This window comes from Pelophylax lessonae, assembly GCF_965119305.1.
Source record: "Pelophylax lessonae genome assembly, chromosome: 3".
Taxonomy (NCBI): domain Eukaryota; kingdom Metazoa; phylum Chordata; class Amphibia; order Anura; family Ranidae; genus Pelophylax; species Pelophylax lessonae.
The window spans coordinates 318,518,724-318,807,081 of record NC_138770.1 but is presented as its reverse complement, the minus strand read 5'-3'; the positions used below and the strand labels follow the sequence as shown (position 1 = coordinate 318,807,081).

Genomic DNA, 288,358 nt, shown 5'->3' with positions numbered 1-288,358 from the left:
TCCTCCTCGTGCTCCACCTGCACATCAGTCTGTCCCTGCTATAGTCACTCGTCACCTGTTGGCAGCCTCCACTGACAGGGATGATGATATAGCAGGCAGTGTCGCATCTACCTCCAGCACACCACCAGCTGTAACATCTAGACGCCAAATTTCGAATCCACACATGCTGGAACGAAAAAAAATGTATACTCCCCGCCACCCACATGCCCAGCGTCTAAACAGTAGTTTGGCAAAACTACTGGCTCTGCAACTGTTACCATTTAACCTGGTAGAATCTGCTCCCTTCCGCGACTTTGCAAAATGTGCAGTTCCACAGTGGCAGGTGCCAAGTCGGCATTACTTTGCCCGTAAGGCCCTGCCATCCCTATACCAACATGTGGAAGGCAATGTAGTGTCGTCCCTGGCCAAGTCAGTCATCCGTAAGATACACCTGACGGCTGACACTTGGTCAAGCAAACATGGGCAGGGACGGTACATTTCTGTCACTGCTCATTGGGTGACACTGCTTGCCAGCGGAAGGGATTGTAGCCATAGCTCGGTGCTTCAGCCAGTATTGCCCCCACGTCTGCAAACAGCTGGTGGTGTCGCTGATCCGGGTAGATCGATCACTTCTACCCCCTCCTGCTCCTCCTCCTCATCTTCCTCCATGCCCTCCTCTGCAGCATGGTCCTTTGAATATGATGAGGTACCACGTAAACGTTCAAAGGGCTATTCTACGTCTCAGGCTAAAAGGTGTCACGCAGTGCTGCAGCTTGTGTGTCTAGGGGACAGGCAGCACACTGCCCCTGAGATTCTTGGGGCTCTGCAGGCACAGGCCCAGAGGTGGTTGACACCACGCCAGCTGCAGCCAGGAAGTGTGGTTACCAATAATGGGTCAAACCTCCTGGCCGCCCTTCGGCAGGGAAAGTTGACCCATGTGCCATGCCTGGCGCATGTCCTGAATCTCGTGGTACAGCGGTTTTTGAACTCGTACCCGGGAATGCAGGATGTGCTAAGGATGGCAAGAAGGGTGTGCAGTCACTTCAGGCGGTCGTACAGTGCCACTGCACGTTTGGCCGAAGTGCAGCGCGAGTTTCACCTGCCGGTACACCGCCTCGTCTGTGACATGCCCACCCGCTGGAACTCCACCTTGGCTATGCTGCAGCGCCTGTACACGCAGCAGAGGGCCCTCAATGAATATCTCTGCGAGTACGGCACCAGCACTGGCTCAGTGCGCCTGGGCTTCTTTTCGCCATGGCAGTGGCTTTTGATTAAGGATACATGCATCAGTGACACCCTACCGGTACTGTTTTTGTTGGAGCACACTCTGCGTGGCATTATGGACAGGGCACTGGAGGCAGAGCAGCAGGAGGACTTCCTTGTCTCTCAAGGCCCCCTTTATCCTGAGAATCCTGACCCCATTATGCCTAGCTCCCAGAGGTCCGAGCAGGATCCAGGGGTGGAAGAGGAGGAGGAGGAGGACGATTCTCTGGGAACTTTTGCAGGCTTTGAGGAGGAGGAGGAAGACATGCGGCAATCTGCAAAGCCTAGTTTGACTCCCTCGGGACACTTTGGAGTAGTACGTGGCTGGGAGGAGGAGGAGCGCGTTCAAGATAATGTCGTTTTGAGTGACCCCGAGGAGTCAGCTTCTCAGGCCTTTGCTAATTTGCGACGCATGGCAAACATCATGCTTCAGAGCCTGCGAAAGGACCCCAGAATCAAGGCCATTAAAGAGACTAACCACTATTGGTTGGCCACCCTACTTGACCACCGGTACAAGTTAAAAGTCTCTGAGCTTTTCCCATCCACCCAGAGAGTCCACAGAATCAAATCCCTTGAGGACAGTCTCAAGAGGATTCTGGTGAACACGTTCCCCGACTCCAGTAGGGTGCAGGGGCGGGGACAACCTACCATGGACTCTACTGCTGGTCACGAGAGGAGCGTTGGAGAAGGCGTGCGGTTGACGGATGCCTTTCGGTCTTTTTTTAGTCCTCACCGCCCAGGCCTCTCAGCTGCCACATCGCATCAACAGCGTCTGCATCACATGGTGGACGATTACGTCAGGGCACAAAGTGACACAGAGGGCTTTTCATGTGACGAATCAGATCCACTGGCATACTGGGTCTTAAGATTAGACCACTGGCCAGAACTGGCCCAGTATGCCATGGAGTTGTTGGCCTGCCCTGCTTCCAGTGTCCTATCAGAACGGGCATTCAGCGCAGCAGGAGGATTCGTCACAGACCATCGAACGAGACTCTCCACCGACTTAGTCGACCGTTTGACATTCATTAAAGTGAATCAGTCGTGGATATCAAGCTTTGATGCACCTGATGCAGACCTTGTAGACTAGTTTATCGTTGCGATGTGGCTGCTGAGCCTCAGTTTAAGCCTGGACCATGGTTCCACCCACCAACCCTCCTCTCATTCTGTTTAGGTTCACAGAACCTCATTTAGTTATACCAAAAATACCATGTTTGCGTGCACACCTTTATAATTTTTTGGCCTCCTTCAACACCAGCTCTTTGGGCTTACGGTGGGGAGGCTACGCTAAACAAAAAATACCATGTTTGCTCACCTGCTCCACAGGTGCACACCTTTATAATTTTTGGGCCTCCTTCAACACCAGCTCTTTGGGCTTACAGTTAGGAGGTTACGCTAAACAAAAATTACCATGTTTGCGCACCTGTTCCACAGGTGCACACCTTCATAATTTTTTGGCCTCCTTCAAAACCAGCTCTTTGGGCTTACGGTGGGGAGGCTCCGCCAACACCAAAAATACCATGTTTGCGCACCTGTTCCACAGGTGCACAACTTCATAATTTTTTGAACTCCTTCAACACCAGCTCTTTGGGCTTACAGTATTCATCCAAAACATCTCTAATCTTGTTCACTGTGAACTACATTGTGGCCCCTAACCCTAACCCTCAATGTATCCGTGCATATATGTCTGTTTCTTGTGAGAATTAAAGTTAAAGTGCACCAAACCCTATTTTACATGAAATAAAGTGCATCTGCATACATCTTTTGACTTCTTGAAAACATTTGGTAATAATAGCCCCACTGTGAAAATACACCCGTTAATTATATGCACATTTAAAGAGACAGCACCTTTTTCCAAAAAAAACTCTAATCTTGTTCCCAGTGCACTGCATTATGTCCCCATCATACACAATGGCTGTGCAGTTGATTAGGAGCAAAAGAAAGGCGCGGTTAAGCAAAAAAGTCATTTTTGAAGGTTTGACATGCTATAATTCTGGTTCTGGACATGCTACAGAGCTGAAACTTCACAGGTATACTTTTTAGACCCCCCCCCCCCCCCCCAGACACTAAATCCAAAGAAATCTCTTTTTTTTTTTCAATAATTTTTTCATTAATTGGCTCTCTATCAGAAACGACAATTTTTAAGAACTTTTTTTTGTGTGATTAATAGTCCCTGGGGCATGACCCAGAACCCTAGGCACTTTTTAGGGGCATTTATTGGGTTTTAGGGCTTCAAAATGGTGTTTTTTGATTCCAGAACTTTGGGTCCCATTAATTTCAATGGGGTTCTGGAATCGAACCGAACTTTCAGGAAATTCGGATGTTCTGGTCGAACCGAACTTTTCAAAAGTTCGATCATCCCTATTCACTACCCATGCAACCGCCCTTTGGGTCATGTATGGATATTGAGGGGAATTCCCATGTCAAAATTTAAAAGAAAATGGCGTAGGGTCCCTCCTCCCCCCAATATCCAAACCAGACCCTTATCCAAGCATGCAGTTCAGCAGGTCAATAAAGTGGAGTGGGGAGTGAGCACCCCTTCCCCAATCCTGAACTATACCAGACCACATGCCCCAAACATGGGGGGGTGCTTTGGGTAGAGATGTATAGTAACTAAGTAGAACTACTTCACTACTGTACTTAAGTACCGAAAGGCGGTATCTGTACTTTCCTAGAGTAGAATTTTTTTCTCCTACTTCCACTTTTACTTCACTACATTTTTTCAATGATTTCAATACTTCTACTCCGATATTTTTTTTTTGTGCTGCATAGTTACTCGTTACAATTATAAAAATTACCACTGCCAGAACAGTAGATGGCAGGTTTCATGAAGCTCAAAACATGTGTATTATCAGCGCGTACGAAAATAAAAGCTACTGTATGTATAAATAAAAGCTGCTTTTGAAATAATAAAAAACAATATGATGTTCAAACTTTTGACTTCTTTCTTTAATAACTACATAACACAGTACTTGTACTTTTACTTTCAGTACTTGAGTAGCTATTTTTTTTTTCAAAACTACTGGTACTTTTACTTTCAGTACTTGAGTAGCAAAATAAAAAAAAAAAAACTACTTGCAATACTTAAGTACAAAAAATGTTGAATACTTTAGTACTTCTGCTCAAGTCACTTTTTGATCGAGCACTTCCACTTCTACTCAAGTCACTTTTTGATCGAGCACTTGTACTTTTACTCAAGTATGGGTTTCGAGTACTTTATACAACTCTGGCTTTGGGGCAGGGGGTGCTCTGGAACCGCGTTAGCAATTTATAATGATTCTAAAACAAACGTTTCCTGCCTTAATGCATTCCCTGCATTAAGGTAAAAACTTTTTAGAGCTTGCTGTCTTCCCCCACCCCACCGAGTCCTCAATCAATCACTTCAGTTTTGGGTCTCTTCTCTCCTCTCTTCCTCTTGACACAGGGACTCGAGCAGCAGCATGAGCCATTGGTTCCTGCTACTGTCAATCAAATGCTGTGAGGAGGAAGCAGGAGGCGGGGCCAAGCCGTGCTGCTCCATCTACACACACAGCTCAGGAGCGAGCACACATTTGTGCTCCCGCTAGCAAGCAGCTTGCTATGGGGGCACTCTAAGAAAAGAAGGAGCCATTATTGCTAGCGGGGTACCCCAGATGACGAGGTTTAGGGCTGCTCTATACAATACCTTTGCATAGAGCATGTGAGTATAACATGTTTATTATTTTCAATTTAAAAAAATTCTTTGGTAGCCCTTTAATGTAGATAATATTAAATCCGGTTACATTATAACCTGTGCCAAGTCATAATGTAAGCAGTGATATCAAAACTTTGCAAGTACAGGTGCTCTGGGAAAATAGTAAATAGGGTGAAGCTTCACTTTGCAAAGAATTACCAATCACATGCAAGAAAAAAAAAACAGCATTTTTGCTTTCACATGGTTGGAATCAGAAAATCAACAGAGCTTCCCCTCATTTACTAAGCTCTAGAGCAACTGCATTTGCAAAGTACACAGTCTATTTGCCGTAATTTATCCCCAGTATCTATGCAGGAATCTAATGTCCTTTCAGTGCATTTGGTTAACTTAACTTGCATAGAGAATAGTTAGAAATGTTTAGAGACTTAATTAGGAGTTATTTAATACCTGTAAGTTTACAGCACAGAGGAAATGGAGACAGCAGAGAAGAAAACACAGGAGATATGCTCTCACGTTGCCCCCTAGCAGGGACAGATTTGTCACAGCCTAGGGAGCCATTGCTACTTAGAATTTCTGTGTCAATCTTTTTTTTTAAATAAAGATTTTTGAACAACAAGATAAGATATTGTTGGTTAGCACATATTAGTACAAACTAGAACTGTCAACATAGGCAGTATACAAAAAAGAAAATTGGTGACTATAATAGATGGAAGATGATAAGGGTGTTGCTATGAACCCCTGGACAATTCATAAATAGGTGTGAGAAACTACATCAAAGTGGTCAACCAAGGGAAATCTCTATGGCACCAAACAGTGGAGTTGTATCTCTATCCAGATATCATAGGAAAAAATAACCGAAAAGAAAAAAAAAAAAAAAAAAAAAAGGATATCAACATCCTATCTCTTAAGGAAATTTGTCATATGCAAAACCTTGCTAGTAACCTTTAAACCAGGATAAAGGTCCAACTATAGGGCCAACAATGCATCAGAAAATAGTACAGTGCCCATCAATGCAGCCTTACCAGTGCCCAGCAATGCAGCCTTACCAGTGCCCATCAATGTGGCCTTACCAGTGACCTTCAATGCGGCCTTACCAGTGCCTAGCAACGCAGCCTTACCAGGGCCCAGCAATGCAGCCTTACCAGTGCCCAGCAATGCAGCCTTACCAGTGCCCAGCAATGCAGCCTTACCAGTGCCCAGCATTGCAGTCTCATTAGTGCCTGGATGGATAAAACACAGCGGCGATCTCCTGCTGTGTCATGGATCTTAGATTTGAATATCCCAGCAAGTCCATCCTCCTCTCCCTCAGTCTGTCCCCCTCCTTCTCCAGCGGATGCTGTAACAAAGTTCCGCCTCCTAGACCACCTCCCATAATACATGTCACACTGATTCAATTTGCCGACATTGGATCAGAGTTCTGCCTATCACTGGAGCCAGTCTAGGAGGCTGGACATTGTTACAGCAGCCGCTGGAGGAGGAGAAGGACCGAGGGAGGGGAGGACCGGCACGTCAGGATGACACCCCACCCCCCCAATGTGTGGCACCCGGGGCAGACTGCCGCCGCCGTTGGCACAGACGCCCTCCTCTTCCAGCACACCTACAGCAGGGTCTGCGGGTGTGCCGATCCTGAGCATCACAGTGTGCCATGCCTAGGGAAGCAGCGAGGGGGCTGTGCCACCTGAGCTTCTGTGCCCCCCCTCTGCCTCAGTTCGCATACTTCAAAGTCCAGTTTTGCAGGATTCGGCTGCTAACAGGAATGGCGTTCCTGCTGTGGAAAATGTACAGGAACGACATTCCCATGCGTTCCTGCCGGACTCGAGCCCTGGCCTTAACCTCTTAGGCATTGAGTTTACCAGAGCTTCATAGGTTGTCATTGGAGTCCTCTTCCACTCCTCCATGATGACATAACGGAGCTGGTGGATGTTAGAGACCTTGTACTCCTCCACCTTCCATTTGAGGATGCCCCACAGATGCTGAATAGGGTTTAGGTCTGGAGACATGCTTGGCCAGTCCATCACCTTTACCCTCAGCTTCTTTAGCAAAGCAGTGGTCGTCTTGGAGGTGTGTTTGGGGTTGTTATCATGTTGGAATACTGCCCTGTGGCCCAAAAAGAGGGGATCATGCTCTGCTTCAGTATGTCACAGTACATGTTGGCATTCGTGGTTCCCTCAATGAACTGTAGCTCCCCAGTTCCGACAGTACTCCTGCAGCCCCAGACCATGACACTCCCACCACCATGCTTGACTGTAGGCAAGACACACCTGTCTTTGTACTCCCCACCTGGTTGCCGCCAAACACGTTTGACACCATCTGAACCACAAACCTTTATCTTAGTCTCATCAGACCACAGGACATGGTTCCAGTAATCCATGTCCTTAGTCTGCTTGTCTTGAGCAAACTGTTTGAGGGCTTTCTTGTGCATCATCTTTAGAAGAGGCTATCTTCTGGGAGGACAGCCATGCAGACCAATTTGATGCAGTGTGCGGTGTATGGTCTGAGCAATGACAGGCTGAACTCCCACCCCTTCAACCTCTGCAGCAATGCTGGCAGCACTCACAAGTCTATTTCCCAAAGACAACCTCTGGATATGACGCTGAGCATGTGCAATCAAATTCTTTGGTCGACCATGGCGAGGCCTGTTCTGAGTGGAACCTGTCCTGTTAAACTACTGTATAGTCTTGGCCACCGTTCTGCAGCTCAGTTTCAGGGTCTTGGCAATCTTCTTATAGCCTTCTTCTTATAGCTCTTAGCAGGGGCGTAACTACAGGGGTTGCAGGGGTTGCAATCGCTACCGGGCCCCATGCTCCAGGGGGCCTGGTAGTAAACCAGTGGGTGAACTTCTAGGATCTCAAAGGTCACACTTGCGACCGGGCCCTGGCATTTCACTACTGTGGGGAGGCCCCAAGATTGCAGGAAGGGGGCCCACTGCAGAACTTGTGAAAGGATCCTGATGCGGGACCATAATAAAAGGCCATGCAATCAGATTAAAGAGCCCCAGGATTAGTGGGAAAAGCCCCGGGCTTGAAGGGAAGGGCCCCGGCCAGGGGTCTGGGGGGCCCTTCATGGTTTCTTGCATCGGGGCCCTGAAGGTTCTAGTTACGCCTCTGGCTCTTAGAGCAACAATTCTTTTTTTCAGATCCCCAGAGAGTTCTTTGCCATGAGGTGCCATGTTGAACTTCCAGTGACCAGTATGAGAGAGTATGAGCGATAACACCACATTTAACACACCTGCTCCCCATTCACACCTGAGACCTTGTAACACTAACGAGTCACATGACAGCGGGGAGGGAAAATGGCTAATTGAGGCCAATTTGGACATTTTCACTTAGGGGTGTACTCACTTTTGTTGCCAGCAGTTTAGACATTAATGGCTGTGCATTGAGTTATTTTGAAGGGACAGCAAATTTGCACTGTTATACAAGCTGTACACTCACTACTTTACATTGTAGCAAAGTGTCATTTCTTCAGTGTTGTCACATGAAAAGATGTAATAAAATATTTACAAAAATGTGAGGGGTGTACTTACTTTTGTGAGATACTGTGTATAAATATATATATATATATATATATATATACATACACACACACACACACACACACACACACTTTTTTATTTTTGAGGTGGGCGGGGGGATCTTGGGTGAGTTCCCACACTTTTTTTTCCCAGGACTTGACCCCTGGTTAAGGCAGTGCTGGAAAATAATGGTGGCCACACAAAACACTGACACTTTGGGCCCAATTTAAATATTTTCACTTAGGGATGTACTCACTTTTGTTGCCAGCGGTTTAAACATTAATGGCTGTGTGTAAAAAAAAATATACAAAGTATATTCCACGCGCCAAGGAACTATTATAAAAAAATTTACGTATGCAAATAACCTGTGTGCCTAAAAGTAAATAAATGGAATAAGCAGCTGCTGTAGGATAAAGGGTAGACTGAAAAAATTAATGGTCTTATGAATAAGGCCAAATACAGCGCTTGCTAATTAAATCACTAATGGATAGCAATATCCATGCCAGCCTCTGTGGTATGTATAAATAATCAATCAATAAATAGTGGTAATATGAAGTTAAAATATCAAATAAACAAATATAAATATTAATAATAAATCATCAAAGCTCCCAATAAATAATTAAATAGGTGCCACAATGTGCATAAGTGACTTGGTGAATGATATATAAAAATTATAAAAAAATATATAGATATAAAAATGGTAAAAACGAATATACTCAAAAGTATTATAATATGAATGGATTATGAATAGTCCAGAGTAAACAGTGACTGTAGTGCTCAAATATTAGTGAAGTCCTCAGTGAAAGTGATTTTTCAAATTAAGATTCGAAGGTGCAGATGCTCAGGCGTGATTGGTCGTATCATCGATTCCTTGCCTCGTGTGAGTGAATAGATTGGATCACTTACCAGATCTTGTGGGTCCTATATGCCATATGGCATTAGAACCATTCGAGCTTAATAGCCCCCTGGGCTGAATAGGTTTCCCCTTTGTGGTCCTATGGGCTGGTAACGGCTCCTTTAGGCTCCGGGGCAAACGACCAAGTGTGGTAGGAAAAGGAGGAAAAAGGCTCCAAATAGTGTAGTAATTTTAGGATTAAAATAGTTTATTTCCCATATATCGGGTTCAAAATGCAGGAAAAACGACAAATCACTGGTGATCAGCGGTGAGGGCTGCGCGTCCTCCTCGCAGAGTGGCGAGCTAACTTCCGGCTTGCGTTCCACCCACGTGACGTAATGACGCTATACGGTCCAGCCCACACCGATATATGGGAAATAAACTATTTTAATCCTAAAATTACTACACTTTTTGGAGCCTTTTTTCTCCTTTTCCTACCACACTTGATCGTTTGCCCCGGAGCCTAAAGGAGCCGTTACCAGCCCATAGGACCACAAAGGGGAAACCTATTCAGCCCAGGGGGCTATTAAGCTTGAATGGTTCTAATGCAATATGGCATATAGGACCCACAAGATCCGGTAAGTGATCCAATCTATTCACTCACACGAAGCAAGGAATCGATGATATGACCAATCACGCCTGAGCACCTGCACCTTCGAATTTTAATTTGAAAAATCACTTTCACTGAGGACTTCACTAATATTTGAGCACTACAGTCACTGTTTACTCTGGACTATTCATAATCCATTCATATTATAATACTTTTGAGTATATTCGTTTTTACCATTTTTTATATCTATACAGTAAACCCCCCTCCATTGCGGGGGTTACATTCCGGACCCAGCCGCGAAAAGTGAAAATCCGCGAAATAGAAAAACCCTATTAAAATGCATTGTAGGCATGTTTTTTTTACTGTCACTGTACGTGTAAAAGCATTTTAAGGTCTTTAAACACACTTTTAAAACAATAGAAACTCATTTAAACACATAAAAGATACTGAGAGACATAGCAAAAAAAAAAAAAATTTATGGAAAACACAAAAATATTTCATTTTTAATGATTTATATAGTAAAATAACATTACAAAAAAAAAAAACACAATATACCGGGACCGCAAAAACTGAACCGCGATGGAGCGGGGGTTTACTGTATATTTTTTTAGAATTTTTATATATCATTCACCAAGTCACTTATGCACATTGTGGCACCTATTTAATTATTTATTGGGAGTTTTGATGATTTATTATTATTATTTATATTTGTTAATTTGATATTTTAACTTCATATTACCTCTATTTATTGATTGATTATTTATACATACCACAGAGGCTGTAATGGATCTTGCTATCCATTAGTGATTTAATTAGCAAGCGCTGTACTTGGCCTTATTCATAAGACCATTCATTTTTTCATTAATGGCTGTGTGTTGAGTCATTTTGAGGGGACTGCAAATGTACACTGTTATACAAGCTGTCACTCACTTCTTTACATTGTAGCAAAGTGTCATTTCTTCATTGTTCTCACATGAAAATATATAATACTGTACTTACAAAAATGTGAGGTGTGTATTCACTTTTGTCAGATACTGTAAATACATATGTGCTACATTATTGGATTCCAGCTGTCTTATGTCTCAAATTAGCCCAACCTCTGTCATTACGAAGAAGGGTTCTATAGCTCAAATTAATATCAGCTAATCAAGTATGTATATAAAAAGGGCTATACTTCAATAAGAGCCAGTCTATTTAGACCTACCTTGAATGACAACGTCAACAATACCACTGATCTTTATACCACTCATCTTTGTCTTGCAAACCCAAGAACCATCAATGCATAAATGCACAAATATTTTCAGAATTCAAGCGGTTTCATTCAAAAGAAATTTCATACAAAGTGACTCATACCTCGATATTAGTCACCTTGTGTGGCTCCAGCAGCCTAGGCAAGCTAAAAGTTTAAAATCAAATCCACCTCAGCATGAAAGCTAGCCCCATCTGGAGATCTCATTGTTTAGCCTTCACAGACTGTGGGACATCTCAAATGCTTGGGTAAAACTGGTAGTGGACTGGACTAATGAATAGAGTTCAAGTCCATACCGCCCCCAAAAAATTCAAAATCTCTTTATTTGCTTATGGAGTTCTGTAGACCTCTTACAAGCCATAAAAGGCTTCTTGTCACAGGGGTCATTATTTTCAATTTCTGCTCAGGTATGAGAACATACATCTACTCTTCATGTTTTCAAGAGGAGGTAAATTCATTCAGTTTTGGATGAGAAAGTCCTAAATGTTTCTGTGAGGTTTTAGAGGTTCTGTATGAAGTTGGCCACTTGATGGTTTTCTCACTCCATTGGAGAGACTTTTTCGCCACCGTATACAGGACATTTACATCCCCATATTTGCAAGTCTCCAACACCTTTTGCACATTACTGTAGGAGAGCATCACTACCAGTTTGGACTGACTTCGGCTCCCTGGTTGTTCCCTAAAATGTTTGCTTGCTCGGACCCTCCTATGATTGAGGGGCATCCTCATAGGGGCATCCAAAATTAAGTCAACATCAGCATCACTCTGCAGACTCTTAATCTCTTCAATGATATATCTAGATCTAATCCTGAACATAATGTTCATTCCTCAGGAAAAACTACAGATGCTGAGATCATGACACAGTGTTACAACTCTCTGCACAGGTGTATGAGAGTCTTGGGCCTGATGGTTGCCTTCTTTGAGGCAGTCACTGAATTCCAGAGTGAGATTCTGTCAGGATTGGATAAGTAACCATTTTCCATGGACAGAAAAAACAGCCGATGACTACAGAGGAAGGTTTATCTCTTGTTTACCTCTTTGCTAAAGTTGGGCAAATCCTCCCTCTCAGGTGATAATTCCTCACGGTAGACGAACGTCTGTTTGGTTAGAGTGGCGTTCTGGGCATCCTGTTAGTGCAGGGTTGTTTATCCACAGAGGAGTCCAATCTCTCTATCTTATCTCATCAAGCTTTGTTGGAGCTGTGTAGATACAGCTGTCTCTTTTTTTAATTATAATTATAATAAAAGGAAACAATGTAATCATCAAACAAAGGGGGAGTGGTGCCCCCGGAGAGAACAAAAAAAAACATGAAATAAATAACTTCACAAAGCAAAGTCCAATGTAACACAGAACTGCAATAAGGCTCTCGGAAAACAATGGACCGACAATAAGTACATAAATCTGAAAGGCAACAAGATTCAAGTAGACTCCGATGCATGTAGATCCCAATCACCCCATACAACATTAAATTTATTGAGTTCATCATGCACAGTTATCGTCAGGGATTCCATCTCCCGCATCTCCGAGACCAGACGAAGTAAGAGAGATTTATCGGGGGGTGTGTGTTGTAGCCAACAAAGTGGGATAGCCCTCTTAGTGGCCAGTAGGAGGAAGGAGATCAGTTTGTTCGCAAGTCTGGAGATGCCAGGAAACAGAAGACCCAGTAAATAATGCAAAGGATCAAGCGGCAATTGTAAACCCGTAATAGACAAAAGCAAAGACATGACCATTGACCAGAAGGGTTGTATAATAGAGCAACTCCAGAAAATGTGATAGAGGGTGCTCTTTTCCACCCTACATCGCCAGCACATAGCAGAGCAGGATGGGTTCATCTTGTGGAGAAGAACGGGGGTCCTATACCAGAACAACAGGATCTTAAGTGCAGTCTCTCTCTGTGCCAAGCACCTAGAAGACTTAAAAGCAGAAGTCCAAATTTTATTCCACATAGGCAAAGTGATAGGTCGATCCAGTATCCCGGACCACTTGCGCATATAAGAGTGATATTCTTCAGTCAGCGGTGCGGCATCCAGTGGCATCCATGCGTCCGGCCCCCTAATCTGCATGCAGGGCGCCGGACGCATGGAGCTTAATGGGGTTTTTTTTTTTCCAATCACCTGATTAGAGCCAGAGGCTCTAATAGGGTGATGCAAAGGGTGGTCCCGGGGTGCAGAGCAGTGCGCCCAGAGCCCACCCATTGTGTGACAATAGCGAATGAAAATTCGCTATTGTCACACCGATCCTCCTCCTGGCCAATCAGGAAGCCGATCTAATACCGGCTTCCTGATTGGCCGCATGGCAAACCCCATGCCATTGGCCGAGGAGGAGGCGGGAGCGGGAGGACCAGAGAAGACGCGCCCCCGGAGTGAGGACTCGTAGAAGCCACCGCCGGGAGTCTGGGACTGAAGTCAAGGAAGCCGTCGCCGCCGGGCTGCTCCAGGTAAGTGCACTGGTTTCGGGGGGGGGGGGGGGGCACGCACGCTGAACCCTGCATTGATGGCGGCACGGCAGTGGCAAAATGTTTATTGCATTGAAGGGGGCACGCACGCTGAACTCTGCATTGATGGCGGCACAGCAGTGGCAAAATGTTTATTGCATTGAAGGGGGCACGCATGCTGAACTCTGCATTGATGGCGGCACGGCAGTGGCACAATGTTTAATGCATTGAAGGAGGCACGCACCCTGAACTCTGTATTGATGGCGGCACGGCAGTGGCACAATGTTTATTGCATTGAAGGGGGCATGCACGCTGAACTCTGCATTGATGGCGGCACGGCAGTGGCACAATGTTTATTGCATTGAAGGGGGCACGCACGCTGAACTCTGCATTGATAGTGGCACGGCAGTGGCACAATGTTTATTGCATTGAAGGGGGCACGCACACTGAACTCTGCATTGATGGCGGCACGGCAGTGGCACAATGTTTATTGCATTGAAGAGGCAGGCACGCTGAACTCTGCATTGATGGCGGCACGGCAGTGGCACAATGTTCATTGCATTGAAGGGGGCACGCACGCTGAACTCTGCATTGATGGGGGCACGGCAGTGGCACAATGTTCATTGCATTGATGGGGGCACGGCAGTGGCACAATGTTCATTGCATTGAAGGGGACACGCACGCTGATCTCTGCATTGAAGGGGGCATGTACGCTGGTCACTGCATTGAGAGGGGCATGTACGCTGGTCACTGCATTGAAGGGGGCATGTACGCTGGTCACTGCATTGAAGGGGGCATGTACGCTGGTCTCTGCATTAAAGGGGACATGTATGCTGGTCACTGCATTGAAGGGGGCATGTATGCTGGTCTCTGCATTGAAGGGGGCATGTATGCTGGTCACTGCATTGAAGGGGGCATGTACGCTGGTCACTGCATTGGAGGGGGCACGCTGGTCACTGTTTTGAAGGGGGCACGCTGGTCACTGTGCATTGAAAGGGGCACGCTGGTCGCTGTGCATTGAAAGGGGGCACGCTGGTCTCTCTGCCTTGAAAGGGGGCACGCTGGTCTCTCTGCATTGGAAGGGGGGACATTATACCTTAATTACTGAAGGCCCCTTTCACACTTTTGTGACCTCAAAGTCACGCAATTTTTTACAGCGTTTCTTGCCGCAAAGCAATGCCTATTACATTTTTCTGTTTGCGCCACCCCCCCCCCAACAATTTTGAGCACCAGCCGCCACTGGCGGCATCGTGAAGAATATTGTAAATTGAGGACACCAGGCGACCCTGATGAGGACCCCGCGCACATAGAAATTCAAAGGCAGTGGGCCTCTCCAGGGATAGCAATGTCGACAATGATCTGAAAAAATGACGGATTTTCAAGTAAAAATAAAAAGAATGTTTCGGTAGTGCAAATTTATCGCGCAATTTCTCAAAGGTGAAGAAGGTACAAGACACCGAATGGACCAAGTTTTCGAAGCTGAAAGAGGGGGGTTGGGTCCCGGCCCACAACCTGCCCACCTAAAGGCCATCAGGGATCAGAGGGTTAAATAGAACTGTAGTAAGGGGTGGGCATGGCGAAGAGAGAGAAAACTTTTGTAGGCATTTACGCCAAACCTCCATAGTAACAAGCATAGAATCCAAGCACATTCCCTTCACCAGGAGGCCACCACTTGGAGGTGCGAGGCATACTAGTATCCGAGGAGAGAACACCACCTAGACCGCCACCCTATGAGCCTTGTTATTCCAGATAAATTTCAGGAAAGAGTGCTGTAACGTCTTAAGTTGGGGTAGGGGGATCGCTACAGGTAAAGTATCAAACAAATAAAGCAGTTTCGGCAAGATGGACATTTTTAAAACATTAATTTGATGTAAAAGGGACAGTGGGAAGTTTGTCCATTGTTGGAGGGACCTAGATATCTCACGAAAGAGAGGGACAAAGTTAGTGGGGTATAGCAGAGAGTGGGATGGGGTCAGTTTAACCCCCAAATATGTAAGTGCCAGTGGGCACCACCTATAAGGATAGGAGTGTTGCAGCTGAAACAAGAGATCTTGTGGCATATGAAGTGGCATACTGCAGCTTCCGTTTTCAAGGCATTAATCTTATATCCGGATATGGCACTAAAAGAGTCTAACACAGAGTGGAGCGACGGCAGAGATATCAAAGGGTTCGTCAAAGTTAACAGTATGTTGTCTGCAAACAAAGAAAGCTTGTATTCCCTGTGTCGCATAAGAACCCCACTGATGTCAGGATGTGAGCGTATGGCTTCAGCCAATGGTTCCAAGCATAATATAAAAAGTATTGGGGACAGGGGACATCCCTGACGAGTACCATTAGACATGGTGAACGTAGGCTACGCAAAGGCAGACGACATGCGGACCTGTGCAGTGGCTGGGGAGTAAAGGGCCTCCAGGGCCTTGTAAAAGGGACCCTTTAAACCAAACCGTTGTAAAGTAGAGAAAAGATAAGGCCAACTCAGCCTATCAAAGGCCTTCTGAGCATCTAAGCTCAGGACCACTGCAGGACGTGGAAATCTGTTGAGAAGTGCAATCAAGTCAACGGAGCGTCTAGTGTTATCCCCTGCGTGTCTGGACATAGCAAAGCCCACCTGGTCCCTATCTATCAATTTTGGCATAAGATTCGCAAGTCTATTGGCCAGTATCTTAGTGAAGAATTTAGAATTGCAATTGGCCTGTAATTGTCTGGAAGTGAAGCATCTTTACCTGGTTTGGGGATACCTGATATTTAGGAGTGCATGAATTGAGGATGTGGGGTCTTGCCGTCAAGCAGGGAGGCGTATAAGTCCAGGCGGTGTGGAGCTAAAATAGGCAAGAAAGATTTGTAGTAGAGATAGGGCAGCCCATCAGGACCCGGCGCCTTCTGGGAAGGCAGGTCCTTGATAGTGGCAGCTAATTAGTCAAATGAAATGTCAGCATTCAATTTGGAGAGGTCTGCAGAAGACAGTTTGGGAAGGGAAAGATCACGAAAAAATTCCTCAAAGTTTTCCTGAGTAAAAGTAAAGCAATGTTCTGGAGTAAGGCAATTGTAAAGCTTACTATAAAAAGTACCAAAAAACACCAGCCATAGTGTAAGGGCAATGGGTAGGAGTACCGTCAGGTTGCATCAGTAGGTCCGGGATCGAGTGAAATGGCCTAGCAGCTGTCTCTGATTCACAGGACTACCCCTTCAGAAGTCTAATCCAATGTGTTCTGTTCTCGCTACACGTTTGCCCCTGACGTGTATGTAGCTCAACATACAGTTTAAACCATGGGTGTCCAACCTTTTGGCTTCTCTGGGCCACATTGAGTGTTGAGAAATTTTCTCGGGCCACATATAAAATATATACTATAGTTAAGGTAGATAAGCAATAAAACACAGCGGTGCCCTTCCCGCGCCGCCACGCCCCCCACCCCCCCCCCCCCCAGCACTAATTTAACACAACTAGAGGACGATCAAATGAAATGGAATCAGTATACAGAGGATTACTTCTTCTGAGAGATATTAAAGGAACACTCTAACCTCCATGACCACTTCAGTGATTTGAAGTGGTCATGGTGGTAGGAGTGAGAAACACTGCACATGCTGGGATATTTACAGTTTATGTGCTGGGGGATAGTTGCACCCCTAGCACATGTGACTTAGGCCGCCAGAAAATGTCATGTCCTTATTCATACATGTATGAACAAGGACATGACATATTATGACAAAACACAACTAGTTATTAAAAAACATATTGCAACAATTTACACGCGCTAATGCACATACCTTTTCTACTTATTTTGCAGAATGCTGGCGGGTAGTGCTGGCATGTACTTCTGGTCATGCGGGTACTGCTGGAGGAAGCAGCGGCTGCAGTAGAGAGCAGAGCCGCTGCTTCCTGTATGGCTCCTGTTACAGGCAGAGTGCATTTCATATCACTCCGCCTGTGACAGAGCCAGAACTATACAGGAAGTAGCGGCTCTGTCACTGACTGCAGACATCCAAAGTCTCCCGCAGCAGCAGGGAGATCGCACGCCACTTGCAGCCTAGTGTGTGCCCATCCAATGCAGCCTAAACAGTGCCCATCCAATGCACCTTCACCAGTGCGTGCCCATCCAATGCAGCCTGATCAGTGCCCATCCAATGTAGCCTCACCAGTGCAAGCCCATCCAATGCAGTCTGCAATGAAGAAAGAGGAGAGCCGCTGGATTACACAGAGCGGGGAACTCCCACTTACCTGGCGACCGCTGTCATACGAAGTCCTACCTCCTGGACCGGCTCCTATGATAGACGTCACCAATGTGCTGTCTATCACAGGAGCCAGTCCAGGAGGCGGGGCTTCGTATGACAGCGACAGCCGGATAAGCAGGAGATCCCCGCTCTGTTTGTAATCCGGCAGCGCTCGCCCCCCTCCTCCCCTCCAAGTCGGCCTCTGTCTACAGTTAGTTGGAAACCGCTGTGGCCGTGCCCCCCACTCGACTTTCTTCCTCCCCAGCAAAAAATAAATAAATAATTGTCAGGGGGCAGTGGGCCGCATTGCCTGCGGTTCTGGGCCACATGCGGACCCCCGGGCCGCAGGTTGAACATGCCTGGTTTAAACCTTGAATCCTAAAATAACCAGACTGTCTGTAATTGTGGGTCTTTATTACAATGAACAGATGGTGGTCATATAAGAATAGGATGTACATGTGCGCGGTGAAACAAGAAATAAACAGATAAATGAACATATAATAATGACAAGAATATAAACAAATGTCCAAGGGATATACAGTTAACAGTCTTTAAGCATACCAGCGGTGCTGCCTCAGAAGGATAAGGACTTCCTGGGAAACGTGTGGTGCAGGCTTAACTGACTCCCATGCTCTGTTTTCTAATGGAGAATGTAAGAAGAACTTTCAGTAGGAGGTGGAGCTAGTTACCAGTGATATAACAGGAAATGTGTAATACCATAGAATAATGTCTATCACTAGTCTTTTGTTAGAGTGGCATCTTGTGAACAATGTTGTTATTGCAAGTCCAAAGGATATTATTTTTTGCTTATAGGCTGAAGGCATGACACTGCCCGTCTGGTATCGTCAGATGCCACTATTTATTCCTCAGATGACAACAATAAAATTAGTTCAGAAACTTGTCTGAGGAACAACTTTGTCTCCTTGTTTCTGTGAATCTTTACTTGCACTTTTCTGACCTTTCCATCCTCACTTGGAAAGGTGTTGGTGATGAGATCCAAAGGCCATTAATTCCTTTGGGACTGACAGTCCTTAACAAGGACAAGGTCTCCTCCTTTCAGGTTGGATTTGTTATCTTGCCATTTAGTATGTGGCTGTAATGTAGAGAGATATTGCTTCCTCCACCTGTCCCAAAAGTTATTTGCTAGACTTTGCACTTGTCTCCACTGGCGCAAGTATAAGTCTTTAGTGGTGAAATTCCCGTGGGGAGCACTGATCACTCCAGTTTTCTGTGTAAGGAGTGCTGCTGGTGTGAGTAAAACGTGCTCATCTGGAGTTAGAGGTCTGGCATCGATGATGGCTGGGACCTTTGCCATGAAGGTTACCAGACTCTCGTAGGTAAATCTTGACGTCCCTATTTGCAGAAAGATAGAGTCCAGAATTCTGAGGGCTATGCCTATCATTCTTTCCCATGCTACACCAATGTGAGAGGAGTGAGGTGGGTTTAAAGTCGATGAACAGCCCTGGTCTATGAGGTATCTCTCTACCCCTTTGGTGTCCATGTCTGAAGGAATATGCAGTTCCCTTGCTGCTCCAACAAAGTTAGTGCCTCTGTCTGAGCGGATGTGTTTTACAGGGCCTCGGATAGCGATGAAGCGCCTGAGGGCATTTATGAAGCTTGAAGTGTCCATAGACTCAATAACTTCAATGTGCACTGCTCTGATGACCACACCGGTAAATATTACTGCCCAGCGTTTGTTGTTTGCGTGTCCTCCCCTGGTGTGATGTGCGACAACAGACCAGGGGCCGAAGATATCAAGGCCAACATTGGTGAAAGGAGGGTCTGGAGCAAGTCTGTCGGCTGGAAGGTTGGCAATTTTTTGTGTTTGTAGCATGCCACGAAGTTTACGACAAGTAACACATTTAAAGATCATGTTACTCACGCATCTCTTAGCTCCAACTATTCATAGGCTGGCAGCTCGTAAAGCTCCCTCTGTGAACAATCTTCCTTGATGTTTGACGTGGAAGTGATAAAGTGATATGATCAAGTAAGCAATGTGGTGGTGACCAGGAACTATTAGAGGGTTTCTCTCATCTGACTCTAAGTTTGCTTGTCTTAGATGACCACCTACTCTCAATAGTCAATTTTGATCAAGAAATTGGTCAAGTTTTCTCAGGGCACTGTCACTAAGGATAGGTTTTCTGTTCAACATACAGTTGATCTCCTTAGCGTAGGCTTCATGCTGTACAGTGCGGATGATTAGATCCTGGGACTGCTGGAGCTCTAATGCTGAACTGATCCTTTGACAATGATGTCATCCCTTGAAGTCACAGCTGTTTGAGTCACCTTTGAAATAGTGAGCTATATGGATAAGACAAGAAATAGCTCGAAAAAATGCCTTTCGTTTTGAGAATCTAGTAGATCTGTTAGATTTAAGCTGGCAGCCTGACCTTGCAGTCTGAAATGTCGAGATCTCAGGACGGATGTCAGTATCTGAGTCTGGATCTACTAGTTCAATAGTGTCACTCTTAGGAACAGTCTGTTCTGCAATGTACAAGAATGCAGGTCCTGTAAACCATGCAGCAACAGCTCTTGTAGCATGGTCTGCAGGATTATAGTTAATAGGTACGTAGCACCATTGTGTTGGATGAGTGGATCTCCTAATCCTCAACACTCTGTTGTTAACATAAACATAGTAACGTCTGGTCTCATTGTAGATGTAGCCTAGCACTTTCTTGCTGTCGGTGTAGAGCTGGATATCCTTGAGGTCAATGTCCATCTCTGAGCTTATTAGTTTTGCTAGTTCAATGGCTAGTACTGCAGCACAAAGTTCTAGCCTAGGTACAGTGTGCTCAGGGAGTTGAGCCCGCTTTGCCTTGCCCATTACGAATCCTACGTGGCATCGTGCTGTAGTGTCGACAGTTCTTAAGTAGACCATGGCAGCTATTGCCTTGATAGAAGCATCACAGAATATGCAAAGGTTTTGGCTCTGTGTCTTTGTAGAAGGTACAGGAGAATATGGGTGTGAAACATGGAGATCAGATAAGACTGATAGAGAGTTCCTCCACTCTACCCAAGAGTTCCTCTTATCAAGGGGTAGTGGGGCATCCCAGTCAGATGTTTCATGAATCAAGTCTCTAAGTAGGGCTTTACCTTTAATTGTAACAGGTGCCGCAAATTATAATGGATCGTATAGGCCAGTGATGGCGAACCTTGGCACCCCAGATGTTTTGGAACTACGTTTCCCATGATGCTCATCTACACTGCAGAGTGCATGAGCATCATGGGAAATGTAGTTCCAAAACATCTGGGGTGCCAAGGTTCGCCATCACTGGTATAGGCTATTGATTGTAGACAAGACACCTCTGTGAGTGAAGGGCCTTTCTTCTCCATTTATTTGGAAGGTAAAGGAATCAGATTTCAAGTCCCAAAGTAGACATAGACTGCGCCGTACAGGTAAAGAGTCTGTACCTAGATCTAAGTCCTTTAGATCATTAGAATGGTCTTGAGCGGGGAAAGCTTCCATTACTTCTTTGCTGTTGGAAGCAATCTTGTGAAACTGAGATTAGAACAAGCGAGCATTTCCTGTGCTCTTTTAAGAAGACAGATTGCAGACTCGCTGGAAGGTAAGGATTTCAAACAATCATCTATGTAAAAGTCTTTCTCTACTAATTGTTTTGCATCTGAGCCATACTTTAAGCTCACCTTCTTAGGCAGAATGTCTGAGTCCGTAGATAGTGACTGCAGGTGAAGAGCTATTTCCAAAGATGTGTACCCTCATGCGATACTCTGAGATGTCTTTGGAAGGGTCATTGTCTCAGAACCAAAGGAACTTTGGGAAGTTTCTGTCTTCCTCTCTGACCAGGAAGCAATGGAACATCTGTTGGATGTCAGCTATAAAGGCAATAGAATCTTTGCGTAAGCGTAAGAGCACTCCAAGGAGTTTGTTGTTGAGGTCTGGGCATGTCAAGAGGACATCGTTCAAGGAGATACCCTTGAATTTGGCACTAGAGTCAAACACTACTCTGGTTTGACCTGGCTTTTTAGGATGGTACACTCCGAATATAGGGAGGTACCAACACTCTTCAGAGTCTTTAGGGGTGGGAGCTATCTCGGAGTGACAATTCTCAAAGATCCTCCCTATGAAAGAAAAAATGTTACCTCATCTCTGGCTTTCTTTGTAAATTACGTCTAAGGGAAGCGAAACGTTGTAGCACTTGTTCTCGGTTATTGGGTAAGCGTTGTGGTCTGAAGGGAAGAGGTGCGACCCAGCTGTTTGTACTATCTTTTGACTAGTCATTGCTCCATAACTTCTAAGAAGAGTTTGTCCTTCATAGACATTGCCACACGATTGTCATCTTTGGTTCTTCGAAAGACTGTACACTCTAAATGGTCTCGGTCATTGTCACAGCCAAAGTCGTCACAAGTGGGGCTTGTGAAGGGACAAAACGAGTGGGTGGTGTAGGCTGATTCCTTAACAAGGAAATGGTTGCGGCATGGCTGGAAAAGAGAGGGACGCCTGTTCTCTAGGGTTTTTGTGAGCATGCTGCTAATGGAGTTAGGTTTGTGCATGCTTCCTAGAGAGACATCTCCTATGATGACCCACCTGAGGTCTAACCTCTGAGCATAGGGGGCGTTATTGGGACTATTCATTTGAGCTCTTGATTTGTGGGCTTGTAAGATATTTCTCCCGAGAAGTAGGATAATCTGAGCCTGAGGATCAAGTTCCTGTATCAGATGCGCTATGCGTTTCAAGTGTGGGTGATGAGCAGCTACCTCTGTTGTAGGAATTTCAGATCTATGGTCAGGGATCTGGTTGCATTTGATAAGAGTTGGCAAAGAAAACGTGATTGTCCGTTAATGGACTCAACTTGGTAGCTGGATGCTCTCCTCCCGGCTGTCTCCACTATTCCTGCACAAGTTTTTAATGAGTAGGGAATGCTGGGGCCTTTATTGCCAAAGATGTTAAAGAAGGTTGAGCTGGCTAATGACCTGTTAATTTGGTCATCCAGAATTGCGTTAAGCTTAATAGCTTTGTCTTTTTGGCCTGCTAGGTAGACTCCGACTAGGCAGATTTTGGAGCAGGAGCTACCACCTATGACTCCTTTTCAGACCTCTGTACGTTGTGAAGTGATTTCTAGTGTAGTTGTAGTGGTGTGCTCTTCCTCCCCGCCATGCTCACTAGTGCTGAGGGTATGTTGTAAAGTCCATGGAGCTGGCCCAGGATGCAAACCTGTGTTGTGATCTGAGCTGTCACATTCTGTGCATTTTAAACTGACTTTACAGTCCTTGGCGAGATGAGATGTTGAAGAGCAGCACCTGCAGCAGATGTGGTTCTCCTCGAGGAAGGCTTTGCGGTCCTCCAGGGTTTTCTCTCTGAAGGCTCTGCATTTTAGGAGAGGATGTGGATTCTGATGCAAGGGACACTGCTTACTGGGATCTTTGACCTTTGTCTCTGAGTTAGAGAAGTTGGCAGACCTGTGAAAAGAATCTGGAGGAGTCACGTTAGTTTTGTGTACTGCTACTGGAGGTTTGCGAGGGTTAAGTCCAGAAGGGGCAGCACACGACAACGTAAAATCAAAACTTGGATCATTTTTTTTGTTTTAGCTTGCTGGCACACAAAGTACACAAAAACAGAAAAAGAGGGGAATGGAACATCATGCTGTCTTTTAAATCGGGATCCATGTGTAATCCACTGCTCTTGCAAGTTATAGGGTAACTTTTGTACAATGAGGTTGACACCTCTGGCTGTGTCAAGGAATGCAAGTCCTTGTAGGTCTCCCTCAGGATTTAGCTACTTGAAGTTCCATTAACAAGTCACTTAGCTCTCTAAATTTCTGGTAGGCTTTGTTAGGTATTTTGGGAAAGTTATCAAGTCTTTTGAATAATGCGCTTTCTACTGCTTCTGCTGAACCATAACACTCATCAAGTCTATCCCAGATCGTTTTAAGACCAATGTCTGGGTGGTTTATATTTATTGTAATGATTCGCCTGGCGTGCTCGGCAGACTCATTTGCAAGCGATTTGATCAGGAGGTCTATCTCTTCACTGCAAGACAATCCTAAGTCTCTGATGGCATTTTCAAAGGATGACCGCCAGGCTCTGTAGTTTTCGGGGAGGTCATTAAACTTTTCAAGTCTTTTGGTGACTAACTCGCATCGTGCAAAGAACCTTGCAAAGTCTACGGTGGCTTGGTTAGCCTGCTGTGTGTTGCCATGGTAAGATGGCTGTGTGTAGTCATACCTTTTGAGGGTGTCAAGCCGGCCTCTGGCGTACCATTCTGGCTTGGCGTTGGTTCTGGAGGACGATTAGAAGGTTCTGTTATCCCACTTGTAGGGAGTCTGTCATAGGAGACGTCACTTTGTATGGATTTCTCCCATTTGTAGGCTTGAGGCTTGTCACTGACTCGCGGCAGTACCGTGTAGTGTCTTCGGCTTGTCTCTTTGACGTCATCTTTGTCACTGCTTGGTTTAAAATATTGATTGATGTAATCTGAAGTTTGTTGTAGAGAATTTTGAGTTTCAGCTTCTGGGTCGAGAATATTGCTGCTTCTGCTGCATTCACTTCTCGCGTATACAGCTAATTCTAAGGCCTCTGCTTCGGCTATGGCGGCTGCTGCTTCTTTCTCTGCAGTGAATTTCTCTAGGGCTATTTCTAGGAGGGCTTCCTCTGCATCTGAGTTTTTAGGAGGGCTTCCTCTGCCTCTTTCTGCATTTTTAAATGGGCTTCCTTGGCCTCTTTCTTTAGCCTCCCTTTCTCCTTTTTAATCTGTATTTCTTGCTCAGCAAAGACTGCTTGGGCCTTGGCGGCTTCAGCTTTCACACGTGCAATGGCGAGTGCATTGATTGTGGGGGAAGATCTAGAGGAGCCGAAAACGTGGGATCTTGTCTTGAGTGAGGACGCCTGGCTATGTGACATGTTGCTTGCAAGAATGCTTGTGTCACGAACCTGGTCCTGAAGCCGAAATGCTGAGAGGGCTCTCCTTGCGGCTAGGTGCTCGGTGTCCCTGAAGGTGGAAACAGGGAACACGAAGCCCAAAATAGCAGGGATTGGTTGTGCCACGGATGAGAGATGCAGGTGTGGAGATCTCTCAGCAGGTGGATACCAGATGAGGTGAGCAGTAGGACCCAGTGAAGCTGATGATGGTGCAGACTGCACACAGCAGGAAACAGATTGTAGTGACTCCAGTAAGCTGGATATGGCAAATAGGTATTGCAGGCTGGAGCAACAGGTAAGTACTGCAGGTGCGTACAGCAGGCTGGGTACTGCAGGTAGGCACCAGGGTGGATAACAGCAGACTGGGTGAAGCAGGAAACGTAGTCAGAGATGGATGCCGAGGTCAGTAAGCCAGTAGTCAGCAGACAGAAGAGCAGGGACGTGGTCAGGCAAGCCGAAGTCATACACAGGACAAGAGACAAGAGCAGATCTGTGGGCTATCCGAGGTCAGAGCTGGGGGAATGACAAGAGGTATCCAAAGGCAGGCCGGGTCAGTAACAGATGATCAGAAGCATAAGCACACACACAGGAAAAGGAAGCAGGAAGCTGAAGATCAGTCAACAATGTCCATGTGCTGCAGTCCCTCTTATAAAGGCCAGAGGGCGCCAAAATCTGACAAGCATCGTGTGAGCCAGCACACACACGTCTTTGCCGTAGTGAACGTGCAGTCGCAATATGTGTGCGCGCATTTGTGCAAGTGCGGCCATATTGGAAATTGCCCACCATGCGAGCCTACGGGCAACTCTCCTCTAGCTAGTCTCCTGACAGTGCCCCCCCCCCCCCCCCTATGGGCAGCCTACAGATGCCCAAACGCGATATCTTTTCAGGGTTTCTGTTGAAGAACTCCCACAGCAATCTGGGAGCATGAATATTCCCTTCGGGCTCCCAAGAGTTCTCTTCAGGGGGGTAACCTTTCCATCTGACAAGATATTGAGTTTGCCTTCCTCTCTTCCTGCAATCAAGAATTGTTTCTACCTCAAATTCAGTATCTTCGCCCACTGTAACCGGTGGTGGTGGTGGGTGTTCTCTTCCCGGAAAACGGTCTGAAGAGGCAGGTTTCAGAAGAGACACATGAAAAACCGGGTGGATTTTATAAGATTGTGGAAGTGTCAGTTCAAAGGCCACAGGGTTTATCACTCTCCTTATCTCAAATGGCCCAATGAACCTTGGACCCAGCTTTTGTGAAGGGCAAGGGAGTTTCAAATTAGCCGTAGATAGCCAGACCCTGTCTCCAACTTTCAAAACTGGATTCCCCCTCCTCTTCTTATCATAGTACCTTTTATAATCCTCCTGAGCTTTTGAAATGGCTTCCTGAAGAACCTGATAGTTGGTTAAGATGAAGGTTAATCTGTCTTGAACTGCGGGCACAGGAGTTTCAGGCAACACGTTAGGTAGAAAGGATGGATGGTACCCATAGTTGGCCCAGAATGGAGTCTGGTTGGTGGCAGCATGAACTGAGTTATTATAGGCAAATTCGGCACAGGGTAACAGAGATAACCAATTATCTTGTGAGAAAGTGGAAAAACATCGAAGGTACTGTTCCAAGGTTTGGCTGGTTCTTTCTGTCTGGCCGTTGCTTTGGGGGTGGTAGGCTGAGGATAGGCAGACGTCAATGTCTAAGGCTCTACAAAGAGTTCTCCAGAATCTGGAGGTAAATTGTACTCCTCTGTCAGAGACTATGTTTCTGGGCAGACCATGGAGCCTTACTACCTCCTTTATAAAGGCATGGGCTGTGTCTGCGTCAGAGGGAGTGCCCACCATCGGTACAAAATGTGACATTTTAGACAATCGGTCTACTATTACAAAAATGGAAGTGAATCCCTCAGAAGGGGGTAGATCCACAATGAAGTCCATGGACAGCATTTTCCAGGGAAGGTCCGGGACCGGTAACAGTCTTAAAAGGCCCCAGGCTTTAGTGTTACTCCCTTTGCTGCGAAGGCAAGTTGTGCAGGAACCAACATAATCTTTGCAGTCCTGGCTCAAGACTGGCCACCAGAAGGACCGTTGGACAAGTTCGATGGTCTTGTGTACCCCAAAATGACCGGCTAGCTGATGATCATGGCATGCTTTAAGGACTAAAGTCCTGGTCTCTTGTGGTACAAAAATGTTATCGTTATGCCAGAAGAATCCATCTTGCTTCCTTAAAGATGAAACTTCAGTTTCCAGGCATTGGGCAGATGCTAGCTGTATGGCTGACTTTAGATTAGGTAGTATTAGTAAAAAATTTTGGGAGGACAGGATTGTGCTGGGAGATGCTACTTCAGGAGTTTCCGGGAACATTCGAGAGAGAGCGTCAGCTTTGCTATTCTTGGACCCCGGCCGATAAGTAATGTGAAAGTTAAACCGGGAGAAAAACAGGGCCCACCGTGCTTGCCGGGGTCTAAGCCGTTTGGCAGTCCTGAGGTATTCCAAATTTTTGTGATCGGTAAAGATCATCACAGGGTGGGCTGCACCCTCCAGCAGGTATCGCCACTCTTCTAAAGCCGCCTTGATGGCCAACAGCTCCCGGTCACTGACATCATAATTCTTTTCTGCTTGACTTAATTTTCTTGAAAAGAAGGCTACTGGGTGGAGCAAAGCTTTAGGCCCTTGGCGCTGTGATAAGATTGCTCCAGTAGCAACTTTCGAGGTGTCTACCTCCAGGACGTATGGGTAGAGTGGGTTCTGGGTGCTGTAATACTGGAGCAGAAGTGAACAGGGCTTTAAGTTTATCAAAGGCTTCCTGGGCCTCCAGAGACTACTGAAATCTAGAGTGTTGTCGTGTCAATTGAGTGATGGGGGCGATGATGGCTGAGAACCCTCTGATGAACCTTCTGTAGAAATTAGCGAATCCTACAAATCTTTGGATTCCTCTTTTATCCACTGGAGCAGGCCACTCAAGAATAGAAGACACCTTCTGGGGGTCCATGGCAATTCCATTGGTGGATATTAACAACCCCAGGAATTGGATGGCTTGTTTCTCGAACTCACATTTCTCTGCTTTTGCATAGAGTCCATGTTTTCTAAGTGTAGTTAAGACTTTCTTCACATGTACACGATGTAGTTCGAGTGATGCAGAGAATATAAGAATATCGTCAAGATACACAATCAGAAAGTGATCCAGGTATTCTCTAAAGATGTCATTTACAAAATGCTGGAAAGTTGCCGGGGCATTACACAATCCAAAGGGCATGACAAGATACTCAAAATGTCTGAAACGGGTTCGGAAAGCTGTCTTCCACTCATCCCCCTCTCTAATCCAGACTAAGTTATAAGTACCCCGGAGATCTAGTTTTGTGAAAACTTGGGCAGTCCGAAATCTTTGAAAAAGTTCTGGTACTAGGGGAAGTGGATATCGATTTTTAATAGTAATTTTATTTAATTCTCTGTAGTCCACACAGGGCCTAAGTGGGGAAGAGGATGGACGAATAAACGAATAAATCCTTTGTTTAGATTTTCGCTATCTTCAGGAGCTCCCGCCACAGAAAGCCCCAATTCTTCTGGATCGGGGCAATTAGAGCTGAAGGTTGGTGATCGCACCTCCCACAATCCCGCCCTCGGGATTACTCGGACTCCTCATCTGTGTCGGCGGGCTATGTGGCACGTCCGCACAGCCCCCGGGGATGCGCACTATCTACGGCGCATGCGCACCGGCCCGGCTGCGTCATAGAGAACGTCACGCGGCATCACGCAGCGCAGATCTGCGCATGTGCGACCCGCTTTATAAGGCCGGGGAACGCTCACAGGCATTCAGTCTCTCTCCAGCCAAGGGAGAAGACACGCCGGAGTCCACATGCTGCTAGATCCTGCCTTTTACCTCGCAACCTGAACAAACTGTAAGTCTTGGAAGAGATTTTAACCAGTCTCTCACCAAACTTTTAGTGGCCTGTCTTTGCCACTTTTAAAGTAGCCATATTCTAAACCACATGCCGAATACTTTGAATGTTGTTATTTTACACTTTCAAACCGGCTTTTTTTGAACCTTATATTATGTGAAACATCTACCTACAGATCCATCTGGATTGCTCACTAAAATCCTACACCACTAGAGACCACATCGGACCCCTAGACTGAATTTTGGTCTAGTCAAGTAAATATACTATATACTACCTATTTACACATATATTCAGCACACCCGGTTTGGATATACAATAACCCATAATATTTTCACTTCTAAGCAGCATAAGTTCCTGTAGCATCCTGAAACCACGGGGAAGGCATATTTACATGAAGTGGACAAAAAACATGTATGTAAAATATTATTTATACTGCATAATTCCTGAATGAAGTTATGCAAAGATGTATCATTTATACTATACCCTGTTACCCATAGAATTGGTGATACATCCTTGAAAGAGGCCGTGTATGGCCGAAACGCGTCGGAAAACCGTTTGGACACCCCCTCTGAAACTAGTTCCTGTCCAAGATACATGGAACAGCAGAGCAGCAATGTCCTAACCAATGTCACCAATACTCACCTGTAAACCCACCTTCTATCTTTTTCGTCACTCTCACTCAATGGGCCTTCACCCATTCACTTATATATGTTTGTAATACCTTTTTTACTGTTTTTCTTTTTCAATAAATTGTTTTATAAAAACCCATCAATCTATTTACTCCTGCCCTTAAAGTCCCAAACCTGGCCTGAGGCACCAAAAACCACAAACGTGGTAGCTGGATGGGACAAGCTGGCTGTTATCAGATACTGATTGGATGGTCATGCAACTGGAAGAGCTCAGGGACTCGGGTACAAAACAATGTTGGCGTCAGTAGGTAGAGGAAAATATGATCTCCCCCTTAGACCAGTCAATCCTGGGGTTATGGGCTCGCAGCCAGGGGATGTGAAATATCACAGGAAACATGGAGGAGCAAAGGACATCAAAGCACAGGAATTCCTGATGTTCAGAGTCAGTTATAGTCATAATAGGTTCAGTCTCTTGGGTGATGGGCCCCGATGTGGGGATGGTGCCATCTGCCAAGTGAACAGTAAGGCTCAGTCTTTTAGGTCTAAGCTGAATGCTAAATTTCTTGGCCAGAGTAAGGTCTAGGAAGACACTACAAGCACCGGAGTCAATTATGGCCTGAAACCTGATTTCCCTATCCGCCACCTGTAGTGAGATAGGTAGAAGTAGGTGAGCTTGGTGAATCCCGGAGACTGGAGAGTAGGCAGGGCCAGGAAGCCGGGGCTTACTGGGTTTCACAGGACAATTATGAAGAAAATGTCCAGCCCCTCCACAGTAGACGCAAAGGTTGGCTTGCCGATGGCGTGTCCTTTCTTCGGGAGTTAGGGCAGAATGCATCAGTCCAATCTGGATTGGTTCCCCCTCTAGAGGTGTTGAGGAAGAAGAGGTAACAGACGTAGAGTGGATTGCTGGGGGAACTCTGGGTAGCATCCAGTTAGGTCTGGAGGACTGAAATTGTTCGGATCGTCTCTAACGCAGTCGGCGATCAAGCTGGATGGACAGTTTGATAAGGTGTTCCAGAGTGGCAGGGGTGTCGACTCGAGCCAGCTCGTCTTTAAGTGCTTCAGATAGGCCAAGCCGAAACTGGTACTTTAATGCGGGCTCATTTCAGCCGGTGTCTGCTGACCATTTGTGGAATTCAGCTTTATAGTCCTCAACAGGCCGGCACCCTCTTTGTAGTGTGTGTAGGGCTGCCTCGGCCGTGGCCATTCGCTGGGGGTCGTCGTAAAGTTGCGACATAGTTTCGAAGAAAGCTGAGACTGAGGTTCATCTGTGAGAAGAGAAATGACAAAGCCAACCTTAACGGTTTCAAGAGAAAAAGTCTGTGATTGCAGAGTTAGATATAACTGGCAAGCGTTTTTAAAAGCCCTGAACTTTCTTCGGTCCCCAGAGAAACGTTCAGCTATCGTTCAGAGGCAGCAGAAGCTGAGGCTGGGGCTGTATTTGCCAGGTTCTGGTCGGTAGGAAAAGGAGTAGTGTATAGACTCTGCAGACGACCTTCCAATTGATCATAGTCTTCTTGCAGATTTGTTATGGCTTGCATAATGGCTGCGACTTGTTGGCACGGAGCCTCTAATGGAGACGCACCTCTGTCGGCTTCAGACATCTTTTGGCTGACTGAAACTGTCACGAACCTGGTCCTGAAGCCGAAATGCTGAGAGGGCTCTCCTTGCGGCTAGGTGCTTGGTGTCCCTGAAGGTGGAAACAGGGAACACAAAGCCCAAAGAAGCAGGGATTGCCGGCTGTGCCACGGATGAGAGATGCAGGTGTGGAGATCTCTCAGCAGGTGGATACCAGATGAGGTGAGCAGCAGTAGGACCCAGTGGAGCTGATGATGGTGCAGACTGCACACAACAGGAAACCGATTGTAGTGGCTCCAGTAAGCTGGATATGGCAAATAGGTATTGCAGGCTGGAGCAACAGGTAAGTACTGCAGGTGGGTACAGCAGGCTGGGTACTGCAGGATGGATAACAGCCGACTGGGTGAAGCAGGAAACGTAGTCAGAGATGGATGCCAAGGTCAGTAAGCCAGTAGTCAGCAGACAGAAGAGCAGGGACGTGGTCAGGCAAGCCGAAGTCATACACAGGACAAGAGACAAGAGCAGATCTGTGGGCTATCCGAGGTCAGAGCTGGGGGAATGACAAGAGGTATCAAAGGCAGGCCGGGTCGGTAACAGATGATCAGAAGCATAAGCACACACACAGGAACAGGAAGCTAAAGATCAGTCAGCAATGTCCATGTGCTGCAGTCCCTCTTTTAATGGCCAGAGGGCGCCAAGATCTGACAAGCATTGTGTGAGCCAGCACACACACGTCTTTCCCGTAGTGAACGTGCGTTCACAATACGTGTGCGCGCATTTGTGCGAGTGCGGCCATATTGGAAATTGGCCACCATGCCAGGCCTACGGGCAACTCTCCTCTGGCTAGTCTCCTGACAGCTTGACTGTGTAGAGACTGCTGTATTGCATATACAGATGACTGCACTGACAGGGTAGCAGGCCTCTGTATAGTCACTATCCTAAACCCCACTTGCTGGATAACCGCTGTTTCACTGTTCTGTTCTCGACACACGTTTGCCCCTGGCGTGTATGTAGCTCAACATACAGTTTAAACCTTGAATCCCAAAAATAACCAGACTGTCTGTAACTTCAGGTCTTTATTACAACGAACAGATGGTGGTATTCCATATAAGGAATAGGATGTACATGTGCGTGGTGAAACTAGACATAAACAGATAAATTAACATATAAAAGGTACATGAATATAAACAAATGTCCACTGGATATACAGTTAACAGTCTTTAAGCATACCAGCTGCCTCAGAAGGATAACGTTTTCTTTGGAAACATGTGGTGCAGGCTTAGCTGACTGCCATGCAGTGTGTTCTAATGGAGAATGTAAGAAGAACTTGCAGTCGGAGGTGGAGCTAGTTACCAGTGATATAACAGGAGATGTGTAGTACCATAGAATACTGTTCATCAGTAGTCTTTTGTTAGAGTGGCATCTTGTGGACAATGTTGGTATTGCAAGTCCAAAGGATATTATTTTTTCCTTATAGGCTAAAGGCATGACACAATGTGAGTCCAGCCCAATGTCATGGTGCTAGCATATGTAAATCACCAAAGGAACATGAAAAAGCCTCTCGGATGGAGAAACAGCGAGTTGTGGCCCTTCAGGTAATGCACATTACCAGCATGGAAAACCAGCAGGCAGATTTCAAAGAGGATTTTCAACATATTTGTCAGCAGTGGAGAGCACAGGAAGTGATTTTGATGGCATCCTTATTAAACAGTAAACTAGACAGTTTTCTTGCAAGGTCCAATGATTCACTTGAGGATTCCATAGCGGTATCAGTATGCTTTTATTTATGTGTTTCCTACTTTAAAGCTCAAGCCCAGCTTCTATGGAGAATATAGCTAGAAGATATCCCAGTTATCCTCATAGGTTTAGAATGGGCGAGAAAGCTTGGTACTTTTAGCTGATTTGCTTGTTTAGAGACACGCTGTGGTGATTATCAGTGGTGACTAGATAGATCTACTATCCCATTGTCTTATCCTCTAATACATACAGTATTACATACAGTATACAGATACAGAGGCCTTTCTGAGGCTGTTATTCCCACTTTGCTCGCAAGTTGACTTTTTGCAAAAATTACCACTGCACCTATAAAGCTTACTTCACATGGTGTGAATCACTTTTCTCAAGATGGAGTAGATCAGTGCTTAGCACTGAGCATCATTAAATGAAAGGTTGTAGCCTCATTTATTCTTTTTTAACAACCTTTAGTTAGCGATTCCTTAGTCCATACCTTTGTTTGGGGGGTAACTCATGTTCCCTCCATGGTGTATTCTCTTGAGCCATGGGGCTTGTTCTTTCAAGCCTCGCCATTTCTGGGCTCCCAGGTTTCTGCTTCCACCTCCGCCATACTCTGTATTGCTGCTGTAACTGTATCGGTTTTCTTGCTTGCCCCTCAGTTTTAAACTGCATTTGGATTCCCCCCCCCCCCCCCATTAAAATCCACAGTGCTGTGTCCCTTAAAAAAAAAACAAAAAAAAAACAATTGAAAAAAGAGGAATTTTGGCTCAATACAATACAGGACACAAGAAAAGTATTCATAGACCCTGGGTTATAGACCCATACCTTCAGGTGTTCAGACACTAGCAAAGGTTTGAAGGACATGCAGTCTGGGTTCCTCCCTTATATCCCTACCTCACTCTGCGAGTCCTCGGTTTTTGAGCAAGCAATGCAGAGTAACCAAGAAATGGAAGGAAGGGTGGCCTATTTCCTGTACTGGACACCAAAATATGGAATTTACAGTTAAGTCAAAGTTCCTCTTATATTAATCATACAGTATAATACACAGGTAAGGTAATCATAGACCCTGGGGCATCCCCGAGCAATGAATGAGAAGGGTGGGCAACGGTAAACAGAACATCCACCTGGTAGAACTTTGAGAAGATATAAACAGAGGACTGGATCTGATGGAATGGGCACATAAAAGTACACAAGGAGATTTGTACTTGAAAATGCAAGCTCTAGCAATGATATTTCTAATCCCTTTCAAGATGGGGTACTTGGATGCAGGGTGTCCCTTGTAATGAGCTAAGAACAGGACAAATAGGGAATACATCTGCTTGATCAAAGCTATAGTTTGAGGAACACTCTAATGGCTCTGAATACATCCAGGAAATAAAGAGATTTTTCTTTAGGGAGCTTTGGAACAGGGCATAAGGATGGTAGGACTGATATGTTGCCATTTAGGTGGAAAACTGAGGCTGCCAACTCAGGGATACACCTGAGCAATGGGATAGCAAGAAAAAGGCTACTTTGCAGCAGAGATTTCTAAGGGAATATCTCTAATGGGTTCAAAGGGTGGTTTCTGCAGTGATGAGAGAACCAAGTCGAGATCCCAAGGAAGCACAGGGTACAGGCAAGATACACATTGAAAACATTTTTACAACGGAAAGGGAAGCCAATAGACTTTGAAGGAGAATGGACAAATTCAAGACCAGTACTTAAAGAGTGCTTAAGGCTAAGTTCAAGTCAAAGCCTGTTTGTAGGAAGGCCAGAATTCAAGGCACATAGTAATCTCTAGAAGTCTGAGTATGTCTGTGTAGCAGGCTCTTCTGGGTTAGTTTGGTGCAAATAGAATAAATGATTTCCTCTCTTGCTCTATCTTTTTGAGCAGATGAGTCAGAATTAGCACTGGAGGGAAGGTAAAGATTAGCCTGAGCTGAGACCAGAGAATTTTTAAAATACACTATTCCCAACGCACACGTTTCTGTAGAAATGGCTGTCTATATAAGTGGGTGCCAAAGCGACCACCGGCTAGAACCTTGAATAGTCAGAGCAAGAAATGTCACCAGAACACCATGGATCTCCAGAATAGGTAAAAAACTTTATTCAGCGATTACATCATTACAGCAAATAGCAAACTTTCGGAAGCCTCACAGGGCCCTTTCTTCAGGCATGTGTCACACTATACATTCATCCATCCACATATGGTCATACCTATCATTTAACATAGTATGAAGTTTAGTCCAGAGGTACCAGCCATTACCTTAGGCCTTTCAGCATGTGTAAGATCACTGTAGCTGTATTTACTAAAATGTTAAAGTGGACCTATAAAGAATATTACAACTCTCCATAAGTTAATTGCTGACATATCCCAATATACTGCCAAAGTTTACTTTTTCAGAAAAGCTATACCCTTTATCACTAAAAAGCTGTTCTTGAGTTCTAGTCAAGTGACTAATGTAGGCAAAAAGAAGCATTTCCTTTCCCTGTTTCAGACTGTAACATTGTAACTGTGTAGAAAGTCAGACATAAGGGACTGATCTGGGTAACATACAGTATGTGCAAAAATAGCGAAGAACCTCAGAGGCACCAGAATTTATATGAATGTGTAATCTCTGAGCCAACATCCCAGTGCAGGAAGTAGATGCTAACTCTGGATAATGCCTGTACAAAGATGGTGCTGACCTTTTGTAAAGAAAAGCTGAGGAAGGCATTGTCAGGCGAAGCACTGTGATAAATAAACTGTGATAATAAACTTATATAAGTGTTACACTTACAAAGTACTTGCACTTAAGATGCAAAATATGATGCTAAGCCCACTTGAAAGTGACATTAAGGCCTCATGCACACAGGGCGTTAGAAAAAATGAGCTGCAGAGCCACTACCAACGCCAGGAAAAAGCAGCTGTAAAAACGTGCTTTTAATAGCTTTTTCCATTGGCGTTAATGCATGTTAGCTTTTAGCAGCATTTTTTCTGTCTCTACTTAAAATCAATGGTTGCCTATGAGCCGTCTTTGATGCAGCTTTCCTATTGATTTGAATGGAAGTCGCATCAGGATGTTCCGACTTGTGGTGCGACTTGTGCTCTGAGGATCTTGAGGGGGAACTCCACGCCAAAATGGAAAAAAATGGCGTGGGGGTTCCTCCCCAGGTTCCAAACCAGGCCCTTCGGGTCTGGTATGGATCTTGAGGGGAACCCCATGCAAAAATTTTTTTTGTTTTTTGCGTGGGGTTTCCCCCCATACCAGACCCCTATCCGAGCATACAGCCCGGCAGGTCAGGAAAGGGGACGAGCCAGTGGCCCCACCCCTTCCTGAACCATACCAGGCCACATGCCCCAGTGTAGTGTAAAAAGGCAGTGTAGTGTAAATAATGACAAGAGACAGTTTTGAGAAGTCTTTTCTCTCTGGTCTTCTCCCTCCAGTTTTCTCCCTCTGGTCTTCTTTCTCCAGTCTTCTCCCTCCGAGCCATGTGGGCGTGGCCACCCGGTTATGTCACTCTACGATGCTTGCTGACACAAGGGGGTGGGGTCCATGGCTATATAAGAAGCTGCAAAGAGCGGAGCCGGCATAATCACGGGAGACATTGTCGGAGGAGGACCGGAGGAAGAAGACCGGAGAAAGAAGACCAGAGGGAGAAGATCGAAGGGAGAAAACCAGAGGGAGAAGATCGGAGGAAGATGTTTAATAAAGGACTTCTCAAAACCGTCTCTTGTCATTATTTACACTACACTGTCTTTTTTTGGAGTGAATGGGTAGGGGTACAATGTACCCCATACTAATTCATATAAGGGAGTCCGGGATCTGGGGGCCCCCTTGTTACAGGGGGCGTCCAGATTACCATGAGCCCCCTGCCCACAGAACCCCACAACCACCGCCCAGGGCTGTCAGGAAGAGGCCCTTGTCCTTATCAACATGGGGACAAGGTGCTTTGGGGTGGGGGGGTGCAGAGCACCCACCCCCCATGTTGAGGGCGTGTGGCCGGGTATGGTCCAGGAGGGGGTGGGGCTGCCGCTTGTACTATCGCCTTTCCTGACCTGCATGCTCGGATAAGGATCTGGTCTGGATTTTGGGGGGACCCCACGCCGTGTTTTTGCGTGTGGTTCCCTTCAAAATCCATACCAGACCCAAAGGGCCTGGTTTGGAACCTGGGGGGGATGCCCACGCCATTTTTTTTTCCATTTTTGCATGGAGTTCCCCCTCAAGCTCCTCAGAGTCATCCTGATCAAACTTGGATGTAACTTCCTTTCAAATCAATGGGCTCCCATTGATTTTCACATTAAAAAAAAAACAAAAAACATATGACGTGGCTTAACGCTGTATAAGCAACGGTAAGCAACGTTAAACAATGCTAAGCAGCCTTTAGCAGTGTCAGACATTTTTACAGCTGTAACGCCGGTCCTCAGAACGCACTTGTCCTGGGTTTATTTTGCAGCTTGAAAACGCCTATGCCACTTACACTCCTAAAAGCACCTGCAAAAATGCCCTGTGTGCATGAGGCCTAAATTATATCCTTATTCTCCTTATATTAATCCATACACATCAACAGCTTACAGTGGTTGCAAAGGTAGAAGATATTTTTACTCTAAAGTGGTTGTAAACTTAAAGTGGAGTTCCACCCTAAAATGTAACTTCGGTCCATCTTCTTGCTCCGGGTCACCTGAAAAACAAATGGATAATCGCAATTTTTTTTTTTTTTTACTTACCTTGTTTTAGAAGAAAATATACTTACCTTACTTCCTCTTCCTCCCTCGGCGGCCACGGCAAGTCATCAATTCCTGGCTTGCAATGATTCCTGGGAGCTGAACCTCATCGCTCCCAGGAATCAATGCGCCTGCACCGGCCCCTATAGGTACTGTAAATATCTCCTAAACGTGCACCGTTTAGGAGATATTTATTATATTTGCAGCCGATGACATCACCCGGGCCATTCCTTCAGAATCCTGTGCCGTAAACGGCGGCTCCCCCATGCATGCGTGCATGCGCGAGGGTGACTTACGGCTCCGGCCAGTCATACAGCCGGAGTCCGCGGACCCGGCAGGAAGATGGGTGAAGATGGAAGCGGCCTACAGCGATGGCAAAAGTTTATATACAATATATAGATGTTATACTAACAGTCCTAACGAGAGCCTTTAAGGAAGGGTTATTACCTGATTAATGTGGAGAAGCCCGCTATTATCACATGCAGTGTAATGTGGAGAACCCCGCTATTATCACATGCAGTATAATATAGAGTAGCCCGCTATTATCACATGCAGTGTAATGTGGAGAGCCCCGCTATTATCACATGCAGTGTAATGTAGAGTAGCCCGCTATTATCACATGCAGTGTAATGTGGAGTAACCCGCTATTATCATATGCAGTGTAATGTGGAGAAGCCCCCTATTATCACATGCAGTGTAATGTGGAGTAACCCGCTATTATCACATGCAGTGTAATGTGGAGAAGCCTGCTATTATCACATGCAGTGTAATGTGGAGTAACCCGCTATTATCACATGCAGTGTAATGTGGAGTAACCCGCTATTATCACATGCAGTGTAATGTGGAGAAGCCCCCTATTATCACATGCAGTGTAATGTGGAGTAACCCGCTATTATCATATGCAGTGTAATGTGGAGAAGCCCCCTATTATCACATGCAGTGTAATGTGGAGAAGCCTGCTATTATCACATGCAGTGTAATGTGGAGTAACCCGCTATTATCATATGCAGTGTAATGTGGAGAAGCCCGCTATTATCACATGCAGTGTAATGTGGAGAAGCCCGCTATTATCACATGCAGTGTAATGTGGAGAAGCCCGCTATTATCACATGCAGTGTAATGTGGAGTAACCCGCTATTATCATATGCAGTGTAATGTGGAGAAGCCCGCTATTATCACATGCAGTGTAATGTGGAGAAGCCCGCTATTATCACATGCAGTGTAATGTGGAGAAGCCCCCTATTATCACATGCAGTGTAATGTGGAGAAGCCCGCTATTATCGCATGCAGTGTAATGTGGAGAACCCTGCTATTATCACATGCAGTGTAATGTGGAGTAACCCGCTATTATCACATGCAGTGTAATGTGGAGTAGTCCGCTATTATCACATACAGTGTAATGTGGAGTAACCCGCTATTATCATATGCAGTGTAATGTGGAGAAGCCCGCTATTATCGCATGCAGTGTAATGTGGAGAACCCCGCTATTATCACATGCAGTGTAATGTGGAGTAACCCGCTATTATCATATGCAGTGTAATGTGGAGAAGCCCGCTATTATCACATGTAGTGTTAAGTGGAGAACCCGCTATTATCACATGCAGTGTAATGTGGAGTAGTCCGCTATTATCACATGCAGTGTAATGTGGAGTAGTCCGCTATTATCACATGCAGTGTAATGTAGAGTAGCCCGCTATTATCACATGCAGTGTAATGTGGAGTAACCCGCTATTATCGCATGCAGTGTAATGTGGAGTAACCCGCTATTATCACATGCAGTGTAATGTAGAGTAGCCCGCTATTATCACATGCAGTGTAATGTGGAGTAGCCCGCTATTATCACATGCAGTGTAATGTGGAGTAGTCCGCTATTATCACATGCAGTGTAAAGTGGAGAAGCCCGCTATTATCACATGCAGTGTAATGTGGAGAACCCCGCTATTATCACATGCAGTGTAATGTGGAGTAGCCCGCTATTATCACATGCAGTGTAATGTAGAGTAGCCCGCTATTATCACATGCAGTGTAATGTGGAGTAGCCCCCTATTATCGCATGCAGTGTAATGTGGAGTAGCCCCCTATTATCACATGCAGTGTAATGTGGAGAACCCCGCTATTATCACATGCAGTGTAATGTGAAGTAGCCCGCTATTATCACATGCAGTGTAATGTGGAGTAGCCCGCTATTGTCGCATGCAGTGTAATGTGGAGTAGCCTGCTATTATCGCATGCAGTGTAATGTGGAGTAGCCCGCTATTATCATATGCAGTGTAATGTGGAGTAGTCCGCTATTAACACATGCAGTGTAATGTGGAGTAGCCCCCTATTATCGCATGCAGTGTAATGTGGAGTAGCCCGCTATTATCACATGCAGTGTAATGTGGAGTAGTCCGCTATTAACACATGCAGTGTAATGTGGAGTAGCCCCCTATTATCGCATGCAGTGTAATGTGGAGAACCCCGCTATTATCACATGCAGTGTAATGTGGAGAACCTCGCTATTATCACATGCAGTGTAATGTGGAGTAGCCCGCTATTATCGCATGCAGTGTAATGTGGAGTAGCCCGCTATTATCACATGCAGTGTAATGTGGAGTAACCCGCTATTATCACATGCAGTGTAATGTGGAGTAGCCCGCTATTATCACATGCAGTGTAATGTGGAGAACCTCACTATTATCACAGGCAGTGTAACGTGGAGTAGCCCGCTGTTATCGCATGCAGTGTAATGTGGAGTAGCCCGCTATTATCACATGCAGTGTAATGTGGAGTAACCCGCTATTATCACATGCAGTGTAACGTGGAGTAACCCGCTATTATCACATGCAGTGTAATGTGGAGTAGCCCCCTATTATCGCATGCAGTGTAATGTGGAGAACCCCGATATTATCGCATGCAGTGTAATGTGGAGTAGCCCGCTATTATCACATGCAGTGTAATGTGGAGTAACCCGCTATTATCATATGCAGTGTAATGTGGAGAAGCCCGCTATTATCGCATGCAGTGTAATGTGGAGAACCCCGCTTATATCACATGCAGTATAATGTGGAGTAACCCGCTATTATCACATGCAGTGTAATGTGGAGTAGTCCGCTATTATCACATGCAGTGTAATGTGGAGTAGCCCGCTATTATCACATGCAGTGTAATGTGGAGTAGTCCGCTATTATCACATGCAGTGTAATGTGGAGTAGCCCGCTATTATCACATGCAGTGTAATGTAGAGTAGCCCGCTATTATCACATGCAGTGTAATGTGGAGTAACCCGCTATTATCGCATGCAGTGTAATGTGGAGTAGTCCGCTATTATCACATGCAGTGTAATGTGGAGTAACCCGCTATTATCATATGCAGTGTAATGTGGAGAAGCCCGCTATTATCGCATGCAGTGTAATGTGGAGAACCCCGCTATTATCGCATGCAGTGTAATGTGGAGTAACCCGCTATTATCACATGCAGTGTAATGTGGAGTAACCCGCTATTATCATATGCAGTGTAATGTGGAGAACCCCGCTATTATCGCATGCAGTGTAATGTGGAGTAACCCGCTATTATCATATGCAGTGTAATGTGGAGAAGCCCGCTGTTATCACATGTAGTGTTAAGCGGAGAACCCCGCTATTATCACATGCAGTGTAATGTGGAGTAGTCCGCTATTATCACATGCAGTGTAATGTGGAGTAACCCGCTATTATCACATGCAGTGTAATGTGGAGTAACCCGCTATTATCATATGCAGTGTAATGTGGAGAACCCCGCTATTATCGCATGCAGTGTAATGTGGAGTAACCCGCTATTATCATATGCAGTGTAATGTGGAGAAGCCCGCTGTTATCACATGTAGTGTTAAGCGGAGAACCCCGCTATTATCACATGCAGTGTAATGTGGAGTAGTCCGCTATTATCACATGCAGTGTAATGTGGAGTAGTCCGCTATTATCACATGCAGTGTAATGTAGAGTAGCCCGCTATTATCACATGCAGTGTAATGTGGAGTAGCCCGCTATTATCACATGCAGTGTAATGTGGAGTAGTCCGCTATTATCACATGCAGTGTAAAGTGGAGAAGCCCGCTATTATCACATGCAGTGTAATGTGGAGAACCCCGCTATTATCACATGCAGTGTAATGTGGAGAACCCCGCTATTATCACATGCAGTGTAAAGTGGAGTAGCCTGCTATTATCACATGCAGTGTAATGTAGAGTAGCCCGCTATTATCACATGCAGTGTAATGTGGAGTAGCCCCCTATTATCGCATGCAGTGTAATGTGGAGTAGCCCCCTATTATCGCATGCAGTGTAATGTGGAGAACCCCGCTATTATCACATGCAGTGTAATGTGGAGTAGCCCTCCTATTATCACATGCAGTGTAATGTGGAGAACCCCGCTATTATCACATGCAGTGTAATGTGGAGAACCTCGCTATTATCACATGCAGTGTAATGTGGAGTAGCCCGCTATTATCGCATGCAGTGTAATGTGGAGTAGCCCACTATTATCACATGCAGTGTAATGTGGAGTAACCCGCTATTATCACATGCAGTGTAATGTGGAGTAGCCCGCTATTATCACATGCAGTGTAATGTGGAGAACCTCACTATTATCACAGGCAGTGTAACGTGGAGTAGCCCGCTGTTATCGCATGCAGTGTAATGTGGAGTAGCCCGCTATTATCACATGCAGTGTAATGTGGAGTAACCCGCTATTATCACATGCAGTGTAACGTGGAGTAACCCGCTATTATCACATGCAGTGTAATGTGGAGTAGCCCCCTATTATCGCATGCAGTGTAATGTGGAGAACCCCGATATTATCGCATGCAGTGTAATGTGGAGTAGCCCGCTATTATCACATGCAGTGTAATGTGGAGTAACCCGCTATTATCATATGCAGTGTAATGTGGAGAAGCCCGCTATTATCGCATGCAGTGTAATGTGGAGAACCCCGCTTATATCACATGCAGTATAATGTGGAGTAACCCGCTATTATCACATGCAGTGTAATGTGGAGTAGTCCGCTATTATCACATGCAGTGTAATGTGGAGTAGCCCGCTATTATCACATGCAGTGTAATGTGGAGTAGTCCGCTATTATCACATGCAGTGTAATGTGGAGTAGCCCGCTATTATCACATGCAGTGTAATGTAGAGTAGCCCGCTATTATCACATGCAGTGTAATGTGGAGTAACCCGCTATTATCGCATGCAGTGTAATGTGGAGTAGTCCGCTATTATCACATGCAGTGTAATGTGGAGTAACCCGCTATTATCATATGCAGTGTAATGTGGAGAAGCCCGCTATTATCGCATGCAGTGTAATGTGGAGAACCCCGCTATTATCGCATGCAGTGTAATGTGGAGTAACCCGCTATTATCACATGCAGTGTAATGTGGAGTAACCCGCTATTATCATATGCAGTGTAATGTGGAGAACCCCGCTATTATCGCATGCAGTGTAATGTGGAGTAACCCGCTATTATCATATGCAGTGTAATGTGGAGAAGCCCGCTGTTATCACATGTAGTGTTAAGCGGAGAACCCCGCTATTATCACATGCAGTGTAATGTGGAGTAGTCCGCTATTATCACATGCAGTGTAATGTGGAGTAGTCCGCTATTATCACATGCAGTGTAATGTAGAGTAGCCCGCTATTATCACATGCAGTGTAATGTGGAGTAGCCCGCTATTATCACATGCAGTGTAATGTGGAGTAGTCCGCTATTATCACATGCAGTGTAAAGTGGAGAAGCCCGCTATTATCACATGCAGTGTAATGTGGAGAACCCCGCTATTATCACATGCAGTGTAATGTGGAGAACCCCGCTATTATCACATGCAGTGTAAAGTGGAGTAGCCTGCTATTATCACATGCAGTGTAATGTAGAGTAGCCCGCTATTATCACATGCAGTGTAATGTGGAGTAGCCCCCTATTATCGCATGCAGTGTAATGTGGAGTAGCCCCCTATTATCGCATGCAGTGTAATGTGGAGAACCCCGCTATTATCACATGCAGTGTAATGTGGAGTAGCCCTCCTATTATCACATGCAGTGTAATGTGGAGTAACCCGCTATTATCGCATGCAGTGTAATGTGGAGTAACCCGCTATTATCGCATGCAGTGTAATGTGGAGTAGCCCGCTATTATCACATGCAGCGTAATGTGGAGTAACCCGCTATTATCGCATGCAGTGTAATGTGGAGTAACCCGCTATTATCGCATGAAGTGTAATGTGGAGTAGCCCGCTATTATCACATGCAGTGTAATGTGGAGTAACCCGCTATTATCACATGCAGTGTAATGTGGAGTAGCCCCCTATTATCGCATGCAGTGTAATGTGGAGAACCCCGCTATTATCGCATGCAGTGTAATGTGGAGTAGCCCGCTATTATCACATGCAGTGTAATGTGGAGTAGCCCGCTATTATCACATGCAGTGTAATGTGGAGTAGCCCGCTATTATCACATGCAGTGTAATGTAGAGTAGCCCGCTATTATCACATGCAGTGTAATGTGGAGTAGTCCGCTATTATCACATGTAGTGTAATGTGGAGTAGCCCGCTATTATCACATGCAGTGTAATGTAGAGTAGCCCGCTATTATCACATGCAGTGTAATGTGGAGTAACCCGCTATTATCGCATGCAGTGTAATGTGGAGTAACCCGCTATTATCATATGCAGTGTAATGTGGAGAAGCCTGCTATTATCGCATGCAGTGTAATGTGGAGTAGCCCACTATTATCACATGCAGTGTAATGTGGAGAAGCCCGCTGTTATCACATGTAGTGTTAAGCGGAGAACCCCGCTATTATCACATGCAGTGTAATGTGGAGTAGTCCGCTATAATCACATGCAGTGTAATGTAGAGTAGCCCGCTATTATCACATGCAGTGTAATGCGGAGTAGCCCGCTATTATCACATGCAGTGTAATGTGGAGTAGTCCGCTATTATCACATGCAGTGTAAAGTGGAGAAGCCCGCTATTATCACATGCAGTGTAATGTGGAGAACCCCGCTATTATCACATGCAGTGTAATGTGGAGAACCCCGCTATTATCACATGCAGTGTAAAGTGGAGTAGCCCGCTATTATCACATGCAGTGTAATGTAGAGTAGCCCGCTATTATCACATGCAGTGTAATGTGGAGTAGCCCCCTATTATCGCATGCAGTGTAATGTGGAGTAGCCCCCTATTATCACATGCAGTGTAATGTGGAGTAGCCCGCTATTATCACATGCAGTGTAATGTGGAGTAATCCGCTATTATCGCATGCAGTGTAATGTGGAGTAACCCGCTATTATCACATGCAGTGTAATGTGGAGTAGTCCGCTATTATCGCATGCAGTGTAATGTGGAGTAACCCGCTATTATCACATGCAGTGTAATGTGGAGTAACCCGCTATTATCGCATGCAGTGTAATGTGGAGAACCCCGCTATTATCGCATGCAGTGTAATGTGGAGAAGCCCGCTATTATCACATGCAGTGTAATGTGGAGTAGTCCGCTATTATCGCATGCAGTGTAATGTGGAGTAACCCGCTATTATCACATGCAGTGTAATGTGGAGTAACCCGCTATTATCGCATGCAGTGTAATGTGGAGAACCCCGCTATTATCGCATGCAGTGTAATGTGGAGTAACCCGCTATTATCACATGCAGTGTAATGTGGAGTAACCCGCTATTATCATATGCAGTGTAATGTGGAGAAATCCGCTATTATCGCATGCAGTGTAATGTGGAGTAACCCGCTATTATCATATGCAGTGTAATGTGGAGAAGCCCGCTATTATCACATGTAGTGTTAAGCGGAGAACCCCGCTATTATCACATGCAGTGTAATGTGGAGTAACCCGCTATTATCATATGCAGTGTAATGTGGAGAAGCCCGCTATTATCACATGTAGTGTTAAGCGGAGAACCCCGCTATTATCACATGCAGTGTAATGTGGAGTAGTCCGCTATTATCACATGCAGTGTAATGTGGAGTAGTCCGCTATTATCACATGCAGTGTAATGTAGAGTAGCCCGCTATTATCACATGCAGTGTAGTGTGGAGTAGCCCGCTATTATCACATGCAGTGTAATGTGGAGAAGCCCGCTATTATCGCATGCAGTGTAATGTGGAGAACCCCGCTATTATCGCATGCAGTGTAATGTGGAGTAACCCGCTATTATCACATGCAGTGTAATGTGGAGTAACCCGCTATTATCATATGCAGTGTAATGTGGAGAAGCCCGCTATTATCACATGTAGTGTTAAGCGGAGAACCCCGCTATTATCACATGCAGTGTAATGTGGAGTAACCCGCTATTATCATATGCAGTGTAATGTGGAGAAGCCCGCTATTATCATATGCAGTGTAATGTGGAGAAGCCCGCTATTATCACATGTAGTGTAATGTGGAGAACCCCGCTATTATCACATGCAGTGTAATGTGGAGTAGTCCGCTATTATCACATGCAGTGTAATGTGGAGTAGTCCGCTATTATCACATGCAGTGTAATGTAGAGTAGCCCGCTATTATCACATGCAGTGTAGTGTGGAGTAGCCCGCTATTATCACATGCAGTGTAATGTGGAGTAGTCCGCTATTATCACATGCAGTGTAAAGTGGAGAAGCCCGCTATTATCACGTGTAATGTGGAGAACCCCGCTATTATCACATGCATTGTAATGTGGAGAACCCCGCTATTATCACATGCAGTGTAATGTGGAGTAGCCCGCTATTATCACATGCAGTGTAATGTAGAGTAGCCCGCTATTATCACATGCAGTGTAATGTGGAGTAGCCCCCTATTATCGCATGCAGTGTAATGTGGAGAACCCCGCTATTATCACATGCAGTGTAATGTGGAGTAACCTGCTATTATCGCATGCAGTGTAATGTGGAGTAACCCGCTATTATCGCATGCAGTGTGATGTGGAGTAGCCCGCTATTATCACATGCAGTGTAATGTGGAGTAACCCGCTATTATCACATGCAGTGTAATGTGGAGTAGCCCCCTATTATCGCATGCAGGGTAATGTGGAGAACCCCGCTATTATCGCATGCAGTATAATGTGGAGTAGCCCGCTATTATCGCATGCAGTGTAATGTGAAGTAGCCCGCTATTATCACATGCAGTGTAATGTGGAGAACCCCGCTATTATCACATGCAGTGTATTGTAGAGTCCTGATGACGTCAGCATTGACAAAACTGGTAGGGCTGGACTTCTTGTCGCTCTGTCACTTCCGTTAGGTGGTCACAGTCGGCTGGAACGCATCCACACCCGGACATCCAGCGTCGACGCTATACCACCAACGCTTGATTGGAAATTTAAATGTGAGTGGATATTTATATTTTTGCAATAAAACGCTTAAACATACTACACTATGGAATGTCTACCTTCTGTGTTTGGGGCCATTTGATGATCATCTCGAGGTTCTGAGGGCACGCATCTCCTAACATCTGGCGGGACATTACAAACCCAGAGGGACCTACAGGTTTGCTGTGCAGGCTTGACACTAGGGCTGGGCGATAAAACGATACCGATATGTATCGCGATAGTGACATTTTCGATAGCAATACAAGACTGTGAACGATAAACGCTCAGATGGGTTTAAGCTTTAAAAATGGCACCGCCCGTCGCATACATGTCACCGCGCACGCGCCGCTCGGGAGAGGCCGGGAATAGCCGAAATTACACGAGCGGTGGTGGCGCGTGCGCAATGATGTGGCGGCGCCATTTTTAAAATGAAGGCGCCTCTGGAACAGGTAAGTGAAACAGCTTCACTACCTGCCATTATGCAGGGCTGCGGGCACACTACAAGGGATGCAGTGCTGCGGGCATGGTCTACCTGTACCATGCCCACAGCACTGCATCTCCTGTAGTATGCCCACAACCCCGGATCCTCTTGTACCATGCCAGTACCCTGCATTCTCCTGCACCATGCCAGTACCCTGCATTCTCCTGCACCATGCCAGTACCCTGCATTCTCCTGCACCATGCCAGTACCCTGCATTCTCCTGCACCATGCCAGTGCCCTGCATTCTCCTGCACCATGCCAGTGCCCTGCATTCTCCTGCACCATGCCAGTACCCTGCATTCTCCTGCACCATGCCAGTACCCTGCATTCTCCTGCACCATGCCAGTACCCTGCATTCTCCTGCAGCATGCCAGTACCCTGCATTCTCCTGCACCATGCCAGTGCCCTGCATTCTCCTGCACCATGCCAGTGCCCTGCATTCTCCTGCACCATGCCAGTCCCCTGCATTCTCCTGCACCATGCCAGTACCCTGCATTCTCCTGCACCATGCCAGTACCCTGCATTCTCCTGCACCATGCCAGCACCCTGCATTCTCCTGCACCATGCCAGTACCCTGCATTCTCCTGCACCATGCCAGTGCCCTGCATTCTCCTGCACCATGCCAGTACCCTGCATTCTCCTGCACCATGCCAGTACCCTGCATTCTCCTGCATCATGCCAGTACCCTGCATTCTCCTGCACCATGCCAGTACCCTGCATTCTCCTGCACCATGCCAGTACCCTGCATTCTCCTGCAGCATGCCAGTACCCTGCATTCTCCTGCACCATGCCAGTACCCTGCATTCTCCTGCACCATGCCAGTGCCCTGCATTCTCCTGCACCATGCCAGTCCCCTGCATTCTCCTGCACCATGCCAGTACCCTGCATTCTCCTGCACCATGCCAGTACCCTGCATTCTCCTGCACCATGCCAGCACCCTGCATTCTCCTGCACCATGCCAGTACCCTGCATTCTCCTGCACCATGCCAGTACCCTGCATTCTCCTGCAGCATGCCAGTGCCCTGCATTCTCCTGCACCATGCCAGTACCCTGCATTCTCCTGCAGCATGCCAGTGCCCTGCATTCTCCTGCACCATGCCAGTACCCTGCATTCTCCTGCACCATGCCAGTACCCTGCATTCTCCTGCACCATGCCAGTACCCTGCATTCTCCTGCACCATGCCAGCACCCTGCATTCTCCTGCACCATGCCAGTACCCTGCATTCTCCTGCACCATGCCAGTGCCCTGCATTCTCCTGCACCATGCCAGTACCCTGCATTCTCCTGCACCATGCCAGTACCCTGCATCATGCCAGTACCCTGCATTCTCCTGCACCATGCCAGTACCCTGCATTCTCCTGCACCATGCCAGTACCCTGCATTCTCCTGCAGCATGCCAGTACCCTGCATTCTCCTGCACCATGCCAGTACCCTGCATTCTCCTGCACCATGCCAGTGCCCTGCATTCTCCTGCACCATGCCAGTCCCCTGCATTCTCCTGCACCATGCCAGTACCCTGCATTCTCCTGCACCATGCCAGTACCCTGCATTCTCCTGCACCATGCCAGCACCCTGCATTCTCCTGCACCATGCCAGTACCCTGCATTCTCCTGCACCATGCCAGTGCCCTGCATTCTCCTGCACCATGCCAGTACCCTGCATTCTCCTGCACCATGCCAGTACCCTGCATTCTCCTGCATCATGCCAGTACCCTGCATTCTCCTGCACCATGCCAGTACCCTGCATTCTCCTGCACCATGCCAGTACCCTGCATTCTCCTGCAGCATGCCAGTACCCTGCATTCTCCTGCACCATGCCAGTACCCTGCATTCTCCTGCACCATGCCAGTGCCCTGCATTCTCCTGCACCATGCCAGTCCCCTGCATTCTCCTGCACCATGCCAGTACCCTGCATTCTCCTGCACCATGCCAGCACCCTGCATTCTCCTGCACCATGCCAGTACCCTGCATTCTCCTGCACCATGCCAGTACCCTGCATTCTCCTGCAGCATGCCAGTGCCCTGCATTCTCCTGCACCATGCCAGTACCCTGCATTCTCCTGCACCATGCCAGTACCCTGCATTCTCCTGCACCATGCCAGTACCCTGCATTCTCCTGCACCATGCCAGCACCCTGCATTCTCCTGCACCATGCCAGTACCCTGCATTCTCCTGCACCATGCCAGTGCCCTGCATTCTCCTGCACCATGCCAGTACCCTGCATTCTCCTGCACCATGCCAGTACCCTGCATCATGCCAGTACCCTGCATTCTCCTGCACCATGCCAGTACCCTGCATTCTCCTGCACCATGCCAGTACCCTGCATTCTCCTGCAGCATGCCAGTGCCCTGCATTCTCCTGCACCATGCCAGTACCCTGCATTCTCCTGCATCATGCCAGTCCCCTGCATTCTCCTGCACCATGCCAGTACCTTGCATTCTCCTGCACCATGCCAGTACCCTGCATTCTCCTGCACCATGCCAGCACCCTGCATTCTCCTGCACCATGCCAGTACCCTGCATTCTCCTGCACCATGCCAGTGCCCTGCATTCTCCTGCACCATGCCAGTACCCTGCATTCTCCTGCACCATGCCAGTGCCCTGCATTCTCCTGCACCATGCCAGTACCCTGCATTCTCCTACACCATGCCAGTACCCTGCATTCTCCTGCACCATGCCAGTGCCCTGCATTCTCCTGCACCATGCCAGTACCCTGCATTCTCCTGCACCATGCCAGTACCCTGCATTCTCCTGCATCATGCCAGTACCCTGCATTCTCCTGCACCATGCCAGTACCCTGCATTCTCCTGCACCATGCCAGTACCCTGCATTCTCCTGCAGCATGCCAGTACCCTGCATTCTCCTGCACCATGCCAGTACCCTGCATTCTCCTGCACCATGCCAGTGCCCTGCATTCTCCTGCACCATGCCAGTCCCCTGCATTCTCCTGCACCATGCCAGTACCCTGCATTCTCCTGCACCATGCCAGCACCCTGCATTCTCCTGCACCATGCCAGTACCCTGCATTCTCCTGCACCATGCCAGTACCCTGCATTCTCCTGCAGCATGCCAGTGCCCTGCATTCTCCTGCACCATGCCAGTACCCTGCATTCTCCTGCACCATGCCAGTACCCTGCATTCTCCTGCAGCATGCCAGTACCCTGCATTCTCCTGCACCATGCCAGTACCCTGCATTCTCCTGCACCATGCCAGTACCCTGCATTCTCCTGCACCATGCCAATGCCCTGCATTCTCCTGCACCATGCCAGTACCCTGCATTCTCCTGCACCATGCCAGTACCCTGCATTCTCCTGCATCATGCCAGTACCCTGCATTCTCCTGCACCATGCCAGTACCCTGCATTCTCCTGCATCATGCCAGTACCCTGCATTCTCCTGCACCATGCCAGTCACCCTGCATTCTCCTGTACCATGCCCGCCGCCCTGCATTCTCACCCTAGGGTCCTTATTTTAAATGGGTAATAAAAAATATCAATAATTATCGATATCGACCGATATGAAACACTGATATCGTGATACAGTTTTCAGCCATATCGCCCAGCCCTACTTGACACCCCTTTTTGGGGAGAGCATTGCGGTCAATGCGTTTCTATTGGGGCATGACACACCGCACCGAGCACAGCAAAAGGCCAAGTACTAATACTCCAATAAATACACCCTGTATTTTGCTTGGGATTTCACGGTTTGGCACTTGCACAGCAGCACCTTGAAGTGCTTTATATATAGACTGGTTGTAATGTAGAGTAGTCCACTTATCACCCAACCCCCTGTAAGATGATATAGCCCCCTCTCTGTCTTCATCCAACCAGAGTATAGAGCCATGTGGGGCAAATCCACAGTGCACAACAACTGCAGATCTGAGGGGAAGATCTGAAATAAAGGGAAGCTCTGCTGATTTCTATCATCCAATCATGTGCAAGCAAAAATGCTGTTTTTCATTATCCTTGCATGTCCCCCTCAGATCAGCAGCCACTGCACTTTCAAGTGCCCTTGTAGTGCACAGTTGATTTACGTTTAGTAAATAAACCCCAATGTCTTTACTAGTGATTCCCTAGCCCACTAGAAGTACACGGCACAGGAAAGAAGTACAATTGCTGTGAATCAGTAAGCAGCACCTTTAGCCTCAGTAGTTATCTCCTAATACCCTCATGGTAGTTTTTCCATAGAGCGGAATCACACATACACCCAAGTCCCACAACCATCCTCCCGTACAGCCCTATCTACAGATCACATGCCTCTCTAACCCCACCCATCCCCACACTCGCCGGTTGCACAGCTCCCACGTGACATCAGCGTGGAAGCCGACGCAGCTCTTAGCGAGGCTCAGCCCTTTCCGCCCTCTTCAGTCACGTGTTTGGAATGTGCGCTTGCGTAGTTCGGCGCCGGGATCCGGAAATGGGCTATCTGGCTGGTGCGGCTGCGCCCGGCTGCGCGGACTAAGGAGAGCAGGTGAGACTCGGCGGGGCCCGGCTGCCAATCCGATACCATCCTCTACCGTAGCCGGTTTCCTCGGTGCCTGGCGCTCATCCGCATGGTCCACAGAGGCCTGTGTGCCCGGTCCGGCTTGATACGTGTGCTCCTTTAGCCTGCTGCCTGTGCTCTGTCACCCAGGCCCTCTCTCCCTCCCCCGGCAGCCTAGCCCTGTGCCGGTCGGCAGAGGTCTCTGCCCTGACAAGCGGTGGGCTGAGAGTGGTGCCCGGGGGTGGAGAGGGGCTCTGGGTGAGGAGCAGAGGGTGGCATGTGCCACGTATGGCAGAGCCCTACCTAATGGCTGCCTGTGAATGAATGACATCACACGTCTGTACTGACATCATATGTCTCCGCACATGTATACAGTCCATAGCGCCCAGTGTTAGGAGAGAAGGCCAGTGCCCGCCCCCTACAGGGTGACATTCACCTGCATAGTGGGGGGAAGGGGGGAGCTCCTGCCATGTGACGTCACTGGTGTAAGGGTGAGAGGAGAGGGGGGGGGAGAGAGAGAGGTCTGTGCCTCTCATTCATCCCATCCACCGGAGGGCACACTGACCTGCCTGTCACCCTACGTGTACATTGTTCCCATTCTAGAAGTGGGATCATGAGGTAGCAGGTCTAGTCACATGTGACCTGCCCTGTATGTAGGGCTTTACACCCAGCACACGTGTGTATGTGAGGAGGCCTGTACCTCACATGTGGTGAGATGACCGGCAAGCTGCTGCGTTTACTCAGCACACTCTGCCTATTGAGGCCCTGTGCCACTCACGTCACAGGATCCTTAGTTCCCAAAAACCATCCCCCTTTTCTTTTTTCCATGGGATATGACAATCTATTAAAGGGTTAAAATAAAGCCAGTGGTCCTGGTGCAGAGGTGGGAGAATGGAGCCTTTTGTGTCAGTGATCAAGGTTAGCCTGGATATTTATATTCTTCTCTTCCATTTCTCCTTTTCAGGCCCTTTTTTTTTTGGCAAAGTTCCTTGTGTTAGCTTAGATTTCATCACTTACTGCCTTCACATGTTACAGACGAGCTGCAGTTACTAACTCGGCCTACTGACTAAGGAGGTTCTGCTGGGTAATACTAGTCATTTTACTGCATACGGGAACATCAGTATTTGTCAAGTCATTATTCTGTGTTTTTTCTCCCCCCCCCCCCTCATGCATCGTCATAGCTTTTTACACCAGTCATGCCACCAGCTGTTATATTTTCAGTAACAGTTGTTCTGATACATACATGGAAAATTACATTTTATCTTAAAGTACAGCTTTACCCATAATTGCCTGATGGGGGGGGGGGAAAAATCTTTATCCAGGAACATACATTTCACATCAATTATGCTACCAAAATGAGTGTGTGCTGTAAATTGCTGCCTCCAGTATTGCTCCTGTTTCTTCTTGCTGGAGGTGGCCATTTTGCTGAAGCCCACAGCCTCTGAACATTATTATTATTATTAAGGATTTCTATAGCGCCAGCAGTTTACGCAGCGCTTTACAGTATTAGAGGGAGACAGTACATTTATAATACAATAAAATACAAGAGGATTAAGAGGGCCCTGCTCAGGAGAGCTTACAGTCTATTGGGGTGGACAGCAGTAAATCATAAAGCAGAAATAAACCCATCAATATAACTGTTTAAAAAGTTACATTTCTGGAATGCTGGGATTGCTAACTGTGTAAAATCTGCTTGTTTCCTCAAACTGTCAAACCATCAAATAGCTGGTGTCGTAACTGATCACATGTGCAGCCCCCATGACAGTTGCAGAACAAATAGAAGCAGCTTCCTTGGCTTTAAAGGATAGGAGGGTTTTTTGTGCTTTAGGGGTGTCAGCAGGTGGGCCTCTACAAACTCAGCCTTGCCTAAAGGTGGGGAGCAATTGAGTATATGCAGAGCAGGGTGAGACTGTGTATTACTACATTTTAAACAGTATAGACACTTATTTTTAATGTGGTTTTATATAGCTATACCTGCAGAAGGGGCACACCTGATGTGATCTAGCAGGACTTTCATTTTCTGACTAAAGTTCCATTTTAATTTTGATATCTTATGGAAGCTCTTCTATTCTTATCACTGTGTACGATTGTGGAACTATTCACATAGAGCAATGTTGTCCAACCTCAAATATCCCTTAAGTTTTAGGAAATTTCCTTAGATAAAAAATAGCTGTCACAGTGACATTAATTTAAAGCCCAGCTCTGGGGAAAAAACATTTTCCCATGCAGTGGGGCTGTACCTGCCCTGCACGAGTCAACTGCCCATTTTTGTCTAGGGGATTAAGGAATGGAGATATACTCACCTCCATCCTCCATGCACAAGACTGGTCCTTGGCTCCAGCACACCCCCCCTCTCCAGTCTTGTGTAGTGGACTTCTTGACATCAAAAGATCTGCTCTGGACATGAGGATGTCAGAAATAGTCCACTGCTGGATTGTGTGGGAGTGAGTTTCTGGGTGCAGCTGAAGATCAAGTGAGTGTAAGCTTTTTTTCAATCCCCTAGACTAGGAGTCTCTAAACCTTTTTCACAAAGGGCCAGTTTACTGTTCTTCAACCTTCAGGGTGGCTGGAAAATGGCCAGCGAGAATATACTTCTTTTTTTTTTTCTGGCATTAGTGAGCGTAAAAAAAGTCCCATCTTTTGTATTAGGGGGAGTAATAGTGCCTCATTGTCAGTGGCAGGAATTTTACCACATTGGTGTCAGTGGGCAGATTAATGTGGTTAATTCTCTAAAACCGGAGAGTGCAAAATATGGTGCAGCTCTGCATCGAAACCCATCAGAACCTTGTTTTGTTTATTGACAAAGCTTAATTGAATAAGCTGACGTTAGAAGCTGGCTACCATGCTTAGCAGCACCAGATTTTGCATTCTCCAGTGTTAGTAAATCAACCCCAGCATCTCATATGAGTGGGACGAATAGCACCCCAAGGGCTAGATAAGAATGAGCAAAGTGCCGTTTCTGGCTGCTGGGCCACAGTTTGGAGACCCCTACCCTAGACAAAAACAAGCAGTTGACCAATAGGGCTGTGCGGTGCAGGGTACAGCCCCAATGCATTGGAGTTTTTCTTTGCCTTGAGTTGGGCTTTAAAGCACCTGTGCAAGGTAAAGGTAATCCTCAAAACATGACCTGTTGTGGGGATACTTGATGACCGAGGTTGGGAACCTCTGCCATAGGGGATTAGAAGATGAGCAACTCGATTCATTGTTGAGCGAGCCATGTCCTGCAACTTGTTGCTTCGGTGTAATTATTAGATATTCATTTTTGTTTTTTATATATATATATATATATATATATATATATATATATATATATATATATATATATTAAAAAATTTGAACGGATGGGAGCACCACACCAGCTTGTGCAGACATTTTTTTAAAAGATTTTTTATTTTGTAATCTCCAGCACATTTCAGGGGCTCTGCACTTCCCCTTCATTAGGACTGAAAACAGGATGATGCAGTAAAAATCTTTTAAAGTCTGTACAAGCTGGTGTGTTGCACCTATCCTTTCAAAACTTCAACAAACTCCTCTGGGGGTCCAGAAAGACCCCAGTTGTTGGTGAGCAGCCTCTAGGACCACAAACCACTCATCCCATTAAATTGCATCTGCATAAAGTTCAGCGCTGCTACATCACAAAGATTTTATAATAAAAGTGGAACTATTGCCCTGCTTAATGTCTGCAAAAACTGAAATTGAGCTAGTGATCCCATCCTCCATGCCATTTATGAATGAATTGAACAAAATTGGTCCCAGGACTGAGCCTTGGGGGACCCCACTTATCGCTCCAGACCAGTTGGAGTACAAGTTATTTATTACCACCCTTTGGACACGTCCCTTTAACCAGTTTTCTATCCAAGAGCAATTCTTGTGGTCTAAGCCTGCAGACCTTATTTTGTAAATTAATCGTTTGTGGTGGACTGTATTGAATGCCTTAGCAAAATCCAGATATACCACATCCACAGGTCTCCCCCCTATCTAGCTCACCTCCTCGTAGAATGTTAACAGATTGGTCTGACAAGAACGTCCTTTTGAAAACATGCTGATTACTGCTGATGATAATGTTGACTTAAACAAATTCTTGGATATAGTCCCTTATCATCCCTTCCAGTAATTTACATACTATTGATGTCAGGCTGACTGGCCTATAATTTCCCGGTACATGCCTCTGCCCTTTTTTTTTTTTTTTAATATTGGTATCGCGTTAGCTTTCCTTCAGTCACTTGGTACAGTTCCTGTCATAATACCTGCAAAGATCAGGAACAGTGGTCTAGATATAACCTTACTGAGTTCTTTGACTACTCTCGGATGTACGCCAGCCGGTCCTGGTTATTTGTGTTAATGTTGTCAAGCCTTTTCATGATTTCACCCTCTGTTAGCCATAGCGGCAAGTCCTGTGAATTACTGCGAACCATAGTCATGGTCAGTATACCCCCTCCTTTTCCTGTGTAAAGACTAAGGGGAAGAAAGCATTTAGTACAATTGCCTTCTCTGTGTCCTCTCTAACCATCCTCCCATCATTATGTGTGCAACATGCTCTGACCTCGTTTTTTTGCTATTGATATATTTAAAGAATTTCTTAGGGTTCCTTTTACTTTCCTCTCTCTCGAGGGTGATTTTAGCTACCTTGATTACGTATTTACATTTCTTATTCATTTATTTGTATTGGTGGAAAGCCGATAAAGTCCCCTCCGATTTATATCTGTTACATGATACATCCGTATTCAGGGTGTAACTTGTTGCAGCTGCCCCGTACCCCTACCCCGAGTCCCCTCTGTGACAGCAGGCTGAAGGGATCTTTTCCCCCTGTTGGCTATCAGTTTTAAAGACCTGGCCGTGCAAGGCTTCGCCTGCCCGGCTGCATCCTTCATTTACTGTTCTGTGGATGGGAAAATACAAGTACTCAACAGCCCTTGCGGCTGTCGGCTTGTAGTTCTCAATGAACTACTAGAGCACTGTTGAGCACTCTAGGTAGTTCATTGAGGTTTCCTGTCAGTGTGTAACTGTCTGCTCCATATAAGGTACGAGCAGACTGCTTACACTGAGACTCTGCAAGAGTCCTGCATTGCACCCGCGATCTGCTGATCACTGGTGCAATGCTTTAGACTCCCAATAAATGCACATTTTTTAACTGCAAAAAGACGTGCATTTATTTTTTAATATTTTGAAAAGGTGAAGTTGTCCTTTAACGCAGCAGTTATTTGTCTGTAATGCCTCGTACACACGAATCGATAGTTGGCCGTGAATTTTCGGCCAACATCCGATCGGCCGATTTTCGGCTTGTTGGTATGATGCTTCCGACAACCGACTGCGACTTTTCGGCCGAAAAAAATCTGGTGTGCAGGCTATAAATATTTTGTTGGCCGTCAACAGAACGGCCGATTTTCCGTCAGTCAGTACAGATTTCGGCAGACGAAAATGTGTTGAGCAAGACTGGGCATGCTCAGTGAAGAAAAAACACACGGAAAGTTAACTATCACATGACATCACTTCTGAAGTTGGTTTTTGTTGGCCGAGAAAATTCGTGTGCAGTCTAGAGCACATTTCAACCAACACAACAACACTGGACAAAAGACGGCCGATCGGTCGGCCGATAATCGTGTGTACGAGGCATAATATTGCCTTATTACCTGTTGAGCCCGGCAGCAGATCTGTTGATTCTCTTCTACCCTTAAAGCAATATTGAACCCAAAATAAAAAAAGTATTCTATTGTAGCCTACCAATCCTATGTGGTGACTGCATCCTTTTTTTCTTTTCTTTGTTTTTTTTATCTCTGGTTTCACTTGGCGACCTGGCTAGTAATACATCACCTGTATTAGACACAACTCTGGAAGAATGAACATAGGAGGCACAGCAGATAGCAGCTTTGTCAGTCTGGGGGGGAAAGGGGAGTGTATAATGTATTAGCAGATTTAGATACACTGCCAAATTAAAGCCAAACTCCCTTACACTTTCTAAACAGTTACAGCAAACCATTCCAAAAAAGGAAAAAAAAATGGAAGGTTTTGCGTAAAAGTTGATCATTTTAATCACCCCTGCCAGTGTTAAGTTGTCTCATCCATTTAAAGTGATACAATCTGCTGGAGAGGAGAGCTTGTGCTGTGAAAAACAGACTTGCTGGCTGGATTACCGAATGAAAAGAGAGCCTAAATAAAAAGCAAATACAGCCATCCCATGTAAGAATTGGTAAGCTGTAATATAATGAATGCTTGCTTTTGGATTCAATAATGCTTTACAATATAACTGAACCTACTGGTTTAACAGTTTCCCAAAACCGTTACATTCAAGGCATACCACAAATAACTGTCAGTGTCTTGTGCTCTCCATCAAACTTTTAGGCTGCATTCACATGTCAGCTTATAATCGCGGGCAGAACCGCCGCGGTTCCGCCCGCGATTCGGAGATTTATTGCAAATCAATCGCGGGCGGAACCGCGGCGGTTCTGCCCGCGATTCGGAGATTTATTGCAAATCGCGGGACGCCTAGCGTTGCCCGTTGATTTGCAATAGCCCCCCAAACGCCGAGCGATGTTGCCGCGATTTACGCCCGCCGAATTGCGGCAACATCGCGCAAACAAAATCGCGGGACGCTCCAAAAAAGTACAAGAGCTTCTTTGGAGCGTATTGCGTCCCGCGATTTTGGTCAGGCGTTCCTCACCCACACTGCTGCTGTTGCATTTGAATACTTTCAAAAATAGTATTAAGGGGCTTTTCAGGAGTGAGCCTCCAGGTGCGCCACCATAGGCAGCAAATTCCTATGGGGGTGCTTTAAGCAGTTTTATTTCAAAATGGGGGGGGGGGGGGCGGGGTTAATCATTTAGATGCAGCAATGGTTTTTATATTTACACACATTCTAAACTTTGCAGTTTTGAACTGAATATTACGTAGAAGAGTTTATCAAACATATATATTAGGGATCGACCGATTATCGGCAAGGCTGATGTGCACTTTCCCCGATATATCAGCAACCAGCCTGCACAGCCGCCGAAGACCCGATCAAAGCCGCATTCGGCTCTGATCCGGGTCTCCATGCAGAAACCCGGAAGTGATGTCATGACATCACTTCCGGAAGGTCCGGGTACTGGCGCCAGATTAAAAAAAGACCGCATTCAAAACAGCCAAAATTGGCGTTTTGAATGCTTTTAAGTGCAGAGGAGGGGTTTGGGGTCTCCTAGACTCCCAGATCCCTCCACAAGAGTACCTGTAAAGTAAAAAAAAAAACATTTTTAAATGTATGTAAGTGTAAGCAATGAAAAAACAATATCGGTTGATCACTAATTGCAGTGCAGCACACACAGCTCAGTACACCGTCCATACATGTCAGAAGACACCGTGCAGCACACACAGCTCAGTACACCCTCCATACATGTCAGAAGACACCGTGCAGCACACACAGCTCAGTACACCCTCCATACATGTCAGACACAGTGCAGCACACACACAGCTCAGTACACCCTCCATACATGTCAGAAGACACCGTGCAGCACACACAGCTCAGTACACCCTCCATACATGTCAGACACAGTGCAGCACACACACAGCTCAGTACACCCTCCATACATGTCAGACACAGTGCAGCACACACACAGCTCAGTACACCCTCCATACATGTCAGAAGACACCGTGCAGCACACACAGCTCAGTACACCCTCCATACATGTCAGACACAGTGCAGCACACACACAGCTCAGTACACCCTCCATACATGTCAGAAGACACCGTGCAGCACACACAGCTCAGTACACCCTCCATACATGTCAGACACAGTGCAGCACACACACAGCTCAGTACACCCTCCATACATGTCAGAAGACACCGTGCAGCACACACAGCTCAGTACACCCTCCATACATGTCAGACACAGTGCAGCACACACACAGCTCAGTACACCCTCCATACATGTCAGAAGACACCGTGCAGCACACACAGCTCAGTACACCCTCCATACATGTCAGAAGACACCGTGCAGCACACACAGCTCAGTACACCCTCCATACATGTCAGACACAGTGCAGCACACACACAGCTCAGTACACCGTCCATACATGTCAGAAGACACAGTGCAGCACACACAGCTCAGTACACCTTCCATACATGTCAGACACAGTGCAGCACACACAGCTCAGTACACCGTCCATACATGTCAGAAGACACAGTGCAGCACACACAGCTCAGTACACCGTCCATACATGTCAGAAGACACCGTGCAGCACACACAGCTCAGTACACCCTCCATACATGTCAGAAGACACAGTGCAGCACACACAGCTCAGTGCAGCACACACACACAGCTCAGTACACCTTCCATACATGTCAGAAGACACAGTGCAGCACACACACAGCTCAGTACACCTTCCATACATGTCAGAAGACACAGTGCAGCACACACACAGCTCAGTACACCTTCCATACATGTCAGAAGACACCGTGCAGCACACACACAGCTCAGTACACCCTCCATACATGTCAGAAGACACCGTGCAGCACACACAGCTCAGTACACCTTCCATACATGTCGGGAAGTGCCAGAACTTGTGAATGTGAGGAGCAATGCCTCATGGGACATGTAGTCCTGGGTAGGCAGTGAGTGGTCCTAAAGGCAGTTTTTTTTTTTTTTACCTTGCTATAGGGGCACTCTACTATACTTTGCAGCTTGCTTTTGGAGCACTCTAAAGGCAGGAGGAGCCAGAAGCGTTGGGGAGGGACCCCAGAAGAGGAGAGTCAGGGTTGCTCTGTGCAAAACCAATACACGGAGCCGGTAAGTATAACATGTTTGTTGCATTTTTTAATCTGCCCAACAACAAATTGGCCAAAAAAAAGCGTAAATAATGCAAATCGCAGCAAAATCACATGTGCAAAATGTACAGCAAAAACCGATCGGAAGCTTACTGCATAGGTGTAAAGCGAGCCTTATGCTGGCCATACAAGTATCGATTTTCGCACAAGAATATTCATAGGAAAAATCTTTGTACATTTGCTGAATGAAAGAATGTCATTTTAAAATTTTCACTAGCTTTTAACATAAAGTTTTCAAATGAATGTAACTTCTGAACGAAAACCACATGCATGGTCTGAAAATTCCTTTGACCAAGAAGTTTCCTATTCTGTTCTTTTGAAGTTTCTCGTGGTCAAACGAATAGTGATTTGACCCCACTAATAGAAAATCAACCAACGTTTCTAAAATGACTTGTTTATTTCAGTTCTGTCTAAAAATTGGCAAAACAGTCTTTAATTTTTTTTTTTTTTTAATTGATCTGAGCCTAATATTTACCAGATTCAACCTCTAATAGTATAAACAGTATATCTCTTTTTTTTTTTTTTTTTTTTTTTTTTTTTTTTGAGTGGATTTGAGATTTTGCTCCCTAACCATATATTTGGTTATTTTATATTTACGACTGCATTTATATGTTTAAGAATAAATTGCCTTTTTTTAAACTCCTACATATTACCTAAATTATACACCACACTTTTTTTTAATTAAGGTGTTTATCCGAAACAATCGGCCAACTAATCGATTAGGTAAATAATTGTTAGTTGCAGCCCAAATATATATACCTGGGCACAGCGCTTGATCGAGTGGGGACTTGGTAAATATGACGGGGGGGGGGGGGGGGAGATTCACATGCTGTAAAATATGCTTTTACCTTTTAAAGTGTTTGTCTGTCATACTTGCCTGCCCTGTGTAATGATTTTTCACAGAGCAGCCCCAATACTTCTCGAGTCCCCCGCTAGTTCTCTGGGCCCCCCCTCCATGCTGAGTGCTCCCATAGTGGCGCTCGTGTATGCTTGCTCCCTAGCTCCCCCGTCTGTAGTCAAAAGACACAGCACGAGGCTCAACTTAGCCCTGCCCCCCTCACTGACTTTGACAGCAGCAGGAGCCAATGGCTCCTGCATTTCCGTAAATGAGGGTGCAGAGACCCCGGAGAGCCTCCGGCTTTTGTACACATCGCTGGATCGAGATCGGGCTTAGGTAAGTAATAGGGAGGGCTGAGGGGGCAGCTCCACACTAAAGGTTTTTTACTGTGATGCATAGAATGGATGAAGGTAAATGCCTTTAGAACCACTTTAATGCAGGAAATGTATTAACAACAACAACACAGTGATAAAGACACTCTAGTAGCGTAAGGGAAGGCTAGAACCTCTGTCAGTTTTTTCTTTCTCGTTCTTTTTGCAGACGGAAGATCTCACAAATGGTGGCTATACACACTTTAATCATTTCAATTTTGATCAGTTTCTTCTGATAGGAATAATCAATCTATAATCTACAGCCTCTTATGCCACACAAGAGGAAAGTGCATTTCGACCAATAGTTAAGAAATGAACAGAATTATACAACCGTAAGTTATCAAATACATCTGTTTCCACCATGTAATCTTATAATATTATTCATCGAAATGCAGTTGTATTCATCAACAAAGTTTCTTGGTACTGCTGATTCATGCAAAATATTCCTCTGCCCTGGCCAATTGACTCGGTTTTATCAAATCCAATTTAAAGCAGTATTAAACATGTAAACCTTTATTATATTACAGCTTACCTGTTCTTATGTGATGGTTGCATTTGTTTCCTTTTTTAGGCTTCTGTTCTTATGTGATGGTTGCATTTGTTTCCTTTTTTAGGCTTGCTTTTTAATATTTTCATCTAGTAATCCAACCAGCAAGTCTATTTTTCACAGCACAGGCTCTCCAGCAGATTTTAGTGGTTTAAGTGGATGAGACAAACCACTTGGCTTTCTTTACTTTTCACCTGGGGATCCTGCCAGTAAGGCTATTTTTTTTCCCAACAAAACAAGCTATCCTACAGATGTAGCAGTTGGAGGGGTTGAAACAATTTACCACTGATGGGTGCTTACAGTGATCAGCTTTTATTTATGTAAAACCTTTATTCCAAAAGGAAAAAAACTGTTAATGTAACTGCTAGGGATGCACCTATACATATATTGGTGCCAATACTGACTATTTTCATGAGTACGCATACTTGTGAAAATGCTCCCAAAACTGCTACTTTGCGGTGCGATTTGCGTCAATACAAAATGAATGGGTGCAAATCGCACTGCGAAGTCGCATGTGATTTGAACAGAAATTCAGTGCGACTGTCCGAATCACATGCAATTTCGCCCACAGCTACTGTGTATGTGAACCCAGTATAGAAAGGGAGGTGTCAACTAGTGGGCATTTTATTAAAAAGTCACATTAAAGTGCATATCTGCTCAAATCTAACTCTGCATATTGTCCCAGTCCCACCGATGATAGTAATCCACGACTACTGGAGGTGCTCACAGGGCTGGAGAAGATGTATAGGCGGTCCGCCCCCAAGTTGATATCACTTCTGCCCTATACCCATAAGGGTCCTGAAACTTCTCCTCCAGTTCTGTGAGCGCCTCCAGCGGCCGTGGTTTTCTATCATCGATGGGACTGGGATGCAGAGTTAGATTTGAGCAGATATGTACTTTAATGTGAGTTATAATAATTTTTAAAAAACTGCCCACTAGATGGTGCGTCCCTTTCTATACTGGATTTACACACACACGGTGGGGCAAATCGCATGCGCACACAACCATAATACGCACCATAACATACTGTACACCCACTAGTGTGAATGAGCCCTTGGTGTGTTGGTGCATTGCAAACACACACTTAACTGTAGGAAGGAGGGGGTGGTTGGGTCGTATTGGAATGGGTTAGAACTCCTTCAAATGGATGAAAAGACTGTACTTGGGACAATCTGTGCCCTCTGATTCCCACTGTGCTCCCCATCTATGTTGACCTCAAAACACCCCCTCTTTCCAACACCACAGCCTGTCAGTAGGTGTTGTGCAGCCTAAAGGATTGGTCTATTCAGGATGGAGTACGGGGAGCGCAGTAAATGTTTTTTCATCTTTACCGACCGCTTGAATGAACACAGTGGCGCGCTCAGTAGTGGTCACTCCAATATTCATATACTGTTTAATTGAAAGGGGTTGTAAAGGTTCATATTTGAAATAAAAAAACAAAAACAAAAAAAAAAAACACGTTATACTTACCTGCTCCATGCAAGGATTTTTGCACAGACCTTCTCTTTTGGGGTGCCCTGTGGGCACTCCTGGCACCTCCCCTTCATTTTGTGCCCCCAGGGAAAGACTCCTTCCATGGGGGCACCTGTGCGGGCACACTCCCAAGTCCTACTGCTGCGTCCATTGATACAGCGGGACTTGGCCCCGCCCCCACGTCACTGGATTTGATTGACAGCTTTGGGAGCCAATGGCTCCTGCTGCTATCAATCTATCCAATGCAGATAGATTGTGACTGAAGCTGCTGTGCTTGTGCACATCACTGGAACAGATGGGCTCAGGTAAGAAAAAGGGAGGAGGGGGGGGCTCTGGGGGCAGCTGCAACAAAGGTTTTAAACCTTAATTAGAATGCAACAAGGTGAAAAACCTTGAGACTTTACAACCCCTTGATGGAATAGTAAACTTACTAGGCAGAGCTTGGCAAATTTGCTTTGACTCTAGGAGCCTGCTAAAAAATGTCAGTTATTTTCAACAACTAAAATAAGATCTTCAATTGACAAGAGTCAATCATAAATAGTGGCTGATAGGTGCAGAAAATTAAAAGAAAAACCGAATAAATAGAAGTCCAGAATGTTTTTTATGGCCTTTAGGTGCAGACAATTAACAAATATAATGAATATAAATCCATAAGAAACTTGTGTATAATGTTTTTCTGTTCATTTTCTGCACCTATCAGCACTATTTATGGTTGACTTTTGCCAATAGGTTTAAGTGCAATCAGTCATTAGTCACTTGGATTATCTTTTGATCACCTTGCTCTATTAATGGTGTTATGCATATGTCATTTCAAGTTATTGATATTCATATTTGAATCTGCTGAAATTTTTCATTCACATTTAAGTTTGTACAGTTGACCCACCACATTACATTATGAATATCCATCGTAGGATTCACACTACCCCCTTTTCTTTTATTTACCAGTTGGTATCCAACAGCACAGCACCGACACTGTATATATTATACTTTGTGCTTAGCACTCCTGTGTTAAATGTGGGGCTGCAGAGGAGAGTGATATAGAGGGCTCTGTGTCCTCAATCTCTTCTAACTTGAAAACTGAAAAATAAAATGCTTGTTTAGACACACTTGATATTTACTAGAAGCCCCTTGACAGGACTGTGAAAAAAACAAAAATGCATTTCTGCGCCCAGGAGTCACAGGTGTTTGTGGGCAGCAGCCTGTACACATCAGTAACTGTCTGACAGAGGCCTTAGCTGTTTACATGTAACATCTAAGTGATTACATACATACAGCAGAGACACCAAAACCTTCTGAATCCCGGTGGAAGACATACTCTTCCTACACTGTATGGCCCTTTGACGATCTGCAAATGCAGCCTTATTTCTGTCGGGCTTCTGGAAAATGCAAAAACGGGCTGTCAGGTCTTCAGCAAAAAGTTTATTTGCCAGCTATATATACACACACACTGGTGTAACAATTTTCTGTCATGTTCAGACCAGATCCCAGTGTGAAATTATTCAACATGTTTGCATCAATCTTATCGGTGCCCTCGCAGTCCACAAGGTGTCTGCCGCAGTGGAAGTCAGAACTGGTCATTTATTCCTTCACGGATTACTGTGAAGGAATAAATGATACAGCTGTGTAGGGGAAGCTTTTTTTTTTTTTTTACAAATTGTAACAGCGGGTGCGGCAAAAAGATCCTCTTCCTCTGTCATTAGGGAGGGGGTGTGGGGACGTTCTTTATAGTAAAATGTTACTTCCTAAAATGACTGAAACAAAAAAGAAAACTGGAGCGCTGGGCTGTGGAGGGTGTGGGAACGGCTGGCTCAGGCTCTGAGGCTCGCTGAGAGGCTGTCAGTCCAGGCATGTTGGCGGATACTGACCATATGGTCACAATCTTTCCCGAGCTGCATGGATTCTTGTTTTTAGGTGTTCAGTCAAGACAACAATCTGGTGGTAGGCCCTATAGAGGCATGGGAACATGTACCTGTCAATCATAACACTTGTTCAGTGTTCACTTTACTGCCCTGTTGAGCCAGCAAGGGGATTTCCTCCTTATCAATATTAGTGTAAAGGGACGAGGCTGCAGTTATGGAGGCAGGGATAATTTCTTGACTTTCTCAAAAGTCTAGATATGCCTGTAACTTTTTGTCCTCCTTTTCTTTGTGCACCCAGCTAAGGAGTACCTCTGTTGTAAGCTGAAATAGTATCCTTCAAGACTGGCAATAATTGCAACAGTTACCTTTAAATACAAGTACACTGTTTATTTCCTCTAAGTGAACTTCTAACATGCGCGGTGTACTGTCTTGGAATCTTTGAGATGCTAAAGAGTGGAGCTGCATGATGTAATATTGAAAATTTACTGGACAGGGGCTAAATTATCCCTGGCCATCCAGTGCCAGAAGCAAGAATTGTTGAAGACTCCATATTTTTCTGTGGGAAGTTCCAACTCAAGAGATATTTCTGCCATAATGTGCATGTTTCCAATGCATACTTCCATTTTTTGGGACACGCTCCTACAGCCCCAGTGCCTCTTTAAAGTGTAAGTTCACCTCCAGAATGATTTCCTAAAACCCCGCTATGCAATTCTATTTACACTGAATAGTACTTACCTGCTCTGGTCTGCTTAAACTGCTCACGTACGCACTCCCTGCTTCACCTGCGCTCAGTAGCGGCAGCTCCATGCCGATGAAACACTGCACCTAAACTCAGCTAGCGGGAAAAGCGCAGTGCACATGGAGTTTAAGTGGTCTCTACAGAGCAGCCACTAGGGGGCACATTACTGTAATGTTCAGCCCTTCCTGAAAACCTCAGGAATGAGGGGGCACCATTTACAACAGGAGGCACACTATGTACTATTTAGTGAATACAGAATTGCTTAGGGGATTTTGGAAAGTCTTCCTGAAGGTGAACTTGCATTTTAAAAGATGGACAAACCCAAGATAGACCTGTGTAGTTCATATCAGGAGAGCAGCCTAGGCTCCATGACAATCATGGCTCCCTCCCATAGATGAGTGACCTAGCCACCCAGTATCAGTGTATTATTTTCAAGGTTACCAGGGTAAAATAACTCAAGAGATCTTGGTTTTAAGGGTAATTTGTTTTCAATGAAGAAACCCTAACGCTTTCCAGGCTCTGAAGGCTGATTGTCCGGCTGATGGGTTGGCTTCTAAACTGTATATCGCTAACCTGGCACAGGTTTAGAAGTCAGGATTTTTTTGTCAGGCAGATAGGCTTAAATCTGTAATGAACCTGTCATGTAGGTGATGATCTAGTCAGAGTTTAAAGAGTAAATACAGCAGTTCTCTTGTAGAAAGCCACAAGCAGAGTGAGTATCCCTTTAACCACTTTACCACCGGAGGATTTTCCTGCTAAAAGACCAGGGGTTATTTTGCGATTTTTTTACTGCGTGACTTTAACGGACAATCGCGCGGTCGTGCGACGCTGTACCTAAACGAATTTCACGTCCTTTTTTTCCCACAAACAGAGCTTTCTTTTGGTGGTATTTGATCACCTGTGCGATTTTTTGATCACGCGCTATAAACAAAAAAAGAGCGTAATTTTTGCAAAAACAACAATATTTTTCACTTTTTTTTATATGAAATTCCCCCAAAAAAAAATGTAAAAATCAAAATTTTTTAAAATTTTCGGCCAATTTGTTTTACGCTACCTATGTTTGGTAAAAAAAATCGCAAAAAGCGTATTTTGATTGGTTTGCGCAAAAGTTATCGCGTTTACTAACAAAGGGAAAGATTTTTGTCATTTTTGGTGTTTTTTTTTTTTAACGAGTAATGGCGGCGATCTGCGATTTTTTTTTTTTGCGGTACTGCGACATTGCGGCGGACAGATCGGACCCTTGACTGACATTTTTGACACTTTTGGGGGTACCAGTGACATTACTGCAGTAATCAGTGCTATATATATGCACTGTTACTGCAAAAATGACACTGGCAGGGAAGGGGTTAACAGTATTGGACAGGGAGGGGTTAAGTGTGTCCTAGGGGCGTGATTCTAACTGTGTAGGGACATGTCTACTAGTGTAAAAACAAAGATCAACAGTTCTACATAGTAGAACTGTTTGATCTTCACTTTTACACAGGGAGAACTGACAGGTGGCTTGTTTACACAAGCCGCTCTGTCTTTCTCCCGCTGTAGCGGCGATCGTAGTGTGACCGGCGGACATCGGGTCCGCCAGTCACACTCCCGCACTCCTCCGTGAACGAGCCGAGGCGGGCGCGCGCCTCGGCGGGCGCGTGCCTCGGCGGGCGCGCGCCCGCCCGCTATTGGCTCTGGAAGGAGTGACAGGCGAGCGACGTAGACCTACGTCACTCTGCCTGGCCGGGGCCGACTGCCGCAGTAAATATACTGTGCGCAGTCGGCAAGCGGTTAAAGCGGAGTTCCAGCCTCCAAAATTTTTTTTAGCTAAAAATACCCCCAGGACAGTTGGGGCTAGTGCATTTCAGCAACGATAGCCTCTGAACTGTCCCCGGTTTCACTTTCATTTTTTAGAAGAAATACTTACCTTGAAAATGTCTTGTCCAACGCTGCCATCTCAGGTGTGGGCAGCTGAAGCCAGAGCATCCTCTTCGTTGACGTCGGAGTCCCAGAATGCCCTGCACAGCTTCTGGACATGCTGTTCAGCAGGGAATAACGCGCTTGAACCAGAAGCTGTTGAGCAGGACTGGTGCAGGCGCATTGACTCCTGGGAGCGATGACGTTCGGCCCCCAGGAGTCCATGCCAGCAGGAAGAGAAGTCGCGGGCCGAAAAGGAAGGTAAGTATATTTCCTTTAACCTCCCTGGCGGTATATGATTGTCAGGAATTGCATACCAAAAGCAGTACAATTTTTTTCATGGAAATTTGGCGTTGTGTATTATAGGCCTACAATTCTTAGTAATTTCTGACTTAAACCTGACCAAAACAAGACTCTAGTAGACATCCCAGATGTGATAAATTTGAAACACAAACGCGTGAATTATAATCGAATCAATAATATTATTTTATTAATATACAATATATATAATAAAATTATATTATTGATTAGATTATAATTCATGCATTATATATTGTGTGTGTGTGTGTGTATGTGTATATATGTATATATATATGTGTGTGTATATATGTATATATATATATATATATATATATATATATATATTTGAATCAACAATATAATTTTATATATATATATATATATATATATATATATATATATATATATATATATATATATATATATATATATATATATAAAAATGTGTTCTGTGCAACGTTTTTTTTTTTTTTTTTTTTAATTTCCCTCCCTAGTTCCGCTCCCATGCAGCATTGCTGCTGCAGGGAACAGAACTAGGAAGTGATCACACCAACGGAGGAGCGGCGGGACTCTCGGCTGGCGGTCACAGCAATGAGAGATCATCGCTGGATCGCCAGGATAAGGTAAGAGAACACCGCTGCGCTCTCTGCACATCGGGGTTACCGCTCCTGATATGAAAAATCCACCCCGAGTCACGCTTGGGATTACCGCCAAGGTGGTTAAAAACAAGGTAAGTAAATAAAAAAAATAAAAAATTATCCAATTCTTTTTCAGCTACATTACAGCAAGCGGATGGTGTAAAGTCGATTTTGAGGCCGGAACTCCGATTTTAAAGAGGTTGTAAACCTCAGAAATAAAAAAAAAAAAAAAAACGAACACCATAAAGACAAACACATAATGAGCTGGTATGCATTGCATACTAGCTCATTATGAAATACTTGCTTTGGAACGAAGCCTCGCAGTGCCGACCACTCGCCTGTCTCACGGGTGACATGTTTGGTCGCCCTTCTTCCAGGTTTGCGGCATCCGGCCATCTGGCTGGAGCCGCGGTGACGTCACTCCCGCACATGTGCGAGGGAGCCGACAGTCACTGCATAGGGCTCTGAAGGAACGGCACAAGTGGCAGTTCCTTCAGAGCGCATGCGCCAGTGATGTCAGTGGCAGCATGCAAAGTAAATATCTCCTAAACGGTACATGTTTAGGAGATATTTACAGTATCTATAGGTAAACCTTATCACAGGCTTACCTATAGGTACAAGTTGCAGAGGAGAGTTTACTTCCTCTTTAACACGCTTTTTCTGTAGGACAGATGCTGTTAAACCAAATCTAGATTGTTTCCCAACTTCAGTTTCTGCAAGGAATTGGTGTGTTCAGAACTCACCTAATTTGGCAATAAATCCCACTCAAACATCCATTAGAATCTTACCTGTTTAGGGTACCTACAGACAATGGGTTAGGCAATGGTCATGGGTTGACATTGGTTCTTTAGGGTTGCTATTTACGGTTTCATTTGAGTATCATCTATTATGTTAAAGGCAGTTTCCGAGGACAGGAAATTACTCCCTTTCCCTTTGTTCTTGAAAAAAATCTACCTTCCCCTCTGGGTGCAAGTGTTTCTGTAACTTTTTTTTTTTTCTAAAATCCTTTTCAAGGGCTCGGATGAGGAAGCCATTCTTAGTATATAGTAGGCAGATATTTTTTCTGTTTTAAATAAAGTATTTAATGGTTAGAACCTCTGTCGGTATTTTTGCTGCCACTTGTGTGTCTGCTGTTCCACCGACCATACAGGAATGAGCCAAACAATGCCATCTTAACACAGGCAGCAATACAGAACAGTTGTAACTATTCCCACCCAACAACGTGCCTTAACTCTATATCCTTACCGTGTTACAGGAGTTAGAAATACTGTCTGGCTGATGAGTTGGCTTCTAAACTGTATATCTGACAAAATCAACTGGTATAAAAACTGGTTACGGGGGAAAAACAAAAACTCCTCTGGTAATGCTGGTTAAAGACTCATGTCATTTGTTTTGCCGATAGTGCCACTTTAACTGACCACTTCACTCCAATAATATATAAATTAAATGTTTGCTACTAATCCCAGCGATAATTTTGTGAAAATAATCTCCTTTTTATCTGAGGTCACAGAAACCTTATCCACCCTTGTTTTAGATATTTCTAAAGTCAGAAGCAGTGTGTCGCCCATTTTAACGATCATCTTTATTTGGTGAGAACCACACCAAAAAGTTGGAAATGGAATTTTTAAAACTTGTCACATGTGTGAAGGTGTGAATGTAGCCTTAAATTTTATTCCTCTGAGTGTCTTGAGTCCTGAAGGTTTTGATAACTTGAACATAAGGCCCCATTCACACTTGTGTGACTTGTCATACAACTTTGGACCCCAAAGTCACATGACAAGTTGCACCCCATGTTTCCCAATGAGTACCGTTCAGATCTGTGTGACTTAAAAGTAGTTGCTGCACCACTTTGGTCTGACTTTCATGTGACTTGAGAGCCATAGACTTCAATTTAAACCCTCAAAAGTTGAACCTGCATGATATACATGTGACTTGTGTGCAACCTATGTATTTGACCAATGTTATTTTGTGCTCTACAAAGTCGCACTCATCCAAAATCGCATTAAAGTCTCCAAGTTGCAATGGAAATGACACAATTATAAAGTAACACAAGTGTGAATGGTCTCTAAGGCCGGCCATACATTGAATCTCTGCCGTTTCAGCAGGAGCCGGCCGAGATTTGAACCGGTAATGGGCAGGCTGAATGTACCGATTTGATCGATCAACTTGGGTACCACCAGTCTGACAGATTCTATTGCAATTATAGCAGCCGCTAGCTTTAATCACTTTCTCCTGGTGGGAATGCACGCCTGAGGGGCAGTCCCAGGGGATATACCTCCACTTCCTGCTATAGGCACTCAGTTTTTTTTTTTTTTTTTCTGCCTAGTGCTGGGATCTCCGGTCCTAGCTTTTTTTTTTTTTTTTGTGAGAACTTACAAACAACTGCCAGACTGGGCGACGCACTGCATATTCTAGATGCTTACTAGACCCAGTCCGGCCAGCGCCAAGTCCGGCCAGCGAACGCAATCCGATCTCCGCTCCACCCTAGGTCGGCCATGACATAGTCCCATTGGACAGGGGCTAGCCAGCCAGTTAGGCATCTCCCGAGAACGCTCAGACCTCAGTCGTGGCTTATCTCTGGCCCGCAGCACCCCCATTCCAAGATGGTGCTGTGGTCTGCCTGGAGTGGTGCCCACCCGGTTTTATGGTGTAGTAAGTAGTGCCCCCCACTTGGTGGTCTTTCAGGGTGGGCGTGGGCCCCTCCCTGGGATGGTTGGACCCCTGAGTTCCCTCCAGCCCCTTAAAACCGTCGCTGTAAGTCTTTTGGCCCCCAACCCACTCCCACCCCTCCCTGGGTGGAGTAGGAGCTGGCTTTGCCACATGCTGCAGAAGTGGGGGGTTGCATGTGCTTGCTGCTGACCGGGTTGCCCAGCAGGTTTCCTTTCTCCTGGGGGTTAGTGACTGGGGCTATGATGTTCTATGGGGTCCCTGCAGTGGTGGTTTGGCTGGGGGAGCCGATGTTTTATCGCGGGCCGGATTAGGCCAAAAATGTAGGCCGTGGTTTTGCAGCCTACTCGCGGCTGACAGACCAAGCTGTTTCTGAGCTGCTGGCAAAGCTGGAAGCGTATGTTTTATCATCCGCGGGTACGCGCCTCGGCCGGATCCGGCCAAAAATCTAGTCTGCTGTTTTGCGGCCTACTCGCGGTTTACGAACTAAGCTGTCCACGGCTTACAACCTACTGGGCCCTCTTTGGGTGCTGCTGTTGGGGGGGCCCCAACTCTCTCCCCTGGGCATCTGCCAGACTGTGAATCTAGGTAAATGCGGCTGGGCCTCCACTGAAATTTAGGCCGCGGCCTGCTGGGCCATATGTTCATCCTGGTGCCTCCCTTGAACCGGGTAGCGCCCTAGGGGCGCTTCATTTTTAGCGGTAACGTAGCAGCCGTTGTGTGAATGAGGGTACTCTGCCTCCCTCAAGGGGGCTATGGCCTTTTATGTCCTCTGTGGAGCACGACCCTCTTGCTTTTTTGCGGGATCCAGTAGGTGGTCCTTTTGTGGACCTATGGCCGGCGTCTCCTTGCAGGACTGGGGTCGGCAGCCTCCCCTGCTAATGTTTTCAGGGTGAAGCTTAGTATATGACGACCCTACTGGGTCTGCATCCATGCACTTCGAGTGCTCTGATAGTGAGGATGATTCCTCTTTTACCACATATGCGCATGAAAAGGCGCTGGCAAATGCACTTATTGTATCGGTGCGGGAAATTTTAAACATGGGGGATGCAGCTGCGTCAGAGGCGCCGATCCCCTTGGTGCCCGCAGATCCCCTAAAGCAGCAAAGATTTTCCGGCCTACTGAGACAAAATTGTCGCGAGTCAGTGGAGTTGTCCTAAGCGCTATATGGCGGTGCCTAAGCGATAGACGGTATCCTTGGTTGATTAATTGGGCAGTTCCAACTGTGGTGGACTCTCAGGTCCTCGGGCTGAATAAATCCACCCTAATTTCGATGGAGTCGTTTCCTAGTGGTGTTCACCATAGATGGCATTGGTGTCCCAGACTTTTAACGGAGTGGACAAAGCGTTTGCGCCAAGATTTGGAGGGGGAACAGCTTCTCCCCTGCCTTTTCTGAGCTGGGAGACCAGTTGGTCCAGGGGTTGTAGTTCATCTGTGATGTCTCTACGGGGTCCTTTGGCGCAGGATCACCTGTTTGGATCATCCCTGGGTGATATCATTAAGGATTTCAAGGCAAGGGATCGAAGTCTGTAAGGACCTCCTCTGGAGGTTCCAATAGGACCTGATATGGTAAGCCAAGAGCGGGTCCTTGTGGACCTCCCTGATTCAAGACAAGTGGGTCCACAAGCTGATTCGGTCTTTCTACAAGATTGAGTTTCATGCTTCTACCCCAGAAAGGTTCTTTCTTTCCTTCCTACCTGCGTTTATCCCCAGACCGCTTGCGAGGTCCCTTTGGGGCGATGCAAGACTTGCTATTACAAGGGGTGATTGTTCCGGTCTCCAAATCTGAAAGTTTTTTTTTTTTTTTCATGGGTTTTATTCAACCATGTTTACAGGTCCCAGGAAGGAAAGCGAGGTACTACCAATATTGGACCTTAAAACTCTGAACCGCTTGTGTGGGTACAAATGTTCCAAAATGGAGTCCATTTGTATGGTAGTGGCATCCGTACATAAGGGGAATCTTCTGGCCTTTGCCAATATCGGGGTCGCTTGCCTTCATATTCTGATATAGGTCGGTCATCTGCGCCTCCTCTGCTTGCCGTGGGCGAGGTGCATTATCAAGAGGTCTTGCCTCTGCTCCTCCTGTCTCCACAAGTGTTGGCATTGTTGCGCCAGTGGGGGGTTGCGGTACTGGATTACCTGGATGATCATCTTCTGCGAGCAGAGTCTCTGACTGCTCTGACGGACAACCGGTAGATTACTGTGCGGACTCGGCAGGAGTTCGCTTGGAAATTAAATTTCCAGGTATTGGCTCTGGGTCTGCTGGACTTGGCCTCAGCCAGGGTGTTTCTCCCATGGGACAAGCTCTAAAATCTGCAGGATGAATTCAGCTCCTGTTGTCCAGCAGTTGGTCGTCTTTCAGGACTGGCATGCGGGTGCTGGGTCTGATGGTGTCTACATTCGAGGCACTTCCATTTGCACAGTTCCTCAGGAGACCTCTGCATAGAGATTCTTGCCATGTGGGACAAGAATCCAAAGTCTTTGGACACTCTGATCCTGTTGAGTCGGGGTATGAGAGGGTCTCAGATTCGGTGGCTTCGCTCTCCGGCGCTTTTCGACAGGGAAAATCTTCGTCCCCTGTACTGGACAGTGGTCACCACGGATGTCAGCCTGTCCCAGTGGGGTGGCGTTTTTGCCATGGATTCTGCTCAGGGGATTTGGACTCTAGAATAGACTACAGATCAATATACTGGACAATTCCTCCGGAGGTGTTTTATCAGTTGCCTCTGGTGGGGAATTCCTGAGGTGGTGCTGTTGGTCTCTCGTTTCAACAGGAAGGTGGTTAGGTTTGTGGCACTGTCTTGGGCTCCAGCGGCCGATGTCAGACGCACTGGTGACACCCCTTTGGCGTCAGTATCGTCTGCTGTACGTCTTTCCTCTTCTAAAACTTCTGCCAAGATTCCTGCGTAGGTTCGAGGCAGAAGGGATTGCGGCCATCCTAGTGGCTCCAGACTAGCCACGCCAGTCTTGGTACACAGATCAGATATGGTTGGTCACCAATGCTCTGGAAACTTCTCTTAGGGGGAGATCTGTTTGCCCAAGGACCAATCTTCCATCTTGCCTTAGTCATTGGCTTAAAGGCCCGTACACACCATAAGAAAATCTGTAGGGAAAATTCGCCCGACGACTGATCTGTAGATTTTCGGATTGTTAGTATGGTGCTTTCGACAGCCAACTCCCGACTTTTCGGCTGACAAAATCCTGATGTGCAGGCTGTAAAATTGTTGACATCCGTCAGAACAACGTCCGATTTTCATCTCATTAGTTCAGATTTCGACGGAAAAAAATCTTAAGAGCAAGACTAGGCATGCTCAGAGACGAAAGAACACATACAAAGCAATCCAACACATGACATCACTTCTGAAGTAGAATTCTGTCGTATGGGAAAATTCGTATGAAAATAACCTCTTCACTTTCCACATCCGACTAGCATGCCACAAAAAACGGACGACAGATCATTCGATAATCTGATCGTGTGTACGGGGCTTTACAGCTTGTCTGTCGGAAGCCTCGTGCTGAAGCATAGTGGATTGTATGAATCGGTGACTCCCACGCTTGCTGCAGGCTAGTAATATACTTCTAGGAACATTTACTGTAGCTTTTTAGAAGCATATTTTTGCGGGTGTGAATCTCTTGGTTTCCCACGTTCCTTTTCGGTGACTGAGTTTGGCTTTCCTCCAACGAGGTATTGAACAGCGTCTGACCTCGGGTACCATCGAGGGCCAGGTTGGGCTGTGGCGGTTTTCTTTCAACGTCCTTTGGCTATGCATTCTTTGGTTCACATCTTTGTTCAGGGGGTTCACCACTTGGTTCCAGTGCGGTTTCCATTGCTCTTGTGGGATCCCAACTTGGTGCTGTTCTTTCTTCAGTAACTGCCGTTGAAAAATATTTGCGAGATTCTTCTGCTTACATTATCCCAGAAGGTAGCCTTCTTGGTGGCTTTTTCTTCACATAGGGTGTCAGAGCTGGCAGCTTTGTCTTGTCGTTCACCTTACTTTTTGGTTTACGGAGAAAAAGTGGTGCTGTCAGCACAAAGCCATTGGAGGACAGGCAGATGGTTCTTCCAGCAAATTGAAAACATACCATGCTGGGATGGATGTGCTTCTATTCCTAGCATGGTCAGTTTGAAATAGGAATACGGGGAGACTAGCAGGACCAGTTTCAGGGTCTTGGCAATCTAATTATAGCCTAGGCCGTCTTTATGTAGAGCAACAATTCTTTTTCAGATCCTCGGAGTTCTTTGCCGTGAGGTGCCATGTTGAGCTTCCACTGAGCAGTATGAGAGAGAGCGATAACACCAAATTTAACACGCCTGTTCCCCATTCACATGAGACCTTGTAACACTAGGGGAGTCACATGACACTGGGGAGGGAAAATGGCTAATTGTTTTAGACATTAATAGCTGTGAGTTATTTTGAGGGGACAGCAAATTTACACTGTTATACAAGCTGTACACTCTCTACTTTACATTGTAGCAAAGTGTTGTTTCTTTAGGCTACGTTCAAATGTTGGCGTAGCGGATCATTGCAAATTGCGGGATGCCTGTGCAATGCCCATAATTTGCAATGGCACCCCAAACCCTGTGCGATGTTGCCGCCATTTCCGCCTGCCGAATCGCGGTAACATCGCGCAAACAATCGCGGGACGCAGACTCCCAAAAAAGATACAAGCTGCTTTTGTGCATCATGCGCCCCTCAATTCTGGTTGCGCGATGTTACCGCGATTCGGCAGGCGGAAATTGCAGCAACATCATGGCGTTTAGGGTGCCATTGCAAATCACGGGAAGCGCACAGGTGTCCCGTGATTTGCAATGATTTCTGGATCGTGGGTAGAATTGCGGTGATTCTGCCCGCGATCCGCTATGCCCACATGTGAACGTAGCCTGAGTGTTTTCACATGAAAAGATATAATATATTTATAAAAATGTGAGGTGTGTGTGTGCTAAAAAAATGTATAGAATGTTTGGGGGTTCCAAGTAATTTTCTGATTTTTAACTTGTAAGCAGCTAATGTCAGAAAAAAGCTCCCCCAGAATGACAATGTTGCTGTCTGACACTGAGCTCCTTCATGCATGCAGAGTAGGGGCTCTAGTATAGGAGGTGTTACTGGCTGGATCACCAGGTAAAATCTGAGGGGGGGGGAGAAATGCAGCCACCACATTTGATTGGTAAGCTGCAATCCTATTACATTTGGTTTTGGGTTAAATACTGGTTTAAGTAACTAGTTGGGTCAACTAGATAACCACTCGCAGTAATAGCCCAACTACAGCCATATCTTACATTTTTGTGTTGAATAGCATGCAGAGTCCAATAGGAGTTTCCCCTGCACTTCCTGTGCGACTGAAAGTAAAGGAAAATCTGAATGAGTACAGTGAAAACAGACATGTTTTTTATAAGGGAAAGGATAGCACTGCACATCAGCAAAATGAAGTGTTCCGTTTCAAGTAAAAAGATGTTTCAACTATCTTTCAAAAAAATGCGTTTTGTTGATGAAGACAAAATTTGGGCTTTGGGTTAAAGAGGAACTGCAATCTGCTCACATAATTTGTAATAACATCTTTGCCATTCTGAAGCTTCCCTCCAACCACTTTGCATATTATATATACTAATATACTGCAGAAATCTCCCTCCACTAAGTCTGGCTGCAGCCATTTTAGCAGTGGGCAGCCAAAGATGCTGCCTGTTGACTGGATTTACAACACACACACAAAACACCACTTGCCTGCACAGTTCTCCTTTCTGTTTGAATACACATGGATCTCCACCCTCATCCAGCTCTCCTTGGCTTTCCTATGACTTATTCCCCCCCCCCTCCCTTGCTGACAAATTCTCACAAGAGAGCTGTGCATGATGTCATTGTCTGGTCATTAGCCTAGGATAAAGAGTAAGTGGGCTGTATAAGGTATTTACTGGTAGAAAAAAAGTTTAGCTATCCAAAGCTAAAACAAGGGCAGCTGAGTCAATAGATGAAGATGAAAAAATGACTGAATAGCCGCTTTAAGGTTTCAATGTGCTTTAAATGTTTTCTGTAGGTTATGGAAAGTCCATTCAACTTTACTGGACCTGTTTGTGCCAAAAATGGAGCCTCGTTAGCGGAGAACATGGCACATGAGATATTGAAATCTATTTTTTTATGCCCTGTTTAATATTTCCTCAATTGCTGGCAAGTTACTAGCATTTCCGTGGGCGGAGATGGACCTTACATACACATTATTTTTTTGACTAATTTGAAGGGAAACTATTGAAATAATATAAGGGAATTGAGATGGGCTTTTATTATTGGTCCCTATAGATAGAGGTTTTATTTCTCCACCCTAGCTACTATCCCCTGGACCCATCTTCTGTACACACGTTTAACTTTGCCATTTGAGATGGGGAACATCACTACTTTATACTCCTCTAGAAACTGAGACAAAAATGGAGTAAGACAGCTGAGAAAAAATTGTCATTTGGCAGGATGAAGTTAAATTGGCACAGCCAATGACGACCAGGCCCCATGGTTTCAGTGGGGATAAATGTATAAACCACTGTCGCTATATTGAGGACAGAAAATTTCCATCACAACTTTCAAGGGCAGCAGCAGGGAAAATGGAAGCAGCCATTGGGGGTGACCCTTATGTGGTTTTCATGATGACTTCAAGCATGCACACAGAAAGATAGTGTCTCTGTATGCCCAGCCAGGGGTTCAGTTAAGGCCTCATTCATACACTACATGCGTAAAGATGATGGAAAAAACTTGCACATTTGACTTGCACGGGCTAATTCTCTCCATGTGCAGAGACATGCATAATTTTTTCATAGGTCTTCAAGGATACAAAGAAATGTATTTATTTTAGTGTGCCCTGTTCACACCATAACACTGCTGTCACATGAGTGCTCTTTTTTTTTTTTCCTCTGCGCAGATAATTGCAAACACGCTGCAGATTTCCACACACAAAACATTTGCATGTGATACCAGTGTTGTGGTGTGAACAGGCCATATAGAGAACAATTGTTTTCTTTGTGTCCTTGCAGAGACAACTGCAGAAACTCCTGTGTGCACATGGTATGCGCAGGTCTAAATGGATGAATTCCCATAAACCGACTTTGCTTTTGGCTGGAACCAAGCCATAGAGGCATGCCCTTCATCAGAAATGGCAGAGCAGGGAGACCTCCACTGCATACTTTTTTACAGGTAAAGTGTATTTTTAGCCATAACTTTTTTTTTTTATTGGGGCATGTAAAGAGAATCTCCTTAGATTTACCCTCTGTCCTGTGACCAGTTTCACTGAGGCTCATTTCACATTTGTGCGTTGCGGGAACCAACGCAATTCCTGTGTGTGTTCCCACCTCGCACCTGAATTGGTGGTGGTTCACACTGACCTCTGCGAACTGCTGCGGGTGTCAATGTAAAGTTAATGACACCCCCCAGTTCGGTTCGCAGATCGGTGCGAACTGTAAAATGGTGCAGGGATAGAATCGCATAGGTGTGAACACCCATGCGATCTGTTTCCAGTGCATACCAAAAAAGTCCTGCACCATTTGAGTGGGAATGCGATTTTAACCATACCGTTTGTATGGCTGAATTTGCATCGCACAGATCTCACGTGATGTGCACAGCAATGCGGTGCGATCACATGCAACGCCTGTGATCGCAGTAGTGTGAACCCAGCCTAAGACGGGAGTAAATCGGTCTGTGTGGTGTTTTTTTTTTTTTTTTTTTTGAAGGAAAAATTTTCAGTGGGTACACCCGTTCAGGTAAAAACTGGCGAAGAGAGGAATCCCCTTTATTTTGTTGCGATTTTTGCTCATTTCTGTTCTGTCTCTTGAAGCAGAAACTAAATTCTAAGCTGACTGATTTTAACCCTTCAAAGTGCAATCTGTAACTGGTAGCTTGCCCATATGCTTTCTGCACATGCCTCATGACGCCTCTTTTTTTTATAAAGGGCTGCCCTGGGCCTCTGCAGTTCTACATTCTGCACTCTGCATTCTGCATTCATACAGTGGGTACGAAAAGTATTCAGACCCCCTTAGATTTTTCACTCTTTGTTATATTGCAGCCATTTGCTAAAATCATTTAGGTTCATTCTTCTTCCTCATGAATGTACACATAGCACCCCATACTGACAGAAAAACACAGAATTGTTGACATTGTTGCAGATTTATTAAAAAAGAAAAACTGAAATATCACATGGTCCTAAGTATTCAGACCCTTTGCTCAGTATTTAGTAGAAGCCCCCTTTTGATCTAATACAGCCAGGAGTCTTTTTGGGAAAGATGCAACAAGTCTTTCACACCTGGATTTGGGGATCCTCTGCCATTCCTCCTTGCAGATCCTCTCCAGTTCTGTCAGGTTGGATGGTAAACGTTGGTGGACAGCCATTTTTAGGTCTCTCCAGAGATGCTCAATTGGGTTTAAGTCAGGGCTCTGGCTGGGCCATTCAAGAACAGTCACGGAGTTGTTGTGAAGCCACTCCTTCGTTATTTTAGCTGTGTGCTTAGGGTCATTGTCTTGTTGGAAGGTAAACCTTCGGCCCAGTCTTAGGTCCAGAGCACTCTGGAGAAGGTTTTTGTCCAGGATATCCCTGTACTTGGCCGCATTCATCTTTCCCTCTATTGAAACCAGTCGTCCTGTCCCTGCAGCTGAAAAACACCCCCACAGCATGATGCTGCCACCACCATGCTTCACTGTTGGGACTGTATTGGACAGGTGATGAGCAGTGCCTGGTTTTTTCCACACATACCGCTTAGAATTAAAGCCAAAAAGTTATATTTTGGTCTCATCAGACCAGAGAATCTTATTTCTCACCATCTTGGAGTCCTTCAGGTGTTTTTTAGCAAACTCCATGCGGGCTTTCATGTGTCTTACACTGAGGAGAGGCTTCCGTCTGGCCACTCTGCCATAAAGCCCCGACTGGTGGAGGGCTGCAGTGATGGTTGACTTTCTACAACTTTCTCCCATCTCCTGACTGCATCTCTGGAGCTCAGCCACAGTGATCTTTGGGTTCTTCTTTACCTCTCTCACCAAGGCTCTTCTCCCCCGTTAGCTCAGTTTGGCCGGACGGCCAGCTCTTGGAAGGGTTCTGGTCGTCCCAAACGTCTTCCATTTGAGGATTATGGAGGCCACTGTGCTCTTAGGAACCTTAAGTGCAGCAGAAATCTTTTTGTAACCTTGGCCAGATCTGTGCCTTGCCACAATTCTGTCTCTGAGCTCGTCAGGCAGTTCCTTTGACCTCATGATTCTCATTTGCTCTGACATGCATTGTGATCTGGAAGGTCTTATATAGACAGGTGTGTGGCTTTCCTAATCAAGTCCAATCAGTATAATCAAACACAGCTGGACTCAAATGAAGGTGTAGAACCATCTCAAGGATGATCAGAAGAAATGGAAAGCACCTGAGTTAAATATATGAGTGTCACAGCAAAGGGTCTGAATACTTAGGACCATGTGATATTTCAGTTTTTCTTTTTTAATAAATCTGCAACAATGTCAACAATTCTGTGTTTTCTGTCAGTATGGGGTGCTATGTGTACATTCATGAGGAAGAAGAATGAAGTTAAATGATTTTAGCAAATGGCTGCAATATAACAAAGAGTGAAAAATTTAAGGGGGTCTGAATACTTTTCGTACCCACTGTATAATGGTGGCAACTTTATCTTTGGTAAAACTACAGTGACTTAAATGGTAAGTTGGGAACATTGTAAAATGTTCCCATTTTAGGGATGTTTATTTTCTTTGTAATATATAAAGGTGAGGAAGATCCTCTAACTGAAAACGTCCAACCTGTTTTTTTTTCCTCCACCTGCCTGCATTCTATTTGTATATTTTTAGCCTTCCATGAATACTGGTTAAGCTAGTACAAGTGGAATTTTGCTTGAAATATATTTGAAGAACATTTGTTTAATTTTTCTAATTGTTAGTGGCGCTAATTTGAATTCTGACGGAGCAGAATGGAAAACTTCTTCTTTTCTGAAGCAACCAAATTGAATATGCTTTTTTAAATTTTTTTTTTTTATTCATAAAAGTCCCTTCAGTCCAAAATGTAATGTTAAAAACTAGGAAATGTTGACGTACATTTTGAATGAAATTCAAGGGATCAAATGTACTGAGAAATTTTGTGCAAATTTTACAAATCTACTAGTGTTAGCCCAGCTTTACTCCCCAGAAGGGTCTGTTAGCAGGGTAGCATTTCCTGTTTAGTGGGCCAGTGTCTGCCCTGTGGTGGCAGTAGCTTTTTCGATGGGATCAGCGCTACCTGATATAATATTGTACACCGATTTTTTTTAATTCTGTGTCCAGGTCTTCTACAGACAAAACGTGTACATTACTGAAGTGTTAGATACAGGAATAAAAAAAAAATATATTTTTACTAGTAATACTAAAACACCCAAACCAGAACAAAAAATCAAATATATTTTAGGTTACGGTGTTATTTATTTTACTTTTTAAGGGTTGGTTATTACATAGTAATTATTCATTTATTGTATTTGATTATTATATTTATGTATTTTACATGAATTATGATTATTAGTAGTAGTGTTAACACCCTAACACTAACAAATAATCCTAACTAATTACACAAACAACAAAATAATAGAAAAAAAATAAAAGCTAATGTAAAAGCTATATAAAAGCTGAAAAACCTAGCAACAGATGAGTTCTCTATTGGCTAATAAAAAAAAATGCGTAAGCACAAAAAACTCTGTATAAAAAAAATGCGTATAATACATCAAAAATATATGCAAAAAAATTCCCGCTACACTCAGGAGTGAATGCAGACTTATAGAGTTGCTACCAACTTTTTCTAGGTGTGGCTGATGTGATTGATAAAATGCAAGCTAGTGTCTGACTATTTACTACCTATATATTTAATGGTGTTAGAAAACCAAAATTTGGAAGGACAATTTGACCATTAAGAAAAAAAATCTAAAAATAAAATGGTAATATACAAGTGGTAATTAAAAGAAAAGGGGCGGGGGTAGTTACCAGCTTGTACCAAGATGGGCATACTCTATGCCAGGGGTAACTAATTAAAATTCAGAGAGGTCCGGTCGCTAAAATTTTTTTTTGGGCCTAGGTCCGAATTTGAAGTCTGTGCTATGACTCGGAAAGATGGGCAAAACAAAACGTGTCCATCAGCGTTGCTCTTAACATAAAATATGCCCATTAGAGTGCCCCCTAACATAAAATGTTCCCATCAGCGTGACCCTTAACATAAAATAAGGGGCACGCTGATGGGCACATTTTATGTTGGGGGGGGGGGGGCACGCTGATGGACAAAACGTGTCTATCAGCGTTGCTCTTGACATTAAATGTGCCCATCAGCGTGACCCTTAACATAAAATAAAGCGCACGCTGATGGGAACATTTTATGTTGGGGGGCACTCTAATGGGCAAAAATGTGCCCATCTGTGTGCCCCTTAACAAAATATGCCCATCAGTCTGCATTTTATAAAGATAAGCAACCCCCTAAAAAATGTGCCCCACATAACTTTGGGAGCGGAAAATGCCAGAGCCAGGAGCCGCGAACAGCAGGGGGTGGGGCGTGCACGTGATGTCATGCCCCAGCTCGCTGCTAGGCTGAGTGTGAGAGTCAGGAACTGCAGTTAGGAGCAGGGGGTGGGGGCGCACACATGACGTCACGCCCCAATTCGCGGCCGACTGAGAGGGAGCCAAAGAAAGAAGCAGGAGGTGGGGCGCGCACACGGGATGTCACTGGTTGCTGGGACACTCGCGGTCCCAGCAAACCAATGACTACTTACAGTGGGGTCCTGACGGGTCCAGGCGGAAGCATTGTGCGGTCCGTTCCTGGGCCGCCATTTAATGACGGCTGCTCTATGCCAATATATGAGCAAGACTCCCTGGGTTTGTTTTGAGTGTTTTCTTGCCAACACACAGATAAAAATAAAAGTGTAATTATATATATATATATATATATATATATATATATATATATATATATATATATATATATATATATATATATATATATATATATATATATATATAATATAATATAATATATTTTCTCTTTTAAGGTTAGGGGTTATTACATAATTACATATTTTATTTATGGTGATATATTGTGTATTTTACATTTATTCATATATTACTTTTTTTTTTTTAAGCAGAAAATATCTTTATAATTTGAGTTGCAAAAAAGCTCAAACTTTTTGAGGTTCAAGCGTTTGGCTTCAGAGGACTTGGAGTGGAGATGTAAACCAACTCCATGGAGAATTTTTTTTTTTTTTTGTTCTCCTCCAGCATTTTGGAGCTTCAGGCTACAAAAAGCTGAGATGTTAATTTGGCTTAATAATTCTAACATAATTCTTTGATATTAACCACTTACCGATTGCCAAACGACTATTGTACGTCGCTCGTTTGACGCTAAATATTGGGTTAATGGGAGCTGATAGCTGCCATAACCCTGGTATTTTTTTAAACGCGGGTGGTCGACTTTCAGATAAGGGTGGTCCTAGCGGCGGATTCGCCGCGAGATCACCCTTACGGTGCGGCGTAAGAGGTGCCCTCCCGCCGCATCCCAGCCGTTTTCCCCGCTTATCGATCCCGCCGGCAGCGGGGAAAACGATCTGGTCCCATCACCTCTGACAGGAAGTCGAGTGAGGGTCAGATGGCCCCCACTCGACTCTATGGTCTTGGAGGACCGGAGTGACGTCAAACATTGTTGCCTAGCAACCGGTTTAAAGGGATATTTTTTTTTTTTTTTTCCTTAGTGTAGTTGTGAGGTCTAAGGTCTTTACATTCTTTGTAAATATGATCAAAAATATATATATTTTTTAAAACAGTGTGAAAAAAAAATAAAATGGGAGGAAAAAAAAAAAATCAAAGCGCCCTGTCACCGCTGGCTCGCGCACGGAAGAGAACGCATACGTAAGTCCCGCCCACATATGTAAACGGTGTTCAAACCACATGTGAGGTATCACCGCGATCGTTAGAGCGAGAGCAATAATTTGAGCCCTAGACCACCTCTAACTCTAAGCTGGTAACCTGTAGAATTTTTTAAATTGTCGCCTATGGGGATTTTTAAGTACCAATGTTTGTCGCCATTCCGCGAGCGTGCGCAATTTTGAAGCATGACATGTTGTATCTATTTACTCGCCATAACACTCTTTCTCACTGGAAAAAAAATAGGCTAACTTTTTTGTTTTTTTATTTTGTACATCAAAAAAGTGAATTTTTTCCCAGAAAAATTGCGTTTGGAAGACTGCTGCGTAAATACGGTGTGATAAAATAAATATATATATATATATATATATATATATATATATATATATATATATATATATATATATATATATATATATATATATATATAATGTATGTATGGTGTTTGGGGGTTCTAAGTAGTCTTCTAGCAAAAACATTTTTAGCTTGTAAACACCAAGTGTCAGAAATGGGCACGGTCTTAAAGTGGTTAAGTAATTATGTACACATAGTATAAAGAAATTGTTTATTTTGCATTCAACTTTTTTAATATCGTCATACAGTGCAATTTGGTGTATCAGTGTTCCCCATTGTGCGGAATTATTAATTTGTAACCTTAAATGTAAAATAATTCTAATCTTTTTTAACTTGTAGCCTTTCCAAATGTTGGTAAAAGTGTGCCCAGTGATGCTAGTATATGTAGGAAGGCTGTTAGTGTTGCTCTGGCTGTGTTGGGGGAGGGAATCCTAATCAGCAGGTTTAGTGGGTTTGAAGATTCTCCCTTAAATGTTTGTTTTTTGGGAGGGGGTAGGAGCCATCTGTGCATATCCTGCTGCCCCTTTCAGATGCAATGAACTACCCCAACTTAGTCTCCTCCCAAATGTTATCAGGTTGGGAAAGGCTCTTGCTGGCTGTTTTGGGGGAAGGGATTGACCTGTCTCAGCTTTCATACCTGTGAAGGCACAACAGGCTTCATTTATACAGTAGTCGAGTTTGGAAAGATACGTCAGATCTGCATGCTTCTAACGTAAGTTATGTTTTTAAGCTTCTTTATGGCACACTGAAGCAAGTTCATTCAAGACTTTTTTGCATTGCTGGTTTGCCTAAGCTATAGGGGGTAGGTACAGCTTGGCTAAAGAATTGATGGTTGAGCTTAGGCCTAAGCTGTTTTTTTGGTCTTTGTTGTAAGTTCTTCAATCTGATGTGGGATTTACTATTATTTCAGTGTTTAGCTTTGTGTTTGGTAAAAAAATATTGCCATTTGGTTTTGTTTAAACACAGCTCAGTTGTTGGGTAATGTGGCATTTTTTAGATACTGTCATCTCAATGTATTTGTGGGTCACTGTTTTTTTGCATACTCAATACTAGATTTTTTTTTTTTTTTTTTTAATTTGAAGTCTAAGCATGTGTGATGATTGAAACAGCAGTGCTAAAATACCATAAACTCCCAAGTAGTAAACTATAGTAGTCTGTGCAAATAAGGTAAAGTCTGGGGTCAAAGGGTACAACAGCCATGGATTGGATTTTGAAACCATATAGTACAAATATATGTTTTATATTTTTCATACCATCTGTAAAATGAATGTTTTCAAGTCACCCTAGTTCCTACCACTGCGCTCCAGTGTTTTTCATACTCATACGCTTCCCGATGTGTGTACAACATTCCATGCAAAAACAAAAGAACATTTAACTTGGCTTTCCTGGTGATCTATATTTCTCAGTCCACTTCCTGGTTTAATAGAAAATGTGTGGGCATGTGCAGTACAGGAGCTGTGTAGGTTCCTGTGCATGTTTGGAGATGGCTGAAAAAAACCTGGCCAAGCCTAGGAAGAGGTAGGAAGGGACCTCAAAAATTGCTACAATAATACTTCTATGGCCTCGTGCACTTTGGACAGTTTTACAGCTGCTTTTTTAAATTTTTTTCCTGCAGCCAATCAACCCCCCATGTTATCCTATGTGTTCATGCACACGTAGACTTTTATCAGCGTTTTTTGACAGGGGCTTTCTCTGGCTGGAAATCCAGAACTAGTGTGTTTTTAAGCTGCAAAAAATGCTTGAACTCTGATAAAAGCTGAAAAATTAGTCTATTCTGTGTTTATCCGCTTTTTGAGCCGTAAGCTTTTGCGGAAGTATAGTTTTGCAAAAAAAAAAAATCTAAATGCTACAGCTAAAAAAGCGGCAAAATTCTCATTCTACAGCTAATGCTACGGACGTTTTTTATAATGTCCAGTGTGCATGAGGTCTAAAAATTAGGCTGTTTAAAGTAAAGAATGCCCTAAAATGCATTTCAAATGTATGAAACATGCATGTGGAAATACACAGTGAACACGGGTATTGTGGTGTGAACAAGTCCTGAATGTGCTTGAAATTACTGCATGCTTTGTGTTCTGTAAATTTCTTAAACCAAGAGTGAGTCTTAGTGGTTGTAGAGCAACCATAAACAGCCTAATTTCACCCCTCATTCAATGCTCGGAGGACCAGTCCTTTTTAGAATCCTGCTATGGTTAAAGATGTACCTCTGACAATCATAAGATGCTAGAGGCCACATGCTGAAATAGATATTCCGACCAGTTATAAAATCTCCATGCAAGTGAAAGCAGATCATTGCATAAAGAAGGGCAAGTAAGGGGGAGGAAGAAAAAAATAAAAGTACAGCATGTGTGCCACATAATCTGCTAACCAAGAACAAACAGTTGATGGCACTAGAGGGACCCGACGGTAATTAACCACTTCCCGCCCGTCATATAGCAAAATGACAGCCGCAAGGTGGTTGCACTATCCTGACTGGGTGTCATATGACGTCCAGCAGGATAGGCCGCTCGCGCATCCATGGGGGGGCGTGTAGAGCGGCGATTGGTGGGTGGTTGCACTATCCTGACTGGGTGTCATATGACGTCCAGCAGGATAGGCCGCTCGTGCATCCATGGGGGGGCGTGTAGAGCGGCGATTGGTGGTGCGGTGTGTCACTCTGACACACCGCATCTCTGATCCCATTAAAGAGCCTATGATGTATTCTCTTTACCATGTGACCAGCTGTGTCCAATCACAGCTGATCACATAGTAAATGGGAAGTGCCGTTGACTGGCTTTCTTCAGTTTGTGCCTGACAGGTGTGAGTAGAGGAGAGCTGATTGGTGGCTCTCCTGATAGGGGGGGGGGCTGTGCTGGTAATCGGAGCATTAATCACCAGTGCAGACCCTTGGGGTATGCCACTAGAGCCACCAGGGATGCCAATCAGTTCTCAAAGAGCCTGTCAGTGCCCTCCTCATCAGTGCTGCCCATCATTGCCTTTTTTTTTTTGTTTTTTTGTTTTTTAAATATAATTCTTTAGTATTGTGAACTTGAATGGATATGAATTTATTTTTGGCCATTATCGGCACCTTTACTACAAGAAAAATGGATCCGCTTTAAATTCTATGTATGTTGTCACACTGGTCCGTTGCGCTTCCATTGTGATGTTAAAAATCTTGCTGCATTTTTGGTCATAAAAATAAAACTCACCTCCCCATTGAAATGCTTTGAAATTGCATCAATAATGGACACATGATTTTGTAGTGGTGTTTGAGTCACATGACCTATGCAAAACACTCCATAAGCACAGAAAAAAATTACATGCGTTTTCGGGGACATTGGCAAACTGCTGAAAACACAATTTTTGGCCGATATGTTTTGGCTGCCAAAATTTTTGTGCATCTCTAGTACAATCTTAAAAATGCCTATGCTGTTTAAAATCCAGTAACACTGTCTCGTTGTGCTCTGCCCATGCTCAGTTGCCCTCTATTTTTAGGAACTGCCAAACCTGTAGAGGCTAATCTGCTGACAACCTAAAGATTTACTGCTGTTCAGGGGCTCTGGGCTTCAGCAAAATGACAGCCTCCAGCAAGAAGAACACTATTGGAGGCAATTTTAAAGATCACGCAAATTTTGGTAGCATAATTATTAGTGTTTGTATTTGGAGATACACACACACACACACACACACACACACACACACACACACACACACACACACACACACACACACACACACACACACACACACACGTCCCCCCCCCCCCCCATTGGTTGCGATGCTGATTTCATATTTCATAGGTCTTCCTTTTTTGCTTTTCTGTTGAAAGCTGCCTCTAGCTCTTTAAAACCTATTTGGTTGCCAATACTGTGCAGCTTGATTGGCTCATTGTATAACCTCATATTTTGCTGGATTTTTGCTGTGCAGAAGATTACACACAAATTCCTGGATCCTTTGCTAGAAACCATTTCACTGCTTTTTTTTTTTATTTATACATATAAGGATATTTTTAGTATTTGCCTGTAGGGCTGCTTTAATGCTGTTATGTGTATTTTATCCCAGTGGTAGCCCAGAACATGAATTGCCAATCTGCTGTTTCTGCAGATGTACAGTTTGCCTTCCATACTTCTGATGATTTTATGGAGCAGTTGCCTTCCAAGTCACTTGCATGTATAGTGTATACACTGAATAAGGCAAAAGTACGTGTAAACTCTTAAAGCGGTACTTAAACTCAAAACTAAAAAAGTAATATATTGTAGCTTACCAATCATTAGACATTAGATTGGGGATGGCTGCATTCGTTTTCTTTTTAAGACTTTTTTTTTCCACCTGATCTGGCCAGAAATGCACCTCCTGTATTAGAATGCCTACAATCTGGATGAGAGCATGGGGCAGACTTGGATAGCAGCATTGTCAGTCTGAGAGGAGTAAAGTGTTAGATGTACTAGCAGATTTAGATGCACTAACAAATTGGAGCCAAATCCCAGCTAACCCTTTATAGGCAGTTACACCAACAGTTTTGTTCCTTTTGGGATATGACATCAATTTTATTAGGATACAGCATTGCACGTCCACACAATTGTCAGTTACAGTAACTCAGTGCCGTATCACAAAAAATGACCTGGTCATTAGGGGGCAAATCCTTCCGATCCAGAAGTGGTTAAAGAATTAATGTTCGTAATCCCCATAATAACCAAGGAAGAAATCACTGTAAAAACTAAATCTGTCAGAATTTTGGGGGCTGTCCACTAGTGAACCTCATTCTGAAAATCCTACTATCGGTTTTTCTCTGGCTCCAAAATGGATTCACTGAGCTGGAACAAGCATGTGGCTAGACCAGTGAGTACTGAAGTGCTCAGCAAGAGGCAGCTAGCATTTTAGGAATTTAATTTCTCAAGACTTCCTTTAAAGCGGTATTAAACCCAAAGCAAACCTTTTGCAGCGTACCAATTCTAAGATGTGATGTCTGCATTAGTTCCCTTTTGCTAGTCTTTTTATTTTCACATAGTGACTAAGCCAGTAAGCCTTTTTTGAAACACAAGCTGTCCTGCAGGTGTAGCAGAGGTTTAAGACAAACCATTTAACACCGACAGGGGTGCTTACAACGATCGGCTTTTAATTCTTTAAGTAGAACCTTCTTTCTTTTTTTTCCCCACAAATAGAGCTTTCTTTTCACGGTACTTGATCACCCCCCCCCCCCCCCCCTGCTATAAACAGCAACGATTTTGGGGGGAAAAGGGCGTATTTTCCACTTTCTGCTATAGTTCATTCCCCCCCATAAAAAAAAATTGAAAATCAAATTTTTTTCATTTTAGGCCAATTTGTATTCTGCTACATATTTTTGGTAAAAAAATCGCAATAAACGTATTTTCATTGGTTTTGCAAAAGTTATTGCGTCTACAAACTGGGGTAAGATTTGTCATTTATTTTTTTACTAGTAATGGCGGCGATCTGCGTTTTTTTTTTTTTTGCGGGATTGTGACGAACAGATCAGACACCTAACTGACACTTTACTGTAGTGACATTACTACAGTAATCGTTGCTAAAAATAGGCTCTGTTACTGTAATGACACTGGCAGGCAAGGCGTTAACCCAGAGCGATCAAAGGGTTAAGTGTGAACCTAGCGGAGTGTTTTCTAACTCTATGGAGGGGGAGGGACTTGTGGAATCAACACAGAGACCTGTGATCCTAAATGGAGGATCACAGGCTCTCTGTGTTCATTCCAGAGAGAACTACTACCTGGTGTGTTTACAGCAGACCGTCGTCCTCTCTCAGCAGGGAGCGATGGCGGGTGCCCGGTGGCAATCGCGGCTGCCAGTCCCGTGGATCGGGTTCCCAGCTTCTTAAGGGCGAGCTTCCGTGGACCGCCATACTGGTACGGCGCTTCGCGCAGCCGAGCCAGCTTGCCGCAGTATATCTGCGGCGGGCAGTTGGCAAGTGGTTAAAGTCCTTGATCTAGAATTGTTATGCAAATCAGTCAGTCTGACATCCTTATTTGCATTCTTATGAGTTTGTGACTCAGGTGACAATCCGGGTAACTGGGATCGATGAAATCGAGCAGCGACCACCTCTAGATTTATCCTGTGACTGTTTTTCTTGTGAAGTGAAATTTCAGTTCTGTTGAATGAGTGAATACAGTAATCCCCCGCTACATCGCGGTTCAGTTTTTGCGGTCCCGGTAATTCGCGTTTTTTTTTGTAATGTTATTTTACTATATAAATCATTAAAAATGAAAGATTTTTGTGTTTTTCATAGCTCTTGCTCTGTCTCTAAGTATCTTTTATGTGTTTAAACGAGTTTCTATTGTTTTAAAAAAGTGTGTTTAAAGACCTTAAAATGCTTCTACACGTACAGTGACAGTAAAAAAAATCATGCCTGCAATGCATTTTAATATGGTTTTTCTATTTCGCGGAATTTCACTTTTCGCGGCTGGGTCCGGAACGTAACCCCCGCAATGGAGGGGGGTTACTGTACATGCAAGCAACCACGATTGGCTGCGGGAGCTCATATGACCTCATATGGTTTTAGTAAATTTAAAGGAAAACTGTATAATGTATGGCCAATCTGAGTTTCGCCATTTTGTTGTCCGTCTTAAAAGTAGTGCTGCTTGCTGTGTTAGCACTTTTATTAAATCCACCACTAAGTGGGATAAGCATTTGCTGTAAGAAGGAAGCCGACAAGATCTTGCTGAGCTCCTTTTGCAAGGGGATGCATGTCATTTCAAGGCAGGTTAAAAGTGTATCTAAACCCAACAGCAAAAATGTATTGCAGCCTACCTATCGTTGATGTGATGGCTGCATTTGTTTTTCTTTTTAGGCTTTTTCCCATTTTATTTATACCTGGTGATGCGGCAAGTAATCTTTTTTTTTTTTTTTTTTTTCCCTCTTAGTTTTTTAACCAACACCCTTGAACAGACCAAGCTGTTCAGCAAAAGTGTTACTTGGGGCTTATTTACACTTGCTCTGCCCTCTGAAGAACAATTCAAGGCTTGACAGATGGTTAGGAGGTATTATATTGCCTCCTCACTGCCTGTTTTAACCCTTTAAACCTCACACTTGGACTCCACAATTACATACATACACTGCACCTAGTTGCTGGGCTTCCCTTCAATTGGGGACATTTCTTTCCCCCACAGCATATGTACACCCCTCCTCCGCTGCCTTTGCAGCCGTGGAGTTGGTAAAAACGCAGCTGAACAGTGTGTTTTAACCACCCCAACCTACAAGTGTACACAAGGCCTTAGAGCAGGGATTTGCAAACTGTGGCCCTCCAGCTGTTGCAAAAAAGTCCCATCAGGCCTCTGGGTGTCATGCTTGTGGCTGTCAGTGTTGCTATGCCTTATTTCATGGGACTTGTAGTTCTGCAACATCTGGAGGGCCACAGTTTGCATATCCCTGCCTTAGAGGGTTGAGAGAAACAATTTACCACTGACAGGGGTGCTTACAATGTTCAGCTGTTGTACATTTATGTAAAACCTTTATCCTAAAAAGAAAAAAAAACTTGCTGTAAATTTTTACAAAGTCATACCTTGAGTTCAGCTTTAATTTGTTAGGCAAGTCTATTAAAATCTGCTAGTGCATTTAACACAATACCCCCCCCCCGTTTGACAGTGCTGTTGTGCAAAGGGGTCTCCCAGGTGTTTTACTGGCTGGTAACAAATGGGGGGGGGGGGAGGCATACAAAATGGAAGAGAACTAATGCAGCCACCTCCATTTAAAGTATAGCTAAAGGCAAAACTTTTTTTTTTCTTTTGTTCATTGACGGACACAGCTTTTGGTTCTTCTTAACCATTGGGTTACACTGCCCCCTACAGGAGTAGGACACTAGGCAGGAAAAAGCTTGACTACACCTATGGGCAGTCCCCGGTGGTATACACCCACTCTCCGCTAAAGGCGCTCAGTTTTTTTTCTGCCTAGTCAGGAGTAAGGACCTAGTTCCTTGCTGGCATCTCTGGTCCTGGGAATTTTTTCTTTTTAAATGGAATTTTTTCCTCCTTTTTATTTTGTTCCTGTGATCTACAATCAAGTGCCGGACTGGGCGACTAACTGGATAATCTAGATCCTTAGGGTCTTCCCAGTCCGACCAGCGAGTGTGCAGGCCGCAGCCCTGCACTAGGTCGGCCGTGACATAGCACCACTGGACAGGGGCTGGCCTGCAAGTTAAATGTCTCGCAAGGACGCATACATACTGGCTTCGGCCTGAGTCGCAGAGTTTTCCTCTTGGCCGACAGCACCCACGTTATGATGGAGCAGTGCCCTGTCTGGAGCAGTGCCCACCCTGTTCCTGGTGTGGCAAGTAGCTGCCCCCCCCCCTCTACCCCTGGAGGGTTTTGAGGTGGACATGGGCCCCTCTCTGGGACAGTAAAATTTTGGTGTTCACTGTGGGTCTTTCAGCCCCTCCCTGGGTGAGGTTACAAGCTGGCTGTTGCCACATGCTCCTAAGAGGGGCTGGTTGGAGTTGCTGCTGACTGGGTTTTCCTGGTGCGCAACAGGAGGGATGTACTCTGGGCTCCCTGCGGCGGTTGTTGGGCTGGGGGAGCGGATGGTTTAACATCCACGTGGCCAGATCCGGCTGAAATTTCAGGCTGCAACTTTGCGGCCTACTTGTTGGAAACTTTGTGATGCGGCAGCCCCAGTGCGTTTACCTGAAGCCCCCGCTCTTCCTTTGGACATCTGCCAGGGTAAGGATCTGTGAACTTGTGGCTGGGCCTCCACAAAAAAAATTTAGGCTGCAGCTTGTAGCCTGCTAGGCCATTTGGTCAGCTTGGTGCCTCCTTTTTGAATGGGCGGCACTATGAGGGAACTTCATTTATGATTGACAGTCTTGCCTCCATTATTATATGGGGCATCTGCCCCATTTAGTGATGCAGTCCCATCAGGGTACCCTGCCTGCGTCCCGGTGGGCGGCCTTTTTTACGGGGGACGGTTTCCTATTATGCTCTCTATGGAGATGGTCCATTTGTGGGCCCTTGGTCGGCGTCCCCTTTGCGGGATCGCAGTGGCGGCCTCCCCCGATTTATGTTTTCGGGGTGAGCTTGGTATTTAGCAAACCAACTAGGTCTGTGCCCAAGCACCCAGAGTGCTCAGATAGTAAGGATGATTCCTTTGCTCCTCTAGCCACGCATGAATAGGTGCTGGTGGATGCACTTTGTGTCAGTGCATGACACTTTGAAAATGTAGGTTGTGGCTGATGCTGTGTCTGAGGCGCCGGTACCTTTTGGCACCCACAGGCCTCCAAAGCGCAAGGGTATTCCCTTTTCCGCTCACTTGGACAACATTGCCACAAAACAGTGGGGTTGTCCAAAATGCAGTGGTTCCTAAGCGCTTTTTGCCTGCGGTGTCCTTTGAGGATAACTGCGTTAAAGGTGGTCGGTCCCACCTGTATTGGACTCGTCAGTTTAAAGGTTAAATAAAGCTACCTTCGGTTGAGGAGTCCCCGGCCTTTAAAGATGCGGCTAATAGGAGGGCAGGGGCTTATGTACACTGTGGCTGGTTCGACACTTAGGCCGGTATTTACTATTGCCCTGGTGTCGCAAACTCTGACCGAGTGGGCTAAACTTTTATGCCGGAACCTGGAGGGGAAAACTTCCCCTTTTTTTTGCGGAGCTGGCGGATCAGTTGGTCTAGGGGCTACAGTTTATTTGTGATGTCCTTTTTGCATGCGGCTCCTTTGATTTCTAGTCTGTCGGCATCAGAAGTGGTCCTTCGGTGTATTATCTAGCTGAACTGCTGGTCTGCAGACCAGACTTCTAAGAAGGCCATATCTGATCTCCCCCTTTTGTAGGGGGATCACCAGTTTTGGAGCTTCCTTGGATGACATCGCTAAGGGTCTTGCAGGGGGGAAGAGTACTCTTCTTCTGCAGGCTACCGGCAGGGAGCCCTGTCATAGACGTTGCCTATTCTCCTCGGCTCATAAGAGGCCTTTGTCTCTCAGGGTCTGAAGACAAGAGATTAAAAGTCCGGGCCTCCACCAGAGGTTTCAAGAGGACCTGGTCTGGCTAGCCATGAGCAGGCTCTTCCAGACCAATGGACAAGGCTGCCTCTGCATGCAGGGGCGCCCTCACCCATATCTGGGGTATGGAGGAGGTCTTTGCTGGTTTCCAGATCCATGGAACTCCATGGTACAGGACAAGTGGGTCCACAAAGTTAGGCTACAAGATAGTTTGGTCTTATCCTCCAGAAAGGTTCTTGCCTTCCAACCTGCACTTGTCCCCAGATTGCTTATGGGGTCTCTTTGGGGCAGAGCAAGAGTGTTCGTTCCGGTTCTGACTTGAACGTTTCCAGGGATTTTTACTCGAACCTCTTTACAGTCCCCAAGAAAGAAGGCACGGCATGTCCAATTCTGGACCTCAAGGCACTAAACTGCTTTGTCTGGGTACAGAGGTTCTGCATGGAGTCCATTCACACGGTAGTGGTGTCCCTACATCAGGGGGATTTCTTCTAGCTTCTATCGACCCGAAGGATGCCTACCTGCACATTCTAATATGTGACGGTCACCAGCGCTTCCTCCATTTTCCGGGGGGGGGGGGGGAGGTGAGTATTTGGTTTGTGGTGTCGACCTTGGTCTCGCCTCCGCTCCTCGGATCTTCATAAGAGTGTTGGCCCCAGGCTGATATTGTTTGAGTCAGCAGGGGGGATTGCAGTACTGGGGTACCTGGACAATCTTCTGCGAGCGGAGTCCCAGACTGCTCTGATGGCCAAGTGGAGATTGCTCTGCGAACACTAAGGGAGTTTGGTTGGATTCTGAACCTTCAGGAGTCTGCTTTTGGTTCTGTCCACAAAAACTGGATTTTCTGGGTCTGAGTCTGGACTTGGCCTCAGCCAGAGTATCTCTTCCTCTGGAAAAACTCCAAACATTGCAGGAGGCAATCCAGCTTCTGTTCAGCAGACGGTCATCCCTCAATGCTTGCATGCGGGTGCTGGGCCTGATGGGGTCCACCCTTGAGCCAGTCTGTTTACACAGCGTCACATAAGATCTCTGGTAAAATGGGACAGGATCCACAGTCTAGAGGTGATTTGTTCTCCGGCACTTTGAGAGGAAAAAATCCTTTCTCCCCCTTTATTGGACGGTTGTCACCACAGATCCCAGCCTGTCTGGGTGGGAAGGCGTCCTCAGCACAGATGTGCTCAGGGGGTCCGGACTCTGGCAGAGTCCAGACTGTCAATGTACTGGAACTCTGAGCGATCAGACTGTCTGGCTTAATGGACAAATCGTCTTCAGGGGTGTACGGTACGAATTCATCTGGACAATACCACGACTCGGTAAGTAGCCGGTATTCCTAAGGGGGGCTCACCAATTTGTTCCAACCTCTCAAACTTTTACTACGACTCCGTGCAGGATCCAGGCAGAAGGGATTCCAGTCATGCCCAGTGGCTCAAGACTGTCCTTATCGGTCTTGGTACGCTGATCTGGTGCGGCTGGTCGCCGACGTTCCTTGGAAGCTTCCTCTCGGAGGATCTGCTGTCCCAAGGGCCAACCTTTCATCCTGCTTTAGTCACTGGCTTAGACGGCTTGGCTGTTGAACGCAAGGTGTTGAAGGATGGAGGTTTGTCTGAGTTGGCGATTCCTACGCTTTTAAAAGCTAGGAAATCTACTTCCAGGAAGATCTACCATCATACGTGGAAGACGTACATTGCGGATCTTAATCTTCCATCTATGGGGGAGGGGGTTGAACAGAAATTGGCCTGGAGTACCATTAAGTGCCAGATATCGGTTTTTGGCGGTCTCTTTCCAACGACCTTTGGCCACACTTTCCCTGGTGCATATCTTTTCTTCAGGGTGTCTCTTTCCTTCAGTGTGGGCTTCGTTGCTGCCCTGGAATTTTAATGTGGTGCTTTTTCAGCTCTACAGAAGCCTCCCATTGAAAATATTTGGGAGGTTTCCCTGCTTCTCTGCCCCATAAAATGGCCGCCTTTGGTGGCCATCACCTCTGCGCGCAGGGTGTTGAAACTGGCAGCGTTATCCTGTCCACCTTATGGTGATTCGCAAAGATAGGGTGGTTTGCCTCTGTCCATCATTCCTTCCTAAGGTGCTCTGATTGTCATTTGAAGACATTGTGTGGCCACCCCTGTGTCCCAGGCCTAAACATTCTTAAGGAAATTGCCTTGCATGCCTTGGATGTGGTTCGGGCAGCTAGGGTGTACCTGACAGCTACGGAGTCTTTTAGGAAGTCAGATTCTTGATTTGTGTTCAGACGAACCTCACAAAGGGTTATCCGCTTCTTTTGCGACCATTTCCAGATGTATCAGACGGTGGTTCAGGCCTATTGCATCAAGGGTAAGGTTCCTCTTTTCCCTGTCAAGGCCCACTCCACTAGGGCGTTTTGTGTCTCCTGGGCTTTCTATAATCTGCATCAGTCCAAGGCGGCCACCTGGTCATTGGTGCACACTTTTATAGCTTTTTGTAAAGTGGATGTGATGGCATCTGCGGATGCTTCTTTTGGCTGCAAGGTTTTGCACGCTCCTGTTTAGAGGACCTGGTCCTCTTTTTGAGGGTGTATTGTTGTTTTTCAGGTGAGCTCCAGTTGTTTATGGTTGAGCTGCTTGTTACCTGGTTAGCCTTGAATTTTTTTCTGTGGGTTTCCCACCCCTCATGTTTGACACTGCTTTGACACGTCCCAATGTTCAACAAGAATCAGGAACTGTGTCCATCAATGAACGAAAGAGAAAATGGGATTTTTTACTTACCGTAAAATCCATTTCTCTGATGATCATTGATGGACACAGCACCCACCCCTCTGTGGAGTTGACTTTCTTCGGACACTGCTTGCAACAAAACGGAGTGCCTATAGCGGAGAGCGGGTGTATACCCCCTGGGGCTGCCCATAGGCGTAGTCATGCTTTTTCCTGCCTAGTGTCCTACTCCTGTAGGGGGCAGTATAACCAATGGTTAAGAATTATAAGGAGCTGTCCCTCAATGAACAGTCAAAAATCCCATTTTTTTTTTTTTTTTGGTTTGGATAGTGGAGAGGGATTAGACCCCTGTCAGTTTTTATTGCTGTCTGTGCCCCTGTTAGGGGATTCATCCTCGTTGCCCTGTTTACTGTTAGGGGTCCCCTAGGAATTCCATTGATTTACAGGGATGTCCTCTCACTTGACCTGTTTGCCCTTCACTTCCTGTCTCATAGCCAATCTCCACAATGGGACACAGATGACTAAAGAAAAAAAAAAAATCTGACAGTTGTAGCACTATAATTTACCTATAGTTCTACTTTTAAGATTCTGATGGTTCACAGAATACAAAGCATTGTGTGAACGGTTGATTGGGTCAGTATGTGAAAACAACAATGCAGCTTCTGTGTATAAGTGTCGGTTCACACTCATCCGACTTGGACCGCGACTTGTCAGTCTGACAAGTCGCGGTCCGTCATGCTCCCATTGTGTAGTACAGGAGCCGTTCTAATAGGAGCGACACAAGTCGCTCTGACTTAGAAAAAGGGTCCTGTACTACTTCGGGGCGACCTGGAGGCGACTTGCATAGACATTCATTTATGAAGTCCGTGCAAGTTGCGCTGCACGCAACTTCACAGGTCGCCCCCTAAGTCGGGAGCGACATAGTGTGAACTGACACTAAAAGCCACAGCGCCAGAAATGTAACAAAAGCTACACAATCAGGCCTCCTATGGATGTATATATTAACCACTTCTGGACCGAGCCCATTTCTGACACATGTTATTTACAAGTTGAAATCTATATTTTTTTGCTAGAAAATTACTTAGAAACCCCAAACATTATAAATGTTTAGCAAAGACTCTGGAGAATAAAATGGCGATCGTTGCATTATTTGTCATGTGGTATTTGCATAGCAGTCTTTCAAACGCCATTTTTTTTTTTTTTTTTTTTAAAAACATTTTAATGCATTTAAAAAAAACTAAACAGTAAAGTCTACAGTGGAGTAGCGACCGAGCGGCTCCCGAACCGAATCAGCCGTTACCGCCTGAAAGCCGACCGCCGGCTCTAAAAAAAAAAAAATGGTACTGGGATGATACCTCTAGCTGCAGGCATTACCCAGATACAGCCACTTCTTGCAGATCACGTAGATCTACGTGAGTTTGTGGGAAGTGGTTAAAGAAGGTACAACCATACTTAAGGTGGCATACACCTCCTGAGACTTGTATTTATATAGCAGATTAAAAAAAAAAGTTGCCTTAATTTCTGCTTGATGTCTTCTTGGTGAACTTGTACTTTCCACAAGCCAGTATGTTTCTCCTTTCCCATACAGTATGTTTTCTAACGTTTTCTAACGTGTATTAGTTTAGTTATGCTCTGCTATTAAATAACTCCAATAGCAACTCTTAACTGCAATATAAAGAGTTCATCTCTTCAATAGAGCTCCAGATAGTAAAACCATTTGCTGGATATGCAATTTATTTAGGGTGGAACATGTAACATGCTACAGCAGCTGCAGCCTCTAATATACCCACATGACAGCAGTCTTCTCCCAGCGTCCGGTGTTGCTGCAGCCACGTCAGTCATTCATTCACAGTTTTGTGTAAATGCACAAGCTACACTTGCCATCAGCCATTGAGGCTGACAGCTTGTAGTTCTGGGTGGACTACGAAGTCACTGATGAGCGGCCTCTTGGTTCATTCACAAACCCTACAGCTTGTAAACAGTCAGCCCATATGGTGGTATAGGCTGAAAGCTGCAGGGCTTGTCTGCAGGAGTCATGCAGTGCTTTCCAGACTCCTTATGGAAAAAAAGACCATTTTTTTTCCCTGCTTTTCTCCCAAAAGAGGATGTTTCCACTCTCCACTGCCACATGGGGCCAGTAGGCTGCCTTATCTGTCCGTCAGGGAGCGGCTGACTCTGTGCTCTGCTGCACCCAGCTCTTGCGTGGCGTTTGGCAGTCACCCACCCGTAGCCTCTCGGCACCATTGGGTGAGATTGACCAGACCATCGGGGCTTTCATTGATCTCATTCGGAGGCTATCCTTACTCACTTGATATGGGTCTTCACATCAATACTGTTCAGATAGATGCAGCCTGGAGGTGCTATTACACATTCTCATACTTTGGACCCTTGTTACCTGTTCCCGCTCTTTGTCTGGGAGTCCGGTTGGGTTACTCTGCCACAGTCCCCGGGATAGGTGTTTTTTCCTTGATTCCCCCTGCTCCATGCCTGCTGTTTTTTTTTATATTTTTTGTTTTTTTCTTTTTGAGCTGGATTTATATATTTCTTGCATCTAATCCTGGTGAGTGGACCAGCTCAGCGAAATGTGTAGAGTGTTAGGATGACAAGCGATTTATTATACTATGAGATTACATTAGAAAACGTGGTAGATGGCGCTGCCTGGAGCAAAAATGTTCCACTATTGCTAAAGAATCCCAATGGTTGTGAATGCTATGTCACCACGTCACTTCTGCTCCCTTCCGGTCTGTGGAACGGACGTCGTCCGGAAGCAATCTTTTGTGGGAATTTTTAATGTGAGAATTTATCAGTATTTAAGAATTCACGTTATTTATTTATTCATCTGTTTATTGCACCATAGTATTCACAACCACTGGGATTCTTTAGCAATAGTGGAATATTTTTGCTCCAGGCAGCGCCATCTACCTCCTTTTTTCTTGTTTTGTTACTATATCCCTTATTGGGACTATATTGAGGTAGGCTGCAGCCAGAGATACATATCAACAATAGAGCGATTACATTATTGCCTATACTGCGATGATTATGAAATGATATTTTTATACCTATTTATTGATTGTGGATTAGCTCATTATATATAATTTTATGTTGTTTATTTGATTGTACCATCAAATCTGTTTTTTCCACCATGTAATAAAGGTATTAATATGTTTGTGTTGCCTCATCTAAAGTCCCTTGACCCATGTATTTTATATTGCTTTGTTTTCCCAAAAGGTGAACTTCTTATTTAAGTGCTCATGCACACTGCAGCTTGAAAAAAGCCGCTTTTACAGGTATTTGAGCTTTTATTTCTCTACCTAAAAGCTTTTTCTGCATGTTTTTATCGAGCTTTTTTGAGCAGAAGCGTTATTTTCACAAACCCTACCCTCACTTTTTTTTCCTTCTGCTCGAAAGCTCCTCTCCAAAAAAAAGCAAGTTTGTTGTATGGTTTTTTTTTTTTTTTTTTTTTTTTTTTTTCTTCCCTGCCTGTAATCTGCTGAAAAAGCCGATGTGTGAATGAACACATTGGCTAACATGGAGGAGTTTCCAGGCAGAAAAAATGAGAACTCAAGCCTGTAGGAGCAGCTTCTGTGCATGAGCCCTAAGAATGCTTCCAACAATTATAAAGCTTTTGGCTCAAGCTTATACTTGGAGGACTTTTACCTGGAAGAGAGGAAAAAGTTGTTCCCTTTTTTTTAGTGTGGGTTTGTTGAGTGCCCAGCTCAGACAGCAAGTAATTTCTGTAGGTGGTAGTCATTGGGTGACACATGTACTTAGTGACTATTTAGAGAATGGTAATGACAGGCCTGATCTGTCCCTGTAGATGCACTATTAATGCGTGATCTCCTTTGTATAGAGTAGCAACTATTTTACACTGAGGCTGGGTTCACACTGTTGTGAATTGGAGAAGGGTTTTCCCGCATCCTATTCTCATGTCAGGAGACTGACCGGCTCTTTAAAGAGCCGGTTCACACAGCTCCAGGACAGCTTGCAGAGCGGTTTGCAAGAAGGGTCCTGTGTGCATCTTCTAGTCCGTTTCAGGTCTGAATTCAGCCAAAAATTCGGACTGAATTTTGACCTGAAATGGTGAACTGGGACCCCTGCTGCGAGCTGCTCTGCACACCGTCTTTAACCTCTCGCCGACCGCCCACTGTAGTATATCTGCGGCTCGGCTGTGCAAAATCAAGTACTACGTGATTTTGTGCACAAAGTCCACCGGAGCCATGCTCCCGCTGTGTTGAGACACAGTGGGAGGCAGGCCGCAGGACGAGCTGTGGCAATTGCCGCTGGCCTCCCACGATTATCAGAGAAACTGACAGAAGACCTGCCTGCTTATGTAAACAAAGCAGGCAAGCCTTCTGTCACACAGGCAGTTAGAGATCAGGAGTTTCAGCTAAGTTGAAACCCCCATCTCTCTGTGCCTGTCACAGAACCCCCCCCCCCCCCCCACAGTCAGTAAGCATATTTAGGCATACATTAATCCCTTTGATCAACCCCACTGTTAACCCCTTCCCTGGCAGTATTTATACAGTAACAGTGCATAATATTTAGCACTGATAACTGTATTAATGTCACTGGTCCCCAAAAAGTGTCAAATGTCAGGAGCCCGATCTGTCTGCCGCAATGTCGCAGTCCCGCTGAACACTGATCGCCGCCATTACTAATTAAAAAAAAAAAAAAAACGTTTGCGGAAACCAATTAAAATACGCTTTTTGGGATAGCTTTTTAGAATACACATTGGCCTAAACTGATAAAAAAAATCTTTTTTTTTTTCTTTTTTTTTTATTGGGAACGTTTTATAGCAGAAAGTAAAAAAATATGGCTTTTCTTTTCAAAATTGTCGCTCTTTATTTGTTTACAGAGCAAAATCTAAAAACCGCAGAAGTGATCAAATACCACTAAAAGAAAGCACTATTTGGGGGGGGGGGGCATCATTTGTATTTGGGTACAGCATCGCACGACCGTGCAATCTTTCCTTAAAGTAACGCAGTGCCGAATCGCAAAAAATGGCCTGGTCATTAAGGGGGTAAAACCTTCCGGAGCTGAAGTGGTTAAGCTGAATTAAACTGCACTTTTTAAATGGGCCTCCCAGGAGCTGCTACTTAAAATAGTATGCATAGCATATTCGCACTATTTGGCACACTCCCCTGTTAAATAATACCATCCAGAGCTGGACACGGGCACTTTCATCTTCTGACCTTTTTCCGGATTTGGTCTGTTAGGGCGCTTGAATAGCTGAAACCCACTTCTGTCACTCCCGCACATGTGCAGGGAGTTCATCGCACAATGGTACCATAAATGTAGGCTGAGCTGCACTTAGACAGTAAAATGTACATTACCGCTGACAGGCAGAGGCAAGCAGTTATGACAGAAGAGATCCGTAGGTTTTCTTCTGTCTTCATAGCCCTACCTGTAAACCTTGAAAAATTTTGGGTTAAATTCTCCTTTAAAGTATAACTGAAGAAAAAAACTTTTCTTAGTTTTGCATAGTGAAGATGGATTTGAACCCCGTCAGTGTTATTTTTTTTTTTTTTATTTTATTGCTAGGTTTACCTACATTAGAGAGATTCCCCCTTTCTGTTTGTCCTGTTTACCATTAAAAAGGGAAAATCAAAGAAAATCCAAAAATTTGGGATGTCCCCAGAAAAGTATTAGAGGAAATCTTCCAATGGGGACACTAGTTCTGGTGACCTGGGGGTACACAGGAAATTCCTTTAGGGCTCTTTCACACGGGCGTTCCGATCAGATCCGCCTGTCAGTTTTTTAGGCGGATCTGATTGGATGCCCCATTCAGCCCTATGGAGCAGCGGATGTCAGCGGTGACATGTCCGCTGCCATCCACATCCGATCCTGTCCGTGAAATCCGGACAGAAAAACCCTATTTTCCATCCATCCTGGAGATCGGATGAGAGCGGACAGGCGGTCCGCTCTCATCCGATTCCCTGTGGAGCGCAGCGGGGCTCGGATACCTCCCTCTCCACACTGTGTGCGGAGACAGAGCTGTCATCCGCCGGCTCAGCGGGGACCGTCGGTCGATCCCAGCTGAGCAGAGCATGGTCCGCAACGGAATGCTGACTGTGTGAAAGGGGCCTAAATTTGCAGGGATTTCTTCTCACTTCCTGTTTTGTCCCTGGGACCGGAAGTGAATGGAAATGCCCACAATGGGACATAGATGGCCAAAAAAAAAAATCTGACGGGTTATAACCTATTTTTTTAATTAAAATATGTTTTATCCAATGCAAGGTTCATATCCTTATTTTAGCAGTTTCAAATGTGAGCTGAATGAGGGTCAGGGCCTAAAGCTTTGTACAGGCAATCAGGATATCGTACAAAAAATACCACTTTAGAAGCGATTGTATGATCTGTTCCATATTACACAGCTTTTGTCTGAAATTATCCGAAGGGGCTAACACGAAAAATTTTCTAGTACAGTTGTCCGAAAATACATTACATCACTTCAGAATTTTTATTCTGTTGTGCGAGACTGTTCATACTTTAGTAACCCTATCTATTTTCAATATGGAGACTACATTGCGAAAGACGATTTGTCTGGCAATCTCATCCTTTGTACTGGGCTTAAAGTATAAAGGCAATTTTTTTTTTTTTTTTTATAGTGGAGGGGGGGATTAGAATACCTGATTTTTTTTTTTTTTTTTTTTTTAATCGCAGTCTGTGACCCCCCGTTGGGGAGATTTCACCCTCTCTATTTGTCCTTTTTACCATTATCATTGAAAGCGAAAGTAAAAGATTCCAAATTTTGATTGTCCCCAGAAAAGTAATAGAAGGGAAATCTTCCAATCTGGACACTAGTTCTGGGGGTCCCCAAGGAGTTCCCTTTATTTAGGGCTCTTTCACACGGGCGATCCGATCAGAGCCGCCTGTCAAGTTTTTTAGGCGGATCTGATCGGATCCTCCATGCAGCTCTATGGGTCAGCGGGTGTCAGCGGAGACACCTCCGCTGACACCCGCTGCCATCCACATCCGATCCTGTCAGTGAAATCTGGACGGATGGAAACCCTATTTTTCCATCCGTTCAGTAATCGGAGCGGATCGGATCTGATGAGAGCGGACAAGCGGTCCGCTCTCATCAGATCCCCCATAGAGGGCAGCGGGGGCTGAGACACCTCCCTCTCCGCTCTGCAAGCGGAGACGGAGCTGTCATCCGCCCGGCTCAGCGGGGATCGCGGATCGATCCCTGCTGAGCAACACGGATCCGCCTACGGAGCGGACCGTGTGAAAGAGCCCTTACAGAGATTTCCTGACTTTCTGTTTAGCTGTGGGATAGGAAGTGGAGGGTAATCTCTGCAATGGGACACAAGGTGAAAAAGAAGAAAAATGACTGGGTTATAACCCTCCCTTTATCCAAAATAGGGGGGGGGGGGGTTTGTCTATAGTTATTTATTTATTTTTTCCTGTGGTTTTAACTTTTAATAGCCAGTTGTGCCTGGGGGATATTGTTGGGAGCTAGAGAACTGATATCGTATTGAGATTTTAATTTTTATTTGGCTTTTGCGAGTGAGCAGTTCAATTCAACAATTTCATGAGCTCAAAATCTTTTCCTTGGGGACATGGTGATCTGTGTGCTTTTCATCAATGCTAAAGTTTGTGTACATGCTAAGGTGAAGGGTAGGGCCTTGGTATGTAAATTCAAACGGCACTACATACCGGTGCACCATGGATAAGGCTTTTTTTTTTTCAGTTCCTGTTAAATCATAGCAAAAAATATAGTAGTTATAGCCAAAACAAAATTCAATTGTAATAGCATAGTGAAAAAAACCCTACAGAATGTACTTGGGCTGATTGCGCTTTCTACCATTACAAACGAGTCTGATTGGATGTGGTTGCTTGCTCATTTTTGGTAATGCAGCAATTGTGCAATGCAGAACTAATAGAATAATTTCATTAAAACAGTTAAATAAGATTGGTAAGCAGATGCTTTATAGTGTACATCAGAAAAATCTGCAAATACGAAAAATCATGTTAAGAGTCTGCAATGGGGTGAGATGTATTGGTTTTGTCAGAATTACCGTACTTTTTTAATTAACTTTGTGTGTAGATGTTAACATTTGTTTCGTTTAACAATGCCAGTTGTTCATGCTAAACAAATGCAGCATTACCATCTGAATGTGTAGGTGAGTTTTATTATCTAACTGAACAGTGGGTTTCTCCTCTGTGATCCTTCCTTGATTAAAATAGACCCCCTCCTGTCCAAGTTGTTAGCAACTAGGTCCTGTTCATTATAATCCCATCTTTGCATTAGAATGTGTTTGTTTAGCTCTTTGTAACCTTGTGTCCCAGGTCTTGGGAAAACCCATAAGATTAGCATTGCAGATATCAGGTGTAAATTAAGGGAGAGATCTATGGCAATTGTTTTTCGTGTGTGGTATTGCTTGGACTGAATACATTGTTGGGCCTTGTGTGAATGAAGTCCTCTCTGAATACATAATCTGTATTCTTCATTTTCTGGATAAAGATGTTTTATATCCTGGGTCTTATGCACACCATACTAAAATTTTATACAGGTCCTTGCTGGTGGAAAGCAAGAAAGATCTGGCTATGTTCATACATAGGTGGGCCGGGAAACTAATGCTATTTGCACATGTTCCCCAACATGGAGTAAAAAATGCGCTGCTATTTAGCAGATGCACAGGGCTGCTATTGAATCTTAATGGCTTGCCCATGCATTGGAAAACGCTGTGAATTCTAAAGCGCACAAAACCGCATGGTGCCACTGCCCCATGCAGTTCTGTGCTGCTGCATTTTGAAAAAGAGTTGGGGACCTTTCCCCTCAGGTTTAGCAGCCCATTTAAATGAATAGACAAAGCTTGGCATGAAGAACCCATCTAGGTTCAGACTAATGCAGGTCCTACGTGCCGCATTTGTGTGGGCACAGCAGCCCATTTTTTTATCAATGGGACTGCTGTACCCGTAGGAAAAATGTCACTGACCCTGGTTTATTTTTTATTTTTTTCTTCAAAATGTGGCCACACGGAACAGCATGGTGCCATGCCACCTTGCAGTTTGCTGCACTCTAAAATGCACCACTTTCCTAATGCGTGGGGATACCATTAAAATGGAATGCCTGCGGGTCAGGGATGGTTATGTACTTGGCACGTGTTCCCTGACCTGCATTTGTGTGAATCGGGCCTGTAGTGCAAACGTTTCATCCCAGTCATAATGCGTATGTCTGTCTAGAGTAGATACGTATAACAGTGTCATTTGGAATAAAGGAAAGACAGACCAGGTTATTCTTCATTGCCACTGCCTAGTGAATGACTGACTGCTTTAAGGCCAAGGGGTAGATATAAGCATCCACAAAGACCTAGCAGGCAGCGCATGGGCAATGTCCATTTATGTGGTATGCATGCAAATGGCCGCACAATTATTTACATGCAGACCATGACAAAATCAAACAGTGGGCACAGTTTTTGTTTTTCTTTAGGGTTTTGCAACTCGGTGCTATGGGGAATACTGACAACAATGCACCCTGGTGCATAGGCCCATAGCCCTACAATACTTCTACAATCAGGTCCATATATAAAACTGTACATATCTGAACTCTATACTCGTGCATGAGCCCATATATAGTTCTGTTAAAATGTACTGCCACAATCCTAAACCTATTTGGGATTCTTACTAGACAGTCTAGAATTGAGAGCCTCTGACTACTGCATTCAGGCTCCATGCACACTTTAAGCTAAAAAAAAAAAAAAAGCTGGATGACAAATGCTCATAATGGCATTTTTGTCCTGCTGGCAAATCGCTCTTAAAAATGCAAAAATAGTGTTTTTTTTTGCCCTGCTCCTAGTAGCTGAAACTTCAAAGAATCACTTATAGACTAAAAATAGTGTGCATGGACACATAGGATAATACCATTTGCTTCTAGAAGCAGGAAAAAAAATGCTCAAAAACTGCCACTAGGAACATGTTTTTTAAGCTGGTGTGAATGGAGCCTCAAGCATAGTCAGTCAGGTTTAAAATCTGTTAACAATGGCTCTTTTATTAACTGTTCAGACAGTAATACTGGACTTGAATAGAATGGGATTTGGCCAGTTCAGCAGAGACAGGCTGAATTTCCATCCATGTATGGCTAAAGAAGTTGAGGAGTTTCTCTTCAACTACCCTAATTTCTGCACGATCAATGGGGTAATTGGGTCAGATTTTGCTTCCTAGAGATGCACCAACACCGTCAATAGGGTTATCGGCATTTTGCAAAGGGGAGGAAAAAGGTGCCGAAAACGCATGCCATTTTACTGTGCCTTATGGTGTGTTTTTCATAGGTCCTGTGATTTCTTAAAACTGCATCAAAAACGTAACCGGTGTGTTTGTAATGTCAAACAAAAAATTGCCCTGGTGCTAGTCCCTTGGATGTGTTCCTGTGGGGTCGTGATACCAAATGGCTGTGGGGTAAAGGGTGGAACCAATAGGGATTTGGCAGCCTAGGTGTCACGGTATCTGACACAAAATGATGTGCAAACTGTAAAAATTGTTGGAAAGAGGGATGGCGCACTACGGTGTGGAAATTAGCCATACATCATTTTATTATTTATTTCAGGTACTTGTATAGCGCTGTTAATTTACACAACGCTTTACATATACATTGCACATTCACATCAGTCCCTGCCCTCAAGGAGCTTACAATCTAAGGTCATAAGTCAAAACACTGGCAAAAAGTGTTAGTAGAAGGGTATCGTAGAATTTTTATTAATGAAGATTAAAAACAAACCAGTCCTGGAGTCTCCGGTGTCACTCTGGGGTGCTGTGGGAGTCCCATGCCTTGAAGAGCAGGATGGCCCAAACACAAAGGTGGGAGGGGGAGTGTGAAATCCCGGGGGTCCAGAGGAACGCCAATGCGGATCGATGTGACGGTTCGAGTGCTGTGTGCTACACGGACCGAATGCCGGATCAGCCGCTATTGCCGCAAATGTCCCCTTGGATCACGTCACCGGAAGTGCTGGAACGCTGACCGAATGTAAAAGATGGGGCGCAAGCTTCTGGTTGCCGTAACTACATGTTTCGTGCGCATGCGCTTTTGTCAAGACTTGTCAAGACTTTTTGCCAGTGTTTTGACTTATGATGTATGGCTAATTTCCACACCGTAGTGTGCCATCCCTCTTTCCAACAATTTTTACGGTGTGTTTGTAATGTGTTCTTGCTGCGTTTCAATGCATTTCAGTGGGAGGTGTTTGGTGCGTTTTTTTTTTTTTTAACAGACAAAAAAATGCAGCAAGTAGGATTTTTAACACCACAAGGAAACCCAACAGACCAGTGTGAAGACAAGACCTACATAGAATTTAAAGGGATGCATTTTTCCTGAGCTTTTCTTGCGCTAAAGGTGTCAGTGATAGCTGACAATACATTTTTTTTTATTTATTTAAATTCATAATGATTAAAAGGCAAATATACAATTATATATTTTTTAAGAACTATCATTTTTGGTTTTCGGCCAAGTGCATCCTGAATTTTCAGTTTCAGCACCAAAATTTCTATTCGGTGCACCTTAGTTCTTCTGCTGGCTCTACATTTAGCTTGATCTGCAATGTCTAAAATGGGTGTTAGTGCTCCCATTCCCCAAACTGCATTTGTTTTTTATTTTTTTAATTTGTGTGTATTTTATGAAAGTGCGATTCCAGGGGTGCCTTTTTTAATAGAATCGTGAGATATAGATATATATATAGATATAGATATATAGATATATATATAGATATAGATATATATATATATATATATATATATATATATATATATATATATATATATATATATATATATATATATATATATATATATATATGGCATAACATACATACACATACAGTTGTTCAAGCTTTGAATACTTTGTTAATCAGCAGCTTTTGTGTACTGACAAAGTTGTCACCATCGTTCCTTGTTTGGACACGAGGTCAATAGCCCAGTCCTTGAATTCCTTTGTGTGTGTTAGCAGCAGGTAACAGAGAATATGCAGACAGTGGGCCTTTGCTTTTCCACTTTCTGAATAGTGGGAGTGAACTCATGTGGCCTGGAGCTTCTTCTGGAACTGTAGGTTATTTGAGTTGTGAAATACTAGTGTAGCATGCACATTTAAAGCACATGTGCTTTTCCCAGAGTAAGCATCAAGAGTCCATGTGTAAATTACTCTTTGTACATTTTTATAGGGTTTTGATATAGGGCATCAAGAATGCATAAAAAAATCCATTGTGCTTCACTGTAATTTTTTTTTTTTTCTTAAAGTGCATCCATGCCGAAGAACAAAAACGTTGTGGTTTTAACCCTTACCCCCCCCCCCCCGAAAAAAAAAAATCCTCTTAACGTCCAAACCACCCCCCCCCCCACCTTTTTTTTTTTTTTTTTGCTGACCAAACGCCCAAAATACATGATTCTGAGATTCTACGCCCACAGCCTCCAGTGTGTGTTGACATCCGACACTGCAAAACCTCTTCTGGGCCATGCCTGCATAGTAGAGACCCAAAGACTTCTATAAGGCTTGTCTACCTCAGTCTCCAGGCCAGACTATGGAGGTTAAAGAAAAAACAGTGCTCCACTTAGGCTGAAGTGTTTGAAATTGATATGGACCAGTTTCCATGTGTACTTTGGATCAATTTTGTTTGATACAGACTATTTTGGTTTTTGGACTGTGTAGGTGGTATGCAGAGTTGGCACAGGTATTCTCCGGATAGGGCAACATTTACCTGCAGTTCATAGAAATATCTTGTACTTTATTCCCTGTTGTGTGTAATGTGCATATATTTACCTTTTTAATATTCCTGGTGAATCCGTATCAAAGCGCATGCATTAAACTTCATGGCACTGCTGTTTCTATTAACATTTTTATTTCTAACATTGTAGCAGGGGGAGCTAAACGAAGGTTATAAATACTTTAAGGCTACGTTCACATGTGGGCGTAGCGGATCGCGGGCAGAATCGCGGGACGCATGACGCACAAAAGAAGCTCCTGTACCTTTTTGGGCGTCATGCGTCCCGCGATTCTGTTTGCGTGATGTTACAGCGTTTCGGCAGGCGGAAATCGCGGCAACATTTCAGAGTTTGGGGTGCCATTGCAAATCACAGGCATCGCACAGGCGTCCCGCGATTTGCAATGATTCCGGATCACGGGCAGAATCACGGTGATTCTGCCAGTGATCCGCTACGCCCACATGTGAACGTAGTAGCCTTAGTGTTTCAAAATTCAAAAATATGCAATGCTTTCAGGTCAAGAACTGGGCCCCATCTCAAACATTATGCACTGCTGTTTGCCTATCACTATGATGGGCAGCTGCTCAGCTAATAAGTGTGGCACAGGAAGAGGTAGAATTACACTTAAAACCTAAACTATGGTCAATATTTTCATTCTAGGAAACGTGCAGTAGCTATTTAGTGATCGGGGTACCTGAACCGCAAAGCTGTGCTTTTGGTGGCGATAAGGGGTTAAACACCTAAGGGGTTTTCCCAGTGCCTTTAAACGGCTCTTGGTGGCCTTGGATTCTTTATTTTTTTTTTTTTTTTTAAGTGTGGTGTCATTTCATGTTTTTAATTCAACCAGGGTGTTCAATGTTTGACTGTAAATATGTATATATTTTGTCTTCCATAGACCTTACGGGGGACCCTATGCAGCAGCACATGAGATGAGCAAAGCTACTCAGCCTATAGGAGGACCCCCTACTGCCCCTTCCCCTGGACTCCCACAGGTATATATCATTTTTTTATTATATTTCCAAACTACTAAAAAAAAACATTTTTTTTCTCTTGCGTTCTGACAGTCTCCTTCACTAGTGGGTAATTGTGCCCTATGCAATAGCAAGCTAGGCAGTTTTAAATGTTAATAAACTTTCTATACTTAGGCACACCTCCAGGGGGCCATCCCACAGCCATTATCCTGATCGTTACCACTGTCCCTCAGTTTTATGCTGCCTAGCGTCAGGAGTAGGCTAGCTCTTCCCTGTTGGGACCTAGCGTCTCAGTTTCTCAGCTCCATAGCATCAAGGGGTTCTCTGGGGTCCCCTGTGGTGGCCAGATCGTGTGTATGCTGTCTTTGGCGGCGTTTAGTGCGGCCGCCATCTTGGATAAGGGCGGGCCGTCTGGGCTCCTTGTAGGGGCAGCAGCCATTTTAGCGCCTTGTCTCAGCGCCGATCGGGCGCCATCTTGGATGTGGGCAAATGCCTAGTAAGGGCAGCGGCCATTGTGCCTGTGATTCCTCCCATTGACTTTCATTAGGCACCATTGTTTTGTGGCTCAGGGCGGGCATAGGCCTCTATGGGTGTGAGGTCACTTCCTCCCTCCCTCCCTTCCTTTCCTTTTTTTTTTTTTTTTTTTTTTTTTTTTTTTACTGAGCAGCGTGTGGCAAATACTGACACTTGGGGGAATTTTTACTGTTAAAACTGTTTTCTCTTGTGGCTATTGCCTTTTCTGAAGGGGCTCTTCAAGTAGTGCAAGTGGGGGTCCGCGGGAACCGCCGTTTTAAAAGGCCAGCATCCCATTAATTTTTAATTGCAAAGATGGACTCCCAGGATCACAAATTCCCCACAGACTTAGTTGTGGCTTCAGGTACTCCTGAATCCTCTTCCAAGGCCTCATTATCTGCTGTTCTTGCGACTTTGGCGTCTGAGGTGGATCTGCTGATGTCTGCACGCACTTCTTAAAAATGGCCTATGCAATCCTAGTCCTCGATCTCATAGCCTGATTTGGTTGTCAAGGACAACGTCCTCCCGGAGGGGTCCCTGCCCTCACTTTCCAAGGGGGGAGGAGGAGGAGTCTTCCTCCTCGGTGGCGCGGGAATGCGCTGTGATGGATGCACTTATTAGTTCCATTAAGAAGACTCTGAATCTTGACTATGGGCCATCTCAGTCAAGTAAGCTGGCTGCCTTCGGGTTTCCGATTTCATGAACGCTATCCCTTTGAGTATGGTGTGGACAAACGTTGGACGGTGTCATCTAAGGTGGACCACACTATTTCTAGGCAAAATACATCCACCTTGATGCCGGTGGAGGACTCTCCGGTGTTAAAGGATCCGGCAGGCGTTTGGAGGCGCTTTCCCGCCACATGTATTTGGTGGTGGGCTCCCTGCTCAAGCCAGTGTTTGCCTCGGTGATGGGCTCTCAGGCTGTCACGGCATGGTCCAAGGTGCTTCAGAGCACCCTATTGGCAGAGTCGGCGCCCTTCGACTGCCCTTGACATGGTGGATCAAATGACCCAGGCCGGGTGGTACCTGTGTGACGCTGCCTTGGAAAAGGCTCTGTTAGTCGCTCGGCTGTCTTCGGTCGGGGTCGCGGTCCGCCGCATTATTTGGCTGAAAAGCTGGTCGGCTACCCACGCTTCCAAAAAGACTGTCTGACGTTCCTTATGTGGGGAGTTGTCTGTCTTTTTTGGGACACTCTGGGTGAGTTGATCAAGGGGCTTACGGGGGGTAAGAGTAGTCTTTTGCCCCACGCCTCTAAGGGAAAGTCCACCCGCGCTAGGTGGGGGCCTTCTTTTACAGCTCAGCGTGGGTCATTTCATGCCTTCGGGGCTCAGGATAAAGGAATAGCCTTCAGGCCCTCAGGTGGTCACAAGAAGCTGTGGTCTGGTAAGCCCAAGGTCGGTTGGGCCGGTTTGGTGGCCCAGCCCACCTCTTCCTGAAGGGACGCCCTCATCCGTTTCAGGGGTGGGGGGACGTCTGCGTTTTTTTTCAGGAACTGTGGTTGTCCCGATTTCAGGGCAGGTGGGTTCACGAACTGATTGGTTCAGGGTACAAGATCAAGTTTCAATCTTGCCCCGCAGACAGGTTCTTTCCATCAAATCTCCGTCTGCTCCCGATCCTTTCAGAGATCTCATGGGGGCGGTGCAAGATTTTCTTGGCCAAGAAGTTATCGTGCCGGTCCCTCTGCGGGACAGGTTTCACTGGTTTTATTCCAACCTGTTCACGGTGCCCAGAAAAGACGGTGCAATGCGTCTGATTTTGGTCCTAAAGTCTCTGTACCGCTTTGTGAGGGTACAGAAGTTCGGGATGGAATCAATCGCGTCTGTGGTGACGTCGTTCAGTCCAGGGGACTTCCTGGCCTCCATCGACTTGGAAGGATGCGTATCTTCACATCCCTATCTACGAGGTTCATCAGAGTTATCTCTGCTTCGCGGTGGCAGAGGAGCATTACCAGTTTGGCATTGCCCTTCAGTCTCACGTCGGTTCCCAGGGTATTCACCAAGGTTTTGGCTCCAGTGCTGGCTTTGCTGTGTTTAGAGGGGATTGCGGTCCTCTGTTATCTGGCCGGCCTCCAGGTGAGGTCGAGCTCATGTGCAACTTTGGTGAGCAATCTGTCGGTCGCGGTTCAGACGCTCCTGGAGTTCGGATGGACCATCAACTTTCATGTGTCGGCACTGACTCTTTCGGTTCCCCTCCCGTACCTGGGGATGGTCCTGGACTCCGCTTAGGCGAATGTCTTTTCTCCCGGAAGACCAGCTCCGGACCCTGTGGGACGAGATCAGGTCCCTCGGACAACAATCTCGCCTCTCTACGGGCCTGTATGCAGTCCCTGGGTCTGATGGTTTCGGCTTTCGAAGCCATCCCATCTGCTCAATTTTACTCAAACTCTGCAAGCAGAGATCCTTGCCAGGTGGGACAGAACACCTCAGTCGTGGGCCAGGTGGATTTCTCTGAGCCACCTCGCAAGATGGAATCTTTTGTGGTGGCTCCTGTCACAAGGCAAGTCCTTCCAGCCTCTGCTGTGGACGGTGCTCACTACGGATGCCAGTCTGTCGAGCTGGGTTGGTGTTCTGGGCACGCTTTATGCCCAGGGGACGTGGTCGGACGCCTCCTTACCGTTTAACGTCTTGGAGCTCCGTGCGATCAAACTCTGCATGTGCCATTGGTCATCTCGGCTTCAGAGTTACCCGGATTGGGTACTCAACTGGCTGGCGCACTTTGAGTCGCCAGACCCTGGACCAGGGAGAATGGTCCCTGCATCCGGAGGTGTTTCGCCTCCGGTGTGCCTGGTGGGGGTGTCCGGACTTGGACCTGTTCATGTCCCGTCTCACTAACCAGGTGGGAAGGTTCGTGGCCGGAACCCTCAATCCTCTGGACGCCACGGAAGCGTTAGTGGTGCCTTGGCACTGGTATCGGCGGACTTATGCCTACCCTCCGATTCAACTGTTATCACGATTCCCCTGCAGGTTGGCGTCGGAGCGGAGGCAGGTCATTCTGGTAGCCCCAGACTGGCTGCATCGGTCTTGGTAGACATTGTGCAGATGGTTGCCAAGCCTCCCTGGCGGCTTCTGCTGAGAGACTATCTTCTGTCTCAAGGGCCAATCTTCCATCCTGCTTTAGTCTCTGGCTTTGACGGCATGGCTGTTGAAAGCCAGGTCTTGGGAGACAAGGGTCTCCCGTATGCTGTCTTTCCTACCTTACTGAAGGCTCGATAAGCTGCCTCTAGAAAAATGTATTATCGCACCTGGAAGACGTGTATTGCCTGGTGCAAGTCGCAAGGGTTTCATCCACGCTCCTTTTGGGTGACAAGGATCTTGGCCTTCCTGCAGGAAGGTGTGGATCAATGTTTGGCACTGACCACAATACAGTTGTCGGCCTTAGCCATTCTGTTCTAGCATCCCTTGGCGACTAATTTCTTGATTTGCACCTTTATCCAAGGGGTGCGGCATCTAGCTCCCCCGAGGAAGGCTCCTTTGCCTCACTGGGACCTGAATTTGGTGTTATCTGTTTTACAACGGCCTCCTTTCAGAAGATCAGAGGCATTCCTCTGCCTGTGGTGTTCCAGAGGGTTGCCTTTCTGGTGGCTCTGTCTTGCCGTTCGCCTTATCTGGTGGTTCATAGGGATAAAGTGGTTCTGCGACCCACTCAGTCTTTTCTCCCCGAGGTGGTGTCGACTTTCCAGTTCCAATGAGGATATAGTGTTACCTTCGCTTTGTGTGAACCCCAAGCATCCCAAGGCATCTACCTTGCATTCCTTGGATGTGGTCCAGGCGGTCAGGGTTATCTGTCTGCCACAGAGTCTTTTAGGAAGTCTGATTCTCTGTCCTTCCTGAGGGACCTCTGAAGGGTTCGGCTGCAACCATTTCTAAGTGGATCAGACAGACGATTTTTCAGGCCTTTTCTGTCATTGGTCAGGTTCAGCCTTTCCCTATAAAGGCTCATTCTACTAGAGCTGTCAGTGCCCCTTGGGCTTTTTGCCGTCAGGCTTCTGTGGCTCAGGTGTGCAAAGCGGTGACCGGGTTGTCTGTGCACACTTCCACGGGATGCTTCCTTTTGGCTGCAAGGTTTTGAGTTGGGCGGTTGTTTGAAGAGACATGTTTTTTTTTTTCGGTCTCTTCCTGGGGTGTTTTTTTATTCAGGGTTAGCTCCTGTTTTGAGCTTTGTTGTCCTGTTGGTTGTTTTTTCTGGCCTGGTTGATGCATTACCTTTTCGGAAGGTTGCGTCTTCCCACCCCTCACACCTACACTGCTTTGGGACATCCCACTAGTGAAAGCTAATTGAAGGGGAGGTGACTGTCAGAGGACTTAAGAGAAAATATAATTTTTGTAAGAACTTACCGTAAAATTCTTTTCTGAGTCATGCGACAGTCGCTGCCCCCGCACCTCTTGGCTCTTGGGTTATTGCCTTCCGGTACTGCTTGCTACAAAATGAGGGACAGTGGTAACTGGATCAGGATAATGGCTGTGGGACGGCCCCCTGGAGGTGTGCCTAAGTGTAGTAAGATTTTTATTAACATTTAAAACTGCCTAGCTTGCTCCTGCAGAGGGCGCCATTACCCACTAGTGAAAGCTAATTGGAAGGGGCGGCGACTGTCAGAACTTGGAAAAGAATTTTCCGATAAGTTCTTACAAAAATTCTGTTTTTTTTTTTTTTTTCTGTCATTTGAGAGGTATTCATTTTGGTGACAAACCAGGGTTAGAGAATGTATTTTCAGTGTTCTGAGGTCATGGACCTCTGCTCCTTTTGGGGAGAAATGCCTCTTTGCTCCTTTTTGGGGAGAAATGCCTCTTCGCTTAACTATTTACATATTGTTCTTCGTACTCTTCATTCAACAGTTCACTGTCTTTTTACAACAATAAAATTATTGCATCCAGCTTGGGGCAGCCTTGGTAAAACCTTGGGAGCCATACCCAGGCTGTAATGTTACTTTGGGCACTCAATCAATCCTATGTGAACGCTCACCTTGGTGCAGTGTGTGTGTGTGTGTGTAGCTTGCCCCATTATACTTTACAGTTTCAGCGCTGTGGTCCATTCATATCAGAACCCAGACCCTGAAGATCCCTCTGGGGGTATTCCCACTGTGACTGGTGAAGCCGGGGCCCTATTTAGGGACCAGCAAACATGGAAAGGTAACACAGGAGACACCCTGCTTTCTTAGAACATTACTGGTGGCCCACAAAGTATGAGACCAAATATCTCTATTACTTCAAACTTTTAATGTGCATCCTGATATATTTACATGGTAAAACTCTCAGGAAACCAGATTTGTTTTGGAAACGTATTCACTTATAAAGTTCAACTACTCTGAGCTTAGTCTTGGATGAAAGACCTTCACACCTTTGGTCACACACTTTACTACAATTTCCACCCTTATAGGGTACACAGGCACTTCCTCCTGCCCTTTTTCTATGAGGACTTTGCTACAGGATGTTCACTACTTTGTTGCTGCATATTCCTTCTCGGGCACTCTTACCATAATTCTGCAACCTACTCCATGAGTACCCCACAGGGGAATACCGGCTCTGATGGCAGTGGCAGAAACTAGACACAAGGAAACTGCAGCAAACCTCAGGTGAATATTCTCTGCCAAAGGCTTGCACAATGCTCAAAACAGCTTGGCGACGATGCTTTCCTTGCACCGGAGCAGGAGCATATTCATACTGGTCTCTGCATCCAATTCTAGCTTCATTTCGGACAGGCAATTATGTCAGTTTTTCAGGCAACTAATGGATAAATACATCCATTGCTGTTCAGGACACACACCAGATCCTCCTCCAACCCCACTGCCTGAACCCTAGTCTAATTCCTATACACCTGATACAGCTTCCAGCAATATGGTTGACAACCTTGATATGCTTGCTATTGCTGTGTGCAAAAGCCTCGGCATTGTTGCATCTGATTGTCCTCCATCTGAATAATAGATAATCCATGACCATTGCATCAAACCAGAAAAGATTTTCACCTCAAGCAATTTATTGCTGAGCAGTGGAAAAAGTTCACAAAAAGTGGCCTGTTCTGCTAGTAGACCCTTCCTTTTTTTTCTTTTCAGTTTTAAGCATCTTTCTGCAGCTCTAGAAGACATTTATTTGTTCAAAGATTCTGCCGACAATGGTTTTGTGACACCTTTAGAGCACTACCACGACCAGAAAGTTGCCCCGTGACTTGAAGAGACTTGTTTAGAGACTTGTTTAGAGACTTGTTTAGAGACTTGTTTAGAGACTTGTTTAGAGACTTGTTTAGAGACTTGTTTAGAGACTTGTTTAGAGACTTGTTTAGAGACTTGTTTAGAGACTTGTTTAGAGACTTGTTTAGAGACTTGTTTAGAGACTTGTTTAGAGACTTGTTTAGAGACTTGTTTAGAGACTTGTTTAGAGACTTGTTTAGAGACTTGTTTAGAGACTTGTTTAGAGACTTGTTTAGAGACTTGTTTAGAGACTTGTTTAGAGACTTGTTTAGAGACTTGTTTAGAGACTTGTTTAGAGACTTGGGAAGAGACTTGTTTAGAGACTTGTTTAGAGACTTGGGAAGAGACTTGGGAAGAGACTTGGGAAGAGACTTGGGAAGAGACTTGGGAAGAGACTTGGGAAGAGACTTGGGAAGAGACTTGGGAAGAGACTTGGGAAGAGACTTGGGAAGAGACTTGGGAAGAGACTTGGGAAGAGACTTGGGAAGAGACTTGGGAAGAGACTTGGGAAGAGACTTGGGAAGAGACTTGGGAAGAGACTTGGGAAGAGACTTGGGAAGAGACTTGGGAAGAGACTTGGGAAGAGACTTGGGAAGAGACTTGGGAAGAGACTTGGGAAGAGACTTGGGAAGAGACTTGGGAAGAGACTTGGGAAGAGACTTGGGAAGAGACTTGGGAAGAGACTTGGGAAGAGACTTGGGAAGAGACTTGGGAAGAGACTTGGGAAGAGACTTGGGAAGAGACTTGGGAAGAGACTTGGGAAGAGACTTGGGACTTTGTCTGTGGGGAATGCCTGGCTAATCTTTCTTCTTCCTGGAAAGTCTGATAACAAGTCGCTTCAATTAAGATAAGGAGGCGACTCCCATTGAAGTATATGGGACAGTCGGATCACAGGTCGCCTCAAAGTAGTACAGGACCCTTTTCTGAATTCGGAGCGACTTCAGTAGTGCCAATTAAGATGGCACTGATTGATTAACATTGCTTTGTTATGTCAAGCGACCTGGGGCTACACAAGTCGCCTCACAAGCCGTGCTAGTGTGAATGGGCTCTTAAAGGCTCTCTTTATTCTCACAGGTCCACTTCTGCAATTTCTATTTGTCTAACCGCAGCCAATTAAATTTGGCCATTGAACAGCCACCGGGAATCCTGTATTCCCTAGAACAAGTCATGATACAAATCTCCAGAATGGCTTTCTGTTCACATGCACTGAATCTTGTGGTTGAAAGCTTGGTCAGCAGAAGCAGTCTGTAAGATGCCTCACCTATGTCCTCTTTAGGACATCCCTTTTGTAAGGCACTTGACAAATTCATCAAAGATGTCAAAGGAAAGTTCCTTCTTCCATTAAGGGCTCTTTCACACGGTCCGCCTCCGTCGGCGGACTCCGTGCTGCTCAGCGGGGGATCGATTCGCTGATCCCAGCTGAGCAGGAAGGTGACAGCTCCCTCTCCGCTCTGTGTGCGGAGAGGGAGGTGTCAGAGCCCCACTGCTCTCTATGGGGGAATCGGATGAGAGCGGACTGCCTATCCGCTCTCATCCAATCATCTGGACGGATGGAAAATAGAGTTTCCATCCGTCCGGATTTCACGGACAGGATCGGATGCGGATGGCAGCGGACATGTCACCACTGACATCCGCTTCCCCATAGGGATGCATGGAGGATCTGATCAGGTCCGCCTAAAAAACTTACAGGTGGATCTGATTTGGATCTTTTGTGTGAAAGGGGCCAAAGGAAGGCTCTAAAATCCCATTCTTCGAGGGCTTGTACTTCCTGAAAATACAGGGCCTCAACTCCCTACCCTGGCTTTCTTCTTTCAAATGAACCAAAGTCTGCTCAAGGTCAGTCGGATTTAGAGAAAATCCTGAACCATCTTTTGTCCAAGGCAGTATTCATTCCAGTACCTCTTTGAAGGTCAAGTTCAAAGGAATCTATTTAAACCTGTTCATTGTGTTGAAATCCCATGTAGATATTTGTCTTATTCTGGACCTAAAATCCCTAAAACGTATCCTAAAAGTTCCAAAGCTTCATATGAAACTAGCATTCTAAGACTGGGAATACCTGGCATCGGTAGACATCCAAGATGCCTGTCTGCATATTCCCTTTTATCCATCTCCTCCTCACTTTTTGTGCTTACCAGTAGGAGGCAAACATTTCCTGTTTGTCGCGCTGACATTTGGCTTATCCTCTGCTCCCAGAGTGTTCACAAAGGTACCTTTTGCCCCTTCCTGCTCTAAGAACTTAAGACATTCAGGTCAATGGATCCAGACAACCTCCTTCTGAAGGTCTCTTCTTTCTTCCAGATATCTGCATATTTCCACAGGCCTATTCAGATACTTTAGGCTTTCAGTTTAGTGCGATTTCCAAAAATCTGCTTTCCTGCCTTCCCATCGGCTGCTTTACACGAACCCAATTCTAGACTCGGCCCAAGCAGAAGTCTGTCTTCCAGAAAACCAACTGGTGTCTCTCGTATCTCATGCTCAGGCCTTGATCAAAGAAGTGTCCCATGGTCTCATGCTGGCCTCTTGAGGCCATTCCAATTTCCCAATTCCTTTTGAGTCCTCTCCAAGACATTTAGTAGGCATGGAATAAACATGCTTCTATCCAAAAAAAACAAGGAACTCCCTACCTTGGTGAGTTTACAACTTCTTGAGGAATGGGGCGTAATTTCTACCATATTACTGGAAGCTGATAACAGGTGCTAGTTTCTCAGATTGGGAAGAAGTGTACCAATATCTCACAGTTCAGGGAACGACATGGACACCCAAGGAAGCAAAGCACCTCATCACCACCTTGACCCTCAGAGCAGTAAAAATGCCTCTGCAGCAAACCCCCCCCTCCCCTTTAGGGACACCCAAACAGGATGCAATTGGATGATGCCACAGCTTTGGTCTGTCAATCAAGGAGTCATGTAGGCTTGAAGGAAGCAAGCCAGATCTTATGGAGAGAAACACTGTCCACTGACCTTTGCTGTCCTTACCCTAGGAGTGGACACTTGGAAGGTGGATTACCTGGACGGTCATTTTTTCACAATCAGCTGATGCACTTGCAGTATTCTAATGAGAAAAGTTGCATGGTCTGCATTCCTTTTTAGAAGTAAATAACCCTTTTGGTAGTATCTTTTTGCCACAAAGTTCTTGCTCCATTACTCTAAAGTGGAGTAGGGTTATCAGGGGAGTATGCATGTTCTCAAAGCTTTTCCATTGTTCAGTCACCTGATGGTAACAGTCTGAAACCCAGGGTCTATGAATATCAAGTAGGGATGCACCGATCCGATATTCTGATCGGATATTTGCGCCGATATGGCCATTTTAGATGGATCAGTAACATTGACCGATCCACTGGCAGATCTGGTTTTTGCTTGGTAACGGCTCAGCCATCCCTTACTAGGTGCAGTAGTAGTATGGGATGGGAGCCGCTACTTCCTGTATAGGTCCGGCTCACAGGGGGAGTGATACAAGATGCACTCCGCCTGCGAATGGAGGAGCCGTACACATGAAGCAGTGGCTTTGCTCTGTACTGCAGCTGCTTGCTTTGTGTGTAGCTCCGGATTGGTTTCGGTATCGGCGATTTCACAACGCCAGATATCGGTGTCGGGTCCAAAAAAGTCGGATCGGTGCATCCCTAATATCAAGCCAGTGTCCTGTACTCTACTCCAAGAGAAGGAATTTGCAGGCAAGTCCAAAATCTTTTTTTTTTTTTTTTTTTTTTGTTAAATACTGCTGCAGTTTGGACACTCACTGGGGAGTAGGGAGTTACTCACAGACCCTTTCTTTTTTTTTTCTTTTTTTGTGTTTTGGACATAGAATGCCCAATGAATGGAACATGTGCTTTCTCATAGTTCTGATACTTTTTTTTTTTTTTTGTCCAGAAAAAGGTTTATTTATAGACAAAAAATACAAACAGGAAAAAAAAAAACATTTTTTAACAGAGAACAATACAGAAATTGCAGAAATTGCCAAGTACATAACCTATCTCATAGCATTGTGTTGGTTGCATTCATTCTCATGTTGTTCACCATATCTAGAATCCAATATCAAACAGCCTAAGGCTCCATTCACACTAGAGCGACTTGTCAACCTGACAAGTCGCGATCCATTGACTGCTACAGGACACGTTCTAATAGGAGCGACACAAGTCGCTCCGACTTAGAAAGAGGGTCCTGTACTACTTGGAGGCGACCTCGGGGCGACTTGCATAGACATTCATTATATGAAGTCCCTGCAAGTCGCACCGAAGTCTCGCGGTGCACGGGACTTCACAAGTCGCCCCCAAAGTAGTAGAGTCTTGTCGCTGCAGTGTGAATGGGCTCTTTAATCCAAACCTAAGCGGGTAATATTTTATTGTGATACTTTGACTTCAGATCCCCAGGATGTTTACTAAATACTTTTTTTCTTGTCAGCAGTTCCCCACACCTACGGCCCCTGTGGTGTTTGGGCCTCCACAGACCCCACAAATGAATACACAATCACAGCCTCGACAGGTAGGCGATCTAAAGTATTTAACAACAAGATAATACTGAAATCACCAGTATTTGGAATGCACAAAAGGGGATTGTCCCAAGGTTTTGGTGTTTGCAGGAGAACACATCAATCAAAGATTGGCTCAAGAGTATAGAAGAACTTTACCATTCATATGAGGACGGGTTTGAAAAGTTTTGAAACCTGGGATGGTGGGTTTAAATGTAAAAGTTAGAAACCTATGCTGAACTGATGGGAGAGAAAAGAAAAAGGGAAGATAAAGTGGGTAGTTAAATTCTGAGAGTAGAAGGATGATAATCCTGAATGTGTGTACATTTTGCCATTTAAACTATTGTATGGATATGAAGTGTGATGATTTTGCAGGTATTGCACAATGAGAAAATGAAATGGAACATCCTTTTGTGCAAATATCTAGTTTCCTCCACATGATTGCAGTACATTAATGTGTTGGTGTTAGTGTGGTTATCAATACATACTATATGGCCACCTTGCTTTGTAAAACATGTAGTCCTCCTGGACTCTAAATGGGTCATGGTAGGCCAACAAATAGTTGTGCTACATGTACTTTTATCATGCTGTAAATTAAGAATGCTTTCAGAAATAAGTGTTAATAGTTGAAATTTTATCAATGAATACAATTTTAGGTAAAAGAACAGAAGAGCACTCCAATCTAAATCAAATCTGAATTTAATGTAACCATCCCTTGCCTTCAAAACAGCATAGATTCTTTTAGGTATATTTCCACACCGTTTTAAAGGTACTTGTCAGGTAGGTTGTTCCAAACATCTTGGAAGAACTAACCACAGATCTTCTGTGGATGTAGGCTTCCTCAAACTCTTCTGTCTCTTTATGTAATCCCAGACAGACTAGCTGTTGAGATCAGGGCTCTGTGGGGGCCAAACCATCACTTCAAGGACTCTTATTGTTAACACTAAAAATGGTTCTTAGTGACGTTAACTCTTTTTGGGGTTGTTGTCCTGCTGCAGATTAAATTTGGGGCCAATCACACGCCTTCCTGTTGATATGGCATAAGTATCTTCCTGTATTTCTCAGCGTTGAGGACCTCCTTGATCCTGGAGAAATCTCCAACTCCATTTTGTAGAATGCAAGGAGCCCCCATGCTATACTGTTGCCTGCAGACAGTCATTATTGCACCGCTCTCCAGCCCTTCGACAAAAAACTGCCTCCTGCTACAGCCAGATAATTTCCATTTTTTCTTATTAGACCAGAGCACCTGCTGCTATTTTTCTGCACACCAGTTTGGTTTTTCATGTAGTTTGGTCACTTAGCCCTGTTTGTACATCCTATATTATGGAGTTGGAGGTTTGGACAGGATCAATGGTGTCCTCAATGCTGAGAAATACAGGCAGATACTATGCCATACCATCAGAAGGCATATGATTGGCCCTAAATGTGTTATGCAGCAAGATCATGATCCCAAACATACAGCCAATGTCATTAAGAACTATCTTCTATGTAAAGAAAAAGCAGTCCTGGAAGTGATGGTTTGACCCCCACAGAGCCCTGAACTCAACATTGAGTCTTTCTGGGAATACATGAAAAGACAGATTTGAGGCAGCCTACATCCACAGAAAACCTATGGGTAGTTATCAAAGATGTGGGGAACAACCTACCTGCTAAGTTCCTTCAAAAACTGTGTGCAAGTGTGTAAAAAAAAAAAAGTTTTCAAGGAAAAGGTGGAGGTGGATTTTGATTTATCTTCTGTTTGCTTTTCATTTTGTTAAATATAAACTATTACCACTTCTATTTCTGAAAACATTCTTCTTAATTTTACATATTCTATATAATTTTGCGTTTAGAGTCCTGATGCCATTTTTTTGCTTCTCTGCTTGGAAAGAGCAAAAGGGTAAGGTGACTAGCATCCAAAGCAGAAACCTTTAATTTGGATATATTCAATGGCAAATATTTCCCTACTATATTGGAGATGTTTTCCCACCTTAGCAGAATTGGATTGTTAAATATATGTTGATGTTGTGTCCTTACCTGTTGGCTTTGCAATGTGTGTGTGATTCTGACCCTTCCACTGAGCTCTGTTAATTGAGAATTTTCTGTTCTGGCGGCATATATGTTCTTTTTAACAAGACTACTTTCTTGCTCTTTTATTCGTCTATATTGATGACCTCCCCACCCCCTCTTGTGTAATTTTTCACATTTGTCTCCTTCCACTCTCTACTTCTTGTTTCTGCTGCTTCTAACAGGCAGGATTCAGATCAATTCAGGTAACCCTTCACGTTGTTTTACTATACATTATTTGCTGTTCAGAAGTGGAGTATATGTATTGCTATGTAGTATGGCAATACAGGCCACACTGGATAAACAAAACCTGTCATGAGACATATGTAATGTGCTGTTGCAGACATCTTGCTAGTTGATTGGATGTTTGGTCCCAGTGCAGAGTCATGCAGGAAGTGAAACTCTCAAATCTGTTTTTTTTTTTTTTTTTTCCTGATATATTTTTCCTGATATTATTTTTTTCCTGATATAGTGACACCTAGCATTTTCTGAAATAGGTTATCAGTGGCAGCCCAGGTTTCTCATGCTTGTCATGTTTCCAATAAGTAAATATTTTTCCAAATGGAAAAAATTATTTTATTAACTTATACAGAAATTCCCACAGAAAACTGCTCCACCTTAACACACATACTAACTAATATACTAATGTGTAGGAAAATACATATACTTAACTATTTTCAGGCTTGTCCAGTCATGAGATCTCCTGTCGACTGCTGGGGAGGGGAGATGTCTGGAATGACTGAGCAGTGATGTCGCCCATAGACTTACTATGGGGCATCCATTGTCGGTGTTCCCTCTTCTCCCCTGCAGCTGATGCTAGTTGACACAAGGCACACAATCAGATGACTGTACAGGAGTGGCCTGAAAATGGGTAAATATACAGATCTTTCTTCCACTGGATGGGTAGTAGAGGTGTTAGAGGGAGGCCGGGAGCAGTTCTAGGATTAGTTAGCTTTGGCCCGGAATTCTACTTTAAAGAGGTTGTAAACTCGTAAAGCTTTTTTTTTTTTTTTTTTTTTTTCTTGAAACCTGTAAGAGAAACACATAATGAGCTAGTATGCAATACTAGTATGCAATACTAGCTCATTATGAAATACTTACCTTAGAACGAGCCCCCGCCGTGCCGCCCGCTCATCTGTATGACGGGCGACATGTCCAGTCGCCTGTCTTCCGGGATCGCGGCATCCGGCCATCTGATTGGCCGGAGCCGCGGTGACGTCACTCCCGCACACGCGCGCAGGAGCCGACAGTCACGGCACGGGGCTCTGAAGGAACGGCACCAGCGGCCGTTCCTTCAGAGCACATGCGCCAGTGACGTCACTGGCTGCATCTAAGGTAAATATCTCCTAAACGGTACATGTTTAGGAGATATTTACAGTACCTATAGGTAAGCCTTATCATAGGCTTATCTATAGGTAAAAGTTTCAGAGGAGGGTTTACTTCCTCTTTAAGCTTACTGTTTAGGCCCCTTTTACACTGGCATAGTCCGCCAGTAGATCCGCCTGCTCATCAGGGGATTTTTAGGCAGAGGACAGGTCCTTATCTGCTCCGCTGATGCAGAGTGGACATGGGACACATCCTGCTGTGCTCTATGGGAATTCCACTTTAACCACTTAAGGACCAGGCCTATTTAGTAGACTTGTATATATAACCCTAGAGCATAAAATGGTGATCGTTGCAATACTTTTTCACACTGTATTTGCGCAGTGGTCTCACAAAGGCAATTTTTGGGGAAAAACACTTTTTTGAATTAAATAAGAAAACCATAAAGTTGGCCCAATTTTTTATTTCTTTAATGTGAAAGATAATGTTACGCTGAGTAAATTGGTATACCCAACATGACATGCAATGCTTCAAAAAAAAAAAATCTGAGCACTTTTATTGCTGTCACAAGGAAAGTAAACATCTCTTGTGACAGTAATAGGCAGTGACAGGTACTCTTTGTGAGGGATCTGGGTGTGAATGACCCCTCTACTACACTTCAAAGTATTCAAAACGCTGAAATCTGCATTTTTGAATACCGATTTTTTTAATCGGCGCCGAATGTGGCATTGTGACATCACTTCTGGATTACATGATCAGAGCCGTATCCTGCTTCTTCCGGGACTCCAACCAGCCGGTGGACACGCTGGCTGGTTGCTCAGGTCTCCCAGTGGGATGGGAGACCCGGGCATTATCTCTCCCGCCCGCTGGGATAATGGCCGAGTGGCTGCTGAGCCACATCGGTTGTTCTCTCCTAAAAGCCAACCGCCGGCTCTAAAAAAGCTGCTGGCATCATCCTGGTACAACCACTTCAAGCTGACGTACAGGTACGTCTGTTTGCAGGAAGTGGTTAAGCGTACTATTTTTAGGCACCTTTCACACGGTCAATCTGCCAGTAGATACTCCAGCTCAGCAGGGGATCTCTCTGCTGAGCAGGTGGATGACTGGTCCATGTCTGCTGCGCTGATGCAAAACAGGCATGGGCGCAGCCTGCTGTTCTCTATGTGCAGTCGGATGGAAACAGGCAGCCTGTTACCATCTCACTGTCCTCTGATCTGCCAGATGTCTGTTTTTAGCCCACCAGATCGGAGCGAATGTCGGCAGGTGTCAATGGACACATGTCCGTTGACATCCACTGCTCCAAAGATCGGGACCAGCTGAAAAACTGACGGGCAGACCTGATCAGTCAATCCATGTGAAAGGGGCCTTAGAGCTTTGCCTTTTCCCTCTTTCCAGTCCAGTGAGTGGTTCAATGTGCCTGGAACCATTCAAATAATGCTCTTCATATGTACGAATACGTTTTTACCAAACCTTAGCAATACATAAACCAATTTTCTCTTACGTCCTCCCGACAGTCGCCGCCTCTTCATATTCGTCACATATGGGGTATTAGACTTTGCTCCGAAGGAGTAGCTAGGCAACAGAATATGTTAACATTAAAGCTTTTAACATATCCCACCCTCAAGGGGTGGTCCCCTCAGTCAATACCCTCCTACTTCCTGCAACCATATCTCAGTTTTAATGTCTAGCTTGTCAGGACTGGCTGGCTCTCTCTGTGCTGGGGCTTTGTGCCCCAGACTCTTTCTTCTTTTTTGATTTTTTGTTTGAGTTTTCTCTCTACCTTTACTTAGCTGTTCTTTTTGTCAGCATTAGTTAGTTCTTCGGATGAAGAGGATCATGCGGGCTGGGTCTCGGGCTGATCCCCCTGGTCGCAGGTCGTGGGTCAGTGGCTTCCCAGCCTGCCATCGAGCGTTCAGCCAGGTAACGCTCCTGGCACAGTGAACGACCCATCCCTGTTCGGTGCAGGGATGATTGGTGAGGTGGCTACCTCACTGGACGCTGTGCGGTTTCTTAACCCCCATTCTGTGCGTCTTGTATGCGACTCTCCCTGCCTCATGTGCATCGGCTTGTTCGCCTGTGCGGGTCCCCCACGCCACTGTGAGGTAAGTGTATTTATGTGGGGACCTGTCTGTCTGGGGGGGTGTCAGTCTGGGACTGTGTAACCTGCCTCTATTCACACTGTTTGTCTCTCTATCTCTCGGCTGCATGCTGTGGGCTGCAGGGGGGGGGGGGGGGAGCTGTGTGACACTGTGTGTGTCAGCCTTGTCAGTGTGAGAAGCTGTGTGCTGTGGGGCATGTTTTGTGGCATGTTTGGGCATTATACAGCGATCGCTGCGGCGATCTGACATGTTTTTTTATATACAGACATGTGTGCATTACTGTACTGCGGAGCGGCGGTTTCGGCGCCAAACGGCGCCATTTTGCCTACACTCGCTCCGGCCGCATGTTCTACATGCATGGCGGCCATTTTCTTGTAGCCTCCCATAGGCTTTCATAGAGCGCCCTGGCAGCATCACTTCCTCTTCTCCAGGAACACCGATCGAGGCAGCAGCAGCGGCGAGGGTCTCCTCAGGTTATATCCTTCCTATCCATTGCCTGTGTCAGTTTTATTGTCCCTGTGGGGGTCTCATTGTGCTTGTGTGTGGTGCGGTGGGCTGCGCTCGCCGCTCTTGTTAAAGGGGCAGTTAACCCTTTATTATCCGGCATTTGTTATAGGGGCAATGGATTCTCAGGAGGGCAAATTTCCTACCGCCTTGGTGGAAAGCCAGGGGACCGCTGTTTCCCCCCCAGGGGGGGATTTAGCCACTATTGTGGCTGGCCTTGCTGCTCAGGTGCAGATGCTGGTGGCTGCTCAATCTACTAAAAGACCCAGAGTTGCTCTTTCCTCTGATTCTGAGGGTGAAGGTGATGAGGTTGTTATGGCGGGGGCCTCCTTATCGGGGTCCCGCTCCTCCCTGGATCTAGTGGGGTCCGAGGTGGAGGCTGAAGTTGAAGGGGTTGATAATTCTCCCCCTGGCTCGCCTGAAGAGCTTGCAATCATGGATGAATTGATTGCTTCCATAAAACAAACGCTGCGTTTGTAGGATGAAGTGTGTCCCCCCGCTGCCTTGGCGGCTTATGGGACGCAGAGAAAACGCAGAACGCCGCAGGTTTTTCCCTGCAATGATGATTTTCAGCGCGCTGTTAAGGAACAATGGCGCAATCTACGCAAACCTTTTGCTGTACCAAGTAGGTTCAAGCTGCGTTATCCTTTCTCGCCTTCCACTGATGAAAGGTGGTGTGTGCCACCCCCAGTGGATCACGCAATTGCGGTTTTAAACAAATCCACTGCGATTCCTGCAAAGGATTCCCCTGTGTTCCGTGATGCCACGGATAGGAGATTGGAGTCTCTTGCCCGTCATACTTATTCTGTTACGGGTTCTATGCTTAAGGCTCTGTTTGCCTCTCTCATGGCGGCCCAGGCGGTCGCAAGTTGGACGCAGATGCTTAGGCGCGTCCTAGTGGCCGATTCGGCCTCGCCGGCGACCCTGGATATGGTGGATCAAATCCACCAGGGTGTCATGTATCTGTGTGATGCGGACTTGGACCTAGTCCCGTTGGCTGCACGTGTGCACAGCGTGGCGGTGTTGTTTCGCCGCCTGGTTTGGTTGAAATGTTGGTCGGTGGACCAGTCTTCACGTAAGACCTTAGCCAATCTGCCTTATGATGGGTCTCGCCTTTTTGGGGAGTCCTTGGATGTGTTGATTAAGGGGATCACCGGAGGTAAGAGCACTCTCTTGCCCCATTTCCCCAAGGCTAAGGGGGCTTCTGGGAAGAAGCATGCTAATTTTCGGCCCCCTCAGGGGTCCTTTCGTGCCTTTCGGTCGCACTACAAGGGCAAACCGTTCAAAGGTCCAGGCTCTCAGAAGAAGCCCTGGTCTGGAAAACAGAAGTCCGGTCAATCCGGATCCGCAGCCCATAACAGTGCGGCCTGAAGGGGCGCCCTCACCCAGTTTTGGGGTGGGGGGACGCTTGCTCGGTTTTCTTCAGCCCTGGTTGACCCGCGTGCGGGACAGATGGGTTCAGGAGATCGTTCGATCTGGTTACAAGATCGAGTTTCTCTCTCGGCCGGAGAGCAGATTTTTTCCCTCAAATCTTCAACTGTCTCCAGAGCGTTTACGGGACCTGCACCTGGCGGTGCGGGACCTGAGGGCTCAGGGAGTGGTAGTTCCGGTGCCTCATCGGGACAGGTTTCGGGGGTTTTATTCCAATCTGTTCACCGTGCCCAGAAAGGAGGGCAAGGTTCGTCCAATTCTGGACTTGAAGGCTCTGAACCGCTCTGTGCGGGTTCGCAAGTTCCGCATGGAATCCCTGCGGTCGGTGGTGGCTGCCCTGGTTCCGGGGGAATTCATGGCCTCCATCGATTTGAAGGATGCGTATCTTCACATCCCCATTTTCGAGGGTCACCAGAGGTTCCTTCGATTTGCCATTGCGGAGGATCACTACCAGTTCGTGGCGTTGCCTTTTGGTCTCGCCTCGGCTCCGCGGGTCTTCACCAAGGTGCTTGCACCGGTTCTGGCATTATTGAGGGCCCAGGGCATTTCTGTCCTGGGGTATCTGGACGACATTCTGGTTCGGTCTGCGACCAGCCAGGGTCTGGAGAAGGACCTGTCTGTCACGATGCAAACTCTGCAGGAGTTTGGTTGGACGATAAATTTTCCAAAGTCGACACTGAGTCCGTCGGTTCGTCTTCCCTACCTGGGAATGATTCTGGACTCGGTGCAGGCGAAGGTCTTCCTGCCGGAAGACAAACTCAGAACTCTTCAGGAGGAAGTCGGGTCCCTCAGGGACGTTCCGCACTCGTCTCTGCGGACGTGCATGAGATGTCTGGGATTGATGGTCTCGGCCTTCGAGGCGATTCCCTTCGCCCAGTTTCACACGCGGGGTCTCCAAGCGGAGATCCTGTCCATGTGGGACGGGCGACCTCAATCTCTGGATCTTCAAATCTCGTTGAGTCATCGCACCAGAAGAGACCTTCTGTGGTGGCTCCAGTCCCCGATGGTGTCCGGGGGCAAGTCGTTTCGTCCTATCTCGTGGACGGTGATCACCACGGATGCCAGCCTGTCGGGCTGGGGTGGTGTTCTGGGTGTTCTGTCCGCCCAGGGAACTTGGTCGGAGGGGGAGTCTTCCCTTCCGATCAACATTCTGGAATTGCGTGCGATAAATCTCTGTCTTCATCGCTGGACGGACCGACTGCAGGGCTGCCCGGTTCGGGTGCAGACGGACAATGCTACGGCGGTGGCCTACATCAACCACCAAGGGGGCACCAGGAGTGCCAGAGCGGCTCGAGAAGTGGCCGACATTCTGTCTTGGGCCGAGACTCGTGTCCCGGCGATAACGGCGGTTCACATTCCGGGGGTGGAGAACTGGCAGGCGGACTATCTGAGTCGCCAGACCCTGGATCAGGGGGAATGGTCTCTCCACCCGGCTGTCTTCCAGATGTTGTGCGCGAAGTGGGGTCTTCCAGATGTGGACCTGTTCGCGTCTCGTCTCAACAACAAGGTTCGTGGCAAGGACGCGCGACCCTCGGGCAGACGCGTCGGACGCGTTAGTGGCCCCGTGGCATCAGTACAGGCTGATGTACGCGTTTCCACCGATTCAGTTGCTGTCCAGGTTCCTTCGCAGGTTACACTCGGAACGCAGCACGGTGATTCTTGTGGCACCGGACTGGCCTCGCCGGTCCTGGTACGCAGACCTCGTGAATCTGGCGGTCGACGCCCCGTGGCGTCTGCCTCTTCGAGACGGTCTCCTGTCTCAAGGACCGATATACCATCCTGCTTTACAGTCTCTGGCTTTGACGGCCTGGCTGTTGAGACCGAGGTCCTGAAGGAGAAGGGTTTCTCCCCAGAGGTCGTTCATACTTTGATCAACGCGAGGAAGTCTTCCTCGGGGAAGGTTTATTACCGTACTTGGAAGGCCCATTTTGCCTGGTGTGAGTCCAGGGGGTTTTCACCCCGCACGTACTCGGTTTCCCGAGTGCTGTCCTTCCTTCAAACGGGTGTCGATCAGCGTTTGGCGCTGGCTACGATAAAGGGTCAGGTGTCTGCGCTGGCCGTTCTGTTTCAACGTCCCGTGGCTTCCAACTCCTTGGTTGGCACTTTTGTTCAGGGTGTGCGGCATCTGGTTCCTCCTAGGAGGGATCCTTTGCCCCCTTGGGACTTGAATCTCGTTCTGTCTGTGTTGCAACGTGCTCCTTTTGAACAGATCAGGGAGATCTCGTTGTCTATGTTGTCCAAAAAGGTCGCCTTTTTGGTGGCGATCACTTCGGCTCGCAGAGTGTCGGAGCTGGCAGCTTTGTCCTGCAAGTCTCCGTATCTGGTTGTTCATTTGGATAAGGTGGTCTTGCGACCTAATCCTTCTTCTTTTCTTCCGAAACGAATTTCGGAATTCCATCTTGAGGATATTGTCTTGCCTTCGCTGTGCGCGAAGCCTAAACATCCAAAGGAGGTGAGATTACATTCTCTGGATGTTGTTCGGGCGATAAGGTTTTACCTTAAATCGACTGAGTCTTTTCGAAAGACGGACTCCTTGTTCTTCCAGAGGGTCCTCGGAAGGGCATGGCGGCGTCGGCCTCTACCATCGCCAAATGGATCAGGCAGACCATTGAACAGGCCTATGCCTTGCAGGGGAAGGTTCCCCCTGTGCCTGTGAAGGCGCACTCTACTAGATCTCTGAGTACGTCTTGGGCCTGTCGTCATGGGGCTTCTGTAGCCCAGGTGTGTAAGGCGGCGACTTGGTCGACCGTGCACACTTTCACAAAATTCTACAAAGTAGATGTTCAGGCATCGGCGGATGCTTCCTTTGGCCGCAAGGTTCTTAGTGCGGCAATTCCCTAGGGTCCCTTGTTGGGGACCTCTGGCTGTTAAGATAAGTTTTTTATCCCCTGGTTATTTGTCTTTTCCTGGGTTGTTGCTCCTGTTGAGCACTTGTTTTTCCTGTTGCCCAGCTGGTTTCCTTCCTTTGGTAAGGTTCCTTTCTTTGATGCGGAGACTGCGTTGCCTTTTTCGGCGCGGATGCGTTTCCCACCCCTCATGTTTGCACTGCTTTGGGACGTCCCCATATGTGACGAATATGAAGAGGCGGCGACTGTCGGAGGACGTAAGAGAAAACTGAATTTTTGTAAAATCTTACCTGTAAAATTCCTTTCTCTGAGTCCTCCGACAGTCGCCGCCCCTCTTCTGGGGTTTGGTTGTATACTCTACTGCTATTCCACTAAAACTGAGATATGGTTGCAGGAAGTAGGAGGGTATTGACTGAGGGGACCACCCCTTGAGGGTGGGATATGTTAAAAGCTTTAATGTTAACATATTCTGTTGCCTAGCTACTCCTTCGGAGCAAAGTCTAATACCCCATATGTGACGAATATGAAGAGGCGGCGACTGTCGGAGGACTCAGAGAAAGGAATTTTACAGGTAAGATTTTACAAAAATTCCGTTATTTGTTTTCCACAGTCAGATCAGTGGAGTGCAAATCCTCTCATTAGTTCAAATAAAATACAACTTTAGAAAATAAGCCAGTCTGTGTGGGTGGACACAAGTGGTTTCCTCCAATTTGGTGATGCCTTGCCTTTAGCTACTATCAACTGCGACTTCTATTCTTGTGCCTTCTGAACTTTAGTATGGAATTGTTCCTCCTGTTGTTGCCAGAAAGAAATGTAAATAAACATACACAAATTGAATATACATGTGTATACACAGCACAAATGCAGTGAAGGATATGTGTAAGGGTGTGTGTATACAGTGCCTTGCGAAAGTATTCGGCCCCCTTGAACTCTGCGACCTTTTGCCACATTTCAGGCTTCAAACATAAAGATATAAAACTAATTTTTTGTGAAGAATCAACAAGTGGGACACAATCATGAAGTGGAACGAAATTTATTGGATATTTCAAACTTTAACAAATAAAAAAACAGAAAAATTGGGCGTGCAAAATTATTCAGCCCCTTTATTTTCAGTGCAGCAAACGCTCTCCAGAAGTTCACTGAGGATCTCTGAATGATTCAATGTTGATCTAAATGACTAATGATGATAAATAGAATCCACCTGTGTGTAATCAAGTCTCCGTATAAATGCACCTGCACTGTGATAGTCTCAGAGGTCCGTTTGAAGCGCAGAGAGCATCATGAAGAATAGGGAACACACCAGGCAGGTCCGAGATGCTGTTGTGGAGAAGTTTAAAGCCAGATTTGAATACAAAAAGATTTCCCAAGCTTTAAACATCCCAAGGAGCACTGTGCAAGTGATAATATTGAAATGGAAGGAGTATCGGACCACTGCAAATCCTACGAAGACCTGGCCGTCCTCTAAACTTTCATCTCATACAAGGAGAAGACTGGTCAGAGATGCAGCCAAGAGGCCCATGATCACTCTGGATGAACTGCAGAGACCTACAGCTGAGGTGGGACACTCTGTCCATAGGACAACAATCAATCGTATACTGCGCAAATCTGGCCTTTATGGAAGAGTGGCAAGAAGAAAGCCATTAATTAAAGATATCCATAAAAAGTGTTGTTTAAAGTTTGCCACAAGCCACCTGGGAGACACACCAAACATGTGGAAGAAGGTGCTCTGGTCAGATGAAACCATAATCAAACTTTCTCTGTCGCTCATTGACAGACGTAGTCCTCCTTGATTAATATCAACTCGGGTTATACTGCCCTCTACAGGAGTAGGACTAGACAGGAAAGAAAACGTTCTGGCCACACCCTAGGGGCAGTCCCAGAGGGTATATCCTCTCACTTCCTGCTACAGCAAATCAGTTTTTTTCTGTCTAGTTAGGAGTAAGGACCTAGATTCCTTGCTAGGATCTTCGGTCCTGGCAGGATTTTTTTAGAAATACTTTTTTTAGACAGCTTTTCTCCAGTGTTCCTGTGAGATCTTCAAGCAAGTACGCTGAAACTGGGCGACGGGCTGGATGTTGAGATCCAGTGGTCACCCCAGTTCAGCCTACGAGCGCGTGCAGGCCATAGCTCCGCGCTGGGTCGGCCGCGACATAGTCCCACTGGACGGGGACTGACCCTGCGAGTTAAACGTCTCGCCTGGACGCCAATGACCAACAGTGTCACGGCGTCTGTATTGGTCGACAGCCCCCCACCCCGGTGGAGAGGGGTTCTGTCAGGAGTTGGCGCCCGCCTGGTTCCGGTATGGTGAGTAGAATGTTCCCCCTCTCCCCCTGTCGGGTTTGTTGGTGGACGCGGGCCCCTCTCTGGGATGGTCTGACACTCAGTTTCTGGGTCTCCCCTCTATCCTATAACAGGTCACAGATCCCCCAATTTGAGTGTGATTTTTGTGAATAGAAACCAGGAGGCTTGGTTTGGGAGCTGACTATCTAAAGTCACTATATGACTGTAAGGGTGACTGAAGTCAGTGGCAGACTACTAAAAGGCATTACTATTGAGGTATAGAGGTATCCTACCTGTCTAGTGTGTACACAGGCCGATGCCTATGCCTGAGTTACTGCAGCCACAGATCGCCATCCCTCCAGAAAGCCGGTCACTTCCACAGGCCGCACAGGCCGAATGCACACATCCCGCAGGCCGCTGCTAACTTGCAAGCCGCCGCTATCCTACACAGGCCGCCGCCATTTTCCTGCAGATCGCACAAGGCGGCCATATTGGCGTAGCCTCGTGTCTCCAGAATGGGGGCGGCCATGTTTGAGGTGACCAAACACCTCGTGGAGTAATTGGGAGGCGCCGGAAAGGCCCAGGGAAAGCAAGCCAAATACTTCCTGTCTGTAACACAGTGCTGGAAGCAGGTTGATAAGAAACTTCTGTGCATCAGGTGAGCCTTGGGGTCTCTCTCTCTCTCTCTCTCTCTCTCTCTCTCTCTCTCTCTCTCTCTCTCGGAGGGTTCCAAGCAGGTAGACTGAGGGGCGCTACTGCGCTGGGTTACTAAGTTAAAAAAAAAATGTTTTTTTCTTGCAATTAATTTTTTTGTGTTTGCTGGCAAGTGTCTTGTTACATGAACCCTGCCACACATGTATCCCCACCTGATCCCCTCAGGGTGGCCGCAGGACCCTCCAGTACCCCACTTGTGATGATGCATTATCAGCAGTTTTGGAGTCTTTGGTATCCCGGGTGGAGGTAGCCTGTCAGGGACAGGGGTCAAGAAGAGCGACCCCCGCCTACCCCTATGTCATCTGATGCCTCAGATACGGATTCTGAGCTGGTCATTGCAGTCCCTTTTCTGGGGTTGTTGTCTCAGGTACGATCTCCTCAGACAGTAAGGAGGACGCTTCTGCCTCCGCCATAGCACAAGAAGCGTTGGTGGAAGCACTAGTTGTGTCTGTCTGGGAAACCTTAAATCTTGAGGTTACACCGGCAGAGGTAGCTGAGACTCGTATTCCTTTTTTGGTACTAGCAAGCCTACCAAAATGGTGAAGGGTTTCCCTTGCCCAAATAGGGTCGTCTGTAAATGAGCCCTGCTATTTCCAAACGCATGGCTAGGCGCTTTCCTCATTTTGAGGAATTCCTTTGTTACAAAGATGGACGGTACCACCAATAGTGGACTCACCAATTTCCAGACTAAATAAAGCCACTGTTATCTCGTTGGATTGACAGAATGGGCCCCACCCATCTCTAGGGTGGGGGGACGTCTTCACCGGTTTCCGGATCCCTGGCTTTCCAGAATCCCGGATAAAGGGGTTTGCAAGGTCATATGGTCGGGATACAAGATCGAGTTTCGATCACTTCCACCGGTGCTATTCTTCCCTTCCAATAGTCGACATCCCCGGGTCGCTTAAAAGCTTTGCGGGGGACAGCTTGATACAACAAGCAGTGGTAGTTCCCATGCCTTGGAGGAGTTATAGTCGAACTTGTTCACAATGCCCAGGAAAAAGGGCTAGGTGCGTCCAATTCTGGTCTTGGAAGAGATGGAGTCCATCCATACAGTGGTGGCCTCCCTGCATCAGGGGGATTTCCTGGCGTCCATAGACATTTAGGATGCCTATCCTTGTATCCCCATCTTTGCAGGACATCAGCGTTTTCGTTGCTTTTCCCAAAGATCATCCCTGGTTCCCACCAGGAGACTGAACTATCTGGGCCTAATTTTGGATACATCCTTGGCAAGAGTGTTTCTCCATGCGGAGAAACTCCAGAAGATTCAGTCAATGATTCGGATGTTGCTGTCCGTCAACTGGCTGGGATTGATGGTCGCCTCCTTAGAGGCAGTACCGTTTGCCCAGTCTCATACCCGAATTCTCCAAAGAGGAGATTCTTCTCATATGGAATCGAAATCCCGATTCCCTGGACAATCTGATCCGATTGAATGAGCGGACCAGGGAGGCTCTGGTCTGGTGGCTTCGGTCTCCGATGCTCAGCCAGTGGAAGTAATTTCTTCTGATAAATTCCAGGTTACCGATAAATGTGTTGGAACTGAGAGCGATCAGACTTTGTCTGATTTACTGGACCGAGCAGCTCCAGGGCAGCCCGGTTCGGATCCAATCGGACTATGCCACGGTCATGACTTAGGTCGATCACCAAGGGGCACCAAGAGTGCCCTGGCGGCCATAGAAGTGGCCAACATTCTTATTGGGGGAACAGTTGTTCCAGTTCTCTCCGCGATATTTATCACGGGGGTGGACAGGCAGATTATTTCAGCCGTCAGATTCTGGATCAAGAGGAATAGTCTCTTCATCCAGAGGTATTTCACCAGCTGTCCCTTCATTGGGGCACCCCGGATATGGATCTGTTGGTAGGTTGGCTCAACAGGGCTCGCACCCGCGATCCTCTACGGACGCAGCAGACGCGCTGAACGGCCTGTAAAGGCAGTATCGGCTACTATGTCTCCCCCCCCCCCTCTCAAATTGCTGCTGAGATTTCTCCGCAGGATAGAGGTGGAGGGAACTCCAGTTATCCTGGAAATTCCGAGCTGGCCTCGTCAAGCCGGGTACGCCGACTTGGACAGGATAGTCCCTGACGCTCCTTGGAGACTTCCTCTCAGGGAGGATCTGCGGTCTCAAGGACCGATCTTCCATTGTGCTTTACAGTCGCTGGTTTTAATGGCCTGGCTATTGAGACCCAGGTACTGAAGGACAGAGGGTTGTCAGCTTCAGTTATTCCTACTCTAATTGAAGCCATTAAAGCGACTTCCAGCAAAGTCTATTATCGCACATGGAAGACTTATATCGCGTGGTGTGAATCTTTGGAATTTCCCCCACGTACCTATTCGGTGACCCGAATCTTGGCTTTTCTGCAAAAGGGGGTTGAGCAGAAACTATCCTTGAGCACTATCAAGGGTCAGGTTTCAGCATTAGCAATCTTCTTTCAGAAGCCTTGGGCTACTCATTCATTGGTGTCCAGGGGGTGCGGCACTTGGCTCCGCCAGTGTGCGCGCCCTTACCGCCCTGGGATCTTAATTTGGTGTTTGTCGGTTCTTCAGAAACCTCCCTTTGAAAATATCAGGGAGATTCCCTTGCTTACATTATCCCAGAAGGTGGCCTTCTTGGTGGCGATCACTTCTGCACGCAGGGTGTCAGAATTGGCTGCATTATCATGCCATTCCCCATATCTAGTGGTTCATAGGGATAAGGTAGTTCTTCATCCGAAGCCATCCTTTCTTCCTAAGGTGGTTTCAGATTTTCATCTGAATGAAGATATTGTGCTACCTTCCTTGTGTCCTAAGCCCAATCATTCTCAGGAATATGCGTTGCATTCCTTGGATGTGGTTCGGGCAATCAGGGTATACCTGAAGACTACGGAATCGTTCCGTAAGACGGATTCACTTTTTGTGATCACGGATGGCCCCAGAAAGGGGTTGCCTGCATCTGCCGCGACTATCTCCAAATTGATTAGACAGACGGTGGTACAGGCTTATTCTATTAAGGGTCGGAATCCTCTGTTCCCTGTTAAGGCGCACTCCACTCGAGCGCTCAGTACTTCCTGGGCCTACCGCCATCAGGCGTCAGTGGTCCAGGTGTGCAAGGCGGCTACCTGGTCGTCGGTTCATACCTTTACAAAATTTTATAAAGTTGATGTGATGGCATCGGCGGATGCCTCATTTGGCCGCAAGGTTTTGCAGGCCGCAATTTGAGGAGACCGGAGGTCTACCTCGAGGGTTTTTTTCCGTTGGAATTTCAGTTGTCTCATCGTGTGATTGATGAGCCTTTAAAACTTCTAGTTGGCACCGGTTGGGCCTTCTAGATTGGATTTTGATTTCCATTTTCCCACCCCTCATTTGTGGCACTGCTTTGGGACGTCCCGAGTTGATATTAATCAAGGAGGACTACGTCTGTCAATGAGCGACAGAGAAAAATGGATTTTTGTAAAATCTTACCGTAAAATCCTTTTCTCTTAAGCTCATTGACAGATGTAGTACCCGCCCCTCTGTTTTTGAGTTGGGTTGGGTTAAATTCTCTAAACACTGCTTTGTGACATAACTGATTTGCTGTAGCAGGAAGTGAGAGGATATACCCTCTGGGACTGCCCCTAGGGTGTGGCCAGAACGTTTTTCTTTCCGGTCTAGTCCTACTCCTGTAGAGGGCAGTATAACCCGAGTTGATATTAATCAAGGAGGACTACGTCTGTCAATGAGCTTAAGAGAAAAGGATTTTACGGTAAGATTTTACAAAAATCCATTTTTTTTGGCAACAATGCAAAACGTTATGTATGGCGTAAAAGCAACACAGCTCATCACCCTGAACACACCATCCCCACTGTCAAACATGGTGGTGGCAGCATCATGGTTTGGGCCTGCTTTTCTTCAGCAGGGACAGGGAAGATGGGTAAAATTGATGGGAAGATGGATGGAGCCAAATACAGGACCATCCTGGAAGAAAACCTGATGGAGTCTGCAGAAGACCTGAGACTGGGACGGAGATTTGTCTTCCAACAAGACAATGATCCAAAACACAAAGCAAAATCTACAATGGAATGGTTCACAAATAAACATATATCCAGGTGTTAGAATGGCCAAGTCAAAAGTCCATAACTGAATCCAATCAAGAATCTGTGGAAAGAACTGAAAACTGCTGTTCACAAACGCTCTCCATCCAACCTCACTGAGCTCGAGCTGTTTTGCAAGGAGGAATGTCAGTCTCTCGATGTGCAAAACTGACAGAGACATACCCCAAGCGACTTACAGCTGTAATCGCAGCAAAAGGTGGCGCTACAAAGTATTAACTTAAGGGGGCTGAATAATTTTGCACGCCCAATTTTTTGAAATGTCCAATAAATTTCGTTCCACTTGTTGATTCTTCACAAAAAATTAGTTTTATATGTTTTATGTTTGAAGCCTGAAATGTGGCAAAAGGTCGCAAAGTTCAAGGGGGCCGAATACTTTCGAGAATTTGAATGAAAATCCACAAAAAAACAATATAGTGAAAAATCTAGATTTAAATACACAGTCCCATGATAGGATCGGCAATATAAACTTATTGGTGAAAGTACGAAGTTCAGTGCACAAATAATTGGTGGGGACTTCAAAAGTGAATACGTGACCCAGTACAGTGTTTCAGAATATCCACCTCACCCCTGTGAAATGGGTGCGGTGGATGATTCTGGAGCACTGTACTGGATCACTTCACTTTTCAAGTCTCCACCAATTTTTTGGGCCCTGAACTTTGTACTTTCATCAAAAGTTTTTATATTGCTGATCCTATCATGGGACTGTGGATTAATACTATATTTTTCATTATTTTTTTTTTTTCCATTCAAGATTGGATGGATGTATGTATGTGTGTATAAATATATGTATGTATATATAATTGGATGGATATATTAATTTTTTTTTCCACTTTAGCACTTTTTTGGACTTTTAATGTGTTGTACATTAATAACAGTTGTCACACTTCACTTTTGGCGCTACACACGTTGTGTGTGTATGTATAGATAATGTATGTGCCACTTTATTAGGTACACCTTGCTAGTACCAGGTTGGGTTAATTCTTCAGGGCATAGATTTTGGTCCATATTGACATGATGGCATCACTCAGTTGATGCAGATTTGTTGACTGAACGTCCATGGTGCTAATCTCTCCCGTTCCACCACATCACAAAGGTGCTCTATTGGATTGATTAGCGACTGTGGAGGCCATTGGAGTACAGCAACCTCAATGTCATGTTCAAGAAATCAGTTTGAGATGAATTAAGATTTGTGACATGGTGCATTATTCAGCTGGAAGGAGCCATCAAAAGATGGGTACATTGTAGTCCTAAAGGGATGGACATGGTCAGCAACAAAACTCAGGTAGGCCGTGGCATTTAAACAATGCTCAATATCCCCCAGATCGTTCCATTAAGTTTACGCCAAATTCTGACCCGTCTGAGTGTCGTAGCTGAAATCGAGACTCCTCAGACCAGGCAACATTTTTCCAATCTTCTATTGTCCAGTTTGGGTGAGGCTGTGCGAATTGTAGCCTCAGTTTCCTGTTCACTGACAGGAGTGGCATCTGGTGTGGTCTTCTGTTGCTGTAGCCCATCTGCTTCAAGGTTTTAGGTGTTGTGCATTCAGAGATGGCATTCTGCATATCTTGGTTGTAACAAGTGATTATTTGAGTTACTGTTGTTATCTCAAACCAGTCTGCCCATTCTCCTCGAATATTTTCTCTTTTCGGACCATTCTCTGTAAACCCAAGAGATGATTGTGTGAAAATCAGCAGTTTTTTAAATACTTAGACTTGCCTTTCTGACACCCAACAACCATGCCATGTTCTAAGCCACCTAAATACCCTTTCTTCCCCATTCTGATGCTCGGTTTGAACTTCAGCAAGTCATCTTCACAACCTCCTAGATGCCTAAATGCATAGGGTTGCTGCCATGTTATTGGCTGATTGTGTTACCAAGCAAGTCAACAGGTTTACCTAATAAAGTGACCGGTGAGTGTATCTCTCATACAGAATTGTATTCATATGGGCTCCCATGGGTTATATACAGACTTCAGGTCATTGGACACTAGCAAAAAAAAAAAACTTTCTAGGGCTACCCCCAGGGTGCACTCATGTAAATCTCGAAATCTTTTTTTTTTTTTTTTTGGACCCAAAATGTGATATGGTAGTATTGCCCTCTGGCTTCCCTTTAATACTGGTTCAGCTGTCAACGAGTAAGAGGATTGGTATACATCATCCATATACAATTTTTAGTAACGGTCTCAGTTTGGTATGAGCATTTAACTTGTACAGCTAATTTCAGTTGTGGAGTTTTGTGTTTAATTTTTACCAATTGTCATCCTACCACTTCAGCATTATTACCAGAGCAGGACCCAACCTCCTAGCAACGCCACCAGAGTCCAGAGTGCTTCTTCGGCTCGTGCAGTGCCTCCTACCCATGTGTATCCTGCTGGTTCTCAAGTCATGATGATTCCCTCACAGTTATCCTATCCTTCCCAGGGCTACTATATACAAGGTGGACAGGTAAATGGCAGCAACACAAAATTAGGCTGTTGGCTAGCTTTAGTTCCTCCTCACTGTTTAAAGAATGTTTTATATTGCATTTGTTTCCTTTGCAGGGTCGCTCTTATGTAATGCCCACACAGCAGTACCCTGTGCAGCCTGGCGCTGCTGGCTTTTTTCCTAGTGCTAGTCCCACAGAGTTTGGCACCTATGGTGAGTGAGACCATGTGTGGTGGTTTGTTGTGGTTTTTTTTTTTTTTTATGAACTAGTACATAGTCAATTCTAGTTTTAATAGTAAACTTTTTTTCTTTAGAGATTATGCATTTTATCTTTTGGGTATGGTTTTCGGGGCTAGCCACTTTTGTGGGGTTTTTTTTTTTTTTTTTCTTTTGTCATAGGTACTGTAAATGTACAATCCTAGTTGCTCGCCACACCTCCCCCCTTCACAATGTTTATATGATCAGGAGTTGACTATATTTAGTTCAGTGTAGCTGTGATGTAGCAAAGAAGCTCGATATGAGTGGGGGCAGCGGTGATGTGCAGAGCAGAGTCATCTTGTAAGTTTAACTGTAGATTTAAGGGGGTTTTGGTTCAACAAGGGAAATGGTGTGGGGGTAATCTTATTGAAGCTAGTAGTTTTTGCAATTGTATACCAGATCAGTTGTGTGAAATCCAGCCATCAAGGGTTGCACTCAGGCCTAGATTTTGGAATAGACCGTCATTTTACTTGAAAACCACACCTTACTTCTGTTTAAGTTTAGGACTGCAAAAAGCATGCATGTATCCCAGCGCTCAATAACCAGATTTACATATCTTTAGTTTAGAGAGTGGTGATAGCTGGGGATTTAAGAGTTGCGTGTCTTAACAAGTTTAAGCAGGGACATTGTGGGTAGTACATTTATCCTGCTCCCAAATAACATTTTTCTAGAAGAGGTTTGTGTTTTTTTTTTTTTTTCCTGGGTTGACTTTCTGCTTTATTCAGCAGGAGCATATTATCCTGCACAGCAGCAGTTTCCGCCAGGGGTGCCCGGTGCCCAGGTTATGATAAATCAGGCAATTCCTCCAAAGCGAGAACGAAAAACTGTAAGTTTTAAGATCTACAGTTTTTTTTTTCTTCTTTCCTTTTACAGCTTGCTGTTTTTCCACTGCTCTATTCACCACCTTCTGCTCGCCTTGTTATTTCTTTAGCTTTTATTGTCGCTGTCAGTCTGTCGAAATGTGTATTTCTCTTACGTCCTCCGACAGTCGCCGCCTCTTCATATTCGTCACATATGGGGTATTAGACTTTGCTCCGAAGGAGTAGCTAGGCAACAGAATATGTTAACAATAAAGCTTTAACATATCCCACCCTCAAGGGGTGGTCCCCTCAGTCAATACCCTCCTACTTCCTGCAACCATATCTCAGTTTTAATGTCTAGCTTGTCAGGAGTGGCTGGCTCTCTCTGTGCTGGGACTTTTTGTCCCAGACTCTTTCTTCTTTGATATTTTGTTTGAGTTTTCTCTCTACCTTTTACTTAGCTGTTATTTTTGTCAGCATTAGTTAGTTCTTCGGACGAAGAGGATCATGCGGACTGGGTCTCGGGCTGATCCCCCTGGTCGCAGGTCGTGGGTCAGTGGCTTCCCAGTCTGCCATCGAGCGTTCAGCCAGGTAACGCTCCTGGCACAGTGAACGACCCGTCCCTGTTCGGTGCAGGGATGATTGGTGAGGTGGCTACCTCACCGGACGCTGTGCGGTTTCTGAACCGCCATTGTGTGCGTCTTGAATTGCGACTCTCCCTGCCTCATGTGCAGCGGCTTGTTCGCCTGTGCGGGTTCCCCACGCCATGTGAGGTAAGTGTATCTATGTGGGGACCTGTCTGTCTGGGGGGGGGTCTCAGTCTGGGACTGTGTAACCTGCCTTTAATCACACTGCTTGTCTCCCTATCTCTCGGCTGCATGCTGTGGGCTGCAAGGGGGGGGGGGAGCTGTATGACACTGAGTGTGTCAGGCTGGGCAGTGTGAGGAGCTGTGTGCTGTGGGGCATGTTTTTAATGGCATGTTGGGGCATATACAGCGATCGCTGCGGCGATCTAACATGTATCCATATAATGGGATAATATTGTGTGTGATTTTATGCACTGTGGAGCGGCGATTTCGGCACCAAACGACGCCATTTTACCGGCGCCCGCTCCGGCCGCATGGTTTACATGCACGGCGGCCATTTTCTTGTAGCCTCCATAGGCTTACATAGAGCGCCCTGGCAGCATCACTTCCTCTCTCCTGGAAGCACCGATCGAGGCAGCAGCAGCAGCGGAGTCTCCTCAGGTTTTATCCTTCTATTCCTGTGTTCCATTGCCTGTATTCAGTCTGTATATTCCCTGTGGGGGTCTCATTGTGCCTGAGTGTGGTGCGGTGGGCTGCGCTTGCCGCGCTTGCTGTAAGGGGGCAGTTAACCCTTGGTTGTCTGGCATACAGGGGCAATGGATTCTCAGGAGGGCAAGTTTCCCACAGTATTGGTGGAAAGCCAGGGGACCGCTGTTTCCCCCCCAGGGGGGGATTTAGCCACTATTGTGGCTGGCCTTGCTGCACAGGTGCAAATGCTGGTGGCTGCTCAATCTACTAAACGGCCCAGAGTTGCTCTGTCCTCTGATTCTGAGGGTGAAGGTGATGGGGCTGTTCTGGCGGGGACCCCCCTATCGGGGTCCCGCTCCTCTCTTGATCTAGTGGGGTCTGAGGTAGAGGCTGAAGTTGAGGGGGTTGATAATTCGCCCCCTGGCTCGCCTGAAGAGCTTGCAATCATGGATGAGTTGATTGCTTCCATTAAGCAGACGCTACGTTTGCAGGACGAGGTGTGTCCCCCAGCTGCCTTGGCGGCTTATGGGACGCAGAGAAAACGCAGGACGCCGCAGGTTTTTCCCTGCAATGCTGATTTTCAGCGCGCTGTTAAGGACCAATGGCGCGATTTGCGCAAGCCTTTTGCGGTTCCAAGTAAATTTAAGCTGCGTTATCCTTTCTCGCCTGCCACTGATGAACGGTGGTGTGTGCCTCCGCCAGTGGATCATGCTATTGCGGTTTTGAACAAAGCCACTGCGATCCCTGCAGAGGGATCCCCTGTTTTCCGTGATGCCACGGATAGGAGACTGGAGTCTCTTGCCCGTCATACTTATTCTGTTACGGGTTCTATGCTTAAGGCTCTGTTTGCTTCTCTCATGGCGGCCCAGGCGATCGCAAGTTGGACGCAGATGTTTAGGCGCGTCCTAGTGGCCGATTCGGCCTCGGCGGCGACCCTGGATATGGTGGATCAGATCCACCAGGGTGTCATGTATCTGTGTGATGCGGACCTGGACCTGATTCCGTTGGCCGCGCGTGTGCACAGCGTGGCGGTGTTGTCTCGCAGCCTGGTTTGGTTGAAATGTTGGTCGGTGGACCAATCTTCACGTAAAACCTTAGCCAATCTGCCTTATGATGGGTCTCGCCTTTTTGGGGAGTCCCTGGATGTGTTGATTAAGGGGATTACCGGGGGTAAGAGCACTCTCTTGCCCCATTTCCCCAAGGCTAAGGGGGCTTCTGGGAAGAAGCATGCTCATTTTCGGCCCCCTCAGGGGTCCTTTCGTGCCTTTCGGCCGCACTACAAGGGCAAACCGTTCAAGGGCCAAGGCTCTCAGAAGAAGCCCTGGTCTGGGAAACAGAAGTCCGGTCAATCCGGACCTGCGGCCCATAACAGTTCGGCCTGAAGGGGCGCCCTCACCCAGTTTTGGGGTGGGGGGACGCTTGCTCGGTTTTCTTCAGCCCTGGTTGGCCCGTGTGAGGGACAGATGGGTTCTGGAAATCGTTCGATCTGGTTACAAGATCGAGTTTCTTTCTCGGCCGGAGAGCAGATTTTTTCCCTCAAACCTTCTACTGTCTCCAGAGCGCCTGCGGGATCTGCACCTGGCGGTGCGGGACCTGAGGGCTCAGGGAGTGGTGGTTCCGGTGCCTCATCGGGACAGATTTCGGGGGTTTTATTCCAATCTGTTCACCGTGCCCAGGAAGGAGGGCAAGGTTCGTCCGATTCTGGACTTGAAAGCTCTGAACCGCTCTGTGCGAGTTCGCAAGTTCCGCATGGAATCCCTGCGCTCGGTGGTGGCTGCCCTGGTTCCGGGGGAATTCATGGCCTCCATCGATTTGAAGGATGCGTACCTTCACATCCCCATGTTCGAGGGTCATCAGAAGTACCTTCGATTTGCCATTGCGGAGGATCACTACCAGTTTGTGGCGTTGCCCTTTGGGCTCGCCTCGGCTCCGCGGGTCTTCACCAAGGTGCTTGCACCGGTTCTGGCATTGAGAGCCCAGGGCATTTCTGTCCTGGGGTATCTGGACGACATTCTGGTTCGGTCTGCGACCAGACAGGGTCTGGAGAAGGACCTGTCTGTCACAATGCAAACTCTGCAGGAGTTCGGTTGGACGATAAATGTTCCAAAGTCGACACTGAGTCCGTCGGTTCGTCTCCCCTATCTGGGAATGATACTGGACTCGGTGCAGGCGAAGGTCTTCCTGCCGGAAGACAAACTCAGGACTCTTCAGGAGGAAGTCAGGTCCCTCAGGGACGTTCCACACTCGTCTCTGCGGACGGGTATGAGATGTCTGGGATTGATGGTCTCGGCCTTCGAGGCGATTCCTTTCGCGCAGTTTCACACGCGGGGTCTCCAAGCGGAGATCCTGTCCAGGTGGGACGGGCGACCTCAATCTCTGGATCTTCAGATCTCGTTGAGTCATCGCACCAGGGAAAACCTTCTGTGGTGGCTCCAGTCCCCGTTGGTGTCCGGGGGCAAGTCGTTTCGTCCGATCTCGTGGACGATAATCACCACGGATGCCAGCCTGTCGGGCTGGGGTGGTGTTCTGGGCGTTCTGTCCGCCCAGGGGACCTGGTCGGAGGGGGAGTCCTCCCTTCCGATCAACATTCTGGAATTGCGTGCGATAAGGCTCTGTCTTCATCGCTGGACGGACCGGCTGCAGGGCTGCCCGGTTCGGGTGCAGACGGACAATGCCACGGCGGTGGCCTACATCAACCACCAAGGGGGCACCAGGAGTGCCCGAGCGGCTCGAGAAGTGGCCGACATTCTGTCTTGGGCCGAGACTCATGTCCCGGCGATAACGGCGGTTCACATTCCGGGAGTGGAGAACTGGCAGGCGGACTATCTGAGTCGCCAGACCCTGGATCAAGGGGAATGGTCTCTCCACCCGGCTGTCTTCCAGATGTTGTGCGCGAAGTGGGGTCTTCCAGATGTGGACCTGTTCGCGTCTCGCCTCAACTACAAGGTGAAGAGGTTCGTGGCAAGGACGCGCGACCCTCGGGCAGACGCGTCGGACGCGTTAATGGCCCCGTGGCATCAGTACAGGCTGATGTACGCGTTTCCACCGATTCAGTTGCTGTCCAGGTTCCTTCGCAGGTTGCACTCGGAACGCAGCACGGTGATTCTTGTGGCACCGGACTGGCCTCGCCGGTCCTGGTACGCAGACCTCGTGAATCTGGCGGTCGACGCTCCTTGGCGTCTGCCTCTTCGAGACGATCTACTGTCTCAAGGACCGATTTACCATCCTGCTTTACAGTCGCTGGCTTTGACGGCCTGGCTGTTGAGACCGAGGTCCTGAAGGAGAAGGGTCTCTCTCCAGAGGTCATTCATACTTTGATCAACGCGAGGAAGTCTTCCTCGGGGAAGGTTTATTACCGTACTTGGAAGGCCTATTTTGCCTGGTGTGAGTCCAGGGGGTTTTCACCCCGCACGTACTCGGTTTCCCGTGTGCTGTCTTTCCTTCAGACGGGTGTCGATCAGCGTTTGGCGCTGGCTACGATTAAGGGTCAGGTGTCGGCGCTGGCCGTTCTGTTTCAACGTCCCGTGGCTTCCAACTCCTTGGTTGGCACTTTTATTCAGGGTGTGCGGCATCTGGTTCCTCCTAGGAGGGATCCTTTGCCCCCTTGGGACTTGAATCTAGTTCTATCTGTGTTACAACGTGCTCCTTTTGAACAGATCAGGGAGGTCTCGTTGTCTATGTTGTCCAAAAAGGTCGCCTTTTTGGTGGCGATCACTTCGGCTCGCAGAGTGTCGGAACTGGCGGCTTTGTCCTGCAAGTCTCCGTACCTGGTTGTTCATTTGGATAAGGTGGTCTTGCGACCTAATCCTTCTTTTCTACCGAAACGAGTTTCGGAATTCCATCTTAACGAGGATATTGTTTTGCCTTCGTTGTGCACGAAGCCTAAACATCCGAAGGAGGTGAGATTGCACTCTCTGGATGTTGTTCGGGCGATAAGGGTTTACCTTAAATCGACTGAGTCTTTTCGTAAGACTGACTCCTTGTTTGTTCTTCCAGAGGGTCCTCGGAAGGGCATGGCGGCTTCCGCCTCTACCATTGCCAAATGGATCAGGCAGACCATTGAACAGGCCTATGCCTTGCAGGGGAAGGTTCCCCCTGTGCCTGTGAAGGCGCACTCTACTAGATCACTGAGTACGTCTTGGGCCTGCCGTCATGGGGCTTCTGTAGCCCAGGTGTGTAAGGCGGCGACTTGGTCGACCGTACACACTTTCACAAAATTCTACAAAGTAGATGTTCAGGCATCGGCGGATGCTTCCTTTGGCCTCAAGGTTCTTAGTGCGGCTGTTCCATAGGGTCCCTTGTTGGGGACTCCTGGCTGTTGGGATAGTTTTTTGTATCCCCTGGTTTTTTGGTCTTTTCCTGGGTTGTTGCTCCTGTTGAGCACTTATTTTTGCTGTTGCCCAGCTGGTTTCCTTCCTTTGGTAAGGTTCCTTTCTTTGATGTGGAGACTGCGTTGCCTTTCGGCGCGGATGCGTTTCCCACCCCTCATGTTTGCACTGCTTTGGGACGTCCCCATATGTGACGAATATGAAGAGGCGGCGACTGTCGGAGGACGTAAGAGAAAACGGAATTTTTGTAAAATCTTACCTGTAAAATTCCTTTCTCTGAGTCCTCCGACAGTCGCCGCCCCCGCCCCTCTTTTGGGGTTTGAATGTATACTCTACTGCTATTCCACTAAAACTGAGATATGGTTGCAGGAAGTAGGAGGGTATTGACTGAGGGGACCACCCCTTGAGGGTGGGATATGTTAAAGCTTTATTGTTAACATATTCTGTTGCCTAGCTACTCCTTCGGAGCAAAGTCTAATACCCCATATGTGACGAATATGAAGAGGCGGCGACTGTCGGAGGACTCAGAGAAAGGAATTTTACAGGTAAGATTTTACAGAAATTCCGTTATCAGGGGTCTGCAAGGAAAAGTAAAATCCAGGTGCTCTTCGTTCTTCACCTCCCAATAGTGGGACGTGGGGGTAAGGGAGTTTGCAGGTGCTGTTGTGATGGGGAGGGTTTGGTATAAGACTGGGTGGCAGGTAGGGGTGGGATTTGGGAGGAGAGGGTTGTGTAGTGGTTGTAGGGAGTGGTGAGTGGAACGCAACAGGTGCTATGGCAAGGTGGGGGGGAGAGATGAGGTGGATGGTAGATTTCAACAGGAAGGGTGAAATGGGTGGGAGGTTTGGTGTAGGAGTGAGGTGGTATACACTCTGCTGCTGACATCCAGCATGAGTTCTGTGTTCTCAGTACTGTTACGTTTCTGAAGCAGTTACTACTTGAGGTAGCTATTATCTGCAAGCTACCCCAATGGAGCTAGGCTGTCACACACCTTACTTCAGGGAGCTTACATAAGGTAGATTGATGTCACTGCCCAAGCACCTAATCTGTTAGTCACATAGAACTCTTATTACTAAGTTTATCATTGAAACCTCTAATAATACTTTAACCACTTGCCAACCAGCCGCCAGTTATACAGTGGCAGATTCACACGAATCGCCTTTCCTGTACGGCGGTTCGCGGGAGTGCTCCTCGCGGGAGTGCTCCTGTGGGCGTGGGCCAGGCGACTGCAATTGCCGCCGGGCACCCGCGATTGCTCCCCGTGTAGAGAGAACAGCAGTATCAACACAGAGCGCCTGTGTTCCTGCTATTTAGGAACACAGGTCCATCCCCCCCCCCCCCAGTTAGAAAACACCCCCTTAGGCTCACACTTAACCCTTTGATCTCCCCTGGGTTAACCCCTTCCCTGCCAGTGCCATTATTACAGTAGCAGTGCATATTTTTAGCACTGATTACTGTAGTAATGTCACTGGTCCCCCCCAAAAGTGTAAAAAATGTCAGTGAGGGGTCCAATCTGTCCACCGCATAGTATCAGTCCTGCTAAAAAGCGCTGATTGCCGCCATTACTAGTAAAAATAAATAAAAATCGCACAAATCTTTCCCCTAGTTTGTAGACGCTATAATTTTTGTGCAAACCAATCAAAATACACTTATTGGGGTTTTTTTTTTTTGCCAAAAATATATGTAGCAGAATACAAATTGACCTAAAATTTTGATTTAAATTTTTTTTTTTTTTTGTGAATGTTATTATATAGCAGAAAGTGAAAAATTGTTTCTCTATCGTTCGACTGACACACGGCTCCATCTTTAGACCAATGGGTTATGCTCCTCTTATCAGTAATAGGCACTAGGCAGGAAAAAAGGCTTGCCACGCCCATTTGGCTGTCCCTGCAGACATAACCCCACACACTCTATCAGCAATTGGTTTGTTTCTGCCTAGTTTTACGAATAGTACTTAGCTCCCTGCTGGGTCTTCAGTCTTAGCTTTTAATAGGGAAATAAGTGTGATTTTTATATCTTCACAAGTTAGTTCCTGAATAACCAAGATCCAGAGGAACTACAAGCAACAGCCGGCTGTGGTATCGCACTGGATAATCTAGATCCTTAAGGTCTCCCAGCCTGGCCAGCAAGCGTGAGCAGGTTATAGTCCAGAACGAGGCCTCGCCATGACGGTGCCCTGATGGATGGGGACGAGCCTGCGAGTGGAAGAGTCTCGCTGGGACGCAATCAACCTAGAACGCCCTGAGTTGCAGCGTACCCCCTGGCAGGCTGCACCCTCACCCAGGGTGGGAGGTGGACTGTTCGGAGTGGCGCCCACCTGGTACCGTGGTATGGTGAGTAATACTGTCCCCCCAATCATCTGGCAGTCTCCAGGTGGGCGTGGGTCCCTCCTTGGGATGGTCGGACCACTGGGTTCCCTTCTATTCCCCCAGCTCCTCTAACAGTCACGTTTGTCCTTTGGCCCCCTCCCACTGCCCCTGCCTTGCCTCCCTTCCAGGGTTGGGTAGGAGCTGGCTTTGCCACTTGCTCCAGTAAGAGGGGGTGGATGCAATTGTTGCTGTCTGGATCACACCGGTGGTCTTTTGAGTAAGTTACCAGCCCCCTGGGGATTAGTGACTGGTGCAGGGATGTCTTTTGGGCTCCCTGCGGCGGTTAGAGGCTTGAGGGAGTGGTTGTTTCTTCATCCGCGGGTATGCGGCGCACTTGGCTGGATCGGGCCGAAAATTGAGGCAGTGGCTTGTGGCCTACTCGCAGCTTACAAAGTACCATGTCAAGCTGCCCGAAGTGCCTGACTGAGCTGACCGGCCGATGCCGACGGATCACTGCACACGGCCGGATCGGGCCAAAAATTGAGGCCGCGGCTATCCGTGTACCATGTCAGGCTGTCTGAAGTGCCTGACTGAGCTGACAGGCAGATGCCGATGGATCACCTCACGCGGCTGTGGTGGGCCGAAAATTGAGGCCGCGGCTTGCAGCCTACTCGCAGCTGTCCGGGTACCGTGTCCAGCTGTCCGAGCTGCTGACCAGGGTGATGGAGAAGGGCTGGCCCCCTCTTTTCCTTTATAGGGAGGGGGCTATGTCCTCATATGTCATTAATAGTCGTTAGCCTGCGTCTCCTTGCGAGACTGCGGTTGGCGACCTCCCCTGCTTGTTATGCTCCCAGGGTGAGCTTAGCATATAGCGATGGGTATGCGTCCATGCACTTCGGGTGCTCTGCAGTGAGGATGATTCCTTTTTTACTGCACATCCGGATGCAAGGGCGCTGGTGGATGGACTGATTGTATCGGTGCAGAAAATTTTACATAGGAGGTTGATGTTCCCTCGGGGCCCGCAGATCCCCTAAAGCCGGCAAGGGTACTCCCGTTTCCCGCCAACTGTGACAAAATTGTCGCACCTCAGCGGCGTTGTTCTAAAGGCAATAATGGTAATCACTTGGTGTGGCTAAAAAGCTGGTCTGCAGGTCAGGCTTCTAAAAATGCTCTACAGATCTCCCCTTTTCAGGGGACCGCCTATTTGGGTCTTTGTTGGAATCAGCTAAGGGGGAGTCATCACGTAATAGACGGGTCCCTTATTTTTAAGCACACAGACGGCCCCTTCGTGCCTTCAGCATGCAGGAGCAAGGTGTGATGGTGAAAGTTCCCTCTCAGAAATGCTTTTAGGGATTCTATTCAAACCTGTTTACTGTGCCCAGAAAAAAAAGGCAAAGTACGTCCAATTCTGGACCTCAAGGTGAACCCGAGGTACAGAAGTTTAGAATGGAATCCGATCGAACGGTAGTGGTATCTCTACACCATGGATACTTTTTTGCCTCTATAGATATCAAGGCTGCGTGTCTACAGATCCCTATCTACGCTGGACACCAGCGTTTTCATCGCTTTGCTGTAGGAGAGGAGCATTATCAATTTGTAGCGTTACTCTTTGGTCTCGCCTCCGCCTCCCAGGGTCTTTACCATGTTGCTGGCTCCGGTATTGGGATTAATTGCGCCAACGGAGGATTTCGGTACTGGGATACCTGGACGATCCCCTATTGAGGGCGGACTCTTATTTAGCCCTGTTGGGGTGACTTGATGATCACTGTTCCGACTCTGCCAGAGTTCGGTTGAAACATCAATTTAAAAAATCTGACCTGATACCTTCATTAAGACTGGATTATCTGGGCCTGACTCTGGGTTCCGCTTTGGTGAGGGTCTTTCTTCCTCTGGACAAGCTGCACAAATTACAGGGCGCAATCTGTTTGCTGTTGGCAAGCAATCTGTCCGGACTTGCATGCGGGCCTTGGGTCTGATGGTGTCAACCTTCGAGGCAGTTCTGTTTGCTCAGTTCCACACGAGACCCTTACAAAGGGAGATTCTCATCATATGGAACAAAGATCCAAAGTCCTAGGACGCTTTGATTCGCTTGAGTCACAACAACACAGACTGCTCTTCTATGGTGGCTTCACTCATTAGCACTACGCCAGGGCAAGTCCTTCCTTATGGTGTTAGACGGTGGTAACCACAGACACCAGCCTGTCAGGCTGGGGAGGAGTGCTGGGGGAAGTTCTTCGCCCAGGGGTCCTGGACAGTAGAAGAGTCCAAAACTTCTGATCAAATATTTTGGAGCTCAGGGCGATGAAGCTTTGCCTGTGCCACTGGACAAATCATCTGCAAGATTGTCCGGTTCGGATTCAATCAGACAATGCCTTGGCCGTAACTTACATCAATCATCATGGTGGCCCAGGAGGTGGCCGAGATCCTTGATTGGGCGGAAAAGTTTGTTCCAGCCTTCCCTGCTGTGCACATCCTAGGTGTGGAGAACTGGCAGGCGGATTACCTGAGTCATCAGGGGGAGGAGTCTCTACACCCAGAGGTGTTTTTTATCTCCTGTGTCTGGTGGGGGACACCCAACATCGACCTGTTTGCTTCTCGACTCAACAAGAAGGTTCAGAGGTTTGTAGCCACGTCTCGGGATCCTCTGACACCACAGACTCACTGGTGGCTCCTTGGAGTCAGTATCAGCTGATTTATGCATTCCCTCCACTAAAACTTCTGCTGAGGCTTCTTTGCAGGATAGAAGTGGAAGGGGTTTCCGGTCCTTCTGGTGGCCCCAGACTGGCCTCGCCGGCTTTGGTATGCAGATGCCGATGCTCCCTGGAGACTTCACCTCATGGAAGATCTGCTGTCTCAAGGACCGATCTTCCATCCTCCTTTACAGTCGCTGGCTTTAATGGCGTGGCTGTTGAAAGCCAGATATTAAAAGTATAGAGGTCTTTCTGATTCTGTGATTCCTAGACTACTGAAGGCCAGGAAGTCTACTTCCAGGAAGATCTATCATCGTACATGAAAATCGTACATTTCATTGTGTTAATATTCTAAGGTGCACCCTCGCTTGTTCTTGGTGGCTAGGGTTTTGACTTTTCTTCAAAAAGGTGTTTAACAGCGGTTGACTTTGGTCACTATCAAGGGCCAAGTGTCGGCTCTGGCTGTGTTTTTCCAACACCCTTTAACTATGCATGTCCTGATTTGCATTTTTATTCAGGGGTTTTGCCATATGGCTTCCCCGAGGCGATCCCCGCTACCTTTGTGGGATCATAATTTGGTATTATCTGTTAAGAAATCTCCCTTTGAAAACATTAGGGAGATTCCTCTGCTTGCCTTGTCTAAGAAGGTTGCCTTTTTCGTGGCTATTACTTCTGTCCGCAGAGTATCTAAATTGGCGGTGTTGTCCTGCCGCTCACCTTATATGGTGGTCCACAGAGAGGGTGGTACTCCTACCTAATCAGTCGTATCTTCCTAAGGTGGTTTCTGATTTTCTTCTGAATTAAGACATTGTGCTGCCTTCACTCTGTCCCAAGCATCCCAAGGAGTTTGCCTTGCGTTCTTTGGATGTGGTTCAGGCAATTGGGGTTTACCTGGAGGGAACTGGGTCGTCTAGAAAATTAGACGTTTCTTTTCGTCCTTACTGAATGACCTCGTAAAGGATTGGCTGCCTCTGCTGTGACCATATCCAGATGGAGCAGGCAGACCGTAGTTCAGGCTTATTCACTGAAGGGTCAGGTTCCTTCTTTCCCAGTGAAGGCGCATTCTACTAGAGCGCGGAGTGCCTCTTGGGCTTTTTGCCATCAGGCGTCAGCGCTGCAAGTTTGCAAGGCGGCAACTTGGTTGTCTGTGCATACGTGCACAAAGTTCTACAAAATAGATGTGCTGGCATCGTCGGATGCTGCCTTTGGCCGCAAGGTTTTGCAGGCTGCTGTTTAAAGAGAATCTTTTGTTTCTCTTTGAGGGTGTATGTTTTTTCTAGGTGAGCTCCAGTTGTTTCTGGTTGTGCTCCATGTTAACTGGTTGGCTAGGTTTAGCCTTTGGGGAATTAGTCTTGCGTTTTCCCATCCCTCATGATTAGTCCAATGGGATGTACCAATGCAGTATAAAGATGATGGAGCTGCGTCTGTCAATGAACGATAGAGAACTGGATTTTCATAAGAACTTACCGTAGAATCCTTTTCGCTGAAGTCCATCAACAGACGCAGCACCCTCCCCTCTACCTCTTAGTGAATAAGGGTTTTTTTGTCTTCTAAACACTGCTTGAATTTAAACTGATTGCTGATAGCAGAGTGTGTGGGGCTATGCCTGCAGGCACAGGCCCATTGGCGTGGTTAGGCTTTTTTCCTGCCGAGTGCCTATTCCTGATAGGAGCATAACCCATTAGTCTAAAGATGGAGCTGCGTCTGTCAATGAACTTGGAGAAAAGGATTTTACGGTAAGTTTTTCCAAAAATCCAGTTTGGGGCTTTTTTTTTTTTTGTTTTATGACGCACAAAATAAGTCGCAGAGGTGATCAAATGCCACCAAAAGAAAGCTATATTTGGGGGGGGGGGGACATCAATTTTATTTGGGTACAGCGTCGCACAACCGCGCAGTTGTCCATTAAAGTAACGCAGTGCCGAATCGCAAAAAATGGCCTGGTCATTCAAGGGGAAAATATTCAGGTCCAGAAGTGGTTAAAGTGTGAGTTCACTTTTACAGTAATTCTGTAAGGGGACCTAACTCTAAATCCCCCTCCCCAACCCACTCGGTTCCGCTTTACCAGATTGCCAGATCCCCCACTGCCAGACACTGACAGGCCACTTTACCTGTCTGGGGATTTGAAATCCTGGAAACTTTCCTTACAGTGCTGACCAATTCAAATCCTTGTAATTTTTACTGGCTAATCAATACGGACACAAGATTAGGCTATGGGGGCTTAAAACCCCAGACCGGTCGGCATCTGACAGTGGGGGATCGTGGCAATCTGGTACAGCAAGAACCAGGTGGGATGGGGAAGGGGTCCACTGTAAGGTCTCGTCAGATTTTCTGTAAAGGTGAGCTTTCACTTTAAACAGAGGAACAATTTAAGACTGAGTGGATATGACAATTCAGTAGAAATCTAATTGCGACACTAAAATTGTTAGTCCCCAGCTTTGACATGACTTTAATGGGTGTAGCAGTGCCACGCATAGCGAGTCTTGTAAAAGTGGCCTCAGAATACAACTCAGGCCTGGGGAATTTGAGGAAAGCTCATGCTAATTACAGATGGAACACCACCCATGACATCTCAGACAAGCCTTATGAGTTTGTGTTCAGGTATCTGGCAGAGTACTTGTAGCCTACACATGTCGCGTAAGTTCCTTTTTTTTTTTTTAGTTTTTTTTTTTTCAATTTAGACCCAGCTATCTTGTTTGCGAACAATCTATTTTCTTATGACTTCATATCTTTCTCCTATTTAATGTTTTCATTTTGTCTGCTTTTACATAACTTGCTTGGACTGTCTTCCTGACATGATTTCTAGATCATTATACACGGTCAAAGAGGTGATTAGTATTGACACAGATATATAGGGAGCTGTGTAAAGTAATACCTAGCTTAGTCACGTGATGTATTTCTTTCTCAGAAGTGCTTTGCTCTGTCGGTGCTTAGATTAACCTGGTAAAACATCTGCTCTTGGAACTCTGCTAAAGCTTCCTCGGTGGATTTCCTGCTGCCCTGTATGCACTGGTCTCCTGTGTCTGAGACTTATACATTTGGCTGCTATCCAGAGAGGTCTGTGGCTGCCTTTTATTTGTGCACTGCCATGCACTTTAAAAGTCTCCACGTGGCTGTCCCTGGGTCCCGGAAATGTTTTTTTTTCTTTTTCTGAACCTTTCTCCATCTTGTAAAACTTGTGTGTAAAAGATGCCTTAGAAAAGTTTTTTTTTGTTTGATCTCATTTTAAACTATTAGTCAAATAAAATATTTGAGGTAGGTGCATATAAGAATGATAGCTGCAAGTAATTCTGATTAAGTAATTCTTGATCACATTGGACCAAGCAGGGCTTTTCCTTTAATATTTGATAATGCTGAATATATAAAGAACCTATTTTCAACTGCAAACAGACTATATTTAAGGCCTCTTGCACACTGTACTGATTTATGAACATCAGACATTACTGGCATCTGTATAGCATTTGCACATATGTGCACACAAGCATAGAAATGCTTCTAGCTTTATTTTAATGAAGGAAGTGTGCCGTATGTGTGTATAAATATACTGACCGGCAACTTAGATTTCTGTGGAGGGGGCGGTTACTGATCTCTACACACGAATGTTTATGTGCACAAGTACATTGAAAATAATCTGCATTTACAGCAGTAAAAAAAAAAGGCTGTTTGCCTAAAAACATTGTCTTTAGGCAGCAGTGTGCAGGAGGCCTAAAAGTCTTCCCCATTTTTGTGCACATAAGAATAGATAGAAGGTTTTAAGCATGTAACAGCTCTACATATTAGTCACAAGGTGTACCATGGGTTTAAATATATGTGCAGAAGTCTCAGCATTTTTTGTGAATCATCTGCCTAATTATGGCCACCTTAAATAGAATACTCGACAGTCTACTTATGTAGCCTGATTTCTGGTGTTCATTCATTAGATAAGGATCAGAGATCCAAACCAAGGTGGTAAAGATATCACTGAGGAAATCTTGTCTGGAGGAAGAACTTCATCAACGCCAACACCTCCTCAGGTAAAGCATTTTCTCACTATGTTGCAGCATTTTTGATTAGGATTGTGAATGTTTTCTGTTCTTGTAGGACAGCTTCTCAGTTAGTACTTTGTTCTTGATTGATTTCTGGTGAAGATAAATCATGTGCTGGTATCTTGCATCTCTCATGGATTCTTGTGGTGAGATATCCTCACAAGAACCAAATATGGATGTTATGCATGTAAGGAATCCAGTTCTCATAAAGTATGTGTTATGCCTTGGGGGTCAGGCTGTAAAGAGCTTTGCCACTGGGGTTTCTGATACTAATAAAACCCAGTGAGTGATTAAATCCTCCCCTGCCATCCTAAAACTGAATTTTGTGTAATTGTCATTTACATTTTTAGTTTTTAAATAAACAAAAGCACCAAATGTGGCATACAGATGCAGAGAGTCGGACAAATGGCAGCTATTCTAGAATGAATGTTATGAATAAGAATAAATGACAACTGCATATATTTAAACTAAAAATCTAGTGGTCTAGTAAATCTGGAAAATAAGTTTGTGGCCACACTAACTGAATGGAACAAGATGACCCTGAATATTACAAATTCACTATTCTTTGAGGCATGCACATTTTTTGAGATAATTGCTTGGCAGCCTTATTTTACAGAAACACTGAATTCCTTACCAGATTTTTATTTGTGTTTTTTTTTTTTTTTTGCAAAAAAAAAAACTTGTAGTGGTAAAGGAGCTGTGAAAGGATCATAGACTGTAAAGACTTGGTTACATAGTCATTATTTAGGTTTTATAGGTTATTCTGTAGCTGCAATTAAAATGTTTGTATTCAGATGTACATGTGTCCTTTTTACATATATTGCATATATTCCTATGAAAAATAATCTAAACCATGTCCTTTTTTAAAAAAATTTTTTTCCCACACTTTCAGTCTGTAACTGGAGGCTCTGAAGTGCAGGCGAATGGAGAGAGTGTCCATGTGCCTATTGTAGTGCGTCCAGGTAATAAAGCATACAAGTTTTTATGTTTTGGGATTTTGGTTCTTGAGTTTGATGGCCCCAAAGAGAAGTGTGTGGGTTGATGTGTAGCTAATAATTGATCACTTTTGAATGATTGCATTTTCTCTATCGTTCATTAACGGGACGCATTTCTCTGATCCATATCAGTTGGGTTATACTGCCCCCTACAGGAGTAGGACACTAGGCAGAAAAAAAGTTCTGGCTACGCCTATGGCCAGTCCCGGAGGGTACACCCTCTCTCTTCCTGCATAGGATGTCCGTTTTAATCTGCCTAGTCCAGGAGTAAGGACCTAGATCCTTGCTGGGATCTTTGGTCCTAGCATAAAAGTATTTTTTTATGTAGATTTTTTTTTTTTTTTTTAGCTAGCTTTTTTTCTCCGGAATTTTTTCTTGTGAGATCTTCAAGCATCTATGCCAGGCTGGGTGACGGGCTGGATATCTAGATCCAGTGGTCAACCCAGTCTGGTCAGCAAGCGTGTGCAGGCCTTAGCTGGGTCAGCCACGCCATAGTGCCACTGGATGGGTACTGGTCCCACGAGCTAAACGTCTTGCCAGGATGCGCACGACAGGGTCTAGGCCTATGTCGCAGCGTTTCTATTTGGCCGACAGCCCCCAACGCTTCGGTGGAGAGGGCTTTCTGTCAGGAGAGTGCCCCTGCCTGTGTTCCTGGTACGGTGAGTAAACGTCTCTTCCCCCCCCCCCAATTCCATGGCAGATTTTGGGGTGGACGCGGGCCCCTCCTTGGGATGGTCAGACCCTCACACTCCTGAATTTCCCTCTGTCCTGTTGTGCTGATGGGCAGAGTTCCAATGCCGTGACTTAGTGAGGAGTGAGTTCCTCCTGCCCTGGCTGTTGGACAACTTACGTGGGGTGCAGCAATTCGTTGCGATGCTGCGCTGGGCACGGCTACCTTATTGGGTCACCTGTCGGTTTCGGCGGTGGTTATCCGGTGTATCCTTTGCCGAAGTGTTGGTCTGTGGATCGAATTTCTAAAGCCTTAATGGATCTCCCTTTTACGGGAGATGCCTGTTTGGCACTGCCCTGAATGACATTATATAAGGGTCTCACGGGAGGAAGAGTGCTCTTCTTCCACAGACTAACAAGGGTAATGGCCTTCGTCAGGGACAGGGTCCCTCCCTTTGGGCTCATGAACAATTTCTTTGTCCCTCGGGGACGGTCGATGTGGCGCAGTTCTTCAAGACTTCCATGGGTGGTGCCACACGACCCTGGTCTGGCGAACCAGAGATCCATTTTTTCCAGACCAGCGCACATGGCCTACCTGGCCTGATGGTGCGTCCTCGCCCATATCCGTGTGTGGGGGGGGGTTACTTCCTTGCCGGTTTCCGGACCTGCGGTTGGCCCAGATCCCAGGCAGCTGGGTTCAGGAGGTCATGTCCAGTTGCACGATCGAGTTTTCGATCTGTTTTTCCGGTAAGGTTTTCCCTTCCAATGTACGGCTGTCCCTGGATCGCTTGCAGGCGCTCTATGGGGCAGTTCAGGCTCTAGTTCAACAAGGCTGGACCTACTGGCCCTTGATTCTGTGCGGATCAAATTTTCTAGATGACATGAGTTCGCACGATAGTGGCTTCCTTACATCGGGGATTCCTGGCCTCCATAGACATCAAGAGGATGCCTACCTTCACATCCCGTTATGTGGAGGACACCAACGGGTTCTCCGTTCTTTACCGTAGGGATCGATCTCTATCGGATTGTGGCCCTTGGTCTCACTTCTGTTCTTCGGGTCTTCACAAAGGTGTTGGCTCAGGTCCTGGCACTGTTGCGGCAGCGGGTGTATCGGTCCTGGGTTCCTTTCCCCAAAAGGCGATCCTTCTCAAATGAGACTTGAATCCTACCTCTCTGGTCGTTCGGATATGGCTAAGCCAGGTGACCAGGGATTTTTTATCTGGAATCCTTCCTCCCAGTTTTACTGGCCAATTGTCGCTGTGAATGCAAGCCTGTTCAGGTGGGGAGGAGTCCTTGGCAGGTTCTCTGCTTAGGGAGTATGGTCCCTGGAGGATCCAGGTTACCGATCAATGTCCTGGAGCAATCCAGCTTGGCCTAGTTCACTGGACCGGGCACCTGCAGCTGTCCAGTGCGCATTCTATCGGACTATGCCACAATCGTGGCTTGTTCACAAAGAGGGGACCAAGGGTGTCCTTGCGGTCTTAGAAGTGACAGATGTTCTTCGTTGGGCGGAGCGCCTTGTTCCAGCTCTCTCCGCTGTTCCCTTTCCAGGTGTGGAAAATTGGCAGGCGGATTGCCTCAGTCGCCAGGCCGTGGATGCAGGCTAATGGTCCCTTCATCCGGAGGTGTTCCAGCGGTTGTGCCTTCTTCGTTGGGGCACTCCAGATGTGGATCTGTTGGCGTCGCATCTACAGGATAGTGCAGAGGTTTGTGGCCCACTCCAGGGACCCTCTGGCAGATGCACTGGTGGCACCATGGTTTCTGTCATAGGCAAGACCTTTTGCTAAGTTCAATATGAACGTTGCTAAGAAGTTTAGCATGGTCACCTGCACAAGGATGACGCCGGCATAGTCGTGTGTACGTGTTCACGGATGGGCCAAGGTCAGTATCAGCTGCTGTCTGCCTTCCCTCCTCTCAAGTTGCTGCCAAGACTTCTTCGCAGGATCGAGGTGGAAGGGATTCTGGTCATTCTTGTGGCTCCGGACTGGCCTTGCCAAGCTTGGTACGCTGACTTGGTCAGGCTAGCTGCAGGTGCTCCTTGGAGACTTCCTCTCTGGGAGGGTTTATTGTCTCCAGGGCCCATTTTCCATCTTACTTTACGGTTACTGGCTTGTTGGCTTGACTGTTGGAAGCCAGGTGCTGAAGGGCAAGGGCTTGTCTGCTTCAGTCTTCCCACACTGCTTAAAGCATGGGAAGCGACTTCTAGGAGGATTTTGCATCATGTGAGAGAGAGTCGTATATTGCATGGTGTGAGTCTCTTTGGGCTCCCCCTTGCTTTTGCTCGGTGACCTTGATCGTGGCTGTTCTTCATCAGGGATTTGATCTAACGGTGGCCTTGAGTATTCTCAGGGATCAGGTTTCGGCTTTGGTAATTTTCGTCCATAGGCCGTTGGCCGCCCGTTCCCTGGCGAGTAACTTGTTCCAGGGGTGCGACACTTGGTACTCCGGTGCAACCTCCTTCTGGGGACTTTGATTTGGTGCAGTTGGTTCTTCAGAACCTCCTTTGGCAAGTATTTGGGTCCTCTGCCTACCTTATTACAGAAGGTGGCCTTCTTGGTTGCTGTCACTCTGCGTGCAGGGTGTTGGCACTATAAGAACAATGTAGCGCTAATCATCAGTAAAAAGTTCTCAAAGATTAAAAAGTCCATGTAAAGTCCCAATATGATCAGATGAAAAATGTAGCGAATCCGTGATACCACCACCAGACACCCAGTTCACACTGACCCTTACCACATAACGATGATCCCCATGACAGAGATCCCAAATGCCACAAATAGACTCAGTAGGACTCGATATGTATCCTGGATAATATGCGTCCTTCTCTGGAAGTCTCAGGTCAGTAGTCACAGGTATGTAGGGAATGAAGCACAAAGCAGTATCATAGCGCAGACCATTTATTAACCAGATCAAAATAATGGATTAAAAACACTTACAAGGATCCAATCATAACGAGCATTTAAAGCAGTCCAAATTTTTTCCAAGCATGTTCCGCCACGGCAATCCACCAAATTGATGGCCGCCACGTCTCCTCACTGTGGGCGAGCGTGTCACTGTGACCGCCCAACGTACGTTTCGTTACACTGAACGTCTTCAAGGGGCACGGTCCGGCAGTCGTCACAGCTCTAAATACCAATGGGGAGAGAGTGGATATGGACGGTGGCACTGGCAACATTATCCTGTCGTTTTCCCTATATGTTGGTCATGGAGACAAGTAGTACTTTGTCCGCATCCTTCCTTTCCTCCGAAGGTGGTTTCTAGTGTTCACTTGAACGCGGACATTGAATTACCATCTTTGAGTCCTAAGCCCAAACATCCTAAGGAATGCGTATTGCATACTCTGGATATAGTTTGGGCTCTCAAGGTGTACTTGGCAACTACGGAGTCTTTTCGGGAGTCTGGTTCACTCTCTGTACTCACGAATGGCCCAAGAACAGGGCTGCCTGCATCTGCTGCGTCTGTTTCCAGGTGGATCGGACAGATGGTGGTGCAGGCTTATTCAATTAAGGGTCAGGTCCTACCTTTTGGTGCATTCTACTTGGGCTTTTTACCATACAGGCATCTGTGCTTCAGGTTGCAAGACGGCTACCTGGTCGTCTGTTCACACCTTTACCAAATTTTATAAGGTGAATGTGCTGGCATCTGCTGATGCCTCTTTTGGTCACAATGTTTTGCTGGCTGCTGTCTGGAGGGCCTTTGGCCTTCCTTGAGGGTGTTTACTGTTTTTCAGGTGGGCCTCATCTTTGTTCCAATGAGTCCTATGTTGCCTGGTTAGCTAAGTTTAGCCTTGGGGACTTGTTCTTTTCTGCTGTTCCCACCCCTCATTTTATGGCACTGCTTTGGGATATCCCTACTGACATGGATCAGAGAACTGCGTCCATCAATGAACGATAGAGAACTTTATTTTTGACTTACCGTAAAATCCTTTTCTCAAGTTCATTGACGGGCGCAGTAACCGCCCCTCTATTTTCAGTTGGGTTGGTGTTACATTTCTGACACTGCTTTGATACAAAACTGACATCCTATGCAGGAAGAGATAGGGTGTACCCACCGGGACTGCCCATAGGCGTAGCCAGAACTTCTTTTTTTTCTGCCTAGTGTCCTCCTTTTAGGGGGCAGTATAACCCTACTGATATGGATCAGAGAACTGCGTCCGTCAGTGAACTTAAGAGAAAAGGATTTTACTGTAAGTCAAAAATCCAGTTATTTTTGTTTTCTGAAATAAGAGTTTGTCCAGGATTATGCATGCATTTTGCCTTCATTCCATACAGTGCGAGAGAACATTTTTCTTCAAATAAAATAGATTTTCAAACTTTTCTCTCACGTTGGACCATGCTACTGAACTCCTTTTTCCAGATACTATTTTGAAGTTGAATTAGGTCCATACATTTACATCCTGGCATTTTTTTTAACAGGCTTTTTACAAATATCAGAAATGTGGCCTAAATTTTGTGAATGTCTGATGCAGTGTTTGTACTTGCGCTGCTTGTTTGTGTAGTCTGCACAAAGGACAGAATTAAAAGCTAAAGTCCAGCTTTATATCAGTATAATCTGTGCCAAATACTATACTTGTCCACCATAAGGTTGGTGAGCTAGAGTTCCTGATTATTTATCCACAGTAAGCTATTACATGCTGTATAGATGGTGGATATACATTCCCTTAGGTGGGGTGTCCGCTGCTTAATAAAGAAACTGTGTTTCAGTAGTGAAAGGCTAGTCACTTTTGTGTTTAAATTCATAACGTCACCTGGTTCCTACTATGAAAGTTTTTTTGGCTTTAATACCGCTCTGTTACTTTCCAGATGACAGCTCAAAGAACACCCAAGTGCTGACAAAGACTTCTGAGAGCCCCTCCTCCTCCCCTCCTGCAGAAACCGAATTGAACATGGCTTGTGAGCAAGACTTGACTCTTGATAACACTACACCTGAGGTACCTTTGTTAGCGGCTCTCATTACACAGGAAGTGCCCTTGCTGGAAAATCCTTCATCTCAGGTAGCAATTCAACCAGAGGTTCTTGCATCTGTTTTGGAGAATCCAGTCCTGATGGAAATGACTATTACAGAGACAGCTGTCAAACAAGCAGACCTGCCAGAAGCTCCTGTTGTACAGCTCCCTGATGAGTCTGTTATTACCTCTCCTCCATCTGATGTGGCTGTTTCACAGGATGCTGTTTTACAACCGGATTACACTTTAGTAGCTCCAGAAGCAGATTTTCAGGTACAGGCTCTCCCAACCCAAAATTCTCCCGAGCCTTGCCTTGCTGAAACAAAGGAACCTGCTCCAGAGCCTGTAGAGGGATCAGATTCCATTGAGGGTACTCTGTCTACAACTGAAGTTCAAACAAATGGTCTCTCTGAAGAAGTGTCTGTGCCACCTGCACAGTTGGAGCCACCACCGGTTTGCCATTCTGAGCCCACGATGGATTCCCCTATTGCTCAACCAGAAGAACTACTAACAAATGGTGAAGGAAGCCCTGGACTTCAAGAACTTGATGCACAGGAATCTGAGCAAGAAGCTCATGTGAGCCCCATTACTGAGCCTGAGGAACAGCCAGTAGCTGCTGCTGATCCTACACCACAAGAGGAAGATGTTGGGAAGGAGCCTCCTGCTGAATCAGAGCTAACTCTCGTCCAAGCTCCAAAACAAAGCTCCGCAGATGTCCATGTGGCAGGTAATGGAAAATCTGTTGGTAGATTTAAAAGGGTTGTAAAGCCTTACATATACCCAGGGAAGAAGTGACTGGCCTCAGGGGTGCCTTTTTAGCTTGTTTTAAAGGCACCCCTGAGGCCAGTCTGTTTTTTGCACCTAGTTTATAATAGTTGACTACTGGTTGAGTGAGCCTTTGCAAACTTGACAGTCCTGCTTAGGAACAGACCCCACAAGATGCCTGCTTTTATCCTTGGCAGAAAAGTTGCTTCTGTACTTCTTTCCTGATTTTTAGTTTACTAGGTCTGATTTCATGAGTAAGATCGGTCAACTGGCATTCCTTTGTTTAATAAGACTACCTCAGTGGTTGGTAAGGGTGTCTTCATTAGATAGGTGTGTGACATTTAGTGTAAAGCCACAGATAGGGCCAGGTAAATAAAGGGGTATGGAATAGGAGGCTTTTATGACAAAGTGGATATCCTTTGGTGTCTGGCTCTTTAAGATAAAAATCTTGCATGAGAGCAATCGTTAAAGCTGGATACACACTATACAACTTCTGTTCTATTTCCTTTAGATTTACCTTCAACTATATAGTGCAGGGGCCTGCCTGATTGCATACACATTGAAAGTAATGTTTAGATTGACCTCATATTAGATGGTTTTGGTAAATCTAAAGACAGTTGTATAGTGTGTATGGCCCATAAGTGTGCATTTATCAAGTACTACTCTTGTGGGAAGCTAGATCCCAAAATTCCAATTAACTCCCAAGGTATGCATGCAAAGGATGCGTGCTATGTTTGCTTATAATCCTGTTCTTATGCTGTACCTGCTAGTAGTTGCCTGTGTGGTTGGCTCTTTAAGGTGCATCTTATTTTGTATCTTCCAGTAGACTAAAATAAATAAATCCATTGAGATATATATATATATATATATATATATATATATATATATATATATATATATATATATATATCTATCATTTTTTTTACATAATTGTGTTCTGTATTCGCTTCTGATGTAAGCTATATGTCAGAAAACTTAAATGACTGCTCTGTTGGTGGTACCCTGGATAGTTACCTTCATCTGCTTAGGGTCCTTATTGCTATTGTCAAATCACTACAAGCTTTCACATCCATAAGTTGAATTTGGTGTACTTTTTTCATTTGTTAATGTTGCTTCTTCAGAGGTGCATTCTCTAGGTTGTTGGCTATTTTAAGTGTATTCTTTACAGTTTTGTATTACTGTATCATGGGTAAGTTCATTTCTCTCCCATAGTTGCTGTGTCCGTACCAAAAAAGAAAAGAAAAATAAAAGATTTAAACAAGAAAGATGCAGTTGGAGATCTGTTGGATGCATTTAAAGAGGTGAGTGATATGTTCATTGTATTTCAAGAATAAGCCTGCTAAGGAAATCTCAAATTTTAGAATTGTTACACAGTTTTACAGTGTGTCCCCCTAACCGTATTCTTTGGGTTGTGTGCAATACAATACATTGCTTCCACAAATCAGCAGCTGCCATGAACTGAAAAATCAGTTCTGGGTGGATTGACCCTTTAAGCAAGTAGTAAATCGTGTGTGTTGCTTTATTGCTTTTTAAATGCTTAGTGTCTAGTGTCATTGAAGTGGTATTAAACCCAAAGGCAAATCTTGCAAAACAAGCAAAAATTATATTGCAGCTTACCAATTTATAGATTTGGTGGCTGCATTCGTTTTCTTTTATAGGCTTTTCCTTAATTTTTATCTCATCTGGTCAGTAAGTCTGATTTTTGAACAGAACAAGCTGTCCTGCAGATGTAGCAAATAGGGGGTTGGGACAAACGGTTAAAGCACTGACATCGATCTTTAGCGCCCATTCAGACTGGCACGACACGACTTGCTGGGGCGACCTGTGAAGTCGCGGTGTGACTTGCAGGAACTTCATATAATTGAAGTCAATGCAAGTCGCCTCCAGGTCGCCCCAAAGTAGTACAGAACCCTTTTTCTAAGTCGGAGTGACTTGTGCCGCTCCTATTAGAACGGGTCCTGTACTATTCAATGGCGAGCGACCGACCGACCGCGACTTGTCAGGCGACACAAGTCGCGCTAGTGTGAATGGACCCTTACAGCTATCTAGGGCTGCAACTTTTATTTTCATCGATTAGTTGGCCGATTGTTTCGATCGGATAACCTTTTAAAAAGTGTGGTGTAGAATTTTAGTTAATATGTAAAGTTTTAAAAAAAAAAAAGAAATTTATTTTTTGTGTATATGTATATATATGTATATGTGTGTGTGTATATATATATATATATATATATAATCTTTCACCCTGAAAATAACAGAGATACTGGTTATACTAATGAATGTAGAATCTGGTAAATCGGGTTCAGATCAAATTTTTTATTTAAAGGAAAAAAAATTAGACTTTTTGCCAATTTTCAGACCAAACTATAATATATTATGTATGACAGACTCCCTTGGCTTGATAAAAGCTCCCTGTGCCTGCTGTCACTTATGCTGGCTATACAAAAACATTGTCTTCCTTCAAAAAAAATTTAATTTTAATAAAATTCAGTGTCAAATCAATGTTTATTTTCTACCACAATGACGGGAAAATTCGAAGGAGCAGAATAGAAAACTTCTAAGTATAGTATACAGTGCACCTATAGCAAGGTAAAAAAAACATTTCTGCACTTAGAACCACTCGCTTCCTGCCCAGGACTACATGTCCCACGAGGCATTGCTCCTCACACATTCGCAAGTTCTCAGGCACTTACATGTATGGATGGTGTACTGAGCTGTATGTGTGCTGCACTGGGTCTTCTGACGTGTATGGACGGTGTACGGAGCTGTATGTGAGCTTCACTGTATTTCCTAAAATGTAAACAAATAATGCATTCTGTATGCAGGCCATTGAATCGACTGACTCACTAATCGATTATGAAAATGGTTAATGGCTCAACGAACCCCAGGCACCAGGTCTGCACTACATGAGGTGGCTTTGGACCCTTCAGGCAGTCCATTTCCATATGATCGCCCCATAGAGGAGAGTGGGAATGTGTCCGTGTTCGCTCTGCATAGCAGAGTAGACAGGAGCTGTCATCCGCCTGCTCAAATGTGATTAGCGGAGAAATCAACGCTGAGCAAGCGGATTCCGCTTAGCGGAGGTGCCCGCATGAAAGGGGCCTAAGATAACATGAGTCACTGGATCATCTGTCTCCCCCACCTTGCTGCACTGTCCTTCCCTAGTGAGCCACTGTTCATCACACCAAGTACACACGGGCCAAATACCAGGCAACATCAGCTGGCTAAGAGAGAAAAAAACTGGCTGTCATATAGAAGCCGGCCATTCGGCATGCATGGGAAAAAAAAAAAAAAACTGGCTCCTAACTTTTTTAGCTGGCTCAGTTAGTTTCTGCCCTACAACTATCAGCGTTTGATGTAAAATTTATTTGAAAAGGAACAAAACTGTTTGCTGTAACTGCTTTTTGTTAGCTGGGGTTTGACTTCAGTTTGTCAGTGTATCGAAATCTGCTTTTCCATCTAACACTACCCTACCTCCAAACTGACAATGCTGTTGTCCAAAGGTGTGTCTAGGCACTCTTAGTACAGGAGGTGTATTGGCTTGTATTTGCCTATGAGTTGCTTACATTTTACACAATGCAGCCCCAGAGTATTTTCTGCAAGATTCTGAAGTTCCACTAGGGTTACATTCGGATCACTTGCAGAATATTAAAATCGTACTGTTTTATGGACTGTTGTCCCACTAGACTTTTATGCTGCTTCTTAAAAGAATTCTCTACAGGATACTTTATCTTTTATGTTACTACAGTTTTACATAATTTCGTGTGGATACTTTAGCTTCCCGGAATTGAAAGATTACTAGAGCACCAAAAGTTTTCATACTTTTTGTCTCGATTTTATTTTCTGTATGTTGGTGAATAGCTGAAAAAGTGTATTGCACTACAAAAAAATTACAAAAATGTCTTATTGGTTTAAAAAGGGTGAAAAATAATTTCCTTAAAAATTAAGCTAGTATTGCATTTCTTATGTTACCATTTTTTACCTCCTTTAGGCTGGAGATGGCTCTAGTGAAGCACCGGAATCTGCTGCTATCCCAACTCCTGCAGCACCGGAACCTGAGCAGACCCCTAATGTCCCAGCAGAAGAGCAGGACGAGACCTGGGAGGAGAAAGAAGACAAGTTAGATGCTGAAAATATTAAGCCAGGGGATCTTAAGTATAAATACAAAGAAGGTAAGGCATCCGGCACCTTTGCCAACTTGTCAGTCTCACTGAGATTTTGGTATCTGAAGCTTTAGACCTTTTCAAATATTTTGTATAAAGTTGATACTTGGATTGCAATGCAGTTTGTGTTTATCTAGTAACCTAGTGAGTGTTTATCATAGTGTTGTGTAAATAATTTTATTCTGCCACTTTGTGAACAGAGTTTACGGCAGAAGCTGAGTAGTGTAATAAAATATACTATAGGGGTATAAACACTAAGTAGAGACTGCCTCTTAACTGCTTTGCCTTGGAAGCCGTGTAGAATATGAGCGAATAGTTAGGGGTTTGTGACTTGTCTAAGGGACTTTTTTATGTTTGAGTGATCTGCTCTGGTATACACCGCTGTGCTGAGCACAGCTGACATGGCCCATTGGTCTCTTTGGTTGAATGGGGTGGTTGTTTTCTTGAGGGGATTCTACATTCTTTGGGAACCCTACTAATAGCTTGTTTCCTGTTTTGGACGCAATCAGACCATCACCTAGGCATTGCAGGACTTTCCCCTCCAGAGAGTTTGAGAGTTCTCTCTGACAACACAAGTAGCCTGGTCCCTATGCTTTACAACTTTGAGAGTATTACTCTTGAATGCACAATCTGAATTGGAGACAGTACATCAGCATCTAGATCTCCTCAAGCTGAGATCTCTGCACCAAAAGGAGAGATTTGTGCACTGGATTGTCAACGGGCAGCTTATGCTGGGCTCCTCCTGTTGGGGTTAGCCTACATTTGGAGGCCTTTGTAAGACCTGACTACCTGGAGATGAATCCTTACTGATCTGCAGCTTTATAAGGAAGTTTCTCCAGATCCCTACCTCAGTCCTGACCTAATTAGGTGAATGTATTTGGCTGTGTGGCTCGGGTTCCTTTCCCTCGCGCCACAACTTTTGATGCTTTTCTAGACTGGGGCTTATCAAGAGATTCTTAGAAGCATGTTCTGTGCTCTGGGTTAGGCAGGTCCTGCACAATTCCTTTGTCAGGTCCCAGAGACCCCCTTCGGGGAAATATGGGTGGTTTTGGACAATCCTCTTGTTCTTTTGGAAGTTCCCTTTCACAAGTCTGGGATTGTGGTATTCCAATCATTCATCCTGCCATTTTAGGGGTACCTCTTATGTACTCTACCTTTTTTAAATTTAGGCTGACTTTAGGGTTGTTACTCTTCTCTACCAGTCCCAGGTTTTACATAGCTATCCTTCTTGGATATTAAGCGTTAATGATTCTTAATATGCATTTGTGAGATTAGTTGCCTTGCAAGGCGACCTTATTTTTATTATAGAACCTTCTTTCACGGAATGCTAACGGTTAGGAATCTAAAGAATCCCCTGATCTCAATTCTTGGGCATGCAGTAGATGAGAAGGGGGGAGAATAACCTTTCTCTTTCCTTCATTGGCGGACACAGCTTATCTTGACCATTGGGTTATACTGCCCCCTACAGAAGTGGGACACTAGGCAGGGAAAAAACTTTACTACGCCTATGGAGCAGTCCCAAGGGGTATACTCCCACACCTATAGGCATTCAGAGGAGCATGCCGTTGGCGACCGGATGATCGACCTTTAGGAAGGGGCTATATCTGGTGGGGGCTCCTGCCAGGCCACCCCTTCCTGCTGGGGTCGTAGTCGGAGCTCCTGGAGCCACACTCCCGGGAGCTGCGATTTTATTGTAGCCGTTTGTGGCGGCCATTTTCTTGAGGTTTCTCATTGTTTTTGGAGCTGTATGGGTGGGGGGGAGCCCCTCCTCATCCCCTAGTGCTGACTCCAGGATCTTTATTTTCCTGATCGCAGCCTGGTGCTGTAAGTGCCTGATCGGTGGTGAGTTTTTTGTGGGATTCTCTCTCCCTGCTATAGCAGCAGTAGTGATCTGTGCTGGACCTTGTGGTACCGCCAGCGTGGTGGGGGGTGTCCCTAGCAGTGTTATACACTTTTTTTGTGTGGGTCCCCTTTTTCACTAATGGAGTCCCTAGAGCACATTTCTCCACCTGATCCCCCTCTAAGAGGCTGCCGGGTCCCAACAATCCCTGACTGCACTGACAATGGTCCTGGAGTCCTTGGTGTTCAAGGTGGATTTTGTCCTGGGAAAACGGGCTAGCAAAAAGCATCCCCCGCCTTCACCTGCTTCATCTGTCTCATTAGATCCTTAGTCTGATTCGGCTGCTGCGTACATGGGTCACTCTCCTGGGTCTGCGTCCATGCACCCTGTCAGTGGACCTTCACACTTCTGCCAAGACTCCTGCACAGCATCGAGGCAGAAGGGATTTCTGGTCATTCTAGTGGGTCCAGACTGGCCTCGCAAGTCTTGGTACGCCGATCTGGTACAGCTGGTTGCCGATGTTCCTTGGAGACTTCCTCTAATGGAAGACCTGCTGTCCCAAGGGCCAATCTTCCATCCTGCTTTGCAGTCGCTGGCTTTAACGGCTTGGCCGTTAAAAGCCAGGTGCGGAAGGATAGAGATTTGTCTGAATTGTTGATTCCTACGCTGTTAAAGGCTAGAAATCTACCTCTAGGAAGATCTACCATCGTACTTGGAAGACGCACATTGCATGGTGTGAGTCTCTTGGGGTTCATCCTTGCTCTTTTTTGGTGTCTCGGATATTGGCTTTCCCCCAACGGGGGTTGAGCAGCGCCTGGCCTTGAGTACCATCAAGGACCAGGTCTTGGCCCTAGCAGTTTTCTTTAACTCCCATTGGCCACATTCCTTGGTGCGCACCTTTATACAGGGAGTTTGACACTTGGCTACTCCAATGCGGTCTTCATTGCTGCCATGGGACCTCAATTTGGTGCTTTCAGTTATTCAGAAGCCTCTTTCTGAAAGTCTTCAGGAGGTTCCCCTGCTTAGGCTGTCCCAGAAGGTGGCCTTTTTGGTGGTAATTACTTCTGTGCGCAGGGTGTCTCACCTGGCGGCGTCTTATCGTTCCCCTTACCTGGTGCTTCACAGGGATATGGTGGTTCTTCGTCTGTGTCTGTCAATCCTTCCAAAGGTCATCTATGATTTCCATTTGAATGAAGACATTGTGTTGCCTTCCCTGTGACCTAGGCCTAAACATCCTTATACAGGGCCTGGCCTACAATTTTGTTTGTCGGTGGTATGGTTGGCTTCTGAATTTGGGTGTCCCTCATTAGACTCCAAGCTATAGATTTAACCGCTTAATCCCCGAAAGATTTTACCCCCTTCCTGACCAGGGCCTATTTTGCGATTCGGCACTGCGCGACTTTAACGGACAATTGCGCGGTCGTGCGACGCTGTACCTAAACGACATCCTTTTTTTTTTTTTTTTTCCCCCCCCCCCACAAACAGAGCTTTCTTTTGGTGGCATTTGATCACCTGTGCTTTTTTTTTTTTTTTTTTGATCATGCACTATAAACAAAAAAGAGCGTCAATTTTGCAAAAATAACAATATTTTTCACATTTTTTTTTATAGGAAATTCCCAAAAAATGTAAAAATCTAAATTTAACATTTTTGGCCAATTTGTTTTATGCTACCTATGTTTGGTAAAATAATTGCAAAAAGCATATTTTGATTGGTTTACGCAAAAGTTATTGCGTTTACTAAGGGAAAGATTTTTTTTTTTTTTTTTTTTTTTTGCGGGACTGCGACATTGCAGCGGACAGATCGGACCCTTGACTGACACTTTTGGGGTTACCAGTGACATTACTACAGTAATCAGTGCTATACATATGCACTGTTACTGTAAAAATGACACTGGCAGGGAAAGAGTTAACTTTATTTGAGAGGGAGGGGTTAAGTGTGTCCCTAGGGGCGTGATTCTTACTGTGATTGGATGTGGCTACTAGTGTAAGAACAGAGATCAACGGTCCTACATAGTAGAACCGTGTGATCTTCATTCTTACACAGGGCAGAATGACAGGCGGCTGTGTTTACATTAGCCGCCTGCCTTTCTCCCGCTCTAACGGACGATCGTGAGTGCCCGGCGGACATCGGGTCTGCCGGGCACACGCGCGGGGGGGGTCCGTGAGCGAGCCTCCAGCGGCGCGCTAGCTCCCTAGAGCCTCACGGGCTAGCGACGTAGCCCTACGTCACTTTGCCTGTGAGGGGCTGACTGCCGACGTAAATCGTCGTTAGGCAGTCGGGAAGTGGTTAATGGGTAAGTTTAAAAAAAAAAAAAAAAAAATCATCTAATTGTTCAGTTGAGCTGTTTGGGCTTCTTTTTTTTTTTTTTTAAATAGTCCAACAGATATACAGTGAGTACGGAAAGTATTCAGACCCCCTTAAATTTTTCACTCTTTGTTATATTGCAGCCATTTGCTAAAATCATTTAAGTTCATTCTTCTTCCTCATGAATGTACACATAGCACCCCATACTGACAGAAAAACACAGAATTGTTGACATTGTTGCAGATTTATTAAAAAGAAAAACTGAAATATCACATGGTCCTAAGTATTCAGACCCTTTGCTGTGACACTCATATATTTAACTCAGGTGCTTTCCATTTCTTCTGATCATCCTTGAGATGGTTCTACACCTTCATTTGAGTCCAGCTGTGTTTGATTATACTGATTGGACTTGATTAGGAAAGCCACACACCTCTCTATATAAGACCTTCCAGATCACAATGCATGTCAGAGCAAATGAGAATCATGAGGTCAAAGGAACTGCCTGAAGAGCTCAGAGACAGAATTGTGGCAAGGCACAGATCTGGCCAAGGTTAAAAAATGATTTCTGCTGCACTTAAGGTTCCTAAGAGCACAGTGGCCTCCATAATCCTCAAATAGAAGACGTTTGGGACGACCAGAACCCTTCCTAGAGCTAGCCGTCCGGCCAAACTGAGCTATCGGGGGAGAAGAGCCTTGGTGAGAGAGGTAAAGAAGAACCAAAAGATCACTGTGGCTGAGCTCCAGAGATGCAGTCAGGAGATGGGAGAAAGTTGTAGAAAGTCAACCATCACTGCAGCCCTCCACCAGTCGGGGCTTTATGGCAGAGTGGCCGACGGAAGCCTCTCCTCAGTGTAAGACACATGAAAGCCCGCATGGAGTTTGCTAAAAAACACCTGAAGGACTCCAAGATGGTGAGAAATAAGATTCTCTGGTCTGATAAGACCAAAATAGAACTTTTTGGCCTTAATTCTAAGCGGTATGTGTGGAGAAAACCAGGCACTGCTCATCACCTGTCCAATACAGTCCCAACAGTGAAGCATGGTGGTGGCAGCATCATGCTGTGGGGGTGTTTTTCAGCTGCAGGGACAGGACGACTGGTTGCAATCGAGGGAAAGATGAATGCGGCCAAGTACAGGGATATATCCTGGACAAAAACCTTCTCCAGAGTGCTCTGGACCTCAGACTGGGCCGAAGGTTTACCTTCCACCAAGACAATGACCCTAAGCACACAGCTAAAATAACGAAGAAGTGGCTTCACAACAACTCCGTGACTGTTCTTGAACGGCCCAGCCAGAGCCCTGACTTAAACCCAATTGAGCATCTCTGGAGAGACCTAAAAATGGCTGTCTACCAACGTTTACCATCCAACCTGACAGAACTGGAGAGGATCTGCAAGGAGGAATGGCAGAGGATCCCCAAATCCAGGTGTGAAAGACTTGTTGCATCTTTCCCAAAAAGACTCCTGGCTGTATTAGATCAAAAGGGGGCTTCTACTAAATACTGAGCAAAGGGTCTGAATACTTAGGACCATGTGATATTTCAGTTTTTCTTTTTTAATAAATCTGCAACAATGTCAACAATTCTGTGTTTTTCTGTCAGTATGGGGTGCTATGTGTACATTCATGAGGAAGAAGAATGAACTTAAATGATTTTAGCAAATGGCTGCAATATAACAAAGAGTGAAAAATTTAAGGGGGTCTGAATACTTTCCGTACCCACTGTAAATGGTCAGATTCTGACTTCGTGTATTCTTCCTTTAGAACAATGGAAACCTTTAAACCCTGAAGAAAAGAAAAGCTATGACCGGGAGTTTTTGCTTGGCTTTCAGTTTATAGTTGCCAGTATGCAAAAACCAGAAGGTCTTCCTCAGATTACAGATGTAGTGCTGGACAAGGTGGGTGTTCTTTTAAATCTTATAATTTGAGATAAAAACAATTTAACCTTTTTCTAATCATATTTTCATGTTTTCAAAAGGCCAACAAGACTCCTCTTAGGCCTCTAGATCCAACAAGACTGACTGGTATGAACTGTGGGCCAGACTTCACCCCACATTTTGCCAATTTGGGAAAACCTGCTATGGGTAATCGTGGACCAGTAAGTGTTTGTTTTTTGGGGTTTTGTTTGTCATTTTTATTTAGGAGAAATGGTTTTAGTAGGTAAAACTTGGGGGGGGCCTTTTTGCTTCATCTGATGCTTGATTTGATTTCGGAATATCATTTCAGCTAGAATACAATGTTAATTCGCATCTTGGTTGAAATGTTCAATGCATTTCAGTATCAAGCTAGCAAGGATCATGCCTTTTTTTTATACTGTACAGTTCTGAACATCTTTGTCAAGTACCCAAACCCTCACATTATTTATTCTACAGCCAGCTGGAATGGGCCCTAGACGATCTCAACAGGGACCACGAAAGGAGCCTCGGAAAATTATTGCAGCTGTGTCATTAAATGAGAATGTTCAGCTGAATAAAGCAGAGAAAGCATGGAAACCACTGAATAAACGACCAGGTGAAGAAGATGATCCAGAAGCTCTGAAGACAAAGGTGAGTTGGTGTTAGTCTCTCTTGAGCCATTTAAGTTTGTTCTATTTTATTTGGCTGCTTTTTTAGCATTTCTGTAAAGGTAAAATGTTAAATTGCTTTTGGAAACGGTGTAACCTTTAGGTAAAATGAACTAGTTTGATGTATTAAATTGGTATTTCTTCTAAACCTTGACTTTGTTTCTTTGCGGTGCTTAAGCTTTTGTGATATTTGTGATAAGAATGTTATATTATATGCAGATATTGCGTGTTTTTTTTTTTTAATGTCTTGTCCAGTATTACACACAGCAGTGCTAATGGTCTTTTTTATTTTTTTCCTTAAATCTAGGAATTGTTCCGCAGAGTGCGCAGTATTCTTAACAAGCTGACACCACAGATGTTTCAGCAACTCATGAAACAAGTAACTGATTTAGCCATAGATACAGAGGACCGACTGAAGGGCGTAATTGACCTGATATTTGAGAAAGCCATCTCTGAGCCAAACTTCTCTGTTGCATATGCCAATATGTGCCGCTGCCTTATGGGGGTGAGTCTTTCTTGTGGAATATGGTCTAGACACAATGTGATACTCCTTTTTATTTAAGAGAATATTGTTGTATTCTAGGTTATAAAATCTCCATAAGTTGTTTCCTGCTATTCTGGGCTTTAGAATGAAATGTCTCAAAGATTTGTATAATGCATTACATAGTGTGCACTCAGGAACCTGGATTAATAAGAGTTATGACTGTTTAAAATGGCACAACAGAGTCTGCTTGCCTTTGGACCCACTCTTAATGAAACTCCAGAAGTTCTGAACATGTTAGTCGTCACTTCTGACTCATTCAGGATATTTAAGAGGCTGAGCTGAAAGGCCTGTCCGCCCTGGTCCTGGTGATGAGTGAGGTAGTACAACTTCCAAAAGTCAACTCCTTTGTGCGCAGCTGAGGGGGGCTTGACCGTGTCTCTCCACCACCTATAAGATGATCAGACTTTAATTCCATTAAAGTTTCCAGATACTCCTTGGTGGTTGATATAGGCTGTTTGTACCCAAATTGGGTGACCCTGATGAAGGTGGTTTCATTAAGAGCTTGAGTTGGAGGGGCATTAAATGGAGTAAAGGGAATGGCCTTGAATGAAGCTACAGTGAAACCCAGAGCTCTTGTAGAGCATCTTGATGTCTCTTTGATCATATTAAAGCATGAGATCCTACAGAATTATGTTTAATTAACGAGACTCTTGCCTGGGCTGTGTCCATAATGAGTTCTGAATATTCTAGAGGAGCGCTTAGAGAGCAGACTTATGAAAGTTGTTTACCCAACCTAAGGCTTTAGGCAGCTGAATAGTCCTTTTAATGTTTGCAGTGAAAGAGGAGATGAATCCTTCAGAAAAAGGTCAAGGACATTTTTCAACAAAGTCAACATCAGAATCCGCTGGCTGTTTTTTACCTACTTTTTGTATTGCAATATATTGGCTTTTACCCTGTGCATCTTACCAGGTTGCCAGCATTTTGTTGGAACATTAGCTGAGGTTGAGCTTGCACAAGTTATGAACCAGAGCACTTGTGTTTTACTATTCCTCTAATTGGGAGTCTGGGGGTTGCAGCACGGCCTTTTTTTTTTTTTTTCTTTAATTTAGGTACCCTGTTACCTGAATGCTCCAAGTTCTTAGGAGCGCAAGAAAAGGTGTTAATACCTTTTTGTGAATCATTTAGGTGCCCAGGATAGGCCAAAAGGCAGTGGTGACAAATTTTAACTGTTCATCTCCTACTGCAATACGCAGGAAATGCTGATGAGGGTAAATAATATGTAGATAAGCATCTTGGCTATCTACCAAAGTATTTTTCCTGTCTCAGAGGTGCAGTACCCGGACTTTTGATTATGAAGGTAATTTAGGGCTAGACGATCCAGCATTTTGAAGGTAATTTTTTTTGAACATGTCCTCCCGAAGAACTAGAATGACAACTCCCTGGGACAACAAATGGTTCAGGGCTATCTGCCGATCTGACTGTCCTGGAGAAGATTAAGTTGAGACCAGAAAACAATGTGGTGGTAGAGTGTTGGACTCCTATTTTGTACAAATTTTTAAACCACTGACTGAGCCCACAGTAGTGATCCACCGATATCGGTTTTTCGTTGCCGATACTGATATTTTGGACAATGCATATCGGTATCGGCCGATATTTTTGTATACTTAAAAAAAGTTTTATTTTTTGACAGGTACTTTTGTGGAGGGCTCTGGGGGTCTAAAAGACCCCAAACCCCTCTTCTGCACTTAAAGCATTCAAAACGCCAAGTTTGGCTGTTTTGAATGTCATTTTTGAATCTGGCGCCAGACAGTACCCGGAAGTGTTGTCACTCATGACATCACTTCCAGCAGGTATTTTGCATGGAGACATCATCCGAGCCGAATGTGGCTTTGATCGGGTCTTCGGCTGACCTGCAGGCTGGTTGCCCGGGTCTCCCGGTGGGACGTCCCCTCCCACTCCTTGTAATGACAGCAGAGCAGCTTCTCAGCCGCATCGGTTGTTATTACAAGACAGCCGACCGCCGGCTATGGATGCCGGTACCGGGGGGAGATGCCTCTAGCTGCAAGTTTCACTCTGGTATGCACCTTCCCGAAATATCGGCAATATTGGTAACCTTTCGTGGCCAATTCGATATATTGGGAAAAGTGCATATCGGCTTTGCTGATAATCGGTCGATCCCTAGCCCACAGGTCTGGGATATCGGCTACACGTACCATCATACATAGTGGCAGATGGCTTATAGTTCTGAATAAACTGCGAGGCTGCTGATGAGCGCCCTTGTTGTGCGTTCACAAGCCCGGCAGCTTTCAAATTGACAGCCTGTCTGGGGGTATGGGCTAAAAGCTGCAGGGCTGGTCTACAGAAGCCTGGCATTGTGCCACTGAAAACATGTGCAATGTGTTCTAGGCTTATGCAGGGGGAAAAAAATGCTCTCCTCCCCCCCCCCCCCCCCCCCCCAAAAAAAAAATTATGTGGGTTTTATTTTTCTAAAAAGGTAAACTGATTTTTTTTTTTAAGCCTCAGTTACTTTACAACATATACTTCATAGTGGTCATTTTGATTGAAAATATTGAATCTGGAATGATCCCTTCAATAATGTGATATTTGGGAGGGATATTGAGATATGGAAAGGTTTGCATTCTTTAGAAGAACTTTGAAATGTATTGTTTTACTACATGTTTTCTGACTGCCAATTTGTTTTATTGCGTAGCTGAAAGTCCCAACTACAGACAAGCCGGGAGTGACCGTGAACTTCCGCAAGCTGCTACTTAACCGCTGCCAGAAGGAGTTTGAAAAGGACAAGGATGATGACGAAGTGTTTGAAAAGAAGCAGAAGGAATTAGATGCTGCTACCTTGGTAATTGTGCAGATTTTCATTAACTTTACAAATCTGTAGGATCCAAATTTATAATACTCTTACTGTTGCATCCAAAGCTAAAGTGCATTTTTTGCTTTATACCTGCAGCCAGAAGAGAAGACGCGACTAAATGATGAACTGGTGGAAGCTAAAGATATTGCTAGGCGCAGATCTCTAGGCAACATTAAATTCATTGGAGAGCTTTTCAAATTGAAAATGCTGACTGAAGCCATTATGCATGATTGTGTAGTCAAGCTGTTAAAGAATCACGATGAGGAGTCTTTAGAGTGTCTTTGCCGATTGCTGTCCACAATTGGGAAAGACTTGGACTTTGAAAGAGCCAAGGTTTGTATCTTTTTATATAATCTTTCAATCTCCTAAGCAGTCATTCCTTTTACTGTGTTTGTACTGACAGATGTCTCACTGAGACCAGTTACCTAAGATCTGCATCCCATCAAAACAGGTTTTTCAGGCATTGAGCCTGATGTGGGTCTGCCATCGTTAAGTTACCTCTCCAGCCCATGTGAGCTGCAACCCTGGGTGTGAGAACTGAGACATTGACAATGCCGGCATCTTTGTTTTGTTATTGTTTTAGGGGATGGGAGAAGGGAATGAGTGGGATACTCCTTTGGCTCACCTAGGTACAACTTTGGGACTCTTCTTAGCTGAAAAAATGTCGGTTAGCGCTGTCTTGGCGCTAGCCAACACTTACTGACGCTTTAACACTGTGTAACACTGAAAACTGTGCTGGAACCTCGACTTTAGTCCAGAAGATCCAGGACTGTAGAAATACTTGACTTGTAACACCACTTGGCTAAAATACTTGACTTGTAACTCCACTTGGCTGAAAGTCACTGGCTCCCTCCAGCACTGCACTGGCTGAGGTAGCTGTACTGCTGCAACTACAACTGACACACTTCACACTGTGCATTAACTCTTCAGGGCCCAAACTGCAGGGGCCCTCTTTACACTTAAGGGTCCTCAACCTAGGTACCCCCCCTCTTACGTCAGGGTTCCTCTGACTAGGCACCCCCTTTACAGCTAGCTGACACTTGGATCCTAGAACCTTCTCTGGAGTGGTCCCCACTGACACTAGGCAAACCCCCAGGGGCAATCCTCAGTACTCACGACCTGTGTAGGCTTTCCTGGGACTGGACCCCTCTCTTTGCTGGTTCATGGCACACCGGATCCCCTTCAGCGCAGCTCAGCACTCTGGTTTCCCCAGCAGCACCCAGGGACATCCACTTCCTCAGACAGGAGAGACAGTCATTCTCCCTCTCCTGGGACTCTGCTCCCGCCAAAGACGCTGAATCATACACTCCCCTCAAACTTATACCCACTCCCAGAATCCTCTGTGGCAGAATCTGCCTTCTGGGGTAGATACAGGCCTGAATGTGTCTGATTGGGTTTCCTCCACCCCCAATGAGAAGCCTCTCAGAGCCAGTGGGGAGACTCCCCTCTCAGCAGACACACCTGGGAGCCATGACAACCTGACTGACAAAAAATAAATCATGGCTCTGCTGTTAGGCAGACAAAGCCCACTATATTTTACCTAGCACCTACCTGTAGGGTGATAGATAGAGATATATATATATATATATATATATATATATATATATATATATATATATATATCCCTTTTTTTTTATTAAACTGGTCACATAGATTATCCAGCAAAGTCTCTACAAATGGTAATGTGATGAGAGCTTGATCACGTTTCCAAATGTCATACTGACCTTATGACAGAAACCTAAACACGTTCACTCAGAAATGAGGGACTTTCCCATCTTGTTCACTCCACTATGCCTTTTATATAATGGATAATTGCATTCTCTTTGGAGAAAATGTATTGGTTATAGAGAATTTTAGGATGATGCTACACAGAATGTTAAATACTGTTGTCACCAGTTTTTTTCTTTTGCTTTTGTTGAGGGGTACAGGATTCATAGATATTTGGGTTATACTACAGGTGGATTTGCACACAGTGGCAAGCGAAACCCAATTATTAGCCGACTTAACACTTCGCTCTCTCATCATGCTTCTGTTTTTATGAATATCCTAGGAGGGGTGTCTTTTCTCAGAGAAGAGTTTAGTGATTTTACTAGCCCTTGTTTATTAAAAAAAAAAAAAAATTTCTCTTTAATTCATTGACTGACACAGCTTCAGATCTTCATCCTCAACAATTGGGCTTTGCTACCCCCTACAGGAGTAGGACACTAGGCAGAAAAAAAGTCTGGCTAAGCCATGGGCAGTCCCGGGGGGGGGGGGGGGTATACTCCTTCTCTCTGCCATAGGCACTCTTTTTTTTATTTATTTTTTTTTTTTTTTTTTGTCTAGTCAGGAGTAAGGACCTAGTTCCTTGCTGGGATCTTTGGTCCTGGCAATTTTTTCTTTGGATATTTTTTTTTCTCCTGGGCGGTGGGCTGGATAATCTAGATCCTGCGGTCACCCCAGTCCAGCCACGGAGCGTGTGCAGACCTCAGCTCTGGGCTAGGTCGGCCGCCACATAGCCCCACTGGACAGGGGCTGGCCTGCGAGTTAAACTAAACGCTTCACGAGGTTGCATACGACCGGGGTCATTCCGAGTCGCAGCATTCCTCATGGCCGACAGCCCCCCATTTCAATGGAGAGGGTTTTTTTCTGGAGCAGTGCCCGTCTGGTTTCTGGTATGAGTAGCTGTCCCCTCCCTCTCCACCTAGAGGGTTGTGGGGTGGATGTGGGCCCCTCTTTGGGTCGGTCGGACCCCCGGTTTCCCCTCCTTCCCGTCAGGCACCCCCCGTCATCTGCCCCCCATCCAACCCACCCTCCCCATCCACATATGTTGGAGCTGTTTGGGTGGTCTGGTCCACCTCCTGGGTTGGGGGCAGGGCGATATGCTGGCAAAGCGGGCCGCTACCGGATGATCGACTGTGGTGGGGGCTCCTGCCAGGGCCCCCCCGTTCTGCTTGGGTCTGCCCTTGATGCCTGGGTTCCCTCCTGGGTCCATGTAAGCTTTGTGGTGCCGCCATTTTATTCTAGCCTGTGTGTTTCTATACAGGGCAGCCATGTTTGTGTAGTCCAGGGGCTATTTTGTGGTGGTTTGCCATTGAAAATAATGGTGGCCATGGCAGTGGAGCCCTGTGGGTGGGAATTTCGGCGGTGGGAGCCCCTTCTTATCCCCTGGTGCTGATCCCTGGATCTTTTCACTTCCTGATCGCAGCACGTTGAGTGCAGATTATCCTGGTGATTGCAGGTGCCTGTTTCTGCTGGGTGGTGAGCCTGGTGCCGGTTTTTGCTGGGTGGTGAGCCTAGTGCGGTCCTCTCTACTGAGGATTGCTTGGGCCTGGCGACCGGGTGGTGCTGCCAGCGTAGTGGGGGTTGTCCCTTGCAGTGTGTTACACTTAATGTGGGGTCCCCTAGTGACTCATGGAGTCTTTTGGAGCACATCCCCCCACCTGATCCACTCTCTGAGGCTGCTGGGTCCTCCTGGTCTCATCCATCCATCGATGTACTGACGGCGGTCCTGGAGTCTTGTGTCCCGGGTGGAGGTGGTCTTCGGGCAATGAGCTAGCAAAAATGGCCACCCACCTTCCCCTGCCTCATCTTTCTCATCAGATCCTGAATCTGATTTGGCCGATACGGATGTGACGTCAATTTTGATGAAACGCGTAAGACATTACCTACATCAGACGCTAGCACGCCCACACCGCGGTTCTACGAGATTGTACATGCCGGCTTTCTTTTGCATTCATCTTAGTGGATTTTTAACAATAAACTTTATCAATTGAGACGTACTACACCATTTAGCCTTTTTTGTTCTGAGGTACCTCATCTCCACCACAAGCTGGGAGTCGCTTGCTTACCTTTGTGCCCGGTATTGCCAGTTTTGAGTACCTGTCACTACTGCCTTACATGACCACTCTGAACGAGGGTCATGTCTGTCCGGTAAGCGGATTGATTATCCATGGGGTGACCACTGCTTGTTTTTACCTCTTCTCACTTATTTTTAATATGGACTTGCATCATTGATGCCCATTTTAGTTTATCCAGTATTCAAACGGATGATGAACTTTTAATTATCATTTCATATTGATTTGGCGCTACCTTATTTTTATATTTATCCTTAGGTGTGTAATCTTACCTTTATGGTTGGCTGCCTTACAAATCTATTTTGTCTTTGTGTTGCTACACGCAAATTTATTCTAAACCCAACCCCCCCCCCCCCGTTTTATCCCTTCGGAATTGCATGCGGGTGCTGGGCCTGATGGTGTCTACCTTCGAGGCGGTTTTGTTTGCACAGTTCCATACAAGGTCCCTGCAAAGGGAGATTCTGACCAAATGGGACAAGACTCTGCAGTCTCTGGACAATCGGATCCAGCTGAGTCGGGGGAATGAAGGAGTCCCTGATATGGTGGCTTCAATCTCCGGCGCTTTGGCTGGGCAAATCCTTCCCCCCCTTGTATTGGACTGTGGTCACCACGGATGCCAGCCTGTCCGGCTGGGGAGGCGTCCTCGGCAAGCATTCTGCTCTGCTGGCTTTGACGGCTTGGCTGTTGAACACCAGGTGCTGAAGGATAGAGGTTTATATTAGTCCGTGATTCCCACACTGTTAAAAGCTAGGAGGATCTACCATTGTACGTGTAAGACATGCATTGCGTGGTGTGAGTCTCTTTGGGTTCATCCTTGCTTCTTCTCTGTGGCTCGGATCTTGACCTTCCCTCAATTTGGGGGTTGAACAGAAATTGGCCTCGAGTACCATCAAGGGCCAGGTGTCTGCTTTGGCAGTCTTCTTCCAATGACCTTTGGCCACACACTCCCTGGTGCGTACCTTTCTTCATGGTGTCTGACATTTGGTTCCTCCAGTGCTGTTGCCATCTTGGGACCTCAGTTTGGTGCTTTCAGTCATCCAGAAGCCTCCCTTTGGGAGATTCCCCAGCTTACGCTGTTCCAGAAGGTGGCCTTTTTGGTGGCTATAATCTCTGTGCATAGGGTGTCTGAACTAGCGGCGTTTATCCTGTCGTTCACCTTACCTGGTGAATCAGAGATAAGTTTGTTCTTCGCCCCTGTCCGTCGTTCCTTCCAAAGGTTGTCTCTGATTTTCATTTGAATTAAGACATTGTGTTGTCTTCCCTGTTTCCCAGGCCCAAACATCTGAAGGAAATTGCCTTGCATCCCTTGGATGTGTTCCGGGCAAATAGGGTGTACCTGGCAGCTACAGGGTCTTTCAGGAAGTTGCTCTTTGTGCTCACGGATGGGCCTCGTAAACGGTTGTCCGCTTCCTCTGCAGCCATTTCCGGATGGATCAGACAGACAAGTGATTCAGGTCTATCTTCCTTTCCCTGTTAAGGCACACTCTGCTCGGGCGCTTAGTGCCTCCTGGGATTTTCGTTGCCATGAGTCTGTGACACAGGTTTGCAAGGGGGCCACGTGATCATCGGTGCACATTTTCTCAAGGTTTTATAAAGTGGATGTGTTGCCATCTGCGGATGCTTCTTTTGGCCGCAAATTTTTTGCAGGCTGCTGTTGAGAGAACCGGATCTTCTTCAAGGGTGTATTTTTTTTTTTTGTTTTTTTTTCAGGCGGGATCCAGTTGTTTTGGCTGTGCTCCTGTTGCCCGATCGGCTATTGTTTAGCCTTGGGAATTTTTTTGCTATTCCCACCCCTCATGTTTAACACTGCTTTGGGACGTCCCAATGGTTGTGAAGATCTGAAGCTGTGTCTGTCGAACGAAAGAAAATGGGATTTTTGACTTACCGTAAAATCCATTTCTCTGATGTTCATTGACGGACAAAGCGCCCACCCCTCTGTGGAGTTGTTATTCTTTTGACCCTGCTTGCAACTAAACTAAAAGCCTAGAGCGGAGAGTGGGAGTATACCCCCTGGGACTGCCTATGGGCGTAGCCAGACTGTTTCTGCCTAGTGTCCTACTTCTGTAGTGGGCAGTATAATCCAATGGCTATGAAGATCTGAAGCTGTTTGTCAATGAACATCAGAGAAATGAATTTTACATTAAGTCAAAAATCCCTTTTTTTTTTTTTTTTTTTTGCACTGCTTGGGTTGGTCTCTCTAAGCAGTTAGCTGGATCGGTGTGTCCTCAGCAATAGCAAATGTTTGTTAGCCACCATTTTGTTTCTGGGAGTTCTGCCCCAGCCATTTCAGGTTTTCCAACTCAAAAGGGGGCATCCGTTCCATTTTGGATCTGGAGGCTACTGATGTCTTTTATTCAGACACAGAAATTCCATTTGAACCACATGGAAACCATCAGGCCTGTCAAAGCCTCCATTCCATTGGTGAGCCTTTCTGGCTTCTCTAGGCATTGATTAACCACTTCTGGACCTTAAGGATTTGCCCCCTTAATGACCAGGCCATTTTTTGCGATTCGGCATTGCGTTACTTTAACGGACTATTGCGCGGTATCTAAATAAACTTAATGTCCTTTTTTTTTTTTTTTTTTTTTTTTTTTTTTTCCCCCACAAATAGCTTTCTTTTGGATGTATTTGATCACCTGCGATTTTTTTTTTTTTTTTTTTTTTTTTTTTGCATCTGAGTCCCCGCTGCCAAGTGGGGTTGGGAGCACGTGCTTACCCCCTAGCAGCAGGTGCGTGACCAACGTAGGACTACGTCGGTTCGCACCACAGTAGGGCCAGCCTGCCGCAGTAAAACTGCGGCGGGCGGTCCTTAAGTGGTTATGGACTTTCTTGTCTTTAACGAATACTTCGTTTTGCTCTGGAACCACAGCATTTTCAGTTTGTGGCTTTGCCATTTGTGTTATCTGGACCCCGAGTGTTAACTAAAGTGCTAGCCTCTGCGCTCTTGCTACAGTCCCAGGGCTTTTTCACTGTTATCTTGGCTATATCCTATTGAAAACATTTAGTGTAGGTTCCAGCATACATCATGAAGACAGACTTTAATAGGTTTCCTTAGATTCCAAACTTTTAAGTATTTGTCGCGCCCCCCCCCCCCGGACAAACTTCTTACTGTCTGCTCCTAGACTTTCATTCCAGGAGTCATATAAACCTCTGCTTCAGCTTGAGCTCTGGAACTGATAGTGGTCTCCTTTTTGATGCAGTTCTGTTCCAGACTACAATTCCTCATCCTGTCCTTATGGGACAAATCAGTTCTGCTTCTAGACAAACAGATTCTCCTGACAACTCCAGGTTGTCTCTGGCGTGGTATGTTGAATAATATTCTGGAGCTCTGAGCAATTAGGTTGTCCCTGCAACACTGGATCTTCTGACTGACGAGTCTTCTGATCTGGATTAAAGCGGTGTTCCAGTGGTTTGTGTTTCTTAAAAGTAAGCAGCTAAAAGTTTAGCTGCTGACTTTTAAAAAACACACTCAACCTGTCCCACGATCCAGCGATGCAGCCGGCGGGAGCCTCGGTTCTCTCCCTCTTCTCCCCATGGTGCCGGCATCACTACTGTGGGCACCTGGCTGTGACAGCTTCTGGCTTCTTAGCCGGGTGCGTGCTGCATGTTGTGACTGGCCGAGCAATGTTGTGAGACCTGTGACGTGTTGCAGGGAGGGAGGGGGAGATGAGAACGTCTAGACAGCCCGAGCGGAAATGAGAGCAGGTATCTGTCAAAACTAGGCAGCCTGTGATGCTTGTAGCTCTGGATTGGCTTATCCGGGATATGGTGCTCCGAGCACAGTACTCAGACTGCAGGCAGATGCTCTGTCAAACTATCAAGATCTGTCCAAAGAAATGGTTTAACATCCTGCTTCATGGATGCTTGCTTTAATGGCATAGCTGTTGATAGGTCTTCAGAGACAGGGTCCTTTCTAAATTGGTGACTTTATTTTTAAGACCGTCAACTTCCCACAAAGTCTACTATCACATATGGAAGGTATGCTTTGCTTGGTGCGAGAAAAGCTTTCGTCCCAGGAAATACTCAAGGACAAACCTTGACATTCTGTGCAAACACCTGTCTCCCCTATATCTGAATTTGGTTCTCTCAGCACTCCAAAAAACTGCCAGTTTCAACCTATCAGGGATATCCCTCATCCAACTCTTTTAAAAATCTTACATTCCTTGTTGCAGCCACCTTTTTGAGCCATGTATCTAAGCTGGCGGCTTTGTTCTGTAAAAAAAAATAAATAAAAAATTCTGGTCTTACGAGGGGCAAAGGTGGTGTTGAGGCCTAGAGCCTCCCTAGTTTTTGATCTTTCACCTAAATTAGGACATTGTTCTTTCATCCCTCTGCCCAGCTTCAGTGCATCAGATTTTGATTTCTCTTCATTAACTGGATGTAGCTGCCGTGTCTGTGATCTTGTTCCTAGTATTACTTTGGTACAAAACTGAGATGTGGTGGAATGAGTTTTATACTTAATCATTGTTTGCCAATGTCAAATCCTCCTATAGGTGATCGTAAAATCCAATTTCTCTTACTCCTGACGAGCTCAGTGACAGCCACAAACTGTATATGTATGTTATTCTCATGGTAGGATCCAAAGACATTGTATGTTTTGCACTTTTTTTGTATTTATTCTTCCTAAAACACATTGACCGTAGCAAATACGATCTCTAAAACTTTTTTTTTTTTTTTTTTTTTTTTTAAATCCTATCTTTGACCCTGATCTGATCTAGCCATTTTATCTTTATATTATATTTTTACATATTTCTATAGCAGGGAGGATACAATGTATCTTTTTCGCTAATTAATAGAAGAACGAACATGGGGGCGAGTGGTATAGTTGTAGTTCTCTGCAATGGCAAATCACAGGCTGTCACAGTGGCTATGTGATTGAGATCTTGTCCTCCCAGCTTCTGATCTTTAGTGCATGACCTGGAGCTGATGGTGACAGCTCAGGCTCCTTGCCAGGAGCAAGATATGCAGAACGCTCCCAGCGCAAATCCAGGTACACCCATATGGTGCCACACAGAAGATGAGCCAATTTGGTAAGGTTGCATATGCTCATCATAAGGAAGTTAAAGAGGAAGTAAACCCTCCTCTGACACTTTTACCTATAGGTAAGCCTATGATAAGGCTTACCTATAGGTACTGTAAATATCTCCTAAACATGTACCGTTAGGAGATATTTACCGTTCATGCAGCCAGTGACGTCACTGGCGCATGCGCTCTGAAGGAACGGCCGCTGGTTCCGTTTCTTCAGAGTCCGTGCCGTGACCATCGGCTCCCGCGCGCGGGAGAGACGTCACCGCGGCTCCGGCCAATCAGATGGCCGGATGCCGCGATCCCGGAAGACGGGCGACTGGACATGTCGCCCGTCATAGAGGTAAGCGGACTGCACGGCGGGAGCTCGTTCTAAGGTAAGTATTGCATAATGAGCTAGTATGCGGTGCATACTAGCTCATTATGTGTTTCTTTCAGGTTGAGCAAAAAAAAAGTGTGTTTTTACAACCTCCTTTAACCTGAGCTTGGTTTGCCCTTTAGTATCTGTCAGCAGTCTTTCAATATTGATTTTTTTTTTTCCATTAACAGCCTCGAATGGATCAGTATTTTAACCAAATGGATAAAATCATCAAAGAAAGAAAAACATCTTCTCGTATACGTTTCATGCTTCAAGATCTTATTGATCTAAGAATGGTAAGAACAGTATGGATTTTTAAGTCGTAATTGTAAATCACCACTTCATGATGTCCCCTCTGGCTATAATTTTTATTTTTTTTTTTTTATTGCATGACACTACTTTTGGTTTGTGATTCATGTATTTACTGTTAGGGCAGTGCTTGCAGTGTTTAAAAATTATTTCTCTTTCTTCCCCCTTAAGTGCAATTGGGTGCCTCGTCGTGCAGACCAGGGACCTAAGACTATAGATCAGATTCATAAAGAGGCAGAATTGGAAAAGCAAAGGGAACAGGTCAAAGTTCAGCAACTAATGACCAAACAAGACAAGAGGCGAGAGCCACCAGGACGTCCCACTGGTGGACGAAGTAATCAGCAATCTGATGATGGTTGGAACACTGTGCCCATAAGCAAGGGAAGCCGTCCCATTGACACCAGTAGGATCACTAAAATAACAAAGGTGGGTGATTGGCAGGTTTTATGACAATTCAATTCTTTTATCAAACTTTGTTTTGTAAGTTTTAATGTTGGTTTTTGTTTAGCTTGGTGCTATAGACTCTAATCAACTGTTGGCACCGGGTGGACGTTTAAGTTGGGGTAAAGGAAGTAGTGGAGGCACTGGAGCAAAGCCTGCTGAGTCAAGTAAGTTACATCTTTTTTTTTTTTTTTTTTTGGTGTTGTGAATGGAGTTAATGTTTGTCATTTATCTCATGAACTGTCTTATTTTTCAGCTCCGGAATCTGGACGACCCAGCACACTTAATAGGTTTTCTGCTCTTCAGCAGTCTTCAGCTGCAGACAGTCAGGATGCCAGGCGGCCTGTTTCTAGGTGTGTAGAATGTCATACCCATGACTGTACGTAGCTAATTTTACTGATTTAAACTTCAGATTAAAGGGTTATGATCAGATATAGGTGTCACCATTTAAGGGTCTTGTATTTTTATAGGGGTTTATCCTTTAAAGAATGAAACTAGATTGCGTGACTTATGGATTGGTAATGGTATGCTGAACCTCCTGAGCCCTGGAATATAAGATGCTGGTCGGTGATTCAACCTGCTGACTATCTGAGGCTGTACTAAGTTTAAAGATCAAAGTTCTATCATGTGACATTTATGCTAGTCACACGTCTGTTTTTTGTTCAGTTATATTCAGTGTGCTCCAACTGTTAAATTGGATGTGGCATGATCAATCATGTTTCTTTGTATTTTCAGTTTGAGATAGGGCATAGAAGCATCACCTCTGTGAAGGTAATGGTTGTGGAGGCAATATGTAAAATTATTGCTGCGCCAAGTGAACAAGAATAAGTGAGGAAAAAACATATATCAGTGTTGGTAGTAATTCACATGTGATTATAAGCAAATAAATCAAACAGTGCAAAAAATGTCCGAATCATAATTTGTGCCATAGGTGATAAATTTCTTCATCCAAATTATAAGTGATTAAGGGTGCTTGCATGCTCCACTCAAAAAGTGCTCCACGTGACTGGTGACACACTAGCAGCTCACCTCAAGGATAGGCTCCCACTGAGCCAAAACACGCATGTAAGGGATATATTACAGCAGCCTGGTACTCCTAGCTCGATCTCCTGTTCATCTTTCCAGATTATACCAGTATCGATATAGGGGATACAAAAAGACAAGGGATCTAGTGCTCTCTGCTTTAATGGGTTTATTGAGGCAATAAGTGATAAGAAGTGCACTTACATTAGCTGGCACTCATAGCAGTGCGGACTGTCTGCACATCAGAACATTCTCTACTAGTGTTCCTCCGGGTATCGGCGTGATGACGCATAGGCTCCTCCCCCGTACGCGTTATGTATTAACTTCGTCAGCGGGGTCTTTTACCTTTATTAATACGTAACGTGTACGGGGGAGGAGCCTATGCGTCATCACGCCGATACCCAGAGGAACACTAGTAGAGAATGTTCTGATGTGCAGACAGTCCGCACTGCTATGAGTGCCAGCTAATGTAAGTGCACTTCTTATCACTTATTGCCTCAATAAACCCATTAAAGCAGAGAGCACTAGATCCCTTGTCTTTTTGTATCCCCTATATCGATACTGGTATAATCTGGAAAGATGAACAGGAGATCGAGCTAGGAGTTACCAGGCTGCTGTAATATATCCCTTACATGCGTGTTTTGGCTCAGTGGGAGCCTATCCTTGAGGTGAGCTGCTAGTGTGTCACCAGTCACGTGGAGCATGCAAGCACCCTTAATCACTTATAATTTGGATGAAGAAATGTATCACCTATGGAACAAATTATGATTCTGGGACTGTATTAATTTTAATGTTTATTGGATTTGGACATTTTTTGCACTGTTTAATTTATTTGCTTATAATCACATGTGAATTACTACCAACACTGATATATGTTTTTTCCTCACTTATTCTTGTTCACTTGGCGCAGCAATAATTTTACATATTGAATTCACTGGTGTTTGTGTTTGGCACTGATTGCTTGCAGCCTAGATTGCATATTGATTTACTAATTTGGTTTGCGCTGATTATTTTTTCTTTATATAATGGTTGTGGAGGTGCCAGATGTGGCAGAGAGCAGTGGCGGAGGAGCTGCGGAAGGCAGGAGAGCAATGGTTGTGAGGGTGAAAGTGGCTGCAAAGAACAGTGTCCTAGGAGGTGTCAAATGTAGAGGTGCAGTGGTACAGGAGGTGTGGCAGGCAGCAGAGAGCATTGGTTTTGTAAAGGTGTTTGATGTGGCAGAGAACAGTGGTTGTGGGGATGTAGGAGACAGCAGAGTGCAGGGATTGTCAGGATGCAGTAATAGTACAGTGGATTTGGCAGTACTGGGGCATTTGAAAGAGGGCACTGTCTTCCTTGGGCAGGAGTGAGCTACACTGGAAGGCTAGAGAGGAGTTTGATTTTGTCTGGTATTGAGCTGGGCTGTATCCCCACAGGTCCCTATTCTTCCTCTACTTGATTATGTCCCCAATAGTTCATCCTAGCTGGTGGGAATGTGATCCCGTGGGGAGAAGACATGGTGAGCTGCAGGATGACCTATGGAGATGTGCCGTGCCAGGGCAAAATGGCGCGCTTCAGTTTGACCTACATTTATGTGCTGTCAGGAGACAGAAGTTGTGGGGATTTTCTGTGCCATGGAGGGATGAAGAGCTGAGGGGAAGCATGATAGACTGCATTGATGGGAGGAAGGGTGCTCCAGTTTTCGGTTAGCACCCAGTTTTTCAAGCAACATCCCCTCAGATTACTTTTATAATACAGTAAAACCTTGGATTGCGAGCATAATTTGTTCCAGAAACATGCCAGTAATCCAAAGCACTCTTATATCAAAGCGAATTTCCCCATAAAAAATAATGGAAACTCAGGAGTATTTTTTCCATAACCGTTTATTCATAAACCCATCAATTTATAGTCCATATAAAAAGATTATAGCAATGTGATAGGTTGTGTAACCATAAAATGTCAATCCACAAATGGCAGCCTCCACAAGCAAAATCCAGCAGGAGCTACAGAGTATAAAGGAGAAGAGATGCATCTCTAAGTGTAGAAATATGGTTACACTTAATGAAGGCTCAACATTTAGCAACTCACATGGTTGATGATGAAAAGAGGCACATCTAAGTATGCAGGAATCCGGGTAAAGCTGTCCACATAGACCATCCTCCTCACCGCCAGCTCTCACCGCCATCAGTCTGCAGTCATGACCGGGAAGACTACCCTGAAATCGATCTGAAAGCGAGGATTGAAGCGCCAGTGGAGCGCAGTGTGGAAGGGATGACGTTGATAATGATCTATGTGGACAGCTTGTTTATATCCAGTTTTATAAAAACATTTTGCTTGTCTTGCAAAACACTCTCAAACCTAGTTACTCTCAAGCCAAGGTTTTACTGTATATAGGACTCATGAACTCACGATTGAGGTCATTTTGGGGTTTTCCTCGGGTTACAAATGTACCGTTGCCCATAACTGCTAGTGGGGTGAATGTGTACAGTTGGAGACCCTGCATTGGTACAGTAGAAGTAGCATGTTTCTAAACTTCACTAAAAGTATTCAATGTAAATATTTACTATAAATCTGGTCTGATATACTGATCTAACTTCTCTTTTGCAGAGGTAGTTCAAGTCGTGATCGCTCTGAGAAAGATAGAGGAGAGCGATTTGATAGAAGTGAACGATATGACAAAGGCGACCTCTTTGAGAGGTCTGACCGCTCAGAGCGGTCCCGGGCTGTACTGACAAAGAGAAGTTTTAGCAAGGAGACAGATGATCGCAGTAGAGAGAGAGAGGCACAAATTCCACAAGAAGCAGTGCGAAAAGTAGCTAGTATGACTGAACCCCGAGATCGCAGCAAAGAAAGTAAGTATAGCATTATTGAAGAATTTTTTATTTTTGTAATGCTCGTGTGGCATATGCTCCTCCTTTGTAGATCCTGCTTGTTGCAATAAGCACATCATTTCTTTCTATTCAGTCAAGCGAGAAACTCCAGCGCCAGTGGCTGCCACTGCTGCCACCTCCAAACCTGCCTTGTCTGAGGAAGAACTCGAAAAAAAATCTAGATCAATCATAGAAGAGTTTTTACATATCAATGATTCAAAGGTGAGGTAGTCATTTACTTGATAGAAATATGTATGCTTATCCATCTGTTTTTGTTTTTTCTAACACATTTTTTCTATCTGCAGGAGGCAGTCCAGTGTGTGCAGGAACTAAATAGCCCCACACTGCTTTTCATTTTTGTACGAAATGCCATTGAGTCAACGTTGGAGAGGAGCACCATTTCCCGTGAACACATGGGTCAACTTCTGTATACACTGGCGAAGGCTGGTACACTACCAAGAGAACAGTATTACAAAGGGTAAGTACCAGTCAAAGTTTAGCATCAGAAGCTCCATTTCTCTGTAGCTCATTGACAGACTCAGTCCTCTTGAATAATATCAAATCTGGTTATACTGCCCTCTACAGGAGTAGGACTCTAGGCAGAAAGAAAAAGTTTAGGGGCAGTCCCAGAGGGTATATCCTCTCTCTCCCTGCTACAGGATGTCAGTTTTTTTCTTTTTTTTTTAGGCAGCTTTTTTTCTCCAGTTGTTCCTGTGAGATCTTCAAGCAAGTATGCTGAAACTGGGCGACGGGCTGGATGTTAGGATCCAGTGGTCACCCCAGGCAGCCTACGAGCGCGTGCAGGCCCTAGCTCCGCGCTGGGTCGGCCGCGACATAGTCCCACTGGACGGGGACTGACCTTGCGAGTTACACGTCTCGCCTGGACGCCGACGACCAGTTGGAAACTGAGTCACGGCGTCCATATTGGTCGACAGCTCCCCCACCTCGGTGGAGAGGCGTTCTGTCAGGAGTTGGCGCCCGCCTGTTCCGGTATGGTGAGTAAAATGTTCCCCCTCTCCCCCCTGCCGGGTTTGTGGGTGGACGCGGGCCCCTCCCTGGGATGACTGGACCTTTATAATCCTGGATCCCCCCTCTATCCTATAACAGGTGTCACAGATCCCCCTCTTGAGGGTGATTTAGTGAATAGGAACCAGAAGGCTTGGTTTGGGAGCTGACAATCGGAAGTCACTGTATGAGGGGCACTGTAAGGGACCATGACTGAAGTCAGTGGCTGGCATTACTATCAGGATGGCCATGTAAGAGGGTGATAGCATCTTACCTGATAGATAAGGTGCAATACAGGCCGATGCCTGTGCCTGGACTACCGCCATCCGCAAGCCGCCATCCTCCCACAGGCCGTACAACTCCCGCAGGCCGATGACTACCTCCCGCAGGCCGCTGCTATTTTGCCACAAGCCGCTGCCATCCTCCACAGGCTGCCGCCATTTTCCTGCAGGTCACGCGGGGCCGTCGTCTTGGCGTAGCCTCGTGTCTCCAGCATGGGGGCGGCCATGTTTGAGATGACCAAACACCTCGAGGAGTAATTGGGAGGCGCCAGAAGGCGTGTAAAGGGGCGGAGCCGCCTCCTTTACCCGGGAAAGCAAGCCAAAGACTTCCTGTCTGTAACAGACAGTGCTGGGAGCAGGTTGATAGAAACTTCTGTGCATCAGGTGGTGAGCCTTGGGGTCTCTCTCTCTCTCTCTCTCTCTGTGGGGTCCAAGCAGGTAACACTGAGGGGCGCTGTTGCGCTGGGGGACTAAGAAAAAAAAAAAAATTTTTTTTCTTTGAAATTTTTTTTTTTGCTGGCAAGTGTCTTGTATAATCATGGACCCTGCCACACATGTATCCCCACCTGATCCCCTCGAGGTGGCCGCAGGACCCTCCAGTACCCCACTTGTGATTGATGCATTATCAGCAGTTTTGGAGTCTTTGGTATCCCGGGTGGAGGTAGCCTGTCAGGGACGGGGGTCAAGGAAGCGACCCCCGCCTACCCCTAATTCATCTGATACTTCAGATATGGATTCTGAGCTGGCCACTGCAGCTGCAGGTCCCTCTGCTGGGGCTGCTGTCTCGGGTACGGTCTCCTCAGACAGTGAGGAGGACGTTTCGGCCTCCGCCATAGCGCAAGAAGAAGCGTTAGTGAACGCACTAGTCATGTCTGTCCGGGAAACCTTAAGTCTTGAGGTTACACCGGCAGAGGTAGATGACACTGAAATTCCCTTTGGTACCAGCAAACCTACCAAAATGGCGAAGGTTTTTCCCTTGCCCAAATGTTTTGGTAACCTAATTAAGGAAGAATGGGATCATCCAAAACGAACCCCTGCTATTTCCAAACGCATTGCTAGGCGCTATCCGTTTGAGGAATCCCTCCTTAAGAAATGGACGGTACCACCAGTGGTGGACCCACCAATTTCCAGACTAAATAAAGCCACTGTTATCCACTTTGGAGGACGCTCTGTCCTTTAGTGGTCCTCAGACGCGTGTTATGGTTAAAGTGCTGGTCGGCTGATCAAGGATCCAAAAAGACTTTGGCTAATCTTCCCTTTCAGGGGGATCGCCTGTTTGGGGCCACCTTGGATGAGATTATAAAGGATCTCACTGGGGGTAAGAGCACTTTTTTACCACAGACAGCTAAAGGTAAAGGACCTCGTAAAAGGCGAGGACCTTCCTTTTCCGCTTATAAAAAGTTTGTTCGCTCCGCTGGGGCGGGCGATAAGGGGAAGTCCTCCAAAGCCCCTGCAGGGGGTTTCAGAGGGTGCTGGTCGGGAAAACAAAAGCCTGACTCAGCCAAACCTGAAGATAAGACAGCCTGAAGGTGCGCCCCCACCCATCTCTGGGGTGGGGGGACGTCTTCACCAGTTTCCGGATCCATGGCTTTCCAGAATCCCGGACAAAGGGGTTTGCGAGGTCATGCGGTCGGGATACAAAATCAAGTTTCGATCACTTCTACCGGTGCGATTCTTCCCTTCCAACATTCGACTATCCCCGGATTGCTTAAAAGCTTTGCGGGGAGCAGTAATAGACTTGATGCAACAGGGAGCGGCAGTTCCCGCTCCTTGAGCAGAACGTTTTCTTCACTTTTGCAAAAGATCACAAAAGGAGATTTTTTTCAGATGGAATATGAATCCCGATTCTCTGGACAATCTGATCCGGTTGAGCGAGCGGACCAGAGTCTCTGGTCTGGTAGCTTCGGTCTCCGATGCTCAGCCAGGAGAAGTAATTTCTTCCGACAGAATCCAGGTTACCGATAAATGTATTGGAACTGAGAGCGATCAGACTCTGATTTTCTGGACCGAGTAGCTTCAGGGCAACCCGGTTTGGATTCAGTTGGACAAGGCCACGGCCGTGGCTTATGTCAATCACCAAGAGGACACCAAGAGTTCCCTGGCGGCCATAGAGGTGGCCAGCATTCTTCATTGGGCGGAACGGTTTGTTCCGGCTCTCCCCGCAGTATGCACTCCGGGGGTGGAAAATCGGCAGACAGATTATATCAGCCGTTGGATTCTGGATCAAGGGATATGGCCTTTTCATCCAGAGATATTTCACCAGCGGTGCCTTCATTGGGGCACCCTCAAGGTGGATCTTTTGGCAGCTCGGCTCAACAGGAAGGCGCAGAGTTTTGTAACCCGCTCCCGAGATCCGCGAACGAACACAGCAGACGCACTGGTCACCCCGTGGGGACAGTATCAGCTACTGTATGTCTTCCCTCCTCTCAAGTTGCTGCTGAAGCTTCTTCGCAGGATAGAGGTGGAAGGAATTCCAGTTATCCTGGTAGTTCCAGACTGACCTCGTCAACCCGAGTACGCCGACTTCGTCAGGCTGGTCGCGGACGCTCCCTAGAGACTTCCTCTCAGGGAGGATCTGCGGTCTCAGGGACGATCTTCCATCCTGCTTTGCAATCGCTGGCTTTAACGGCCTGGCTATTGAGACTCAGGTGCTGAAGGACAAGGGATTGTCGACTTCAGTTATTCCTACTTTAATTAAAGCAAGGAAAGCGACTTCTAGAAAAGTCTATCATCGCACATGGAAGTCTTATATTGCGTGGTGTGAATCCTTTGGGTTTCCTCCACGGGCCTATTCGGTGACCCGAATCTTGGCTTTTCTGCAACAAGGAGTTGAGCTGAAGCTGGCCTTGAGTACTATCAAGGGTCAGGTTTCAGCGTTGGCAATCTTCTTTCAGAAACCTTTGGCTACTCATTCCTTGGTGCGGAATTTCATCCAGGGGGTGCGGCACCTGGCTCCGCCAGTGCGCGCGCCCTTACCGCCCTGGGATCTTAATTTAGTGTTCTCGGTTCTTCAGAAACCTCACTTTGAAAATATCGGAGATTCCCTTGCTTACTTTATCCCAGAAGGTGGCCTTCTTGGTGGCCATTACTTCTGCACGCAGGGTGTCAGAACTGGCCGCATTATCATGTCGTTCCCCATATCTGGTGGTTCATAGGGATAAGGTGGTTCTTCGTCCGAATCCATCCTTCCTTCCTAAAGTGGTTTCAGAGTTTCATCTGAATGAGGACATTGTATTGCCTTCCCTATGTCCTAAGCCCAGTCATCCTCGGGAGTGTGCGTTACATTCCTTGGATGTGGTTCGGGCAATCGGTATACCTGAAAACTACGGACTCGTTTCGTAAAACGAATTCACTTTTTGTGATCACAGATGGCCCCAAAAAGGGGTTGCCTGCATCTGCCGCGACTATCTCCAAATGGTTCAGACAGACGGTGGTACAGGCTTATTCTATTAAGGGTCGGAATCCTCCGTTCCCTGTTAAGGCGCACTCCACTCGGGCGCTTAGTGCTTTGTGGGCCTTCCGCCATCAGGCGTCAGTGGTCCAGGTTTGCAAGGCGGCTACCTGGTCGTCGGTTCATACCTTTACAAAATTTTATAAAGTTGATGTGATGGCATCGGCGGATGCCTCTTTTGGCCGCAAGGTTCTGCAGGCCGCAATTTGAGGAGACCGTTGGTCTACCTCGAGGGTTTTTTTCTGTTGGATTTTCAGTTGAGTCTCATCCTTTGGTTTGATGAGCCTTTAAGACTTCTAGTCGGCACCGGTAGGGCCTTCTGGATTTAAATTTTGATTTCTGTTGTCCCACTCCTCATTTGTGGCACTGCTTTGGGACGTCAAGATTTGATATTAATCAAGAGGACTGCGTCTTGTCAATGAGCGACAGAGAAAAATGGATTTTTGTAAAATCTTACCGTAAAATCCTTTTCTCTTAAGCTCATTGACAGACGCAGTACCCGCCCCTCTACTTTTTGAGTTGGGTTGGGTTAAATTCTCTGACACTGCTTTGTGACATAACTGACATCCTGTAGCAGGGAGAGAGGATATACCCTCTGGGACTGCCCCGAAGGTGTGGCCAGAACGTTTTCCTGCTGCCTAGTGTCCTACTCCTGTAGAGGGCAGTATAACCCGATTTGATATTAATCAAGAGGACTGCGTCTGTCAATGAGCTTAAGAGAAAAGGATTTTACGGTAAGATTTTACAAAAATCCATTTTTCTTCGGCATACAACATTCCACATCAATACTGGAAATTTGATTTCTCGCTTATTGGGGGTAAAAGAATTCAGGATCATCCTGCCGCCTACGTGAAGCTTTGGACACTAGCAAACAAATTGTCAGCCTAGTATAACATATTTTTGGGAAAAAAATAAAAATTTATTGAAATATTAAAACATTACAAAAAAGAATAAAGAGAAGGGTCACAGTATAACAAAACAGTATGCCCAATAGTACCCCTCTTTGGTTTGAGAGTTTTGCGTATAGAATACATAACAATGTGAAATATCTTGACAAAGCATGACAAAATAGAACATAACCAAACTAGGCCCTTCAGCATGGGAGTGAAAGTGCGGTACTGAGTGGTGGGGCAGTGAGTTAGAGTATAGATGCGCTCCCCAGTAGATTATGGCCTCTGTTAGCGAAGTCTGTAGAGAGAATATAAAGCTCTTGGTGGCGGGTCATTTTGGGCACGTATAAAGTTAGGGTGAGGAAAGAATCAAGGGGGGGGGGGGGATAAATAAACTTACCGTTAGTTTTACCGGTAACGGCTTCCAGGACGGCCCAAACATGAGACGATAGGCTCCTCCTACCGGAAACACAATCAATTAAACATAGTTAAAAGGCCCCACCCTTCCCGCCATCCTCAGTTGTAAAAAAGTATCTTCCACAACCAGTTTCTTGAGGGAAGTGTTAAAATTAAATTAAATTCCATAGGTACTTACCCCTTTTTACTTTGTTTGCACCCTTTTGATAGGGCGGGTAGGCCGGCCGTCCTGGAAGGCTCATCAGAAAAGCTGTTACCGGTAAACGGTAAGGTTTCTCTAATCGCCTTCCAGGACGGCCCAAACATGAGGATACTAGATACTGTCCCCAGGGTCTGCCCTTCCCCAGGTTGGTCTGGTCTTTCCACCATATCAGGGATTCCCGGACCTGTGGGGTGAGGACGACATGTTCGTCTAAGGACTCCGTTTTTCTGTCCCTAGACGAGAAATGGTAAAACAGAAGTTCCCTTGCGTGCAGTTGTGCCCAAACCAAAGCTGGTATACTGGCTGACATAAATCCCAATACTCTCAGAACTTCTCTCCTGGAGCAGGATGGGGAGTCTACTAACGTCTGGACTGCGGTGACTATTTTTTCCCTTTTTTCTTGGGGTAGAAATAGTTTTTGAGCCTTTGAGTCTACTAGGAAACCTAGAAAATTCCGCAGCTGGGATGGTACCAAGGCTGACTTCTTCAAATTGATGAGCCATCCTAGACTTTCCAGGAAGATAATCACCCGATGGGTATCTAGGTTCACCTGTGTCTCTGATTTTCCAAAAATCAGTAGGTCGTCCAAGTAGGGGATCAGGGCAATCCCTAGCATGTGTAGGTGAGCTACTGCCTCCGCAAGAACTTTAGTAAAGATCCTTGGCCTGGCAGCCAGACCAAAGGGTAGTGCCCTGAACTGCCAATGTGTCGTTTTTCCCTCGTACTCTATGGCAAATCTCAGGAACTTTTGATGTTCTGGGTGGATGGGAACATGCAGATAAGCATCTCTGAGATCCAAGGTGGTCATGCAGACGTCCTTTAATAAGTTCTTCCGTACTGAATAGATTGTTTCCATTGAAAAATTTTTGTACTTCAAGAACCTGTTGAGTTTCTTTAAGTTTATTATTAGGCGGAATTTGCCTGATGTTTTTGGGACCACAAACACATGGGAGTAAAACCCTTGGAGATGCTGATTCTCCGGGACCGGAATTATTACTAATTGTTCTGCAAGTTCTTGAATTCCCTGTAGTAAAGCTTCTTTTATTTGAGGTTTCTTGGGGACCTGGGTTAAGGTAATTGTAGTGGGTGGTATTGAAGTAAATTGAAGGTGATAACCTTCCTGAATGAGGGCGTAGATATATGGGGAGACTGAAATTCCTTTCCACTGAGTGAGAAACTGATTCAGTCTGCCCCCCACCTTGACGCTGGCGTCACTTGTCTCTTGAACCTGCAGTGGAGGGAAAGGGCAAACTGTTCCTTTTGTTTTCCCTTCCTGAAACCCCATCTCTTGTTGGGTTCCCTTTTCCGTCTATTCTGACTTCGTTCCTGGGGGCCTTCGAAAAAATTTCCTGGGAACTTCCTTCCTCTTCACTGGAAATTTCTTCCCCCTTTCCGAGGACCTGGCTAGGACCTCGTCTAACCCAGATCCAAATAGTAGGGAACCCTCAAAGGGCAAGGCACAAAGCTTTGTCTTTGAGGTAAGGTCCCCCTCCCATTCTTTCAGCCAAATAGCTCTTCTGGCTGAGTTTAAGAGGGCACCTGTCTTGGCAGAGGCTACTACAGACTCCACTGCTGCATCCGCCAGGTAGGCTACTGCTTTCCCAATTAGGGACAGGGAGTCCTGTAAATCTTGGGTCTTTTCCTGTGGTAAGTTTTTGTTCAACCTGTCAAGCCAACAGCAGGTATTTCTTGCTACACAGGAGGCAGCCATAGCTGGAGCCATGGTGGACGCATTGGCCTCCCAGGCTTTCCTTAGGAGAGACTCCGCTTTCCTATTCATGACATCCTTAATACTGCCTGTATCAGCAAAGGAGAGGTCAGATTTGGTCACTTGAGCCAAGGGTGCATCTAGTTTAGGACTTTTTATCAGCTGTTCGATATCCTCTTCTTTAAAGGGGAATCTGCGTTTCCAGGACACTGGTTTCTTAAACTTAGTCTCTGGACGTTGCCATTGTTGGAGAACCAACCCTTTAAGGGATTGGTGGATGGGAAAAACCCTAGAAGGAGTCTTACCTAGACCCTTATAGAGTCTATCCTGGGCTGATGTCCCTTTTGGCAAATCGGGTATTTCTTCAGAGGCATACACTGCTTGAAGGAGCCCTTGCATGTTATCTAGCCCAAACAGATTCCTAGATGGATCTGTTTCCTCTTCTGAGTCCCTGTCTCCTTCTCCCTCTGAGTTGGATTGGGAGACTAAGCGGTCTATATCCTATTCCTCCTGTGTATTTCTTTGTAAGCCTGAAGGCAGACTCTGAGGAAAGGACTGGCTGGCCTAACAGGCTCTCCTGTGAAGAGGTACCTTCCCCCTGCAGGAGAGACTGAGGATCACGAGTTTCCTAGGGAGGATTTAACAGTCTGGATTGTTGTCAGCATCTCTTCTTGGACTGTTTTTAGGAAGTCCTTCATTAGGGCTGACGATTCCCTCCCTGCCAGCTTATAGATGCATTTGTAGCAGAAAGGTTTTGTGTGGGAGCTAGGTAATCTGTCTGCACAATTACCACACTTTTTTGAGGCAACAGATCCTAACCCTACAGGTGAAGCAGTAGAGGTTTCCTGAGCACCGCTCTGGGACTCTGGAAGACAGGATACAACATCAATTAGTATCACTCTTCCAATTTTTGAAAAAGATATGAGGCCCATAGAAAAGGACACTTAAACAGTCCTACTATGGACAGGGAGAGGGAACATCAAGCATTTCAAGGAAAAAGACATCAGCAGACTTTTTAGACAATTCTTTGAAAATTAGATGCACTGCAGCACTTACCCGGGTCCAACCTGGGTTTGGCTGCCATTGCTTGGCCCAGCGCTTCTTCCTTCCCGGGTGGGTGAGTAGAAGGCTTCATCTCCCTGGCAGCTGTCCGAGCTCCTGTAGCTTGGCAGTCTGCACTACCGCGTGATAGCGGTTTCGGCGTCTCCTCCACTTTCCTCTTCCGCATTGTGACAGGAACTGACGTCACCGGATGTTGCCGAGCTCCTTCCGCTCCGACCGCGAGGCTTGAGGCGCCTGCGTCTGACGTCACTTCCAGCGGGAAAATTGAATCCGAAACCTGTGGAGGAGAGCTGCTGGCTCCGGGGCACGGCGAAAACCTAGAGGGTCACCCGGGTGACCGACGGCTTTACCGATGGAAGAGGTGACCTGTGAGAAACCCGGGAGGGGTGGCAGGTAGAGCTCTACTCTCAATGGCTTTGCTGAACCTGGCTCACAGGGGGACCACAGGACTATCAAAAAGTCTGCAGGTCAGTGAAAATAACAAATGTTTCGTAGGAAGAAACACAATCTAAACTGAGGATGGAGGGAAGGGTGGGGCCTTTTAACTATGTTTAATTGATTGTGTTTCCGGTAGGAGGAGCCTATCATCTCTCATGTTTGGGCCGTCCTGGAAGGCAATTAGAGAAAACTAGTATAACTTCTACTCCCAGCACGCTTTGTTTTTTCTTCGGTCTCTATACGCAGCTATTCCGATTGGGGTTTCCTTCGTTTTGGGGGGGGGGGCTGTACTTATACATCGCTGAATAGGACATTGCAGGACTAATCTGGAATGTGACCTTCGGGCACTTAGCTCTGTATTGTGGTTCTTTCCATGCCTCGGTGTACTGTTGACCCCATAGCATTCTCCAGGTCGATAGCTGTGGCACGGACTTGGATGTGACCTTCAATGTCTGCAGTGTCCTAATCCCCTCCCGCCGCTTGACCCTCTCCTACTCCTACTACTACTCCTACTACTACTACCTGGATTTGTTGTGACATATGCTTGTTTTGACATATGCTATGTTGCCTCCAGCTTGCAGTGCAACACGTCCGATCCTAGACACATGGGGAGCACACACACTGTCTCGGGTTAAATACAATATGTATCAGTGCTGCTCAATGAATATGTGCAAAATACAGTGTTTCCATTATTAAAGTGACTCAAAAATGAATTAAGTGCTATACTTTGCTATCTCAATAAATTCACTAATAATGCAAGGGTATTATATGCAGTATAAACTGCATGCTACTTATCAAAGTGCCATACAGTATTACCACTATAAATAGTAAAACAATACGGTAAATATATACTGTGAACTAATATCCTAAGAAATCAATGTACATCACCATAAAATATATTATATAAAGTGTCCAGTGCTCTTGTGACACAAAAAATAAAGTTTTCTTCAAAAAGTGCTCCGTGCTCGTCTCTATCAATAAATAAGTCTTCAACAAAGTGCTTGTCTGTAGACATAAAACATCCAAAGTGCCGGTGCTTAATTGTGCAATCAGGTGCTCCCCTCTCGGTCCCCTACTCACCAGATAAACAATGTAAAACGGCCTTAGTATTATAATCCTTACTGGTCTGGATCGCAGATTGTCACCACACCATAATGTTATAAAGCAATCTCCAGCTCAGAGCATCCAGGATCGATTTTCCCCACGTGGTATTAACAAAGAGAGAGACAAGCCTTCATACTGCACGATAAATTATTAGTGAATTTATTGAGATAGCAAGGTATAGCACGTTATTCATTTTTGAGTCACTTGAATCATGGAGACACTGTATTTTGCACATATTCATTGAGCAGCGCTGATACATATTAGATTTATCGTTTTAAAAGGTATCCCCTTTTTTTATCAGCAGCAGCTTATTTAAACGTTTTTATTATTTTCCTAAGCCCTGGCACTTTGCATACACTGTCTCAGGTGCCTCCAGCTAACAATCTATTAAGGGTTTTGGTTCTGCTTTCAATATACACCCTGAACAGCCTGACACTAGAATTTTTTGTCCCCTGCTTGAGTTTGCCATTTTTGAAGTCTGGCTGGCATAGCCCCTTCCTCAGCTTGGTTCACAGAGAATTTCCCCTCAGTCATGCAGGTTTTTTTGGGCCAAATAAGAGTCTTGCCTGCTAAATCTGACTGCAGAATTAGTGGCCTATTCGCCTTTTGCTTGCAAGAAAAGGCTTGCACCCTGATACAGAGTGGCTTCCTCTGAGTATTTAGAGCTCATGCCTGCAAGTGTATGTACTGCATGATTGGGTTGTTAGTCTTCCTTCTCTTCTGTCAGTATGCATAAGCTAGGCTCTTTGGTTAAAGTGTTAAGCTGAGAAGCAAGCATGCAAAAAGAACCTGCTTTGCATGTCCTTTGAGTGACAGTATCCCTTTGGTGCTCCATCCTCTGCAAGCATTTCACTGTAGGGCAAGAGTACCTGTCTGCTTCAGCTGAAGACGGCTAGGGCTTAGCCTAGAGGAGACCAAAAGTAGTTACTTTGTTACACTACACTCTGGCCCTAATCACCAAAGCACAATTTAAGCCTGTCTCCCAGAGTCTGTAAACCTTGGACCTCCAAGTTCCCCAGACCCTTGACTAAATCTTCAGCATGATGGAACACCCTCTTTACTTTTCAAAGTAGGGAGACATATGTTGGCCTTTGCAGACAAGCTACTGATAGTCACAGCTCTCTGCTCAGAGCGGAGGAGAACAACTGATCAGTGGTGTTTCATCGCTCAGTTCTCACTGCCGAGCCAGTGGGAGATAGAAGCAGCATTGGCTTGATGCTGCACCCACCTATGGGAGTAATGTATGTGTGTGTGTTTTTTTTTTTTTTTTTTTTTTTTTATTTTGTCGTCCGTACTTCTCTTTTCATGAGATTCACTGACAAAACTCTAAAGTGTCTTCACAATTAACACCCTTTTCTTATTTTCAGAATGTTGGAAGTACTTGAGGTGGCAGACGATATGGAGATTGATATCCCTCACATATGGCTTTACTTGGCTGAGTTAATCAGTCCAGTCTTAGTAGAAGGAGGAATTCCTATGGGAGAGTTGTTCAGGTAAAAATAAATTAAATGGATCTTGGATAGCATGTTGTGCAGTTAACCTTTCGCTAAATTTTCAGCATTTTGTTTGCTTTTTTTTTTTTTTTTTTTTTTAGAGATTTGACTAAGCCTTTAATACCAATCGGAAAGGCTGGCATCCTCCTAGCAGAAATCCTAGGTTTGCAGTGCAAAGAAATGGTGAGTGTCAGTCTTGCTTTTAGTATACTTTCGGAGACTTGTGTTGGACTGTATATGTATGAACTGTTTGCTCTTTTATTGTAGTCTCATAAGAAAGCAGGTGCTCTCTGGCAAGAATCTGGGCTCAGCTGGAAGGAGTTCCTGTCAAAAGATCAGGATGTGAACAAGTTTATAAGTGAACATGTGAGTACACGGGCTGTTTTGTCAACAAAAATGAAAATTGGAGCCTCCTTTTTTGTATGATATTAGACAATCTGGTTTTCCGATTACTGCCTTGGTCTATAAGCCAGAGCTGTTGTGATTTCCACTTGGTCAAGTCTGATGGGGCCCCAAGACAAAATACAGTAATTTCTAGGCAACCATTATAGATCTACAGGTGCATCTCATAAAATTAGAAGATCAGATAGTACATTTCAGTTAATCACTTAAAAAAGTGCAAATTTTGAGGATTATGGCTTACAGCTAGTGAAAACCCAAAATTGAGAGTTCAAAAAATTTGAATATTACAGAAGACGAATAAAAATTTTTTTTTTTTTTTTTTTTTTTTTTTACAGAAATGTTGGCTTACTGAAATGTATGTTCGTGTACAGTATAGTATGCACTTCAATACTTGGTCAGGGCTCTTTTTGCATGTAATACTGCATCAATGTGATGTGGCATGGGGGCGGTCAACCGCTTGTGGCACTGCTGAAGTGTAAGGGAAGCTCAGGTTGCTTTGGTAGTGGCCTTCAGCCCATCTGCATTGTTGAGTCTGGTGTCTCTATCTTCCTTTTGACAATACGTCACAGATTCTCAATGGGGTTTAGGTCAGGCGAGTTTGCTGTCCAATCAAGCACAGTAATACCATGATCATTAAACCAGGTATTGGAACTTTTTTTGGCAGTGTGGGCAGGTGCCAAGTCCTTCTGGAAAATAAAATCATTATCTCCATAAAGCTGGTCAGCAGAGGGAAGCAGGAAAAGCTCTAGAATTTTCTGGTAGAGGGCTGCACTGACTCTGGACTTAATAAAACAGTGGACCGACACCAGCAGATGACATGGCTCCCCAAATCATCAGACTTTGGAAAATTATGCATTTCATTTTGGAAATCCGCAGTTCTGTCAGGTGAGCCTGAGGCCTCCCACATGTCCTCCTTGGGCATTCTGCCTGTGCAGAGGAACTGAAACAATCTGCCCTTAGAGGTTCTAAGTGTTCCTTGACACCATCTGCAGTAGAGTCTGCCTGTAAACCTTCTGAGCCCTACAGTTTTCTCCTGAGGAGGTTTATATTGTGCTATCCACTAGTACTTTACAAGGGGTTGTCTCAAACCTGATTCCTGCAATACCCTGCATTTGAAGGACTGATCAAGCTTAGGGTCTTTGGATCTCCTCCTGCTACTAAGACCTACTCCATTACTCCTGCTGTTTGAGTTGTGACTTTGAGAACTGGAATTTCCCAGAAGGATCCTGGGCCGATCCTAAGTGTCGGAGCGCATCCTTTTTAACAAGGGAGCTCCTAAATCTGTGGTTTCTTCCCACCATAATTGCACCAGTTAGCCACTTAAACCAGGCAAAGAGGGGTTCTCACCTTTTTGGGATTTTTACTGACTGTACAATTTTCTCCTCGGACCCCAGTTTGAATTTACCAGAGCGGCTCTCCACTGTGTTTTGGTGACCTTATTCTGCCAAACTTTCAGACTTAAAAGGCCCTCTTAAATAGGACCCCTCCCACGACTGGCACAAGTTATCTGGTTATGGAGTGATAGGAACAAATGTCTGGAGTCTTTTGTTTCAGTTGTGAAGGCTTGTTGCAAGCATCTAAACTTATGTCTTGCATGGGATTTGTGTTAGTATAGATGAAAGAAGTCTGGTTGTGAGCTTGGGATGCAGATATGTCCAGGGAGCGTTTAAATCAGTTGCCCTTCAAGGGACATTGTTTCTTTGTACTGGTTCTTGACACACTGATTCCCAATGGCATTGGAGACAGGGCATAGCACAGTTTAATCGCAGATCTGTGAAAGGGTCAAAGGAACCTCCCTTCTCTTCTACTGCAGTCATTGCTGGTAGGTCCTAAAAGCCTGATATTTAGACCAGGGATCTCCAAACTACGGCCCTCCCAGCTGTTGCGGAACTACACGTCCAATGAGGCATTGTAAAAGTCTGTCATTCAGACGTGACTAGGTATGATGGGAGTTGTAGTTCCTGAACAACTGGAGGGCCATAGTTTGCCTGTAACCCCTATGGTCCAAATGAGGGGTCTCCAGAGGCCTTTTAATCCCTCAGTTAACTCTTTTCTATAAAGGTGCGCCCAACTTTAAGCGAGGGGCTGTTTGTTATCCTGCTGGCTCCCTGGGCAGTGCACCTCCCTAGCATTTTAAATGTTTAGCCTTAACTTCTGCACTTGGCGTATGGAAACTAATCGAGCGATGAGTTTCTCTTTCAGGTTCCCCATAGCAGTGGTTTTCTCCTCCTGCTGTGGAACCTCAGATTGATTCGGTCTTCCTTTTGGTTGTAGCAGTTGATCTGTTTTGTCTCCATCTGTCTGTTTAGGGAGCTGGTTTCTTTTAGGTATCTCTGACATTTTGGGTCTAGTTTATGGCTGTTGCCCCCGCAGTCGGGCTTCTCTGGGGCATTCCGAGTGTAATAGAATTCCTGTGTACTGTACTCCGATATGGAATTTGCAGGAAAGTTAATGTCTTCTAGTCCATTGAAGGACACAGGTCCTGTTTTGTCATAACTGAGGCATCCTAGGTAGAGGAGGGGTTTTACGGGTGGCTGGCTTACTGTTTTTCTGTTTGCCCGTGTCTCTACCTGATGCTGTGAACATTACTCAACTACTGTATAATTGAATTTCGGTTTCCCTCAATGGACTGCAAGAATCATTTACAGTAAAAATCTTCCTTTTCTCAACTTTTTTTTTTTTTTTGGTAACCCAAATCTTCCTTTTTTTTTTTTTTTTTTTTGTAGAAACTTGAGTACACCCTGGGCGATGAGATGGAAACGCCTAGCAAGAAAGAGCTTTCACCGGCAGAGCAAGAAAAAGTCCTTACGAGGCTATTGAAAGAGAACAGTAGCAACCAGAAGATATTCGATTGGATTGAAGTAAGAATATTCGACTTACGTTTTTTTTTGTTTTTTTTTTGTAGCGAACATCAAACTTTGTTCAGTTTTGATAACGTTTTTTTCTGTTTACCTACAGGCCAACCTTACTGATCAACAGTTGGCATCCAACGCCTTTGTCCGGACTCTAATGAGTAGTGTATGCCACTCTGCCATTATCTGTAAGTTTGAGAATTTTTTTTTTTTTTATTCTAAATGTCTATTAAAAGGAATATACTTGGCCACAGTAATAACACGGCCGTTTATGGCGCTTATTTGAGGGGGGGTTGGATGGTCCTGTGTGGTTCCCTGGTCAGGACCTTTGGTTGCCTATTGTTCTGGGATACCTTTTGGGGGTCCTGGAGATCGCATCGTGCGGCGTGGGGGCCGCCATTTTGCTGTGGTTTTATGATTTCTATGATCCCATTAAGATTGCCTGGGCAGCCATTTTATATAATTCCCCACTGAGAATGGCCAATGTTTTTTAGGTCCATGGGCTGGACAGGTTTGCGGCATGGCTTTTTACAGATGGAGGCAGTTTTCTCTTCCTGTTCAGTCAGTATCATACGCTGATCGTGCTGGCAGTTTCTTGTGGTCTGGTAACATTTTTTCCTGAGGTTTTTCCTCATCTGCTCAGCTATTACATAATTATAAGGGATTGAGAGCACGCAGTGTTAGCAGGGGGAACGCGTTTTTCGTGGTCTTAAAGGGACAGTACCCTAAAAAAAATTTATTACATAACTTGCAGTCCAAGGATAATTCACCTGCAGACCCCCTGGAAGCGATTGTGGGACCTTCCGGTTCCCAGTCTCAGCCAGAGATTGCAGTTTGTTTTGCAAAATTTGATGTCCAAGGTAGATTTGGTCATTTCTGGTGCTGCCAGCCGCAAACGCCCTCCGCCTCACCTACATCAGCATGGTCTTCGGACTCTGAGATAGATATGGTCGCCGCAGATGTAGACCACCTTGAGGGGTCTGTCTTTGCATTCTGACGGTAAAGAGGACCTGTCCCCATCAACCGTAGTGCGGGAACACGCATTGGTGGAAGCTCTGATAGTTTCTGTGCGGGAAACTCTAGAAATGGCTGATGAACCTACAATGTCAGGTGCACAGGTGTCTTTTTGGCTCCCGCAAATCCCCTAAGTCGGAAAGGTTTTCCTTGCCCAGAAATGTTTCACTCCATTGTAGATGAACAATGGAGACGCATTAAGCACATGGTGGTGCCTAAGCGTTTTGCACGCCTATTGGACACCTTTGCGGAGGCGGTGTCCAAAAGGGGAAATGTTCCACCAAAAGTAGATTCTCCGATGGCCAGGTTGAATAAGGCGACTCTGGTACCGGTGGAAGAATCGCCAACTTTTTCGGATCACAAGGATAGACGGTTGGAATCGTTGTCCCGCCATTTACACATGGTGGCAGGTCACAGGTTAAAGACTGCCTTTGTGGATGTTTTGGTAGTGCAGACTGCTGCTGAAAGGGTGAACGTGACTTGGAAACTGCACGGCTCCTCGCTGCAGTGCTGTAATTACTAGACCAGTTGGCTCAAGCTCTGGTATTAATGAGTGAAACATCCCTGGATTCAGCTCTTAGTGGCCAGGACTCCTGTCAGCAGTGGGGATTGCGATTAGGCACTGGGTATGGCTGAAATGCTGGTCGGCTGACCAGGCCTCAAAAAAGGCTGTGGCTGATCTTCCGTTTAAAGGGGAGAGGCTGTTTGGATCCTCTCTGGAGGAGTTGATCAAAGGTATCACAGTGGGGTAAGAGCACTAATCTGCCCTAATTTTCTAAAAGTAAGGCGCCACGTCCTAGGCGGGGGCCTTTCTTTTAATGCTCATGAACGTCTTTTTTTTTTTTTTTTTTTTTTTTTTTGTGCCTCTGGGTGGCAAGAGAAAAAGAAAAATTGTTCCGATCTTCTGGGGATCCCAAGAAGCCATGGTCGGGAAAGACTAAGTCTGGAAAATCTGGGCCTGCCGACAAGTCCTTAGCTGCATGAAGGGGCACCCTCATCCGGTTCTGGGGTGAGGGCGGGAGTCTTTGTTTCTTTCAGGACAAGTGGGTTCACAAACTGATCCGATCAGGGTACAAGATCGAATTCCAGTCTCATCTGTTAGACAGGTTCTTCCCGTCCAATCTTCAATTATCCCCAGTCCAGTTACGGGACCTGCATGGGGCGGTACAAGATTTGCTGTCGCAAGGAGTGATTGTACCGGTTCCATCTCGGGAACGGTTTCATGGGTTTTATTCAAACCTATTCACAGTGCCCAGTAGGGCTGCAACTAACGATTAATTTGTCTGTCGACTAATCTATCGATTATTTTTACGATTAGTCGACTAATCTAACGATTATTTAAATTTGTTTTTTTGCTTAATTTAGTGTTTTTTTGATTAGCTAATTATTCCTGTAATTAATACAGACCCCTCAGTAAGCCCCCCTCCCACTACAGACCCCTCAGTAAGCCCACCTCCCAGTACAGACCCCCACAGTAAGCCCTCCCACCCAGTACAGACCACTTAGTAAGCCCCCCTCCCAGTACAGACCCCTCAGTAAGCCCTCCCATCTAGTACATACCACTTACTAAGCCCCCCCCCCAGTACAGACCCCTCAGTAAGCCCTCCCACCTAGTACAGACCACTTACTAAACCCCCCTCCCAGTACAGACCCCTCAGTAAGCCCTCCCACCCAGTACAGACCACTTAGTAAGCCCCCCTCCCAGTGCAGACCCCTCAGTAAGCCCTCCCACCTAGTACAGTATGTACTGGGTGGGAGGGCTTACTGAGGGGTCTGCACTGGGAGGGGGGGCTTACTAAGGGGTCTGTACTAGGTGGGAGGGCTTACTGAGGGGTCTGTACTGGAAGGGGGGCTTACTAAGTGGTCTGTACTGTACAGACCACTTAGTAAGCCCCCCTCCCAGTACACTAGTACAGACCCCTCAGTAAGCCCTCCAACCTAGTACAGACCCCTTAATAAGCCCCCCCTCCCAGTACAGACACCCCAGTAAGCCCTCCCACCCAGTACAGACCCCTTAGTAAGCCCCCCTCCCAGTGCAGACCCCTCAGTAAGCCCTCCCACCTAGTACAGGGCTTACTGAGGGGTCTGCACTGGGAGGGGGGCTTACTAAGGGGTCTGTACTGGGTGGAAGGGCTTACTGAGGGGTCTGCACTGGGAGGGGGGCTTACTAAGTGGTCTGTACTGTACAGACCACTTAGTAAGCCCCCCTTCCAGTGCAGACCCCCCCCAGTTAGCCCTCCCACCTAGTACAGACCATTACAAGCCGGTGTAGCGCCGCAAATGTGACATGTCTAAGTAGCTGGGTGATCGGGGGAGGATGGCGAATGTGTGTTGCGGCAGAAGCTGTGGCAGTACAGGGGTGCTGGAGACGGTCAGCGCTCACCTCTCGTCTCCGACGGAGCCCGGCGGGGGAATTTCACCCGGCCGGCAATGCTTCAAGCGGCGCGGCGGCCGGCCGGGGGCGTGTGACGTCACGCGTTGACGCGTCGACGCATTTTCCGCACGTCGACTATTTTTTGTAGTCGACGAGTCGTGGCAGCCCTAGTGCCCAGACAGGAGGGCAAGGTGCATCCCATTCTCTATCTCAAGGCTCTGAATCGCTTTGTGCGAATACACAGGTTTCGGATGGAATCTATCTGCACAGTAGTGGTGTCTCCATCAGGGAGAGTTCTTAGCCTCCATAGATATCAAGGACGCATATCTACACATCCCTATTTACGCTGGACTCCGGCGGTTTCTTCGCTTTGCAGTAGCAGAGGAACATTATCAATTTGTGGCGTTACCCTTTGGTCTCGCCTCCGCTCCCAGAGTGTTTACCAAGGTTCTAGTTCCGATATTGGCATTGTAACGCCAGCGGGGATTGCAGTAATAGGATACCTGGACGATCTCCTATTGAGAGCGGACTCTCACTCAGCCTTGTTGGGGGATTTGGAGATCATTGTCAGGACTCTACAAGAGTTCATTTGGAACATCAATTTCAAGAAATCCGCGCTGACTCCTGTCCTGAGACTGGAGTGTCTGGGTTTGACTCTGGATTCCGCCTTGGCGAAGGTTTTTCTCCCCCGGACAAGTTACAAAAGTTGCGGGGGGAGATTCGGTTGTTGCTGGACAACAATCTATCCTCTCTGCGAGTTTGCATGCGGGCCTTGGGTCTCTGATGGTATCGCCCTTTGAAGTGGTCCTTTTGCTCAGTTCCACACAAGACTGTTGCAAAGGGAGATTCTGATCAAGTGGAACAAGAATCCAAAGTCCTTGGATTCTGTGATTTGGTGAGCCACAAAACGAAGTCTGCTCTGTTGTGGTGGATTCAGTTTATAGCTCTGTGCCAGGGCAAGTCCTTCCTTCCGTTGTTTTGGACAGTAGTTACCACAGACGCCAGCCTGTGGGGCGGGTGCTTGGGAAGTTCTCTGCCCAGGGTACCTGGACAATGGGAGAGTCAAGACTTCCGATAAATTTGTGGAGCCAATGTCTGCGTCATTGGACAACTCGTCTGCAAGATTGTCCAGTTCGGATGCAATCAGACAACGCCACGGCTGTGGCTTACATCAAACACCAGGGGGCACCAAGAGTGTCTTGGCAGCCAAGGAGGTGGCCGAGATTCTGGCCTGGGCGGAAAGCTTTGTTCCAGCCCTCTCTGCTGTACACATTCCGGGTGTGGAAAACTGGCAGGTGGATTACCAGGTGTTGGATCAAGGGGAGTTATCCCTGCACCCGGAGGTGTTCATCTCCTGTGTGTGTGTTCAGTGGGGGACTCCCGAGGTCAATCTGTTTGCATCTCACTTCATCAAGGAGGTGCAGAGGTTCGCAGCCAGGTCTCGAGATCCGCTGGCCAACGTCAGACGCACTAGTGGCTCCTTGGGGTCAGTATTGGCTGATTTATGCATTTCCCACCATTAAAACTTCTGCCGTAGCTTCTGCGCAGGATAGAGGTGGAATGCATTCTGGTCATTCTGGTGGCTCTGGACTGCTGCTCTCCCCGGTCTTGGTACGATGGCCTAATAAGGCTCATCACCGATACTCCTTGCAGAATTCCTCTCAGGGAAGATGCTGTCTCAAGGCTCGATCTTCCATCCTGCTTTACAGTCGCTGGCTTTAACGGTATGGCTGCTGAAAGCCAGGTGTTGAGGGATAGGGGTCTTTCTGACTCCAAGATTCCTATGCTCCTGAATGCTAGAAAGTAGTCTTCCAGGAAGATTTATCATCATACGTAGAAGTCGTATACATCTCATGGTGTGAATCTCTGAAGGTGCATCCTCGCTTGTTTTCTTTAGCTAGGATTTCTGCAGAAAGAAGTTGAACAGCGGTTGGCTTTGAGCACATTGAAAGGCCAAGTCTTGGCTTTGGCTATATATTTCCCAATGCATGCATTGATTCTTACTTTCATCCAGGCCATATGGATTTTTTTTTTTAAGCCCAGTGTGCATGAAGCCTTAGAGCTTTGGAGAGAGATGAGTAAACACTGATTTGCTCAGATTTCATGACGGAGATTTACAGCCGCTTTTACTCTCATAGGATTTACATCAAGCGTATGTTTTGTGTGTGTGTATATGTATGTATGTGTATATATATATATATATATATATATATATATATATATATATATATATGTATGTATATGTATATGTATATGTATATATATATATATATATATATATATATATATATATATATAATGTGTGTGTTAGCACAACCATACATTTCTTTTAAGTTTAAACATTTACCTAATGCATTTTTTTTCTCCCCCCTACAGTTGAAAATCCCTATAGAGTTGATGTTAATGTTATTCACAACAGAGCCAAGTTACTTCATAAATACCTAAATAGTGAAGCAAAGGAGTTGCAGGCATTATATTCTCTACAAGCACTAGTTGTTAAACTAGATCAGCCTCCAAGTAAGTGTTAATCTGATTCTGTTCTAGCTATACAATCATTAGCAATAGCGATTGTATGTCTGCATGCATATGTATAGTATGTTAGGCCTCATTCACATTGTCCCTGCCAAACCTTTGACTAAATGTGTTTAGACAAAGTTTCTAAATGCATAGAAGTATATGTTGATTTTTTTACTGGTCATAATTTTAAGTGAAATTCACACTGAGCATTTGAGTGAGTTTAGGTGCGATCAGTGTAGCTGCATTTAGACAACATATACTTCTCTGTGTGCCCACGACCTGATTAGAAACCCTAAACCTGCTTTAAAGTTGAACATCTAAAAGCTAGAATTTTAGCAAAATTTATGTACATGTGTATTAAAATGTTTGATATTTTTATATTAAAATAATAAACCAACTTAAAACTTTTGGTATACTGTTGTCCTATTTTTAGTTAAGTTTGTACTAAGCTGGTCCTAACCAACCATTTTCTCACTAACCTGCTGCAGCTGTCAGCGCTGTATGAACTGTATGTAGCCTTTGCTAAAGTATCGAGAGCTGTGTCCTGGCAGCACGACTGGTACTTCCCTTCCTGCTCCTGGAGCAAAATGGAATCGGCTGAGTGCAGCTCAGCCTTTCATAGGAAGGTTTGTATTTTCTGCATGAATACAAGACTTCCTATGAGTGGCTGAGGTGGAGAGGCTTGTGAATGTCGCGCTCTCGGCCAACCAGAGTTTTTATGTAGAAAGTGCAAAGCTTCCTGCGAATGGCTGAACAGTGGTCAGCCAAACTCCATTTTGTTTCGGGAGGAGGACAGTAAGTCCCTGTCCCACTGCTGGAACACAGTGCTTGTATACTGTATGTAGCTGAGGCTACATACAATTCTTAACAGCTGCATGTGTTTGTGAGGGAAATAGTTTGTTTGGGCCAGCTGGGTCCAATTGAACTAGGTAAAGGTCACTAAAACATGGAATTGGCCTTTAAAGCGATTGTAAACCGCTGCATTTTTTAATTTTTTTTCCCTTCCCTGCAAGGCAAAGGTATAATGTGCTAGTATGCATCGCATACTAGCACATTGTTAAACTTGCCTAAAAGCGAAGCGTTTCAGGGATGCAATGCCATCGCTGGACACGGCATCCATCTATACCCAGTCTTCCGGGTTCACAGAGCCGTGATGACGTCACTTCCGGGCATGCGCCCAGGAGCCGCCAGTCATGCCACACTGCTCAATAAACGTCACGGGCAGCCATTCCTTCAGAGCGTATGCGCCAGTGACGTAACTGACTACTAGGACAGTATATATCCTAAATTGTGCATGTTTGGAGACATTTACACTACCCATAGGTAAGCCTTAATACAGGCTTACCTATAGGTAAAACTTAGATAAAAGCTTAATTCCTCTTTAATGATCATTTCTCTTTAAATCATTGACACACAGTTCCTGATTCTTCTTAACCTTTGGGTATACTGTCCCCTACAGGAGTAGGACACTAGGCAGAAAAAGCTTGACTATGCCTATGGGCAGTCCCAGGGGGTATACACCCACTCTCAGCTATAGGCACTCAGTTTTCTCTGCCTAGTTAGGAGTAAGGACGTAGTTCCTTGCTTGGGATCTCTGATCCTGGCAATTTTTTCATCTTAAATGGAATTTCTCTAGCGCTCATCGACAGACGTAGTCCTCGGTGATACACCACCTTCGGGTTATGTTACCTCCGCAGGAGCAGGACTAGACAGGAAATTAAAAAGCTCTGGCCACACCCTAGGGGCAGTCCCAGAGGGTATATCCTCTCTCTCTCTGCCTCAGCAAATCAGTTATTTTCTGTCTAGTGAGGAGTAAGGACCTAGATACCTTGCTGGGATCTTAGGTCCTGGCAAGAAATTTTTTTCTAAAAGGAATTTTTGGACAGCTTTTTTTTTTTTCTCCAGTGTTCCTGTGAGATCTTCAAGCAAGAAAGCTGAACTGGGCGACGGGCTGGATGTTGAGATCCGGTGGTCACCCCAGTTCAGCCTACGAGCGCGTGCAGGCCATAGCTCCACGCTGAGTCGGCCGCGACAAAGTCCCATTAAAGGACTGAACCCGCGAGTTAAACGTCTCGCTGAAACGCCTAAGACCATGAGTCACGGCGTCTGTATCGGTCGACAGCCCTCCCGCCCCGGTGGAGAGGGGTACTGTCAGGAGTTGGTGCCCGCCTGGTTCCGGTATGGTGAGTAGTATGTTCCCCCTGTTTTCCCTGACGGGTTTTGTGGTGAACGCGGGCCCCTCTCTGTATGGTAAGAAAGAGTTTCTCTAGCGCTCATCGACAGACGTAGTCCTCGGTGATACACCACCTTCGGGTTATGTTACCTCCGCAGGAGCAGGACTAGACAGGAAATTAAAAAGCTCTGGCCACACCCTAGGGGCAGTCCCAGAGGGTATATCCTCTCTCTCTCTGCCTCAGCAAATCAGTTATTTTCTGTCTAGTGAGGAGTAAGGACCTAGATACCTTGCTGGGATCTTAGGTCCTGGCAAGAAATTTTTTTTTCTAAAAGGAATTTTTGGACAGCTTTTTTTTTTTCTCCAGTGTTCCTGTGAGATCTTCAAGCAAGAAAGCTGAACTGGGCGACGGGCTGGATGTTGAGATCCGGTGGTCACCCCAGTTCAGCCTACGAGCGCGTGCAGGCCATAGCTCCACGCTGAGTCGGCCGCGACAAAGTCCCATTAAAGGACTGAACCCGCGAGTTAAACGTCTCGCTGAAACGCCTAAGACCATGAGTCACGGCGTCTGTATCGGTCGACAGCCCTCCCGCCCCGGTGGAGAGGGGTACTGTCAGGAGTTGGTGCCCGCCTGGTTCCGGTATGGTGAGTAGTATGTTCCCCCTGTTTTCCCTGACGGGTTTTGTGGTGAACGCGGGCCCCTCTCTGTATGGTAAGAAAGAGTTTCTTTCTATCCTATAACATGTCACAAATCCTCCTACTTTGAGTGTGATTTTATGTGTGCAAAAGCCAGGAGGCTTGGTTTGGGAGCTAACAATCTATTGTATACATGTTTTAAAGATGTAATCTGTGGCATTCTGGGAATCTTATGGGTTAAGTATAAGCTACCTACCAGTCAGAAGCCATGGACATGTAGACTGCCTTCCAAGTCAGATCTCCAGCTAATAGCAGGCCTCCCGAACGGCCATGCGGTCCGCCAGGGCCGGTACCGCCAAACACGCCAGATCCCCATGCAGAGAGAGTGTTGTGTGCCTGCAGCACACCGCTAGTCAGCACAGGCCGCCGCCATTTTTTTTGCTGGATCGCACGAGCCGCCATTTTGGCGTAGCCTCGTGTCTCCAGCATGGGGGCGGCCATGTTTTAGGTGATTCTACACCTCGTGGAGCTTGGGGGAGGCGCCGGAAGGCGTACAGAGGGGCGGAGCCGCCTCCTTTCTTCCTGGGCAGCCAGCCAAAAGACTTCCTGTTTGTCTAAGACAGCGCTGTAAGCTGTTGCAGTTCAACTCTGAACATCAAGTGGTGAGCCTGGGGGTCTATCTCTCTCTCTCTCGATCGATAGGGATCCCTAGCAGGTAACACTAAGGGGTTTTTTGTGGCGCTGAGGGTCGAAAAAAAAAAAAAAAAAAAAAAAAGAAAAAGTTTTTTTCTTTACTTTGAATTATATCATCCAGGAAGTAACTGGAGTTATTATGGACCCTGCCACACAGATTCCCCCACCTGTTTCCCTCGAGGGGGCCTCGGGACCCGCCGGTGTACAGAGTATAGAGTCATTTACAGCAATCTTGGAGTCTATGGTGGCTCGGGTGGAGGCGGCCTGTCAGGGACGGGGGTCAAGGAAGCGACCCCCGCCTACCCCTATACTATCTGACACCTCTGACTCTGATTCAGAGATGGTCACTGCAGTTGCAGGTTCCTCTGCAAGGGCTGCTATCCCAGGTAAAGCCCCCTCAGACAGTGAGGAGGACGCTTCTTCTCCTGCTATAATTCAGGAAGAAGCATTGGTGGACGCACTAGTTGTGGCAGTGCAAGAAACCTTAAAACTTGAGGCTTTACCGGCAGAGGCAACTGAAACAGAGAGGCCTTTTGGGACTAATAAGCCCATCAAGACGGCGAAAGCTTTTCCTGTACCTAAATGTTTTGGAAATCAGATTAAAGGAGAATGGGAACATTCTAAACGTACCTTTACTATTTCCAAGCGTATTGCTAGACGCTATCCGTTTGAGGAATCCATCATTAAGAAATGGACGGTACCACCAGTCGTGGATCCGCCTATTTCCAGGCTGAATAAAGCCACGGTTATTCCAGTGGAGGACACTTCGTCCTTTAAGGATCCGGTGGATCGAAAGATAGAAGCGGAGTCCCGCACTATCTTTTCTCTGATAGGGTCAGCATTTAGACCAGTAATTGTTATTGGTCTAGTTTCCCAGACACTTACAGAATGGGCGAAGATGGTACGCCAAGATCTTAGGGGAAAAGATATTCCCCAGGAGACATCTGATTTGATAGAACAGATCATACAAGGGCTACGGTTTATCTGTGACGCAGCCTTGGACACTACTCCCTTGTTAGGGCATGCATCTAAGTTAGCAGTAATCCTCAGACGTGTGCTGTGGTTAAAATGCTGGTCAGCTGACCTAGGTTCCAAAAAGACTTTGACCAATCTCCCTTTTCAGGGGAATCGTCTATTTGGAGCCAACCTAGATGAAATCATTAAGGATGCCACCGGGGGCAAGAGTACTTTTTTGCCACAGGCTGCAAAAGCTAAGGAACCTCGCAACAAGCGAGGACCTTTCTTTACCGCCCATAAAGGACGCCCGGCTGGTACTTCCGGGAAAGGCAAGACTCCTCCAGGAGGGTTCAAGAAGGGCTGGTCGGACAAGCAGAGGACCAACCCAGCCAAACCCGAAGTAAAGGAGTACACAGCCTGAAGGTGCGCCCCCACCCAATTTCAGGGTGGGGGGACGTTTTCACCGGTATTCAGGACATTAGATCGAGCATCAACCACTACTACCGGTGCGATTCTTCCCTTCCAACATTTAAGTACAGGAAGCGGTAGTTACCGTTCCCTGTATAGATCTTTTCCTTTACCTTTTCCCAAGATTAGTCCCGATACCTCACAGGAATCGGATCTGATTGACCAGATAGGCCAAGTAGCCTCTAGTCGGGTGACTTCGGTCCCTGAGGTTCAACCAGAAAAGATCACCTTGCCTGATAACTATCAGGTATCTGATAAATGTGTGGGAACAGAAAACGACCAGACTTTCTCGGATGGTCGGGGCCAGATACCTCTAGGGACGCCTGGTTCAGATCCAATCAGCGCCAGTGGTCCTAGAAATTCTAGGCTGGCCTCTTCAAGCCGGCCTGGCCGACTTGGACAGGTTAGTCGCAGACGTTCCGTGGGAACTTCGTCTCAGGGAGTGTCTGTAGTCTCAAGGACCTATTTACCATCGTGCTTTACAGTCGCTGGTTTTAATGGCCTGGCCATTGAGACCCAAGTACTGAAGGACAGAGGTTTGTCTACTTCTGTCATTCCTACCCTTATTAAAGCAAGGAAAGCGACTTCCAGCAAAGTCTATTATCACACATGGAAGACTTATATTGCGTGGTGCGAATCTTTAGGATTTCCTCCACGTACCTATTCGGTGTCTCGAATATTGGCCTTTTTGCAACAAGGGGTTGAGCAGAAGCTAGCCTTGAGCACCATCAAGGGTCAAGTTTCAGCATTAGCAATCTTCTTTCAGAAACCTTTAGCTACCAAATCCTTGGTGCGGAATTTCATCCAGGGGGTGCGGCACCTGGCTCCTCCAGTCCGCGCGCCCTTACCGCCCTGGGATCTTAATTTGGTTTTGTCGGTTCTACAGAAACCTCCCTTTGAAAACATCAGGGAGATTCCCTTGCTTACTTTATCCCAGAAGGTGGTCTTCTTGGTGGCTATTACTTCTGCTCGCAGGGTGTCAGAACTGGCTGCATTATCATGCCAGTCCCCATACCTAGTGATTCATAGGGATAAGGTAGTACTTCATCCTAAGCCATCTTTTCTTCCTAAGGTGGTTTCAGATTTTCATCTGAATGAAGATATTGTACTACCTTCCTTGTGTCCTCAGCCCAAGCATCATCGGGAACATGCGTTGCATTCCTTGGATGTGGTTCGGGCAATCAGGGTATACCTGAAAGCTACGGAATCATTCCGTAAGACGGATTCACTTTTTGTGATCACGGATGGCCCCAGAAAGGGTTTGCCTGCATCTGCCGCGACCATTGCCAAATGGATTAGACAAACGGTGGTACAGGCTTATTCTATTAAGGGTCAGAGTCCTCCGTTCCCTGTTAGGGCGCACTCCACTCGAGCGCTCAGTACTTCCTGGGCCTTTCGCCATCAGGCGTCAGTGGTCCAGGTATGTAAGGCGGCCACTTGGTCGTCGGTACATACCTTTACTAAATTCTATAAAATTGATGTGACGGCATCGGCGGATGCCTCATTTGGCCGCAAGGTTTTGCAGGCCGCAATTTGAGGAGACCGGTGGTCTACCTCGACGGTTTTTTTCTGTTTGAAAAATTTTTTTGTTGAGTCTCATCATTAAGGATGAGCATTGTAAACTTCTAGTTGGCACCGGTTGGGCCTTCTAGATTGGGATTTGATTTCCATTTTCCCACCCCTCAGTCGGGATACTGCTCTGGGACGTCCCGAAGGTGGTGTATCACCGAGGACTACGTCTGTCGATGAGCGCTAGAGAAAAATGGATTTTTGTAAAATCTTACCGTAAAATCCTTTTCTCTTAGCTCATCGACAGACGTAGTCCCCGCCCCTCTGTTTTGGAGTTGGGTTGGGTTAAATTCTCTAAGCACTGCTTTTTCACATAACTGATTTGCTGAGGCAGAGAGAGAGAGGATATACCCTCTGGGACTGCCCCTAGGGTGTGGCCAGAGCTTTTTAATTTCCTGTCTAGTCCTGCTCCTGCGGAGGTAACATAACCCGAAGGTGGTGTATCACCGAGGACTACGTCTGTCGATGAGCTAAGAGAAAAGGATTTTACGGTAAGATTTTACAAAAATCCATTTTTCTTTCTATCCTATAACATGTCACAAATCCTCCTACTTTGAGTGTGATTTTATGTGTGCAAAAGCCAGGAGGCTTGGTTTGGGAGCTAACAATCTATTGTATACATGTTTTAAAGATGTAATCTGTGGCATTCTGGGAATCTTATGGGTTAAGTATAAGCTACCTACCAGTCAGAAGCCATGGACATGTAGACTGCCTTCCAAGTCAGATCTCCAGCTAATAGCAGGCCTCCCGAACGGCCATGCGGTCCGCCAGGGCCGGTACCGCCAAACACGCCAGATCCCCATGCAGAGAGAGTGTTGTGTGCCTGCAGCACACCGCTAGTCAGCACAGGCCGCCGCCATTTTTTTTGCTGGATCGCACGAGCCGCCATTTTGGCGTAGCCTCGTGTCTCCAGCATGGGGGCGGCCATGTTTTAGGTGATTCTACACCTCGTGGAGCTTGGGGGAGGCGCCGGAAGGCGTACAGAGGGGCGGAGCCGCCTCCTTTCTTCCTGGGCAGCCAGCCAAAAGACTTCCTGTTTGTCTAAGACAGCGCTGTAAGCTGTTGCAGTTCAACTCTGAACATCAAGTGGTGAGCCTGGGGGTCTATCTCTCTCTCTCTCGATCGATAGGGATCCCTAGCAGGTAACACTAAGGGGTTTTTTGTGGCGCTGAGGGTCGAAAAAAAAAAAAAAAAAAAGAAAAAGTTTTTTTCTTTACTTTGAATTATATCATCCAGGAAGTAACTGGAGTTATTATGGACCCTGCCACACAGATTCCCCCACCTGTTTCCCTCGAGGGGGCCTCGGGACCCGCCGGTGTACAGAGTATAGAGTCATTTACAGCAATCTTGGAGTCTATGGTGGCTCGGGTGGAGGCGGCCTGTCAGGGACGGGGGTCAAGGAAGCGACCCCCGCCTACCCCTATACTATCTGACACCTCTGACTCTGATTCAGAGATGGTCACTGCAGTTGCAGGTTCCTCTGCAAGGGCTGCTATCCCAGGTAAAGCCCCCTCAGACAGTGAGGAGGACGCTTCTTCTCCTGCTATAATTCAGGAAGAAGCATTGGTGGACGCACTAGTTGTGGCAGTGCAAGAAACCTTAAAACTTGAGGCTTTACCGGCAGAGGCAACTGAAACAGAGAGGCCTTTTGGGACTAATAAGCCCATCAAGACGGCGAAAGCTTTTCCTGTACCTAAATGTTTTGGAAATCAGATTAAAGGAGAATGGGAACATTCTAAACGTACCTTTACTATTTCCAAGCGTATTGCTAGACGCTATCCGTTTGAGGAATCCATCATTAAGAAATGGACGGTACCACCAGTCGTGGATCCGCCTATTTCCAGGCTGAATAAAGCCACGGTTATTCCAGTGGAGGACACTTCGTCCTTTAAGGATCCGGTGGATCGAAAGATAGAAGCGGAGTCCCGCACTATCTTTTCTCTGATAGGGTCAGCATTTAGACCAGTAATTGTTATTGGTCTAGTTTCCCAGACACTTACAGAATGGGCGAAGATGGTACGCCAAGATCTTAGGGGAAAAGATATTCCCCAGGAGACATCTGATTTGATAGAACAGATCATACAAGGGCTACGGTTTATCTGTGACGCAGCCTTGGACACTACTCCCTTGTTAGGGCATGCATCTAAGTTAGCAGTAATCCTCAGACGTGTGCTGTGGTTAAAATGCTGGTCAGCTGACCTAGGTTCCAAAAAGACTTTGACCAATCTCCCTTTTCAGGGGAATCGTCTATTTGGAGCCAACCTAGATGAAATCATTAAGGATGCCACCGGGGGCAAGAGTACTTTTTTGCCACAGGCTGCAAAAGCTAAGGAACCTCGCAACAAGCGAGGACCTTTCTTTACCGCCCATAAAGGACGCCCGGCTGGTACTTCCGGGAAAGGCAAGACTCCTCCAGGAGGGTTCAAGAAGGGCTGGTCGGACAAGCAGAGGACCAACCCAGCCAAACCCGAAGTAAAGGAGTACACAGCCTGAAGGTGCGCCCCCACCCAATTTCAGGGTGGGGGGACGTTTTCACCGGTATTCAGGACATTAGATCGAGCATCAACCACTACTACCGGTGCGATTCTTCCCTTCCAACATTTAAGTACAGGAAGCGGTAGTTACCGTTCCCTGTATAGATCTTTTCCTTTACCTTTTCCCAAGATTAGTCCCGATACCTCACAGGAATCGGATCTGATTGACCAGATAGGCCAAGTAGCCTCTAGTCGGGTGACTTCGGTCCCTGAGGTTCAACCAGAAAAGATCACCTTGCCTGATAACTATCAGGTATCTGATAAATGTGTGGGAACAGAAAACGACCAGACTTTCTCGGATGGTCGGGGCCAGATACCTCTAGGGACGCCTGGTTCAGATCCAATCAGCGCCAGTGGTCCTAGAAATTCTAGGCTGGCCTCTTCAAGCCGGCCTGGCCGACTTGGACAGGTTAGTCGCAGACGTTCCGTGGGAACTTCGTCTCAGGGAGTGTCTGTAGTCTCAAGGACCTATTTACCATCGTGCTTTACAGTCGCTGGTTTTAATGGCCTGGCCATTGAGACCCAAGTACTGAAGGACAGAGGTTTGTCTACTTCTGTCATTCCTACCCTTATTAAAGCAAGGAAAGCGACTTCCAGCAAAGTCTATTATCACACATGGAAGACTTATATTGCGTGGTGCGAATCTTTAGGATTTCCTCCACGTACCTATTCGGTGTCTCGAATATTGGCCTTTTTGCAACAAGGGGTTGAGCAGAAGCTAGCCTTGAGCACCATCAAGGGTCAAGTTTCAGCATTAGCAATCTTCTTTCAGAAACCTTTAGCTACCAAATCCTTGGTGCGGAATTTCATCCAGGGGGTGCGGCACCTGGCTCCTCCAGTCCGCGCGCCCTTACCGCCCTGGGATCTTAATTTGGTTTTGTCGGTTCTACAGAAACCTCCCTTTGAAAACATCAGGGAGATTCCCTTGCTTACTTTATCCCAGAAGGTGGTCTTCTTGGTGGCTATTACTTCTGCTCGCAGGGTGTCAGAACTGGCTGCATTATCATGCCAGTCCCCATACCTAGTGATTCATAGGGATAAGGTAGTACTTCATCCTAAGCCATCTTTTCTTCCTAAGGTGGTTTCAGATTTTCATCTGAATGAAGATATTGTACTACCTTCCTTGTGTCCTCAGCCCAAGCATCATCGGGAACATGCGTTGCATTCCTTGGATGTGGTTCGGGCAATCAGGGTATACCTGAAAGCTACGGAATCATTCCGTAAGACGGATTCACTTTTTGTGATCACGGATGGCCCCAGAAAGGGTTTGCCTGCATCTGCCGCGACCATTGCCAAATGGATTAGACAAACGGTGGTACAGGCTTATTCTATTAAGGGTCAGAGTCCTCCGTTCCCTGTTAGGGCGCACTCCACTCGAGCGCTCAGTACTTCCTGGGCCTTTCGCCATCAGGCGTCAGTGGTCCAGGTATGTAAGGCGGCCACTTGGTCGTCGGTACATACCTTTACTAAATTCTATAAAATTGATGTGACGGCATCGGCGGATGCCTCATTTGGCCGCAAGGTTTTGCAGGCCGCAATTTGAGGAGACCGGTGGTCTACCTCGACGGTTTTTTTCTGTTTGAAAAATTTTTTTGTTGAGTCTCATCATTAAGGATGAGCATTGTAAACTTCTAGTTGGCACCGGTTGGGCCTTCTAGATTGGGATTTGATTTCCATTTTCCCACCCCTCAGTCGGGATACTGCTCTGGGACGTCCCGAAGGTGGTGTATCACCGAGGACTACGTCTGTCGATGAGCGCTAGAGAAAAATGGATTTTTGTAAAATCTTACCGTAAAATCCTTTTCTCTTAGCTCATCGACAGACGTAGTCCCCGCCCCTCTGTTTTGGAGTTGGGTTGGGTTAAATTCTCTAAGCACTGCTTTTTCACATAACTGATTTGCTGAGGCAGAGAGAGAGAGGATATACCCTCTGGGACTGCCCCTAGGGTGTGGCCAGAGCTTTTTAATTTCCTGTCTAGTCCTGCTCCTGCGGAGGTAACATAACCCGAAGGTGGTGTATCACCGAGGACTACGTCTGTCGATGAGCTAAGAGAAAAGGATTTTACGGTAAGATTTTACAAAAATCCATTTTTTTTATTTTTCCCACCCTTTTATTATTTTGTTCCTTTGAGAACTACAATCAAGTGTCGGACTGGGCGACAAACTGGATAATATAGATCCTTACAGTCCCCCCAGTCCAGGGCAGTGAGTGCGTGCAGACTGCAGCTCCGCGCTAGGTCGGCCGCAACATAGTCCCACTGGACGGGGGCTAACCTGCGAGTTTAAAGTCTTGCGAGGACGCATATGAACTGGCTTTGGCCTAAGTCGCAGCATTTCCTTCTGGCTGACAGCACCCACATTACGATGTAGAGATGTCCTGTCCGGAGTGGTGCCACCCTGTTCCTGGTGTGGTAAGTAGCTGTCCCACCACTACCCCTGGAGGGTTTTGGGGGTGAATGTGTACCCCTCCCTGGGATGGTCGGTTCTCCTTCATCCCCCCAGCACCTCTAACATTTCAATTAGTTTGGGTGCCCCCCCCCGGGAGGTGACTAGCTGGCTTTGCTATTTGCTCTTAAGGGGGGTTGGTTGTAGTTGGTGCTGATAGGCTTTCCCTGGGTGTGCAACGAGGGTTGAGTAGGGTACCGTGCCACCTAGGTGTTGACCAGGGCAGGGATGTCCTGGCGGTTGTTGGGCTGGGGAAGTGGATGTTTTTGCCATCCGCGGGTACGTTCCTCACACGGCTGCATCCGGACAAAAATTTAGGCCACAGCTTTGCGGCCTACTCGTCGGAACCTAATGTGAGGTGGCTCTGTGAGGATGGCTGAAGCCACTGCCTCCCGTTTGAGCATCTGCCTTCCCCTCTGCTGAGCTGGGTGGTCGGCTCAGCTGGGTCTCGCGGCTGGGCGCCCTCAAAAATTTAGACCGCGGCTTATGGTCTACGGCCTACCAGGCCATGCCGCCGAGTCGGGCGCCACTGTTGGGGGGGGTGCACGGCATGGGGTTGGGGGGAAGCCCCCCACTCTTCCTTTGGGCACCTGCCGGGCTGAGGATCCGTTTAATTGCGGCTGAGCCCCCACAAAAATTTAGGCCGCGGCCTGCCGGACAATATGGTCAGCTTGGCCCCTCCCTTAGACCAGGTGGCACTGTGGGGTGCTTCAATTTTTGACAGTCTTGCCACCAGTATTGTGTGGGGCACCTGTCTTGTTTTAGCGAGGGTACCCTGCTTGCGCGTCCACGTCATGGCAGGCAGCCCCCTTTTTAAAGGGGCTATGTCCTGCTTGGAGGGCGACCCCCCCCCTGTTTTTTGCGGGGTCAGAAAGGTCCATTTGTGGACCCTTGGCCGGCGCCCCCTTTGTGGGATCACAGTCGGCGTCCTCCCCGGATTGTTGTGTTTTCAGGGTGAACTCAGTGTATAGCCGCCCCTACTGGGTCTGCGTCCACACACCGTGAGTGCTCGGATAGTAAGGATGATTCCTTTGCTCCTCCAGCCATGCTTCAAAGGGCACTGGTGGATGCACTGTTTGTGTCAGTAGGTGACTTTAAAAATGGAGGTTTGCGGCTGATGCCGTGTCGGAGGCACCGGTTCCTTTTGGCATCCATAGGCTCTCCAAAGTGGCGAGTGTTCCTCTTTCTGCTTACCTTGACAACATTGTCACAAAACATTTGGGTTGTCCAAAACGCTGTGGTTGTTAGGCGTTTTTGTTTGTGGTATCCTTATGAGGATTTACTGCATAAAAAGTGGATGGTCCCTTCATCCCGGTTGAGGAGTCCCTGACCTTTACAGGTCCAGCTAATAAGAGGGTGGATGCTCTGGCCCGCCATATGTGCGCTGTGACTGGTTTGGCAAATAGGCCGGTAATTACTGTTGCCCTGGTGTCGCAAACTGACTGAGTGGGCAAAGCTTTTACGCCAGGACCTGGAGGGAGAATAGCTTCCCCCTGTCTTTGCAGAGCTGGTGGACCGGTTGATCCAGGGGCTACAGTTTGAGTCTCTTTGGATGCGGCTCCTTTGATTTCTAGGCTGTCTGTATCAGCAGAAGTCCTTCGGCGTATTGTCTGGCTGAAATGCTGGTCTGCAGACTAGACTTCTAAAAAGGCCTTCTCTGATCTCCCTCTTGTAGGGGATTGCCTCTTTTTGGAGCTTCCCTGGATCACATTGTTAAAGTTCTCACGGGGGGAAGAGTACTTTTCTTCCGCAGGCAACCTACTGCAGGCTCCTAAGCGGCCTCTTCGTCTCTCAGGATTTCAAGACAAGGGATCAAAAGTCAGGGCCGCCACCAGAGGTTCCAAGAGGAACTGGTCTGGCAACCCATAAGCGGGCTCTTCCAGGCCTGCGGACAAGGCTGCCTCTGCCTCTGCGACGTCTTTGCTGGTTTCCGGATCCATGGACCTCCCTGCTACAGGACAAGTGGGTCCATGAAGTTATTTGGTCAGGCAACGAGAGTTCGATCTTGTCCTCCAGAAAGGTTTTTTCTCTTCCAACCTGCACTTGTCCCCAGATCGCTTACGGGGTCTCTTTGGGGCAGTGCAAGACTTGTTACACGTCAAGGGGTGATTGTTCCAGTTCCGACTTCTAAACATTTTTAAGGTTTTTTTACTCAAACCTCTTTAAAGTCCCCAGGAAGGCAAGGTACGGCTAATTCTGGAACTCAAGGCGCTAAGTTGCTTAGTGCAAGTACAGAAGTTCCGCATGGAGTACATTCGCTGGCGCTGACCTTTTGGTCTCCCCTCCGCACCTCGGGTCTTCACAGAAGTGTTGGCCCCGGTGCTGGCATTGTTTAAGTCAGCGGGGGATTGCGGTACTAGGGGTACCTGGACGATCATCTTCTGCAAGCGGAGTCCCTGACTGCTCTGATTAACTACTGTAGATTGCTCTGCGAACTCTGAGGAAGTTCGTGGGATCCTGAAAATTCAGGAGTCTGCTTTGGTTCTGTCCACAAAAACAGGACTATCTGGGTCTGTCTCTGTACTCGTCCTCAGCCAGTGTTTCTTCCTCTGGAAAAACTCCAGACATTGCAGGAGGCGATTCAGCGTCTGTTTGTTTAGTAGACGGTCATCCCTCCTTGGGAATTTTTTTCTGATGTTTTTCCCACCCCTCATGCTTGCCGCTGATTTGGGATATCCCAATGTTTAAGAGTGAGGAGTTGTGTCTGTCAATGAACAAAGAAGAAAATGGGATTTTTGACTTACCGTAAAATCTGATGTTCATTGACGGACACAGCACCCACCCTTCTGGAGTTGGCATTCTTCTGACACTGCTTGAAACGAAACTGAGTGCCTATAGCTGAGTGGGAGTATACCCCAAGGGACTGCCCATAGGTGTAGTTAAGCTTCTTCCTGCCTAGTGTCCTACTCCTGTAGGGGGCAGTATAACTCAATGGTTAAGAAGAATCTGGAGCTGCCTGTCAATGAACATCAGAGACATGGATTTTACGGTAAGTCAAAAATCCAATTTTTCCTTAATGTTCTAGCAAACTGATATTAGACTGCTGAGATTTTCACCTTGTGTTTGTAGACTAGACTAGAAGGCACTTGTGTTTTATTCTGGAAAGCACAATTCACAATATTTGGAATTGATTATTTTTTTTCTCCTACAGATTTGCTGCGAATGTTTTTTGATGCTCTGTATGATGAGGATGTGATAAAAGAGGAACCTTTTAACAAGTGGGAATCCAGCAAGGACCCAGCTGAGCAGCAGGGAAAAGGAGTTGCTCTAAAATCTGTCACAGCCTTCTTTACATGGCTGCGGGAAGCAGATGATGAATCCGATACCGATCACAAGGACTGAAACAAATTTGCCCATATGCTTGCTCTTGGTTTTCACTGGGGCTTCCATTTTTTTCCCCTCATTCCCCTGCTGACTTTTTAACAGAAATACATAAATCCCAATGATTTTGCATTTGCGAGAGAGTTTTGACTCCTTGAGTAATGAAGACTGGCAGAGGGTAGGAGGTAGCCTGTCACACGGCATTGAAAGGCAGAAAGATTGCCACGTGTGGGCTGTTGAAAGAGAAGGTTTGCACATGGGTGTACACAAGCTTTTTTTTTTTTTTTTTTTTTTTTTTTTTTTTTTTTTGGTTTCTTTTTTTTTTTTTTTCTTTCATGCAACAATTTTTGGGTTTTCACTATAATTAAAAGAAAAAAAAAAAGTATATGAGGTATTTTGGGACTGCTGAAGGATGAGTGGAAAGCTGTGCCCTACCTTTATCCCCCAGCCTTCCCCCTGCCCTCCATCACACAGGTTGGGGCACATGCACAATTTTCACTTGTGGAAATATGGTTTTTATAAGGGCGTGTGGAGCCTACATGCTTCAGTGGGACGGAGCACCTGAGCTTCTCTCTGCTCTTTATGGCTGAAATATAGATATATAAATATATATATAAATATATATAATTATTACAAATTCTTTTGATTTGAAGTGGCAACAAGCTATTTTCAGATCATGTTCTGTTCTCTATCTCATGATGGAGTTCAGGACACCGGCGAATGTTAGTTTTGTGGTTTTTTTTTTTTTCTTTGTTTTTTTTTTTTAATAATCCAATGAACTTCAAATTGATCTGTAATGATCAAAACAGATAGATGCTCTATTACCAACAGCTGAATTTTTTTTTTTTTTTTAAACTCCCCTCTTTCTTGGAGTTAGAAACTTATTTTATTTCAATTGCAATCACCATGTGTTGGAAAGAGGCATCTCTCAACCCTAGCAAATTCTGTATTTATAGAGAAAGCAAAGCCTTTTGGTTATTTGTCCTTCCAAAATGTTTTGGAGGTTCTTGTAATTATTAAACCAAGAAAGAATGAAATTTGTAAATACTTTTTGCTTTCTTTATTAAGTATTTAAATGATTCTGACTTACAAATCCCACCAAAACCTCTTTTCACAGAAACTGGAATAAATAAGAACCTTATATGATGTGTCTTGTTTTCTGTGTCCCTAAAATTTGCTGTAATATCTCTTCTGTATCAACAACAAGGCAGGGAATCAGTCTTCATAATGCTTGCATCAAAAGCTTAATCTCTTCTAATTGATGGATTCTGTAATTGTTAATGCTGGCAAGTATATGCTTCCAGAGATTATATACACTTGTAGAATTGTGAATAATATGAAAGATGTACAGGCTTGAAACTTTTGACCATTAGCATTTAAGGTGTTTTTTGTTGCCAAGTTCTGATTGGGGTCATAAATTATGCTATTGTACCCAAGTAAAATGCAAACTAAAGCACCACAATACCTCTTTGTTATTAATAGCACCTACTGTACACAGTTTCATCACACTGTAAATCTCTGTTTATTAACACACTATGGTGTTATTTCATCCGGTGAAATAACATATGCAAAGATCATCATTTTTCCATAAGGGTCAGAGCTGAACCCCACTTGGCTATCTGCACAGCTGTTACCTCAAACAGTGTTAGGTTCTGTTCACATATATGTTAATCGGATGCGTTTTGAACTGCAACAGAGTCACAAAACGTGAACCAGATAAGCTTTCAATGGAGCCACTTGACATATATTCAGGCCAGTTGTGGTGCAAATTTTTATAAGGGTCGTGCGCATTTCTCAGCCTGGATTAGGTACTTTTTTATGGAAACTGCACCAAAACCGGACCCGTATATATGCGTGTATGTGTGTGTGTGTGTGTGTGTGTGTGTGTATATATATATATATATATATATATATATATATATATATATATATATACACACATGTGTGTGTATATATTATGTATGTGTGTGTATATGTATGTATGTGTGTGTATGTGTGTATGTATATATATATATATATATATATAGTGTGTATAATGTGTATGTATGTGTGTCTGTGTGTGTGTGTGTAGATAGATATATTATAATATAGTGAACCCAGCCTTACTGCGTTTTTGAGATGTGGCATGCTTGATTTAAGAGTATATTTCTCTATCGCTCATTGACAGACGTAGTCCTCGGTGATACAGCACCTTCGGGTTATGTTGCCTCCACAGGAGCAGGACTAGACAGGAAATTAAAATGCTCTGGCCACACCCTAGGGGCAGTCCCAGAGGGTATATCCTCTCTCTCTCTGCCTCAGCAAATCAGTTATTTTCTGTCTAGTTAGGAGTAAGGACCTAGATACCTTGCTGGGATCTTCGGTCCTGGCAAGATTTTTTTCTTAAAAAGATTTTTTAGACAGCTTTTTTCTCCAGTGTTCCTGTGAGATCTTCAAGCAAGAAAGCTGAACTGGGCGACGGGCTGGATGTTGAGATCCGGTGGTCACCCCAGTTCAGCCTACGAGCGCGTGCAGGCCATAGCTCCGCGCTGGGTCGGCCGCGACAAAGTCCCATTAAGGGACTGACCCCGCGAGTTAAAAGTCTCGCTGAAACGCCAAAGACCATGAGTCACGGCGTCCGTATTGGTCGACAGCCCTCCCGCCCCGGTGGAGAGGGGTACTGTCAGGAGTTGGTGCCCGCCTGGTTCCGGTATGGTGAGTAGTATGTTCCCCCTTTTCCCCCTGACGGTCTTGTGGTGAACGCGGGCCCCTCTCTGTATGGTAAGATAGAGTCCCCCCTCTATCCTATAACATGGCACAGATCCCCCTACTTTGAGTGTGATTTTATGTGCAAAAAGCCAGGAGGCTTGGTTTGGGAGCTAACAATCTAATTGTATACATGTTTAAAAGATTGTAATCAGTGGCAGTCTGGGAATCTTACTGTGATAAGAATAAGGTACCTACCAGTCAGAAGCCACGGACATGTAGACTGCCTTCCTAGTCAAATCTCCAGCTATAGCAGGCCTTCCGAAGGCCATGGGGTCCGCCAGGGCCGGTACCGCCAACCACGCCAAAAATCCCCATGCAGAGATAGTGTTGTGTGCCCTGCAGCACACCGCTATTCGGTACAGGCCGCCGCCATTTTTTTTTTTTTGCTGGATTGCACGAGCCGCCATTTTGGCGTAGCCTCGTGTCTCCAGCATGGGGGCGGCCATGTTTGAGGTGATCCAAACACCTCGTGGAGCTAGGGGAGGCGCCGGAAGGCGTGTAGAGGGGCGGAGCCGCCTCCTTTCTTCCTGGGCAGCCAGCCAAAAGACTTCCTGTTTGTCAAGACAGCGCTGTAACCTGTTGCAGTTAAACTCTGAGCATCAAGTGGTGAGCCTGGGGGTCTATCTCTCTCTCTCTCTCTCTCTCTCTCGATCGATAGGGATCCCTAGCAGGTAACACTAAGGGGCTTTTGTGGCGCTGGGGGTCTGTGAAAAAAAAAAAAAAAGTTTTTTATTTTTGAATTATATTATCCGGGAAGTTACTGGAATAATCATGGACCCTGCCACACAAATTCCCCCACCTGTTTCCCTCGAGGGGGCCACGGGACCCGCCGGTGCACAGAGTGTAGAGGCATTTACAGCAATTTTGGAGTCTATGGTGGCTCGGGTGGAGGCGGCCTGTCAGGGATGAGGGTCAAGGAAGCGACCCCCGCCTACCCCTATATTATCTGACACCTCTGACTCAGATTCAGAGATGGTCACTGCAGTTGCAGGTCCCTCCGCAAGGGCTGTTACCTCAGGTAAAGCTCCCTCAGACAGTGAGGAGGACGTTTCTTCTCCCGCTATAATTCAGGAAGAAGCATTGGTGGACGCACTAGTTGTGGCAGTGCAGGAAACCTTAAAACTTGAGGTTTTACCGGCAGAAGCAACTGATACAGAGATTCCTTTTGGTACTAACAAGCCCATCAAAACGGTGAAGGTTTTTCCTGTACCCAAGTGTTTTGGTAATAAGATTAAAGGAGAATGGGAGCATTCTAAACGTACCTTTACTATTTCCAAGCGTATTGCTAGACGCTATCCGTTTGAGGAATCCATCATTAAGAAATGGACGGTACCACCAGTGGTGGATCCACCTATTTCCAGGCTGAATAAAGCCACGGTTATCCCAGTGGAGGACACTTCATCCTTTAAGGATCCGGTGGATCGAAAGATGGAAGCAGAGTCCCGCACCATCTTCTCTCTGATAGGGTCAGCATTTAGACCAGTAATTGTTATTGGTCTAGTTTCCCAGACACTTACGGAATGGGCGAGATTGGTACGCCAAGACCTTAGGGGAAAAGATATTCCCCAGGAAACATCTGATTTGATGGAACAGATTATACAAGGGCTACAGTTTATCTGTGACGCAGCCTTGGACACTACTCCCCTATTAGGGCATGCATCTATGTCAGCGGTAATCCTCAGACGTGTGCTGTGGTTAAAATGCTGGTCAGCTGACCTAGGTTCCAAAAAGACCTTGACGAATCTCCCCTTTCAGGGGAATCGTCTATTTGGGGCCACCCTAGATGAAATCATTAAGGATGCCACTGGGGGCAAGAGCACTTTTTTGCCACAGGCTGCTAAAGCTAAGGGACCTCGCAACAAGCGAGGACCTTTCTTTACCGCCCATAAAGGGTTCGCACGCCCGGCTGGAACAAGCGGGAAAGGCAAGACTCCTCCAGGAGGGTTCAAGAAAGGCTGGTCGGACAAACAGAGGACCAACTCAGCCAAACCCGAAGCAAAGGAGTACACAGCCTGAAGGTGCGCCCCCACCCGGTTTGAGGGTGGGGGGACGTTTTCACCGGTATTCAGGACATTAGATCGAGCATCAACTACTACTACCGGTGCGATTCTTCCCTTCCAACATTTAAGTACTACAGGGAGCGGTAGTCACCGTTCCCTGAATAGATCTTTTCCTTTACCTTTTCCTAAGATTAGTCTCAATTCCCCACAGGAATCGGATCTGGTTGACCAGACAGGCCAAGAAGCCTCTAGCCGGGTGACTTCGGTCCCTGAGGTTCAACCAGAAAAGATCACCCTTCCTGATAGCAATCAGGTATCTGATAAATGTGTGGGAACAGAAAACGACCAGACTTTCTCGGATGGTCGGGGCCAGATAGCTCTAGGGACGCCTGGTTTAGATCCAGTCAGCACCAGTGGTCCTAGAAATTCTAGGCTGGCCTCGTCAAGCCGGCCTGGCCGACTTGGACAGGCTAGTCGCAGACGTTCCGTGGGAACTTCGTCTCAGGGAGTGTCTGTGGTCTCAAGGACCAATTTACCATCGTGCTTTACAGTCGCTGGTTTTAATGGCCTGGCCATTGAGACCCAAGTACTGAAGGACAGAGGTTTGTCAGCTTCAGTCATTCCTACCCTTATTAAAGCAAGGAAAGCGACTTCCAGCAAGGTCTATTATCACACATGGAAGACTTATATTGCGTGGTGCGAATCTTTAGGATTTCCTCCACGTACCTATTCGGTGACTCGAATATTGGCTTTTTTGCAACAAGGGGTTGAGCAGAAGCTAGCCTTGAGCACCATCAAGGGTCAAGTTTCAGCATTAGCAATCTTCTTTCAGAAACCTTTAGCTACCAAGTCCTTGGTGCGGAATTTCATCCAGGGGGTGCGGCACCTGGCTCCACCAGTCCGCGCGCCCTTACCGCCCTGGGATCTTAATTTAGTTTTGTCGGTTCTACAGAAACCTCCCTTTGAAAACATCAGGGAGATTCCCTTGTTTAGTTTATCCCAGAAGGTGGCCTTCTTGGTGGCTATCACTTCTGCTCGCAGGGTGTCAGAACTGGCTGCATTATCATGCCAGTCCCCATACCTAGTAATTCATAGGGATAAGGTAGTACTTCATCCTAAGCCATCCTTTCTTCCTAAGGTGGTTTCAGATTTTCATCTGAATGAAGATATTGTACTACCTTCCTTGTGTCCTCAGCCCAAGCATCATCGGGAACATGCGTTGCATTCCTGGGATGTGGTTCGGGCAATCGGAGTATACCTGAAAGCTACGGAATCATTCCGTAAGACGGATTCACTTTTTGTGATCACGGATGGCCCCAGAAAGGGTTTGCCTGCATCTGCCGCGACCATTGCCAAATGGATTAGACAGACGGTGGTACAGGCTTATTCTATTAAGGGTCAGAGTCCTCCGTTCCCTGTTAGGGCGCACTCCACTCGAGCGCTCAGTACTTCCTGGGCCTTTCGCCATCAGGCGTCAGTGGTCCAGGTATGTAAGGCGGCCACCTGGTCGTCGGTACATACCTTTACAAAATTCTATAAAATTGATGTGACGGCATCGGCGGATGCCTCATTTGGCCGCAAGGTTTTGCAGGCCGCAATTTGAGGAGACCGGTGGTCTACCTCGAGAGTTTTTTTTCTGTTTGAAAAATTTCTTTTTTTGTTGAGTCTCATCATTAAGGATGAGCATTGTAAACTTCTAGTTGGCACCGGTTGGGCCTTCTAGATTGGGATTTGATTTCCATTTTCCCACCCCTCATTTGTGATACTGCTCTGGGACGTCCCGAAGGTGCTGTATCACCGAGGACTACGTCTGTCAATGAGCGATAGAGAAAAATGGATTTTTGTAAAATCTTACCGTAAAATCCTTTTCTCTTAGCTCATTGACAGACTTAGTCCCCGCCCCTCTGTTTTGGAGTTGGGTTGGGTTAAAATCTCTAAAGACTGCTTTTTGACATAACTGATTTGCTGAGGCAGAGAGACAGAGAGGATATACCCTCTGGGACTGCCCCTAGGGTGTGGCCAGAGCATTTTAATTTCCTGTCTAGTCCTGCTCCTGTGGAGGCAACATAACCCGAAGGTGCTGTATCACCGAGGACTACGTCTGTCAATGAGCTAAGAGAAAAGGATTTTACGGTAAGATTTTACAAAAACCCATTTTTATTATGAGTTTAGGGCCTGCAGTTCGTTCATATCTACAGTTTGACTGCTGCTATTCCAGCCACCGTTTCATATTTTATACAGGCAAACATGCTGGTTTAAGGTCCACTCTACCAAATGGTTATGTTTCAGTTTTGAGCAAGCCATAGTGATCTGAAGATTTTCAATGAAGAGCTATCTCAACTGCAGTTAGTCCCTCCTCAAACCTTCCCTTTTTCATATAGATCATAATGAAGGTGTCACTATTCTATCTGTTATGGCGCACATCATGACTATAGAACTGTATACACTGCTCAAAAAAAAAAAAAAAAAGCAAAGTAACACTTTGAAAACACATCAGATCTCAAGGGGGAAAACCTTAGTTACTTACCGGTGACGGTATTTCTAAGAGCCTTTCAGGACAGCACCTGGAGAGAGCGCAGCTCCACCCAATCCACAGTAAACACTGCCAAATAAAAACTCCTCCTCTTCCACCATGCCTCAGTCATAGAGTAGCCTCCGACATGCTGGAAAACAGAACATAAACAACTACCACAGGTTAAACATTTACAAAATTATATTATAAACAAAACCAAGGGGGGGTAGCTGCTGCTGTCCTGAAAGGCTCTTAGAAATACCGTCACCGGTAAGTAACTAAGGTTTTCTCAGGTCGCCTTTCAGGACAGCACCTGGAGAGGATAAGCGAGTAACTTACACTTAGGGTGGGACCACTGCCTGCAGAACCTTTCTGCCGAAGGCTTGATCCTGAGCTGACAACAAGTCCAACCTGTAGTGTCTAAAAAAGGTTGAAAAGCTAGACCAGGTAGCTGCCTTGCAGATCTGTTCAGACGAAGCACCGGCCCTTTCAGCCCATGAGGTTGCCACAGACCTGGTAGAATGCGCCAAAATGCCTTCTGGAGGTTCTTCTCCTTGAGCTACATAAGCCTGTTCAATTGCCCATCTGAGCCATTTGCCTAAAGTGCTCTTTGATGCTTTTTCTCCTATACGGGACCCTGAGAAGATGACAAATAATGCATTTGTCTTTCTGAATTCTTTAGATACCAGAAGGAACTGAAGTAAGCATCTCCTTACATCCAAGGTATGAAAGGATTCTTCCCGAGTATTACTAGGAGTTGAGGAGAAGGTTGGTAACACAATTTCTTGTGATCTATGAAAAGTTGAAGCAATCTTTGGAAGAAAGGCTGGGTCCGTTCTCAGGACTACTCGATCTGCAAAAATTGTCAAAAAAGGGTCTGAAACTGAGAGGGCCTGAATCTCACTGATCCTCCTGGCCGAGGTTATTGCTATCAAAAAAGATAGTCTTCAAAACCAAATTCTTCAGAGAAGCCTCTTTTAATGGCAAAAGGAAACTTAGTCAAACCTTGTAACACAATGGTCAAATCCCATTTGGGAAATGCTTTAAGGGCTATTGGCCTGTTGCGGGCTAATGCCTTGAAAAATCTAATAATTAGAGTCTCTTGGGACAAAGTCTTTTCGAAAAAACTGAAAGTGCGCTACTTGCGTTTTTAGAGTGCTGGCTGCTAGTCCCTTCTCCATTCCTTCATGGAGGAACTCTAGCACTGAAACTAAATTCTTTAATTCCAAATTCTTGCTGGAACACCAGAAGTTATATTTTCTCCAGACTTTCATGTAAATATCCCTGGTCACCTTCTTCCTACTGGAGAGAAGGGTAGAGATAACTTTTTCCGACAGGCCTCTGGCTCTTAAGAGGTCTTCCTCAGAAACCACGCTGTCAGTTGTAGGCGGTCCAGTTCCGGATAAACCAGGTTCCCCTGTGTCAAAAGATCTCTCCTGGACGTAGCGTACAGCACCGGGTATTCCCAGGCGGTCTCCCATCCAGGTACTAACCAGGCCCGACCCTGCTTAGCTTCCGAGATCAGACGAGATCGGGCGCGTTCAGGGTGATGTGGCCGTAGGTGGAATCCCAAGCCTTTTTAAGGAGAGAATCTGCCCTTTTATCCATGGCGTCTTTCAGAACACCCATGTCTTCGAACGCCAAATCCGTGCGGCGAGACACCTGAGAAAAAGCCGCATCCACTCTGGGCTTTTTGTTCCACAGATGTGCCGTATCCTCTTCAAACGGAAATCTCCTTTTTAGGGACTTGGAGAGAAAAAAGGTGCCCTCTCTGGGTCCTTCCACTCTTTCTCAATAGATTCCGTAAGGACTTTATGAACAGGAAAAACCCTGTGTTTTGTCTGTTCTAGACCCTGGTACATTTTGTCATGTATTTAAACTTGCACTTTTTCTTCTGCGATTTCTAACGTGGTGTAAATCGCCCCCAGCAAATCCTCTACTTCTTCCAAGGATAATTTGTATCTGGAAGATCTAGCCACCTCTTCCTTTTCTTCCTGCTCTGACTCCCTGACGGAACAGAGAGCACTTGCCCCTTCATCTTCTGAGTCACTAGATACTGCAGATTTAGAAGTAGATGGCTGGGAAGATGTTCCACCCGTTTGTTGGGAATCTGATAGAACTGGTGGCGTCCTGGATAACAGGGAACGAACTGAGGACAGGGTGTCTGTAAGTTCCTTGAATGAAGAGATGGTCATTTATTCTGCTGACTAGACTCGTCTTTCTCCAGATCAGCAATACAGGATTTGCAAAGTGGCTTCACCCAGGAATCTCTGAGCGGAATTTTGCATGAAGGGCATTTCCTTGATGCTGGGGCTCTTGTCTTCACTGTGGCTTTAACCTAGTAAAGAAAAAGCCACCATGAATCCCCAATGACCACTATTGAAAACCACCACCTAGTGATTTTTTTGCAAGGGAGAAACAGTGACCCACACCAAAAGATCAGAAAAAAGACTCCCAGATGCATGCATATCCTGTCAGACTGGGAACAGTTACTCAGTACTACAGGGCAGGCTCCAAAGGAGGGAAAGAAAAAAACCCCAAATAAAAGCGCACATGATATAGAAAAAGAGGCACCACTGCACCTCTCCTACCTGAGCTTGGCTGGCGGTGCCTGCTTCCACCGATGCTGCAGTCCTTTCTTCCATGTCTGTTTTGAAAGCGCAGCTACTGGCAGATCTCTCCGATATAAATGCCGCTTCCCGCATCCTCCTGTGGACCGGAAGCGCTGACCTTGCGACCTGCCTCTGACCCCTGCGTGTAGTGCGGCCGGAGCTATCGCCGCCACTCCCCCACCGGAAGTGACGCCGCGCGTCCCCGGTATCAGAGTCCGAAAAATGCGGGAGATTTAAAGTCTAAAGCGACTCCCCGCCTGCTGTACAGCCGAAGCGCGGACCTCTGACGCCCGGACCGGATCCTCCGATGGGTCTCAGCTCCCCTGAGCGAACGAGGTGAGAGGCTCCGGAGCATACCCCCTTTGACACTCCAGGGAGGGGAGCTGGGATGGTCTCCATCTGAAATACCAAAAAATGGGCAATAACTCCTTCTCTCCCCTTGAGAGAGTGCAGCCCTTCCACACAGCTCCTGCAATGCTTCCACCATGGCGGAGGAAACGCAAATGACTGTGGCATGGTGGAAGAGGAGGAGTTTTTATTTGGCAGTGTTTCCTGTGGATTGGGTGGAGCTGCGCTCTCTCCAGGTGCTGTCCTGAAAGGCGACCTGAGAAAAATATCATGCTGGATATCTATACTGATATGGACTGAGTATTGTGTTAGGATCGAAAGGATGACACATTGTTTGATGGAAATTAAAATTATCAACCTACAGAGGGCTGTAGTCAAAAACACCGTTTCACCCTGTGAAAAAAATGATGCAGCAACCTCGTCCATTTTGCTGAAGTTTCATTGCAGCAAATTAAAATGGTACTCAGTAGTTTGTATGGCCCCCACATGCTTATATGCATACCTGACAACGTCAGGGCATGAGCCTAATGAGACGACAGACGGTGTCCTGGTTAGGGTTGAGCGAACACGGACTGTATTATTCGTGTTCGTACCGAATAATTGGATTTTTGTTACCCGAACAAGGACCTGAAAACTTTACTGTATGTTCGGGTAAAAATCTGTGTTCGATCGTTTTATTTCCGGGTTTTGCATGCATTGGCGCGCTTTTCATGGCGGGCTTTCAACAGCCAATCAACAAGCGTTTAACTGGTGTGCCTTAAGCCATTCCAGCCTTGCCTACAAATGTATTAGTAGCTGTGATTGGCCATCTGAAGCATGTGACCAAGTCTTTATAAGTCCGAGGCAGCGCCGCTGTGTCATTCTGCTGTTAGTTCAGGGACAGAGCACACATCATACGTGCTGGCTGCTGATTAGGGACAGACAGGAAAAAAAAAAACATTTGTGTCCGGATAGAATTGAGGGACAGGTTGGAGTGTGTTAGGCAGGGCGAGTTGTAGGCATTTTAGGGCAAGGCTGCTGATTTTTAGGGTCAGTTTTTTACGATCGATTTTGCTGTGTGGGAGGGGTTTTCAGTGACCGATCTACAATCTTATCAATCCATTTAGGGAGAGGCTGGAGATGGCAGGTGTCAGTGGTCCACATCGATTTTGCTGTGTGTGGGGTGCAGTGAACACAATTTTTTTTTGCCCACTTAGGAGGAGGGAGAAAAGTATTTTTCTATCAGTCACTGTGTGCAGCATTTTTCTTTCAGCTGTGCTGTGCTGACTGATCATACACTGCTGTGTTCAGTTCACATGTGCTATTGAGTGATTTCAAAAAATCATACACTTTTTTCTATTCCACTATTCTATATACAGCCTTGGGTTAAAAAAAATTAAATTGTGGCCCGCAGCAGAGCTGAATGATATTTGGGGTTCATCTCATACTTCTGAAGATTTGAGGGTGCTGCCTGTTCCAAACTCCTCCTACTCCTCATCCAGCCTTTTAGGGGTACAAACAATAGTAATTGGGGCCTAGTGTGGTTTTGTACGTGTGAGATACATACACTTTTTTTTGATATTTTCTACTCTGCTATTCAATAAAAACCTTTGGGGAACAGTTAAATGACGGGATAGTCTGTGTTGGTAGGTGTGAGATCCACCTTTCCAAGTTTTTGGGGTTCATCTCCTACTTCTGAAGATTTGAGGGTGCTGCCTTTTCCAAACTCCTCCTACTCCTCATCCTGCCTTTAGGGGTACAAACAATAGTAATTGGGGCCTAGTGTGGTTCTGTACGTGTGAGATACATACACTTTTTTTGATCATATTTTCTATTCCGCTATTTAATCATAACCTTTGGGTATAAACAATTAAATTGCAGGATAGTCTGTGTCGGTACGTGTGAGATACACCTTTCCAATTTTTGGGGCGCATCTCATACTGCCGAGGATTTGAGGGTGTTTCAGTCTGCCTCCTGCCTGTTCCGAACTCCTACTCCTCATCCTGCCTTTAGGGTACAAAAAATTGTAATCAGGGCCTAGATTGTGTTTGTACGTGTGAGATACACCGTTTTGTAAAATTTGTCCTATTCCGCTATTCAATATACACCCTTTTGGAGTGTAAAAAAAAATTAAATTACGGCATAGTCTGTATCGGTACGTGTGAGATACACCTTTTTAAATTTGTTTGGTGCATCTCCTACCGCCGAGGATTGCAGGGCGCTTCAGTTTGGCTCCTGTTCCCAACTCCTCCTACTCCTCTTCCTCATCCTGCCTTTAGGGTAGAAAAAATTGTAATCGGGGCCTAGTTTGTGTTTGTACGTGTGAGATACACCGTTTTGTAAAATTTGTCCTATTCCGCTATTCAATATACACCCTGTTTGAGTGTAAAAAATTAAATTGCAGGATAGCCTGTATCGGTACATGTGAGATACACCTTTTTTTAAATTTGTTTGGCGCATCTCCTTCAACCACCGAGGATTGCAGGGCGCTTCAGTTTGCCTCCTGTTCCCAACTCCTCCTACTCCTCTTCCTCATCCTGCCTTTAGGGTACCAAAAATTTTAATCGGGGCCTAGTCTGTGTTTATACGTGTGAGATACACCGTTTTTTATCCTATTCCGCTATTCAATATACACCCTTTTGGGGTAAAAAACATTAAATTGCGGCATAGTTTGCATATTTGACTGTGAGATACACTTGTGTGATACTGTTGTTTTGTTCCGCTATTCAATAAACGCCTTTCTAGGGCAAGATCTTAAATTACAGAAATATGAGGAGACCGTCAAATAGGGGCCGTGGTGCTGCTGGTAGAGCTCCTGTTGCAAGGAGAGGACGTGGTCGATCTGTGCCAGCTACACGCACAAGTGAAACACCTTCCTCAAGTATTAGTAGGTGACAGAACCTGCATCAGTATTTGGTAGGGCATCATACGCCTCTAGAAGTGATGAGGCCAGAACACAGAGAGGCGATAGTAGATTGGTTTGCTGCTGACAGTGCCTCCAGTTCCTTCACATTGTCTCCCACCCAGTCTACTGCAGAAAGGTCAGAGTTGGCACCTGCAGCCGATGTCCAACCGTCTTTCACCTCACCCCCTTGCAAATCAGGCAAGCAGTCTGAGCCCCAAGCCATACAGCAGTCTCTTCTTCTTTTTGAGGACTCTGTCAGCAGGGTTTCCCAGGGCCATCCACCTAGCCCTGCCCCAGAAGTGGAAGAGATTGAGTGCAGCGATGCCCAACCACTTATTTCTCAAGATGAGTACATGCAAGGACCATCGCAGCACGTCTCCGATGATGACGAAACGCAGGTGCCAACTGCTGCGGCGTTCAGAATTGTGGAGACCGACAAGGAGGGCAGGGTGAAGACTGGGTGGAAGATGATGTGGAGGACGATGAGGTCCTCGACCCCACATGGAATGAACGTCATGCAGGTGACCTGAGTAGTTTGGAGGAAGAGGCGGTGGTCGCACAGAGCCACCAGCACAGCAGAAGAGGGTGCAGAAGCGGAGCGCCCGTGCCCTAGACACTACGCCTGCTACTGCCCAACGCAGCAAGGGAACGAGCGCACCAAAGTCAGCTCAAAGGAGTTCTTTAGCGTGGAAGTTCTTTAGAAAATGTGCTGATGACAGGACACGAGTGGTTTGCACCCTGTGCAATCAGAGCCTGAAGCGAGGCATAAACCTTCTCAACCTGAGCACAACCTGCATGATCAGGCATCTAAGTGCAAAGCACGAGCTGCAGTGGAGTAGACACCTTCAAAACCAAGAAACGTCTCTGGCTCATCCTGCTTCCTCTTCTGCTGCAGTCTCGGCCGCTCCAGCCACATCTGTAGTGATACCGGCACCTGCCACCCCGCAAACAGAGGATCTGTCAGCAACACCACCACCTGGGTCACCAACCATCTCCACAATGTCCCGTGGAAGCGTTCAGCTTTCCATCTCCCAAACACTTGAGAGGAAGAGGAAGTACCCCCCTACCCACCCGCGATCCCTGGCCCTGAATGGCAGCATTTCAAAATTCTTGGCCTTTGAAATGCTGTCATTCCGTCTGGTGGAGACGCAGTTTTAAAAACCTTATGTCGGTGGCTGTCCAGCAGTACGTCATGCCCAGCCGCCACTACTTTTCCAGGCAAGCCATCCCTTCCCTGCACAACCAAGTGGGGGAAAAAATCAGGTGTGCACTGCGCAACGCCATCTGTGGCAAGGTCCACCTAACTACCGATACGTGGACCAGTAAGCACGGTCAGGGGCGTTATATCTCCCTAACGGAACACTGGGTAAATGCAGTGGCGGATGGGCCTGAGGCGGATAGCAATTTGGCTCATGTCCTTCCACCACCGAGGATTGCAGGGCGCTTCAGTTTGCCTCCTGTTCCTAACTCCTCCTACTCCGCTTCCTCATCCTCTACCGCCTCCTCATCCGGACAGCGTAACACCTTCACCACCAAATTCAGCACGGCCAGGGGTAAACGACAGCAGGCAGTTTTAAAATTTGCCTGTTTGGGGGAAAAACCACACACCGCGCAGGAGTTGTGGAGGAGCATGGAACAGCAGACAAATGAGTGGTTGCTGCCAGCGAGCCTCAAGCCCGGCCTGGTGGTGTGCTATAACGGGCAAAATCTCATAGCAGCTCTGGGCCTAGCCGGTTTGACGCACATCCTTGCCTGGCGCATGTGCTGAATTTGGTGGTGCAGAGGTTCCTTAAAAACTACCCCGATATGTCAGAGCTGCTGCAGAAAGTGCGGGCTGTCTGTGCGCACTTTCGGCGTTCCCACCCTGCTGCTGCTCGCCTGTCAGCGCTGCAGCGTAACTTCGGCCTGCCCGCTCACCGCCTCATATGTGACGTGCCCACAAGGTGGAACTCCACCTTGCACATGCTGCACAGACTGTGCGTGCAGCAGCAGGCCATAGTGGAGTTTCAGCTGCAGCACGCACGCGTGAGTCGCTCTGCGGAACAGCACCACTTTACCACCAATAACTGGGCCTCCATGCGAGACCTGTGTGCCTTGTTGCGCTGTTTTGAGTACTCCACCAACATGGCCAGTGGCAATGACGCCGTTCTCAGCTTAACTATCCCACTTCTATGCCTCCTTCAAAAAACAATTTGGGGCGATGATGGAAGAGGATGTGGCACAGGATGAGGAGGAGGATGAAGAGGTAACATTTCCAAGGCTTTCAGGGCAGTCATTCACAAGGGGCTCCGAGGGTGGGTTCCTGCACACACAAACGCCAGGGACACAATTGTCCAGCAGGGGCACAGTGCTGGAGGAGGAGATGGAACCATGTTCACAGCAGGGTGGCACCCAGGCCAGCTCATGGCCATCACTGGTGCGTGGCTGGGGGGGATACAGAGGACACGGACGATACACCTCCCACAGAGGACAGCCTTTCGTTGCCTCTGGGCAGCCTGGCACACATGAGCGATTACATGCTGCAGTGTCTCCACAACGACCGCCGAGTTGCCCACATTCTAACTTGTGCTGATTACTGGGTGGCCACGCTGCTGGATCCCCGTTACAAGGACAACGTACCGTCCTTAATTCACTCACTGGAGCGCGATCGCAAGATGCGCGAGTACAAGCGCACGCTGGTAGACGCCATGCTGCTGGCATTCCCACCTGACAGCGGGGCCACAGTGGAAGCACGAGGAGGAGGAGGAAGAGGTCGCCAACGCAACCAGGGCACCGCCAGCACCTCAGAAGGCAGGGTTAGCATGGCCGAAATGTGGAAAAGCTTTGTCAGCACGCCACAACAAACAGCAGCAGCTCATATGGAACGTCTTAGCAGGAGGCAGCATTTTACCAACATGGTGGAGCAGTATGTGTGCACACGCCTACATGTAGTGAATGACGGGTCTGCCCCCTTCAACTTCTGGGTCTCCAAATTGGGCACATGGCCTGAGCTTGCCCTTTACGCCTTGGAGGTGCTGGCGTGCCCTGCAGCCAGTGTATTATCTGAACGGGTATTTAGCACGGCTGGGGGCGTTATCACAGACAAGCGCAGCCGCCTGTCCAGAGACAATGTGGACAAGCTCACGTTCATTAAAATGAACCAGGCATGGATCCCATGGGACTTTTCCGTACCTTGTGCAGAATAGCGATGGATACCGACCTTACCCAGCCATTGTTCTATTTTTGCTCTTTCTCACTCTTTTGGGGTGTACCCTCATTTAAAATTTGTGAAAAGAAGCAGTGTTGGCTACCTCGTCCTCAGGGCCAGATTAACGTAGGGGCTATTGGAGCTGCAGCTCCAGGCCCCTACCTTTATATAGGCCCTGGGTTGCCACTGTTACCGCTCTTCTGTCACTTGTAAACACAGAAGTCTGGCTTCTATGCTCGCTTCCCCAGGCAGCTCCCTCAGAACCTCCCCACACAGCACGAAGGCCGGACAAGGAGGGACAGTTGCCGATGCATGGATGTGTTTAAGGGGCTTCAGAGACAGCATCCCATGTTGAATTAGGCATGCATGGCTGCACCCTTCCTCCTCTGGGTGCATGCCAAGGCATGGCCCTTAAGGCCCTTCAAAATCCTCAGCACCAAGCCCATGATGCTCTTAATCCGGCCCTGGTCCTCCTCCACCGCCGCTTCCACCTACACCGCCCATAGGTGTGCACAGCCTATTGCATTAGGGTGTGCACCCCAAAGTTGAAATACACATGCATGTGTTTGCCTACATGTACATGGCCCCGATACATTACTCTCCCTGCTGGCAAAGAGAAATAGAGCAGAGCAGGTCCGAGGGAGATCTTTCCCATCTCACTGGCAAACAGAGCGATAATGCTATGTGCCCTAGGTGATTAGGGTGTGCCCAGGCACATCCGGCACGCCTATGAGACCGCCACATCCACCTCAACCTCCCTCCTACTCCATATGGGCCTCGTCCTTCAGAGATGAAGAACATTGTTTTATTTTTCTGTTTTTTTTTTTGTTGTTTTAAGTTATTTCCCTATCCACATTTGTTTGCAGAGCACTTGCCATGCTCTTAACGTTTTGCTGCCATTTGCAGCACTCTAGCCCTTTCCATTGGTGTTTTAGAGCCATTTTAGTGCCTGAAAGTTCGGGTCCCCATTGACTTCAATGGAGTTCGGTGTCCGGGAAAAGTTCAGCAAAAGTCCGGGACCCGGACTTTTATTTAAAGTTCGGCCGAACACGGACATCCAGGTGTCCGCTCAACTCTAGTCCTGGTGTATTTGGTCCCAGATCTGGACCAGGGCATCCCTGCGCTCCTGAACAGACTTAAGGTGCAACCTGGCAGCGTCGGATGGACCAAAACATAATGTCCAAGAGGTGTTCTATTGGATTTAGGCCAGGCGAGCGTGGAGGCCATTCAATGGTATCCATTCCGTCATCCTCCATTAACTGGCTGCTTGTTCTCGCCACAATAGGCCCGGCATGGTTGTGCACCAGGAGGAATCCAGGACCTACTGCACCAGCGTAGGGTCTGACAATGGGTCCAGGGATTTCATCCCGATATAGATCGGCAGTCGGGTGCCATTGTCTAGCCTGTAGATGTCTGTGCGGCCCTCCATGGATATGCCTCCCCAGACCATTACTTACCCACCACCAAACCAGTCATGCTGAATGGTGTTACAGGCAGCATAACGTTCTTCAGACCCTTTCACATCTGTCACATGCTCAGGGTGAACCTGCTCTCATCTGTAAAAAGCACAGAGCACCAGTGGTGGACCTGCCAATTCTGGTGTTCAATAGCAAATGCCAATCGAGCTCCACGGCGCTGGACACAGAGCACATTGCCCACTAGAGGACGTCAACCCTCAGGCCACCCTCATGGAGTCAGTTTCTGATTGATTGGTCAGGCATTAACACCACTGGCCTGCTGCAGGTCATTTTGTAAGGCTTGCGCAGTGCTAATCCTGTTCCTCCTCGCACAAAGGAGCAGATGCCGGTTCTGCTGATTGCAGTTTTGTTTCTTTAAAATAGCACAAGCTATCTAAATTTTGTTTCTGAACTGCATAAGCTCAGTTTGGGGGGAAATGGAATATTGTAGGAAAATAGAATACTAGGGAACATGTGGGCTTTCATTGCATATGTCCTGAAAGGTAGCAGCTTAGTTGTCCTGGTCCAGATCAGGAGTTCTGTGTTCACTTGGTCATGCATGTTCCAGACCAGTAACGTAAAAGAGTATAAAAGTAAGAAGGAGGTAGACTATTCATATTTTCAGGAATGACAGCCTCCTTCATTCTCAGCAGAAAAAAAAACTTTTGAATGTAGCATATGCAGTATCTCTTATGGAAAAGCTTTGGTTGTACTGATACCTGCAACTTGGGACTCGCAAGCATGTATTGTCTTGTGCTCTTGATTGTTTAATTGATGTTATGGCAAATTTTTTAACCTGTTGTTGCTCACATAATGCATGTGTGGTGGCAGAGAGGGTGGGCTTAACCCCCACATGCCACATATATGCGTCCTTTGCCACATATATGCGTCCTTTGCTGGTAGAGGTTTCTGTGCTGAAGTGCGCTCACTGTACGCTCCCAATAGTCCATCACTTACTCAGGCAGATCTTTCTGCTCCCAGGGCATAATCGGTCCACTCAAAGGAATGACAGAGTCAGAAAGGGTCAAAAGTGCAGTGGCAACCAACTTTTTTAACCTAATGAATTCCCAGGTAATCGAATTTCTGGTTACTATGAGGAGTTGCATCAAAATGCTAACTCTGCCTATCTTTAGACTTCCAGCAAAGTAAGCAAATCTGATTTGACAGGGAAAAAAATTAGGCAGTATAAAATATTACCTTACACCTGGCTTCTGACGAGTTTGCCTAGACCAGCCTTTTTCAACCAGGGTGCCTTCTTGCTTTTTCAGGTCAGTCTTAAATATATGCTTAAAAATTGCCCGAAAAACTGTACCAGCCACCAGGTGGATCAAGATTGCTCTTTATTATACAAAGCCACGGGTTTCAATTGTGCAACATTACATTGGCCAGCCACCGGCATCCTAACAACTCCTGAGGTAATTGGATGATTAGGAGGACATTGGGCACATGCACAGCATCCTTGTTTGACCCTGCCCCACTCTGTCAGCACTGGGATTGTTAGCGGTGTGGGCAAAAGAAAGTAAGGACTATTAGTTATTACCAGTGTGCAAAAGTGTATTTTATTTGAAACAAGAAATTACCTCTACTGCAGGGTGTCCTACCTGTGTGTGGGTGCTGCTGCAATATGTAAAACTATATTTAGTTTTAAAAACTTTAGAATAGGGGTGCCTCTAGACATCCTATATTTTATTATTTTATTTTTTTTTAAAGGGTGCCTTAGCTAGAAAAGATTAAATGCTGGCCTAGACAAAGGTAATGCTGCTGAGCCTTATCTTAGGAAAGCTGAGGATTCCAAATATAACATGCTTCTGTATAGTGCTGGATTGCCTTCTCACAAGATCTGGGATCTTTCCTCTTTCCCTGAACCCAGCAGGTGTGGGGATATCACTGCTACACACCAAAAGCTGCTGAAAGGCTGTGGTAAAAGGTGAGAAATCTTAATCCTACAGTATGACACAGAAGTTGATTCTTAGGACATGGGCTATATGCCAGTTTTTTCTTGTTGCCAAAGGTATGGACCTTCTCTTATTGGTGAATCTTTTCTATATTTTACCAGTTTTTTGTTCTGTCTTCAACTGACACTTTTATCAAGATCCGACTCCTTATCTTATAGCTCACTAGCAGTTACTAGAGTGGTTTTCCTTGATGTACAGTGCTCAGCATAAAGGAGTACACCCCAACAGATTGGGAGAAAACCTTTACTTTCCTTTCAGAATCAACGTTTTCTAGGAGACACTATAGTACAAAATACTCCCACAAATGTGAGCCATTCTTTGCAACCACGATTTGTTAATTTGCACATACAAAGTATTTTTCCTAACAAATTCATTCAAGACCATGTTGTAAAAAGGGAATACATCCCAATGAAAGTCTTAAGCCCCGTACACACGATCAGATTATCAAACGACCTGTCGTCCGTTTTTTGTGGCATGCTAGTCTGATGTGGAAAGTGAAGAGGTTATTTTCATACGAATTTTCCCGTACGACAGAATTCTACTTCAGAAGTGATGTCATGTGTTTTGTATGTTCTTTCGTCTGAGCATGCCTAGTCTTGCTCTTAAGATTTTTTTCCGTCAATCTGTACTAATGAGACGAAAATCGGATGTTGTTTTGACGGACGACAAATTATATAGCATGCACATCAGGATTTTGTCAGCCCAAAAGTCGGAGTTGGCTGTCGAAAAGCACCATACTAACAATCCGAAAATTGACAGATCGGACGTCGGACGAATTTTCCCTACAGATTTTCTTATCGTGTGTACGGGCCTTTAGGAGCAAATTGTAGACAAAATCTTAATGAGCAAGAATTCAACTACTGACGAGTCTAATTATTAAACAGGTGTCCAGCAGACAGTTGATTATATGAGTGTTACTTAACAAAGAAAACCCCCTTCCTATTTCATGCTGTCAGCAATGGCACCAAATGAAAAAGAAATGTCACAAGGCCTGAGAAAATTTCTTTACGCAAAGTGAAGGCTACAAGAGAATCAGCAAAGCTTTACTTATCAATCAGAATACTGTAGCAAAAATGATACAAAGATGGAACTGCAACCACCTCACCGAGATGTCTAGGCCATCCACGGAAGTTAACACCTCGACAGGAGCCTCTTCTGATTAGAAGGGTTGAAGAAAATTGCTATGCAAGTTCACTGCAGTTAGCTAAAGAAGTAGAAAGCCAAGCTGGGATGTTTGTTTCCTGTGATAGAATACAGAATACACTGCAGAGAAATGGCATGCATAGTTGTTGTCCATGAAGTATCCTACTTAGAATTTGCCAATACCCATGCTGAAAAAGACTACTGGGACTCTGGAGTGAGGAGTACAAAGAAAAATGCATGGTGCCTACAGTGAAATGTGGTGGCAGTGTCCTGTGGGGCTGCATGAGTGTTGCTGGTGTCGGGAAGCTGCATTTCATTTGTGGTATCATGAATTCACAAATGTACTGCTGTATATTGAAAGAGAAGTTGCTACCATCACTTCGGGCCCTTGGTCGTTGTGCACTTTTCCAACATACAAATGATCCAAAACACACCTCTAAGGCCACTGTTGCATTTCTGAAGAACAGGGTGAAAGTGATTCAGTGGCCAAGTACTGTATGTCTTCTGTTCTGAAGCCAATCGAACACCTATGGGGAATTCTGAAGAGACAAGTTGAGCATTACTCTCCATCATCCAGTCTCTAAAAGAGGTCGTTCTTGAAGAATGGCAAAAGATAGATGTTGCTAACTTGTTCATTCCATGCCTAGAAGACTTGGTGCTGTCCTTACAAATCATGGAGGTCATACAAAATAATAGATGTAGTGGTTTTTGTTGTGGGGTGTGTTCATTTTTGCACCAACTAATTTGAGAAAAACTGAAGATTTTGTAATCAAAGTTATATTAACCTTTCTTGTAATGAGCTAAACAAATGTTCTATACAACTCAGTTTTGTCAATTTTGGAAATTTGTTCTTGTGTTCATTGAGCTATTGATTAAAATCCTACGTTTCAAAGGGGGTGTACTCATTTATGCTGAGCACTGTACATCTTGGGAACAGTACCCAGACCTTGCAGTAGCGGGGCTGATCTGTAATGTATGATTCAGGCACTGAATCCTGCTCACCTTGGTATGTGGTGCAGTGAGTCAGCTGCAGGCTGTGGTCCATACCTGTATCACTCAGACCCTGAAAACATTTTCAAGGGTATTATGCCCACATTGATAGGTGAAGCCTGCACCACAGATGTGGAAAAAGGTAAGACAGGATTTCGCTGTACCTTTACACATCTGTTCTAGACTACACTTTTCTTATTAGATTATTATATGGATACAAGTGCATCTCAAATGTAAATATCTTCAAAGTTAATTTTATTTCAGAAATTCAATTCAAAAAGTGAAACTCATATATTATATAGATTACACACAGACTGATGTATTTCAAGCATTTTCTATTAACTTTGATGATTATGGCTTACAGCTAGTGAAAACCCAAAATTCTGTATCTCAGAAAATTAGAATATTGTAGGCTCACAGTGTCACTAATCAGCGAATTATCTCAAAACGCCTGTAAAGGTTTCCTAAACCTTTTAAAATGGTCTCTGTCTGGTTCAGTAGGTTACACAATCATAGGGAAGACTGCTGACTTGACAGATGTCCAGAAGATAGACATTGACACCCTCCATAAGGAGGGTAAAGCCTAGTACACACGCAACGATTATCAGCCGACCGATCATCCGTCTTTTGTCCAGAGTTGTGTTTTGTTGGTTGGAATGTGCTGTAGACTGCACTGGACTTTTGTTGACCGACAAAATATGACGTCACTACATCCGACGCTACAAAAGAGGAAGTGAGTTTTTGGCCGTGACCCTTCTGGGCATCTCGCTGTGATTTCGGTAGCATTTGTTTGGTTAATGACATTTCGCTAGTTTCCGAGACATCGTTTGAGAAGGAATTATGGAGACCAATGATTCGACTCTTGCTTTAGTTTCGCTGGGAGTTATGCCTCTAAGCCGAGTTATTAGCAAGAGGAAGAAGCGGACCCCCTGGACCAAAAATTGGTTGCTTAACCGTGATCAATTTTCCCACATGTCCTTGCTAAGGGAGCTCCAGGAAAATAATCCTGATGACTTCAGGAATTATTTGATGATGGATCCCATCTTTCACCGTCTTCTTGCCCTGGTGTCCCCCTATATTCTGAAGCGGGATACATGTATGCGGCTTGCAATTACTCCTGAGCAAAGGCTAATTGCAACTTTGAGATATCTTGCAACAGGGAGAAGCCTGCAGGATCTCAAGTTTACCACAGGCATCTCCCCCCAAGCTCTTGGAGTCATCATCCCTGAGACCTGCTCTGCTATCATCAAAGTCTTGCAGAAGGACTATATCAAGGTATTTTTTGTTTTTTATATTACATTCCATGTGTTTGTCATCTCATCCTAATTTAGATTCGTTTGGATCTACATCAAATTACAGATGTCATTATTTTGTAACTAACCTCTGGCCGCGTGCACATAGTAGTAAAGCTTTATATTTTCCTAACCATTTGTAAAATGACCCAGTAACAACCTCAGCATTCTCTCCTATGTGTCCCCAAACGCATTGCCTGTTAACAGTATATTGAATCTGTGTCATTTTCTGACTTTCCCAGAACCAATTATTCCTTTGCAAATGTTTTTGTACCTAGTTTATGAGTTTTCTTAAAGACATCAGTCCATCCATTCCAACCTATGATTGTGTGTGTTTATTTTCTGATGTAAAAACGTTCAGTGGGCACAAGCCCTTAATGATGTTTAAAGGCATAGTTTTACCCACCCACCCATGCTAAATGTAAAAGTCAGCATATACCAAAGCTGTAGCTGGTGAATTATAATATATTATATATTATATTATCACATTAGGAGGTGAAAAATAAATGTATGTAGATGTCATACCCCCAAAATGCTAAAGATTTCCTTCATGTTGTTCTTAAAGTTGCATAAGCATTTAACTGACAAATGTGTGTGTGTAATAATGTGATGTGCTCAAGCACTAATTGTATTTTCATTTTTTTCCCCACAGTTTCCCTCCAATGCAGAGCAGTGGCAGGAGATTGCTGGTCAATTCCAGGAGCAGTGGAATTTTCATAATTGTGGGGGTGCTATTGATGGGAAGCACGTCCGCATTGTTCCACCACCGAATTCTGGGTCATATTTCTTCAATTATAAAGGCTTTTTTAGCATTGTCATGCTAGCCATAGTCAATGCTTATTATGAATTTATCTTTTTGGACATTGGGAAGAATGGCTGCAATTCGGATGGGGGAGTGATTGACCAGACCGAGTTTGCTCGGCGGCTTGAGAATGGCACTCAACTTGCCATCCAGGGAGCAAACCATTGAGGGGCTGAGTTTTGTCTTTGTGGCTGATGATGCGTTTGCGCTTGGGGAGCATCTTATGAAGCCCTTCCCTCAGAGGAACCTCACCCCCAAGCAAAGGATCTTTAACTACAGGTTATCCAGAGCTAGAAGAGTGGTGGAGAATGCCTTCGGGATAATGTCGAATCGTTTTAGGATTTTCCTGACTTCTGTTCATCTGGCACACTACAAAATAGATAATGTGGTCCTGTGTTGCTGCATTTTGCACAACTATTTGCGCAGGCATGCTGAGACCTATGTCAGTTTTCAGTAAGTGGAGACTGACCCTGCCATGCCAGGGCCGAGTGGAGAGGCAGAACCACGTGTGCCAGTGGATTCCATGACATCAGTGGAAGTCGCCCGTTCTGGATTGGCATCCCGAAGTGCCCGTGATAGTAGGCAACAATATCTTGAATATTTTGTGGGGAGAGGAGCTGTTTCATGGCAGCAATTCCTGCCTGATACATTATAATTTTGGATATATATAATATTCTTTGTGCAATAAAAAAAATATTGCAATTCTGTATTGTGTCTTTTAATAATTTGGGTACATATCAAAATCAACATTTTTTGGGTTCATCATGTGTTATATATGTGTGACTTTTGAAGGGTTAAATACATTCATCAATGTGTTTATCTACTGTTGTCTCTCCCCAGCTGTTCAAATGCGATTATGGCCATGTGTGTTTTGTTTACCAGTGGTCAAAATACAAGGGCCTTCAGCACCCCTGTTAATTTCTAAAAGCCCTCTCACATTGAAAAGTAGGTCACACCCAATGTCACTTTACATTGGTGGTCATTGGCCAGAAGGTGCCCATACTATATATTTTTAGTAATACATTAGTGTAATAACTTACCTCCACCTGTTATGTTGTGTTATTTATGACATCCTTCTCACTGCCCACCAATGTAAGGAGATGTCAGTGTTATGTGAAACTTGCTCAGTGTAGAGATATACGTGTTATATATAGGTAATGTAAAGTGAAATGGACAAACAAAGCTGCAATACACTATATATTACACTGATCTCCCTACACTGATTGCTAGTACCCATCTCAATGCCATATAGAATCCTAGGAGTGCTAGTCCTTTAAATAGAACCTGTAAATTTGTAGACTGATTGCCACTCAGTTCACAGATATCATTGTGCATTCAGTGTACTAGTGAATATCACTTGTTAGATGGCCACTGGTCCTGAAGGAACAATCATTTTGGCCGGCTGATAATTTTACACACAATCCAAAATGCTTTAACATTCAAATATGTGAACAGGACAGCCATCATACATTTTGTGCCACCTTACCCAGCTTTAGACCTGCCACCCCCCCCCCCCCCACCCAAAATCAAAGAAATATTCTAACACGCATTGTTGAGTGTAAATATTTTTTAATAAAACACATTCATAGGGTTAGGGTGTTGTAAAGTGCTTCATATGCATAGGAGCCCTGTATAAAACATTAAAAAACTTGGGGACACCTTTTGCAGATGATGATGTCTTGGCCAAAAAATAGGCCATCAAATTTTGAACGATCATCGGGAAAACAAAAAATATCCCAATAAAAACCAAAAAAATATTACATAAATAATATTAAAATTTCGCTAGCATGTCCACAGTCGCGCATTTTTGTTTGTAATGCAGTAGCAGCCTCCTTAATTTTCTCCAGTTCAGAGCAACATTGTAAAGCCTCAACTGTCATCCTGGCTATTGTGCAACTAGGAATAACATGACCTGTTAATAAAAAATAATATATTAAGTACATGCCAAGCAACTAGATGAGGTCATAATATCTAAACATTTGGGGTCAAGTTCATCTTAAACTAATGAAGAGTTAATACCTACCCTGTGCATTGTTGTGTGTAACCAGCTTGCCCTTATGACACCTATACTACTATGAAAGTACACATTGCAAACATTATGTTCTCTTTACACTGGTGTCTGTGGCTCATAAACGATTCCACCTGTTGACACAAATAGCTCACTACCTACACCTCTTCCTCCCCCATGGTAATGCACTTTCTAATATGTACATTAGCACTGTATGGTTTCACACCTTGCTAATGTAGCAAACAGTGATGTTGTGTGAAAAAAGTGTGCATGAACAATAAGAATAACTGCAAACTTTGAAAATATATGTTATGTAGAAAATGTGAATCAGGTGCGCAAAACTTATAATGTATCAAATATATAATCATATAGTGACAAATCTACAAAAATGGAGTAAAATTTTGATGATTTGTCACTATATGATTATATATTTGACACATTATTTCTATGTTTTGCGCACCTGATTCACATAATGTAGCAAACAGGTAGTTCCTTTGAAGAATTACATCAAATACAGCAAACGAGAAATACACTAGAAACAACATTAGAAAAACACTTACTTGGGCACAAATCTGGCTCCCCAACACTTGTTTCATTTTCTTGATTTTGGGGTTATGCACTCGGAATGATGCTCGGAATGCTGGCAGGGGATCTTGTATCAGAAATGTCAACATCTGATCCAGCTGGAGGTGACCGATCCCATGGCTCAAATGGGGGAACCTCTCCAATGTCCATTTTGTCTGCAATACAACAATAGAAGGTTAAACAATCATCCCAAAAACACATATTTTTCGTATCCCATTTAAAAAAATTCAGTGCCTACCAACCTTGATGTTGCTGTGGTGGTATGCTTCTTTGCTGCACACTTGTTTACTCCACCATGCTGCACTCTGGACTACTTTCCATTTCCTCCCTAGTGGTCACAGTGGGTTTTCTGGGTTCTTTTTCTACATAATAAAAATGTTGCATGTCAGAAAATTCACAGGAGGGAAATTAGCTATGACATGGTGCACTGCTTGACAGCTATTTTCACATAAAAGATTCAGACATGTACATGGTTACCTCCTAAAAACTAGGGACATTAATGTTTGACTCAGCATAGGAAACGATTAACTTTTTGGGAATTTGTCTCAGCATCAGGGCCCATGTCCTCTGTTTCTTCATCCAATGTGGATGGAGCAGCCACTGTCGATTCCCTTCTCCTCATCTTTTGTCATTCTTTTATTTTCGTTTTTGCCCTATTTAAAGGTAGAAAAAAATAATTTGGAACAAATATGAGTTTGTAAAGAAAATTCTTTGCAAAAAAGAAAATTCTTGGCAAAAAAAATGCATATATAGTTTACTGTGGATTCCTGTCTTTTAAAGTGGAGTTCTGGCCACAGAATCATTTTTTTTTTTATAAATACTTCCCAAACAGTGATCCACCGCCCTTCATACATCCGCTAATCTGGTTTTAGACAGTTTAATAATTGATTGGCAATCATAAAATCTTTGTAAATTAAGTTGCGCTAAGTGTGATAAATGGAGATGTAAAGTCCATAAAGTCCCAATAGTAAATGATGATGACAAAATCCTAGATGTAATCCTGGACCAGACTCCCTTAAGGGTATAGGCTTACCAGATTCAGGTAAGAGAAAAGCAGATGCTCAATGAATCTTGTCACCTTGATAGAAGATCCAGGCCCACGTGAGCGGTAGACTCAATGGTCATTGGATCATGAAAAAAAATGTAAAATACGCAATAGCGTAAAACCCAACAACTAGGTAAATATCACCAATGTGACTTGAGAATAACGTGTGTAAAAATTAGACCACCACCAAAGATTCTTATTATCAGTGGACAAGTGTATATTAAAGAAATTGGTGTGTGTTAAATACCCCTTACCAAATATAAATAAGGGTAAGTGTATATAAACCAATTAATAATTCCAGCTGAAGTTGCCTCTTACCAGACGACAATAATGGATGTGCCAAAGTGAAAAAAACAATGATGAAAGATAGGTGTAGAACCATCACCAGCTAGATGAGCCTCTTACCATGTGAACGAAATCAAAAATGTGTAAAATCAGATTCCAATAAGACACCAAGATTCAGTACCGAAAAGGAACCAGTAGGGGTCACCTCTTACCAGATCTTTAGATCAACCACGCTTGTATGATATTAATTGGTTGGGGGTCCGACAACAGACTCGAGCAACTGATCCTCAGATGTTCCCAATGTTCACCATTCAAAAAGAGAGAGAGAGGCAGTAGTGTATGTCCTTGACAGATGAGGAAATGACCTGTATTTAAGATGGTAAGGGTGATGTTTTCAGACTTTTCATTAGACTCAAAAACCTCACACGGGACTCTACTATCCAAATTCCAGTCAGAAACTCCTGACTGGAATTTGGATATTCTACAGGGTGTGGTCACACTTGAAGTTGCTGCTGTTCAATATTATTTTCTTAAGCGCGGTTAATCCCCCTCTATATACTAATCATAAAATCTTACTTTATAAAAAGTTTGAGCGCCACCATCTTTGTCCTGGTCACCCGAAGCCGCAGTATGCAAATGTATGCCCTGCTTCCTGGTTCTAGCTCATTGTGAAAGCTGTGAGAGGAGCCCGGCCGCCTACATCACTGCCCATTGCCTCCTGGGAGTGATGAGTAAGAGCTCCCAGGACGCATTGCAGGACAGGAAATGACAGCACGGGCCGCGGCCACAGAGGGAGGAAGTGGAAGGAAAGGTGAGTATATTTTCTTCTGAAACAAGGTAAGTAAAAAAAATAAAAATTTGGGAATATCCAATTCTTTTTCAGGTGACAATAAGGAAGCGGATGGCACAAAATCTAATGTAACAATTTTGCTGCCGGAACTCCGCTTTAATGTAATATACAAATAAATCATCAAATTATCAATAAAATAAAGACATGACCAATAAAAAAAAGTACAGTTTTCATATACATTAGTATCTATACATTTCTATACAACATACACCAAATATACCCAATACATATTGCTTGAAATAAAAATGTTGCTTACTTTTTTCAGGATATGATGGATGTGACATAGCTGTTATTGCTCCCGATGTTTAAGATCTGACCATCTTTTTCTTATTTGGTCCTTTGATCGATCCACCCCATAAATCTTGTTTAAAGCTGAGATCACCTTATCCAGAATTGACGGCCAACAAAAATTTTATAGCCTGCACACCAGATTTTTTTCGGCCGAAAAGTCGGAGTCGGTTGTCGGAAGCATCATACTAACAAGCCGAAAATCGGCGGATCGGTCCCCCGGACGAAAATTCCTTGCCGATTTTCGACGCGTGTGTACGGGCCTTAAGTCACAAAAGGTCATTGCGAAAGAAGCTGGCTATCCAAGCATAATAATGGAAAGTGGATAACTGCAGCCTTGAGAGGATGTGAAGCAAGGGCCATTCAAGAATTTGAGGGAGATTCACAAGGAGTGGACTACAGGTGGTGTCAGTACTTCAAGAACCACCACACACACAGAGGTATCCAGGACATGGGCTACAACTGTCACATTTCTCATCAAGCCGCTCCTGAACCAGAAACGTCCGAAGCGTCTTACCTTGGCGAAGGAGAAAAAGGACTGGACTGTTGCTTAGTGGTGCAAAGTCCTCTTTTTGGATTAAAGTAAATTTAGCATTTAATTTGGAAATCAAGGTCCCAGAGTCTGGAGGAAGAGTGGAGAGGCACGGAATTTAAGTTGCAAGAGGTCAAGTAGGATGTTTCCACAATCCGTGATGATTTGGGAGCCATGTTATCTGCTGGTGTTGGTTCACTGTGTTATCAAATCCAAAGTCAGCGCAGCCCCCTACCAGGAAATTCGAAAGCACATCATGTTTCCCTCTGCTGACCAGCTTTATAGAGATACTGATTTAATTTTCCAGCAGGACTTGGCACCTGCCCACATTGCCAAAAGTACCAATACCTGGTTTAATGATTATGGTATCACTATGCCTGATTGGTCAGCAAGCTCGCCTGACCTAAACCCCATAGAATATCTGTGGGGTATTGTCAAGAGGAAGATGAGACCAAACAATGCAGACAAGCTGGAGGCCACTATCAAAGAAAAATGATTGTAAAATATCACTCTGTGTGTAATGAATCTATAGGAGTTTCACTTTTTGAAATAAATTACTGAAATTACTTTTTGATGATTTTCAATTTATTTGAGATGCACCTGTATATGTATCTCAATCAATACACTATATCCTTTTATCATGCAAGACATACTGCAGTGCTGGGCACACAATCGGTTTCAAAGACTTGGGTTATGGGAAAAACTACATTTCTCTTACGTCCTCCGACAGTCGCCGCCCACTCATACAGTCTTCACCAATGGGGTATTGACTTCCTCTCCTTAGGAGTAGCTAGGCAAAAGACTTGTTAAAACAAAAGCATTTCCATAGACACACCCCTGCAATAGCCATCCCAACCCAGTTTGTCTTCTGCCTAGTTCAGGAGTAGTCAGGCTTCCCTGTGCTTGGGGCTACAGTCTCAGCCTTCTTCTATTTTATCTTTTTATTTTCTAAAGATGTCTTTTTTCTTTGCATTGCTAGCTGTTTATTTTGTCAGCTTTTAGTTAGTCAGATCTTCGGATGAAGATGGAGTTTGCAGAGCTGGGAATCTTGACTGGTCGTCCTGGTTCTCCAGGACAGAGGATCAGATGGAATCCCAGCCCGCCATTGAACGTTTCACAGGCTATGTGTTCGCCCTGGCCTCACAGACGACCCATCCCTGTCCCCAGGGATGCAGCCTTGTGAGGTGGCTACCTCACCGGACACATGCACGGTTCGTCCGTGCACTCCTGGTGTCCTGCGTTTTTGGCTGGCGGCACTCCTGCCATCTGAGGGTGGGCGGTTTTCCATTTATTATGAGGCACCCCACGCCATCGGGTACAGGTAAGTACACTCTGTGTGGGGCCTCTGTCTGGGGTCGGCAGTCCTCGGTGTCTGTGGTGTCCCCTATTATGTCTGTGCATTTTTGGGCTCCCTGATCCTGGTCCCTGCGGGGGTTTTCTCTCACAGCCTGCGCTGTGTGGGGTTTGGGGGATCCCTCTCCTGTGTCACTAAGGTGCTTGGAGGTAGACTAGTGTGGCGACCGCTGCGGGGTTAAAAACCGTCGGTCCGCCATTTTAGGTGTGGGCAGCATGTCTGGCTTCACTGTGGGCGCTTGTATAGCATTGTGTGTAGTGTATTTTGGCGCCTTAGGACGCCATCTTGTGTGTGGCAACGATTGTTCCGAGCACATGTTGGCGGCCATTTTGCTGAAGCCTCCCATTGCGTTGCATAGGCATCCATGTTTCCTTAGCCTGCAGCATCTGTTCAGTCTCTGCGGTGACATCACTTCCTTCCTTTACTCAGGAGCGACCGAAGGAGCTGGTAACACACTTCTGGGGCTCTGTCCTTTCTTTTCCTCCTCCATTGTGCAATCTTCCTGGCTCAGTTTGTCCCTGCGGTGGGTCTGTGTTCCACAGCCATTGTAGCGGTGTGCTGCGGGGGTCTGCGGTGCCCTTAAAGGGCCAGTACCTCAAAAAAAAAAAAAAAACTTTTTTTGCAATGGAATCTCAGGACAGCAAATTCCCTCCAGCTTTGGTGGGGGATTCAAGTTCTTCTGAATCCTCTACTCTGACTAATTAGCTGCTGTTGTGGCGACTTTGGTCTCCAAAATGGATGCTGATGTCTGAACGTACTGCTAGAAAAAGGACTAGGATTTCTTTTTCTTCTGATTCTGAATGTGACATGGTTGCTGTAGGTAGCGTGCCCCTTTCAGGGTGTCGCTCTTCTCAGGACCCGCAACAGTCTGAGGGGGAGGCGGAGGTTACAGGGGTGGATGATTCTCCCCCTGGGACGCCGGAGGAACGCGCGGCTATGGATGCGCTGATTTCTGCCATTAAAGAAACCCTACATTTAGAGGATGAGCCCAATCCTCCGGGCATTGTCATCTTTTGGTACACACAGGACCCGTAAGACGGCGCAGGTTTTTCCCTGCCCCGCTGAGTTTCATCACACTGTGAATGAACAATGGCGCAATTTAAAACACACCTTCACTGTGCCTAAGAGGTTTCAACTTCTCTATCCTTTTGCGTCTACTATGGTTACACGCTGGTGTGTGGCTCCTCAAGTGGATCACACTGTAGCCAGATTGAACAAGGCTACACTGGTTCCTACCGAAGATTCTCCGGTATTTAGGGATCCTACGGATAGGAGGCTGGAATCGCTTGCCCGCCACACTTATGTGGTGGCGGGTTCCATGCTCAGGCCTATTTTCGCCTCTGTCATGGCGGCTCAGGCTGTGGCGGACTGGACCAAGGTGCTGAGACGCACACTCGTGGCTGATTCTGCCCCCCCCCCACTACCGTGGAGATGGTGGACCAGATTTATTAAGGGGTCATGTATTTGTGCGATGCGGCCATGGTTGACAAGCTGGTTGGCTGACCAGAAATCTAGGAAGGCGGTGGCTGACATTCCCTATGCGGGGTCTCGCCTTTTTGGGGAATCCCTGGATGAATTGGTTAAGGGAGTCACTGGGGGCAAGAGCACTCTGCTGCCCCAGAATCCTAAGGGCAAGTTTTTCCGCGGCAAGCGGTTTCCCGCCTTTAAACCTAATCAGGGTTCCTTTCGTGCCTTCAAGTCACAGTACGAGGGGAAACCCTTCAAGGGCCAGGGTGGCCAGAGAAAGCCCTGGGCCGGTAAACAAAAATCCGGCCAAGCTGGTGCGGCGGCTCAGTCCGCCACTGCCTGAAGGGGCGCCCTCACCCATTTCAGGGGTGGGGGGACGTTTGCGCGGTTTCCTCCAACCTTGGCTGCTCCGAGTTCAGGACAGGTGGGTTCAGGAAATCGTTCGATCAGGGTACAAGATCGAATTTCTTTCACGGCCGGTGGACAGATTCTTTCCCTCAAATCTTCATTTGACCCCAGGGCGGGTACAAGACCTGCATCAAGCAGTGCAGAATCTCCTCGCTTAGGTGGTAATTGTCCCGGTGCCTCATCAGAACAGGTTTCAGGGGTTTTACTCAAATCTGTTCACTGTGCCCAGAAAGGAGGGCAAAGTGCGTCCGATTCTGGACTTGAAAGCTCTGAACCGCTTCGTGCGCGTTCGAAAATTCCGCGTGGAATCGCTCCGCTCGGTGGTGGCCTCTCTGAGCCCGGGAGAATTCCTGGCCTCTATCTACCTGAAGGATGCGTATCTACACATCTCCATTGTCAGAATATTTATACTGCTCTAAATATAAGTGTCTATTTATGTCAATAAGCAAAGATCTGTGAGGAAGGAGAATCTCAACTTATTTCCACAAATCAATATGTAGCGAATTATTTTTAATTAATTTCTTTTTAAAAGCATATACCAATCTTAGTGAAAAAAGTCTACAGTAAGGAATCTATATAAAAATATTTATTCACAAGACATATATTCACAATAAATGATCAAAATTGAGGTAACATAAAGGGATAACTTTACATAAAATACAAACTTCAAACAATAAATGCAATGTGATATGTAGATTAATGATGAAAGTAAAAATAAAAGCAAGATTACCTTTTCTCCAGGCATAGCATAAACCATAGGTAAGTGGGATGAAACATTATCCCCATTGGTTGGGATATTCTACCCATTAACTGGTGAGGTCATAGTCACGCCTCTTTAATAATTAACCCAATACTTTGGATAATAAATTTAAATGATGATTTCTTTATATTTAAGAGTAATCATCAAAGTAATATAAAAACTTGTCCATACTCTCAGTACATACATAAATGTCCATCTAATCTCCATCACTCATCTTGGCAATTATTGGATCTGGTAAGCCATTTAAATTATATTTTTAATACAATATATATATTTATATTGGAAAATACTAAATTACCCCAAGACTGCATTTGGTAGTATCTCCAAAGAGGGCAGTATTGTACTGTTTATTAGATTCAGCATATAAAATAATTATAACACACAATAAGACCACTATTTAAAGATAACCTTTGACCTCTTGGCTAGCGAAAGTCCATTAATTATTTGGATGTGTCCTATACCGTCAAGAAAAGCGTCTGGCTTGTAGGATTTATATCACTTAGTCCACTCTAAAGCAATTCTTATATAAACACTCCTACCACATGCCTTTAAAATGAAGTAATTTAAGTGGAATTAGTTTACCTAAGTAAGATTTGTTATTTAGCAAGAATATAAACCCAAAATATGGTATACGGATAATTTCTAAATATGTATATGCCTTATATAATATGACATGATTATTGCTAATATCTTCTCACACATAATAATGTATCTTTAAAAATATTTTAAATGAACCTGATGAATACACTATTGTCCATTGTTAAATACAGACAGACTAACGTCTGGACATCAGTGACTAGTATGGTGTTTCGCTAATTGACCCTTATCTGATGAGATGTCCATGTACCACTTATTTATACCAAAAGAAAACAAATATCTGCTGAAATTATAAGACCCTATTGTAAGAAAAATTTTGTTTAACAAGTACATATGAACTTTCACCTCCAAACAAGATGGAAGCTGTGCTGTTCAAAATCTATATGCATAAGATGGAATATACATGGCTTTTAAATCCTTTTTTTTTTTCTATGATTTAATCCCCGAATAATCTTGACACCATATCCGAGGGTCATCAGAGGTACCTCCGATTCGCTATCGCGGAGGAACACTATCAGTTCGTGGCGTTACCTTTCGGTCTCGCTTCGGCTCCAAGGGTCTTTACCAAAGTGTTGGCGCCTGTTCTGGGACTGCTGCGGGCGCAGGGCATTGCGGTCTTGGGTTATCTGGACAATCTCCTGTTAAGATCGAGTTCCAGTCAGAGCCTGCTGCGCGATCTGTCCACTACGGTCCAGACGCTCCAGGAGTTCGGTTGGACGATCAACGTTCAGAAGTCGACCTTGTCTCCTTCAGTTCGTCTCCCATATTTGGGAATGGTTCTGGACTCTGCTCAAGCAGAGGTGTTCTTGCCAGAGGACAAGCTCCGGACCCTACAGTCCGAGGTCATGTCCCTCAGGGACAATGAATCCTCGTCACTCCAGGAACTGTATGCGGTCTCTGGGGTTGATGGTATCGGCCTTCGAGGCGATACCATTTGTACAGTTTCACATGCAGTCTCTCCAAGGGGAGATCCTGGCCAGGTGGGACAGACTACCTCAGTCCTTGGACGTGAGAGTGTCTCTAAGCCGCCAAACCAGAACGGATCTCTTGTGGTGACTTCAGTCCCCGGCTGTGTCGGAAGGAAAATATGGACGGTGATTGCCACGGATGCCAGCCTATCAGGCTGGGGTGGCGTCCTGGGCAACCTATCTGCCCAGGGCACTTGGTCGGAGGAGGAATCCTCTCTTCCGATCAACATTTTGGAATTGAGAGCGATCAGGCTGTGCCTGCTCCATTGGTCGGATCGTCTTCAGGGCCGTCCTGTGCGGGTGCAGATGGACAATGCCACTGCGGTGGCTTACATCAACCACCAAGGGGGCACCAGGAGTGCCCGGGCAGCTCAGGAAGTGACCAGAATTTTGTCTTGGGCCGAGACTCATGTCCCGGCGATCTCAGCAGTTCACATTCCGGGTGTGGAGAATTGGAAGGCCGATTATCTGAGCTGCCAGACCCTGGACCAGGGGGAATGGTCCCTGCACCCCAAGGTATTTCAAATGCTGTGTGCGAAGTGGGGATCCCGGGATGTGGATCTGTTCGCGTCTTGGCTAAACCACAAGGTGGAAAGGTTTGTAGCAAGAATGCGCGATCCTCTGGCAGACGCCTCGGATGCGCTGGTGGTGCCTTGGCATCAGTATCGTCTGATCTATGCCTTTCCTCCGATTCAGTTGTTCTCCAGGTTCCTTCGCAGGTTGGCCTCGGAACAAACACTGGTGATTCTGGTGGCGCCGGACTGGCCACGCCGGTCCTGGTACGCGGACATCGTTCACCTGGCCGTCGAGCCTCCTTGGCGGCTGCCAATGCGGGAAGATCTGCTGTCTCAGGGTCCGATCTCCCATCCTGCTTTACAGTCGCTGGCTTTAACGGCATGGCTGTTTAAAGCCAGGTCCTGAGAGACAGGGGTCTCTCTTCAGAGGTCATTCCTACCTTAATCAAGGCTAGAAAAGCCTCATCTGGTAAGATTTATTACCGAACTTTGAAAGCTTATTTTGCCTGGTGTGAGCCCAGGGGTTTCTCTCCTTGTTCATACTCAGTGGCGAGAGGGTTGGCTTTCCTCCAATCTGGTGTGGACCAGCGCCTTGCGTTGGCTACGATTAAGGGCCAGGTTTCTGCACTGGCTGTTATTTTTCAGCGCCCTGTGGCGTCTAATTCTTTGATTCGCACCTTCATTCAAGGTGTGCGTCACTTGGCCCCTCCTAGAAGGGAGCCTCTGCCTCCAAGGGACTTGAACTTGGTTCTGTCCGTGTTACAACGTTCCCCGTTTGAAAACATCAGGGAAATTTCATTACCTCTGCTATCTAAAAAGTTTGCTTTTCTGGTGGCGATCACTTCTGCTCGCAGAGTGTCGGAGTTGACGGCGTTGTCTTGCTGCCCCCCTTACCTGGTGGTCCATAGGGATAAGGTGGTCTTGCGACCAAACCCATCCTTTCTTCCAAAGGTGGTTTCGGATTTTCACCTCAATGAGGACATTGTCTTACCTTCGCTCTGTGCGAATCCTAAGCATCCTAAGGAGATTGCGTTGCATTCTTTGGATGTTGTCAGGGCGATCAGGGTTTACCTGTTGTCGACTGAATCCTTTCGGAAATCGGATTCTCTTTTTGTCCTTCCTGAGGGACCTCGGAAGGGTATGGCTGCGTCTGCGGCGACCATTGCAAAAATGGATCAGACAGCCAATTGTTCAGGCCTATTCGTTGAGGGAAAGGGTACCACCCTTCCCTGTCAAGGCGCACTCTACCAGGTCGGTGAGTGCGTCCTGGGCTTTCCGGCATCAGGCCTCGGTGGCCCAGGTGTGCAAGGCTGCGACTTGGTCGTCAGTGCACACCTTTTCCAAATTCTACAAAATTGATGTTCTGGCATCAGCTGATGCCTCCTTTGGCCGCAAAGTTCTCTGTGCGGCAGTCCAGTAGGGGACCCAGGTTTTATTGCGGGTCCCTGGCTGTTAGGGTTGTTTACCCCTTGGTTATTTGCTTTCCTGGGTTGTTGCTCCTGTTGAGCCTTTTTTTGTTACCCAGAGGGTTACCTTTCTGTTCATGTAAGGTTCCTTTCTCTGATATGGGTACTGCGTTGCCTTTTCTGATGGTTGCGTTTCCCACCCCTCATGTCTACACTGCTTTGGGACATCCCCATTGGTGAAGACTGTACGAGTGGGCAGCGACTGTCAGAGGACGTAAGAGAAAACTGAATTTTTGTAAAATCTTACCATAAAATTCCTTTCTCTGAGTCCTCCGACAGTTGCCGCCCGCGCCCCTCTTTTGGGGTTCTTATACACTTAACTGCTTTGATACCAAACTGAGTTGGGATGGCTATTGCAGGAGGGGTATTGGACCAGTGGGACAGCCCCCATGGGTGTGTCTATTGAAATGCTTTTGTTTTAACAAGTCTTTTGCCTAGCTACTCCTAAGGAGAGGAAGTCAATACCCCATTGGTGAAGACTGTATGAGTGGGCGGCGACTGTCGGAGGACTCAGAGAAAGGAATTTTACGGCTTTGATTTTACAAAAGTTCCATTTTCAGTACTTTAACCCTGTAAATGCTGTATAATATTGTCTCGCTCACTAGGCAAAACTATAATATTTAAGTATATAAAATTGGCGGCCTTTTTTTTTTTTTCTCTCTATCTTACTATGGGAAATAGTGCCACAGGAGCTCAGTAGGTTAGGTTTTGTGATTCCTTGGTGTTATACCCCTTGCTCTGTTCCTTCTCAGAGAGGATGGAAGACCCCTAAGGCCCCTTTCACACGGGTTCCTCCGCCAAGTGAAATCTGTTTTCTCAGCGGGGAATCTCTCTGCCGAGCAGGTTGATGACAGGTCTTTGTCTGCTCCACTATGCATAGCGGACATAGTCCTACTCTTCTCTATAGGGCCTGTCCATTTTCATCCTGTCCCCTGGACGGATGGGGAATAGGACCACACCATCCATCTGTTTTTGTCAGACTGGATTGGATGACGGCATATCCGCTGACATCCGCCACTCCATAATAAGAGACTGGAGGGTTCAGTCAGGCGGACCTGATTGGACAGACTGTGTGAAAGGGGCCTGAGTTTGATTTTCAAGAACCACAATGACAGTGGAAAGGAAGTGTCACCAATTCTATTCTTTTGGTATTTTAAAATGGCTAGAAAAAAAAAATAGTGGGGAAAAAAAGCAATCTGAAAATCTGTTCCCATTTATTTTTACATAAATTATAATAGAGTACTACTAAGTCCTATAGCTTTTAATCTAACTCTACGTGGCACCTACTGTATAAGACAAAGTATTGGCGTTGTAATTCCATGCTTCCTCAGTCAGGTAAACAGAGGTAATATTGTGTACATTAAAACTGGATATGTAGTTAATATCCCAAGCCCATAAATAAAAAAAACTTTCTCAGGTGGGGACCACAGACAAAGACATGATGTATCCAGATTTGCCCTTTAGCATAATGTTTCCCAGAGGATATACTCTGTATAGATCTAATATTGGTAATTGCTTGCCAATACTTACAATATTACCAATAATTACAATATTACTATATCCCAAAGGCATATGCACAAATTGGTAGAGAAGTATACATGGTCAACTAGACCCCACTCGTGATTAACGAGAATTACCATACTGAAGTCATCAACATGTTTCCTTGTCATGTCTCCCCCCACATGCTAACATCACCTGACAGTGCCAATAGATTTGCGGTAGACAACGACAAAGTGATATTTTTCAATTGTGCCCTGAGCAGGGTTCCAGTGTTACAGGATGCCCTCAGGTTCAAAGTGAAGATCAATTCAACATGCATACTATAGCTATAATTATGCTGTTGTGTTATGCCGCACATATGGCATTTGAGCGAAAGGATAGTTAGTGTATGTCTAGCCAGAATTTTTATTTCTCTTACGTCCTCTGACAGTCGCCGCCCACTCATACAGTCTTCACCAATGGGTATTGACCTCTTATCCACAGGAGCAAGCTAGGCATAAGACTTGTTAAAACAAAGCAATTTACATACACACCTGTAGGGGGCTGTCCCTTTGGTCCAATACCCCCCTGCTATCAGCCATTCCAACTCAGTTTGTCTTCTGCCTAGTTAGGAGTAAGATAGCCTTCCCTGTGCTGGGGCTACATGTCTCAGCCTTTCTTCTGTTTTATACTTTTATTATACTTTTTATTTATTTAATACTTTTATTTTCTGCAAAGTGTTTTTTCTTTGCACTACTAGCTTTTTATGGAAGGCTTATTTTGCCTGGTGTGAATCCAGGGGCATCCCTCTGTTTCTTTTCAGTGGCGAGGGGGTTGGCCTTCCTGCAAACTGGTGTGGACCAGCGCCTTGCGTTGACCACGATTAAGGGCCAGTTATCTGCACTGGCTATCCTTTTCCAGCGCCCCTTGGCGTCAAATTCTTTGATACGCACCTTTATTCAAGGCGTGCGTCATTTGGCTCCTCCAAGGGCGCCTTTACCTCCTTGGGACTTGAACTGGGTTCTGTCCGTTTTGCAACGTCCTCCCTTTGAAAACATCAGGGAAATTTCTTTACCTCTGCTGTCATGGAAGGTTGCCTTTCTGGTGGCGATCACTTCTGCCCGCAGAGTGTCGGAGTTGGCGGCCCTGTCTTGCCGCTCCCCTTACCTGGTGGTTCATAGGGATAAGGTGGTCTTGCGACCTAACCAATCCTAAGGTGGTTTCTGATTTTCACCTTAACGAGGACATTGTCCTACCTTCGCTGTGTGTGAATCCTAAGGATTATCCTGTGGATAAGAGGTCAATACCCATTGGTGAAGACTGTATGCGTGGGCGGCGACTGTCAGAGGACTCAGAGAAAGGAATTTTACGGTAAGATTTTACAAAAATTCAGTTTTTCTCTTACGTCCTCTGACAGTCGCCGCCCACTCATACAGTCTTCACTTATGGGTATTGTCCTTATCCATAGGGGTAAACTAGGCAAAAGATTTTTGTTAAAATCATACATAAAAGCATTTGAATGTACACACCCACAGGGGACTGTCACTCTGGACCATACCCTCATGCTAGCAGCATTCTCAACTCAGTATGTCTTTTGCCTAGCTAAGGGGTAGACAGGCTTTCCCTTGCTGGGGCTGCAATCTCAGCCTCTCTACTTTTCTTATTTCATTTTATTTCTGAAAAAGTGCTTTTTCTCTTTCTCATGATAGAATTTTATTTGTTCCTGCGCTTAGTTAGTCAGATCAGAAGACTACAGCATTTGCGGAGCTGGGAATCTGACTGGTTGTCCTGGTATTTCAGGACAGAGAACCTTACGGAATCCCAGCCTGCCATTGAGCGTATGTCTGTATTATTCCCCTCATGTATGTCAGTGTCCTTCCCAGTCTCTCCCTGTCCCTGTGGACACTGTTGCGGTTCTGCCGCGCTGTGGGGGGGTCGCGGGGGGTCCCTCTCCCTGATGTGTGACTTTTGTGTACACTGTGGGGGTGTCAGACATGTGCAGGCGGCCCGCTGCAAAAAATTGCGGGGCCGCCATTTTTTAGTGTGGGCGCGCTATTCAGCTTCATTATGGGCTCTGCGCTCCTTCCTGCAGCAATTTCGCGACCTTCCCTCGCCATCTTGGATGTGGCACGGTCCTTCCAATACATGGGCTCGGCGGCCATTTTCCCGAAGCCTCCCCATTACATTACATAGGCAGCCATTTTCCCTTAGTCTGATTCCTCTAGCGGATGACACTTTCCTTTATTCAGACTGCAGATCGTTCCAGCAAAGCATGGAGGTTGTATGTATGCCTTCTGGGGGTCTTTTAGCTTCCCTTTTTTTATGCTGGCAGTCACTTTCCTGTTGGTTGCTTGTAACACTATTTCATTGCTGCTGCGGTACCTTCGCGGTGCGATCCGCATCGGTTACTACTTAAAGGGCCAGCGCTTTCCAAACTTTCGATAGATTTAATATGGATTCCCAGGATAGCAAATTCCCCCCAGCTCTGGGCAGGGCTCCCTTGGCGCTGCACTAGCGACTTTAGCATCATAGGTGGATCTGCTGATGTCTGAACGGTCTTTTAGGATATGGGCCAGGCCTTCACGTTCTTCTGATTCAGATTCTGATATGGTTGTCACGGTCAGTGTACCCCCTGCGGGGGTCTCAGTCCTCCCAGTCGGTGGGGGAGGTGGAGGAGGGGGAAGTTTCCCCGCCAGGGCTGCCGGAGATCGCGCTGCTATGGTTGCGCTCATTAGTTCTGTCACAGAAAAGCATTTGGAGGATGTGCCCCACCAGCAGGGTACGCTACATTGGCGCAATCTAAAGCGCAACTTTGTGGTCCCTAGGTGGTTTGAGTACCGTTATCCCTTTGCGTCTCCCACGGATTCGTGCTGGACTGTGGCCAAACTGTGTCCAGGCTGAATACGGTCACTCTAATGCCCGGTGTTTAGGGACCCGGCGGACAGATGGGTGGAGTCTATTACCCGCCACTGCTATATGGTGGCGGGTTCCTTGCTGAACCCCAGGTTTGCTTCAGTTCTGGTCTCTCGGGCTGTGCTGGAGTGGATTAAAATTATTCAATGCACCATACAGGCGGATTCTGCTCCCCCTGCTACGATGGCCATGATGGAACAGGTTTATCATGCTGTACTATACCTGTGTGACAAGACCTGGGATGAGGCCCCTCTGGTCTCCCGTTGTCTGCATGCGCGGTGCACATCCATCGCATTGTGTGTTTTTACCAAACCTGTCGGCTGACCTGTTTTCCTAAGGGACGGTGGCTGACATCCCTTATGCGGGGAACAGACTTTTTGGGGGATCCCTGGATGTGTTGGTTAGGGGGTCACTGGGGATGAGAGACACTTCTACCCCAAGTGGCAAAGGGAAAATTCTTCCGCGGTAAGCGGGGCCCTTCCTTGGAAACCAACCAGGGGTCTTTGGTGCCTTTAGGGCACTAGACAAGGGCAAACCCTTTGAGGGCCCGAGTGGTCTGCAGAAGCCCTAAGCGGGCAAGCCAAAAGCTGCCAGTCCTAACGCGCCATTCCAGTCCGCCTCCACCTGATAGGGCGCCCTCACCGGCTTCAGGGGTGGGGGGGGGGGACGTCTGCGCTGTTTTCCCGAACCTTGGCTGCACCCGATCGGGGTGCAAGATCAACTTTCGATCACGCCCGACAGACAGATTCTTCCCCTCAAATCTTCATTGAACCCCCGGATCGTCTCCTCAATCGCCATTGGGCGGTGCAGGATCTGCTCGCACAGGGGGTGATTGTCCTGGTGCCTTATCGGGACAAAATGTCGGGGTTTTTACTTGAATCTGTTCACGGTGCCCAGAAAGGAGGGCAAGGTACGTCCGATTCCGGACTTGAAGTTTTATGAACCGCTTAATGCAAGTTCAGAAATTCCGCATTGAATCCCTTTGATCGTTGGTGGCCTCTCTGAGTCCGGGAGATTTCCTGGCGTCCATCAACCTCAAGGATGGGTATTTACACATCCTCATTTACGAGGGTCTTTAGAGGTACCTCCGATTCGAGATTGCAGGAGCACTATCAGTTTGTGGCATTGCCTTCGGTCTTGCTTTGGCCCCAAGGGTGTTTACCAAAATTTTGGCTCCTGTTGTGGGCGCAGGGGATTGCAATCCTGGGATATCTGGACGTTTTTCTGTTAAGGTCGAGTTCCAGTGCGACCTTGGTACGCGATCTGGCTACCACGGTTCAGATACTCCAGGAGTTTGGGTGGACCTTCAACTTTCAGAAGTCGACGTTGTCCCCTTCTGTCCGGCTCCCCTACCTGGGGATGGTCCTGGACTCTGCTCAAGCAAAAGTCTTCCTGCCGGAGGTATAACTCCAGACTCTACAGAGCAGGGTCAGGTCCCTTGGGGACAACATTCCTCGTCACTCAAGACCGGCATGCGGGTCCTGGGGTTGATGGTGTCAGCCTTCGAGGCGATACCATTTGCACAATTCCATGGACGGTGATCACCACGGATGCCAGCCTGTCGGGCTGGGGCGGTATTCTGGGCACTTTGTCTGCCCAGGGCACTTGGAAGAGGAATCCTCTCTGCCGTTAAATGTGTTGGAACTAAGAGCGATCAGCCTATGTTTGTTGCATTGGTTGGGTCCTCTGCAGGACCGCCCTGTGCGTAAGCAGACGGACAATGCCACTGCTGTGGCATGCATCAATCACCAAGGGGCACCAGGAGTGCCCGGGCAGCCAAGGAAGTGGCCGAGATTATGTCATGGGCCGAGACGCGGGTCTCTGCACTTTCGGCAGTTCACATTCCGGGTGTGGAGAACTGGCAAGCAGACTATCTGAGCCGCCAGACCCTGGACCAAGGGGAATGGTCCCTACGCCTGGAGGTGTTTTCAGATGCTGTGTGCACGATGGGCATCCCCCGGACGTGGATCTGTTCGTGTCTCGTCTCAACAACGAGGTGGAAAGGTTTGTGGCAAGAACTCGCAATCCTCTGGCAGACGCCTCGGACGCGTTGATGGTGCCGCAGAATCAGTATTGTCTGATCTATGCCTTTCCTCCGATTTAGTTGTTGTCCCGGTTCCTTCGCAGGTTGGCCTCGGTACCAAAAGCAGGTGTTCCTAGTGACTCCAGACTGGCCGCACCAGTCCTGGTACGCGGACATCATGCAACTGGTCGTCGAGCCTCCTTGGCGGCTCCCCTCACGAGACGATCTGCTGTCGCAGGGGACGATCTTCCATCCTGCTTTACGGTCGCTGGCTTTGACGGCGTGGCTGTTGAAAGCCAGGTCCTGAGAGATCGAGGTCTCTTGTCGGCAGTCACTCCTACCCTCCTGAAGGCTAGGAAGGCCTCTTCTGGTAAGATTTATTATGGTACCTGGAAGGCTTATTTTACCTGATGTGAATCTCTGGGTTTCCTTCCTCGCTCCTTTTCGGTGGCAAGGGTGTTAGCCTTCCGGCAATCTGGTGTGGATCAGCGTTTGGCACTGCCCATTATTAATGATCCGATATCCGCACTGGCTATTCTTTTCCAGTTCCCTCTGGCATCAAATTACTTGATCCGCACTTTTGTTCAAAGTGTGCGCCATCTGGCTCCCCTTAGGAGGGCGCTGTTAGCTCCCTTGGGCCTTGAATCTGGTCCTGTCCATTTTCCTACGTCCTCCCTTTGAAAATATCAGGGAGTTTTCTCTGCTGGCACTGTCACGGAAAGTTGCCTTTTTAGTGGCTATCACATCTGTTCGCGGAGTGTCGGAGTTGGCGGCCCTGTCCTGCCGCTCTCCCTACCTAGTTGTCCTTAGGGACAAGGTGGTCTTGCGACCTCATCAATCCTTCCTTCCTAAGGTGGTTTCTGTTTTCCATCTCATTGAGGATATTGTTTTGCCTTTGCTGCGTGCGAAGCCTAAGCACCCTAAGCAGTTTGCCTTGCATTCCTTGGATGTTGTCAGGGCGATCAGGGTCTACATGTCGGATTCTTTGTCCTTCCTGAGGGACCTCGGAAGGGTACGGCTGCGTCTGCGGAACCATTTCTAAATGGATAAGGCAGACGATTGTACTGGCCTATTCGCTTGGGGAACAGGTTCCACCTTTCCCTGTCCCGGCACATTCTACCAGGGCGGTGAGTGTGTCTTGGGTTTTTTCGCCATCAGGCGTCTGTGTCCCAGGTGTGCAAAGCGGGGACTTGATCGGCGGTGCATACCTTTTAACATATTTTGCAAACTTGATGTTTTGGTGTTGGCTGATGCCTCCTTTGGCCGCACAGTTCGGAGTGCGGTTGTACTTTAGGGTGACGTTACAGTTTTGCGTCTGTCCTTTCCTGTTGGGGGATTAACCCCTTGGTTTTTTTGCTTTCCTGGGTTTTGTTGCTCCTGTTGAGCTTCCTGTTACCCAGTGTCCTTTTATCTTGGCGATAAGGTTCCTTCTCTGACCTGGGTGTTGCGCTACCCTTGTGGCGGTTGCGTTTCCCACCCCTCAAGTCTACACTGCTTTGGGACGTCCCATAAGGGAAGACTGTATGAGTGGGCGGCGACTGTCAGAGGACGTAAGAGAAAACAGAAATTTTGTAAGAACTTACCGTAAAATTATTTTCTCTGAGTCCTCTGACAGTCGCCGCCCCTGCCCCTCTTTTGGGGTTGTTGGATCTATATACTGCTTGCTACCAAACTGAGTTGAGAATGCTGCTAGGGTATGGTCCAGAGTGACAGCCCCCTGTGGGTGTGTACATGCAAATGCTTTTATGTATGATTTTAACAAATAACTTTTGCCTAGTTTACCCCTATGGATAAGGACAATACCCATAAGTGAAGACTGTATGAGTGGGCGGCGACTGTCAGAGGACTCAGAGAAAATAATTTTACGGTAAGTTCTTACAAAAATTCTGTTATTTTGAATATAACAGGGAAGGATTAGAACCTCCACTACAGAAGTTTCCTTTCAGGGTCTGTCTCAGGGACAACAGTTTCACCAGACCGGAAATGAGGATCACTTTCCAACAGTAACCCAGACAAAGCTATATATATATATAATAATTTCTCTTTTGTTCATTAATGGACGCAGCTCCAGAATCTTCTTGACCACTGGGTTATGCTGCCCCCTACAGGAGTAGGACACTAGGCAGGAAAAAAGCTTTACTACGCCTATGGGGCAGTCCCAGGGGGTATACTCCCACTTCCTGCTATAGGCATTCAGTTTTTTTTTTTCTGCCTAGTCAGGAGTAGACCTAGTTCCTTGCTGGGATCTCTGGTCCTAGCATTTGTTTCCTCTTTTTCAGTGGAATGTTATTATTTTCTGTTCCTGTTAGAACTACAATCAACTGCTGGACTGAGCGTCGGGCTGGATAATCCTAGATCCTTATGGTCTCCCAGTTCGGCTAGCAAGCGCGCGCAGGTCGGCCGCGACATAGCCCCACTGGACAGGGCTGGCTGGCAAGTTAATTGTCTCGCGAGGATGAATACAACCTGGTCACAGCTTGTCTCTGGCCCACAGCACCCCCTTTCCGATGGTGCGGTGGTCTGCCCAGAGTGGTGCTAACCCGGTTCCATAGTGTGGTAAGTAGTGTCCCCCCGGTGGCCTTTTTGGGGTTGATGTGGGCCCCTTCCTGGGACGGTTGGACCCCTGGGTTCTCCTTCCCACATGGCATCTCCCCCCAAAATCTCGGGGTCCCCATGTAGACCACCCCCATTCACCCACACTAGCCCCCCCTTTTCTCCCCTAGGAGTCCATACCTGAAAATCCAGTTTGGGGGTGTCGAGCGGGTGATAGGGGCCGGGGGGGAGGGGGCACAGCAACGACTGCTGAACATGTGTTTTTTTTGGGGGGGGGAGTGGTCCTGGTGTGGGCTCCTGCCGGGGCCCGCCCTTACTGCCCATGCATTCCTGGGGGTCCCGGGAGCCGTGTGGAGCAGCCATTTTGTTGTGGATGGCTGCTGTATATATCGGCCATGTTTGTTTGTGTAGTCTGGCAGCCATTTTCTAGTAGTTTCCCATTTGAATAGAGGGGCGGCCATGTTTTTTGAGCCTTATGGGCGGTGATTTCGGCAATGGGCCTCTAGTGTTAATTCTTGGATTTCCTCTTCCTCTTCTCTTTCACCACCCGATCCTCTCTGGGTCCTGCGGGTGCTGGACCTGATTGTGTCTACATCTGAGGTGGTTCAGTTTGCACAGTTCCACACGAGACCTCTGCAGAGAGAGATTCTTGCCAAGTTGGACAAGAATCCACAGTCTCTAGATAATCTGATTCTGCTGAGCCAGGGTACGAGAGGGTCCCTGATTTGGTGGCTTCACTCTCCAACTCTTCGACAGGGAAAATCCTTCTTTCCCCTCTACTGGACAGTGGTCACCACGGATGCCAGCCTGTCCAAGTGGGGAGGTGTTTTGGGCACGGATTGTGCTCAGGGGGTTTGGACTTGGGAGGAGTCCAGACTACTGATCAACGCACTGGAACTTTGGGCGATCAGTGTCCGGTACAGATTCAATCGGACAATGCCATGGACCTGGCATATGAAAATCACCAAGAAGGCACAAAAAGTGTCCTTTGCGACTCGAGAACTAGCCGGCATTCTAAGGTGGGTGGAACATTTCTTTCCAGCCCTCTCTGCTGTGCATATTCCAGGGGTGGAATATTGGCAGGCAGATTACCTCAGTCGACAGGCCTTGGACCAAGGAGAGTGGTCTCTTCATCCGGAGGTATTTCATCAGCTGTGTCCCGGTGGGGAACTCCCGAGGTGGACCTGTTGGCCTCTCATCTCAACAGGGAGGTGCAGTGGTTCATAGTGAGGTCTCAGAATCCTCTAGCCGATGCCACAAACGCACTGGTGGCCCCTTGGGGCCAGTACTGTCTTATGTACGCCTCTCCCCCTCTTAAACTTCTGCTGAGACTTCTGCGGAGGATAGAGGCAAAAGGAATTCCAGTCATCCTTGTGGCCCCAGACTGGCCTCGCCGGTCATGGTCCACGGATCTGGTACGGCTGGTCGCCGATCTCCCTTGGCAACTCCCTATCAGAGAACACCTGTTGGCCCAAGGGCCGATCTTCCATCCTGCTTTACAGTCTCTGGCTTTAATGGCTTGGCTGTTGAAAGCCAGGTGCTGAAGGATAAGGGGTTGTCTGACTCAGTGATTCCCATGCTGTTGAAGGCTAGAAAATCTACCTCTAAAAAGATTTACCATCACGTCGTACTTTGCGTGGTGTGAATCCTTTTTTTCTCTTACGTCCTCCGACAGTCGCCGCCTCCTCTAAGTCATCACTATTGGGTATTGTCATCTGCTCCGCAGGAGTAGCTAGGCATATAGACTTAGTTAAAAACAAAAGGCATTTGCATGTATACACCCCTGGGGGCTGTCCCATCTGGTCAATAACCCCCTGCAGTGTCCACTCTCAACTCAGTTTTAATTTGCCTAGCATCAGGAGTAGTTAGGCTTTCCCTGTGCTGGGGCTTCGGTCTCAGCCTGTCTTCTTTTTTATTTTGATTTTGATTTGGAAAATGTCAGTTTTTCTTTCTTTACTAGCTTGTCAGGAAAGGAATTACCATTCAGCAACAATAGAACGCTGGAGGCAGATCAGGTGTGTCACCACGCCCATCTCCCCAGCCCTGTGTATGACCCTCGGCCTGGCATTAACCTTGTCTCTTTTCTCTGAGCATCTATAGATCTCCTGGAAGCGGTCCTAAATCACCATCCATCCATCCGGGATCCATCCGCATCCAGTGCTCCTTGGGACGTGTCATCTCCTGTTTCACCACCAGGGGTGATCCGCACCGAGCTGCAAGGGAAGCCCTCTCAGCACTTCGGCCTCCACCAAGGTAACTGACAGCATAAACCAGCCATGTCAGAGGCCGACAGAGGTGCTTCCCAGCTCGAGGCCCTATGCCAGCAGGTTTCAGCCCTGACCCAAGCTGTGCAAAGGCTACAAGATGGGTACTTCCAGCTAGAGGGTCGAGTACTCAACATGGCCGGCCCTTCTCCTCCACCTGATCCGAATCAGCCATCCACTAGCTCGCTGCCGGCTCCGGCCCAACCGGACCAAGCTAGCTCCGGCCATTCGGCTTCAGCTCAGCCCCCGGAACCACGGGTGCCCACGCCGGAACGCTTCCGTGGGGAGCGTAGGAAATTCAGGGCCTTCAAGAATGCTTGTTTATTATACCTAGCCCTTCAACCTAGGACCTTTTCCTCTGAGTCCGTCAAGGTGGGATTCATAATTTCCCTACTGGCCGAAGAACCTCAGACTTGGGCACACAATCTCTTGGAACAGAAGAGTCCAATCCTGAATTCCACAAACTCTTTCTTTGAGGCTATGGCCCAATTATACGAGGATCCCCAGCGTACGGTCACGGCAGAATCGGCCCTGCATGCCCTCCAGCAAAACAAACGCCCGGCCAAGGACTATACGGTAGACTTCCGTAGATGGGCAGCCGACACGGACTGGAACGAGGCAGCATTGAAATACCAGTACCGTCATGGCCTCTCGGAAGCTTTAAAAGACGAGCTGGCTCGGGTAGAAACACCTGCATCCTTAGAGGATCTAATCGCTCTTGCCATCCAAATGGATAGGCGTCTGCGGGAGCGACGCTCAGAACGCCTTCAAGGGTCTTGAGCCACGTGGGTCATGCCAAAGGTCCCATTTATGGCCTCTCCTCTACCAGGACCAGCTGTCAATGCCCCGGCAGACGGGGAACCTATGCAAATCGGGCTCATTCGTTCCTCCCTGACCCCCGAAGAGAGACAACGCCGTCGCCAGGCGAACCTCTGTCTATATTGCGGAGCTTCCGGTCACTTCCTCCGCAATTGCCCTGTGAGGCCTAGTAAGTGCTGTTCACGGTCTGTCCCGAACTGTCAGGTCTCTGAGCCATCCCCTGCTCACCTTATCCTTCCTGTCTCCCTACAGGTAGCAGAAGAGAGGATCCAGCTCACGGCAATTATTGATTCCGGATACTTGCAGTTGCTTCCTGGATTGTACACTAGCTGCAAAGCTAGGGGTACCCCTGCAAGCCAAGGAGCAACAGCTTCAAGTTTTCCTGGCCGACGGATCCCTGCCTAGTTCCGGACCCGTGACCAGGGAGACCTACCCGGTCCTTACTACCACGGACTCGGGTCATCAAGAGCTCCTCCGCTTCGATGTCCTGTCCTCTCCCTTATTCCCGGTCATCCTAGGCCTACCATGGCTCCAAGCCCACAATCCACAGATTGATTGGATTAAGAAGAGGATTTCCTTCTCATCCAAATACTGCCTGGATCATTGCTTCCCTTCCGAATCCCAAGCTCCTGCCACTTGCCTAGCCGTCCAGCCGGCCTCAGATTCCTCCGAAGACATTCCTGCAGCTTACCGGGACTTTAAGGATGTTTTCGTCAAAAAGAAAGCTGATGTTCTACCCCCTCACAAGCCCTACGACTGCCCCATTGAGCTTCTCCCAAGGGCTGAGATCCCTTTTGGAAGGATCTTCCCCCTATCTGAAAAGGAATTAGAAACTCTCCGGTCCGGTCCTATGTCGATGAGAATCTGAAAAAGGGGTTCATCAGGCCCTCATCCTCCCCAGCTGGCGCTGGAATATTTTTTGTAGAGAAGGACGGTACGTTAAGACCTTGCGTTGATTATCGGGAACTCAAAAAAGTTACCATTAAAAAACGCTACCCTCTCCCGCTAATTCCAGAATTGTTCCAGCGCTTCCGGAATGCTCGAGTCTTTACTAAACTAGACCTCCGAGGGGCATACAATCTTATCCGCATCAGAGAGGGGGATGAGTGGAAAACGCATTTAGAACCCGTTTTGGCCACTATGAATATATGGTCATGCCATTCGTGCTGTGCAATGCCCCGGCCACTTTCCAACATCTGGTAAATGACATTTTCCGTGAATTTCTGGATAACTTCTTAATTGTTTACCTAGATGACATCCTGATCTTCTCCCCCTCTCTAGAACTTCATCGGATTCATGTTAAAAAAGTTCTAACCACTCTGAGGAAACATGGACTCTACGTGAAACTGGAGAAGTGTGAATTTGAGAGAGGATCTATTCAGTTTCTGGGGCTTATCATTTCAACAGAGGGCGTCTCGATGGATCCTCAGAAGGTGAAAGCAATTTTGGAGTGGCCAGCCCCCACGGATAAGAAAGGAGTTCAGCGATTTGTGGGCTTCGCTAACTTCTACAGAAGATTCGTAAAAGGCTTCTCAACAATTGTCACACCCATCACCCAGCTAACACGTCAGCAGATCCGTTTCCGCTGGTCGCCAGAGGCCCAGTTAGCCTTTGATAAATTAAAGAGCCTGTTCGTGACCGCTCCGATTCTTCAACATCCAGGTGCAGCTTTACCCTACATTCTCGAGGTAGATGCCTCAGAAGTATCCACGGGGGCTATTCTGTCCCAGCGACAAGGCCCAAAGGCCTTACTACACCCAGTAGCATTTTTCTCTCGGAAGATGTCACCTCCTGAGAGGAATTATGATGTGGGGGATCGAGAACTTCTAGCCATTAAATCTACCCTGGAGGAATGGAGGTACCTGTTGGAAGGGGCAGTGCACCCTATTATGATATTCACGGACCACAAGAATCTCGAATATCTGAGGGCCGCCAAACGGTTGAGACCTCGGCAAGCCAGGTGGGCCTTATTTTTCTCACGCTTCAATTTCTACATTACCTACAGGCCAGGGTCTAAGAATGGAAAAGCGGATGCCCTGTCCCGGATGTTTCCAGACACTCCCGATACAACAGAGCCCAATACCATCCTGTCGGCTCAAAACTTTTTTCTGATCCATACGGACTTACGGTCCTCAATTCAGCAAGCCTCTACCCATTATACAGGACAAGAAGCCGAATCTCTACATAAGCGGGAAGGGTTCCTCTGGTTTCAGGAGAAAATTTTTGTTCCCACACAAGTGAGATTGATGGTCCTCAAGACCTTCCATGACCACAAACTTGCAGGGCATTTTGGGGTAAGGAAGACCTTCGAACTCATTCAACGCCACTTTTGGTGGCCTAAATTACACCAGGACTGCAAAACATATGTAGATTCCTGCATCACCTGTCAACGCAACAAGGGGGCAAAAGTAAAGTCATGGGGACTGTTAAGACCATTGCCAATTCCGGAACTACCCTGGAAGGGTCTATCTATGGACTTTATAGTCGAGCTTCCACCCTCAGAAGGGTTTACTACCATCTTAGTGGTCGTAGACCGACTCTCTAAAATGGCTCACTTCCTACCAATGATGGGTACCCCTTCTGCCTTGGAGACAGCCAATACATTTATCAAAGAGGTGGTCAGGCTTTATGGACTTGCGAACAATATAGCCTCGGATCGAGGCGTTCAATTTACCTCTAGATTCTGGAAGGAGCTCTGTAAATCTTTGGCGGTTGAAGTGTCCCTGTCATCTGCTTATCATCCACAAAGCAACGGGCAGACTGAAAGAACAAATCAAACCCTGGAACAGTACCTCCGATGCTTCTGCACCAGTGCTCAGGACAACTGGACCTCCCTGCTTCCATGCACGGAGTTCGCCTATAATAATTCTATGCACTCCGCAACCAACCAAACCCCATTTTGGGCTAATTATGGCTTCCATCCTTCCTTTTTGTCCAATCTGGATCAGGAAATTACAGTTCCCGCAGTCCATGATCGGCTAGCAGCCTTTGCAGCTAATCTCCAGTTGTTACGGGACAATATCCTGAAGGCACAACAGGCCTATAAAAAGTTCTGTGATCTCAAACGGAAGGAGAACCCAGCATACAAGGTGGGAGACAAGGTTTGGCTTTCGTCAGTTAATCTAAGATTGTCTTGCCCGTCCAAGAAGTTGGGGCCCAGATTCATCGGTCCTTTTGAGGTCAAAAGAATAGTGAATCCTGTAGCCTTTGAGTTAATCCTGCCTGGCTCTCTTAAGATCCATCCAGTGTTTCATGCTTCGCTGCTTAAACCAGCGATACCAAGCCCCTACCCTGGAAGAGAAGAGTTACCACCTCCTCCAGTTTCGGTAGAAGGAGAGCCTGAATTCGAGGTTGAGACCATCCTAGATTGTCGACAGAAAGGCAATCGCACTCAATATTTAATCAAATGGAAAGGATACCCGCCGGAAGACAATTCTTGGGAACCATTAGGCAACATACATGCTCCTAAACTCCTGAGAGAGTTTTACAACAAGTTTCCGGGAAAGTGTGGTCGTAGGGCATCCAGAGGCTGCCCCTCGGGGGGAGGGGGGGCACTGTCAGGAAAGGAATTACCATTCAGCAACAATAGAACGCTGGAGGCAGATCAGGTGTGTCACCACGCCCATCTCCCCAGCCCTGGCGCTATATAAAGCACTCTCTGGCTGTGCTTCAGTGCTGGTTTATCATCAGCTCTAGTACCTGTGACCTGTTTGTTTATCTGCGTTCCTGCTTTTGACCCGGCTTGCTCCTTGACCCATCTGCACTTCTCCTTGTTTGACCTCGGCTTGCCTGACGACTCTTTGCCTGAACCATACCTCTGCTGGATATTCTGTGTACCTACCTCGGCCTGGATTCCACGGACTCTCTCCTTGTCTTACCCCTCTGTACCTCCATTTCCTCGGACTGATTCACTGTGTATGACCCTCGGCCTGGCATTAACCTTGTCTCTTTTCTCTGAGCATCTATAGATCTCCTGGAAGCGGTCCTAAATCACCATCCATCCATCCAGGATCCATCCGCATCCAGTGCTCCTTGGGACGTGTCATCTCCTGTTTCACCACCAGGGGTGATCCGCACCGAGCTGCAAGGGAAGCCCTTCGGCCTCCACCAAGGTAACTGACATAGCTGTTTATTTTGTCAGCTTTAGTTTTTAGTCGACTCTTCGGACGAAGATGGACATGCGGTGCTGGGATTCGGACTGGCCGCCCTGGTTCTCCAGGGCACAGAGGGACAGATGGACCCCCAGCCCGCCATCGAGCGTTCAGCTATGGTTCGCCATGGCATTATGAACGACCCATCCCTGTTCGCTACAGGGATGCAGCTGTGAGGTGGCTACCTCACTTGACGCATCTGCGACTTAGCAGTGCAATGTCCCTGGCAAACGGCATTCCCTGTCAGATGAGGACAGTGGCTTTCCGTTCTGTGAGGCTCCCCACGCCATCGGGTACAGGTAAGTGCTTCTGTGTGGGGCCTCTGTGTGGGGTGGCAGTCCTGGTTGCTGTGTGTTCCCCATGTCTGTGCCTTGTGTGAACCCCTGCTGCGATCCCTGCGGGGATCACTTGTACATGCGCTGCGGCACTGTGTGTGTGTTTAAGGGGTCCCCTTCCCTGGGTCACTTAGGTGTTTGGGGGTACAGTCTGTGTATGGACCGCGGCGGGGTGTCACCGTGCGGTCCGGCATTTTTTTATACACTGGGCAAGCATGTGAGCTTCTCCATGGGCTAATCTACATGCTGAATTGGCGCCAATCGCCGCCATTTTTGCGGTGACCGATCGCTCGGTTCGGCCGCATGTCGGCGGCCATTTTGGTGGAGTCTCCCATATGTTCCTATGGGGCAGCCATTTTCCCTGGGTCATGCAGCAGATGGTTCAGCCTACTTTTACAGCACTTCCTCTTTCCTCTGAAGCAGGCCAGCGGTGGCAACACTCTGCGGGGGCTCTGCAGGTTATTGCTCTCAATATATCTCTGTACTGTCGCTTTTGGCTCAGTTTTGTCTTCTTCCTGTTTGGGGGTCTTTTTCTATCTTTATAGCTGGAGCGGTGGGCTGCGCACTCGCAGCGCTTTTAAGGGGACAGCACCTAATTCTTGCACTGTCCTTTTTTTTTCTCACTTGAGCATGGATTCTCAGGATAGCAAATTTCCACCAGCCCTGGTGGGGGCCCCCAGTTCTCCTGTGGCCCCTCTGAGACCTGATTTGGCCGCTGTAGTGGCGACTTTGGTGTTTAATATGGAAATGCTGATGGCTGCACGTGCTGCTCGTAACAGGCCCAGATTGTCCCTCTCCTCTGATTCAGATGGTGATATGGCTGCTCCTGCTGCGAGCGTGCCCTTTTCAGGGTCCCGCTCATCCTTGGACCTGCAGGGGTCTGAGGGGGAGGCGGAGGTAGAGGGGGTTGATACCTCCTTGCCGGGGTCGCCCGAGGAACGGGCGACCATGGATGAATTAATTATTTCTGTGAAGGACACTTTACATTTGGAGGATGAGCCCAGTCCCCCGGGCGTTGTCTTCTTTTGGGACGCACAGGACCCGCAAGTCGGCGCAGGTTTTTCCCTGTCCCGCTGAGTTTCATTACACTGTTAATGAAGTGTGGCGCATGTTAAAGCGTCCGTTCGTGTTGCCTAGTCGGTTCAAATTGCTTTATCCCTTTGAACCGGCTACGGAATCACGCTGGTGTGTACCTCCACAGGTGGATCACACGGTTGCAGTGTTGAATAAGGCTACCTTGGTTCCTACGGAGGATTCCCCGGTTTTCCGGGACCCAACGGACCGGCGTTTGGAGTCTTTGGCCCGCCATTCCTATACGGTGGCGGGCTCTCTGCTCAAACCGATTTTCGCTTCCGTATTAGTGGCGCAGGCGGTTGCTGACTGGTCTAAGGTGCTTAGGAGCAACCTCGTGTCTGATGATGTTTCGCCTGCCCGGCTGGAAATGGTGGATCAAATCCACCAGGGAAACATGTATCTGTGTGATGCGGCCTTGAATGAGGCCCCCTTGGTGGCTCGCCTCTCCAGTGTCGCGGTGCTTAACCGACGCCTGATATGGCTGAAGAGCTGGTCGGCCGACCAGTCCTCGCGGAAAACGGTTGCTGATTTTCCCTATGCTGGCTCTCGCCTTTTTGGCGAGGCGTTGGATACCCTGGTAAAAGGCGTCACAGGGGGCAAGAGCACTATGCTGCCCCAGAACCCAAAGCACAAGTCCTTCCGGAGCAAGAGGAGTTCTGCGCCTAGATCCAGTCAGGGTTCCTTTCGTGCCTTTCGGAACCAATCCAAGGGCAAGCCCTTCCAAGTCCCAGGGCGGACAGAAGAAGCCCTGGGCAGGTAAGCAGAAGTCAGGCAATACCGCTTCGACGGGCCAGTCCACTTCTGCTTGAAGGCACGCCCTCACCCGTTTCTGGGGTGGGGGGACGTTTGCGCGGTTTCCTCCAACCTTGGCTGCTCCGGATTTCGGACAGGTGGGTTCAGGAAATCGTTCGGCCGGGATACAAGATCAAGTTTCTTTCCCGGCCAGCGGACAGATTCTTCCCCTCGAATCTTCATTTACCTCCGGGGCGTCTGCAGGACTTGCACCGTGCGGTTCAGGACCTCCTTGCTCAGGGAGTGATCGTCCCGGTGCCTCACCGGGACAGGTTTCGGGGCTTTTATTCCAATCTGTTCACTGTGCCCAGAAAGGAGGGCAAAGTGCGTCCTATCTTGGACCTGAAAGCTCTGAACCGCTTTGTGCGAGTTCGAAAATTCCGCATGGAGTCTCTCCGATCGGTGGTGGCTTCTCTGAGCCCAGGAGAATTCCTGGCTTCGATAGACCTCAAGGATGCGTACCTGCATGTCCCCATCTTCGAGGGTCTTTAGCGGTACCTTTGGTTTGCCGTCGCGGAAGAACATTACCAGTTTGTGGCGTTACCTTTCGGTCTCGCTTCGGCTCCCAGGGTCTTTACCAAGGTTCTGGCGCCGGTTCTGGGCCTACTGAGGGCTCAGGGCATTGCGGTCTTGGGGTACCTGGACGATCTCCTCATAAGATCCGAGTGTCAGTCAGGACCTGGTGCGCGATCTGTCCATCACGGTCCGGACGCTTCAGGAGTTCGGATGGACAATCAACATTCAGAAATCATCGTTGTCCCCTTCGGTTCATCTTCCCTACCTGGGGATGATTCTGGACTCTGCTCAGGCGAAGGTGTTCCTGCCGGAGGACAAGCTCCGAACATTGCGGGACGAGATCGGGTCCCTCAGGGATGTTCCAGCATCGTCACTCAGGACCTGTATGCGGTTCCTGGGGTTAATGGTGTCGACCTTGGAGGCGATACCTTTTGCTCAAGCGGAGATCCTGGCCAAATGGGATGGACTGGCTCAATCCCTGGATCTGCATATCTCCTTGAGTCGTCAGACAAGATTGGCTCTTCTGTGGTGGCTCCAGTCCCCGTTGGTTTGGAACGGTGATCACCACGGATGCCAGCCTGTTAGGCTGGGGTGGGGTCCTGGGCACCCTGTCTGCCCAGGGCACTTGGTCGGAGGAGGAGTCCTCCCTTCCGATCAACGTCCTGGAATTGCGAGCGATCAAGCTCTGCCTCCTACAGTGGTCGGACCGTCTGCAGGGTCGCCCTGTCCGGGTACAGACGGACAATGCTACCGCGGGGGCTTACATCAACCACCAAGGGGGCACCAGGAGTGCTCGGGCGGCCTGGGAGGTGACCGACATTCTGTCTTGGGCCGAGACTCATGTCCCGGCAATCTCAGCAGTTCACATTCCGGGTGTGGAAAATTGGCAGGCAGACTATCTGAGTCGCCAGGCCCTGGACCAGGGGGAATGGTCCTTACACCCGGAGGTCTTCCAAATGCTGTGTGCTAAGTGGGGATCCCCGGACGTTGGATCTGTTCGCATCTCGGCTAAATCGAAAGGTGGGAAAGTTTGTGGCAAGAATGCGCGATCCGTTGGCGGACGCCTCGGATGCGTTAGTGGCCCCTTGGCATCAGTATCGTCTGATGTATGTCTTTCCTCCAATTCAGTTGCTGTCCAGGTTCCTCCGCAGGCTAGCCTCGGAGCCGCACCTGGTGATTCTGGTAGCGCTGGACTGGCCTCGCCGGTCCTGGTACGCCGACGTGGTTCATCTGGCAGTGGCGCCTCCGTGGCAACTGCCTATGCGGGAAGATCTTCTGTCTCAAGGACCGATCTTCCATCCTGCTTTACAGTCGCTGGCTTTAATGGCCTGGCTGCTGAGACCCAGGTCCTGAGGGACAAGGGTCTCTCCCCTGAGGTCATCCCTACTCTGATCAAGGCTAGGAAATCCTCTTCTGGTAAAATCTATTACCGTACTTGGAAAGCCTATTTCGCCTGGTGTGAGTCCAGGGGGTTTTCCCCTCACACTCGGTGTCAAGAGTGTTGGCTTTCCTCCAGTCTGGAGTGGATCAGCGCTTGGCCCTGGCCACGATAAAGGGTCAGGTGTCTGCCCTGGCTATCCTTTTCCAACGCCCTGTGGCGTCTAATTCTTTGGTCCGCACCTTCATTCAAGGTGTGCGACACTTGGTTCCTCCCAGAAAGGAGCCTTTACCTCCATGGGACTTGAACTTGGTTCTGTCTGTGTTACAGCGTGCTCCCTTTGAAAATATCAGGGAGATCTCTTTGCCTCTGCTGTCAAAGAAGGTCACCTTTTTGGTGGCGATCACTTCGGCTCGCAGGGTGTCGGAGCTGGCGGCGTTGTCTTGCCGCTCCCCTTACTTGGTAATCCATAAGGATAAGGTGGTGTTGAGGACACTGCCGTCCTTTCTTCCCAAGGTGGTCACTGAATTTCACCTTAATGAGGAAATTGTTCTGCCTTCGCTCTGCACGAAGCCTAAGCATCCGAAGGAGTTTGCTTTGCATTCTTTGGATGTTGTCCTGGCGATCAGGGTTTACCTGTCGTCTACTGAATCCTTTCGTAAAACGGATTCCCTGTTTGTTCTTCCTGAGGGATCTCGGAAGGGCATGGCTGCGTCTGCAGCGACTATTGCCAAATGGATCAGACAGACCATTGAGCAGGCTTATGCTTTGAAGGAACGGGTTCCACCCTTCCCTGTTATGGCACACTCTACTAGATCTGTGAGTACGTCCTGGGCTTGTTGGCATAGGGCCTCGGTGGCCCAGGTGTGCAAGGCTGCGACTTGGTCGTCAGGGCACACTTTCTCAAAATTCTACAAAGTAGATGTTCTGGCATCAGCTGATGATTCCTTTGGCCGCAAAGTTCTCAGTGCGGCAGTGCCATGAAGGACCCTTGTTTTTTTATGGGTCCCTGGCTGTTGGTGTTTGCTTTCCTGGGCGGTTGCTCCTGTTGAGCATTGTTTTTTCTGTTGCCCAGTGGGTTCTCTTACAGTGTATGTAAGGTTCCTTTCTCTGATATGGGTACGGCGTTGCCTCTTCTACGGTTGCGTCTCCCACCCCTCATGTCTATACTGCTTTGGGACATCCCAATAGTGATGACTTAGAGGAGGCGGCAACTGTCGGAGGACGTAAGAGAAAACGGAATTTTTGTAAAATCTTACCTGTAAAATTCCTTTCTCTGAGTCCTCCGACAGTCGCCGCCCCCGCCCCTCTATGGGGTTCTTGTTACTTACTGCTATGCTACCAAACTGAGTTGGGAGTGGACACTGCAGGGGGGTATTGACCAGATGGGACAGCCCCCAGGGGTGTATACATGCAAATGCCTTTTGTTTTTAACTAAGTCTATATGCCTAGCTACTCCTGCGGAGCAGATGACAATACCCAATAGTGATGACTTAGAGGAGGCGGCGACTGTCGGAGGACTCAGAGAAAGGAATTTTACAGGTAAGATTTTACAAAAATTCAGTTTTTTCCGTGGCTCGAATTTTGGCATTCCTCCAAAGAGGTGTGGAACAGCGCCTGGCCTTGAGTACCATCAAGGGCCAGGTTTCGATCTTGGAGATTTTCTTTCAACGTCCTTTGGCTATGCATTTTTTGGTTTGCACTTTTGTTCACGAGGTTCATCATCTGGCTTCACCGGTGCAGTCTCCGTACCTCAATTTGGTACTGTTGGTTCTTCAGAAACCGCCTTTTGAAAATATTCACGAGATTCCTCTGCTTACATTGTCCCAGAAGGTAGCCTTCTTGGTGATGATTTCTTTTGCACGCAGGGTGTCTGAGCTGGCAGCCTTGTCTTGTCGTTCACCTTATTTGGTGGTTCATAGAGAGAAAGTGGTTCTTCGCCCTTGTCAATCGTTCCTTCCTAAG

General features: G+C 46.3%; 2 protein-coding genes across 6 annotated transcripts; one reads left to right on the top strand and one right to left on the bottom strand.

The window, feature by feature from the left end:
• Positions 1 to 51,287: 51,287 nt before the first annotated feature.
• EIF4G1 (eukaryotic translation initiation factor 4 gamma 1) lies at positions 51,288 to 230,517 on the top strand. 5 transcript variants are annotated; one of them, XM_082249780.1, is made up of 32 exons: positions 51,288 to 51,394; positions 110,960 to 111,056; positions 122,129 to 122,206; positions 124,424 to 124,444; positions 141,774 to 141,944; positions 142,040 to 142,136; positions 142,907 to 143,007; positions 157,500 to 157,592; positions 158,497 to 158,566; positions 164,068 to 164,937; positions 166,188 to 166,276; positions 168,964 to 169,144; positions 175,041 to 175,174; positions 175,255 to 175,374; positions 175,649 to 175,822; positions 176,147 to 176,344; positions 179,034 to 179,180; positions 179,289 to 179,525; positions 188,603 to 188,707; positions 188,892 to 189,146; positions 189,229 to 189,328; positions 189,418 to 189,514; positions 192,771 to 193,015; positions 193,128 to 193,255; positions 193,339 to 193,511; positions 204,959 to 205,084; positions 205,186 to 205,267; positions 205,352 to 205,450; positions 208,213 to 208,347; positions 208,445 to 208,526; positions 214,103 to 214,243; positions 228,869 to 230,517. In XM_082249780.1, exons 2-32 carry the CDS (start codon positions 110,994 to 110,996, stop codon positions 229,057 to 229,059), a joined length of 4,803 nt encoding a protein of 1,600 aa, XP_082105906.1. In that variant the 5' UTR covers positions 51,288 to 51,394; positions 110,960 to 110,993; the 3' UTR covers positions 229,060 to 230,517. The 5 variants fall into 5 exon arrangements, with proteins under 5 accessions (XP_082105906.1, XP_082105905.1, XP_082105904.1 ...); XM_082249779.1 differs by having other exon boundaries at positions 122,126 to 122,206; positions 142,910 to 143,007; XM_082249778.1 differs by having other exon boundaries at positions 122,126 to 122,206.
• Positions 200,589 to 201,386, bottom strand: LOC309550149 (lamina-associated polypeptide 2-like; the record flags this gene model as incomplete). The annotated part of the gene is made up of 1 exon (XM_082250585.1): positions 200,589 to 201,386. One exon carries the CDS (start codon positions 201,384 to 201,386, stop codon positions 200,589 to 200,591), a length of 798 nt encoding a protein of 265 aa, XP_082106711.1.
• Positions 230,518 to 288,358: the final 57,841 nt, after the last annotated feature.

Coding starts and splice junctions, on each gene's coding strand:
- EIF4G1 (XM_082249778.1), top strand. CDS start 110,994: ATGAGCAAAGCTACTCAGCCTATAGGAGGACCCCCTACTGCCCCTTCC. Junction 141,945..142,039: donor ACTATATACAAGGTGGACAG/GTAAATGGCAGC, acceptor TTTCCTTTGCAG/GGTCGCTCTTATGTAATGCC. Junction 179,181..179,288: donor AATTAGATGCTGCTACCTTG/GTAATTGTGCAG, acceptor TTATACCTGCAG/CCAGAAGAGAAGACGCGACT.